Here is a 288358-nt window from a genome sequence, read left to right as displayed (position 1 = left end):
AATCTAGAGTCAATATTTTGTATATAGGAAAAAAAGTAGAAAGAAGACTGGAGCTAGACATATGGTATTACTGAATTGAGAACCTTGTTAATATCACCTGTCTGTTGCATCATTTTCGTGGAGAAAATGAATTAATCTTATAAGGAGGACAACCTTCTACATTTAAAATAGCATTAGTCCAAGAAAAATATTCCTTTCCTAATTATTAAAAGATAGTTTTTTCATTACAAATTACTCAATTCTAACTTTTAAAGATCTGTAAAAGCTCAAATACCCGAAGCCAGTTTGGGTCTCGTATCTTTTCGGCTAATACAAGTTTACTTGTACCTAGAGTTGAGTATTTTGTAATGAAAAGAAGAGCGCGAGGGGAAGGCGAAAGCACGGCTTATGGTACAACTAAAGCATTTAACCAAGTAGCGTATCGAGGTCCAACGTCATCAAAAGCTGAAAAATGGTCAAAATGTACTTTTTTGTCCGCTAGAGGCAGTATTTTGTTATTATTTCTATCTTTAAGAGAAAAATAAGTCTAGCTACTAGCTAGAAACTAGAATTTGCTCGTGTATTATTAAATATATAGCTTGAGTTTAATTATTTTACTAATTAATTATGTCCTGTGATAAGATTAAATAATTGAAGTCTTCCAAGAATGGTCTGTTTTGATAGCTTCGAATTTAGAGAGAAGGAAAGTTCTTGCTACTCTGCTAGTCAACTGACCCCTGTGAGGACTGTATGGCTTTGCTGTCTACTGTTGCATGATACCTGTTGGAGGAACATTCCCGTCTCATGTTTTAGAGGAGTTTCATTCATGCTAGACATCAAGTTGACAAGAAGGTGTGTCTTGTTTTCTTCGGGAGTCCTCCATTATACCCGCAAAAAATAAGTATGGGGCGCTCTCCTCCTAAGAAACAGAGACCTTCATAGTGTCATTTCCATTCGATTTGGGCAAGAGAACCAGCAGTTTATGGGCCTTATTAAGAAAGAAATCCCTCTCATTAAGCTTTAAAATTTAAAGGCCCATCTTTAAATCCTTCTTGCAAGAGTTTGTTGAGCTCTGCGTAGGTTTAAAAATTGATGGAAATCCCTGAGGTTAAATAGGATGTTTCAGACGGAAAAGTACGCAAATGACAGCCCGAGACTACAGGAGACAGAGATTAATCGTAAATCCAAAAGGATGCTACAGAAGAGGATGTTCAATTCAGAATGCATTAAGTTTTTAGAGTTTACCCCAGATGAAGGCTATATTTTCCATTATAAATTAAAAGAAATAAAGTATCTAAACTATGCTTGAATTTGTGTGCCTTCTTTCCAACTTGCTTAGAGCAAAGCTTTAATTTGCTTTTGAGTTTTAGATTCATTTATGGAAAGATACTCACTTCACAAATATATCACCATCGGAGAGGATCGTCGGATGAAGAATCCGCCTATGTAAAAGAAGTAAAACTCATCAGTCTCCAATGATAAAAAAAATTAAAACAATATAACGACAATTGACAATTTTTATTTATTTCGATATTTGTTTGCTATTAATACTGTGTTTCTTTAGTTTTTATTAAATTGGATATATATTTCATCAATATTTACTGTATCTATTTGGAATTTATTATAAAATATTATAGAGTCTCATTATGTTAAAAATTCTTGATATGTAGCCTATAAGAAAAATTCCATCAAAAAAATCAGTACGGAAAATGAAGAACCAGAAAATACATTGGTAGACAGTGTGAACAAGTGATCACTTCAAGGAGACATCGAGGTCAAAACTCACTTAGCTAAGGAGATACGAAGGAATTGTGGCTTTAACAACATAAATGATGTTTGGAACAGCATTGAAACTACTCACAGTGTTTGTATTCGGATAATATCTGAAGGATTTATACTTTAATTTATACAATTTTGTCAGCTAAATCTGATGCACATAGTTTTATATGTATGGATTTCAGTGTTTCCAAGATATTGAGGTATACATTTGTTCTGTATTTAAAAACCCCACTCTATATATTTATGCTATTATACATTTTTAACAAAATACAGCAATGATGGGTGGAAATTGTTATTTGTTACTTATTTCTCCTTTTATAATCACTAAACTGTATTTTTTCTCTACAAAAATCCCATCCGTGAATACTTACGTAAATTGAGAGTTTAATGTTTAAAAAAGAAATGTAAATATCATTTACATCACCTTTTTGGCTGGGCTTTACATGTTACTAGTTGTAAGTTTTTTTTTTTTTTTTCAATGTCATGCTTCACTTTCCAAATGAATTATCATTATCTGATATTTCTTTTGACTGTAATTAAGGCTTTTTGTTTTGATATGCATATGCATCGGGGCTTATAAAAATCCCCATGACTTTAAAATGTATCATGGATTTTCTACCTAGTCTCTCAAAATGTGACTCTTGATGATATAAACATGCATGCAGAAAATCAACGAAATTTAAGTGGTCCTGGGTGGCCCCTGAGGGCTTTTATATATGTATGTACTCAGGGCCAGATCATGAAAATTCTTTTTTCCTAGAAACTATTCATGTTTGAATTTTAATAAAAGCTTTTGATATGAATAACACAAAAATACAATCATATTATGAAAGAATGTCAAAGATAAATAGGTTTAAGGAAAAAATCAGAAAGTTAAGGATTTTTATCTTATGACCCCGTATTTATATGTTCTATATACAACTTGCCATTTTGTACAAGCTGTTACTTATATGAACAAATCGTACAAGTTGCAGCCAAAAATGGGATGAATAATTTTAAATGAAGAATTTAATGGGTAGTTTTTTTAAAGGCTTACAATTTTCTCTGACCTCATCCCTGGTTTTAATACAAACACACATATATTGAGAGTAAATCCCATACAAAAAGTCACTTTAGCACGTAAATTGTTCATGATCTTTTCTTATGACAACAAACTCCCGTCATCTTTAAATCAGGAACAAAAACGTTGTGCACTCTTGTGTATTTTCTGCAATTGAAATGATAGAATAGACAAGGCATTTTGTGCTAAAGTGCTCGGGTACAATACTCGATTCGTCCAAAAATTCCGATTACGTGTTGAACAGGTTGGTGAAGATCCACTGATAATGATTTATCGGAAGCTTTCCGACAAAGAAGTGACCAAAATCGTTTGAAGCCCTGTTTTCTTGAGGAAAAAAAAGTGAAGAATCCCAGTCAATCGATGAATGCAATGACCGATAAAATCAACGTAGCGTTCCGTTCAACTTTCCATCGTGTCATCAATAAAGACTTACAAAATTATACAGCAATGCACGATGCAAGGGACAGCTTATGATTCCGTCAAACAGGGAGACAAGTATAACCCGAACCTAGGCTCTTAATTCAAGCTAAAACAGAAACCTACCGTGAAAGATGTGTCTGGTTCTTCTCAGATGAGATAACATTTATTTGAAACCCAGAAGCATAACTCGAAGAACAATAGATGGTTGGCAAAAAGTTCTTATACCGTCCCTAGGATCATAAAGGCCATGTACCCAAACCATATTATGGTTCTTGACGTTGTTAGGAGCGTTATACAGCCTTAATCTTCAAGTAAGGGCAGAAGGTTAATTATGTCAGAGTCTATATCAGTGTTCTGTGCACCAAAGTATTCCCTTGGATCTGCAGCATCATGAAAGATCGACCTTAGCTCTGTCAGGATGTCAGGGCACCCTCTCACAACAGAAAAGAAACCCTCAATTATCTTTATTCTGAGAATGTGATGTATGGCCCGCCGAGTTATTTGCCCCATAATTCACCAGAATTGAACCCCTTTGCCTTTTATTGTCTTGGGCAATATTGAACAGATTTTCAATGAATGTCCCCACAGCACCACAAGATCCCTAAGACCTGGAATGAGGGGAGTATTGGTAATTTTACCCAATGGACAGTCAAGAAGACAGTTGGATGTTTTAGGGGAGGTTACGAAAGTTTGGTACGAGCTAACAGCGGTTTTATTGATTGAATACTAAATTTAAGTTATGGTATTGATATTTGAGAATTTTTATAATAAAATCGGTTGGTAAATAATATATTTGCAGCGTTTTACATTTTTTTAACGGCCTGCAAAAATTAAGATGAACTACCTTAAGAGTAATTAAGATGCAGGATAATGCAATAATTGAATATTCCATGGATGATCGATGGTATTATTTTACACTAGTTCAATAAAAACTACTGAAATATAAATATTATAACACACATTAAGTTCAAATGCCCACAGTTATATTACTCATAAATACATAATAACCATGTAATTTTAAAAGGATAGTATGAGTTAATATTTGGTCACTAGAATGACCAATTAAAAGCAATGTTACAATAAAATAAAATAAATAGCATCTTGTACAAGTATGACCAAATTTTGTAATTAACTAATGGATTTTAAGACAAAGGAATTGCAATTTGTACCATCTGTGTATACAAGGGCTTCACTTTCCTATTATTACCTGAAATCTAGTCGAAGAGTGGGATTCTTGCATAATTTGCTCATACTTCTAATATTTGTGTTATTCACATCAAGAACTAAAATTTGAAAGAAGGACTTTGAATATACACATAGAATGTATACAGATTCTATGATACCAAAATAACCTTTAAAAGTTGGAAAACCACGGAATTATTGTTCTTTTCCCAAGCCTACACTTGAAGGTGAGAGCTAGACATATGGTACACTTGAATTAAGACCATTTTTAATACAAAATGTTTGTTATATGATTGTCATTTATTTATTTCATCTTTACAAATTGCAATATTGGCATTGCAGTATTTCACATTTGTAAATTGTAAGATAGTTATTATTATAATTTATACAAATGCCATCGTCTTGTATTGCCCCTGGGTGCTCGAGAAGAGGATAATTTCGATACCCTTCAAATGAAGGTAGATGTCTTAAATGGTGGATTGCTCTGAGACGAAAATAGGATAATGGTTCACTCTGGAGGCCATCGCCATGCCCTGTATTATGTTAAAAACACTTCAAGCCAGAAGATTTCCCAGTGCCAAGACAAACTCTGGCTTCTGTGGGAGGAAAAACATATTGGCATTTGAAACGAGATGCTGTCCCATCTCTTTTTCCTTGGTTACAAATAAGTAAAAATGCAGTTGATAAATTTTTTCTTATGATCAACTTGAATATGGGGCAAGTTTAAGGTCTTTAAATCTTCCTAAGAAATTTTAATTGATACACCCATGATACCATAGAACGGTAACATAATTGATATTGATGACAACAGCATCATCATCACTCCTGATGAATACATGGATATGTTAGTGGAGGAGGTAAAGACTGAAAACATCAACGAGGGTATTTTAACTCCAACAAAAGACAATGATGTCAAATTAGAACCGTTGACCACAAAGGATCAATATGTTCAAACTACTTCTAACAAAGAAAAACTCCTTCAACCTATGTTCTGGATCCAAAACTTTGTTAATACTCCATCAGATAGATGAATAAAATACTATATATCCTGGGATATTCTATAGAAGAATACTAAAGTTGCATTTTAAATCAGCATCGGTGGTTTTGTAAAGATCAATTGTAAAACGCATTTTTTCTTATATAACTTTATTCATATATTTTAAGAGGAATATTTATCCATCCTATAAATAACGGATTATTTATGTGTGTTTCATTTGTTGTAACTTTAGAAAAAGTATTGTATCTCAAAGTGCTTGAAATTTATTTTTATGCTGAAAGTTCACCGTGGGGAAAGTTGATTATATGTAAAACTATAATAATATTTAGAACTTAATCTAGTGGTATTTTTGAACAAAATAATTTTTATTAGTTAAATAATAGAACCAATATTGAATTAGGGAATATATAATTTAAAAAAATATTAAGTAATTAATGTCTCAATTTTTTTTTACAAATTAAGGTCTCTTCATGGTATAATTTATCATAAAACACTTTCCCCATAGTGAAGTTAGTGTTGTAAAGTGTATGTAAGTAAAATTCCCTCTAATCAAGTGTATCAAACTTTCTGAAATAAAATAAGTTAGTAAAATAATAATTTCAATAAGACGCAGTGTGATATAAAATATTTTTATTCTAAAGAATATGTAAACATAACAAAAAGTTGTGAAATAATACTCAACCTTTGAGATGAAATGACCCTACTTAGAAAATTATACAACTATTACCACCTACACCAAAGAAATCAAAATGTTTAGTCATAGCTGATTTGATATGTACTTTACATAATAATCATTATAAAATTTGATGAGAGGAGGCAGTATATCCTCATTAAAGAATTTATTACTCAATATAATTTCCTCAATATAAGTATCTTCAAATGTGAAGACTAAAAAAACCATTTTGATTTCCTTCCTACTCGTAGCTGACCCTGAATTTGGTAGTAATAATTGTGATTTATTTTTAAATTAATATCGCCATCACGAATCTCCAATAACGGAAATTTAGATCCTGGAGCAATTTTATCATAAAGTCCTGAATAAGGACATTTCACCTCGATGATTGAGTCTTCTTCCACAAGTCCATCGGGAGATGCAGCCAAAAAGGAATACTCTGCATCAATGAAAATCCCACATTTGTTAACAATTTGTTTAGTCAATAGGGTAAACTTTATACTCATACGCCTTTCCATGAGAAATAGCAACAGATATCATTTTTTGGGGCGGATATATTGACTCTGCCAGTCCTTGCTCACTAAAGAAACAGATTTCGAAGATTGAACTTATTTGACATTAGCATCGAAAGTAGAAGAGGCAGTCCATACTCGTCTAAAAACTATTTCCGAAGAAAAAAGGCCATTTTTTGTTGCCTAAACTTGTAATAGTAACATTGACTAATAGATGGATTAGTTTTAATGGATTGATCCAAATCCAAATTTTAATTCAAGGACTACTAGCAACAATCACTTCATACGTTTCTTATTTCTTGAAAAGAATAGATTCTTGAAATTAACTTCCTGGGTTGTTCAACTCATCTTTGGAAAACCACTTTGAGTAAAGAATACTTTTAATTTAATTATCACTTAATAAAAATTAAAATCCCTTTCATAAAGTCTCAAAATGTAATAACAATGAGTAATAAAATTAAAGGACTTCTCTCAACAGGTGACTCAACTAACTTCGTCTGAAGTCTTTATCTTGCTAGTATTCTTTGGCCGGATAATCATAATTATTATTTAGGGAGGTTTATTATTTTTCCGCAATGCGGAGCTACTCACTGGTGGGGTGTTTACATACGAATTTAAGAAAACAACGCACTTGCCCCATTGGATTTAAATTCATACACATTTTTTTTATGGATTTGTAAAACAATTTACAGCAAAGAATGACAATAATGCTCACTTACAGAGGTAGAAGTTAACGCCACGACGACCTAATGAATAATGAAAAAAATAAGAAGAAGAACACAAGCAACAACCATTTTTCCTTTTCAAAATTGTAAAGGAAGTTTTTTTAATTACAAATATGTTACCTCCAGTCTTTAGATGAACCAAAAAGACCCCCCGTTTGAAGATTTAGAGCTATTTGAATATTTCTTTTGATCCAAAATTGGATCATGACTTTTCATTCTTTAATACACTGATTTATTAGTTAAAAGTTAACATTTTCTGGATAGTTGAGAATTAAATGATGCAGATCCTATGATCCAAAAAAGCATAGGATAGCTTGTGTGCATTTTCCCGTACATATATCTTCCTCCATTTCTTGATTCCTCTTGGACCGTCGTTATGAAAGTAGAAACTCAATGCCAATATTGTGAGGGGGGCTGCTCGAAGCAATTTTGGCTCTTTCGTCTAAGACAAGTAAATTATCATTTCTACAATTTTTTCTTAATCTTTGATAACACTACTTAACTTTGGCCCTAGATTGGCCTTATGATGGCGTCGCGAAAAGAAATGACTTTTCTCTTATAAATTGTACTACATTTGGATGACTCTCAATATTGAAAGTAGTATGAAACATTCTAGAAGACATGCATCTTCTTCATATTCGGCATAAAATTAGAAAGATGAGGACTCAATTCAATTTTGTTCTTGGAATAAAGCTTCAAATTTTGGGTCATGAATACCACTTTTCTTATGCTTTTGAAAATCCTTTTTTTCTAATGGATTGACAAAAATCCGGGAGCCTTGTGATAAATCTAAACTTTTTCTCCTTCATTAAAAAATAAATAAAATTCATATTTTTAACAACCAATTTTATAATAAAATTTAATATTTATAAATCTAATAAAATTATTATGTTTATTCGTTCTTGTTAAATGGATGATATTTTGTTAAAAACAAATTAGAATTCTTAAATAGAAAAGTAAGTAATATTGGAATTGTAGGTAAAATGATTCTTAGAATATAAGCTTAAAAAAATTAATCTACATATCATTTATATATAATTATTTTTTACAAAAGGATTTTTTTATCTCTTACATTAAGGAAGACTAAAAGCAATAATAAACTTAATTAAGTTTTTATTTTTAAATTGGACATTATATATTATTTTATTTTTTTTTAAAAACTTTGGTAATATCCATCACAATATTACATTTAAACAATTTGAGGTGTCTTTTTTTGTCTTGATGATGACGATGGATTTACTTTATGACGTCCTACATAATATTGAATCCAATTCTTGGCAATAACAAATTTGTCATTAAGAAGTTAATTTGATTTCAATACTTAGAAGATTTGGGGATCAATATCGTCAACTCTTGTAGATCATTTCCTTAAACTTGAACATTTGGTAAGTCATTCCATCTTGACGAAAGTTGAGTAAGATAATTGATTAATATTGTAATCATTCTTGGCTATACAACATTGGTTGGGCAGTTATGGTCATGGTACAAAGTCCTTGTCGGACTAAGACTAGAGTTTAGGATTTAATCCGAATTCAATATGCCAATGTTTTGAGATCTGTGTTTACTTTCTTTCTAAATCCCTCAGTGCTCCTCACAGTTAACGTAATGAATTGTGTAATTGGAGTTTATATGATTAATTAATTTTTTCACCAAAACATTTTTCAAATTGTCTTCGTTAATACGTTAATTTTCGGTTTCTTTTTATACATAACGGTGGATATTATTATTTTCAACTCTGGTCATATCTCAGGAATAAGTATAATTTTTGACAAACCGTGTATGCGTTGATACAAAAAATCGTGCCAAAAAATATTTAATATATTCTTACCCCCGTATCAACTATTGTGTCTTCCATCCACTATTTAACTTAATAACCATAACCATAATCCTTGGTAACTCAGGTATATATCTGCATCAAGTTGAGTTTCAAACAAACACAACAATTTCCTATTCTTCTACACACCAAAATTGTGTCTTCAATCAAATAACCTTTCCATCAATGTCTTCCATTGATTAAAATACCTATCTATTGAACCTAAGATAGAACAATTCATGTTCTAGGTATATCCAGATGGTTCTTATAGATTTTTATAATAGAAATGCGTTCCTATTAGAGATTGTCTCTCGGGATGCCTCTGTTTTTGATTATTTTAAATCCCTGGAATTACATGTTTAGTTTAGGTATTTTTAGTATAAAAATCATATTTTACAGTTTTCAAATAATGGTAGCAAATATTAGTAGAATTAAAAAGCTTATTTCAATCCATTCGACCCTTATCTCTGGAATCAGAAAGAGCTTTTTGGCCATTGAAATATTTTTTTCGGAATGAAAACTTGTTGAAATATTAAAATGTTGATTGTTTAAGCTTTTAAAGGCCATATTTTAAATCTAAATAGGCTGTGATATACCTACAATTTTCAACATATTTTTTTTGCAGCACTTGATAGCTAAATAATTTTATTTTTGTTTTTGAGAAAATGATATTTCATTAAAAAATATTGAGGTTGATGAATTTATTATGTATTCATGGATATTATTTATCTATGTAAAAGTAAATAGTTTTGTCATATGCTATTAATATCAAGCATTATTTTATTTCTTGACATTAAAACAAACTTTCGTTAAGATAGTAATTAATTCCCTGGATCTTGAAATAACACTCAAATTTTCCTCGAAATCTTGGGATAATAAAATCCTCTAAAAGGACAACCTTAAAACCTATGTTTTTCAAATATAGTCCAAACTTATATGGAGTTTTATAAAAAGTTATATTGGAATCAATTTTATTGTTTGAAAAAAAAAACCCTGCGAAATTTGATTAGATTAAAAACTTGATCTATTCTCTCTCAAATAGAAAGTGAAAAAGACATGAATAAATCATGGCAGGCAATTTTTGGATCCTCAAAGCCACATATAGTATTCAATCGAATAGAAGAGACAATATTTATTTTTCAAACATTCCCCTTAACTTATGCCGAGGCAAAAAAAAATTTTCCCATGGAACAAATCCCTTTAGAATAAATATTATAAGCAAAGTTCCAGTTTAATACATTATTTCCTATGAACTATACAATATGTGAATAGTTTCAAAAATATGCCACCAAGACAATAATGTTATTTAATTTTTATTGTATCCAACTTTTGTCCAACATCAACAATTTAAAGGTCCCAATTTGGACTCTAGGTAGCCAGTTGAATAGCCATGCACATTTCTTTTATCACTACAGAGCCCTAGGTAATTTTTATATGTCTCAGAAAATATAAAATATGTTCTACCAAATATTATATTCAATATTTTTACAATCTCTCGTGAAGTACATGGGCTATGAGGAGCCCTGATTGGGCAATATTTCATTAAATTTTCAGTTAAAAAAATAATTTTGTCTAAAACAGGACTGTTTATATGTTGTTGTTTTTTTTTTAGTAAAATTCCAATCTTGAGTCTTTGAGCTGTTTTCTAGGTCGTCTCCTAAGTCTATTCACTTCGAGTCACAGTCGTGTCTAAAGTTACAGTTTAATGAGACTTAAGAGATAGTAATATTTATGTGAAATCAAAGAGCTTGGATTTTATTGAAACTGATTTATTTATTCCATTCTAATTTTGTTAAATACTAATAAAATACATTTTTTAATTGATTAAAGGTAAGTTGAAAAGAATCTTTATCACTATAAAACTTTGAATAAAAGGTGCAAACAATGTTAGATAAACAATGCTTCATTTAATTTTCAAATTAAATAGCAAGAGTTGAATTAAATAATTTTGTAATATGAACATTTTACATACATCAGGAATGAGAACATTTAAGGATGACTTGATAAAAAAACAAAGCAATCCTAAAGTATTTTATTGCTCAATATTTAAAGAATTAAAAGTTTTAAAAGATAGGTAATAAGGTAATACTTCAGATTACCTACAGCAAATAACTTGGTTAACAAGTGTTTTGGAATACGTTGTAAACTAAGACAACGAGGCATGTCTTGAATTGATAAGTTTAAGAGGTAAGGAGTTTAAGTCCGACTTGAGTCATTAACTCGATAAACTGTAAATCAAAACTTTTAATGACTAGAGAATCTACCTGAACTTCGTCATTAGTGACTTGAAAAAGTTAATATTGTTTTTATGAACAGCAAAATTGAGACCAAGAAAGAAAAAAACGATACCAAGCAAGAGAAGAGGAAAAGTCAACGAAATTTTCAACCATATATATTAATAGGTCTGTTTTTGGTGCTATCACACATGGAATCCAAAACTGTCTACCAGTTCAGTCTGAAATTTAGCAAGGAGACCTGTAAAATAATCAAACATGTTCCTATGTTCATTAAGAGGCTGTTTTTGAACAAAAAAAACCTTTCTCTCTCTCTTTCTATTTCTCTCTCCTCCTCTCTTTTCTTCTATATTCATTCTTTGTTTCTATTACCCTCTATTTAACCCTGCAACATGGGTACCAACGACTAGTTTTTAATATAACTAATTTGGTCTTGGCAACCACAATACTACTTTGAAAGGAAGACCAAGATCGAAATCGAGAACTTAATTACTAAATAAATATTGATCATACTTGAAGATTAAGCGGGATATGAGCAGCGTTCATATTTACCGTAAGTAAAATAGACGGAAACATCGTTTTAAGGTGTTCATTTAGCCGTTTATTTCTTCATTCCTTCTTCATTATTCTTCAAAAACATATTTTAGCTTTTGTCCAAAAGTAAAAAATGTAAATAAAGTAACAAAAAGCCAAATATGAAATCAATTTGTGTCAAAATTTAGTTGACTCTGTAAATACTTTTTGTCCGATATGAGGTTTCAGGATACCATGAATTATTTTTAGTAAACTACACAAACTTTACAAGCCATCAATCACATACACCACGAGGACAAAAAAAATACAGTGACGTGTTCTGTGGTACTTCACAAGTGACATCTTGCGAGGAGAAAATAAATTTCGTCTTAAACCAATTTTTGAGAATTATTGATTTCGTGGTCGTCGGTTGGTGTCAGAAAATGAATGAATTAAATGGTGTTACCTTTACTAATACAAAAATACAGTATGTTTGCAGCTGTCGATTCCATCATGTACCTTGATACGTCATGGCTAATCCGTAATTGATTCCTTTTGATAAATAAAAAAAGTAATAAGTTATATTATACTGATGCGTCTCTTGCAAAAACAAAACAGTTTTACAATTACTTATTGATCGGTCGTTAACCATCGTATTATATATATTGGTGTCTGGAAAAATGCAGAAGTTAAAGGGGAAAAATGGCAAAATGAGTTATAACTGATTCAATACCTATCACCAATGGCAATATAATATGTATTAATATAAAAAAATTTAAACAAACACGACAGAGATTCCTATGGAAGAATTGCTAATCACTTAATTTTCTGTTTCGAATTATAATATCATTAGATATTATAATAATTATAATCCGGATATATTCATGGATTGACGAACAATTATTACCATTATGCTAATAATTGTTCGTATTGATAAATATATACACCTGAAATCTTCGAGGGCCTAAAACCTTCCTTTAAATTTGGGCCCAACTATACCAAGTGCTATTAACCTAATTACATAATTACATGAGTGTCGAATAAATATTTTTATAGCCATTTTTGAACCAACCGACTCTTCTTTCAAAACATTCTGGATCATAACAAAGTGGAAATCACTACTTTTGCCTGATATTATGTTAATACTTGTTTGTTAATCAGTGAGTCTTGTCCAATATGAATAATCCACCATTTCTACAGTCTAATGATAATTGATAACGGATAATTAATAGATACGCAATTCTTCCATTCAAAACCCTGTAGTGTTTGTTTATTTAATTTTTTATCTTTATACATAATACTACTTGGTTATTGCCATTGGTGATAAGGATTTTTATCAGTTTGAAAGGATTTTGCCATTTTGTCACTTTACCTTTTTTTTTCCTTACCATTTTTTCCTCATATTGCCCATCTTTTTGCTTCTATGAAGACATTTTGGCCATCATATAGAATTGCAATCGTATAGGAACACTTTTAATAAAATTTTACTAAGGAATATTATAATATCATATTATGAAATATATTTTTGTAACACCTTTTAAAAATCGTGGGTAAATAGTATGACAAATATAGTCGGGGGTTACTTAAGAGGTAAATATAGCAGTTGGTATGATTGACTTATTTGGCTAACTACCACATAATTCAGGTTTTTAATGAGAGGTTGCGTGATTCATTAAAGGCAACAACGCAATGAATAGAAAAAAATAAACAAATGAGTGGAAGGATATTTTTTTTTTAGAAAAGAACGAATGAACGAAAAAAATGTGAACTGGTCCTAGCCTGTTATGAATATAAGAGCCATTATACTGGAAATTAAATATACTATTTATATAACTTATTTAAAAAGAAAAGACTGCTTTGGTGTGCATTTTTTTTTTTTTTATGACGAACACTTCTCTAAAAAGGATATTTCTCGTAATGCAAGTATTTTATGTATAAACGCATATAATGATTATAAAATTTATAATCTCAAAATCACAACTTCAAAAGCAAAATACTTAAAAACTTAGCTAAAAAAATAATTAAAACACTTATGAAAAGAAAAGATTGTAAATCTTATCGTACTATGACTGAAGCAATTTTTTGTTATGACAATAATGTAATGTGACCTTCAATGTTCATTATTGCATTCACTCTATAAATATTTCCTGCTTCATGATATTTATACATTATAACAGAAAATTTCTAATTAAAATATTGGCCTTAGAAGAGATAAAATACTAAATATTGCAAATCAGCAAGACAAAAAAAAGTTACTTTCAAACGACGATTATTCCTTCCTCATTTTGTACATAAATAGTTTTCAATGTGCATTTTTCAGGTACTTATCTTTGAATTAAACATTTGTATCAAGGTCCTTCAGAAAAACTAAGTTAACTTATTATACCGGGTATAAATTTAATTATGACAATTTTTTTAACTGATTTAATTGATGTATGATTAATTACAATCCAAAAGTTTTTCAAATAATAATTATTATTCAGCTATTATTGTTCCGGGTTTACAAAAAAAGTTTCCAACTATCCAAATGCATTTTAGAGATGGCAAACGAAATCTGCAATAATATCTTTGATATTCATATGTGTACAAAATCATAGGCCTCTGCAGAATTATATATATATATATATATTTTTTTTCTTTTTTTTTTTTTTTTTTGGGGGGCTTGGTTTTTGGTGTTTTTGGAAAAAAATTGAAAAATGAAATTTTTTTGCACAAAATTTAAAAAAACGAAAACTAGTTATAAAAAATTTATTTTTTTGAAAAAAATTCTAGGTTGTTTAAAAAAAATTAATTTTTTTGAAGAAAAATTTCAAAAACTTAATTTTAGATATTAAATTTTTCTGGAAAAAATTCCAAAAATCCACAGCATTTTTCATATCAATAAATTTTTTGAAAATTAAATTAAATTTAAATATTTGAACTTTATAGTAAAAGGCAAAAATTTCTTAATTTTGGTGGGGGCTACCGCTCTCCTGGCCACCCCTCTGCTTACCCCTCTTGAAATATATTAACAATCAAACTTATCCCAGTTAACTGGACAACCATGTTTTTTATTTCCCAAAACACTTTTGGCCTCTAATTTCACCTTACCTCAGCCCAGGCAAGCCATTTTTTGGGATTTATCCCAAGAATTTGGGATATTGACGTTACGTTAGGGATGATTTTGATCAAAATTTCGAAATCTTTGAATTTTCATCACTATTGCCTCATGTCATTCAATCAAACTTCTCATTCTTCCTATTTTTCCCTTCATTTAAGCTTCTAAGTAAAGAATAAGGGTGCGTTAAAAGTTTTGTAAATCTACGTGTAGGGATTGTGGTAAATTACGACGGAGGAGTAATTATAATAAAAGTGAAGAAAAGTTGTGTTGTGTCTTTAAGATCTTTAAGCCTATTCTTACTCCTTGACAGAGATGCCACTCCTTGGGATTAATCCCAGGATCTTGGTATATTAACGTTACGTTATAGATTATTTCTATTAAAAAAAAGTCAAAGAGATTTTACAATCAGCAAATAATTGATTTATAATTTTCATTAGGTTATATTAATTATATTTCCAATTTGGTTTATCTAAAGTTTTAAGAGTTTATCACACATTTATTCGTTTTCAACTCGTATATAAATGGTTTCATTTTGTCTGATTTTACCTGCAGTTAAATAATTAATTAGAAATAACTTCAAACTGTCAACCTTTTGTTTAAATACATATATATATATAAATGATTATTTTGAATGATTCTAGGACAATTAAGCGATTTTATTGTCAAAGGACAATTTGGGACATTTGACCAAAAAATGGTATTAAATATATGAAATTGTATATTTTAATTCAATCTAAAATTGTAGTAGAATAAATTACCAATTAGTAATTACTCAGACTATTTAGAGCAGTTGTTCTGAAACTTTTTAAAGTGTGCACCATCAAAATCTACAAGTATCACTATTATTACCAAACTGAGTATACAATAGCGGAGGCTTAACCTATTTATGACATTCCTTCACATACCACTAGAAAGCTCGATAGTGATGTCAGACTGTGTATTTTCAAGAACGTAGTTCCAACAAAGATGAGCTCGTTCATTTCTGTGTAACTTAGTTTTTTTTAACACTTTTAATAGCGTAATTTGGAACATAATGAAAACTACAAGTTTGTACCTCATCTCAAAATGGGAGGTTAGTCATTTCAGGCACAAGTTATTCAAGAAAAGTCAAAGCTCAGTTTAAATACGTTACGTCACACTAAAAAAATATTTAAGTAGGTAATTTCATTGTGAGTTCAATTTATGGGTAATGGACAATTTTGTCCTTAACTAAGACTTATTATGTAGTAAAATATACAGTTATACTAATCAGGTGTATTTTGGCCGTGTTAAAAAGAGAAACCGAAAGTCAACATGGTAACCCTGACCATTTGAAGAATGTTTCGAAGGATAGCAGCTTGGCTGGCCTATCATTTCATTAGATGAGCTACAAGCAGCTGTGATGAGGGTGAACAGGAAATAAACAAGAACATGGAGAGGAATGACTCTAATTTCTACTCTGAGTTCAACAAGGACTCACATTTACATATAACTCATCAACAAATCCTCAGGGGTTCTCTCCGTTTCTTATGATCTCATGCAAATTTACAATCCGGTTTGGTATTTATCAATGTTTTATTGTATGTAGTAGAAAAGAATTATCTCCTTCAGAATTATAGAATAATCACAAGAGCTTTGGAAAAAGAAAATTTACTCTTCAGTTTACCAACTCCACAAAAACGTACTAGCTAAAAAAGTGACCTGATTTTCCTCACTAACAATCCATCTATACAAAGTTCTCCTTGACTTTATACCAAGGAATTACTTGGACATACATACATTTATACAATGCACAGATTATATAAGAAACCCTTAAATTTTGATTTGATGATGTACCCCTCATATCTACATATAGTGTCTTAATCACTATTCATAGAAAAAAAAACTACTCTAAGTCGTACTAGTCTTACGCCCATGGAAAAGGAATCCTGAATAAAAATTGGCAAAATTAAAAATTCCCAATGATTTTTTTCAGAAATAATAGTTCGGGGGAAAGTAATTTCTTATTTCCCGCCCTTTTTTGAAACAAAGTATATCTTGTTCATTACTGGTCATATCGGATCATACAATAAAGTGTTGTCAAGGGGTGAGTGTATACTACAAACGCTTTTGACATAGTATTTCGCTTGGTGGGTTCGATTTTGAATTATCCTGCATCGGGTATAGAGGTCTCAAAGGAAAGTATTCTCCATACCAGAAAGATAAAAGCACGTTGAAAGCGACACAGAAAATTTGCAATGTATACGGGACTGATATTCTTTCAGTTCGTGTTGCACATCAGTGGTTAATGGTTTTATGGAAAATTGGTTGTCAAAGTTTTTTTTGCTAATTAGGGACAAGGGTTTCTACGAGATGGGCATTATGATGTTGGATTCTCGTTGACAATAAGTTATCGAAGAGAACGGGGAATACTTGGTTTAAATCATATCATTCTAACACTTCTTATATAACATTGAAATAAAGAAAAAATACGAAATTACTTCTTTTCCAACATATTATAAGTACCTCAATATTTCACATGGATATTTAAATCAATTATGACCTTATATTCAAATTTCTGAGATGATTTTGGATACAATCAAATTTAAGCTTTAGTCTAGAGTTTCGTTGTTTAGTATACAATAGTGGTATGGGGCTACTGATGTATTGAAAACGATACGATACAACATTAGTGTATGGCGATAATAGGTTTTTAAAGACTGTCTACATATGTAGAATACAAATAGCCCTGGGTAACATAAAAATTAAAATATAAGTCACTACATCAGTGTTAGGCCTCTGTATGAAAATCTTAGACTGGTATGAAACTGTTATAGTTTTTAGCGGACCGAACCAATTCGGCCCTTAAAAGTTTGATCTGAACCAACTTCATAAAAAAATTATGACTGGATTGGTCTCTTTTAATATCCAGTCTAGATAGATTCTATAGATAAATTGTTGACAACGTCATGTGTGTTTTAAAATTTTGAACATGGGCACAATAAAGTCACATGGAGTTTAGTGTGCTCCATAAGTCATATTTTGTAAAATTCTAAATCAGTCTAAGGAAGAAAATGTGTTTTTTAAGTTTTGGGTCATTTAGTTGTGATACATTAGGAATCAAACTAATACTACATACAAATGATAAAAAAGTATATCTCATAAACACCAACAATATAATCGTACGGTTTGATCAATTGAAAATAAAAAATATAATAGACCTGTATTAAAAAAAGATCATTATTTTTCCAATAGATGTATTTACTAATGTGTATCTCGTGTTCTACAAGAGCAATCGGTTTACACTAAAAAGTATTAGAATGATAATATTTAATTGATTTGGACAGTTTCGTGATTGTTTGACTCAGTAATGTTTGAACGCGTGTCAAAGATGGAGACCAGCAAATGGAAAATACGCCCTATTTTACAGATTTTCCTCGATTTAAAGGTGACTCAAAATGTGAATAGTGTTTATGGTCCTGATACTGTAGAAGCCAATCACAGGCAATTTTGGTTTCGTCAATTCTAATTCCGTAATTTTGATGGAAATCGTCGAGTCAAAACGTCATGTAAAAACTGTTTTGATTGCCAAGGAGATCAACAATAATGTTAAAAAAAGTAATCATAATGTAAAAAAATCGTTTAAGTAATGGGTTTCTTTTTACTAACCTATTATATCGTTAATGGTTATGCACTTCAACTTAAGGATATTTTTGTGGTATGCTACTTAAAAATGACTTTAATCTTTTTTTTTTTTGTCGTCATGATATTTAAAGACACTTTTTGGTTTTATAATTGATGTAGGTGGAGATACGTTGACATGATGGATTGAAATAATCATTTAATTTCAAGTTATTGACTGAATAATATTGAGTAGTATTGATTGTTAAAACACATTGTCTGACATATCCGTTTAATTATCTCTATTTCAATTTAATTGATACTATAATTCATGAAAAGATATAGCATTAATCGAAGAAAAAAAGGAACAGATGGAAATAATTGGATTTATTATAACTCCAATGTTTAATAACCCCTCGAGAACTTTCACTTTATCATAGATACACTAAAGAGATTAAAAGGAAAGAGGCGACAGATATATCAAAGGGGGGGGTGAAATCATTTTAAATACTGATAGATATAATTTTTTCTATATTTTTTTACTCGTATTATTGTGAGTGATGGGATTTTTGTCGAGAAAAATTATTATAGATGTGACAACTAACAAAGGTAACTATAAACCTATAAATTCCTTGCTCGCTAATGCTTTTAACCTTTCAAAATATTTGTAATTAATTTATAAAAGCACTTATGCCTTGCATGCAGGTTACCAAATTATACTTTTTTTTTTAAATGAATGCTCACACATATTTCGACAAAATACACATCCATAAACATTGTAGTTGTATTCTCCTCTTGCCAGTCTAAATAAATCATTTCCCGTGGCCGAGGTTGCGTGACTGGGTGAACATAATTGAGATACATGTTGTTGTTTTTTTCAGGGTATTTTTTTGGGATACTTCCAACCCGAATATACAATCCATTCTTTATTAAAGTGCTGTACATATTAATAAAGCCGTATGAATTAAATTCACAAATTAACAAAAAAAATCGTTAATAATTTAGAACTTGTTTTTTTATGATGTGTGCCAATGTGTGTAGAAGTATGTCTTTTAGAGACATTTTTACGATTTTTTCATTAGATACAGTTGGTCTCTATTATAGGCTTGGGTTGTGAGGAGCTTGTGTTTGCAGTCGAAAATAAAATGGGTTTTCCAATAAGAGGTGTATTGTGATATTCAACGAAAAGTTGCTTTTTTTGATATAAATGATCGGATGTTTATTTGAATGTAAAGAGACTGTCATTAATAATGGAAAACAATATCACCCAAATGGCCACCACAGCTAACAGGATCGACTGTATATTACTAAATAATGGTGTAACATTGTACTTTATAAAATTAAAATAATTGGCATTAAGATCCCTAGTTTAATTTGAGCAATTTATAAAATCAGTTTATTGCTTCAGAGTTCATTTTCATAATTTGAAATTTTCAAATTTATTTGCACGTAAATAACTCCACAGATAATTATATTCGAAGAACTAAATTGAAACTATTAGCTTTGGTGGTAAAGAAGAATTTTACATTATTGTGGTTTGTTCAAATCAGGTCTTTTAAACCGGATTAATTTCGAAAAACCCACATTTTAAAGATCTTTGCGGCATTTTCATTAACTAATTATGTAATCTAATAACTGTCCACAATTTTTATATGAAATAATTCTCTTTCTAAACCTCTTAAACGAAAAGTGATGTAAAGAGAAACAAAAAAAAATCGCCTGGGATTATTTTCAAAACTGTGTTAAATTAAACAGAAATAAAACTTTTTAAATTATAAATCTTGTTGTCTTGCTATATGAAAAAGGAAAGTTATTTTTCACACCCTGTATATGACAAAAAAAGGCAAATTGTGCTGGAAAAAGTTGATTTTTTGTGTCACTATTTCATAGTTTTACAAATAAAGGCTGACCTTACTATTTTTGTTTGATTATTTTTTTTTAATCTTGTTAAAACTAACAAAACAAGAGGATATTATGTCTGAGGAAAAGAAGACGGTTGGCGGTCCTAGATGTTTTGGATAGCTGAAAATTCAAAATGACTTTGAATGCCTTCTTAATTATATTCTCAAAACAACTTACAATATTTTTTGTTAGATGTTGAATTGCCTATTCTGGCTCTCATTAATGTATAGAATTATGATTTATTGAACTCAACTTATTTTTCATTTAACTGCGTCTGGGGGTGGGCAAGAGGGTCTATAAACCTCTCCAAATTAAGGAAAATTTTATTTTTAATAGAAAATTTAATATTTGAAATATTTTTCAGAAAATTCAAAGTTTACAATTTGTTTTTTGAAATTTTTTTCAAAATATTTTTATTTTTTGTCAATGGCTGTGGATTTAAAAAGCAAATTTTATAAACATTTTATTTTTTCTGAATTGCTTTGGATTTCATTCTTGTTTTTTTTTCCAAAAATTTTATTTTCTTATGAATAACCCTGGATTTTTTAATTATTTTTTCAAAAAATTTAATATTTGAATTTTTTTTTGAAAACATTCAATGTTTGAAATTAAGCTTTTGAAATTTTTTACAAAATATTTGAATTTTTGTAAATAGATGTGGATTTAAAAAAAGATTTTTATCAATATATTATTTTTTCTGAATTGCTTTGGATTTCTTTGTTTTGTTTTTTTTTCAAAAAATTTCTTTTCTTATGAGTAACTCTTGATTAATAATTATTATTTCAAAAAACTTAATATTTCAAATTTTTTTTGAAAATTTTATGTTCGAATTTTTTAACATAATAAAATCCAAAAACCAAGCCTCTCTCGCCCGAAAAAATACAATCATGCGGACGCCTTTGAGAAAATGTCTAGTAGTTGTAGATATTAACCACATTTAAATTATATAATTTTGGCCTTTTTTCTCTCTTTAGAGGAAAGGTTGAGAGATACAATGTAGATTGTTTTGTGTCTTAAATTAATTTGTAAATAAAATAAGAGAGAGTGGCGCCGTTTTGTGGCAAAATAATACGATACCATCAATTTAATATAAAATATAACTGTGTGTTACTCACGTAGAGGGGACATTTTTTTGAAATTTTTTCTCCGCATACTCACTTTTTTAAAGAATTACAAACTTCAAACAAAAATTTAGACATTGTCACACCAACTATTGGAGAATAGATTATTTTTAAAAAGGTTGTCCATATAATTATATTTTTTATGGTTTTTGGATTTTTTAGAAAAATAAATTTTTTCTGAAAAAAGTTCAAAAATTAAATTTTTTCGAAAACAATTTCAAATATTTTATTTTTTGAAAAAAAATTTAAACAACCACAGCTAATCACAAAAAATTTAATTTAAAAAATAAAACTTTTCAATAAAAATTTCGAAAATTTACACCTATTCCCAAAAAATTTAACTTTTTGGAAAACATTTTAAGAATTCACGACTATTAATAAAAATTAATTTTTTTGGAAAAAATTTCAAAAATTGAATTCTAAATACTAAATTTTGTGGGGGGGAAAAATCCGAAAAAACAGTTTTTCTCAAAAAATTAATTCGTTTGGAAAAAAAAATTCAAAAATCGATAGTTATTCTCAAAAAATTAAATTTTTCCTTAAAACATTTCAAAAATCCACGACCGTTAAAAAAATGCTGACACTTAATCGAAAAAAAGTCAAAAATTAAACAAAACTTTCAAGTAAGAAGCAAAAATTCCTTAATTTGGGACGTGGGTATAACAGATACCATTATGAAATGTGAAAATTCCAAGCTTAAAGCAAACTTTATATCACAAGAAAATGTTGCCATGGAGTAATTTGCAGGTTTTGACAGGATTTTGCCTTCATCTTAATGTTACAAACTTGTGATATTGTCCGATTTTCACTTGAAAGATATTTTGAAATAAATATACTTTGAGATTAAATTTTGAACCTTGTGTATTATCTTACAATTAGATTTCGTATTACAAAAATCAATTTTGTTTGTTCCGTATTCTTTTATAAATTATTATTATATATGTTTTGTAATTACAGAAAATCTATATTTTATATTATATTAGAGCGATCAACTTTTCAAATTTGAGGGTGAACAAACATGTCCTCTTTTTACATCCGGAAAATCAACTTGACCCCTATCATTAATGAATAAAGGAATTTATTAAAAAGTTTCCTAGACGCTACTGATAGGATATGATAAGAGAACATGTCCGATCAAATGACATATATCTTACATATATCATCCCAAAAAATCTTTTTTATTATTACAGTATGCATATCGGGAGCCTTTTGGGCATGTTAATTAAAAGAGGCCAAAACTCAACATGGTCACCCTGCCCATTTAAAGAATGTTTTGGAAGAGAGCTGCTTACCTGTCATGATGTTTCATTAGATCAGCCAGAATCCTCAATTCTACTCGACAACTCCGTTGAAAATCCTCAGAATTATTATCCGTCTTTTAAGAGGAAACAACAATTGTTTAGTTGCTTGAGTTTGCCAACACTAGATTTCCATCACTATTGATGGGCGCCTACACTACACAAGTAGCTGTGACGAGGGCAACAAGGAAATAAACAAGGAACTAGGCAAGAATTACTACGATGTCAATCCTCAATTATACTCTGAATCAAACAAGGGATTACAATTATAACTCCGTAACAAATCCTCAGAGTTGGACATTAGTTGAGCACACTGATAACTTGTAAGTTATAGAAAAGGAGCTTAACTCCTAAGGAATTAAATAATAATAAAAACAGCTTTGGAAAAGAACATTCCTTCTTCATTTTGCCAACTCCAAAAAATGGAAGAGCACAAAAAATATAGCAGTTTCTCATCACTGGTGATTGACCCCTACACTTTCAAAAAAGGGGTAATAATTGACAAAGTTAACACTGATATTCCATAATACAAGTACCACCTATGTAAATGATTTAATCTGATTTAGCATCTAAAGCTTAATTAACTTCTAAAAATTTCGTTAGTAATGAGAGTTAGCATCAAAGTTTACGGAAACTACATAGTTTAAATATATATGTATATGTTGATGAATTATATGTATGAAGATTTAATTTTTCTTCTTTTCTGTTCAAGGTTTTGAAACTGGTATGTCAAGAAATAAAGCATTCTAAAGATATTTTAATACTGCAATCATTTGTATTTGACACATTTTCTTAATAAATGAACATAATCACTTTTAGAACATCAAAATAAAATTAAGTAACGATTACATGTTACGATGGAACAAATTATACATAATTAAATTGTAAATTGGGCAACAAGCTATATAAATAAATTGTTCATTACATTGTTGTTTTTTCCTATAGCCAACGGTTGTACATTTTCTTAATAGCTCTTAACAAGGATTATTGACATATTTTTCAAAGGCACATAATGTAATAGAAAATTTAAAAAAACAAAAAAAATAATAAATCTTTATGTTGCATCCTTTGAATTTATCTGCATTATGAGGAACTTAATTCAGAATCTTACTTGATTAATTTAAGTTATTTAGTATAGGTGGCTTACCACATGCATGTACACAGGTCTGAAGACTGCAGGTAACAGAGGTAATTTTTTTTACAAGGCTCCCAAGGCTATGAAAGCAGCATTGAAAGAGGGGTCAGGGAAGAGCCTTGAATGGAAACAATTGTATGCAATGATAAAAAAATATGAGGATATTAGTTCTTAAGATAGTTTTGGATTTTTTTTTATGGAGGCGGTTAAATAGCATTTGACGAGGGGCCCACAAGCCAAAGTTCTTTTCGGGCACCCCAATCCTGTATCCTGACCTGCAAGTACACGCATTTGGTAATATCTGAATTTTTTTTCAAAAAATTTAATTTTCTATCTATATAGCTAATGATTTTTGAAATTTTTTTAGTTAATAGCTGTGAATTTTTTTCTTTTTCCCCTGAAAAGTTTATATTTAAAATTTTTTTGCATAAAATTAAATTTTCTAATTTTTTTCAAATTAAAAAAACAAAACGAAAAACAAAAAAGGCCCCCTCCCCTCAAACATAATTCTGCGGACGCCCCTGCACCTTAACTTAGGAACGAATATCGAAAATATTTATTTATATATATATATTTTTAATATATTTGTGAAACATGATAAAAGTAATAACAGATTATTCTTGGCAACCTCTTGGTCAATAATTAATACAGTGGATCCAAATTTCTTAAGTAAATTCACTGTTAAATTAACCTATCCAAAAATCTTCTCATTGAAATACCAGCCATAGAGATATGATAAAATGTCTTTAACTCATATTTTAAGTTACAAGGAAGTTTTAATGTTTGGATAGCACTTTGTATTTCTGTATCCGTGGAATATTTTTTCCTTAGAGAGCATCTTATATACCTTAATGTTGCTCCTCTTAGCGAATCGTCCAATTTTTTTTGGCAGAATTTACAGAGTAATTTGTAAATAAATGCATTATACACCTCTGCAACTTTTAATGGATTCGTAGACCCTACAAAACCTTTAAAATATTGTTAATATACGAACAAAAAAGTCCATTTAAATTTAATGCTCACTTATACTCCGATCATGACATTCCTTTTCAGGGTCTCCTCCTAAATCCAATAGGAGACACACTATATCCAAAGATCCTCTTTTGACGGCTATTGATAACGGACTTTCCCCCGTAAATGGACAATAGTCATTTATCTTCGGCAAGTAATCTAAGAACAAAAAAAATGTACAAGAAATTTGTAAGATCTTCAGAGCTCTGAAATATGTATGTAGGTATTGTGTTCCCACCCAATACTACTTTGCGTATAATACAAGGATCTGTTTCTTCACGAATACACTCTAACAAAGGCTCTATTTCCAATTGATCATTCTTTAAACCCATGCTTCTATCCCATGATTCAAAAAAGCTAGCTTCGTTTGAGCGTTCTGCTTGACTTTTGAATCCGTGATAGCGGATTAAGTTTCTCATGAAATACATTCTCGTCGAGAACGTGGAATTGAAATAACCTAATATCTTTTCCGAGAGAGGAGCAATTCATCAGTTAGCAAGTGAGTATGCTTACCCATTTAACACATTTCTGATAAAAATACCAATATTGAACATTTGCATTATTTCGATGAGATATTAAATAAATAATAAGTTGTTAATTAACACAATACAATCTTTAACAAAAATAAAGGGTAAATGTTATTTATTTATTTAATTACATCATATGCATGACAGTCAAACTATTCAACTAAGTATTTCATGGAATCCCTGCAAATTTCACGAAATGCCTAAGATTTTCAGAGATTTTATTAAATGAAATATATATATAAATAAATTTCCTAATACAAAATTTACATTTCTTTTATTTTTTTCATCCTATTTGAATAAAATTAGGTATACTAAATAACCTATTATTAGGAAACTCAAAAATGAAATTTAAGATCTGGAATTCAATTCAACTTTGTATTAGGATCTCCTTTTATGATTAACTTGATGAAAAATTGTCTTGAAGTTTCACTAAACTTCAAATAAAACATTCAATCAGTACAGACACATGTAAAAACGACTTTAACTTCTGGTACCCTCGCAATAATTTGCCGGATTAGGCATCCTTTCGGAACGTGTTCTAGGTATGATGCATTATTCAGAAAGCCCCGATATCAGAATTTATTAAAAAGCTGTAGAGGATGGAGACGGAATGTCCTTGCAAAGGTTGAATATTATCTAAAAGTTATGTCTGCTCAACCATCAATTTTAGAACATTCATAAACCAGATGAAATGGTTCTTCATCTCTTAAACCACACCCACGACATAGTGGGCTAACTTCATGGTGCATGAGGTGATAGTGTCGGCGTAGGAGACAATGGCTGAACCAAGGAGTTCAGTTTTCCTTTCGAAAAATCCAAATAATGCTTCCACCTCCCAAGTCTAACTCTTGGGAGCATCGCACAGCTTTGACGGCAATAGTCAAGGTTCGACCAAAGTGTCTGCCATTTGTCTATGTAATGGGAATAGAAATGATGGAGGGATTCCAATAATTCGGGTAGGAGGGTGATCCAGAGCTCCGGCTTTGGATAGCCTATCAGCCACCTCATTTCCAGTGACATTACTCTGACCTCTAACTCAGCAGAGGGAGAGAAGGGTCTCACTGGCTAACGATCTCAAAAGAGATTCCGTATCTCTGACAAGGAACTCTTTGTCTCTATCGACTACAATGCTCCAATTGCTGCTTGAGGGCGCCATGTACTTTTGCCTTAAAACCATTTTACCTTAAGGATATTTTGCCTTAAAATAGAAATAAATGTGGTTTACACTTTGCTATTATTTATTTTTAGTTTAAATTGATGTTTTGTTTTGATTTTTTTAAATCAAAATATGCTTTATGCATTTTCATCTATCCATGAGTCTTTCCCCATATAAATAATCAGTAGTTATAATTAATAACAGAGTTGGGACTAGCACTTCTTCTATTCGAAAAGTCTTCGTCTTTCTTTAATTTTCTTATTTTATTAATTATATTACATATGTTGGTACTGGTCCGAACTCATTACATGGTCAGATTGTATAGTTATAGATAGTATATATTGTAGTTTTGGGGCATAATCCCATTATTATTCCAGCAAAAACAAAATTTTAATGCTTCTTATAGTAATAACCATTACATATTTTGATTAAAAGAGTTCAATGGGAACATCGATTTAAACTAAAAATAAACAATACCATCTTGTAAACCTCACTTATTATTATATTACATATTAAGACGAATATCCTTAAGGCAAAATGTCCAAAGTACAAGTGGTTTAAGGCAAAAGTACTGGTCACGATGCTTGAAAGTCTGAACCAGATACAAAATCCTCTAGAACCCCATTTCTCACGTTTGTCTTTAATCCAAGAAAGAACTACTTTTATAGCAAGCATCTCGGCTTGGAAAACAGTGTTTTGAGTAGTGAAGATTATGGAGGCTTCCCCCACTACTTGATGCCCTTCAGTGCTTACAAATCCCAAACCAACCCCGTGGTAGCTCTTAATCTATCTGAGAATGTATGAGTTTGGTCTTCAATCTCTTTATCAAGAAAGTTGCATTTCCATATTTTTGTACGATTTTTTCGTCCTTTTCGAGGTTAGGAAACAGATTGGAGATTGTGTCGTTTTACGTTTGAACACTGTGACCACTGTCTTGGAGGGATTAAAAGTTAAGCCCTTGGCATGACCCCGTTGATTAACAGTCTCGAGAGCAAGATTCATAGGATTTGACAAAATGACAATGGAACGTGATCGACAAATTTCCATTCGCGCACTCCAAGTAGTTGGGCGTCTCCAAGATCACCGTCTACGCCGTCGTCAAGTCCGAAACGTTGGAGAGGAAGAAAGGTTCTGTCAAAAAGACCAAGCTTGATCCGCGGGAGTTAAAGAAAACAACCCAGGACATCCCTTCAAGTCCATGAGGGCCAATGCAAGATATCTCGAAGGTATCACACCAGAATGTCCGGAGAGCTATCAAATAAGTGGATGGAAAGAGCCTTGTGATAGTGGAGAGGCCACTATTGACAATAGCAATGAAACTTCTATGTTCAAAACTTTTTTGAATGAGTCATTTGAACTTTTTTTTTTACAATTACCCCCCACCCCCAACAGCACTTACACCAACCCCTTGACTACACAATTTGAATGCATGTCGAGGGGAAGCCCTACAGTGTCCGTCGTCCAAGCCCCGAGGACCTCAATACCACAGTCAGCCAGCATTGTGGCGCTATAACAGAAAATTACATCCACAGTGGGTACCAGGCCTACCACCGCCACCTAGAACCCATCATTGCTGCTAAGGGCGGCTATATTAATGATTAAGTGACCTCAGACTCCCATCTATTTGTAGTATTAATTTTGTTGAAATTGTAGTGATCATTCATAAATTATATCTTGTTGAAGTTTAAAATTCAAAGTGTTCAGATTTTAATGCACCACTCAGTAGGTATACATAAATTAAAGCTCTCATATCTTCCAAGCCGATTTTGAGTTTCCTAATATTAGGTAATTTGACATCTCAAATTTTATTCAAATCGAATAAAAAAATAATTGTAAATTTTCCATGAAATGAACCCTAACATGCTGCAGGAAGTTTATTAAAATGTAAAGTAAGGGTGTGGAAGTGTTTGTCTACTTAAATGTCCTATTGAAAAGGGATGAATAAGAAATATGAATTTTTGAAAAGACAGGATTTTGATGGAACTTTCTAAGAAAAATTTAAAGAACTCGTCTATCGTTGCTCACACAAAAGTCGTTACGGTGATATATACCTTAAAATAGGCCACTTTTTGATAATTGTATTATCAAGTATATCTAGGAGAGGGCAATAAAGGCTTTAAAACAAATGACATTTAATTAAAACTTTTGAAATTTGTAAAATTTTTGAAACAAGGTCCTCACATATTTAACTTTATTACCCTCTTAAATGTATATCATATTACTGTCACTTGTGAACCATCTCCTGCTTCCATCGGACCATCATTACCAATATCATCTAGAAAAAATTGAACATGGTAACTAGGACCAAAAATGAGTGTTCCTAAGAGCCACAGTCACAATCTTCCTCTACAAAGCCTTTTACGCCTAAATAAGCTCCTTCAAAGAAAACTAACATCAGAATTGTTGGGAAAATTGGAGTTTTTAAAAGTAAAGTACTCCAGGAATACATTTGACACGTGTTCTCAGCAATTACAAAATAACCAATAATCTTAGAACGGACAATATCATCATAATGTGTCAAGCTCTAAGATTTATGTACACCTTCTCTTGGTCAAGGATTTTTCCACTCTGACTGCAGTAGTAGCAAAGAACAAATATATATAAGTGCTTTAAAGTGCTGGTGCCCAGGCAATCGTACTTGTTCAAATAAAAACTAACTGAATTGTTTTCTGTTGGAAATTACAAGTTATGTTTTTTGTGATATTCATTTTGATTTGTAAATAAAGATGGTGTTTTTTTTGTAAAGATTTATTTTATTTTTTATGCTATAGTAATCATCGAGTATTTAATGAAATGACTGGACATTGATTTCAGCCAAATACTATATCGATATATTTTGGTGAGTTTTAGGCTTTGTATTTACTCTGAGTTGTGATAATGAATTTGTATTAGTTTAATTGCAATTTGAGGCGCCACAAAAGGATTAATCAGAATAATTTGTTGATAGAAGTTGACAATAAATTCATCCGAAAAAACAAACGCAAAGCCATAAAGCACTGATTGGAAGCACCAAATACATATTGTGTTTGGTGAAGGTAGCACCATAGTTATGATGAATCATATAATAAAAGCCAATATCATTCAATTTTTGTAGAAAGAGAAGCCCCCCACTAAGTCCTCAATTCCTACGGCCCTAAAATATCATAAATGGGGTATTTACCTTACAAAAGTACGAAAATGATTATTCTAACCTTCAATTGCAATAGGTTTGACTTTAAAAGCTTTTTTTCTTTTCTAAAGTAATATCTTAGGAGTATAATTACGATTCAGAGCCATATTTCGATTTAAAATAACTATAAAGATAAAACTTATAACAATTGATAAAAAACATTTATCATTCTAAAAATAAATTACTTATTAAGTTATCTTAAATACAGTTCCTACAAAATGTGTCTAATCATAGAAAAATCAAGTAAAATGAAGGATCATATTTGGGAGATTTTTTTTTGTTTTTTGACTTACAATTACTTTATTGTATTAAAAAAGTTCCATTTTGATTAATTTTTTCAATTTAACTAATAATATTATTCGGAAGGAATATTTAAATAATAAGCAATAAAAAGATTGCGTTAAAAGTTCTGAAATTAAATATAAATAAGTCGATTAGATGACATAATCTGTAATAAAAACTAAATAGTAATCAAATATATTGGCTGGGGCGTCTGCAGAGAGAGGGGTTGAAGGGGCTGGAGCCTCCCCCAATCGATTAATTTAAAAAGACAGAATGAATATAGGGAAAAAATTAGCCCTCCAAAAAAATATATAATCCTGCGGACACCCCTGATTGGATATGAAACATTTTTAAATTGGGATTAATTTCCTTGGCTCTAAAGTATTGTTTACTTAATACATTTAAATTTAGTAAAATAAACGACTTAATTATATTAAATTTCAGAATTTTATTTCTATGCAACACTATCATGCTTATTTTATTAAATATTCTATAACGAAATTAAAAGTTAAAATGAAAAAATCTATCAAAATTGAACTTTTTTTGCCTGCAAATTTTTTTAGGATAGAAAATAAGATTTAGTTTTTAATTTTAGGTTTATTATATTTCAATTTTAAAAAAATATTAGTTCCAAATGGTTTATCTAAAGTCTTGCTTTTGTTAAAATATACATATTTTGTGTAAACTTCATAATATAGTTTATTTTTTGTATGCTGGAATGTTTTTTTTATCAAATGTTATTTAATATATACTGTTATTTTACTTCCAAATATGACTTTGAATCGACATATAACCTTTCAAATATAATTTGTCTTATTCAGGGTATCAGATATTTTTGATCATTTACTAAAACGGAGTTGTCATACAAATAAACCGAGTTGATCCGATCTACTTTTACTTTGAGAGGAACAATATTAAAATGTATTCTACTTTCTACATTATACACTATTAAACAATTAGACTCCCTTATTGATACGTTTCCAAACATTATAAATTATGCCAAATAACATTTTTCCCTCCTCCTAATGCGATATTCGACCTTTCCATCATGGTGTGAAACTTTGTTGTGTGGACAAGGAAGAGTAAGATATTTTGTAATTTTTGTAAAATGGTATGCAATTGTAAATTAAGGATCCAATAATCCTGTAAAAAGAGAGGTCAGCCCCCTAAGTGCTTGTCTCCCCAAGAAGTTACATTTCGTAGGGATGAGTCCTTGAAAATGGTAACATTTTCCATAGATTATCACGAAATGTGTATTCTTGGACATTTTTCTTGAATTGATGAAAAAGGCGAAAATGTGTGGCAAATCACTTTTTCTTTCTTGCTGGGCATACCCAAAATTACCCTTTGTCGTTTATATTGAGTACTAACCTAAAGATATAATCAATATATTAATATTCAATTTTGTCGCCAACCCAACAGGTAAAAGTAATATAAAAAAGGTGACTCCGGACGAGGTATAGTTTAAAAAGAGTATATTACATCTTAAATACACAGACTAAAATATATAAGAGCTAAAATACAGGGAAGTGACCTGAGGTACGGGTAAAAAGGGTCTGTCACTGCAAAATTTATAAGCTTGAATGGATAAAATATTAAAAGGTACACAATACTAACACTAATATATCAAAAAGGATTGAAAGTACACTACAGTTTACATACTCATTATCTGGAAAATGGCCATACTTTGAGGACAAATAGATCTATTGAGAATCCATCAAATATCACTTACAGTTGTATATATGTATTCATGAGCGAGTGGCTTTTATCAAGATATTTCTTGAAAATCTCATGAATGAGCATGGTGTTTTTATTCCTGGAAGGTTACCTTCTCATTTGGACTTCAAAGCTGATGGTTTTCCGAGTCATTCCATTAATTGGAGCCAGGAGTTAAAGAAAAGTGCTTCAATTGTAATAGGTGTTTTTGATATATACGATATTTAAACACAAAATGGAAAAAGTGTTGGTGATGTAAATTTTGCTTAAACCAGGGGTCGAGTACCTTTTTCAGGATTACCCCATAATAACTTTTAGTAAAATTAAACTTACCCCACACTAGAACAGGGACATCCACAGGATTATATATTATAACTTATAAGGCTAGAGCAAAAGTTGTTACCCCATACCAGAACAGGGACATCCACAGGATGATATATTATAACTTATAAGGCTAGAGCAAAAGTTGAAGTGAAGGGATTCAGAGGATTCATTGGGAAAAGAGGGGCAAAAACAGTCAAGACTTTCATATTATTATTTGTATTTCAAGTTGTGAGTTGAAGTAGACAATAGTCAAAAGAGTTTCTCACTTTTTAATATCGACTACGAACCTCGAATGATATAAAGAGATTGAGTTCCTTCAATAAAGATCTCAAAATCATTGAAAATTAGCAGCTCGAACGTTCTCTTCATTATTAAATCCTAGCATCGACTTGCAAAGATAGTATAATTACGTTATCAAAAAATATCGTAAATTAAAGTAAAAAATTAATTGATTTTTTTCTTATCTAGATTTATTTTTAATATTGCTAATATACTGACACATAACATATGTCAAAAGAAAATTAAATCAGGGACACCATATGATTTTTTTTTTTTTAAATCTTATTGTGATCGTAAATTTATATAATCTTTAAATAGGAATCATGGGGCATCTGTAGGGCTAATCCAAATAATTCATAAAAATAAATGGAAGATAATTAGTTAAAGAATACAAATCCATACCACACATCTTTTTGAGAAAAAATCCTTCTATCGTCATTTCCAGTTGACTTACCACTTATATGTTATCACTAGAATTAGGATTTGTGACAAATCACCCAATCGCTCAAAAAATTTCTCACTTTCACCTTTTGGGAAAGAAATTCCAAACTATTATGGAATAAATAGATAAAATTTGGATTCTTGTTAGATTACACAACAGCTTTTAATGATTATTTGATCATATTTTTTCGAGGGAAAATTCACCTTTAAAAACTATCCTTTATTAGGCTCTCTTTTTGGTGGTAAAACTATGTATATGATGCCATCAGGGGTATGATGAATGGGCTCGAGCCATCCCACGATCTAATTGAAAGCCAAGTCCACATGCTAAAGTTTGCTATATTCTTTTAAATCCATCCAACCATGGAGTTACTTCTCAGGATTCTAATACAAAGCGGAAAAATTATTTTCACCCTCGACTTCAACAAAGATTGAAACCCGATGCGAACCATCCAATTTTCCAGGTTTGAATTTAGAGTATATATTCCCATCGGACTATATCTAGGGAATTACACAACATCTACATGGAACTCTAGAAGCACTTATATTGCTTCATCTATTCAGATGAGGGGACACCCACATAAAATAAGGATAGAAGTCAATTCTTGCTTGCTTATGCAACTTTACTCAACTGTTTGGTTCTACCATTTCATATATTTTTCTCCCCTCCTCAAGTTTACCAATGCACTATTCCGCGTGACATGTTTCCAAAGGAAGATTAAAAAAGTCGAGTTGTATGGTCCGATATGAAGCTGAAGCTCAAGGGCTATAAAATTGCATATCTGATTTTCTTTAAGCAGAGCAAATCGAACCCATTTCAGAGCTAAAAAATCATGTTGATGGAATGTCAATACCTTTTGAAATATTGATTCAATGGAAAGAAGAATTCGTCTTGTTCTATGCCTTTGCGATTGCCCTTTATCCTCATTTGAAATTCAGTCTCTGGTTAAACACTTATAAGGTTTGTTGTGCATGTTAATGGAAGTCCTGCTGCTATGATACATTTTTCGTCGTTGGCTCCACGAACTATCGTTACATCAACGAGTCAGTTATACAATTAGATCTACAAGACTAAATCACTTTGTTCTGAAACAGTTATGTCAAATAAAGACTTTGTCATTGAGAATTCTATTGACTTACTCAATGATATTGTGGAAAATATAGCACCTTAAAACCATCGTTACATTTTTTGACTCCACAATTAGAATTTTGAATTTTGTAAACCCAAAAGAGGATCTAGGAAATACTCCAAGATCACGCTTCGTAAATATTGTTTTTAATTTAATACTGGAAATTTAATTTTGGAAAAGGTCATCGACATCTTTGTACAAACTTATTTTGAGCGAAGGAATCCTGAAAATACCATCTATTCAGTGGCTAACAAGGCTTCATCCCTCTTCATTATATCCCAGCCTTGTATTACAATGAATTACTAGATATATGAATGAACGGAAATTTTAAAAGTTGACGAAACCTCAGAAGCTTACCTTTTTATATTAATAATATCGAAGTACAACTATGTAAACTCTTTAGTAGCCCTTCATAAAAATATTAATGAATGATATACATAAATCGTTGTATTTGAATTTTTAAAGAGGGATTGAGCTCCAAGTCTTGTATACAGTATAAGATTTCCTTGGCAAACAATTTCAACTTTCATATGACGTCAGTAAGCTTATGTTGATAATGATAACTCTTCCTCAAAACCTCAGCGTACTTTATATTTAAGACCTCGTAGATATATGAATATGATGTAGTGACTAATATATTCTTTGGCAATCCCTCGTATTATGTAAATTTAAAAGAAGAAGAAAGAAAAAAATCTCTGTCCTATTCATCCTGGAGTCAAAAAGTAATAAGGTATCAGTTGCGTGTTTTTCATCTTCCTCTCATAAAAGTCCTTCCACAAGGACGGGGATTTCCTCCACTACACTAAAGGAAATAATTATGCTGTTTCGGAGCAAAATTTGACATCTTATATCTCATATGACAACAATGAAATAGATACTTATCCGCCTTGTGATTCGGGTAAGAAACAAGGACTCTTGAAGACTTACTGCTATTCAAAAATATCCTTCTTAAATTTCTAAGAGTCACAAAAATTTAATTGATTAAGTCCAAAGCATCAGAACAGTAATACGAAACAATAAAAAAAGGTGATTGATTTTATTTGCCCTTATAAGTCTTTAAAAAAACGAATGTTCTAAACTATAGTTAAAATTCTTGGTGAATAGATAATGATTTTTTTATTTGAAAAACCATATTGGGGTAAAATTAAGTTTTATAAATCTAATGAAGGTTCTAAATTATAGCTTAATTTCTTGGTTATTTTAAATTTGTTTTAATTTTTTGAAACACCCTTTATTTATAATTCTTTTGTTAAATGACTTTTTCCGAAAATAAATTGTAATTCTTATAAAAAAAGAAAATATTTTTAGTAAATATAATGTGCAGCTCCCTAGAATGTTTTTCCAATTTCCAGTAAAGATAACCTAGCCTGCACGGGCCTAATGAAAGTGTGTGACCATAGAATGCTAAAATCTACTAGTACAAACTAGTATTATATGCCTAAACACACTACTGTGAATTAATTCATCTGATATTAACCCTTCGTTAATTAACAGGGCTTTTCTGAACCCTCATTTTGATAAAATTAATTTAAATCTATTTAAAATGGATATTAATGCTGGAAACAGCATTAATATGCTTCTGAAACATCTTTCAGAATATATGCAACTTTTTATTGTTCCAAAAATTTGCAATTTTTAATCAAATTTTTGGTGAATATGAAAAATTTGTTCACTTTAAAATCTTTTTTTTTTTTTCCTTTGTCTACCCATTTATCTTTTTTCAATTTAAGGTATACACATCGCTACAAATGTAATTTCCACTGTTATCTCATATATCACACTCAATCTCATCAAAATTAATGAGAACATTTTATGTACCAAAAGTCCGTTAAATGTAATTAACATTTCATAGAAGTTTTTATCAAAAATGAAATTGAAAAATGAAAAGTTAAACTATATTAATCAAAAATTATATCTTGTTGATCCCACATCTAGTAATGTTATTATTAATTAGTGTAATTTTGAGTCTTTGTCAACTGTATATCAAGAAATATAATATATTTAATTTTTAGGTTAATTTTGAATCCAAGTTGGTTAAGTCTGTCAGAATAAAGGATGCCCATTAATGGAGGGTTAAAATCTAGTGTAGGACTAATGGATAAATAAAAATAAGTTGCGTGATATAATAAGTCTACCTTAGTTTGCGTTTATTTTGTGTTACATGGTTTCCCTTCTATACCTAAATAATACTAGTATATATTCATGCACTAAAACGAAAATATAACCTGTACATTTCGGGGAACCACTATTAAAGCTACGTATTAGTATAAACACGTCCAAATATCACTCATTTTATTTACATTTTAATAAAATGAAATTTAAATTGTTTAAAAGTATGAAAAATACTCGATATATGAACCTCAAACTACGGACTTAAAGTCACCATTTATCAGGAAATAATAAATAATACAATCAGTTATCATTAAATAAATATATATTTCAAAACCAAATTAATATCATAGAGCTCCTTTCTTCTCAGATTTCAACTTCTTTAACCCAATTACAAGGGTTGACTATAATGAATACAGATATAAAATGCACATTCACTTACATCAATAATATAAAATACTATTAAATTAATGAAATGAAATGAGCCTGAATAACATTTGAGGACTCGATGAAAATATTCAAGGACTTGAACATGACTTGAGATTCGAAGTGGATATACAGTATAAGAACGTTTCCCCTACTCAGATTAATGTTGTGTCGTAAGCTGCAGGACTGGAACCGACACTCCTAAATCTTTTAAGACTCATAATTAAATATATCTGTAGAAAGGATTATACTCCTACTAGAATTAACGCTTTCCTTAGTCACAATATACTAAACTTTGGAATCCAAGACGAGTTGCAAGACTTAGCAATGGAGTCCAAGTCAAGTTTGTAGTCTTTGATTGTGAGATATGCACTCAAGTCCAACTTGAGTCGCAAGTCTCGAGTTCAAGTTCCCGCCTATGACCATCGTATCTTAAAGTATACATTTATTATTATAATAACAATTAATAAATCCTAAATGTATAATTGAAAACTCACCTTCTCTTTGGCGGGATATTCAAATAAGGAAAAATCCAAGAACAAAATAATTTCTTCTTTCCCCACAGCAATTTTAGAGTGGGAGGCGTGCTTTATCACTCTTTGTTATTTATAAATTATAATTTATATCCCAGTAAAAAGCAAGGAGTTCTAATACTATAGCATTAAAACTCATTAAACAAGGGCACTGTTTGTTTTTGTTATTGGTCTCTTGTGTATATTAATTATTAATACAATTGACTTGGATTATCACTTATCAGTCTAATACGTTAAATATTTGAATTAAATATAAACGTTGGTATGTAAAAAATGAATATTGTTTATTTTATTAGTAAGTGCTCTAAAAATTAAAAGTTACAATCAGTGTCCCAACATTTTTTTTTTTCAAAGTCAAATTATTATTATTTCATTCTTGAGGACGGAAGACATGAAATGATATAAGTATTGAGTAGTTAGGTGTGAACGTTTTCATGAAAAAGTGAGGATTTCTTTGGGAGTTATCAAGCTTGGGCTATGTCGAATACTATCGCTAGTATATCTATAAAGCGATATCTAATGTGTTTTGAAACAATATCTGAATCCAACCTTCCAGTTAAGAGCCATTACTCTAGTTTGATAGCCAAGCAGGATGAAAACCTTGAAAAATCACAGGGAAATATACATGTGTAGAGTTATCGACTTTCTAGGAAATAAGTATGGCCACATTTTGACATATAAAACTCACTTTTGTTACAAGTGGGGTTGGGAGAGAGGGATAGGGGAGTACTGAAGGACATCTTAATTGGAATATCTGCCATAGCCAAAGGTTAATAGAAATACAAGGTTACTTATACCATAACGCGTCTACGACTGATGTTTGACTTCCCTCACGCCTTTAATATTGACGTCATAGTAACTGAGTGGTTGCGTGTTTTTGTCAAAATCAGTTTTTTACTGCCCAACAGTTGGTACAATACATTAAATTGAAAATTTTAGCAATAATGACGTCATAGACTATGAGTGACCGCGTGTTTTGTCAAAATCTGCCCATCTTGCCCAGGTGTCGGTACAATACATCAGATCGAAAATTCAAGCCCGATTACATGATGGTCTAACCTTGTGTTTCTATTAACCTTGCCAAGTCTACATTCAAAAAATAATACAAATCCATTATTTGATCAAAATCTTTTATTTTAATTGACATATAAATGCATGTTCATACATCATTAACTTGATTAAATTAATTTATTATGTCATAGTAAATTTAATAGATCCTTAGTAAAATCCTGATCCTCCTTGGGTTCCAACACCGTACATTGCTCTCAGCTTGTGAAGGTTAATCTGTTTCTCGACTAGATCACAGTCTGATGCTTTGAAAGCACAGTGATTGTTTGATGGACAGCAAATAGGAGGACCACCCGCCATACAGCAATAATCTCCACAGGGTGTTCCATCACATTCAACTCCTTTTTTCAATGCTTTTGGTACGTTAAGTCTCCTCAACAGATTATCATTGGATAGTGATGGAGAACCCTTTGTGATAGCTCCCAAAACAAGGAAAATAACAAGGATTGTTAAAAAGTATTTCATGATTCCACTCTTGGTGATAGGTGACTGAAAAAAAAGAAATGTATAAATTTTGTAATAGAAGCCACTTTTATCGCTTGCTGTTATTATAAATACAGGGATTCATAGTGATAAGACTGTTTGAACTATCTCTTCTTATTTAATTAGCCTTGGTAAATAATTGCTTCTGATAAACAGAAGTATATGTTGTAAATCCTTTCTTTTAAGCAGGGCCGGCCTTAGGCCATAGTAGCCTATGCAATAGCAGTGGACCCCCACTAAATTAAAAAAATAGATTCTTAAATGTCCAAAAAAGGAAATTTAAGATTACATACTTTTAAAGGCCCCGCATTTTATTTAAAAATAATAAAACAAAATTCGAAATTAAATTCTTTTTTTTTTTAAACAAGGAAGGAAAGAAGAGATCCTCCACATTATTTATCTTCCCCCATTATTAGTGCCCTGTGCAATTAGTTTAGTTTAGAGTCCGACAATAATTAAGGCCGGCTCGTAAGTACGATTATTTCAATCATTAAAATTTCAACTTCCAGTTTGTAACTGGATTTCATTTATGACTCTAGAGTGGAGTAGTTTCTAATGAATAAAACACCTTAAAAATTAGAAAATGAAAAACAGTTGATGTTTTTTTATATTATTATTTTATACAAGGTGACATATATAAAGTGTGTCGCCGACACAGTGTCGGTAAGAAACTTAGAACGCAGTCTGGTTGATGTTAGCTGAGATCTTTTTTGAGTGCGTCACAATGGAGCCAAGTTCAGTGTTACGGAGTAGTGTTAAATGTTAACTCATATTATTCTGAGAATTATGTCCTAGAGGTTATAGACGTATTTGTGCTCTGGCAACCTGTACAAATCCTTCAAATCTCTACTGTTTTTCTATATTTATTTGAAAATTTATTTTTTGACCAATTTTTCATAAAAAACAACTTTTAATTAATTTTTTTAAATAATTTTAGTACCGTAATCGTAGGAGGGTAAAGATTTACACTAATAGTATTGTCTGATGAGAAAATAAAATACTATATTATGTATTAATACAAATGTTTTAATGAATTTCCTCCTAAATTGGGTCATCTGTGACGTCATCAAAATAGCACGTAAACAAATCTTTTAATGAGACGCCTTATATATAATTACCTTGATTTATAGTTGGTGGGGCCGTAAATATCATTCTCTAAAAATGAATTATTGCCTCTCTCTCGTGTAAATTTATTTAAAAATGGATAATAAAATAAAACTATATGAATTTAAATATAATTACGATATTTTCCAGTACTAATGCTATCTTAAATGTTTTCAGGTTCTCCTTTATTTAGCATACCGGTAGTTGCATAAATACGCGGACTATTTGTGGCAAATAATTAAATGTGTAATAAAATTCGTATGACGTATTTTTTTTTTTTTTGAGAATTATATAATAGAGAATTTATTCTCGTATAAAATTTAATATAATTACTGAATATAACCGCCATCAGCTGCTATGACACCCTCCAAGCGCCCGCAGAAGGCCTTGCACACATTGATGATGTAATGGTCTTCCATGGGTGCCCATTGCTCATTGACGATGGTCTTCAATGAGTCCAAATTCGGGTGGCGGGTAGCACAGGCCTTCTTCTCAATTTGCCATCACACACTGTAGTCAAGGGGATTCAAATCAGGTGATTGAGGTGGCCAAATGTTTTTGTGAAGGCCTTCTTCACCTCATCCACATTGATTTTTCGTGGTTTGCCGGTCCGAACACCCTCCTTCAGATCTTTTCCCTCCTTGACAAGCTTCTGGACCTTGAACACAGTAGTCCTGGATAGTCCAGTGTCCTTGATTATCTCCTTGACAGACCTACCGACGCGGAGGAGAGTGGCAACTATATGACGTTTGGCCTCGTGATTCATCGTACACGACTTTGTTTGATGCGAGTAAGAAAAACAAAAACAAAGGCAAAAGATTTACCGAGTTACTTGTGTTGGAATTTTTTATTTCCGGTCACGGAACTTTGAGATATAAGCGTTTAAAAATTAGTCCGCGTATTTATACAACTACCGGCATATATTTATACATAAATGTATAATCATTTTCTCCCCTCAAAATCATATAACAGGCAGCGGACATAAAAATTGTTTTAATTCAGTAATACCATTTGTCTCTCTCCCTCTTTCTCTTTGTGCTCTTACAAAAATCCCATCTCTTCGTATGAGTTTTGACTCATCAATCAATTTTTTTCTATCATTCCTTGCAAAGATAAACTATCTTTTTCTATAATATTTTATTTTTCCTCAGAAAGCAAATATGTACAAAATGGAAGCTTATTTGCTATGATGAATAATCAGTCAAGATAGTATTATCAAAATTATAAGTATTTATGCTCGAATCTAAGTCAAGTCCGAGTTTTCAGGGTAATTAAAGTGTCCAGTATCATACCTTTGATGTCAGAGACTTAAGTAGGACCCTCTCTTTAATGGGGGTCCCACGTTTGGTGGATTAATATGTAACCTTATTTTCAAAAATATTTTTATTCCCGTTTAAAAAAGATCATTGGAAAAAATGGTCGTTTCATTTGATAAAAAAGTGAAAATATTCAAAAGGAAAGAAAAAAAGGGGCCAGCACATTTATTTTTGCTCCAGACTCACTCACGACGCTAAAAACTACCCTGGTTTCTAATTGTAATCAAATCAAGAGTCTTAGTGATACAAGTCAAATTTCATAAAAATGAAAGGGAGCGGGGATCAAATTGTCGCCAAAATATCTTTCTACAAAAAACAACACAAAATATACATGTTTTAACTTTTTTATTGAAAATCAAAACTATGACGAGCATATAGGTATAAAGTAGCCATTCATTTGATATAATCACTGTTGGCATTAATAACGGCCTCAATACGGCCTCTGAACCGGCCGCAGGCTCTTCTGACCATCTCATTGTCCATGTTGCCGAATACCTCCTTGATGGAGTCCATCAGGCTGGCCTTGGTGCTATGGGGATGTCTGTTGGTATGTCTCTCGACATAGCCCTAGACAAAATAGTCCAAAGGATTAAGGTTGGGAGAGTTAGGAGGCCACAAATCCTTAATTACGACGTCATAACAGTTCTCTGTTAACCACTGCATGGAGATTTTGGACACATGGCAGGGTGCTGAGTCCTGTTGCCGCACCCAGGGCCTGTCTCCGGCCTTCATGGACCAAGTAGGGTCATCCTCAACCATCTCTTTCACCTTGTCGACAAAGTCGGTGTCCCTGACCTTCCTGTCGGCGCCCTCCTCCTTGGGTGCCCTCTTTATGGTGGCATCAACATCCCAGGTGTCCTCTAGCTTCTTACGGATACGCTGAACAGTCCGTAAATTCACTCCTAAGGTTGAAGCAATCGTTGAATTGGAGATTTCACCTCCATTATTAACCAATGCCATGACTACGGCGGACCTCGAAAGCTCCTCGTTCCACTTATAGCTCTTTATCTCCTCATATGATGACGGCATGATGCTAACTGAACTACGTATCGTCAGCTGATAAGAATAGCTTTCCTATTTGGTAACCGGTTTTTTATTTGATAATGTCGTCTTCAAGTTATCAAGGTTTAAAGTAGGCGACAATCTGATCCCCGCTCCCTGTACATTTTATTAGTGTTGGATATAGAAATATAAAATACAATAGCGAAGGAAATTCTCTGACGCCGCGAAAGGAGACAAAAGAATATTGAAAGTTTCGAAAAACAATCGAAAATATAGTATTTTTCCCAATAATATCCAACATTTTTTTCAAATTAAAGGCAGCGTATCTTATTCAAATAAAATATACGAATATATATAGTCCCAGGTTGAACAATCCGACTTTTGTAACCTATAATTATACCTCCAGAGCGGCAACTCTTACAAAATCCTGCAAATTTGGATCCATTCTCAGAAGATTGTGACCCTGAGCAAGAAACGATTCAAGAACCTGGTAATGACAAATGAAATTTAGAATGATGGGGAGGAACGTTCGGACAGGGAAAATATTTGCTTTTTCGCTGAAGCATTTTAATAATAGAATTAATGTATTATTTAGGTCTGTCCAGAATCTGAATGTTTGTATCATAGATCTAGAGGATTTTCAATACTTTTTTGAATTATTCTTATTAAGGATAATTAATTTGGGTTATAGTCTTACAAAAATAGTGGACATGGACCCGTCTATTGCATTAATCTCATATTTTACTCAAAGCGTATAAATCATATATAATTTGGGAAAACCTGAAAGTCAAATTATTCAAGGGACCAAATTTTGGAGCATACTAAGGAATTTTAATCAATTTTAGGATGAATAATGAATGATTCATGAATTGAATTAGAATCAAAATAATCTCCCAAATACATTATTCATATTTGGAAAGGATAAATAAAATAATGTTTAATCTAAAAATTGGAATAAAACATTAATCTGTAAGTGTTTATATAAAATAGTATCTGGTCAGGCTAAGACGTGGGTCCCAATTTTTTTTTTTTTTTTTTTGGGAGTGATATAAGGGGGCTCATACTCTACCCAAAATACGAAAATTGTTTTTACAGCTCGAATGACTAGATAGGGTTTTGAGTTATAAATTAAAAAGTGACTGGCGTTTTAAAAAACAATCTTACGAGTAGCAACATTTTCTAAATTTATTCAAAATCAAAAAAGTTATTGCAAAATCAGAAAGTAGTAAAAATTTCACTTTCGTTTCTATTTCAGCTGCAAAAAAAAAGTATTTCCAATGGAATATTAGATTCGCAAAGAAAATAAATTTTGTAGAAATTTGTCTGGAAACTTGTTGATATACAAATTTGACATGTTATGTTAAAAAAGAGTGATTGCTCTAATCTCTTTTCCTACACAAGGTATTAAGTTCCTCGAACAGCTGATTGATAAGAAAATAAAACGCATAAAACGCCATAAATATGTACATCTTTTGAATCATAAATTTGATGACTTTTTCCTAAAAAGATTACAAAAAATTTACTCTACTAATGATCTAGAGGGTTTAAACTATATTGGCATTGGAAAAATTCAAGAAAAAGTCGCAATATACAGCTACATTTAATAACTTAAAATGACCTCCAAATTATCTTCGACGTTTTGGGCCAATAATTACCCTTCTAATAACATTTTACCTATCATATACTTTTCATGTATGAATAATTTAAATTTTTGATTGCTTTTTAAATATTTGTCGTTTGTAAGGAGTAATTGTTGAAAATTGTTTTTATGTTTTTATGAAAAATGTAAATGTAATGGCAGTTTAAAGTTCTTGGGACACTGGTGTCCCTCTGAGGTTGAAAGATATTTTTATCACCCTTCTTATTAGATTTTAAATTTGTTCAGGATGATAAGTGTATGTATTTTTTAGTAGTTTTTTCTATTAGAGTATTCATATTAAAGTAATCTTCATTTGTAGACAGATTAGCAAGTAATACGTTTACATACAAATATTTGTATGAATACTATATTATTAAAATGCAGAGTAGTTCATAAATGATAAGAATACAAAATTAATTGAATATGTTCTAGATATAGTAAGTGTAAAAACATTATTTTCAATATCCAAATAAATCTTCCCTTCAAAGTTGTAATTGACAAGAGTCCCATTAAACATTATGAAGGGCGTAAAAGGGCGACCCAATCGTCTGGAACAACGAAAATAAAAAATGTATCTTTTATAATGGGCAATCATAGTGGACATTTTCCAGCGTTTGAACAAAAGAAAAAGATGTGCTTACTCTGCAAGCAAAAATATATCAAATCGAACTTTGGTCCTTTTTATGGGCTGTAATCTTGCTTTATGCTTGGTAAGAAATAGAAATTGATTCGTTATGTTTCACATATAAAGTAGTTATTATATTATTATTAATCATTTTTTTGTTTGAATGAGAAATAAAAATAATATCAAAATAATTAATAAATGTTAAGAATTAAGCTCCAATGCGTAACTATGGTATTTTGTTTATACACAATAAAAGGTTACAGTTCACAGCCAGATGGACACCAGTGTCCCATCAAGTTCTGGCGAACGTATTGAAGGTATAAAAAGAATCATTCTAATTAGTACTAATATGATCAAAGAGATCAGGGATTGACTATAATTATCTTTGATTTTCTTTTCAATTCCTTGTGGTTCTAAAAGGGCTTAGGAAATTTTCGTCCAAAATCGGTCAAAATTGAAGTCAAGACTTACAAATAAGCCTAAAAAGAAAAGGTAATTTCAATTTAAAAGAAATTATACATGTTTTTACTATTGAAAAATATTGTTTAATCAATAGTTCTCAAGCCTTTTTCAGTGTGTATCACCTAAGAAAATAAATAGATCTCCATAGACTACTACCACTGCGAGCAAATTGAATATACAATATTATAGAAATCGTGTATGACAGTCAAAAATTGCAAAGAAAAAAAAAAGCACTCCATATATTATTAAATCAATTATAAAAATAGATTAAGTACTATCAGGTAAATAAATAATTTATATACTAAATTTCAATAGAATATGATAATGTCAACTATTGTGGTGGAATAACCCGAGTTCTCTCCTCAACTAGATATACCAGACAAAAATGTTACGAATGAACTGTTTTATTTATGTAAAACAATTAATATGTTGTGACCAAGATTTTGAATAATCGAGACCAAGAAAAATTGTGTTTCTTGCAAGAATTTATTTAAATCTAGTTTCTATAGTATTGGTCAGAACTAGGTAGGTTGAAAGGACTTAACTATTCAGAACACGCTCCATTTACCCCTCAAATTACACGTATATAATGAGCTGATAAAATTATCTATAGTTATATTAAAGTTCATTTTTCTCCTCAATTACTTAAAAGATTAAATTAATATATTTGTACAAAAATATGAAGGGGTATCTTAGTCCAAGGACTAAGATTTGAGTGGTAGTTTCCGAAGTGAGACACAAGGAATTGAATAATTTATACGCCACTAGCAAAGGATTACCCGACGTTGGTCGGTCAAGGAGGGAGTGAGAAATCACATTGAAAATGGTCAAATTAATTGACAAAATTAAAAAAATATTCAGAAAATACTTCTAAATACTAATAATTAAAAATATAAATGTTTCATTTGGTGTTGGGTTTCGGTTTGGAAATCCTAGACCGGTCTGAGACCGTTATTTTTTGTTGGACCGAATTAGTTTGGTCCAATAAAAAAGCTCGGTCTCATATAAAAACTCGGTCTAGATCGGTCCAATGGAAAAAATTGGTTTAGTTCGGTCCCAAAAAAAAAATCGGTCTAGACCGATTTTACAGATAAATTGTTTATAACATGACATCATATGTTTTTTCAAGTACGATGACGTTACACGAAGTTTAAACAGAGATAGCTCGGATTAATTTTCATCCGACCGTCTCTTATATATATACAGTATTTGTTCCAGAACTTATCGTGTACTTTAGAGATTTTTTTGCAAAAAAGAATGACAGTTGATCTATAAAAAAAAAGGTCTCTCATAATATATGAGATCATAAAAATCGATCCTTAAATTAAGACCCAAAAAAAAAAAAAAGCAGTACGTAAGCTGAGACTGAATCAAAATCGGTCTACAAAATTAAACCAAACAAAATTATTCGACGGTCTGGACCGAAAAATCGGTCCAAATCAGTCTAGAAAAAATTACTTAAGACACAACCGAAACAAAAATTCGGTTTCGTTGTCGAAAAAGATCCTAATAAATATATTTCCAATTCCCTTGGATTCTTCACACTATACAAATCCGGTTAAGGAAGATAATCTACAAAGTATCATTATCGCAACTCCCCCCCTCCGCCACCCAAAAAAAAACCCAACTAAAATTACCCTTATTATTCTAAGGTCTTGTAACCCTGTGATATTCTACATTAACATAACTAATTTATACATACGCAATAGGTTGGGTGACAATGAATTAACATAACATTCCGAGAATATGTACAACTATAATATATACATGTATAAATATATCATAGTATTATTATGTGCATATGTGAATTTAAAAAATGGCCTGGATGAGAAGTCTATTTTTTAAGTACTTCAAAAAATAACAAAATCGAAATTCTTGAAAAAAATTGCAAAAAAAACTTTTTTGCACTAATTTTGCAAAAATATAGTTAATAGAATTTTTTTGGAATTGTAAAATAAACAAAAGCCTAACAATATTTTTTTGGGTAATTGGAAAAAAAAACTGTTACATTTTTGCAAATATTGCAAAAGTTATGTTATAAAATATTCCGAAAATTAAAATACTCCTTGAATTATGTCGCTTTAGCATTTTTTTTTTTCGTGCAAAAGTCCTCGTTTTTTTGTCATTTCTTCTTAAAAAACTGAAAATTGACGTTTGATGAAAAATTGGAAAAAAAGAGAGAAAAATTAAAAATTATACAGAAATTGATAGATATTTCAGTTAAAGATCTATTTTTTTTTATTTTTTTTTTGAAGAATTTATATGCAAACGAATCTCTAGGCAAATTTCTACAAACTTGAAACCATGTACAAAACCCATACTCCATTAGAAGTTCATTTTTTTGCACCTGAAAAAAAAAAAAATTTGCAATTTTCCCCGACTTCTTTTGTAGGCCATAACTTATTTGATTTTGAATAAATTTAGAAAACGTAATTATTCGTATGGTTGTTTTTTGAGACGATAATAACTTATTGATGAATAACTCAACCCCTATTTAGTTTCCTTCAGCCTCAAAGAACTGTTTTTGTATTTTGGGTATAGCATAAGCCCCCTTTATATGACCTCCCCAAAAATTGACATCCCTGTCTTAACCTGTCCAAGCTCAAAAGAGGGGCCGATGCAAAATTTCAGCCTCCTAGGTTCAATGGTATGGGAACGTATAAAGGACATCTACATACACACACACACAATCTCTCATAAATCTGTATATAGATACAGATTCATGTAAAAATCCATTTACCACCTGTTCCCTTCCAACAGCGCTAGGAATTCTTAGAAGTGACCTACAAGAATGTATCACGTACCAACAATTGAGCCACCAGCATGTATATTTGTTGTTTATTTTCGTATACGCGTATGGAAAGGAGGAACAAAATGTTAAACAACTAAGTTGTCACTAATAAGGATTCTCTCCCGGGATTTATCAGGGGTTTACATCTACGGGAAATTCTGGATATATTACGTAAGTTCCATGATATACAGGGCTGGGGGAGTTATGTAAAACGCAATCGTACCCCCAAACACTATTTCAATTATCTGGTTCCTTTGACTTATTTATCTAATACACTTAACAAAAGGAATATACTTGACGCCGGATGCGTCAATTTAAAACCCATCAAATATTACTTTATTATTATGACGTCATCAATAGCAGATTCAAGCCTAAATTAACTAGGTTGTCTATTAAAAAAATTACAATTTGTGCAGCAAAACTCCCTCCTTGCATCTTTGAAGATATTTAAATCCTAAGGTTTGAGGCAATTATTATTATATTTGAAAGTAATCCCCCCCCCCTTTTTGTCCAACTCAAATGCTGTAGCTCATGCCAGCTCGATAAGGATGTGATCGAAATATGTTATTGATTACAAGAAATAAGTTATGCACAGAGAGCACAAGTACTTATGCACTATGCTTGACTTTGTATTATATTCTTTGCCGACATGTGGCCCCAGCATTATATATGATACCTAAGTAATGTATAAAATGTCGATTATTATATAGTTTACCTGAGACCAACAGGCATTATATAAATTACCTTGATATAATGCAAGATTTTCATACTTTGCCGGTAACATATATAAATATGAAGTTATAAGTAGGAGGTCTATGGCTAGAACATTCTAGCTATAATTCATTATTTTCTTCGTTTTTATATTATTCAATTCTAGTTATAGGAATGAAGAAAATAAAAAAATATCTAAAGGTCTCTAGGGAAGGATCGGTCAACAAGGGAAAACGAAACAATTCAATCAAAGGAACAGGAAGACTATGTTTAAGCTAATCATAATTGAGGACTACAAAAACCTACCTGCGTTGCCTTGAGCCGGGAACTCTGAAATCAATATGGAACGATATCTTCTTCTGGCGTGCGTTTTTTACTAGAGTGCAAATCAATTTATCAAATTAATAAAGTAATACAGTAAATTGAAGCTTCAACAGCTCATAATAACTTACCCTTTTTAAACTACTAAAAAATTAATTTTTTTATTGAAAACTTGACGCATAATTTTAATTGAACATAATTTTATAATGAAACACATATAATATGTTCAATATTCAAATGACATTGAAGAAAAAAAGGAACTAATTCACTATTCAATTTGATTTCAGCTTTTTTTAGTATTTAAATAATTTTTAGATGTACTTTTCTATTTTTTATTTACATGAAGATGGTTGTTCGCTTCAGACACAATTTTTTTTGCAAACATGTTCAACATTTTTCATACAATTTGATTAAAGAAAATGCTACTAAGAAGATGATTATTATTGCATTAAGATTTTATAAACCATGATGTAGTTTGATTAGGAGTAAAAGAAAACTTCGTGCACCGTTTACAAAAATACTTTTTTGGAGTAACCATAGATAAAATAATATTTTGCCTTTCTTTATTTGCAAAAATATGTTGTAATTGTTCATAGAGATGTCCTCCAAGAAGATAAATTGCATTACTGGCCTTTCTTAGACTATCTCTATTAATTTAATTGACAGAGGATTCTAATTCTTGATATTTTTCCAATTCATCTATTGCAAAAGTAATATCTCCATCTCTGAAGATAAGTACATTGTACAGCACTCCCAATTTAATGTTTTTAAAATAGAATGGGCAACATAGCCACATAAAAAAAAAATGAGCGGCTCCAGACCTTTAAGTAAATATAATTCCATTGCAGAATTGGAAGATATAAGGCTGATAATTGTAAAAACATCTTCTTCACTTGTATAGTTAGGCTCTTTTTGTATTCACTTAAATTGATACAATTGATGATATTGATTTTTAAAAGTAGGCTAACATTTTTTTTTCAGCCTAAAAAACTTGTCGACAACTGATAGAGTAATTTCCACCAGCAAGCTGTCTATACCACCCAAAAAGCCTTTCAAATTGGGTCCAAATTTATTTAAGGAAGATAAAAAACTTTACTTTATTTCTATCCAGTAAATATTTAACTAAATGGGCTAGTCCTATGGATGTATGATAGGCTGTATGAAATGTCTCGGAAGATAAACCACCTCCATGATTCTTTGAGAGTGTTTCCCATTTTTTAATCCATTCTGCAAACTTAATCAAGAAATCCATTTGTTCCCGCTCATTTACAGAAAATGGTTTTAATGAATCGTCTCTCTTTAAGACGTACATAGTATTAGAGTTCACATTTATGTAATTCTAAAAGTGCTTAAGACTATCCATAACTTTTGTTGTTTTTTTTAAGCACCTGAATTGATCCTCTTTCTACACATAATGGTTACTTGTATTCAGAGTGGTCCCGTGAAAAAAAACCTTACAGAAAGATCAACATTACACTTTTCAATTGGTTGTGGATCAATTACTTTATGATTAAGCTTGTGTTCTAATTTCAATCCCTGACCTAGCTCCATATAGTAGATGTGAGTTAAATGCCCAAATTCGGCTACAAGAATAACATCCTCATTTCAAAAGATGGACATGATAATTTTCGTCTGCTAGTAAAGTTGTTATAAATTTTTTTGAAGATACGTACCGAATTGAATAAGATAAATATTTTTCTATCGGAAGTGGAAAAAGGGTTCAGTATATATCTAGGTAAAATTTCATTTACTAGTTCATCCCTATATAAATTTCTGTTTGAGGCATGTATATCTATAATGGTTGTAAATTTAGGCCAACTTTGGTAACTACTTCAAGAACTTTCATATAACATTGTTTTATAATGGAAGATTTAATATTTGAGATTGGTACCATAGCTACCATGTGACTGTATATCCCAAGTATACTCTTCACCATAAAACAAAGTATGGTTTTAGAATAGTTTTCATTCATATCACATCCAAAAAATTGCCACCACTAAATTCAACTCTCTGGGAGGAATAGACTTTGTCAATTATTATAGAAAAATACTTGTCCTTTTCATCCAATAATTTATCTCTAGATTTTAAATAATCAATTGTTGAAACTAGCACTCCTCCTTGAACTGAGAACACACTTGTTATTCCTCTTATACGCGATTCAGATGGCACTTTGTTGGCATATTAGAGGAGTTAAGATGCCTTAGTAGACTAAAAACAAATTGGAATAAATCTACATTTATTACAACTATGCTGGAAAAACCGTTTTAAATCTCTTGGAAATGCAGGAAAAAGAGGAGGTGGATCTTTTGTTAATTATAGTCAACAAAACTAGTACATACGATACGGAGACCACTTATATGGAAAATGCTCTACGAAAACGGATAATATTCCCCAAAAAAGCACCATCTGAACCTAATTAACAGAATAAAAGTGTTAAATCAAATATTAATTCCTTCACTGAACCATTGGTTCAAAGTAACAAACTACAATCATACAATAAGTCGAAAATTTGTGAAGATATGTGAAAAATAACACATAAAGTGACATAAAAACTTAAAAAACGAGAGAATATACGTGGAAAAATATAAAGGTGGACTTGGAGTAATAAATATAGATGCTCACTGGATATTGATGGCATGTTCGATGACAAGAAAAAAAACTCAAAAAATGATGGGGCCTTGTTGAGGGAATTGATATACGATAAATAATTGTGACCATCCTCCTTGAACAGAAGCAATGAAGAACATAATTAAAAATAAACAGGTGCCGCTATCTCTGTTCAAGAATATAGATATAATTTACTCACATATCACTTATCACTAAGATGAATATTGAAACGTTAAGTTAAGGAATAAGACCCGTCGAGGAATTAATGGAATCAAACAATATAACTGATCCAGCCGTAGCATTACTGATGTTGCAAATAAACTTGAGATATAAAAATGAATTAAGGAATAAAGCCACAAATTATTCTAACCAATCAATGAGGGGTAAAATTTTGGAGGGAAGAGGAAGTGAGGGAAATTTTTTTGCATCTTTTAAAAAGGACTGGAATTGAGACAGGCTAACTGATAAATTTCTGCCATGGAATCTATGAGAAGGATCTAACTTCGAGCCAAATGCTCAACAGATATAAAACTGCATCAGGATCATTCTATGTTGGAAACACCATGACCTAGTTTTTTTGAACAAGAAAAAAATACAAATTATAACAATATACTTGTAAATACGATATAATATTTGAAATAGACATGACAATAATAATAAAAAAATCCAGATTCTCTAATTTGGTTATATAAAGCTGGGCTTGTATTGTGCCAAAGTATTGGAATTCCTACAAATTTTGGAGAGTATCTTCGTCTTTTTGCACTTCTTCAGTGAAGGTGAAGTTGTTCTATAATAAAGCTGATATGATATCTCAATGTCCTACTTTATGGTTGAAACTAATTTGGGTTCATTCTGTTTATTTTATAAATATGCTAGAATGTTATTGATATCAGAATAACGGCTCAGACTCTTTGATGAACATATATGATTCACTTCAACAATAAGTATAGTAATATGACTATAGTAATACTGACTGTTTGAAAAAATTGAGAAAGAGAGGTCGTTATTCACTTTTAAACCAAAAAAAAAAAAAAAAAAGTAAGGAACAAGATCCTGTGATGATAAGGCGAAAAACATGACGAAGTCTTCATTATATATGTATTACATTAATGCCTTTGGGTAAACACGATTTATCCAGGGTGTTTTTTTTTATATCCGTGAAATTTGATTCTTATCTTCTTTAAATAAACGTCAAATTTGAAAATAAGATGAAGTCTATCTTGCTCAAATCTGGAAAAAATAACAAGGCACTTTAAATTTCTTTGAAATGTTAATATGCCTTTTCTAAAGTATAACTAGGGGGGTTAATTCATGAAAATTAGCAAATTGAAGAAAAAATCCGGCCCCCCGCTTCCCCCAAAATTACTTTTTTCACCCATTAATCTGTATTTTTTTAATATTTCTGCAAAGTAATAGAAAGAAACTTGCGAATGTGGGATCATTAAAGCCTTTTTAAAGTAAAAGTTATATAAAATTTTAAGTTTATAAAGTACATTTTCATCGATTCTAGTTATGCGCAAATTGAGTTTTAGCCAGCGAGTTAGGCCCGATTTTTTACAATTAGTGTTGTGTGTGTCAGTACAAGAACTTCTTTTTTAAAAAGAAGAAAATAAGCAAAGTTGAGTGACGTCTTCAAGGACCGAACTGAATTGAGACTGAATAGGACGGGACTGCAGTCTTCAGTTCTAAATAAGGACTGAGACAACACTATTCGCAATTATACAATTCTGAGTTTTTTGTTACAGATCGAATGGGGACAATGATAAAAATAATAATACATTTTGGGAAAACTTGCTTTTATTTTATTATTTCCCCTAAAAATATTAAAAGAAATACTTAAACTTCACTTCACCTTATGTCATAACGGAATTCCAATATTCTCAACCCTATCTTATTCATATCAATCACAAATTAATTTAACTGAACTTTCTGCGGGCCTTGTGGATAGGTGTATAAACATATAAGTTATAAGTATAATAAGCCATCTATTCATGATACTTAAAACACTTATCTCTAAAGGGTATCATTTAGACATCTTTATTCATTTATAGATAACTATTGGCTTGCATATATGAAATAAGAAAATATATCGAATCAACATTACTTATAACACAATTACAGGATATACTAATTGCATGTCTTGAATACATATATCTACATTAATTACTATGATGACTGCAATAAGATTCAGAGTACAAAAAATATAACAAAAAAAACCGATTATTCCCATATTATCTTTATTTTGAAACAAACACAAAAAACTATTAAATTGACTAATGTATCATAAAATTAATGCTATTGGCATACCCAGTTTTAAAGATAAATACATAACTCTTAAGTCATGTTAAAAAACACTCTAATAAATAACTAAGAAGTAACTTTGAAATTAAAGAAAGTAAGACATTCATTGTTGATCATAGTCGACACCAATTCCGCTATCCAAAAAGTCTGTAATGAGTAATTGAACACGAGAGGGAAGGATCCTTATGATCGACATAAGGTAGTATAAAATATTTGGAATAAAAACAATAGCGTTTCCTTGTCTCATGTTACTGATAATAACTTCGGCAGCCCTTTCCGGGGTTTCGATATCCAAAATGTCAGGAAACCGAACACGGCGGTTCTTTATCATTCCAGTGTCCACTAAAAATGGTGAAACAGTCATCAAATGTATGCCGTGTGCACGATTTCCCTGTCTAAAATAAATGAAAAAGACGTTTTAAATATTACTCAACCAATACATTCAATTACAAGTGTAGATTGATAAGTCAGATAAAATAGAATGAAGCAATACTACTAAAACAAAGAATTTAGTTTGTTGGAATGTAACATAGTTTAGATGGGACTTATACATTATATGTAGATATTTTTAAAAGTGATGATTTGACAACTCTTCAAATGGGACAACTTGTTCTTTCTTTTTTAAGTGGAAGAAAATAAGTGTGTACTGTTAATTAATGAAAGTATGTAATACCTAAGCTCAATGAAAAGTGCCTCCATCATTCCTTTAATCCCAAATTTGGAGGCTGTATATGGAACCATATTAGGCACTCCTGCGTGTCCAGCAAATGATGCCATGGCCACTACATAGCCTGTGTCTCTTGCTATCATTTGTGGTAAAATAGCTCTTAGAACCCATAACTGACCTGAAAGTATTGAACGTTCAAATGTACAGAGCTAGAAGGCATAAAAGAAAATTATATCCCAATTACCCAACAAATTGGTAGAAATGATTCTTTCAATTTGATCAAAGTCATGTTGTACAAATGGTTTACAACACAAAGTGCCTGCATTATTTATAAGAATATCAATATCACCCACGCTTTTCTTAATTACATCAATAGCAAGCTTAACGTCTTTTTTCGATGACACATCACAGGTGACAGTCCATGTCTTGATATTTGGAAATTGTTTCTTGATTTCAGCGGAAGTTTCTTCATTTTCATTAATTAAAAAATCTAGGCACACAATATTCGCTCCATTTCTTGCTAGCTCAATTGCCAGTTGTCTTCCAATCCCATTTCCTGCTCCAGTGACTAAGGCGTTGAGTCCTTCGATACTTTTTCTCTCCCGTGGAATGAAATATCGATAGATTAAACGAGCATACTCTAATATAGCACTATTTAATAAAGACAAAATGTATGATCATAATATCAAATAGTTCAATAAATAAATGTATATAATAGTTAATATCAAGTGGGCATGTCATACTAATCAGAGAATTTACCTTATCAAGAATATAAAAATATCAAATATAAGAATGTTAATCCGGTATATAATAAGTGCAAAGCGTGGAAAAATGTCTATGCTAAAAAGTTTTCCCGTCATTGTTGGGAGTTTACTTATAGGATCATTCGAGTACTGAATCCACGTATTTCTTCCGTGTATTGGACATTCATTTCGATAGCGCTTCCCCCTTAATTTTTCAACTGGGTTCGATAAGGGATTCATTCATAGATATGTAAATAATTAACCTTAATCAGTTGCTGCAAGGCTTTATTCCTATTCTCACGTATAGATAACACAAATATGTCGAACACTTTAGTGAACTAATTAATTATTCTACTCTACTCTACTCACTACTCAGTTCTAGCCTAGACGCATTTCACATGGATGTGCTATTTCTGATTACTTCTGACGTAACACTTGTTCAATATGAGCTCCCGCTTCATGAGAATTATCTTATGAACGGCAAACATCTTAGAGATGCAAGGACTAAAAGAGAAGGTCTGCTAAATACTATGGTCAATGGAGGTACAATTAAAACTCGAAATATGAGATACATTAATTAATTATTGTTTAATACAAATACGATTTTTGAGATATATATCCAGTAATTGTTTTTTGAATACTGTGCAATAATTTCATTTATTGTCCTTAGGACATAATGTACTTGCTGATAAAATATTATTTATTGATTTTTATTATAAACTGGATCCTGTTTTTGTGACTCAATGTTGTTTTAAAGAAGTTCAATTTCTTAATATTAAAAGAAATTGTTGTTGGTCAGAATGAAATGAAACTTGGAGGACGCATATATCTTATAATTGATTAACTTCTAATAATTACCGGGCCAACCGCTAATATTTACTCATCTCTATTATGCAAATTTTGAGAGGGGAAGAGTCATTTTCTTAGAATGTTCGAATAAAAAATGTTGTAGAACATATAATTAGCTATCGATTGCTCAGAAGAAGAAAAAAAATGTCCTATTCACCCCCATGATTTCTGAGTACGAGAAGAGGATTGAGAATGCAGCGCTCCTCCTCGCGGGATTATACCAGAATGCATCCTGGGAGAAGACTGGGCCCTTGAGGAAGACAATTTACAATGCATCCATGCGGTTGAAGGTTGAAGAGGACATCAGACACTCTCCAGAAGCAGGCAGAAAATAATCTGTGTCCGTCAACCCCCTGAAGTCGGCGTTGAAGAAAAAGCCGAATTCCTATTGACAAAAGAGGTGAGAAAAGTAATTATGGAGCGTGCAAAAAAGATCCTGTACCACCTCAAGGGAACCTTTGGAGCCATTGTGACCTTTCCTGATGAGAATATCTTTAATGTTGACCATGTCATCAACATGCAGAATGACCGAGTAGTGACGTTTGGGGATGTAGCAGAGGAGCACCGATATCTCTCCACCACCAAACACTCTGCTTCAGTGATTATGTTAGACCTGGTTGTATCCAACGGGAAGGCTAGGAATCCCGTGTGGTTCCCTTTAGGAAACAGGGTGTGGGCTGACGAGAACATCAAAATTCTGGACACCCTTCTATGGATCAAATCCATTCCTGGAAATTTTACCTAGATATTCCAACAAGATGGAACACCTTCCCACACCGCAAAGAAAACCCAAGAGTGGCTGCAGGTAAATATGCACTTTTGGGCAAAGGACTTCTGGCCGCTGCAGAGCCCAAACCCCAACCCCCTATACTATTCCATCTAGGTGCACGTGGAGTCCAAGTCCTGCAAGGGACACCACAACAGCAACCTCGCCCTGAATACCTCCTTTATCCAGGCCTGGGGCTCCATGAACGCTGAGTACATCCAGAGGTTCTACAGCGGCTTCCACGACCGCTTGGAGCTCACCCTCAATTGTGAAGGCGAATATATTGACTAAAATATATACTTTGGGTTTCAATTAATAGTTTATAATCTTGATTCCTAATTCACTCAGGATCCTACCATGGTCTTCAATACTTTATGTGTTTAAATGAATAAATAATAACAATTGGCCCGGTACATCAGACATCCCTTTATTAACAAATTAAATCAGTTGAAATATAGTATCAGACATGGCCATTGATCAGGAAAGATTATTTGAAAACAAATGACAAACAATCGATATTTCAAATTTATGAATGAATTGTTAAAAAGTAGGATATCAGTGTCTTTTTAGGAAGTTAAATAAACCTTCTTTTAGTTAGCCCCTACACGCAACATTGGCAGAAGAAAAAAGTACATAAATTGCTTTCATTTTTTTTAAGTACACAAATCCCAGGAGCCACCAGGGGAAGAATGAATTTGTAAGGGGGGGGGGGATGTTGGCAAATTATATTATGGTTACGTCATTGGGCAGTGTTTATTTGGAGAGGTTGGTATTGGTGTTGGGCTTTTTTGACAATTTTGGACGAGTTTTTAATATCCTTTGTGTAAGAAAAATAAACTTTTTTGAAAGGTATACGATTTTAACACATACACTTTTTGATTACAACCTTTACGTAGTTTTAGTAATCGTTTCTGAAAATTATTTTTATTTAAAATATATATTTTTTCGTGTTCCCGCGTAATTTTTTCATTATTTCATAATTTTAAAATTGTCGGGTATATATTTTTGTGAATAATAAGAACCCTTGAAAAAAAATAATAGGATACATAAATAACCTTAGAAATATTAATTTTTTTAGTCAAGACACAATTTTTTTGAATGTAACACTGACTCCGCTGGAGTCAGAATATTTTAACACAGGAATCAAACAATTTTTTGCTAATATGGGTACTCCTCAACTATTTTCATTTGAATGCGATTCGAATATATCATAAAAGTTAGGATTTCCATAAGAACTTTTGATACTTGTTCTCGTATCAACCAAGACAATTATATCTGGCCAATCTAGAAATCTCAAGTACTTCATCAGCTCTGTTTTCCTTGGCTCTGCTATCAGAGAATTTATATTCAAAGAACAGATAACTAATATCATAAAAAATGAATGAATATGAGAAAACAAGCGAAAACACCTATCCTGTATATTGCTGATACTTAGTACCAACACGTTTACGTTTAGTGGGCAGATTCTTCATGAAAAGATCATCTCTGATGGCGATACATGGTTGAAGTTAGTAACATCCCATAAATGAATCTAAAACTAAGGAGAAAATAAAAGCTTAAGTCCATACAATTTAAAATAAAGAACACAAATTCAATTATAATTTACAAGCTATATTTCTTTTAATCTATTATAGAATAAAATTCTGAGGTAACCTATAAAAATTTAATAGATTCCGAATTCAATAACGGCCTATTCTGTAGCCTCCTCTTGCAGGTTCCATCATCAATATCTGCCACCAGTATATCGGGGTCAATTTGCCCTCTTCCCCGAAAAAAAACGAACATTCCATTAGCAGACCAGTATTGAGCTGTCCCAACTTCCGATTTCACCTCATGAATTTCCATCAATTTATCCACCTCCGAAGAGTCTCCTTATTACGTGAAGGATTTAAAAATGGAGCCTTAAATTTGGAAGCCTTGTCAATGGAACATAGAGATTAATGTTCCAGTAGGTATCATCCGACATTGGTCAGCGAATCCATACAGTGCTTGTGGGGGTCAGTAGAGTTCTTCTCTAAATTACACGTAATATGGTGAAAAGGCTTATCTGCTACATTGAAGGACAAGTTGAAGTTATCATCTCACATAATTTATCACTAAAATAACTAAACTATAGTTAATAGTTATTTTATTCATTGTATAATTAGAATATAAATATATTCTACTTTCTACACTTTTGACTGAAATATAGATATTTTTTATAATACATGAATATATTCTAGTATATAGCTAGAGTTGTTATTTACTTGAAGGTAGAAATAATAGCCAAATACTGCCCTTGGCGGACAAAAAAGTAAATTCTGACCAAGATATTTTTCCTTGTTTATTTTTTTCGTATCGTTTTGCTACTTAGTAGACTATAAGGGAAAGAGGTGTCATGTATATTAATCAAGTATGTTTTTTCTTATCTCTAATTCTGATTCGTCAAAAATATGTTTATGCGCTATTTTCATATCTTGCGCAGTTCGTTGTCTTTTGACTAAGATTTATTTAATGTAATTCAATAGAAATCAACGTTTCGGACAGGGTTATGTATTCTCTTTAGATTTAGCTTAAAAACATGAACTATTAATTAAAACTGCTCTCAATTTTTATATAATTGTTTCTAATTTATTAAAAATAATTTTTTTTGAAAAGCCTCAAAATAGTCTCCATGCAGTTTTTTAGGGCAACCTTGAAAAGTGTTTTGAGCTAGTACTTTTATTCAAGGCAAACTCTTATTTATTTTCAACAGCTTCCTTCCTTTAAAAAACAGCATAACTTATTTTTTGAGAGTAAGGGAACCTCCAATTTATTTTCAACAGTCTCCTTCTTTTAAAAAACTGCTAAACTAATTTTTTCAGAGTAACCTTATTTACTATCAATGCCAACAAGTGGCATAGCTAATATATGTAAATGCTTAGGGTTCCTTTCATTCAGTGGACCTCTTATATATCTTCATACCTATAGGTTTAGTAACCTATGTATAAATGCTCCGTGTGTATTTTATGTATAATAATGAGAGTCATCCTGGATTCTCCTTGTGTAGAATAAAGTATATATATAAACTCCATATCCTCATATATCTCATATCCACGTATATGATATGGGGCAGTCGATAAACCAGAACCAATCTTAAGAAACATAATGGAAAACTTAAAAGTAAGAAGTTTTTTCTTTATAAAATCAAAATTTCAGGCGTACAAAGGTCATGTCACACTGAGCATTAATAAATTAAAGCGTTGAAACAGAATTGAAATTGTAGAAATTTCTCATCAAAGGGCCCGCGGCAGATTACACGTCTTAGAGGATATTTTAGAATTAATGGAGTTCAAGTCTGAAACAAAGGAGCAAAAAGGATACCTTTATGTTCAAAGAAGGGATCGCATGGATGGAGGAACTCAAGAAAAAATGGAGGAACTAAAGGATCAAAATCTGAAAAATTGCATATTAGGAACTGGAACTATTGAGAGGAAGCATGGATTTGAATGAGTTTATTGAATGGAAACTCAGTTTTGAAGACTACAGGCAACTATCAGGAGTTGATAGCTACTCTCACACAAAACAGCTAGCAAATTTATCATAGTTCATGGATATAGAAATGAAGGAGAAATTAAGAGTCTCAATTGGGATTAAAGAAAACACAGAGTTTTCCATTCCTGAAATTTTAGAAGAATTGAGGAAATATTTTCGCTCTCAATATAACATCATTCTTGACAAAGTTCAATTCCATTCCTTGCATCAAAAAGAAGGTCAACCATTCGAGGATTTCTATGTAGAGGTAACTCGAACTGCAAATCGTGTCGAATTAAATGAACTATGGGGTAATAAAGACTGTTTAGAAGAAAATATCAAAGTTAAATTAATTGTGGAACTTCGGGATGAAGAAACGAGGAAAAAGCTTATGGCCATAGAAGAAAAAGAATGTACACTTCAAAAGTTATTGATAGATGTCGAGCTGAGGAAATGTCGAAGAGGGATGACGAAAAATTAAATTCTGTAAAAGTCAACAAGATTACAAGAGGAAAATTCAGGGATCAAAGCCTTAGTCGAAACAAAAATAGTTTTAGGAAAAATCCTCCTGAAAGAAAAATAATGGATTGTATATTCTGCTCAAGAGACCATATTATAAATAAATGTCCTGCTTGGAAACAGGAATGTAGAAATTGTAAAAGAATTGGCCATTTTAAAGATTCAAAGGCCTATACAAATGGAATTTCAAGAAACAGAAGAGTCACGGTAAGAAACGTGACCACATTTATTCCTCGCCTGCAATACAAGTTCGATTAAACTTTCTAGATGGAACATACTTATGTAATTATAGTTATACAATTCCGGATTCTGGTTGTGAGGTATCTATTGCGGATGAGAATTTTTTAAAAGAAATTGAATACCACTTAGAGATTTTAAAAGACCTTCAGATTCTCGTTTATGGAGCTACTGGAGCTACTTTTAATCAACTAGGGTCCATAATTTTAAATGTATGTTTTGGAAATGAGGAGATGAAAGAAAAGATTATAATTGTAAAGGAAAATGTTAAATTTCTTATGTCGTGGGTATTGTGTAAACAATTAAGAATTTTACCAGAGGATTATCCAAGTCAAATTGATCGAGGTAGATGGAAAAGGGCCAAATAACCTAGTGCTCGTGGAATCAAGGAAATGAAATATATTTCCGATGAAGAAACTGAAACCATGAGAGACAAGCTTGTGGAGGAGTATCATGATGTGTTAATTGATAGAAATCAACCATTAAGAAAGATGAAATGTGCATCGGTAAAAATATCTTTAATGGAAGGAGCAGAACCTTGGAAAATCTACACAGCAAGGACGATTCCCTTTTCTTATAGAGAAGCTATTGGAATTAGCTATTACAAGGAATTGGAAGAATTGTTGACAAATTGAATAATTGAGCCGATGGGAAATAAACCTACGGAATCGTGCCACCCTATGGTTGTTGTGGGAAATAAAAATGGTAAGGTTTGACTTACAGTGGATCTAACAAAATGAAATAAGTTTGTCAAAAGACCTATACATCCTGTGACTAATCCCAAGGAGATAATTTCAAACATACTTTAAAAGTACTTAAATAAGTACTTTTCCAAGTTTGATGCAATTAAAGGATATTGACGATCCCTTAACATTATGAGAGCCAAGACCTAACAACGTTTATAACTCCGTGGGAAAGATTCAAGTTTAAAAGATGGGCAATGGGATTAAATACAACACGTGACGTATTCAATCCTATGATGGACCAAGCTTATGGGGAATTGCCAAATACGAAGAAGTTGTTCGATTATATTTTAAAATATGGTGAGACATTTGAACAACATGTTAAAAGAGTCAAAGAATTTCTTGATCGAAGTAGGATGTTTGGAATATCACTCAATAAAGGAAAATTTCAATTTGCTGAGCCAAAGATTGAGTTTATTGGTCATATCGTAGGAGAACATGAAATTAATATCGATCCCAGAAAAACAGAAGCCCTTTCAAAAATACCAGCTCCTCAAAACATAACTGAGTTGAGATCGTTTATGAGAATGGTCAATCAAATGAGGGGATTTTCAAAGGAAATGACCAACTTATCTATCACAGTGAGATCTTTATTATCCAACAAGAAGGAGTGCATATGGACTAAAGGACATGATGACATATATTTGAAGATGTCAAGAAGTCTTTGGTTAAATTACCTCAAAAGAGTCACTTGATGCCGAATAGAAAAGCTATTTTAGAGACTGATGCTTCCAAGAAAAAAGGTCTTGTGTATATCTTAAGGCAAGAAGACAGTGAAGGATAATGACATCTAATTGAAGCAAATTCTAGATGGTTAAATGTAGAAGATAATTATGGAATGATAACGCTTGAGATGATGCCCATATATCGGGCAACAAAAAAAATTAAACGTTTATCTTCAAGGATTACCCCATTTTCATATTGAGATAGATCATTAGGCAATTGTAAATATCCTCAACAAGAAAGGCTTTGGATGAAATTGAGAAGCCAAGACAAAAATAAATCAAAGAAAGGACGCAAATGCGTTTTAACTTCACTGTAGCCTGGAAACCAGGCACCTATTTTCCACTTTAAACAGAGATAACTCGAATTAAAAGTATTATGCAGATATTTTTTGGGTATAATTTTAGATTTAGAATTTTATCCCTATCTTCAAAACCGAGGGCTTAATGCAGCTTTGAACCTTAAAAATAGCCAAAAAGAACAATTTTCTTTTAGCCTTTTTCTGAAGGCCACGAGGCTATGGAAGAAAAAACTAGGCCACATTTGGAATCAAGGGATCCAACTCTATTAAATAGAGCATATACTGTTTTGTACCATTTTTGCCATTGGACCGTGTATTTTACTTAATTATATGTACATAATTTCAAAAACTTTTTCATGCAATCTTACATTGTTTATTTATTAAATATTATATAAGAACATTTTCATCTATATAGTTATTTTATTTATTTGAAATTATAATGTAAAATGTGATTTTAAATAAAGGCTTTAAAGGCCAAATTTACTGCAATGTGTTTTTGTAGGGGTCATTTTCGTCTTTTAGGCCTTAAATAACATTAAAAAAGGTGGGTTTAGGCCAGACGACAAATAATACTGTTGCATTGTGTTATTATTTTTACTATTGTGTTATATTTTGTGTCTGTTTGTCGACGTCTAATAACTCTGAACAATGTTGGGTTCTCCTACCAATATTATACAAGGGCGTCCATAGGACAATATTTATTAATATTATTATTTTTTTTTGGGTGGGGGCCTTAAAATTTTAGGGGAAAAAAATTTGAAAATAAAATTATATTGAAAATAATTTGAAAAATTAAATTTTTTATAAAAAAATTTCAAAAATTAAATTTTTTATAAAAAAAATTCAAAAATTAAATTTTTTATAAAAAAATTTCAAAAATTATGTTTAACTTATTAAATTTTACATCTATTCAAAGAAGTTAAATTTTTTGGAAAAAAATTTCAGAAGTTCAAATAGCAAATATTAAATTTTGGAAAAAAATTTCAATACTCAACAGCTATTCACAAAAATTAAATTTTCTGAGCTTTTTTCCAAAAAAATTCCAAGAATATATTAGAAAAATTGGCTCATATGGGAAAAAGAAATTTTTTATCTTTATTCCAGATATTTATGATCACTATGCTTGATCAAACCCTTCCCATAATGACCCACTCTAAAAAAATATTTCAATTTGAAAAATGCCAAAAAAAAAACCAAATATGTTCCTGGGCCCACCTTTTAAATTCGGGTTTTAGTTTTATTCTCCATTTGGAACACTATCCTTACAACATCAAACATAGTTTGAACGCACATAAATATATATTTGTTGCTAACTGACTAATACAAATTCGGTGATTTATAGTATTACGGGCCTTATATTATAAATCACAAAAGGAAAATAACCTACTTTAATATTAAGTAACGAGTTAATTAATGGAATTCCTGTCTTACAAAAAAAGAATACGTACTATAAAACTCAAGGAAAGACTAATTATGTTGGTTATAATTAATAGAAATAAATCAAAACTTGTCGTAGGAATAGAAGCATTAATTCCCAGTTGTAATAATGACGGTATAATGAAGTAACCCGCTTGTATTATACTATTTCAGTGCATGGTGTTTCTTGAATTGCCAAATATTTTGCAAACAAAGATTCCTTTCATAAAGTAATTTTTCTCTTAATGTTAGTTATTTCTGATGTTTATTTATACATGTGCATTTTGAATTTAATTATATACGTAGAGGGATTATCTAATCAATTAAAATACGGGATACATCTTTAATTTTGGAAATATTAAGTAAGTTTTTTTTGTTTTGTTTTGAAAATCTATACTTTACATTTATTAAATGCATAGAAAAACATCTTTGTTCTGTGTCTAGAGCGTCGTAAAAGCCTAGACATAAATTTTAATTTAAAGATCTTCATCAGCAAATGGTGAATATATAAATTCCATAAAGTTATTATTATCTATTGGCGTTGGTGGTCCCATAGGCATTAGGCTTTGATTAAGCTCAGCTCCTGAGGTTTGTTCTGGATATTGCTAAATATATGTTTTTGCCTTCTTTTCCTGTTTTAAAGTTGAAATGAAATGGATGCAGATAGAAAAAAGTTCTCTTTGTTGAATCAAAGATTGATATTCCTTAAAATGAAACTCCTTTAATTTAAAAACAAAACAAAAACTGAGGCATCATTCTTATTCAAACAAAACCCTTAAAAAAGTTGATTTTTTGTTCATTCATTTTCCTAATACAAAATTGGCTCAAATGTATAAATTAAGTAAAACTACTCAAAAATTCGAGCTTTTATTTGTACACGTTATAAATTAAAAAATAATTAAAACAGTAAGTGGGTTTCAATTTTATTTGACAAATAATCAAAAATTGAATTAATTTCAGTTCCCGTCCTTTGAATCATTTAAATGCAGCATTCAAACATTTTAGCAAAAAAGAATTGAGGAGAAGTTTAAAAAAATGAGAGTTTACTTCATCATTTGGATAATTACGATATCATCCGTTGTAGGACAAAGAAATGAAGAACACAATTGTAAGTTGAGTTGAAAGATCAAGATTTATGCTTCCATAATATATTAATAACTAATAGTATCACTAAATGCCTTTGTATCACGGATAACAGAGGTGAATCCCGCTTGCTCCATCTTCATTGTGGATTTCTCATTTGAAAATCCAAAGATTAACAAAGTACTTGAAAATCTTCAAGAGGAGTTTAGGTAAATATTATTTGCTTTGTGCACATCACTTTCTTTTTCTCATATCCTTTATTTTCGAAAGAGTTGTAAATTATCAAAGCATCATTAGTTCATGGATTAATTCCATGGAAATACTGCACTTTAAAACCTGCGTTCAAACTCTGGTTTTTGGATCGAAAGATTATATCGTGTCTTTTTTCAAAGAGGTAAATTCAAATTTGAGATAGCAATTGAAATTTTATAATTATATTATGTATACACCTAGGTCTGGGACCGGTCTTTAACAAATGATCCCTACCAATACTTTGCATTTGTCAATTCCTTATCAGATGTGCATGGAATTGAAGCCTTGATGGATATACTACATATTGCAATAGTAATTTTGCCTTCATCAAATATACAAGTAATTGATTCATTCAGGTAGTATGTACCTATGTTTTAAAAATGACTTCTTTTAACATTCATAGAGTGTTGTAAATGTATATCAAGTGAATCCATATGCTTATGAAAAGTTTCCATTGGTGAATATTTGGTCAAATAAGAGATCCGGTAGGACTTTTAGGAATTTATAATTTTTTAATCAAAGTTCGACTTTGTTTTCGTAGATTTTATTAAGAAGTTTAAACTTCAAAATAATGATATGAATTTGATGGGATACAATTTAAAGGTTGCATACATGATGCACCCACCCTTTCTGTTCCAAATATCTCCAAATATTGTGAACGGGATTGAAAAACAAATGGTGGATATCCTAGGAAAAAGCATAGGTTACAATACTGAGTATGTACTTTTTTTCACCAACCTATATAATTTTCTGAATGCACAACCAATTGAATAAAGAGGAGAAAGAGAGCTCCTTGTCATTCACCTGTTGACAAATACTTTTTAAAACAATTTTTCGAATGCAAAAGCAAAAATCCGCCCCTCCCCTATCCTGAAAATTACTTTTTCACCCATGGATACGTATTTTTTTCATCTATTTTCAATGTAATAAAAAAAAATTCGAAAATGTCCTGATAATTAAAACACTTTTATGCTTAAAGCAAAAGTTATATAACATTTTAAGTTAATAAAGTATAGTTTTAAGGTCATATAAAAGGTCAAAGGTTACAAAATAGGTCAACTTATTCTAAATTTTTATTTTAGTGTGTGTATTAGGATGTCCATATTTATAGGTACCTGTTAATTTGATCTTTTGTTGTACTTTTTTTTTTCTCTCTCTCTCTTTATTGGTCTAGGGAAGTTATGTACGCGAAAATGTATAAATAAACATTATAGTTAATAATTAAATCCCTAAACTAAAATGACATGATTACTATTACTCACATGGTAAGAATTATTACATGCATTTTATCTAAAAGGTTGATAAAATATGTTCATAGGTATAAAACAAACATTAAAATATTCCTAAGAATTCATGTTAAAATATTAACAATAAAAAAACGAGAAACAAAGGCTAAACATTCAATGGTAACAAAAAAATTATTGTTATTCAAACTTGAAGAGTAGTAACCAATAAGATCCCCGCCCATTTTTTCACAATAGACCATTCAAATCAGGAATTTGATGGTGAATGCTGAATATCTTGCAGTAGTCACAATAAAAATACCTCTCAGTTCTTCCTTTCTGACATGTTCACCTTCAGTTACCGTCTTAGATTCTACTTTTACAGTTTGAGAGAGCAAACTCCAAGACATGTGTCTTTTTTGGAGCTTTGGGGGCATTTAATGTGACCCCGAATAATAGAAGAGGAGTTACGAACTTATCCCGTAGTCCAGAAATGTTAAGAGAAATAAATTTCTTTACAATACAAAGAGTAGTCAATAAAACCATGTATTGCTGAATTAAATAATTTCCCACAATCTTTGCAAGGAGCATTACAAAATCGACATCCTGTGGAGATTTGAAATTGCAAAGTAAAACCTTTTCCATCATTATTTTAGCAATTGAGTTCTTAATTCTCTTTTTCCAAGATATCAGTAGATTTAAAATTTTTAAAAACTTATTGCATATTTCTTCTGCATTTTCCTTAAAATTTGATTCGAAAGACATTTTCAAATACCATGGAATGGGCATTATATGAAATTTTGCGGCTTTCATGAGTGGGTAAATAAAATTACCACAGTTGAACATTGAGTTGTTGCCTTAATCGTGAATCGAAAAAATATTATTTGATAAAACAAACCATTCCAATTTTCTGGATTCTACAAGGTTTTTAAAATAAAAATTCCTATTGTTATTTTGTCTCACCACGTTAATGACCGAGGACGATAAAAAAAAACATCGTTCCTTTCCATAAAATCCTTTGAATTGCTGCTAAAGAAGGAGAAAATTCCTCCAGATGATTATTTATGAAATCTGTTCCAAGCATAAGCCAAGTGTTAGACGGACGAGATGAGATAGTGGATCCCCACTCAACGTTCGGATGTCACGTAAGATCAATTAAAACTTTTTGGTATATTTTAGGGATTATTCTGGGGAGTAGAGATAGTCCTCCTCAGATGAGAGATTTGTGTCTTTTGATAGAAGGTAAATACAATCTATGAAACGATCGATTGAGTCAGCTAGATTCCCTTCCGATTGCTTTCTCGGTCCGCCAGGGAATAGCGGCTGCTTTGTAAATTGTATTAGGAATTATTAAGAAGTTATACAGATCCATTCTCTTCTGAAGGTTAAATTTTCCCCAGGAGGAGATTGCTGAATAAACATATTTATCCAGAAACGTCCAGTTCGAAAAAGAGGGACCATTTTTGTCCCGTCCGATCCCATTGACTTTGTAAAGTTTCAGTGTTCGAATGGCGTTTTTTGACCTCTATAGCTATTTGAAAATGATTTTTAACGACATTATTTGTAAAGGGATTCAGAAGTTTCATTTTAAAGTATTGTTGCTGAATTTTGAAAGTTTCCTTAAAGTTTCTTTTCTCAAGTGATACATAAGAATGTAATCCTTATTTTTGATTTAGAAGAAAAACAAATTTTAGCCCAACTTCAGATACTCAAACGATCAAAAGCACTGTTCTGACCTCCAAATAAAATAAAATAAGTATCTGTGCTCACTCCTAAATTTTATTGTAAGTGGCTAAATTAATAGAAATTACTGTTATGTTGAGTGCCAAAGACAAATGCACACATAGTTGGAGAATGGATAATAAAGGAAACTGTCAAGAAGTAAGATAATAAATAAAAAAATGAAGTCGCATAAAAATAATTCAATATTGCTGAAGGATACCAAATTAGTTATGAGTTATGATATACTATATAAATATATACGTTCAGAAACCACATTCCATAGTACAATACAATGAATTTTGACTCATTTAGTCTATACTTTTCTCTTAAAAGAAGTCATATTTACTATTGAAAGTAAATTACTCAATTTTAAAATTTTCATAAAAATATGACAGATTCAGAATGATTGATTGGTTCCAGTTGATTTTTATTCATCTTTCAATGTCCAGGAGAAAGATAAAAATACCAAACAAAAGTTGCCAGTTCATTATAATTTCAACTTCGTATGACAATCATCATCAAGGACCTTTGAAATTGTATTTATTGATGCTTTCATAACTTTTTACAAGAAATCATTTAATACATTTCTGAACTTTCTTGTTTAGATAGGATCAATCTTTTAATAATATCATATGACTTCAAATCAAAAGACATATTATGATCTCTGCCGACAGAATCATTCAGTTAGTATGCAAAGAGCAATTATATAATCATTATATTTGAATTAATTGAAAGACTGGCTGGCTGTGAAATATCTAATATATCTTAAAGATTTATTTTTTTTCAAGTCAAGATGAAGTTCCTTCATTTTAAGTACTCATTTATTGTATTAAACATTTATGGGTGTTGCTAATCGGAGGAAACTACAGTGGTTGGAATTGTTTGAGTATTCAAAGTATTTTGTTTGGCTTCAATTTGTTTTTCTTCCAAATCAAAAGTAAGGATTATATTCTTAAGTGTCACTTAAGAAAATGAACTCTAATGAAACTTTTGAAATTCAACAACATAACTTTAACATTGAAACTTTCGGAATCCGTTTACATATAGAAAAAAAGTCATGGGTGACAAAGTAATTTTAGGGGCGGGGGCTTGTTGGCTGGCAATGGTAGATACCAACATGTATGATAATCCTTCTTAGAATTTACGATATTTATTTTTTGTTTTAAATGAAGTAATCGTTTGTTAGTCAAAAATTCGTTTTTAGAAAAATGTTATTTTAAGGGCACTATGGACTTGAAAACCATTTTTTTTAAGCAACTAGAATCATATCTTGAGCCTTGAGAGTCTACATAAAAAATTCCAGCACAATCCATTCATTGCTTTGGTTTTTATTCCTGAAACACTCTCACTCACAGACATTCACAAATCACATATAACATATAGATAGCCTTTCACGTCGAAATATGGCTTTTTTAAGTAAAGATTCTTTATTTTTAATGCTAATCTAAGGTTGATAAAGGGTTTCAAGCTCCTTTTCTTATTGTACAACATTAAAAGTGAGTTTCAGACGATGGGTATTGCATAACCTAATTTTTTTTACCACATTGTAATTATAATTATGTAATTATATAAATGAAATGATAGGCTAATAAAGAGCATTGACGGTAAATGGGGAGAAATTAATCAAAATGGAAGTTGGAACGGGATTATTGGAATGGCTCAAAGAAAGGTAGGGACATATCCAAACATTGGAAGTATATAAAATACAATTTTATTCTTTAAAAACAAACAAACACACAGGAAGTAGACGTTGCCATTGGATCATTAACCCGACAATTTCAGCGTGAAGTGGCAATTGACTTTACTTTGGGCTATTCAGAGTCATACCTAACATTTATTACGCATGTTCCACAGGAACTTCCTAAATGGCATTCACTTCTTTGGCCGTTTGAAGTAAATATATCCCCTTATAATAATTATAGACAGAAAATTAATGTAATTTATTACTGTTAATTGATTTATTAGAAATATTTATGGTATTTGGTTTTGATTACTATGGTATTTTTCTCATTATGTTTCATAGCAATTCTTTATGTCCATGAGAGAAACAAGATTCAATTGTCTTTGGCCTTCATAAACATATGGGGTTCCTTTTTTAAACAAGGTAAAAACATTTAGTGTGTGTCTATTTTTAAAATGGAAAAGTTATGAACAGATTGTGAAAGGGACACATAGTTGTGTTGTGTTGTAATAATTTAAAGGTATTTGACTAAAGTTAATCTTTATTTGGAAATAGAAAGAGACAAGTAACAAAGTATTTCGTAGGTATAGTTCATCCCAAGGGGACATCATTAAGAATAATTCTCGGAACTTGGTTCCTATGCTCTTCTTGTATTGTTGCATGTAAGTATATTATTCTTCAGGAAATGGTTCTATAATTAATGAATTATTTATAATAAATTACCCTAATTTTGTAGCATATGGTGGGAGTTTGGTCTCATATCTAAGTCGTACGAATATGGAGAAACCCATTGATACATTAGAAGAACTAGCTGGAAGTGATTTGAACCTTTTGCTTATAGATGGAACGTTTTATTCATCTTTATTTGAGGTCTTGTATTCGTCAATAGCATTAACCTCTTTTACTTTCTATTTATACGGGTGACGGAAGATTCTAACCTGGGAACTTTGCCACTCATATTTATATTATAGTAAAAATGTATCTTTGCACATTTCTTTCGAGTTTAAAATGGGGCTTTTTTTATTTTAAGTCCTCTGTAATTCATTTTTTAAATGGAATAACTGGAAATTTTTAATTTCATATGTATCCGTAACATTCATATCAAATGAATGTTGTTTTAATTATGATTCATTAGCTATTTTTTTAGCTTCCATATACCCAATCTAGATATATTATGACAAAAAATAAAAAAATTATCATTGCCCCCATAACCCGGATGAGCAATTCCATTTTATGCGACCCTGTTCTTTTTTTACTCGCAATACAATATTATCTATGTATACATCATCTTTTATAATAGGTAGATTCACAATCTAACAACTTTTTCTTATGTGTTATTAGACGTAAAAGGCTTTAAGATATATTTTGGAAGGCTTAAATTTAATTTTGCTATATAAATCTGGTAATAAATTTCATTTTTTAGCTGCCGAATTCTTGAAAAAATGGGATAGTACATTCAATATGCATAACAATAAATTATGAAATTCCAATGTTGTTTCAAGTGAGACGAGCGAATCGTCAGCAAAATATATGCGGTATTTTAGTATTAGTGAATTAGCACCGTCCTATACCTTTTTATTATATATAATAAAAAGGCTGCGCTTTTAATCAAATATTACTAAGCAATATTATAGTAACAAAGTATCAAATAAAACACTAAGTGGGATTTTAATATTATAAAAAACGAATGATGTTTGAAAAAATGGACAAAAGTAATTTTTGTGTTGATTAAACATTACTTTATGATAGACAAAATGCCTGAAGAGACTAAAAAGAAGCTTGATAAACATGATGGAAACTCTGTTCCTTCAATTAGAACAGTTTATAAGTGGTATAAAAAAAATTTGGATAGGTCATATAGGCACAAGTTATACTGAACGTTTAGGACACCCTGTTGAGGTTACTACACAAGAAATCATTTATATAATCCTTTATTTAATGATGGATTACATATGAGTGAAGGTGATTGAGATTGCTTATGGTGTGAGCATCTCGAGTTGGAACCCTATTTAAATTAGTTTTGCAACCAAAACTGCTGAGATGTGAACTGGTGCATTGTCGTGAGGGAAAAGGACTGTTTTTCTGGCTAAGTTTTGGGTACTTGTTATATTTTTACCCTTTTCCAGATGGCCGATGAGGATAATTCTTTGCGAATCTAAAATAAGATCGCCATAATCTTTCCGGCCGATTCTTCGATTCAAACGAATGTCAAACAGAAAGAAATTGACTGATCTGGCTAAAAGTTGGATTGTGTTCTTTCAAGAGATGCTACTAACTAAACATAACCTCGGTACGCACCAATATTCCCATTTCTTGGACTTTGCACGGCACTTTCATACGACTCTCGTAAATGTAATTCATTTAAAAAATTGTGGAGAAATAATATTATTGTTTGGGATCACTAAAAAGATAAATAACTGTTGCTATGAGGGACTTATTTGGCTAACTACGATATGATTATGGGTCTTTTTTTTCTGTTTGTAGCAAATGTTGTATGATATAATGAAGGTAACACCATGTCACGATTCATGTTTGATATTTTCTATTTTAAATCTATTAAAATGTAATCAAATGTGTTTGTTTTACACTAATTAATCCAAAAATCATTATAGATGACTTCAAGTGGAGGGATAGCCTTTTTTAACGTTAAACTATATGTGTGAATATATATTTTGGCCATAATATATATATGAGGGGGAAACATCCTAGAACCGTTTATACGTAAATACGCTCGTAATTTGATTTGAATAAAAGTAACGGAAGTTCAAGGACAATACCACTTACAAACCCAAAACTATATTTCAGGTTTCAAAAGACACTACTTACAAAAGCATTGGGAGGAAATTGAACCAGGCATCAGAGAAGGGCTATAAATGTGTGGGACATTTGAATTGCTTAAAAACGGTCAATGGGAATAAGGAGTGGGGCATTTAATTAATCAAAGTATTTGAATATTGATTAATCTAGAGTAAATTATCTTTTTAGGACTGTATATATCACGGATGGAGGCTATTTTACAGAGTTTTACCCAAAGGCACATGACTTGAAATTTGTCTACCTATCAAAATCAAAGTTCTATACTTCGGAATATGCAATTGTTTTAAGAAAGAATTTTCCCATATTAAAGCATTTCAATCAAAAGTACGGAAGTAATTCAATTAAAAAATAAGCAAGTCTATTATATAATATATATTCTAGAATACAAAGGTTTCTTGAAATGGGATTAATAGATAAATGGAAAAGGGATTTTTCTCAGAGATATATCGTCATTGCTAATGAGAAAGACAAAAAAAACAGTGTGCAAGGATCAATATTGAAGAAAAAAGTATGTCTGGCCATTTCCTTCAATCATTTACGAGGGAATTTTCTCGTGGCATTTATTGGATTGGGATTGAGTTTAATGGTCTTTACAGGAGAGAAATTATCTCATTTGAGTAAATACTGAATATATTTTAATTCACAAGATAAAAATAAAATACTTTATTACGTTAATTGAACATTGTTTAATTTTTATAGTATATCAGAGTATATTGTCTTCACCTATTATTAACTAATAAAAGAGTCAGAGAAGTTATTCAATTAATTCGTATATCAGTGCCATTTATTCGGCAGATTGTATATAACCATGGCCTGTCGATAACTTTTCTTTTAATCGATCCATGTTGCACTCCTGGGTATTAATAATAACATCAACTATTGCTTCATTCAATCTAAAGGATGTTCAATTAAGGAAATTAGGGCATTTAATTATATGACATAACATACGATTTGAGTACTCAGTGAGAAGATACAATTTGACTGAATAGGTGAGTGCTCTAATCTTTTTTCTCCTCCCCATTGAAATTGCTCAAACAACTGATTGATAAGAAGTTTAAATATATAAAATTAAAAAATCTTTGAGCGTAAATTTTTACACGCATAATAACGCTACAGAGCTAAAATTGGTGTTATCAGATCTTATGTCATACAAGGATTTTTTAATTGGTGTGACCTTTCCAAATCAAGTAATTGCAACCGGATTTATTTTGGAGAAACTAACATTTTTACGGCCTTTCCGAAATAGCCCATAACTAATTGCACATTCAACTAATCATCCACAATTAACAAATAAGAATACTTGCTTATTAAATTTTGCATCTTTTTGTACGGAATCATTGTCTCTTAAAACTATGAATGAAAAATTATTTAAAGATAAACATTAAAAGGAAAAATAAAACCCCCAAAAAATTGGGTATTCAATTATCCAAATATGATATCACCTGTCTGATACTATTTTTACAACTGTCTAAAACAAAACTCTAATTGTGTTCTATCATTATGCAATACAAATTAAACTTTTTTTATTGTTTCCTAGAAAAATGAAGTCTTGTTGTCGCAGTCTGTATATATTTAGATATTTTCTCTTAAAGAATTAAACAATCATAATAACAGCTATTGAATATAAATAAAATTTACTTGAGATAATCAAAGGAGTGATTTTACAAGTTGATTGAAGTTAGTTAGAAATAAATTAACATACGATGCATTGTTATTGATTTTTTTCTGGTTTTTAATACGAGTGTCCCAGTAACCAAAAATTTGGCTTTTGTAACCTTGTTGGAACGAAAGTTGGACATCCACAGGGTTGGGCTGGACGTGTTTTAGCTGTAATTAAGGAATTTATGCTTTCAAAAAAAAAAAAAAAAAAAAAAATTGGAATTTTTTTTGCTACAAATTTAATATTGAAATATTTAAAATTAAATTTCTGAAATGTTTTCCAAAAAGTTTAATTTTTTGTAAACAGCTGTGCAGCTCTTAGAATTTTTGTGAACAGCTGTTGATTTTTGATTTTTTTTCTCAAAAAATGTAATATCTGAATTTATTTTCAAAAATTTCCACAGAATAAGCCCTCCCCAAAATATAATCCTGCAGACGATCCTGATTGATACTCTCAAGTGCGTAAGAGCCCAAATAAAGTATCACTTTTGGGGATGCAATAAATTTTTTATGAAAGAGGAAGGAAGATTTCATCTTATGAATTATGACTTAATTTCCCTCATTAAGAGATTAGGGTTTGCTTGATTGGTTTGAAATCTGTGCCCCTTAGAAATTAGGTTTAGTTCTTGAAAAGTTTCTTGAATTGGTTTATTGGCAGAATAAGGATTATTTAATAAAACCACTATTCAAATTACGAAATAAAATTTTTAACAACGAGAGTGGATGTTGGATAGATCCTATGTCTGATTTTCTAATCACCCACCTCCTTGTTTATCTGTCCAATCTTTTTTATAATTCAAACGGTCCTACGGACCGATTATCGGTACTTAATCCGCTACACTTAGAAGGAGTCTGTATTGTACCAGAATTCCTAGGCTAATAAAAAAGACCTTCATAATTATTTTATACTTTTTTTTGTTACTTTTTAATGCAACTAATCTTTTAGTTACAACTAAATACATGCATGTTCTCTCGTGGTCTTTGGTTTTCTACATTTATTTTCTCCAATTTGATAAGTCCGTTGCAAGCCAAAATAGACATTCAGCTATTGAACAGATCAACTTGCAATGAACAGCTGACCTACTTGCTCCCCACACAATGTTATCACTGACAGCAATGTGTACCAGTCACTGATACTTCCGCTCTATGAATGAGACTTTTAGTTCTAAGTCCACTTAGCCAGAAAATTGGAATTATGCGGTACTTTGAAGGATTTGCTTCTTCTTCATTAGCATTGGCTGTTAGTGTTTACATTGGAGAGGAAAGAAAAAGACAACTGGGTCTTTTGGCTGCCTCTTAGTTGTTTTGCTGGGTCTGTTTTTTTTTCTCAAATTCTTATTTATTACAGAGCAAAAATAGTTTTTTTACACTCTGAATAGTTTCTACGTGAGGAACACAAACAGAATGAAATTAAATACATAGAAATGGGGCATATAAGTTTTTTACTTATATTTGTTTGTTTGCAAAAACGAAGAAAAGTGGCACAGTCTTGCGGCAAAATAATACAACTCCCTGATTGATAATATTATTTAATATAGAATATAGCTACAATACAAAGTCAGAATATTTATAAAAATAATTATTATTTACCATCTTATAATATCCCAATATTGCAAATATGAAATATTATATCACTTATAGTTCGTTTTTGTTATTAAGTTCAAATTCAAAATTGTATTTGGGGGACATTAAAAACTAATTTAATAGGATACCCATTTTCATTAATCTATGTTTCTCCTCCAAACTACAGACTGGGACACCCCTTTGGGCATATATTTTTTTTTACTTTACTCATGCCCCATTGATAACTTTTATAAAATTATGTTTTAAATATAAGACATAGATTAATATTTTTCACTGCTCGGACAGCCACCAATTTCTTGCGGAAGTCCATGAAGAAAGTCTTGTTATAGGTCCCAGAGATCATGACACATTGTATATTTTTCAGATTTAATTTTTGGGTGGCAATGCTTCTGGTTTATTATCTATTTACGATCAGTAGAAATCCTACAGAAGGTTAGAGCCGTACTTTCTCGGCTTTCATTCTCTTTTTGACGTTATATACGATTACCCTGAGTTTTCAACCCACCTTGTGATGTTTCACAACCAAAACCAAAAAAGTTATGGAGAATAATGTCTTCGAAAAAATAACCCTTGATAACTAGTTTATTTTTTCAAATATTGTTAAAAGTATATATTAAAATGTTCCAGAAGTTGAAAATTTCTTCTTTCCAATTGAAAAATGACGTTTGATGATGAAAAAAAAAGAAAAAAAAAAAAAAAATTATTCAGAAAATGACAAGTATTTCAGTCAAATATTCCAATATAAATCTATTTTTTTCTACATAAGAAAAGAAGGTTCATTTTCCACCGATTTTTTATTTTGCCTATAACTTTGATGATTTTGAATAAATTTAGAAAATTTATTTTGTTTTTTTTGAGACGCAGTAACTTTTGAATTTCAAACTCACCCTCTTTTAGTGTCCTTGAGTAAAAAAAAAAAAAAAAAAAAAAAATAGTGTTTTGGTATAGAATAAGTTCCCCTCTATATGATCTTCCCCCCGAAAATTGGCAACCTGTTTTAGCCTGTCCAAGAGGCATTTATGCAAAGTTTCAGCCTTAAATGCTGATAGTGTGTCACCCTTAAAATACACGCACACAAACTCTATTATATAAATATAAAAATGTAAGACATATGGAATCACACCTTGTTAATAATTTTTGTTATAGAAAATCGACAATTCTAATTTTCCTGAATAAAAAATTCCGAGACGGACAAATGATATCTTCCTTCTTGAAATCTGCTGTAAATTGTTGTGCCGTAATTATATTTTTTTGTATGTTTAAAAATATCCTTCTTTTTTAAGATAAATATATATTTATAAAATTGTACTCATGGACACCAGTTTGAAGTACAGTCGAATCCGGATACAAGAACCTAAAATTTTTTTAAGCTAAAAAGTGTACTAAATTGAAGTTTATAAAAAACCAAAATTTTAACAAACCTTAGGTGAATATGTAATTTTAAAACTATCTCTTTCGAGACCATCAGTGTTTTATTAGATCTGGTTTGTGACAGATCATAGAGAATATTTAGCTAATCTTTCTGCGAAAGGTTAAAAACTCCTGATCTGGAATAGATATGAAAGCAAATAGAGCTTATTTCGAAACAAAAAAAAGAATAAGGCTCTTCTCAATTATTGGACAATTTTATATGAGGAAATAGTTTCGTCTGGATTAATGATTTTGCCCAATGCCAAGGTGAATAGATATACAAGGTTATACCATAACGCGTGTACAACTAATGTTTAACTTCCACCACGCTTTTAATATTGAAGTCATAGTAACTGAGTGGTTGCGTGTTTTGTCAAAATCTGTTTTTCTTGCCCAGTAGTTGGTACGATACATTAAATTAAAAATTCTAGCCATAGTGGCGTCATAGACTATAATTGATTGCGTGTTTTGTCAAAATCTGCCTGTCTTGCCCAGTAGTCGGTACAATACATCAGATTGAAAATTCTAGCCTGCACGATGGCATGATGTTCTAACCTTGTATTTATATTAACCTTGCCCCAATGCTAATTATTTGAAAAGAATTGCAAATTCTTTACAATTTAGTTCAAATATCGACAATTCAAATGATAATTACCTTAACAATTGAATATTTACATTAAAACACAAGGATAATTAATATCAGCTCTTATCGTGGAAGTATATTTCTCCAAACGTGTGGAGTATTCAAATGGAAAATTGTATGGCTGTGGAAATAATAAAACCCCAACAAAAATCATATTAGGTTTCCATATCAAAAATATCTCGGGAAAATAAAGCAACATGGTTGTAATATTGTCAATATAAATTCATCGCTTATAACATGCTATATCTATAAATTTTTGTAAATTTAAACTAAAATTTGATTAAATACCTTATTTGTTATTGTAGATGTACATTCAGCAAATCGAAAATTTTACTTTATTAACTGTGGATGAACAAAAATCCTCCTTTATCCAATATTTATGTTTTTTTTTAATAACTTTACCTTTTCAAAAAATTTCTGCAATTATTTTTTATGCTGACGATTTTTTAACTACTCTTTCTTTGAAGATGGTCAAATACTAGCTGTCAAATTTGACAAACATGGCTAGAACATTAAATATGTTCATAAATTATAACATCAAGTCATTCATCCCCAGCCAATTGAAAAAAACTAATTTTAACTTGGCAGTAAGTTTTTCCATAAATCTACGAGTAACGTGCTAAACTATTATTTAAATAAAGACACGTAGAAAATCAAGCTATCTCGAAACTGCAGAATTTTAAAAAATTATTAAAATATTTTGGAATTGCGTGAAAGTAGACTCCATGGTGTCGCATATTAAACTAAGATTATATAGCTATAAACCAACTTCCTGTGATGATAGAGGGCAAATCTAATATTTAAATTCATTTATGGTTTGTAAGGTGGCAAAACATTTCAAAATCAAAAGAATCAAAGAAAGGAAAGGAAACGAATAAATGTCAAACGAACTTGCTCATAAATACATGAAATAGATTCACAAATAAAAAGTCATACAGTATAATAATTAATTAAATTATTACTAATACATTTTTATCAAGTCAAACACTTCTCCTTGCCACGTAGATATTAGGGGATCGCTCTGCCCTGTTTGTTTTTCTTCAAAAAGTTACAAGATGGGATTGGCCTTTGTTCTGGTCTTGAGACTTAACCTTAAGAACAACTCTTCAAAATTTGATGTGGATTGGACAATATCTTGCCTAGGGACATTTGGATTTAACATATTACTTTATTTTCATTTTAATACATAACATTGTTTAACAAATCTGAATATTGTATATATTCTTTCAATATAGATTTTAATTACATAGAGTTAAATACCATCTTTTATCCGATTTATTTATGGCTGGTTTGGTAAGTCATGTGCCTACATGGTCATTACAAAGCTTTCTCTCAACTCTTTGAGCATTATTTACAGCCCATAGGTTTTCAACGGTTGATTTTAAACTAATATAACTACTGTTTGATTTCCATTTAGATACAGGTGTCTTTCAAAAATCAGAACTGATATTTAATATTCGAAATAACATCCAATTATCTTGCTCAAAAAGTTATGACAAATCAATCATTTTTTTAGGGTATACGTGAAAATTTGGGTTTTCAAATCTAGTTTCATGTCTATTTAAGGATTTCAAAGGATATTCTATTTTGAGAATTTCGCTCATAATCTTCATTTTCGCCGCTTCGTCGATAGACTCACTAAACAATGCTAATGAAACCAGTTCTATTGTCAAGCATAATAAATTCAATCCCAATGCTTTGATAGCCGCTGTAGGATATTGAAAGATCCAACAAAATAGAAACCTTTGTTGTTTAAAAATTGGGATCCTGGAAAAATGAACAAAAATATCTAAATCGTGATCTATTTTTAGATATAGACTCACTCATCACTCAAAAAAGAAATTATGAAGTTCATTTAAGGTTACGACAAATAATTTTTAGCTCCAGAACCCTCACAGTTGCCTTTTGAATTTGTCGAAAGGCTTAAAAAAATACTTTCTCCAATCTTTGAAGAAGCGTTTCAGGAAATATTCTAGAAGTGTTGTGTTTATGATTTCATGAGTACTGGATCCCTAACTTAAGTCCTAAAGAAGAATAAGACATAGTATGAAATTAAAAATGACCGACCCATTTAAATAAATTTTCATACATCAGATCAACAGATCAGAAGGAATTTATGGCATCAAACCTGCTAGAGGATATATCACACTCTTTACAAGATGATAATCAAAGTAGAAAAAGTTCGTGAGAAAAGATACGGGGTATTCTTAATTTTTGTTCATTCATACGTAAAATATTTTACGGTATCTTGCTGTACATAAGAGGGAATTGGAATGAATTTATTCAATATTAATAATATTGCACAATACAATTAGACAAACACATTTTCGATAAAGCTTAAAGAACATTATCAATATTCCTAATATAATAATTCATCATTATATTCCTCGATATTCAATTTTTAATCCTTTTTTACTCGTTAGTTTTTATTTCATTATCTTTTTCAATATTATCATTTCCTTCAGAAACTAATAGTTTTGTTATGGACTTGAAAATTTTACTTCATTGCAATTCAACTTCAATAATTTCATGCATATATAGGTCTTACGCTATTAGTTTTAAAGTATTATAAGTAGTGAACATATTATTTTGTTGAAAGTATATTTTCTATAAGTTATGAAACTATTGTATTACAAAACGTAGACATTAAGAAAAGTAAGCACTCTACTGTTTTTTTTTTTGAAGACTTTGATACATTGTAACAACTACGGCATTCTGGAACGAAGCAAAGACACGTATGAATAAACCTTTTACCAATTATTCAACAAAATCTTACGTTTTTACGCCATATCTATATATTTAGAAGTAGATAATTATAGTAAGTGTAAATTTTAGTAATTTAATCAATTATCAAGTATATTATAAGGCTAAATAATTAAGACAAAATGAAAATATAAACTTAAATCAATGAAGCACATAAATAAACACATAATTGCATGAACCATTATTTACAAAGACTAAATAAGAAAATAATTTTAATTGTTAATATCATATTGATATGTTTTATAATTGTCAAGGAACTTAATCTATTATTTAGTCTCAATTAACACTGATATGATAGTTCTTATGTACAGTTTCTTTAAATTGTAAGCATATAGTGTAGTCCGTAAATGATTTTTGAATAGTCATGTGGAGATCATAAATCCTCTCAATCGAGTGATATTTAAATATATTGTTAAGTGATTTAGTAATTCAGAAAATGACTTCCGATTCACTAACTTTTAAAATATGTTAAACGAAATTCCTATTTTCCAATATAACTCTACTGAAGTTATAAGATCACAGATAATTTATTAGTATATTTATCACGTAAAAACTATTTATGCATATATCTAGGTAATAGGAAAGATGAATATATTTTGCAGCTTTGCTGATAAAAATATCTAGAAAAGGTATTTCAATTCCTGGTCCAGGATCATTTTTATGTACATCAATGACATTTAAGGACTCAAATTAATGAAAAAGTTTTCCAAGAATATTAGGAGACGAAATAGAGTAGACATCGGAAGGATTTTCAATGGAAGAGATGCAGATGAAGGATGATAGGTTCATCTCTGTACGTTTCATTCCAGTATTACTCCTCTTGATTAAACATATCCTCAGTTATTATAGAAGTATTCAACAATTCTATATAAGATATAGAGGGACGGATGTGTATTTGAACCAATGTATGATGAAGTAACAGATTTGGACGTTAAAGAACATATGCACAATGATACGTCCATTAAATGAGATGATATACATCAAGTAAGGCACAAGAACCTTTTCTAAAGAGATGAACATGATAAATATCCCAATGTCATAAACACATTGGAGTTGAATGTAAATATGAGTTGACTCAGATCCCTATATTCGGATGTTCCGTAAAAAGATCAATCCAAACCACCCTTATTGTGTAATTAATTTGATGACTAAGTTTATCACAATAACTGTTTTCACAAAAAAGTACTATATCATTTTATTTCTTCCTCCTTCACCTGATGAAGTAGTTTGTTTGTAGGAGGCTTTGTGACATTTCTCATTCTCTCTTGCTTAGATATCATTGTATATACTTATGTGCATCTTCCAATTACGCGACACTTTTTGTCGAAAAGGATTTCCATACTGTCTCATACAAGTTCATTTTCGATCAGCTATGGAGTGACGGATGGGTCTCTTGTCCTATTCTCGACCATCTTTAGGAACTCATCATCGAGCATTGACATTCCTAGTGCTTACTCTTAGTTTTGTATTCAGTGTGGAGCCCGGCAAGGAGATTTACTATCGCCATCCTTCTTTCTAGTAGCAATTAATTGATTAAACGAGATTATCAACTCCAACTCACGCCTTGAAGGTCTGAAAATAAATGAATAGTAAATGAAGTGATTATTATACGAGGATGATCTTACCTCGTTTCTCACAGGAACACAAGAAAAACTGGCAAATCCCATCTCACACGCCATCAAAGTCATTCAGGATTTCAAAAAAATCTCGGGTCTCAGCATCAATATCGAAAAAGACTCAGATCTTATGCAACTGTGACAACTATCTTAAGACATGTGATGGTCTTAGCAAATTAGAGGTATTTAGATGTTGGACCTTTGCAACGTCTTATCTGAACAGTAGACCTGATAATGCTCACTCCATTGTTGCTTGTCAAGCTTTCAAGCATAATGGATACTGGGGTTTTGTCTCTGTGATTCATCCTTTATTAGGGTCTATTCTACAAATTGACAGAATAATTACAAATCAGGAAAATATACATTTATTCTAGCTTACATGAGTCACCGGGCTTAAACAGCAGAAGCACTAGTAACCAGTTTGATAAAGACACAACTCTTTTCTTAATCTAATCATCCCTCATTATACAGCTTTACAGAACAACTTATTCTTTGCCCTTGTTATATTTCGACACGTTATCAGGAGTAGTCAGGTTCATATACTTCTTTTCAACTCCATTTACTCTCTTAACTTAGTTTATGGGATATCTTTGAGACTGTCCCGCTTTAGTATGTTGGAATAAAAACAGCCAATTTTGATCCAAGAAATACCAATGTAGTCATATTAATAAAATCTCCTAATCGTTTTTTTAATAGGTTAAATATTAAGTTTCAATGTATAAAATAAGATTTTTATTATAGATCCGAAATCCGTATTAGGATTTGATAAATTTACTCGCAAGAAACTCGTCAAGACCCTACTCTGTTCATAAAAACACCATGCTTGATATGAATTATAATTTTACAAAAGAATACACCAAATGAAGACCATTGGAATTGCAATTGTTTCAACTGTCTCCTTTGTACTGAGCCTTACAATATCTCAAATTGATACTCACAGAGTGAGCTTAGAATTTTGACGGCAAAATAATCAATAATTTGAAGAATAATAGTTTTAGGAAAGGAAATGAAAAACTGTCAGTATTTGATAATTTCTTTTATTAAATACAGTCGGTTTTTATTGTGTTTCCTGAAACATATTCCCTTCTAATTATTGACTATGATACTAAAGCGGACAAAAACTTTTGATCTTTTTTTCGCTACAATCTGCATAATTACATATTTTATATTATTGCAATGTAAATTCAATGTCTGTAGCTTTTTTGAAATTCCGAAAAAAGGGACTTTTGCTACCTTCCTGTGTTCCCCTACAAACAAATATGTATATAACTAATATTCAAAGGATGTACGAGGATAGTCTTAAAAGTTTCTGACCCCAACGTGAAAATGGCAGCACTACTAAATAAAAGCTAGTCATATCTATCTAGCATCTCTTGACAGTTACTCACCAAAGTTTCAGCCATTTTGTACGTAGAGTTATTATGTAACAGACCGTTTGAGCGAGTTGATGTGACTAATTTTGTAAAAATGGACAAAATCAAGTATTGAACTGTCGATAAATTTCGGATTTTGAAAGCTTTAAGTTGATTTAAATAATAGCAAACATAGAAAGGCTAGTTGTAATAAAATTTGAATCGTCTAAGCCAATCCATCTCGGAGTAATTGAGTTCAAAACCAAAGTATCTGTGAGCAATTATTTTACAGAGAAAAACATCGAGTACTACTAATTACTATTTGAATGGCTTACAGGATGGAAGCATACCAGGGATAAGTATGTAGAGTAAAAGGAAAATGTCTTGTGTCCTTGTTAGCTCGGAAACTCTTCAAACTCTCCCTGTATGTAGTCAATAAATACGACCTTCAAAATGACTGTACGAAAAAAAAATTATGATTTTATGGACTTTGATTCCTGAAGAATTGTAAGTAATAACAACTAATTGAACCCTTTTTACAAAATATAACTCTATTTGAATAATAAATTATAACATTAACAATAAATAAAAGAAGCAGTGTGCCATTTTGTTTGTTTGTTTGTTTGTTTGTGTGTGCATACCGTACACAGAGCTTTGCGTCTACACATTATATGTACTAGTAGTAGTAATAAATTTGAATTGTTACGATTGTGATTTATAATTAAGTACGTTTGTGCATCATCTCTGCAAGTCGAGCATGAATAAGAAAAAATTTCCTTTTGAGGATGAAAGTGTTTGTATTATACAGCTACAAAAAACATATTTAAGAAAGAAAAAAAACGCCGGGTGTCAGGGTCATTGTTCTGATTTTATTATTTAGCCTTTGCAGCCTCCTGGTAAAGAGTCAAAATAAAAAGCTGGTACAGCAACTGCTCCAAATCGTGATCTTTTGTATAAGAGTGAGTATGGAGCAACATGGAATCGATTTTTAGAGACATGATACTCCTCTACAGTTCTTGAAAATTCATCTCCACCAAATGCAAAAATCCGTTCTCCTAATCGGAGTACCGTTCCAAAATTATGAGTAAATACAGACTTTGGAGTGAGGTATAATTCTTCTGTATTAACATTGTAAATACTCCCGTGTGGTCCTCCGAGCACTAAGACGTCATTTTCCGTTGTAAGTGTAACGCATTGATGTCTGTTGATGAAAATGTGAATATTAACGACTGATTATGGGCAACAAAACAGGGGCGTCAGCAGGGGGCGAGATGTGGAGAATCTGTAGGCCAAATGAAGTAATTTTTGAACATTTTGATTGCCAAAATCAACACCCCTCCAAAATAAAGTCTTGCAGACGCCCTTACTAAATTTACAAGAGAAAAATTACTTGAATCTGTAATATAACAGCGTATGATTCATACTCCTCCAAGACTTTGTCTTGAAATTATATGTGGATACAAGCATTCCTGAGCCGAATCCACCAAATATATACATGTTATCATCAATAACTACTGCACAATGTTGCTTTCGACCTTCATCAGGTAGAGACGGTCCTCTTGACCAACGCCAATCATGTACATTATGAGAGCTAACACGGAGAGTCTCAGATGATCGGGGTGAGAAATGACCTCCACTATTTTAAAAAGTATTATAATTTGTTAAAAAATATCATTGTTTGGAATCGTAGTCATGAGACTTGAGAAAAATACAACTAAAAACAGCAAAGAACCTTAGAATCCAGTTTCCTCGGTACATAATTGAAGAGCAAAGCCATCTTGGAAATTCTAATGTTAGATTTGGAACCAAATCCCAAGTCTTTGTATCAATATCCATTTTCCAACATTCTCGACTTCCCCCAAAACTCAAGGACCGTCCTCCACAAGCAAGGATTCGTCCAACTCCAAGGTATTGAAGATTCACATTATAAATACGTCTAGGAAAATCAGGAAGTCGATGTTGGCATGTTCCCTTGGATGAGTAAGTTTCTACTATGTTTAGAGTATGAGTACCATTGTAGCCTCCAACAAGTAAAGCAACCTGATTTGATGCTGAGGAAGAGTTATCTTTATATCCTTGAGTCTGTTTTTTGCTATTTGAATTTGTACTTACTCGTTAAATCCTCCTGTTCAAAATCTATGATATTAAAAGTCAAATTATTTGTCGACCCCCTTATAAGTATACATATGTATAGATAGAAAAACACTTACCGTCATCCACACAATTAGTACTTAGATCCAATTTAGAGGATGAGGAGCACTGTACTTGGTTAAATTGTGAGCCTATAATAAAGACGTTCCTGGAGGGCATATTGGAAATATCTGTATTATCACAAATAATATCAAATAACTTCCGTTGGCGGATATTTCGTCTTTCCTCATGACAATACCCTGAGGTGTCATCTACATTCTTGTGAGTAAAAAAATATCTATCCCCTGAGCGTACTCTTCGGAATTGTTCTGCGATTAAACATCGAAAAGTAGGACCCACCAAGGCTCCACGTGCAGGTATTTCTGAAATCCCTCCAGGAAACAATTCAATATCCTCTGGCTCTGTGTACAGCTCCCCAAAGATCTTCCATGTTTCCCATGTAAATTCAACGGGTGGGGAATGTGCAAAGGTTGATGGTAAAGGAGATAAGCCACAAAGTTTGCGGTAGGAATTGTAAGGGGCAAGTTCATGGTCTCTGCCTCTTTGTATGTTGCGTGAAACTAAGTCACTTCCAAAGGATTCACCTATTCAAATGAACTTGCATTCTTTTGATTCTGAGGAATTACTTTAACAATACCTTTTTTCTTAAACAAAAAATTTCGTACAGAGTCTGCAATTTTTGAGTTAACTACGTGTGTGGGTTGAATACTCATCCCTTCAAGGATTTGATCAATTTGCTTGCGTCGTACCATGGTGGTATTAAAGAATACTTGAGCTATTGAAATAGTGTCCTTCCGTTTCCCATTTTCATACGTATGCATAATATTTGTTATTAAAGAGTGACCAAATCGGAAAGCTGCAGTTGAAAAAGCAGTAAGTATATTGGCATCCACATCTGGATCGTAATCCGAATTAACGTTGATGTTCATTTTATCATCGTCTTCAACAAACTTGGACCCTTAAGTACATATATATGAAATCATTGGTTCAATGAAATTAACTTTTTGACGAAAATTTAAAAATATATATATACCTAAAACAAGGGGCAAAAACTCTCCGTACACAACATTTTGCCATTCCGCAATTACGAGTCTTCTCGTCTCCTGATATAATTTTTCATCATTCCAGTTGGGTTGGCGTAATAAAAATTCTTTTGCAATTCGATTATGCTCTCTCATAAACAAAGTATGAAGGGATTGGAGCCCAGGGTTTTCATTAACTCGCTCATCACCAGTTGAGAACATGGTTGGAATCACCTCAGGACATATATCTTTTTCAAAGGGAAGATATTTTTCACCAAGTTTTTTATTTGTCTGCATATATCCACGTTTCAAGAGTCGCAGATCCCTTGCCATTTCTTCATCAGAACCATACAACATTGAAGCATCCAAAAAGCTTGTGACTGAATTAAAGGGTTCATTAACTGTGGCAGCTGCTTAATGAATTAAGAAAATTAATATTTATTAAAGGCCTTTCAATTTGTTCATCATTTGGTAATTACATGAAAAGTCCAAATTTGTTCTGCAAGAGGGCGCGGTTAATGATATTTTAAAGTCCAAACATCTAACTTTGGGGTTTTGCTTTGAGTAAAATTCATCATCTTCCGGTACCAAAATTGGCATACAACCTATTAATTATTAGATATAAGAAAATCAATTGCAGAGTTAATCGAAAATTTACCTTTTGGGACATTATTTAGTATAAAAGTATTAAAATTAATAAAATCACAGCAATCAATATCTTTCTTGGATGGGCATTCATGCTCTGAGCAGGTATTGGTTTCTTCTGTGAGGGTTAAGTCGTGGTCGATTAATTGTCCAATTTGCATTACCATGGTTGTTAACTTTTTATGTACTTCATCATTTCCAGCATTGAGTTTTGAACTAATTTCTCGTGCATTGGGTAGGAGCCGCTCCTTGGAAACAAAGTAAAACTTGGGTGGGTAGTTAATACGGAACAACTTTGCTAATAAAAATCAATAAATAGTCATGTTTAAAACTATAAATCCACTTTTCATCTATAAACATACTTCGTTTTGCAAGTCGAATAAACTCTGATCCACGAGAGCCCCATAAAGATTTGTCATGATGAATGTTATTGCATTTCCCATCCATGCTACGATAGCGTGCATTTTCATATATTGAACAATTTTTTTCAGGGCGACAACTGCCAATTTGAAGTGGACCAAGTTTAAATGTATGATCTTTCACAATACTTCGAAATATTTCACATGGATAACCAATTGGCAGAATCGGCATCTAAACAAAAATAATCAAGTTAAGGATACACTTACATTATAAACATTATGACCCTTTTGTAAAGCAAAAAAATAATTCCAATTCCAAACATGAGGTTCCTACTTTTACATGTTTCTCCAAAAAACGTTTATTGGCTAACGCATTTTCTACAAATACTTATAAGAAATATTCATCTTTAATATGGCTATCTTACGTATGAGTAGTTTTATAATGTCCATAGTAAAAAGAAATCCTTTATCTTTCCAATAGATGGCTTTAATTATGTGTATCTCGCCTTGTATAAGTGCGATCGGTTTACGCTAGATAATGATAGAAAGATAAGATTTCTTACTAAAAAACAAAAACACAGAGTATTGTTTGAGCGTGAGGCAAAGATAGACAGCAATAAAGAGAAAATTTAATATAATTAGTATCATATAATTCTTTAATATTATTTTATATAAAAAAGGACCTTCTTTTAGATTTTGTGTTATTCATACTCAGGTATTAATTTTATTGATAAAATTATAAATAATAACTAATTTCAAAATAATAATCCACAGTTGGCAACCAGAAAAAAAATGTTATTTGTCCTTACTATAATCGAGGTTGCGGTTGGATTAAAACAGCTTGACGTATAACTATCTAAAGGAGGGGGTCATTTCAAAGTGTGGGACAGCAAAGAAGGACCCCCCCCACCTAAGGTAGTAAATGAATAACAGTACCCCTTCTCTTTCAGTAGGCCATAAAACATTTGGATATTGTTTACTGACGGCATTCTCATGAAACTACTGTTTTTCCCCTTCCCACTTTTCAATTGGTTTTCTGATTTGGCGCCCCCTTGAAGAACTATTTTGCACTCCAAGGGGGTACTATATAAGCCCTTATTCTAACACATCATTAACTATATTATACTCTACAACCTTTCCTCCGAAAGAAAAGAGAAGAAACGACTCCAAATCAGTTCTTCGCTAACCAATTATTCTTAAACGTGGCGTTATAATTTTTGGGAACGTTTCACGTCTTAATAAGAGTTTGTTTAAATTCAACCAATCAACGTTTAGTTATTGATTAGGGGAGAAGAAGCAGAAACGTTGACAAAAGACAATGTGAATTATTGTGGGTTACGTTTACTTAAACCTACCATCACCACTTTCTCTATCTAATTATTCTTCCTTTTTTTTCTCTCTCTCTTTATATACCAAGAACTTTTTTTCATAGACTCGGCTAGATATTAATCCCACAACAACCTAATATATTAAAATGCATCATACAATACATAAATATGTTACAGCATATTTAGTATCTAGTTGAGTCTAGGGAAAAAGTTCTTGGTATAGAAAGAGAGAATAAAGGAGGAGTAATTAGAAAGAGATAGTGGTGATGGTAGATTTTAGTAAACGTGCCTTTTTGTGTTATTACTGCAACACCGTGCTAATGAATTTTAGAAAGTTAAAGTCAAACACTTCCACGGTAACTTTCCTTTTAAGAACCGTTGATATATTTAGAAGTGAAATGAATAAATGTATATGAGTATGTGATTGAAAATAATTTTGACCTATCTTACAATAGGCTCAGCTTAATAAACATTCGTATTTCTGTAGAAGCAACATAAAAAAATCCAGGGATTTTTTAGAGAATAACAAGGAAACATATTTTTTCTTCACAAGAAATTACTTTGATAATTTTCATGGATTCAAATTACACGTAAGCGTGAAATTTATTTTCATTCCAGTAAAATAATAATATTTTAAAAAGTGTCAAGTTTTTAATAATGTATTTTTTCTATTAATTTTATTAATATAAAGCTGCGCAATTTGATGTTTAAGTCATTATCACATTAAATACTTTATTTAAAAGAATGAATGGGGTGACTTGATTTCAAGAAGTAAATCTGGGGTCGATCTTCTTTCTTCATTTATTTAGTGATAAGTTATTGAGAGTAGACCCATGACTCATGATTTCCTCTCAATTTAATTTTTTCTTTTCTCTTTTTATCCTAACTTCTTAAATAAAAAGTCAAGAGTGACTGAAGGAAAATAGCTTAATAATTTTTTATAAGTCTTTAATATAGTACTATATATTGGGGGTACTAATTAGTTATTCGATAAATTTCACAAATATAATTGAATGAACAGTATTTTGTAAAAATAGTTAATTTTACAGAATAAGTTCTCACAAAAAAGTGTTTCCAGGATCTTTTCATGCTGTTTCTACATAGTTATTGTTTCCTTCCTGTTGAAATCTAAGATTAAGGATCAATGGACTAAGGAAAAAAGTGTAAGCAATATATTAAATAAACAAAGAAATCGTAGGAAGATAAAATATAATAAAATTAAATTTACGATTTCATCTCTACCTTAATTTAAGCAGACAATGAAGCATCTTTACTTTTGCAATTTATACTTTGTTTTATGTAGATTTAAAAAAATAAATAAAAATAAGATTTATTGTCCATGAATACATACTCTAAACATCATTTAATTACTCAATACGTCAAGTAACACAATATTTAGCCTTTCAAAGTTTAACGGCGGCTGACACATTCATTTTATCTGAGCCTAATCTTCCTACATCCCCACCACCCACCCCATACCAACGAGAGCCTCAACTATCTGCCGAAGACTCCAGTTACAAAAAGAACGGTTCAAAGCATTACATAATGATATTTTTTTGCACGAGATAGTCCACTCTACAAAAAAATCTCTACATGGGGCTCTCTTCTCAAACATTGCCTTCAGGATTTGTTTTACACAAAGTTCCAAATGTTGCTCTAATCAAAATAATCCAATCAAATGACAAGGGATTTGATATTTCTTCCAGCTTCAAAGTGGAAGATGACTTATCATGCAAAATACATCATAATCATACTTAACTTAAAAATAGCTGTGGAGCCCACAGTCTAAGATTTTCTTAAAGAATCAACATTCTAAGGGAAGCCATCAACGTTGCAGCTCTTTTTTTTTTTTTTTTGGATCCAATGAGGTTCAGACAGACTCAGATACATATGAAAATATTTGTAACCCATTATTGTAATTCATTAACTCTTCAGACATTAATCATCTACAATATTCGAAGCCATCATTTCTTTTTCAACAAATGATCCTCCTCTTTAAGCCTCCCAAGGGTAAAAGATCATCTCTTTTACTCCTCTCTATTGCCCTGATGTGGCAGAATGTCGGTCCAGCTCTTTACGAGGAAATTTTTGCCTCCAACATTACTTCAATTTCATTGGCAAAATATCTTCAGTCAATATCTAGTGCTTTGACAATTGAAACAGGGATTCCCAGCTCTACTCTCAAGTATCTAAATTTAGGATCAAAAGCTTGAAAAGACGTGAGAAACACGTAACCCTCGTCATTAAGTAAATTTATTCGGCCCAGAGGATTGAATTTGTAAGGGGATTTTTTTTTGACAGGAAAACAACCAAGCAATTAAAGCAGTGATTAAGTATGCGGGAGGAAAGTATATGGACGTTATCTCTCTCGTACTGGTGACAAACTTGACTGCTGAATTTATGTTTCGCCAATATAACTATATTAAGAAGTTTTTGTGGGAAATTGGGTTTTCAGTTATTGCATTGTCTGTTTATAATCATACTACCAATAGGAAATTTTACAAACAGTATCTATGTGATAACGTTCTCCAAACATAAATCCGTCATTCTCGATACGTCACGAAGAGGAGATTTCTCTTAATAGATACAGTGCATAATTTTAAAAATGTATACAACTGCTTTCAACGAAATGACTATTTTGTTGATCCCAATATTTACCTTCCTGGATCTTCTTTTCTACGTCCGAACTTTGAAAAGGCTGGAATACAAGGTTCATTCAAATTGGAAATCGAGGAAGTCTTTCGAACCCTTCGGACATGCTATTCATCTCATAGTTTTATGCATATTCTCTCTTCAATTTGATTGCATTGCCTCTTTAAAGGCCTCAAATCCAAGAGCATTATTCGTTTATCTGTTTATCAGGAGGATGCTTAATAGTTTAGAGACAGCTATTGAGGCAATATTGAGGTCGAAGTGTGAATAAGGACATGAGTAGACTAATATTTTATATAAAACCTCTGTAATTCTCTATAATGTCATGTGCAAAAAAAATCTGCTGCAAGTATTGTAAAAAAAAGAACTTCAGGAAGACCCACCAAGGCACAAAGAAAAGTAGTTCATCTGTTGTCGTCTTTTAGTTGAAACATCATTTATATCATTTTAGTTTAACTGTACCAAGCCTTTATTTAATATTTATATAAGATAATTACAATTTTGAAGTGTCTAATGGCGTCTCATAACATAATGTCTCTTTGTAAATATATATATTAATATTTGTTTAACTTAAACATATCCTAATTTGTCATTTTTATTTAAAAAATTATATGCTAGTAGATTATAAGTTGTCAGTATTTAGGCTAGAAGTGTTTACCTCTTCTTGGCCGGGCACACTTTTTCTTTCACTTCCATGGTTTTCAAGACTTCCTTGTTATACCAATGTATAATCAGGCTTGCTAGAATTTTCAATTTTATCTACCTTACCAACTGCTGGGCAAGATTGACATATTTTGACGTCATAGAGAATAACAAAGGGTATATTTACACTTTATAATACTAGAAACTTTATTAATAGTATTTAGTAATAATATATATACTCTTTGACGTCACTATTAACAAGCGTGTTCAAAATAAAAAATCAGTGGGGAAAGCGTTTTGTGATAAGTTTGTATTTCTATTAATTACTATTTCTATCTTCAGTTAAACTAAGGAACGAAAACGGAGCAATTCCTGTCTACTTCTTTGCTAGTTACGGAGCGGAATTTGTTTAGTTTTTCAAACTCACAGAGAGGATTACATTTAATCAAATTCAACGCCATTGCAGATGAGCTACTCTTTTCCAAAAATGTTCAGGGTTACCATATTAATTTTTAGTTTATTTAATTTTTACATATGGAAAATGCTTACAGTTTAGAACCAAAACAATATAAATGACCAATATAAAAGCCGTACATTAGATTTGATGAATTATATTTAGTCCACAAGTTATTACCTTTTTACGATTAAACTTTTTCCGTGTCGGAATGGGGTACAGAATTTGAAAAAAAAACTTAAATTGCGGGCTCTTCAAAGCAATTTGAAAACTATTAGTGATAATTATATCACTAAAGAACATGAAAATTAATAATATATAATTTAAAAGTTAGAATTTTTGACCCAGAAATGAGTTTTTTCCAAGTATGCCCGTTTTTTTTGGATAAGTAACATTGAAAAAAATAAAATTCTTTTTAATTTTGTTATTTCAAAATTGAAATTAATTTTTTTTTGATCTTATAATTACCCATTTGAGATGGTTTATGATCTACTAAGGTGATCCTGTTATTTGCAAGGGGAAATATTTTCCAGATCTCGCTGCACAACAGTTTCCAGGAAAATGATAATCCCTAATACATACATGATTAATTGAAATAAAAGTCGATTTTCTTTTTTAATTATTTGAACTCTTGGTCTGATATTTTAATATACTAATATTGAAGACCGGCCTTAGTTATTGCAGAGTCCATTGCGAAACAAATTGTGTGGGAAGCGAAATCCCAATGTTAAAAAAATATTTTCACTTTTTATAAAATAAAAGCTTTCTTTTTTCAAATGACCTTTTTGTAAAGTGAATGAATATTCATTAACTGCACACTTTTTTAACAACTTTTTTTATATTTATCGATTGCCGTTTTTTTATAGAAGATGGTTGTTTTATTTTTAGAATGATCTTTACTTGAAAAATATTCTTTTTCTTAGAAAAGAATATTTCTTTCTATGTTGATAGATAACTTTATTTAGAAAAGAGTAACTCGACCATTCTTTTGACTTTTATTTTTTCCATTATTCGTGAGATCTATTAGAAGTACGTGACCCACTGCAACCTCAATGGATTAAATTTGGATATGCTTATATTACATAATGAAGGATATAATAAGATAATATGTGAATGTGTCAAGTTATGACGTCATTGTTAATTTTAAGCATATTATTTAATAAGTACGAAATCGTTCCTGTCATTTAAAAGGTATAACACAGAGTTATTCTAAGTCTTATATAGAACTCTCCTAAAATAATTGAACGTAGAAGGCAGTTCTTAATTTAGAAATTCCACATCAGAGCAAGTGTTGTTCAAGCCTTATTAGCAAGGAATCAAGGATTTAAAGAAACATATTTCATTAACAATATTACAAAAAAAAAAAAAAATCTAGAAAATTAAATCAGTGAGTGTATTTCTTATGACGTTTTCATCTATAATTCACTCAGTAAAGTAAATCAAAGTGTAAAGTTTGATTTAATAACGATGATAAATTAGTTTTAGTTTGAAAATAAGTTTAAATCCATATATTCTCCAAGCTTTGCAATGTATTAAAGTTATTAAAATTCAATTAGTTGCTATCCGCCATATTTTAAGGAATAAATATTATAATCAATTTATAGGCTTGCATATTCATTAAGAAATATTAATGTCTTAGAGGTTAAATTATGAGCTAGCTATGAGCTGATTGAAAAAATATTTTGTTTGTTATTCTTATATTTTATCGAAGATATTGATGGATATTCTTATTTAATGAATAAAAATAATGTAAATTTATTTACTGAATTAGTTCGATGGATACTTAAATAGAATAATAGACTGTTATAAATAATTTAAAACTCAAAATACAATATTAAATAGAAACAAAGGTTGCTAAAGAGGATTTTGATAATTTTTCAATTGTATTTCTTTTCTATACTTACAATTCCAAAACATTGTCGTAGATTAATCAAAAATGGAATGATTATATATAATTTCATTATTATTAATTATATTTCCCAGGTTTCAATATTAATTATCGTGTTGAATTTATCTGATAAATCAAGGCATCAAAATCACAAAAATCACACAAGTTTTCTCGTTCATACACGATGATGAAATGAAGTTGTTTTTTTTAGAATGAAAGAACACATTTGTGGAAAATTGCCATTAAGTGATTTATTAACTTCATAGTCAGCAAAATTCAAGCAATTTTTGTTTGTGCATAATTATTTTTATTAATATATTTATTGCTTTAAAAATGTGAGTTTTTGTTATTGCTATTAATATATACCTATGTATAATTAGTAAACCATCGATTCATTGCTATTTATCCTTGATGTGATAGATAAAACGAAGTAATAATTAGTAGGGAATGTGAGTCGATTTAATGGATGTTTTTATGTAATCCATTTGACGAAATTACGTTTATATTTAGTCCATCATAAATTTAATTATTTATATGTTATTATGAAGTAGACAGATAAGGACTATATATAAAAATAACGGAACATTTAATCTACTCAACGTAACCTCTTGCATAGGAACAGACATTATTATTGAATTGTGATTAAAAGGCATAAGAACATTAATTATAATCACCTAGGAAAAAAAATAAAGAAGGAATTTTTTTTCTCCAAAAATTGCAACTAATGAGATGTTTATTGAGGAATGTTTATTTTATTTATATTTTACCGACTACGAATGGAATTTCTATCCTTAAATTTTATAATGACGAGACGACGGAATACATTTTATTAATTTATTTTATGTATACTATTTGATTCTTTAATGAATAATAATCGTTCGTCATACCCTGATTATTTTTGTTCTTTAGTCATGTTATAAAATAACATATTATTTTAATCAATAAAGTTATTCTTTGGGAGTTTAAAAAAAAATAAAAGTTAACTCTTATCCTATTATGATGCTATTATTATTTTTTTTTTTTCCTTAATCGAATAGATATTGAACATGTCTTTAATTATAATTTAATGAATCAGACATGAACAATAAACGACCATGCATTTAATGAAGAATACTTAATTAGTGGATTTATCTTGGCTATTATATGCGTTTCTATCTAATATTATATATGTCAATTTCAAACCTATATGATTGGTCTGAAGGTATGACATTAATTTTGAAATAGACACAATTAAAATACTATTAGGAAACCAGATATTTTGATGAGTATATTTTATGAAGGTATCATCTCAGCGAATTATATAAAAATGTGTTTACATAATATACTTACATGTGTGTCCACAGGCTTAAATAAATCATGGTTTCCCAACCTGGAGTACATGTAACGTGGGGGGTTCTTTTAAGGTTTCAGTAAAAGAATAGAAAAATATGCTACCAATCTTTATTCTTCCAGATCAATATAAATTTATAAAACTTCGTTAAATATCAATTTTAAAAGTCATTTTTTGTACTTTGCTAAACAGCTGATGTTCAGTCGTAATAAAATATATGGGAAAAGTAAATGGACCGAGTATTGGACATGGTCGAGTTTGCTACAGACTTGGACCATGCCTAATCCCTGATAAGAACCATCTTCAGTTGTGCACACCGTGAACAATTGAGGTGTTGTGTTATTACAAGCAATCGCAATGACTTGTGTAGTCACGAATATCTAGCAAATTTTTGTAATTTTTCTTTCTTTTTAATTATATATTTATCATTGGATAAGAATTAATATGTCATGTGATCTTCATATTTTAATCTCTACTGTCTCCACAAGGTCTAACGCTGCGTGAGCTGTGAAACTTCCGTCTTAAAAATTGAAGATTAAATTAAATTATTTTTTTTTAAATTTTATATTTGAAATTAAATTTTTTTAAATTTTTGTATAACAAATTTAATATTTGGATTTTTTTTGTAAAGACAAATCCAATGACCAAGGCACCCCCTCCCCCAAAAAAAAAATATATATATACATATCCTGCAAACGCCCCTGATAGGTCTAACTATTTTTTTCACATTACTTCTAAGATAATCGAAAATTTTTATAGACAGCCTATTTTTCCCTACTCAGACATGCCCAAGATGCGCCCTCCCCCATTGCAGCAGCTCTGATGAAGTGTGTTCATTATATACAGGGTGTCCACGATAAATTGGAACTATCTTAAAATTCAACCTGCTTGATAAAAATGGAATTTGGAGTGTATTTGTTAATATGAAAAAATTAGACATGATATTAAACAATAAATTTATTCAACAAGTCCTCCCTCAGCAGCCACCATCTTCTCCATCCTGCCCCTAAAGGATTTGCATGCCCTGATGACTTCCGCGGAATCGATCGCATTCCACTCCATCGTAATGGAACCCTTCAGGGCCGCGATGCTCTTGTGGCTGACCTTGCACATCTCCCTCTCCAACTTCCCTTACCAGTAGTAATCACATGGATTGAGGTCGGGTGAGTTGGAGGGCCAGGTATTGCAATCCCAGAAAGTGATGTCGTTGGAGTTGAAGAGGTTAGTGGTCCTCATGGCGATGTGTGCGGGCGCTGAGTCTCGTTGGAATATGTACTCCCTCCCAGCGGCTGTATCTTTCATCCAGGGGATGACAAACTCCTCCATGACTTCGCAGTACCTTATCGCGTTAACCTTTTCCTTAGGATTGAAGAAGAAAGGAGGCATCACCTCACCGGTGCTGCAGATGACACCCAGGGTCATCACGGAAGCTGGGAACTTTGTGGTGAAGTCTGCAAGGACCTCTTCTCTCTCCTTGGCAAACCACCTGTCTTTCTGGACGTTGTAGCTTCAGTCGACAGTCCAGTTCTTCTCGTCGGAGAAGATGATTCTTCCTCCATGGCTCTTCAGGTCATTGAGGAGACACTTACCGTTGGTGAGCCTGGTGGCCTTCATGGATGCCGTGAGGATGTGTTGTTTGGCCATTCACAGCCTTGTAGACGAGCTGCTTGCTCACTCCACAGTTCTTGGCCAACCTGGACAAGGAAGTCCCCGGCAAAGCCTTGATGGACTTCCGGAGGTCTTCAAGGAAGCGGGAGTGCGGATTCAGTCACTTCTCATGCTGTGGGCCTTGTGGCAGACCTTCCCCTCAACCTCCCAGGCATTGAAAACCCAGTACACCGTGGTCTTGGGGTAGTTAAGAAGCTTGTAGATAGCAGAGGGCTTGTGTGCCGAGCGAGCCAATTCGAGGATGATGTCTCTTCTCCTTGCTTGTTCCATGATGACTATTGTTTTTTGTCAAAACAATTGTGATGGAAGTTATAGTCTATTGTTCAAACAACCTTTTATATTAGTATGATTTAACCCCGAATATCCACATTATGGATCTGGATGAAGTTTAAAGTAGTTCCAATTTATCGTGGACACCCTGTAAATATGAGCTTCCAAGATATGGTTTGTGTTTTATGTAACATATTACATCATTGGTATCATAATTTTATTTTAAAAAAATAAGAAAAAGAAGTTACTAATTTGTTATCTTTAAAAAAAAAAGGTCCTAATATTTTTTTTTGTATTAAAATATTTGTTAATATTAAAAAAGTCTGAACAGCAATAAATTATTTTATTTCTTAAAAAAAAAAGATCATTTGATCAAATTCTTGGGGGGAGTAAAATATATTTAAATCTTTGAAACTTTTCGGAAAAATACAAAAAACCAACCCTAAATAATAATGATAATCCTCCAGGCGACCTTGAGAATTTATCTTAGGATTATTTTTGACGAAAAACTTTTTATAATCATTTTAAAATTCATATTTTTTTATACGACTTGAGAGGTGGGTACAGTCCCTTCAGGTCTCTATGGGGATGGCCTTTTTAAAAAGGCATATTTTATATCGAATAAGACATAAATCTTCTTTACAGAAATAGGAAACAGAGACTACATGACAAATTAAGAGCTTACAATAAAAAAAAGTTGCCCAAAAACTATATAATAACAAAATATTACAATGAAGTCTTTGGGGCGGCTTAAAACCCCAGGTATATAACAGAGGGTTAAAAATCTAATTTATAATGCCTTTAATAATGATATTTTATAAGAGCTTAGACAGTTGTTTCATGTACCGTTGTCTTTTTTTATTGATGTAGGTAAATGGAACTGAGTGTAAGAGATTTTAATCTTTAATTATATTATTACATATTGTTTTCCAAGAAGAAAACAAAAAAAAAAAAAAACTTAATTATAGGTCAGACATCTTATATAGATTTAATAAAAGTTAGTAATGCATGTGTCTTTTTTATCAAGATAAGAAAATGATTAGTATTTTTGTTAAATATTAACGTGTTACATTCAAGACAAAATTATATTTTTATAAAATAGCTACATCCCCATAAGATACTCTACAACCTTCATTCTTCCTCTCCACCTTTCCTCCAAGAAAACAAAAAAAAAAAATCACAGAAATTAAATGTTAATTATCCAATAGGACTTGAGCAAAACTAAAATAGCATCGATATTTGCAAGATGACTCATATGTATTAAGTAAATCTACTATGTATTGTATTTTGTTTCAATTTTGCACATTCTGTAGCGAGATAATAGAAACTGTGACCGGAAGTTTCGCCCTGGGAAGTTTTGTCATCATACATATATTATAGAATAAATGTATCTTCCACATACAATTTAAGGTCTTCCTTTGCTTCAAGTTGGAGTCCTTTGTAACTAATTATGAAATTATGGCATTTGAGTAATGAATATGAAATAATCGTACTTTCTTATTATAATGAATTCAAACCGTTTGATATGTTCTATTTTAAAATATATTAAAATTGAATGCAATGCACTCATTTTACAACACTGAATGCAAAAATGATGTACAAATGACTGCAATAGGGATAGAATAATTTTAAACTTTAAATTATATGCGGAAGATATGTACATATATGCTATAATATATGCCTGAGGATGAAACTTCCGCAGGGCAGAACTTCCCTGGGCGAAATTGCCCGGGGTGTAACATCCTAGAACCAATAGAAACGTCAGTACACATTCTCTACGAGTGTGATAAGATATGCCCTTTGCTACGAACTTAAAATAAATAAAAAATCTACAAGTCTCAACCTCAAATGAGTATTGGACATTTTTTCCCAAAAAATTAATACTTATAAAAATTGAGTCTCTTTTAAAAATAATAATTTGTAAAAATTTAGCATTTAAAATAAAAATATAGTGTCAAAAATGCATAAAAAATACCCAACAATCCTGCACCTTAAAAAAACATGCAGACTCCCTTGATGACGTAACCATTCTATAATTTGCCTCCCCCCCCCCCTCCCCCACTTGCAAATAATTCCAGCACCGAAGCCCTAGCTACCTTATATCTATGGGATTTTTTGAAATGTTTACAGGGCGGGAATCTAAAATTTGGAATATGTTTAAACCTAATATCTTTGCAAAGCTGAAATCTATGTTTATGCTTCTAATTTTCAGCGGACATACTGTACAACAAAAATACAAAATCTTTAAGATGTCCTCCAAATACTCTTTACGGGCATCATTGTGTGCATCCCTGCCGGGCACATGGCCAAGGACGCAAATAAATCTATTTATAGTAATGTTATAGAGCTTAAAATGACGATCGCAGATCCAGTGTCATGCTAAAATTTTAAATTGATGATATATTCCAGAAAAACCAACATTTTCAAGACTTGTATGTTTTGGGGATTAGAAATCTGGCCTCCTTGCTCTCTGGATCTAAGCCCCTTAGACTTATTTTGTGATTGTTGTCTTGTAGAGAGACTCTGATAAACGTGCACATGCGAGTTCCTCATCAAAGCCTTTACCAGGCTCAGTGTCAGATTGGAGGCTGTGGTCGAATCTGGAGATGGCTGGTTTGAGTGATTGACTTCACACTAGACCCTTATATGTAAGTGCAAAGAATTTGTTAATTCCTGAATTAATTTTGGGAAATATATATTATTCTTAAATTTTCTGGATTTAAAATCCCACCCAGTATACTTTTTTTCGGAGGAAAAGTGTAAAGATTCAATGAAGATATTGCTGTATGAATCGATATTTAATCATGTTCAGTTAAAAATACATTAGACTGGGTTTTTTTTGTGAAGGATTTTCTCTAATTGGTCAATTTTGAAAATTACTTCATTTAAATATCTTTGAAGAAGGAGCTATACATAACCATAATAAAATACAGGGTAAACAAACTATCTGTTCCGTGAATATGATTTTTTTAAAGCAATTTTGTTTCTGACTACAGTCTCTATACTATTCCGAAAACGCAAGCTAGCCTTCAATACTTGGTCCCTTGGCAAATCCTGGGATTCCTTCTTGATTCCACCGATAGGTTCGTCTTTGGTGTTACAGGGGGCTCAGTTGAGTTGTCGTTCCATCGTACCCACACATAAAAAAATCATTCAGATCCAGCGCGTATGGAAGCCAAAGTCCAGCAAGATAAAGTAGTTATACTTTTCTTGGAACCATTTGAGATTTTTCCCCCAGTTTTGGTAGGGAGCTGAGGCCTTCTGCCACTTTAAGGCATGCAATTGACAATCATTTCGATCTAAGGCTTCACCTTGTTCTCTAGCACGTGCAAATTGTCACTCCCATTGCATATTTTTTAAGGAGGGTTCGATCCCTTTGCCAAATATTTGGGGACAATGAATTCGTAAATTGATTCCATTTTTACCCAACTGGTGCAAGTTTGAATAAAGTATCTAACAAACAAAAAAAAATGGCTCCCTAAAGTACCCGTGTTTGCTCAAGAGAGCGTGCCAAAGTGGCTTCATAGACAACTTGTGCACCTCTATATATAAAAGGGTTTTTCATTAGGGATGCTTCAATTTTTTTTCATTTAGGGAAAAAACGACGCCATATTTCTTTCGTTCCTTTGACTTTAAAAACTTTATTAGTATACATTTCATCATGGGGCCATACAAACTTGATCAGCAATTGCAAATTATCCAAATTTATAATCAAAATAACTTATGCGGATTTTCATCGCAAAATCACCTTAGTGATGAAGCTCATTTTTGGTTCAATGGCTTGTTAATTAGATAAAATATGCGTTATCCGTCTGTCAGTAATCTCCCCCAAGTGCTTCACAAGACATCATTGCCTCCCAAAAAATTACTGCTTGGTGTGGACTTCATTCTGGAGGGATCATTGGGCCATACTTTTCCGTTGATGATGGTAATCGCCACGTTACTGTGCATGGAAATTGCTTTTATTGGTCCCAATTGCAAAGTTTTGACTTGGCAAACGTGCGGTTTCAACAAAACGGTCCCACTTGTCACACATCAAACGTTACAATCGATTTATTGCAAAGCAAATTTGTTAGTGTTTTATTTCGAAAAATGGACCAGTTGATTGGCCGCCTCGATCGTGCAATTTAACACCTTTAGACTATTTTCTTTGGGGTAATTTAAAGTTATTGGTCTAATTCAAGAAGCCGGCGACGTTAAAAGAGCTCATTGAAAATATCGAACCCATAATTGCCGCAATATCGCTCAATTTTTGGGAAAAAGTAGTTACAAATTGGGTTTAGCGATTGGATTTCTGTAAACGTGTTCGTTCTCGCTAGCGAAATCAATTTTCATAATTTAAACTGAAAAAATAAATTTGGCAAAATCTTTAACAGTTTGTGTTTTATTTATAAAAAAAGATGAAGCACTCTTAATGAAAAATCCTTTATACGATGATACTCTTGAAATAAAAAAGTTGATAACTAGTGTAAGATACATACATAATTATCCTTATAATACCCAAAGGTGTTACAAGACGATGTATTTCATATGATGAATGATATGAAATCGTGATTTTTTTAGGGAATCATTTTTCATTGAACAATAAAGTTGTGAAGGTTTTTCCTTTTTTTAACTTGAATGTGAGTTTTTTAATGGATCACGCCCTCATATCAGGATCCAATAATTCAAATGAAGAAATATACAAAAACATTATACGTAGAATTAAAAGTATACACATAATATCAAAAAAGTGATTGACGTATTCAAATAATGTTTTTCTGATTCGTAACTCTGAAATGGCATGTTTTAAATAATATATTTATGAAAATCCACCTAATAGCACCATTAAATGGAGTTTCATTGTATTTCTAGATCTGTACAAGTATGATATGTTTCTAAATGCTTAATGTGGGACGATGTTATTAGTTTTTTATATGAGAGGCGAAAAAAAAGACCTTACGAATGCGTTTCAAGTCTGATTACCTTCAGCTTCCACTCTCATTTCCTTTCTTTCAATCTTGATCTTTAATGAGTAGGGGAGCCCGGGATCAGTTATAACTAGTGATGCTAATCATGAGCAAATTGGTAACCCATTGAATGAATGTTTTGAAGAAGAGCAGCTTAGCCGTCATGACGTTTCATTAGATCAGCTAAAATTAGCTGTGACAAGAGAGGAAGGAGAAAAGGATATAATAGATCAGCTAAAATTAGCTGTTACAAAGGAGGGACGGGAGAAATAAATAAAAAAGGACATTGGGAAGTCTATCCCCAATTCTACGCTGAGTTCAAGATGGACTTATAATTATAACTCCATAAAAAATCCTCCAGTTTACTCTCCGTCTTTCATGAGCACAGACATAATGACCAAACAGGCTTAGAACATAATTGAATGTAGTAGAAACGGAAGTTTACGGATCTGGAGCTAAATAATAATTAATGACAACTACTCTGAAAAAGAAAATGGATTCTTTAGAATACTAATTCCAAATATACGGGCGAACTAAAAAATACACAGGATTTTCATCACTATTGATCACATAGCTTCTTTCTCTTGTTTTGCTGAAATTTTACCTAACTCTTCTTAACCTGATCAATATGGAGGCATCTAAGCATCATGGGAGGGGTAGTCCTTGATATGTGATAACAAAATTTCTGGATAACCCATCTTACTTACAAAGATTATAATGCTGAAAGATCCACTTTGTTAGAGTATCAACTTCTGTATAGCCGTTTCACTGACATCATAAATTTCATCATAATTGAAGGAGACACCGTTTGTGGGGCTCAAAAATGATATTTTTACTACATAAAATGAACATGGTAATAGAAAAATAGGATCACTATAAAATAGAACAAAAATCCTTGGCGATGCATATTTTTTAACTAAATCTTTTTTAAATTATACAACGAGTTCTTTTCTATTATATAAGCCATGATATTCCTCATCACTATGTATTATAATTCAGTAGAGTGTCATTTTTCATCATTTTTTAGCATAAAAATGGAAATATATCGAGTTCAGAACAAGATACAGAATCTAAGAAAACCCTTTATAATCATGACAAACACTTTTACATTACTTAAATTAATCCTACTTTTAATGTGTGGATGTTTTTAAGGGTAAAAAATGAACCTGAACGACAATGGTCCAAAATTACTATAATCGTACATATTTAAGAATTCAGATTACTGAGAGAAAAAATGAGATCAGTTTTAAATTCTGTTTAATTTTCTGGCTTGAATTCATTTGTACAAAATGAGTATTTCTCTGTTTTATTCTTTTTTGAGGGCTTAGGGACTAGAAAGATTGTATATTAAATAAAAATATATTGTTCCTTCCATAATAATAGTTATTTTTTATCTTCAATACAGAAATACAAATGTATAATTAAAGATGTAATAACATATTTTTAATACATTTCATAATAAATATTAGAATTAGGGAATAGAGGGGCAGAATTTTTGATGGAAGTAAGGTTTATGTGAGATTTCTCAAAAGTCTTCGGGCGTTTGAAAAAAAAAAAAGAGATTAAGACATAATCTCGTGACCCATACTAATTGACTTTATTTGAAAGTAAATAATGAAAACTTGATAAATCAGTGAGGTTTGAATATTTTTACAAATTATAATTTGAAAAACTATAATTTGCTCTTTGTTGTCTTTTTAAACTTGCACCTACACCTTGTTGTTTCAATCCTTATTATCGGATCTAAGTAGTCATAAGTGATTTTATTAGTATATTTATTTTTCATTAAATTCATCTCAGAGAATACTGACTTGCAGAACCGTGTTGATGCGTACATTCCTCAAACACAAACATCTAATTTCTTATTACGATAGGCAAAATTCATAAAATATATTAGTTTCAACAATCACACTGTTAATGAAGTTGACTAAAATATATATTCAAAGAATCTATGTAGGCAAAACAATGGTTATTCTTAAAAAACAATAAGAAATTAGGGTGACTTATTTCATTATGCAGGTTTCTGAAAGATAAAATTTTGTATACTCTTTAGATAAGTGCACATTCTGGAGCTAAGTAAAATTTTTGCTCAAACCGAAGAGCTGCTTTAATCTTGATTTTTTATACATCTTGAGACATGAAGCTTAATGTCATAAAAAATTAGATAATTTATCTTTATTTTCATTAAAACAATTCAATACAAATTACGATTTATAGAAAAATACAATACATATGTATTAAACATATTTCTATCTCAGTGGCATTAACCACTTTTGTCATTTGCTACAAATATATTAGTTTATTCATCAATATATGAGACTCTGGTTTAACTTAATAATAATATTTTTAATAATAACTTTTTATTATAGACTATTCCCTCATCTAAACATCTGTACATTATGTCTCGATTTCATGCATGCTTAATTCAAGATCCCTGGATCCTGATGACTCTTTACATACCTATATTGAGTAAGGGATTTCAAAAGACAGATATTCAAGGGAGCTCTCGGAGAAAATCCTCACAAAATCAAATCCTAGTGTCTAGGGCCAATTCAGCGGGGATTTCGTTTCCAGGGATTCCTTCCCAAACATGTGATAAACATTGATTAACACCGATATCGAATTGGGGATCCTACTTTCAAGTGGGATTTCATACCACAGTTTTTATGTTCTACCGGCTTCTTTTCTCTCTCTTTCTTTAAGCAATGTCATATGGAATTTTCTTATGAGATCAATTCAAAAATCAGTTTTATTTTTGAAATGTTGTCATGGATTTATCTCAAATTGACAACAATATAAAGCGTCGTTTTAGGAGGTTTTAAATTAAAGTTCATAAATTCAGCTGTCAAATGAGATAATTTTTAATATATTCGTCATGAAGCTATGGGCCTCTTAATAAAAATCAACTATTTTCAACTTTAAACAATGATAACTCGAGTTATAAGCATGATACATACATTTTAAAAATTGGTTTATAATTATTAAAACATTAGGCTTTGATATATATTTACATAATTTATCCTATCTCCAATGCCAAGCACTTAGAAAAGCTTTGAACTTTAAAAAAAACTTTTTCTGAAGGCTATGAGGCTAACAGAGAAAAAATAAGGCAATATTTGGAATCAGTGGATCCAATTTTACAAAGTTGAGCATATGCTGATCTAGTGATTTAAAAAAAAAGTATGATTTTGTTGATTTCACCTGTCGATTTTTCTGCATAATCAGTTTTCTAAAATTTGAATTTAGCATTTGAACGAGCTCTTACTAAGCTGGAAACAGTGCTGAAGAATGATTGGGTAATAATTCTATAGTTGGGTAAAATTGGCTAACTACCAACTGGTTTTGGGCCTTCTTTCGGTTTCTTTTCGGAGGAAAGGTTTCGTGATCTAATATAAACAATGACATAATTTATATAAAATATATGTATATTTTATACATTATGAATCTGAGTCAAACCAGCTCAGGATATTTGGACCAAAGTCAAAAAGTATCACAACAGTCTCCAGTCTTCCAAATGTATGTATTTTGTATATACGTCACAAATTGAATACTCCATAAGTCCCCAAGGGAACATATTCCCATTTTGTTATCATTTAATAATCTAAGGGTTTTTATTCTTAAAGAAGGAAATATTGACACAATACACGTTATGTATTCCTCATTAAAAAATTGTTGTATATTTTTACATAATTATTATGTAATATAATCATTGAAAAATAGTGGATTTGTATATTTAAATTCTTAGAAAAAAGTCGTCATAATTAACAGTTTGTGTGTATATTTGTCACTAACAGTATGTTTTTGATGTAGGATTGGATTATGACAATTAGATACACCGTTAGATACATGGAAGTACATAGTGCAGGAAGAAGCCCTCAAACTTCCATTCCATTTTTCTATATTGTGAGTTAGATCACTTAATTATTTCCCTTTTTACTTATGGGTAACATCACATAAAGTCCGACCAAAAAATGTTTTCAACTTTTCAGTGTCTAAAGGGTGACAATTAACAAAAATTTAACTTATTCTTATATGTATATATATTGAATTCATTCAAAATTGTAAATAATGAATTAAATATAAAGTCAAAAAATTTATTGTTATGAAATATACTACAAAAATGGGCAAATATATAGAGTAGAGCCTCAATTTTAGGGATACATTCAATCTAAGGATACTATGAGAGGGATCAAATTTTTACTTCGTATAAAGTATCGACTTAAGAGGGGTTTCCAATTCCATCTGAATTCGACTCCAGAGATTTGTATTTTTATTTCATATATTTTTTAATAACAATTCTTATTCACATTTCACCAACTTTAGTCAATAATCAAAGTCTCTTACTATTTCTAGTATATGTTGTAGCAGGTACCTTCGGTGGGGCTGTGCTGGAGGGGCCCCCTCCTAATTGAGGAATTTTGTGATTTGTCTATTAACGTTTTTCGTCATTTGGGAAATTATGTAGGAGAGCAAAAAATGTAATATTTGAAATTTTTTTCCACAAAAATTTCAATTTTTTGGGAATTTTAATGGATTTTCGAAAAAAAAAAATTCCATAGATTTAACATTGGAATTTTTTGTTTGTTTTATCTTTCAACATAGTCTTCGGACTTCTCCCCTCCCATCCTTGTCACCCGTCCCATCTGTAACTTTGCTCGAAGAAGTGTGTCGAGTTATAAGGAGCTTTTAGTTACGAGTGCTTCCATCTTCACGTTGAGATCGGAAACTTTTCAGGCTACCCTTGCACATGTTAGCGGTATTCATTTTGGAAATATTTTTAATTTTATTTAACCATAATCTGGAGGAATTGAAATGAGTACTTTTGAAAGTACATTTAAAGTATTAATTTCTGTCAAATCTTGAAATTTTGCAAATACCTTTACTCTTGAAATCCGTGATAGACTCTTCTGAAATAATCACTATGGGACTATGTCAACACGTATTACAAATATAGTATGAACGTACGTATTCGGTAGTAAATCAATGCAATGTTCATACTGCTGATGTGGTTAGATAAAGAATGTACGAAATAATAGGTACTTACATTGGGACGTTATGATAATAAGTATTCACAAAGTTCCTTTCTACCAACATTTTAATGATTTAACACCTCAGTGCCAATTATGCAAATATCTTGATTTTTTTTATGAGTGCTGAAATAGTGTCATTTTGACACGTAGAATTACTTTTTTTTAAGGTAAAAAATTCAGAATTCTTCTAATAATACATCAAACACAGAATTTTTTTATAAATTTGCATTATTTGCCAATATGCAGCAAAAAATAAGTTAAATCAGTAAAAATATCATTTAAAAAACAGGAGAGTCTAAATTGTATGCTGTAATAGTTAATATTTTTGTTTTTTTGTATAAATTTGGTGAACAACTAAACACTAGATATTATATAAGAAGGTGTTACTTGACTCCTTTGATGTTCGTTTTGGTTCAATTTGAATTATATTTTCTATAAGTATGAGCAATTCGTAACAACAATGAAATCATAATATCATAGTTGGACGAATTGCCAAATTACCGACTAATTTTGGATCTTTTTCCTGTTTTGTATTATGAAGGAAAGGTCGCAATTGTATAGTAAAATTAACGACGTGATATTAAAAGAGAGAAGAAATGTTCTTGATAGGTAGGAAATCTAGGAAAATGCCTCATTTTTACTTCAAACTGTATAAAAGTAAAAATAAAATTTTTTAACCAAATAGTGCATACTTATGTTTTGGATGGCCATATCCCTCTTACGCCCAAAACGTGTACTTCTAAAAACAATTATATATTTGCATAATGCTACTCAAGACCTGTACGTACGCGTAGTTGGAAGGAATTTGAATCTAGATTCAAATAGACCTGTGAATCAATCAAAGCGTTGTGGCTCTAATATTCAAATTGAATATTTGCAACTTTTTGTTTGTTTGTTTAAAAAGGGATCCTTTGTTGTACAAAAAAGATTAATAATAATCATTGATAATTTGGGACTCTCCTAAAAAAATAAAACTGATTTTCATCTCAAAACGAATCCTACCCGTGTTGTTTGAAATTCACAGTTCTCATATGGACAAAAAGCTAAGTAAACAGGATTTGGTTTTTTTTTTTTTCATTTAATAAATAACCCACTATTTTAAATGCAAAAATACATAATGTATATGAATAAAAAATATGAATTACTGATTGGACTGTAGTAGTGTTGTCTGGTGTACCGGTATTATTGGAGCAACGGGACACTGACGTATTTAAAACAGTACTAAACTAAACAGATATTAGAACTGGTGCATTATGAGCCGTTACGTTATAAACAAATTGTCAGTTCGATGACGTAAATATCCCAATCTAGAAACTAAAAATTGTACTTTATAAAAAAAAGAAAGAATGAAAATTGTTTTAATAACATCATATAATTTATGAGCTCGTCTCCTCCTTTTACTCATAGAAGGAGAAAAATATAAATCTGACAAGGCATGCAGAAAAGTGTCCATGGCACCAATGAAAATTATATTATTCGCCGGTATGTTAAAAAAAAACAAACAAAAAAAGAACCCGACCATTATAGTGATCATCCTGACAGTTTGAAGAATGTTTGAATAGCTCTCATGTCGTTTAATTAAATTAATTGCGAGCAGCTATGATATGAAGAAACTAAAACAGAAACCCCACTCCGTGTCTACCAATAATATAGGCAGGAATTTTCCGATGTCGATCTTTAATTCTATTCTGAGTACAACAAGGACTTATACAACCAACTCCACAACTAATTAATAATGTTATTTTTCGTCTTTCAGGCACTCGTGATTACTTTATACTTATAAATTATATGTTCTCTCTTGAAGAATAATGACAACTCTTTCGGGGGAAAAAAATATAGATATTGGGGTAGCAATTTAAAAAAGCCAGATCCTCTTTTGTTATAATATTATGTTCATTCATGCCCATTGCCTTCAGTTGTTAACTTTGGTTTGCTTTTGCGGCATAGTCGACGCTTATTCAAACTCATTTTTTTTAAAATTTTTATACAGAGACGCAACATTTAGAAATCAACTTATAATGGTCAAAATAATTAAGTTCACGGTCACTAGGGAGACCATATATTTACGCACTTACAAAATCACACACCATTAGGTGTCCCCCGTTTACTCCATATTTGTCTTGCTCTCATTTTCTCTTTTTTTTTATATATATAATATCGTAACATAAACCAAAAACAACAGCTGCATCAAAATTTTCAGGATCACAGTATTCAATGATGAAAAAGAACCAGAAAATCAATAATGTAACCCTAACTATTTGGGGAATGTTTAGTAGGAGATAAAGAATAATGCTCATGACGTATCATTAGATCCGCTACAATCAGCTGTGACAAGAGAGGAAGGAGAAAAGGATATAATAATGGGAATTTGCTAGAATTAATCTGACTTACAATTATAACTCCACAACAAAGCCTCATGTCTTTTATGAGCATAGCTGAATCTATTTAGGAAAGGATGTTCACTACTTAGGAATTAAATAATAATGACAACTGACAAGGGAAGGAAAAGTCATTCAATATATAACCAATTACAAATTAACGGGCCTCCTAAAAAACACAGCGTAATTACATTATTGATAATATTTATACTCTGTCTGTTCAACTGAACCAAGTATCCAAATAATATTCCCAGCCATCTTTATATTATTATTATGTCTCTATACTAAGCCCCCCATTACCCCCTAGCCCCCCATGAATCAAAACTCCTGTATACATCCCAATAAGTACAAGGTAAAAAAATTTAGTCTAATAATGGTGGAAATACTGCTACCAGTTTTGGTAGCGGAACCGGTACAAATATATTTATACCGTGACAACACTAGACTCCTTTCTATTCAGACTCATGTCTTGAATTTTTGTATAAGCATTCAAAGATTCATACATTATGTAGAGTTAGTAATATTTGTACATATTATTTGTCAAATAAATCTATTGGCTTGATAATAATGAAACAACAGAATGCTTAAAATTTATGTACATGTTGGGTTTTTTCTATCTATTTACAATAGGGTGGGTCGTTTTAAATGGGATTGGATCAACATTTTCGAATTTGGATAAAAGAGTATATAAGTAAAGTTGTCTATTAGTAAAAAAATAATCTGTGTTAAATTTGAGCTGCGAGGAGTGGGTTTTAGAGGTTAGCTAATACATATACAGTTTTAAAACGTTTTATATATAATGGATTTCTTTTGTTAGGATGACTAACTCCAGTTCTATTTCACCTTATCGTAAAGACAAAATCAATATGATTTTTTTATTAGGTATTAATGACTATCAAAACAGAGCACTTACCCATGGGGGTTATGTATAATTAGTAATTACTAGACATAGGATTTTAAAGTGATTTTTGGGCCCAAAAGTAGCAAAGAAAAAGAGCTAAAATTTTGAAAATGAGCATAAACATAAAATATCAAAAGTAATTAATTTGTTTTCAAAGAAAAATACTGTTTTATAAGGATAATTTAAAGTAATAAGTGTTGTTTTTTAATTTATCATAAATTATTAATAAATTTTGCTATATTATATACACAAATCAAATTTTTAGAAAAGATTTTCTATCGTTAATTTTTGTTTTCAATCACTATTAGTAGTTTTAGACATGCTAAAAACCGCTCAAGTCCACATGAGTAGTTGGAGCAAATTTGAAGTTGGTTTGATCCTCATGAATTTTGTAAGATGTAGGAATCTCATCAATACCACTACTGATTATATGACAAACTGTGAGCATAAATGGAAAATCAGAAGTGTGCAATTTGGCACACAAGTATTTCTTTCGTTTTTACTAGATTTAAGAGAGATTATTCAACGGTCAATTTTGCACAAAATTTCTCCTTTCTGTAATCGGCTGTTGTCGGAATCTCACTCCCTCACATATCCAATCATGTAATCATAACTTTGTTTGCATCATATGCATTTACTTCCAATTAAGAGAGCCTAATGAAGAAGGGTTACCACAGGTGGATTTTCCCTAAAAAAATATAATTATAGATTCAATTAGCAAGAATGACTCTGATGTCGAACGCGAATTCTACTCTAAATTCAACAAGGACTTACAACTATTACTCCGCAAAAAAATCCTCAAGGTCTTCTATGGGCACAAACAAATATTCAATGAGATTTTGAACATAATTGGAAGAAATTCCACTACATATAAATTAAATAATAATGGCTACAGCTGAAGAAGAAAAAAATGATTCTTCAGACTACCAATTCCAAAAACGCGCCAGCTAAAAAAAACTCAATTATTAGTCACTAAATATTAATAATAATTAGTATATAATCAATTAAAATGTTATTATTTATATGTTGATGCATTAAGATAAAAATAACACATTATTTAAGAGAGAAATCAAAATTTGATTTCTTGTACCTATATTTTTTTAATCTGAACGAAACTTGAACTATTTGATCATAATTATAGTTTAAAAATATAAATCAAGTTTCTTTAGGAAACAAAATATCTGACTGTAATGGTTAATTATGAAAAAAATATTAACAAAACACATAAAATATATTTAAATAATGTTTCAACTGATTGGGAGAACTTCCAAAATCGTCATGAAATTTCGTATGGAGTTGTATGTTCTAATATTACAAATTATCGAGTCCACACACTGATTTTCAACCCACTCTAATATACAACTCATATTTCATGTTCAAGAGGAATTTGTGGTGCATGCCTATGCAATTTTCTTGTTTTGCATTTATTTTGATACAACTTCTATTTGATTAGATATATTTACAACACTTATTATTATCAAAGATACTATTTATATAGGTATTAATTTATCATTTACTCAATAGAGATTAAGAACAAATGGGTATCACAAGGGTTGACACCCATTTATATGTGTACATATGCTATAGTCAGATTAAGGCATGAAAAAGTTCTTACTTAACATAACCATTATACAAACATACATAATCTACTAAAATTCCTACAAGTCATTAAAATTGATCTCCAATCATTTGAATGTTTAAATAGAGCATATCAATCATATTTATTATTATAATGGCTTGTACATATAATGTATATACTCCTAGGTAAAATAACTACATATTTGCGATTGAAACTAATTATTGTTTTGTATAGAATTAGGCAACATTGAGTAAGAATTCGATCTTATCTCAAAGAGTTATTTTGGGAGCTCATAGAAGGTATTTATTATACTTTACTTTCAATGTAATTAATTCCCTTTCATTATGATCTTCTAGCTAAAGGACTCAAAGGAAAGAACGGATAGACAAAAATCTACAACAACAGCAGAAATATCAGGGAAAGAAATAAGATCTTCATCTACAACAATTAATTGTTATTCACTCATGATTTTTAATTTAAAATGGTTATTTTGTATAAAATAGTTGTTAATATTTTGTTTGATGATCCTTATTAAAGAATTCCATTAAAAAAATAATTTTTAAAAATAAATATACCATTCAAAAAGACCGAGTTTACTTTTTAAATATTAAATACCTAATTGAATTTTACACTATCAACTTAAATAGTATTATTAGGAAATAATAAATTTAAATAATTAATTATAATTACATATGGCCAATAATTAAGACATGTGTTGTACAATTTCATGCATACTTGCACTTTTGCTAGGCTGAAACATTGTTCCTCATTCCTCCTTTCTCTGTTCCTCTCTTTCGAGAAAGTTTAGCGTGCATCTTAACATAAACTAGGTATATTTTTGAATAATTCTTTACTTAATATTATGGCAATCGTCTAGGGATATATATATTTTCTATTAAATCTTGCGGGATTTTGATTATATTTTTAAGTCATTAAATTTTTGAGTTTTAATAAGGTTGCAAAATCGTTTTTGGTTGTAATGAATATATTTAGAACACTTACTTGATACAAATTCGCCGGTATAATCTTTTAGATAAAGGAATTTTGAATATGGTCCAATATCCCTAGTGTCCAAAATAAGAAAATATAAACAGTCAGAACAAACAGACCGATATGTCTGTTTGTTTTTTATCTTGAAATATTCAAATAAAGTAGGAATTGCAGTATGTAACAAACGCCACCGTCCTTCTGGAGACTTCCACAGAAAAATAAATTCTTTAAAATAAGCCTAAAGCAAATAATATAAGTATGAATAATTAGAATATGGACCCCAGTGACAGCCTTATAAAACAACCTATTAATTAAATTTTGACATCCCCCACATAGTAAAAATATTTTATTATATTATTTAGTAAACTCTTGAGTCTTTGGCAGAAGTACAATTCGGACGTTTGATGCCCTTGATCCATCATTTCCTTTGATTTGTGTCTTTTGGAAAATTAAATATTTTTACGGGGGATAAGCTTGGATACTTTTTACTCTAAGTTGATTTATTATTACAATACACTGTACTACACGTTATCAATATGAAAAATATATTTCAATTTATAAGGATTGGCTAATTATGATAAATAATTAAACTAATCCCACAATGTAGTAGATAAGTTGCCTTCAAGACCTATAAAATATACTTTATGGCAGCTGACCATTTATAGCCAATAAGCAAAGATAAAGAAAAAACATAGTCTTCTTCTACTGATTGTCCACTCTATCCCTTGTGTCCTTGACTTCTGAATAAAGCATTAAGCCAAGTAGCGCATCACGATACGTTAGCCTGAGGAAAAAGTATGGTAAATGTTTTATAATATTTTTGGACAAGATCTCACTCTGTTCTTAGTCTTATGTTTTCAGAATTTAGTAGAAGAAATATTTTTCCAAAGAACATAACCAAAGGCAAAAAAGTATCTTAAGTATGATGCTGTTCCAACCATATCCTCTGAGTTTAAACCGGAACTTGATCATGGATATGCCATGAAAGGAGAGGCCAAGCCATGTTTGAAAAGAGCATGGGGTGTTGTTGAAGCAAAGGATACAATCTGTTATGTATATACCTAGTGGAGATAAGGAGTTTGATATTAAAATCCCATTCTCATCGACGAACTACTAAATTACTCAACATCTATGGCTTAAAACTATTTGTTTGATGCTCCAAAATAGGAGGTAAGATCAACACTAAAAGACTAAAACATATAAAGTACAAAAAACAGAAAAAAAGGGAATGTAGGAACACATTGAATACACACCATCATCCCCCATCAACTCCTTGGGGAGGCCAGAGATAATTAATGTGTATTGACCTCTTTTGACCATCGATAAGGACTAATCAAATACAAATAGAAACTCTGCAGGTCGTCTCCACCGGTATTAATTTGGATTTGCAATTGTCAGATGATTTACACGACACAGTTATGCTTTCACAAATGGAGTCGTTGGATGAACAAGGTTTAGACTTGAGGAATCTGTCCAAGTGGGTACGTATGGGACAAGATAACAGGAGTTCAGCCTAAGTTTTGCCGTAAGACAAAGGCTTAGAAAGTTAGGTGTAGAGCTATTAGTCGAGAGAGATTACGGGGTTTTTCTTAATTAACTCTTTGATAATTCTCATTCCCCTTTCTGTCTGGCCATTTGATTGTGTGTGTGTGGAAGGGAGGAGAAGGATGACATTCTGACAATTTCAAAGTGAACCTTTGACTAGAAAACTGAGAAAACATTATCTGAATGAAGCTTCTCTAAATCCCAGCCAAGAAAAACCACACAGAAGTTGTTGAAGTGTTTGGGCAGCTGAGGTGTTCGGCATTGATACAATCTCAATTCACTTGGATCTGAAATCAGAATATTTTGCAAGGTCATTTGAAGGTAGTGAATAGTACGTTGCCAGGCATCACAACGAGGAAATTATATAAATTTGGCAGGAGGAGACGAATCAGTAGTTTGGCACGTCCTACTTGCGGCAATGATGTTACTGATGTCATCATCAAGACCAGGCCACCAGATCTTTGTACGTGTGACAGCCTTCCTTTTCACCCCAACACAATGAGACATATTGAGCTAATCCAGGAATTTTACACGGAGGGAGGAGCATACCTCTAAACAAATGCCACAAAACAACAATCCTTATCTAAGAGAGAAGACAAAAACGTTTAGAGAGATAAGGTTTGTCGGATACACGGGACCATTTAGTGGAAATATCAGCCTGCAGAGCGAGTCAGAGAGGTGAATCAATCTTGACTGCTTTTTGGAGTTTGTCTTCAGTAGCATCGGAGGAAGAGATTGACAAACACATCAGTTTATCCACATTGTCTCAATTGTCAACAGGAATGTCCAAAGGTCTGTGCATCCTTTGAGATAAATAAAGATAGGGTCGGATAAGGAGAGTTGCATTAGAAACATTAGATTGCTTAACTTTAGAGAAACTCATATCAGCCTGCACTAACCAATTAAAAGGCAGTGGTCTAGATAGTTCATGCAGAGGAGACGCGTACAACAGAGGAGAGGTTTTGGAGGGTGTCATAGAATTGGACCAGACCAAGGAAAGATTTGATATTGGATAACGAGGAAGGAGTAGGGAAGTACAGTATAGGGTAAACAAGTTCCAGATCCGTGGATTAGCCTCTTTCCGAAACTCTGAACCCTATGTAGGCCAACTCCTTGCTAACGAAAACACATTTCTTCTTATTCAAACGGGTACCAGCCAAAGATATTATTTCATAGACTAGACCAAGGGTACATAAGTACTCAGGCAGAGAAATTGAGAATATTAGTAGGTAGTCTAGATACACCATAACATGAGCCTTTCTTCAGCCGCTTGCAAAATATCAGGCGTGAAGGGAAGCCCATAGGGAAGGACGTTGAAGCTTAGTAGGGCAAGAGGTATATTAATTGTAAGAAAATATTTGGATTGTTTGTCAAGCTCGTGTTGCTCGAGACAAAAAATCAATTCTGTTGAAATACAATATGTCAGCCAAACCTGCAAAGAGTTCCTCAGGATAAGGCAGGGGGTAAAGGAGTTTGTCGATGAACGGAGAGATTGTCTGAGAGTAGTTGGCAGATATGCAAAATTTACCGTCAGGCTTCAGAACAACGACGACAAGAGAGGCACATATTGAGCTTTGAACATTCTCGAACGTGCCTCACTTAATCATGGCAGTCAGTTCAACAATCACTTTGTCTCGCAGAGCCAGAGTAATAGGGCGCTAAAGGGTTTGAAATGATTTGCGACCCTAGACATAGAAGATGTGGGAGAAATCAGAGGTCAGAGATTATATTTCAGGTTTAAGATCCATATTTGATCACAGAGGAACGAGAGTTTTTGGAAAGATGAAATAGGCTGGCCACATCGTTAACTAGGAACTCAAAGACGCCCTTCTAAGAGCCATTAATGAGCAGAGGGAGACTAGCATAGCCTTTTGGACCCTTTTATTCCTATATCATAACGGAACTGTCTACTAACATCTCTATAGTCTCTAGTGTTCTGCCCAATTAAACAAACTCCTCCAATTCGAAGATCTTTTTTGAACATCAGCTCGCGAAGCTTAGGAAACGTGCTTCAGTATAGACTAAATAATAACAACCTCATCACATGGCGTAGTACCAGTAAAAAGGAATTTGCAAAAGTGGAATTCGGTACAAAGCCTCGTCACATAATCATCCAAGGGCTCGCCATGTGCTTACTTCAATTTATAAAGCCTATAGTTCTCGAACAGGATTGACTCAACAGGGGAAACGAGCTCGTCCATAGCGCGTAAGGGCGCAGTATAGGCGTCTTCATCTTCCAAGGGCTTAATCATGGCCTTATTCCAGCCCAGCACAATGAAGAAGGAGTGCAGCTTTGCGTTTGGGAGACAGGCCTCCAAAGAGTGAGGAGTAGGCTTGAAACTCGTCAGGCCATGTAGTCCAACAATGACCTCGTCGAGGTCCGGAGAGCGTGAATGGTGGAGGCTGAGTCACACAGAGGAGACTAAACTGAGGGGACTTATTTGAAGATTATGTTCGAGTACTTTCAGCAGAGTTGAAGTCTTACTTCGAGGGATCAGATCGGTACGCGAGTAAATGATCTCTCACCTAAACGACCAGTTCGGTCTTCCTTAATCCCTGAAAACAACATTTTTGTTTTTAAGGGCCCACTTTCTCTGTATCTCATTAGATAAGTGATGCCCTCTGTCTCTTCTTGAAATGATCACTCACTCCCATTATTTGCCAATATATTTTCTTTTTCGATACAGATTTTTAATGAAATTTCATTAGTGGTGAACATGAAGTGCCCCTTATAGGCTATATATAAATAATTTTTCCAGGAAATGATTAGAAAAACTAATCAAAAAATTTGTAGTGATACTTGTGGATTTGAGAAGGCTTTTGACTAGATATGAGCAATAAATTTATTGTAAACCAATTATATAAGGCTGGTCTACCTCCGAATTACATTTCAAAAGCGGCAACAATTTTTAGGTTATATTTCTCAATACTCGATCTTCAAGGCAATAAGAAAAAAATACAAATAAATAAAGGATACAAGCAGGGTGACCCACTATCGTCTTCATTGTTCATTATACAAATTCATCTGTTAAATGAAAAAGTGATCTATAATCCATTAATCATAGGTCTTAAAATAGGAAGGAAGTCATTGAGGATAATGCTACTTGCTGACGACGTCTCTATACTTATTGTTGGTTCATGAGGCATAGTAAAAAAAGCTTTGCGAAAACTAGAAAGGCTGATAGTCAAATTCCGAAAGGAATCTGGATTAAAGGTCAACTTATCAAAGACCCAAGTACTTACATCTATGGAAAATGAACTTATCGAGGAGTTTCCTTCCTATGAATACGTTGACTCTTCATCACTGTTGGGTTTTATATTTTCCCGCCAAAGGGAACAAGAAGCATTATACGAAACCGGCTATAAAGTGGTAAGCATAATTACAAAATCAGTCGAGGGGTTAGTTCCATTTAGGATAAACAAAATTGATACATATAGAACCAAAAATTCTACCAAAAATTGTGCATCTTTTGTGATATTCCCCTTTCACAGAAAGCATTTGCAATATAGTCACAGCAAAGAGAGGGCAATTTCTATGGGAAGGACGAAGAAAGTATATTTCCTTATCAAGATTGATTGGTTCAACCTCAAAGTGGGTTTTAGGACTTGTCGACCTGGGTTTTTTTTTCGAGAACCTTGAACATTATGTGGCTCAAAGGTAATCATACAAGGAAAGGGTTTTGGGTGATATTAATTAAGTCAAAATACAAAGAAACCAGAGGAAGCACTTTCAAGGAAAACATATTTAAAGGGCCAATATACCTTCTTCATGTGAAAAATAAGCTTAGTTGGTACTGGAAAGAATGTCTAAAGGGTGTTCAGAAATATTTTTACAAGGTAGCAAGATCTTAGGCGAAGAAGAACCCCCTGAACTATAACACAAAACGGGATACAAGGAATGAATACTATTCATTCTTCAATATTACTACTGCTGGAGAACTGTGGTTTTGGAATGAACGAGGAGTTGGCCTTTCAAACTTTATAACTCACAGGTGGACTACTTCAATTGTCCTCAAGTACAAAGGAACTAGGTGTTTTGGATCACCAACTACTTTTTTCATAGCTCTGGAGACAATAAAAAATAAAAGAATAAGAACGGAACTACTAGGTAGGAGAAAATCCTCAGCAGAAAAGCTGGTAACCAAACGGTTGGACAGATTAGGTCTCCCAAGGGTTGACTTCGGTACAAAAATACTATTTAAAACCTATTACTTCCTTAAATCAAAAATGGCTCTGCTACAGAATCGCAAACTCATCCATTTAAACGAATAATTCGGATAAAGAGGATGAGAGTATGAACTGCACATTCTGTAGCGAGAAAATAGAAACGTCAGTACATATTTTCTCCAAGTGTAATAGGGTGAATCCTTTGGTAAGGATGTGTTGAGTAAAATTAAAAGCAAAGCAACAAGTCTCGACGTCATAAACTGATTGGGTAGTGGCCACCGATCCGAATCTTCCCACGGCTTTTAAGGTAGAAGCCATCATTAGTAAAGTACAAGTGATAATATTTTCTTGCAGATGTAACAACAAATATGGAAGGTGTGATACAGAAAGAACACGACGTTTTAACCAATTTTTCCGACAATGATCGTTAATTTGGACTATCCAAATTACTAAAAATTAAAGGAACACAAATTCAAGCATAATTTTAATACTTTATATATTTTAATTTATAATCGAATATGTATATATCCTTCATTTGAGATAAACTCTAAAAATAAAATTAATCCGAATTCAATTACAGCCTTTTCTATCTTACCCTCTTTCCCCCTAAAAAAATAGTCATTCCCGTTGCAGATCCGTATTGAGCTATCCCAACATCCGATTTAACCTCAAGGATTTCCATCAATTTTTCTACCCCCGGAGAGATCCAAAAAATTATAGCATAAAAGATTTAAAGATGGAGCCTTGAAGTTTGAAGCCTAATGAGTGGGGATTTCTTTCTTAATAAAGCCAAAGGTATTTTCCATTAAAAAATCGCCCAATATAACGTAAATAATCTTTTGAAGGCCTTTGTTTCTTAGAAGGAGAGCACCCCATACTTCTTTTTGGAAGTACAAAGCTCCCGAAGGTAACTTGATTGGCGAAACTCATTTCATCCACCCTAGGACTTCCTGAGTTCGGAACAGAGACAAAAATGGTAATATTAAAGATTAATAACAAATATATAATTAATGAAAAATTATAAAAACAGGACAGTAATTCGAATTTAAAAAGTGCTAATCACTTAATTGTCGGTTATAAATTATCATTAGACTGTAGATATTATGGATTATTCCCATTGGAAAAGTCTCATGAATGGACAAACAAGCATAACATCAGATTAACCAAGAGCAGTGATTTCTACTTTGATAAGAGCCAGGATATGTCAAAAGAAGATGTTTTTTTATGTGATGAGGCAAATCACTCAGAGAACTTGTGGAGGCACTCAAAGGTCGAGTCATATGTAGGCACAACAAAATGAGAAATGTAAACAAGAAAAACCTTACAGCTCAGTACAGTTGGAGTAACAAATGTACACAGGGTTCTATAACCAATATGCTCCCAAATCTTCGGAAAATAATAGGCTATTTATAATACAGGAAGTATTGGCTAGGGTCAAAAAAGTGACATACTATGGAAATATTATATCAATGATAAGAATGAATAAATGTCGTAAGGAAAGGTTGCAACGAGTTATATCCCGTTATAATCCGAAACAAAAAGTGAAATATCTTAAATCTTAAATTCATATTCAATATTTTTTAATATTTTACATTATATCATTGGTATGTATGTACATAAATAATTAAAATTAAAACAAAATGTTCATACAAATAATTTGGTTCAAATCTAATTTAAATGTGTTTTCAATTAAGTGGAATATTTACAGTGGCCATATCATGTACACATTCGAGTGAAATATATATATATTTTTTTAATATCCTCAAGATTTGTGGCAATTATTTCTAAAAATTATAGTAGGCATAGAATCAAGACAATTTAAAGTACAATACCAATGGAGAGGCTAGAACCTTCCCATGTAGTTGATCCCAACCATACGTACCACAATTGACCAAATTAGATAATTAAAGGAAGTGTTTCTGTAGTCATTAAATATGTATTTACATTTATTCAATAAATAAGTTAAATGATGGGATTAAACATTCACTAAGGAATTTAAAACAATATTAGTTTTACAAATAATAAAGTTTTCAATAAAAGGTGTTATTTTGAATATTCTGCTATTTCGGTAGATGTCACTTTTGAAGCTCTAATTAATTTCATTTGACAGGTACAAACTAAGTTATTAATAAAAATGGAACAGTAGACACTTCAACAACGAATTGAAATTATAAAAATATACTATGGGATAACAAAGCAGAGACGGCTCATAAAACTAGAACGTTTTTGGATCGACCTGAAACACATAACTTGGTGGAAAAATTTGAGCTGTTGGGATAAGTCAGTGATGTGAAGAATAAAACCCGTACACGTCGTTCAAAAAAAGGTATGAGAATATTGCTGCTGTAGCCCAAAGTGTTGAAGAAAACTCAGGTTTGTCCATTCCTTGTCGTTCTTTGGAATTGGGCATTCCACAAACGTCTTTACACCGCGTTTTGCATAAAAACATGGGCCTTAAGGCTTATAAAGTACAGTTAACACAAGAACTCAAGTCAGCTGATCATCTACACAGTAGTGTCATTGCTGATTCTGTCCTTGAAATGCATCAAAAGGATCCAGATTTTTCATCGAAAAATCATCTTGACTGATGAGGCTCATTTTCACATCAATGGCTACGTCAACAAGAAAAAGTGTCGCATCTTGGGCTCAAAAAGCCCAAGATTTAGTATGTAAATGCATCTTCATCCTCAACTGTTTGGTGCAGTTTATGGATCGGTGGGGTCATTTGACCTTACTTTTTCGGAAATGAGGCTAGAGCAAAAGTTACAATGAATGCATTGTGCTATTTATGATGAATGATTTTTTATGGCCAGAATTGGATGATATTGATCTGGACAACGTTTACTTTCAACAAGATGGCGCTATGTGCCACATAAGTAACAAACCTATCGTTTTTTTAATGGAAAAGTTTCCGGACCGCATTATCTCTCGAAGAGGTGATCAAAATTGGCCCCGAGATCTTTTGATTTAACACCTTGCAACTTCATGCTTTGGGGCCACGTGAAAGATAAGGCCTACGCCAACAGCCCAGCGTCGATTTAAGACCTCAAAGATGGAATTCGTAAAGCTATTGAGGGCATACTACATCCACTTTGCAACTTATGTGATGGAAAATTATATTGAAAGGATACGGTCCTGTAAGCGTAGCTGTGGCATTGAATTTTGAAATATTTTTATCGTCCCATTTTTGAGAAAGATTTACTGTCTGAGTTTTAGCATTTGAGAAATTACTGCGGATTTACTGGGTACAGAGACTGTAGAGACATCCATGCAAATGTTATCTGGGGAAAAAAAATGTTTTTTAAAGCCCTATATCTTCATATAAGTATATATCATAATCATACCTTATGAATGTCTTTCAAGTTAAGTAAAACGAATATGGCTCTTATCTTGCATACGTAGCAGAAAAAGTCGACTTTGGGGGGAGGATTTGGTAAATCCAACAAAGTGTGAATTGCATTCGGTATCAGTATTCTTTTTCTTCTTTTTTTTTGTTTTTTTTGAAGCAGAATTCATGGATATGCAGTCCTCAAAATTCTTATCACAAAGACTAAGACTAGCGTTGCATGATTCACTCGACCTTCCTCTTAAATCGGCTCGACGAGAATTCTAAATCTATCTTTTGAAGATATTATCGTTAAGAAGAAATCTAAAGAAATACAAACGGTTAGCTTTCCAATTGTTGGAACAATTTATCGCAGCACAATAAGTGCCTCCGCCCGTTTTCATTTTAGATTAAGGACACTAAAAAGTAAATGAGCTAAGTTTTCTTTGTTCAAGTAGAGAAATGTTTTATCAGTCCATTAAATTGTGGAAGCAATGTTAAAGTGTCTTGTAAGGGGCTTAAACTTTATTATATCCAACTTACCTAATTAATGTTTGTTGAAATATTTAATTTTTAAAGATTTATTAACTTATCTGTCTTGGTGATACACACTGAAGGTTTGAGGGCACTACTGTCGCACATTTACCAATAGCGCTTGCCGGTAGATAGACCTCTATATGTATATTCTCTGTGAGTAGACCATCATGTAATCGGGCGTGCTAGAACTTTCCATCTGATGTATTGTACCGACTGCTGGGCAAGACAGGTAGATTTTGACAAAAACGCAACCACTCATAGTCTATGGCGTCACTATTGCTAGAACTTTCAATTTGATATATAGTACCAACTACTCAGGAAGAAAATCAGATTTTGACAAAACAGGCAACGACTCATTTACTATGACGTCAATATTAAAGCGTTTTGGAAGTCAAACATCAGTCCTACACGCGTTATGGTATAACCTTGTATTTTTATTAACCGTGTCATTATTTTCACTCAAATAAAAAAAGGTAGGACTTATCTATATTGTTCCCACAAAAGAAGCAAATCCTTTCTTCGATAGACCTTGCCTGAGTAATACTAAAAGGGAGAGTGCTTGTAATAATTCGATAGTTTAACCAATATAATGAAAAATCCAATCCTACATTCTGTGGGGTATCAACGCATCTATTACATTGGATTCTAATTGTAACTGTAGGATCTTTTTCTGAATCAACTGTAAGAAGTGTTTCTGATTGTTTTGTAGTATCAGTAATCCTGGGATGGTTTTGATCTTCGTTCCTTTCACGTAATTTAAAAAACTATCTCTCAGGCCAAATATCCTTTATATAAAAATCTATTTTTTTAGAAATTTCCCTCCTTTCCAATTGTTCATTTAACGTAAAAAAAACTGTTTTTATGAAAAACTTCTCCCATAAAAATTGATGGATTCGTCATATGGTCTAGTCTTGCATTCCCATCCACAGGTTCTTTACACCTCATAGTTGATAAACCTTTTTTTGAAATTTCAAAATTCATTCCATCGTTTTCCGACCAAAAGATACCCATGTCCTCCTTGATTTGGAGGAACTTAAATGTATCATTGCCTTTCATTATATCTAAGTCTTGGCTAGTCTTCTCCTCCAGTTTCATTTTCAGAAACTCATCAAAAGCCCACATAATTTCTTGATAAAGTATATATTCTTCTCCACGAAATTAGCTTAGGAAAAATAGAATGATGGCATATTGTATCCACTTTCTTTGCTATTCGTTCAGAAAATCCTGTAATCCTCAACAGATAAATTACTTTAGATAGTATTAATGTGTTCTAGATAAAAATTCTGGAGGGAACATTTCTAATGGAAAGGTAGTGTACTTATACATATGTATTTAGCATAGTCAGGGTCTTTCAATTCTCGATCCACCTATGATCCTTTCCTTGTTTAGGTATCAAGATTGATCGTCGGTCAGTATTTTTTTTTTTCAAATTTGCCTAATCTTAATGCCTCTCTATAAACCATTTCTAATAGAGGAGCCAACAAATTACCTACAATATTTATTAAAGTATTGCACCGGAAAACCATCTGGTCCACGGTATTTATTCTTTTTGTTATTTTACAAATATAATTATTTGTCCAGAGAATCATTAATAGCTTTAAGAATCTGTGGCATGTTTTTAAAGAAATGATCCCTTGATTTATATTTCGACTAAGCATTATGTTTCTCGCACATTTCTTCTCCTCTACAGTTGCGAGACTTATGTACAGGGTGGACAAGTCAAATCGGGAATACTTTAACGGCTAATTATGAGTGTTGCAAGGTTTTGTGATAAAATATTTTATACTTGTTAAAAGCTAAATGTGTTAGGTGTCGAATTTAATAATAAATATTTTGAGTATCTCGTCCTTCAAGCATGAAAATAATCCGGAGAATTTCCGTCATCGAAGCTCGCCATGCGGGACACTCTCCACAGGAGATAATTTCCTTCTTCAAATATCCAAAATCAACAGTTTATGACGTGATTAAGGCCTTTGCTGAGTAGGGAAGGACTGAGAGAGAATCACATTCAACAATATGTTATAAAATCCAAACTAAAAGGTTCATAACTGGCTTGAAACGATCAGTTGACACTCATCTAAACACACCAATAGCTAGGCTGGCCAAAGACTGCAACGTGAGTAAAGAGATCGTCAATAATGCCTTCGGGATTGAAATGTATTTCTTGTCTTGGGTTAGAGCCTCAAAGCATCTGATAATAGGGCAGAATAAGGGAGACAGAATGAGCACAGATAATATCCTTATTAACCAAATGAAGAGCAAATGTGGTTACGTGCGTTTTTTTCGGACGAAAAAATCTTCACAATTGATGCCAAGCAGAATTGTAAAAACGATAGATGGATCTGTCCGGACCCTGATGAGGTCCAATCAGTTATGAAAACAAAATAATCTGGCTTTGTTTATGGTCCTGGCGATCATCAGCACGGAGGGATAAGTTATGCCCCCACTTCTTCCAAAAGGACCAGATGGTGACCAAGGAGATCTTCCTCCATTTTATTGGCCATCAAACAGCCTGGACCTAAACTCCTGTGGTTTTTACCTGAGGTGTAGGATAGGGATCACCTGCAAGAATAATTATGCCTCAGTTGAAGGTTTGAAGGCCTCCATCGTCAATAAAATGAAGGACATGGATTTGCACGACGTAGCAAAGACATACAAGACATTCAGGTGCCGTGTACAGATCGTGATCGAGAACGGAGGCTTTCATTATGAATAATCATTTTAAATTTAATGTGGGTTTCAAATGTATAAAAAATTATCTTTATATCTCCTATACAAGTCTCATAATTAGCCGTTAAAGTTGTTTCAGATTTACTTTGCCACCCTGAACATTTTCAAAATGTTCAACCACAAATACAAACATACAAGATCTGGAGTGATTAATGTAAAAATAACTATATTTTCCATTGATTTGGTCTACTAACTTTCGGTTTCAAAAAGTTTCCCTTACTTTTGTTCAACGTAAGCTCTCTGTATAGAATATTTTACCTCTATAAAATTTTTCTCTTAATTGTTTTCATGAGTTTACCCTTCTATGATTTAAAGTAGCTCAATCAATAAATTCAAAAAGGGTATAACATTGGATTTTTATACAAATTGAGGACATTCTTTTGGAATTCAAATAATTTCATTCTTTGTCATTAATTCTTATATTGATAAATTAAACAAGTCAAAAAATTTTGATTCTTCAAAAAAAAAAAAGGAAAACTTTATTCCATTCTAATTCTTAACGCGCTAATTACGAATCTTTAATAAGTTTTTCCGTATCAAATCTGGGTTTTAAATAAATATATATTGTGCAAAGAATAAACTAATTTCATGTAGGTTACTGATTTTTTTTTTTCTAACTAAAAGGTTAAAAATTCAAATTGAAATTTTTCGACAATCAGGTTTGATACGGAGAAACAAATTACAGATTCGTAATGAACGTGTCAAGTACTAATAGAATTGAATATTTTTTTTGTTGACTTGTGTTATCAATTCAATAAATACAACAACTAATCATTCTTTAAATAATAATTAACAGTTAGCAACCAGAAAAATAGAGAATTTTCAAAAAAATAATTCCATTTTCAACAGTCGTGGTTGTGATTGGATAAAAAAAAACTTTTCTCGTCAGGAGTGAAATTGATAAAGTTACGTCATTTATAGTATCTCAAAAGTGACACCTTCTGAGATAAGCAATTTTTATGTTGCCAAAAAATCTTCTCAAGGTAACAGGTGTATTCTTTTAAAGTTTCAACCGAAGTACTTACATAAAAAATTTGCCAATGAGTTCTGATACTATTTGGAGGAGCACCACCTCAAATCATGCACCTTGTGAGAACCTCATTTTTTCCTCATGATTAATTTTAGAGATTTCAAATATTACTCTAAAATATAAGAGTTAATGTAAGTACCACGTGTTGTTGTTATGAATTACAACTACAATATAGTTACATAATAGTAAAAAGTTCATAATATTTTACCAATAGGAATTTATCCTCATAAGTTATGTTTCTCCTTGAATAGGTTGATTGCGGTGAGCTTGTGCTATTAGAACTCATTGAATCTACATTGTAGGTTGTTTATTTGTTTGTAAATAACTTTTTTGGCTAAAAAGTTAAAATTATTCAGGCAATGATTCCCAACCTGTTGGCCTCGACCCCAAATAGTGTCTCAACACTATGGTATCCTTAATTGATTTTGAGACAAATATGATCATTATATCAACTACAATAAAAACGATATATTCAGAGTATAAATTAGATGTAAAAGTTCCTTAAGTTACCCAACACAACGTCTAAGCCAGTATTGAACATATTTGGTTTCTGTTTTTTGTTTGTTTCCTCCTCCAACCAGTATTGTTAAATTGGTCCATTAACGGCTATCAGAATCCTTTTAACTTATAACTAGTAAGAAAAATTATATACCTAATATTTTGCTGCTTAAATCAATGTATATTTTTTCTAACTTTTAGGTAATTAATCATCATATCTAGAGACAGATTAATATCAGGGACGACCGCTCTCAGAAGCCAGTTGACATATTGGATGTGACATTTTCGAGTATGCAACTAGGGATGTTTCAAATATACTTGTTCTTGCAGCTATGTCCAGCTTATCTATCTATGATGATGTCAATTTATAAGACGTTTTATTTTCCATTTTAAAAATCTAGGGATTCATTGAGTATCACTGTGCTTCAATCATCAATCCTGAGTATTTTCATAATCGCGAAACATTTAGTATTTCTTGAAATCTATTTGAAAACGGGGAAAATTATTTAAATCCCAATAAACTTCTTAGACAAAATTAAGTAAAAAAATACACCTCAGGAATTTTGCTTGGTAGTTGTTTAATAATTTTTTTTAATAAAATCGTTGTTCAAGAATTTGATTGTGATGAAGTTTGGACTTTATATTTCATTTGTCAATTTGATTATGTTCACCTTTGTATACATTTTATATTCTAATCAGTTGGATCTATACTATTAAATACCTTGTATCTTTTGCTAACTTTTGTTTTATAAAGTCTAAGTCTAGGCATTATTTATTTGTTGATTCGTTGTTCTAAGTTGCTTTTATATTTAAAAAAATCTTTCATAATTTGTCATAATGAATTCAGTTGTTCATATCGAAAGATGAAGGTTTAACAAACCAATTGAACATTTTAAGAAATTTTAATCGGAAAGTTATTAAATTTGTATAAAATATTGTATTTTGTTGTCATAGTATTTATTAGACAACTTAATAAATTATTTCCTGAACAGAAGAAATGTCTTGGATTTTTAAATATAAATGTTTTTATTTTTTTACATTTGCTTGAAAGAAGTTAAGTAGTACTTAATAAATAGGAATTATAGTCAAATTGTACATTTCATTTTTTATCTTTTGTTCTCGTTGTCCAATTTTTATGAAGGATGTCCACTACATTTATTTAAAACTTCAACTATCTATTTATCGAAAAAATATAATTTAATAAAGTGAAGTTAAAATACGTCAAATGATATTTTTCAAATGACAACTTGTAATAATATATCAAAAAGAGTCCATACTCCTCTTTTCTCTCTACCTCATGAGTAGGGATGTAAATCGTGTTGTTTTTTTAGCTTGCCAGCTTTTTTTGGAATTGGTAATCCATGGAATGAATTTTCTTTTCCTCAGCTGTTGTCATTATTATTTAACTCTTGATGTAGTAAACTTATTTCTTACTACGTTCAATTATGTTCAAAACCTGATTGAACATTCGTGTGCGCTCGTAAAAAACGGAGAGTATCCGTGAGGATTTGTTGCAGAGTTATAATTTATGTCAATGTTGGACTCAAAGTAGAATTGGGGATCATTATTGGAGTAACTTTTGACCATGCCTTGTCACAACTTATTGTAGCTGATCAATTGAAACGTCTTGACAGATGAATTACTCTCCTTCAAAGGTTAATATAAATATAAAGTTAGACCCTCATGTAATCGGGCTTGCTATCAATTTCAATCTGATCTATTGTACCGTCTGCTGGACAACACAGGCAGATTTTGACAAAACACGCAACTACTCATAGTCTATGACCCCACTATGGCTAGAACTTTCAATTTAATGTATCGTACCAACGGCTGGGCAAGAAGAACAGATTTTGACAAAATATGTAACCACTCATCTACTATGACGTCAATATTAAAAGCGTGGTGGAAGTCAAACATCAGTCGTTTTCGGTTTCTTATTTTGAAATAATAATTCAAAATAATTGGTTAATTGCCAATTGATTTTTTCCTTTTCCCAATTTTTTTTTTTGGAAGAAAGGTTTCGAGATACAATAAAGGAAACGAAGAAGAATCCAGACTTTATTTCTTCATCTAGCTATATACTAATGAGTTTTAAATATGAATCAGAAATGATCTCTAATGATGCATTTAGTTGATACAAAGCGCTTTATACATACATATAAGCAAGATAAATTCAAATAAAATAAAAATCATCTTTGAGCCCAATTCTCATAAATAAGGAATACATGTAATATGAATTAAAATGCACTTACATTGCAAAAATTTAAACACCCACTTATGAGCTAAAAGTCATAATCGCCATATTGTAACAACCATGTCTCATTCAGTTTACTATCTATACAGGTAGATTTGCTAATTGTGAATTATATTTATGTACAATGTACATTCATGGACTCTTTTTAAAGATTTTTTTTTTTGTGAATTGCTTATAAAAACAATTATCTTACTCACTGAGTTCTTCAGACTTAATGAATTAAAAACAACTCATTCAGAATCTTCAAAATATATCTTTATATTTTCTAAAAAAATTATATCAAATTACGTATATATAAAACATTAATTATGTATATTAAGAAATATAACGTAAGATAAGGTTTTTATCTTGTTTGAAAAAAACAATATTAAAGTAAAAATTTGTTAATTAACACCATGACGAATCCATCCTCAGGAATGTTCATCTGCAAGTGGAACAGGCTTTCTTTTAGAATATTTCTTTTTTTTCTGACGAATAGAGACCGAAGGATCGGCATCGGATATGTCTCCCAAATTATTATCAGTGGAGTAGCATAAATTTCCATCTGTACCTACTTTGAGCCTTTTAGCGGAGGAAGTGAGCACAAATCTACGATCCCAACGTTTGGATATGCTATGTTGCACAGAATAAGCTAAAGGATGTATTTTAAAACCATGAAGGCTAGACTGCAGTTTATGTTTTTTGAAGACAAGGGGACGAGGGTAATGCATCAGGAAGTTATGAGGAAAGGATCGTCCAAAACCAGCACCATTTAAATCTTTGTATCCTCTTTTTTGTGGATGATATATATCATCACATGATGGACAATAGATTTTGACTCCTAAATGATCACTCCAACAATCTGATAGTCCAATAGGTAATGTCCTAAAGAATAGCAAAATCTAAATAGTTTTTTGTAAGTTTGAGAGGGGAACGAAAATATATTGTACAAGTAACATTATTTTGCGTCTCACAACGTCTTATTTAATTAAAATATTTGGACATTTGAACTTTATCATGGGCCAAAGAATACTTATCAATTAGTTATGTTCGATCAAATAGTCAAAACTGACATATACCATCTAAGAAATATTCAATTGTGCATTATTATCATCGTAAGCAGGCTCCAAATTCTTAATTTAAAATGATGTATCTCATTTTTGTGTTGCAGTTTGTATAATTTGCAGATACAATTAGAACTTCTACAGTACTTGTGATAGTTGAAAATAATTTTTAATGAAGGAATTTTTGTACTTTTGAGAAAGAATATACAGTGATTGGATTTTCAAAATAAATTTGATATTTTAAAAATTTAAAAACATTTATATTTTTGAGGGTTGTATCGAAGTCGAGTTGTTAAAGATCGACTCCAGTAGGAAAAAAGAGCGATACAAAGTTAAGTAGCTACGCATGCCCACTGTCCATTTATTAATTGGCTATTATTATTTTTGCTTTCTGAGCTAGTTTTATGAAATAATATTTTTAGTAGCAGTAAGATTGCACAATTTGTCAAAAAATGGTAGTATATATATATTGTCTAGACTGATTCCTCAGGGATGAGAAGATCCTCATTTAAAATTGTGATGGATTACAAAATCACTCTAAACAGAGCAACGAAAAGGATTTTTTTATGGGGTTAAGTGATAAATCTCAATCAAAGACGACAAAAATTATTAATTGATAAGTAATCTCCGGTCAAATGTAAAGGTCAAATCCTTACCGATATATATATATCACGTAAATGTAAACCAAATAAGTAAACATAATTTATTAAAATTAAATGAGAGTATCAATAAATTGCTCTGAATTAAAATGGTTGGTCTCATCATTAAAAAGGTATTTTAAGACGAAAAATTAGCAATTTGTTCATAACATTTTACCATATATATTAAATTATATAAAAAATCTTTCTTAAGAGACCTATAACAGTGCAGTACTTACGGCGTTCCTTGGCAATATATCCTAGGACATCGCCCATATACAACGTTTAGAAACTTGTCTTTGACCATTTCCATTCCAAGAGGGGTCATAATGAATCTTGCATGAATATGTTCATAAATCACCTCTGATGCCGTTCTAATATCCGTATCCATGCTCCCTATATAAACTCTCCCGTCTGATTCTGAATCTGAATGTATACCAATAATATAATCAACAGTCTCATAAAAATACTTTTTCGTGGGTAAAATAGACTCGAGTCCAGTGAGATTGAAATTCTGGTGCATATAACTATCTGGAACACGGACGAAAAACTCATTTCCCCAGGTCCGTACATAGATGTCGACCCATGGAAGTTCAAAATTAGGTGGTAACTTTTTATAGGAACATGTTTCACTATAAGAAGTATTATAAGGTTCGTTGAGATATGAGCGATCCGATGAGTGTTTGAGGAGAGATCGTGGATATTCCATGGTGTATTTACTCAGTATTCCCTGATTTATATAATGAAACTGATTGATTCTATTCTTAATTCTCTTTCTCTCTCTACTTTTGTCAGTCTCTTGATTATTTTATTCTATAATCTCTTTCCAGATGATCTAGGTATGTAAATAAGAGTTTGTACTTTTTAATAAGGATTTCTTCAAACGAAAAGTCTATTTATGGAGTCCTCGACGAGAATGGGATTCCTTCTTTCCCCTCTTGTCTCACTTCCATCTCCATACTCTCATATTTATTTATTATATCATTTTGAAGGTCATAAGCCTTAAAAAATGTTGTTGTTTTTAAATAAAGAACAAAATATAATTTAAACCTTCTCACATTTTGAATACTAGCTACATATTATAATATATTTTCTTCTTCTATTATTCTTTCAGAGTTCCAAGGAGAATATTAAATAAGTGCTTTAACTGACTGGGGATATTATGTGTCATACTTATGGAAAAATTCATTAAAAAAAATTTCAAATGAGAAAAATATATATATGTATATGGAACAAACTTTAATGGTTAGGTGAAAAAGGTTTGCCTCATATTTCTATGAAATTTAATACATATTGTAGACATAATATTCTATTAGACAAAAAAGAAGCAAGGCTCACTCCACATAATATTAACTAATATAATTATTATAATATATATCCTGTCCTTCACTTATCAATCAACAAACTCACAAAAGTTTTCTACTCGAGAATCATTATAATAACTTAATTGTTAAAGTGTAGTCAATTAACTTCAAGGCATTGTTGGGATAATTTAAAGAAGAAAGAGAAGGGGGGATAAACATTTATATTATTTGAAGATGGCATTGAGGTCTTTAAAAAGGCCGAAAAGAGATTTAAATATAATATATTTTTATACAACTAATTATGTATACAAAAAGGATTTAAGAAGAGAGAGAGAGAGGTTGCGATGAAACTTCTTCATAAAACATCCGTAAAAGTTTCTAACTATTAGGATATGTGACCCGCATTTCGTTATAAAAAATCTTTCTATTCTACTGTTGTGTTGTTAGGAGGTCAACAGCAAGCTAGAATAATTTTTTCCAAATTGAGTGTGGATTACATTTGTTTTCTTTAACGAATAATCGTCCCTTCCGATTTACAAATTATTCTTCAGAACTCTTTGAAGGTGTTTCAAATCGCAAAGTAGCTAAAATTGATTCTCACAATAACAGCATGATAAATGTATAGATTTTATTAAAAAGAGTCATATGGAGTCCAAAATAAATTTCTTAAATCAAATAAAGGTTCTAAACTATAGTTAAAGGTCTTAAGTATCTTAAATTATCACATAAAACTCACAATTAACTCAAGTTTTTAAGTTAAAAGAATAATTGAGATTTTCTCCTCGTCTTGTCTTGATTTTTTTTTGAAATTATTTTTATGTTGACGCATCCCATATAGAAAAGGGATTTTCTTTTGATCGAAAGTCTCCATGGTGATTCAAATACACGTTAATTCCAGATTACGAAGTGAAATTCTTTTCAATATCATCCTTTAATTTATTTTCATTTTTCTCAATACGGAAATGAACATATTTTTTTTTTTACTTACTTTCAAATCATAAAAAGTACATAAGTGGTTTATTATTTTTTAATATTGGAATACTTATTGATTTATTGCTTAAGACTTATTGCAAAAAAAATAAAAATAAAATACATGAACATGGGATATATTATATATTTATATTTTTTTAAAGAATGATATAAAATATATAAAGTAATGGAGAGAAGAAAAAAAAAAATAATACGAGAAACACAAAAAGTGAAAACATTTGGAAAAAGTTGTTGGTAACTTATTAAGTAAAAATACAGAAATGTTAGTGGAGAAAAAAAATAATATTTTTTTTCAAATTAAACTTATAGAATGCCATTGAAAATGCGTGGATTACATACAAATAATAATTTAAAAATAAAGTTTTTTGTATATCCTTATTTAATTAGAATCAAAATATAGACTTCAAAGTGCTCTGTGAAAAAAAAACAAATAGTTGACTATGTTTCAAAATTTGGTATTACCATTTGTTTAAATCTTTAAAGAAACAAAAAATGATGTTTTTGAGAGTATAAAGCACCTTCAAACATCTCTTCACAAAAAACAAATATACAATAATAATAACACAACAAATTAGGTGAGTAAATTGAAGAGAGTAAAGCTACAAATATTCTAATCATTCCATCATTTGAACAGTTGCAAATTTGTTGAAATGAACTTTTTTATCACTGCTACTGCTTATGGAATGTCCTCGAAATTCCTCTCCTCCTTGCCCAAAGATACCTTGAGAGGATGAAAAGGATGAATCCATAGATACGGGAGAGGAGGATAAATCACTGGGTTTTTTCAAATTGGACTTTAGATGATGATGAGTTGAGGGATCCGAAGAGGGAATGGGGTTCTGCGTTGACTTTCGACTCATTCGACTCTTGACTGCGTCACCAAATTCACGGAAACGTCGAGAAATATTGTTTCCTTCACTTCGAGCAGGACTTTTACTTTGGGCTCGACGTCTGGATGGTTCGGGAAGGGTGTCTCTAGAGTTCCGATCCCTTGACCGGCCACGATTTCCAATCAGACTGCTACTTGACCCCCTAGGTACACTTGTAGTCCAAACAGATTCAGGATAGTCCACGATAGGAGGATAGCGTGCAGCCCAGGCAATGTGCCCAACATGATAAATGGGTAAGGAATGTGGCTGTGTGGAAGCAAACTGAATGGGATTAGGAGTTATGGTCAAGTAGCGTGTAGGGATGTTTCGAAGTATACGTTCAGTGGATGGAGCTTGATCCTTGGGGTAAAGCTTCTTAACTGGCTCAGAACCAGTCTTTGTAGGAACCAGAATTTGCTTGTTATTACTATTATTGGCATTGTTGTTGTTATGACTGTTGCAGCATTGACAAATACCCGTACAAATTTCGGGTCGTTTGGGATGGCGTGATGGCCCTTTTGACCAAATTTTCCGATTTTGTTCTTCCTCTGTTTTAGACCAAGAGCGATAAGCCTTTTCTTCCATTTCGTCAAACTTTCGAAGCAACAATGCCGGAGCTCTTTGCCGTAAGGATAGGTGATGATCATATTTTTTAGGAGGCTTCCCTTCTCCTGATTTTGGAGACCTGAATTTAAGTTCTTTCGAAAGAATGGACTCTAGTTCTCGTGTGAATTTTGATTTATCTGATTTATTGGATGTCTCTACTTCGATATGAGTCACCCCATCACTGTCTGTATGATGAATTAAATTCCATTTGCAAATTGTGTCTGCATTTGCACTGTGACGATGCACCGATGACTTGGGATTCACTTCCAAAATACTTTCAGCTGAGCCAGTGAAGCGTTTACCAACCTTACGAGCATTGCGTTGCCTCTCTAATTTAGATCTTCGATGCCCTTCTTGATATTGGCGATACAGGTCACGAACTCGTCCCTCTGAGGCACATTGAAAAACGAGGGCATCCAATTGAGGCCCTTTTCTTACGATCCATATTACACATTTCCGATAGTCTTTATCTGCGTGACAAATGAGTACGTCGTTGAGTGGATATGACTCCTTGAGATCAAAAGTCGGACACGCTTTTGTTTCTGGAGAATGCGAAGGAGTGTTACGATGAGTCTCATCTGAGGAATCTGTACCTGAGCTATTTGCACTTGATGTATCCGACTCTTCTCCCTCAGAAAATGACCGTTTGACAATACTTGGCTTTTCATCCTGGGACCGTACAGATTCTCCGTCAGACTCAAAGAAACCCTCATCTTTTTTAATATAATGTATCAATAAACAACAGTCAGTCCATTCTAAATGACAGGGCTGATCACCACCCTCACGTGTCTTACAATTCATGAGCTCAGAGACAATAACGGAGAGAGCACGATCATGTAGAGGTCCTTCCACCACCTTTCGCCCAATGAAATGAGCATTACAGATTGAATCACTCATGATGAATTGGATTAGAGGAGAAAAGGGAGATAATTAAGGTTTTGAGAGAGTCCTTCTTTGATGAATTTTCCACGATCAATCCAATACTGTCCAAAAAATCTGAAAAATAAATTAAAAATTCTCATGATTCACGTAACCACTAGAACACAGAAATTTACACATCCTTCTACTAAGAGTATCTCATTCAAACTAAAGCATTAGGAAAAAGATAATGTGTGTGCGTAGACTACCAAAATATTATATTACTGCATGTGTGTGCTCCACAGTCATCATCATATCATAATTCCGCACGCCGACTTTCCATATAGATAATATGTACATTCTACAACCATGTATTTTTTTAATTAACCATACGTAAAACCATGAACCCTTAATAACCTACGCTCTCTTTAGAGAAAAACATCGCGCAGGGATATTATTATTCTAATAACTTCATGCAAGGAAAAAGTGAATCTTTTTTAAAAAGATGATCTACCTTTTTATTTGTGCACAAAATATCTCTAGGCAAATTGCCCCCCGCAAAAAAAAAAATAATAATAATAATAGCCATTGGTGTCGCGTCTGATTTTTCAATATATTAATATTAATATATTTTTCAGAGCAAAATGCTATTAATGCAAGGAGTCATATTCTAAGATTGAAGATTCTTCCCTAAACCATAATTATTTTAGAGCGAAATTGTTTTAGCAGGCTTATCTAAAGTGATTATAATACATGGTATATCAAGACAAAAAAAAAAAAAAATCTTGAATAAACATTAAAAAAGGAGAAATCGTTTTTTTTTTTTTTTACTTATTCATAAATGCACACAATTCAATATTTCAAACCAGCTTGCTTTAGTGTTGATGACCATATATGTAATAATAACATCCTATAATGTACATATGTTTATAAAAATCAATGGTTATCTATTCAATTATCATCACGTGACTCCACCCAATAATATGATGATATCATCAACACATTATTACATGGTTTGTACATGTAATAATCTGTAGGTACATATAGAGAGATTGTACAATACCCAAGTACCATACATTCAACATGCATTCTACTTGACTATACAACCAAAAAAAAGGGAAAATAATCCCACACTCTTATGGTTATGAGTATGGGATGTTGTAGAGGCTCTGTTTTCCGCAAAATGATGATGAACAATAATAAATTAAAGAGGTAGATTGGGCAGAATGAACCTTTTACTTTGGTCTATGAAGGTGTGGGTAAGGACTTTAGGGGCATAGTTAAATTATTAATATAATATTGTAAGTAAAAAAAATAATGATTTCTTATTCTGTGTAAGTACATAGTTTGAATTTTTCCCACAATTTTTCCCATCCCTCTTCTGTTCATGCAAAAGAAAATGTAGTAAATCCTATCGGTTGTCAAAGCAAGCCCCCAAAAATTTATATGAAAAACCTGACAATTGAAATAATGTTTCATCACGTTCCTTTAGATTAACTAACAGCAGCAATTGGAGGACGGGGAATATTAAAAGTCCCACACCGTATCAAGCGGGAATTACTTCTTTTTTTTAAAATCCTCAATTCTACTCTGAGCTCAATGTGTACTAAAATTTATAAATCCCCATCAAACCATCTTTTTCGGTCCCATATATTACGAGAGACCCTTTTTTTAGATCAACTGTCATTCATTTTTTTTTCCAAAAAAATCTCAATAAGTAAACGATAAGTTATTGAACATAGACGGCCGGATCAAAGTTAATTCGAGCTATCTTTATTTGAACTTCGTATAATGTCATTTCACTTGAAAAAACACATGATGTCATGTGATAAACAATTCATCTGTAAAATCGGTCTAGACCGATTTTTTTGGGGGACCGAACTAAACCAATTTTTTCATTTGGACCGATCTAGACCGAACTAATTCGGTCCAACAAAAAATATAACGGTCTCAGACCGGTCTAGGATTTCCAGACCGAACCCCAACACTAGTAAACACCATAATAACAAAAACCCAAGAAATTATTTATGCTAAAATGACGATACAAATCTTCGAGGCGTAATTTCTACGATAAAATTCGTGATCAAAGTTCTTACATCTATTATATAACTGTTTTAAATTCTTATTTAAATGTAGATTTTTATTTTCTGTTTATTATTTTATTTTATAGGTTTGTTATGTTGATCTGTTTAATATAGTTTTAGGGGTATATTCTAAAAATGAACTGTGATGTTCTTGATATTTAAATTGATGAAATATAGGCTGACAACAAGAACTCGTATGTAAAAAGATGCTAAGGATTTGCACCCCTAGTCATCCTTGTGTGCAGAGTATACACCTGATTAGTTGCATTAGGAGGATTAACCAGGTTTTTTTGCCCGGGTTCGTCATAATTTTACATCCTTTCCGACAACTTTTTAACAAATTAATGAAATGTCCAGTTGTAAATAGGAGAGACTGTATTATAAAAATGGCCTTTAAAGGAAAATAAAGTTGAAAAAAAAAATCAACAAACAAAAACCGATTCAAATCATCTTATACTAATCAAAATGTATATATCTAAAAATTACCTTCCCCTTCTCCCTCCTATAATAGATCTGACCAAATATGGTCATTGACCCAACACTTCTTTCCCCAAAACGGCACATTAGAAAAAGACAAAATTCTCTTTCAGAGCCATGACTAGAATTATTCCTTGGGTTGGAGGAGATAGCTTTTTCTTTTTATCAAGGCCACATTTGAATCATTTTTTTTGTTTGTATAGCAAAACTGATATTTATAACAAAAAAAATTATAATTACAAAAAATTTAAATTTAATATTTTTGACATATTTTTTTTTTGCAATTTTGACAACATTAACTTCACTTTTTGATGCAGCTATATTAAAAAAATATATTAGTTAGCCACGGCCCTTATGTAATATGATATGGCCCTTATTTTGTACACTAAAGCATCAGGCCTAAATGCTTTTAAAATCTTAAAACTAATATTAATTATGTATATGAATCTATGTGTTTAAGATCAGATTATTTAAGATACAGATCCTTTGCCTTAAGGACACTTCTTATGTCCTATAGATCGTAGTACAAGGAACAAGTAAGTTAGTTTGTAAGTAGATCATAAATCAATCTGAGAATTATCCAAGGATCCTATATAATTACTATTATCATTCTCCCGCTGAAAATAGTAGATATTTATGTGGAGCAATTATCCCTTTGGAACAAATCAGAAACAACATCACCTCAGAACAGCAATCAAGTCAAAAAGTGGGACTGCTGCCTACCAAGGAGCACAATATCATCATAAGTAACATTCATACATGTATAATATGTGGATGAATGAGGAAAAAAAAGATCAAGGTTAGAGAGTCATTTGAACGTTGAAATATTAAGTAATTAAACGTCAAAAGTGATTACCTGAAAATAAAGGCATTATTATGGTGCATTATTAGACTGTCCTGTTTTTTGGGTTAATAACCCCCCCCCCAACAAAACTTTTTCTACTAGGGACTATTACAGGGACGATCGCAAAGGGGTGAGCTGTTGCCCCCCCCCCAAAAAAAATAAAGGAATTTTTGCTTTTAACTAGATATTTTTTTCTCAAGATGAAAAATTTTTAAGCAAAAATAGGGAAAAAATGTATTCCCGATATATTTAATACTTGAAAATGTTTTATGAACAGCAATGGATTTTTGAGATTTTTTCCAAAAAATATAATTTTTTTAAAAAGCTGTGGATTTTTAATTTTTTGTTCCAAAAAACTAAAAACTTTTCAGAAAAGCTGTGAATTTTTGAATTTTTTTTCAAAAAAATTAATTTTTTTATGAACAGCTGTGGATTTTAAAAATTTATTTCCAAAAAAATTAATATTTGAAATTTCCTTTTTAAAAAAAAATTTGCAAAAAATTTTATTCCTTGAGAACAGCTGAGAATTTAAAAGAAAATATCGAAAAATTCAATTTTTTTAATAGTGATTTTTGAAATTTTTTCCAAAAAAATTCAATTTTTGAAATATTTTGTTAATAGCTATGGATTTTACCTATGGGATCCGCAGAAGGTGGGCTGGAAGGGCTGTAGCCCCTACTCCCAAATTAACGAACTTTAATTTTTTTCAAGAAAAATTAATATTTGAAATTAATTAGCAAATTTTTGTTTAATAAATTACAATTTTATTATTTTTTGTGATCAGATTTGGAATTTTTAAAAAATTACTTTTATTTAAAATTAATTTTTTTGAATTTGTTTTTATTGCTAAGGTTTATGAAATTTTTTTTCCAGAAATTTATTTCCATAAAACCAATTTTTTTTTAAAAATTACACAAAATTAAGTTATTGAAAATTAATTTTTGAAATTGTTTTAAATTGCTATGGTTTCTGAAATTTTTTTCCAAAAATTTAATTCTGAAAAAAAGTTTTCAGAAAAATTAAACTTTTGAAATTTTTTCCAGAATATCTAAATTCTTGATTTTTTTTTAAACTCCAAAAACCAAGCCCCCTATAAAAAAATAGAAACTTTAAGATATAATAAATGTTATTCTATAGATGACCGTTTAAAAAAAGGATATTATAAAGCACTCGGATATCCAACGGGTTGACGTTACTGCATTAAAAAAAAGTATGATTAATAAAGGCATATTTTTTTATGACTAATCATATATTGTCCCTCTATCCCTGTTATTATTAATGTTCCACTTCATGTGGACAATGTATTTTGTTAGTTGTATGTATTTAAGTACATCTATGTACATTATATGCGTAACAATGCCTACCTATGGTTATAAGTACAAAAACGATCTTGTTCTCCCATAGATTTTTTAAAATATCATTCTTCGTTTACACCAAGTTCCATTCATAAAAGGAAGTCTCTGAGAATTGCTATTTCTAATAAACAAATCCTTTTCTTCATTACAGTAAATGTTTCCTGGTCAACTTATTATAATAAATTACACTAGGACAGTGGTTCTCAAATGGAGGTACGTGTACCCTTGGGGTACTTGGAGGGACTCAAGGGTTACTTAAAATTTTGAAAGAATATTTTACAAGTAGTACATAACTCAGGTGTGGCCGCAGGAGGTGGCTGGCAGTGCTGTAGGCCACCTTTTTGTTTTGTTCTTTACAATAAAATTTAATGCTTAAACTTTTTTTTCAGAAAATTGAATATTTCCAAATTAATTTAATTTTCTGTGAATAGGGTTTTAAGTTTTTCTTTAAAGAATTTCATATTTGAAAAAAAGAAAAAAATTGTCCACAGCTGTTCATTTTTTTTTTTTTTTTTAAAACTAATTTTTTCTAAAAAATATAGATTTTTGAAACATTTTTCCAAAAAATTTAATTTTTTTTGAACGGGTAAAGATATTTGAATTTTTTTTTTTTTTTGAAAAAATTTAACATTTTTGAATTTTTCCCCTAAATTTTAACTTTTGGATTTCTTTAAAAAAAATCAAAAACCAAGCCCTCTCCAAAGTATAATACTGTGAAGGCCTCTGTCACTAAAGCTAAAAATGCTTAGGCCTGATAAGGGGGTACTTAGATTAAATAAATATTTTACAAGTGGTACATCACTAAAAAAGGAAAAAAAAGGTAGAGAATCCCTGCACTAGGATGTACTCGTATTGTATATTTCATTTCGAATATTTTTTTAATACATACTAAGACAAACTTGCAAAAAATTCTCTTTTTTAATTTGTAATAAATATATTTTTTACCTTTCCATTTTTTGTTTTTTGGATTTTTAATTTTTTAGTGCGTTTTCGAATCTAAAACCCATACTTTAAAAAAAAATCAACTTATTTGCAAAAGAACAAAAAATTGCCCTCCAGAGCCCAGGAATGAGGTCTGATCATAATTAAACATACCCTGAAGTACGTAATTTAGAATTCTGAAAAACTTTAATTTTATGTCTAAAGTCTGTATCTGACTCTGATCGGGAAATAAATACCCCTGTTATACGTTTTTATTAGCGGACGGACATACAAACATAAATGGCCCATCTAGCGGTTGCATTTTAAACTACCCTTTTTTGACGTCTGACAGCAGTAGTAACATTTTCATTGTGTCTAATATTTTGTAAAAGGTCTCCGAAATGGTTAAATTTACGGTTAAAAAAATTGGAAAATACAGAAGACTTACTTCCGAAATGTAGAGTCTTCAAACAAAACTGTAAGAAAATTACGCCGGTCGAAATAAAGTGCCTTCCAGGCAGTTTGTGGGTAAATTTGTGAAGCGTGTGCGCGAAACTGGTTCGTTAATGGATAAAACAATGCTTTCCCGTGTTCGTCAAGTGCACTCAATCGAAAACATTGCTGCTGTTGCCGAACGCGAAAAAACGAGGAAGGAGCTACCGTTACGGTCAATGGTGAGCGCTATTGGGCCATGTTGGAAGATTTTTTGTTTCCCCAAATGGAAAAGGAAGACATCAACGACATTTGTTTCCAACAAGATGGCGCTACGTGCCACACAGCCAACGTTACAGTGGATCTTTTGCGCACTATCTTCGCCAATCACATCATAAGCCAAAACGGCAACGTCAACTGGCCACCTCGTAGCTGCAATTTGACTCCATTGGACTATTTTTTGTGGAGAACCGTCAAGGATACATGTTAAGCCAACCATCCAGAGACGATTGACGATTTGAAACACGAAATTGGAGTCGCCATTGTAGCTATTGAAGCTCACACAATTGAAAATGTATTGAAAAATTGGGTAGACAGAATGGACTACTGTATGGCCACCCACGGCGGCCATATGAATGAAGTGGTGTTCCATCATTCACCGGAATGTTTAGGCTTTCAAATAAAGAAAAAATTATTGAAAACTATCCATTCGTCTATTTTTTATAGCAATATCAAAAAAAAAAAAAAAAGTTTCGTGGGCCACTCCTTCCTATAACAAAATATCATACATAGATACCTATTCACATAAAAAGCCTCTCTTGTTTTACTTTAGAAGATATGTATGGACTAGTGATGTTATGGATTTTGTGTCCGAACTGGTTCCCAAACACTTAAACTGCCCGCAGAACATTTTTTCAAAATACTTAAATGGACCGGTTCGTGAGTAGGGAATTTGTATTAAGCAAGGAATGAAATGCAATCATTCATGTAATGCATGCTATCCCTCTTCCATCAGACAAGAGGGAACCAGGTGCAACATCATCTACTCCCTGGTGAGGAGTTACTTTTTTACTGTCCTAGTCAAAATATAAAAATTACCTTCTAAAAATTAGAGAAAAATAACACATTATTTAATTTATGAAAGTTATTTGTCAAAATAATCTGTTAAGAACCTGGAACCGCTAAAGCAAAGGGATCCGTTACATCACTTGTAAACATTGTATCCTGCGTAGTATATGAATGTCGAAAACGTATAAGAAATGTCACAATAATTGATATAATCATGTATCTACAGGCAGTAAGTATTGGGTGTATAATATAAGATAAGACGTGATAAGGGACACGTCTGTATTGCACGTTGTGTGAGGATTATTGCATTTTGCCTCCTTTATAAATGTAATATGTAATAGTGTAAATCAAAGCTTTTCACAAGTCATTTTCGTGTATGAGTCTAACCCTTCGTTACTTCCCTGAAGGTGTTTATCAAATTCCGTAATTAATTAACGAGAATTCAAAGAATGTTCTGCTCCAATGATGAATATGAAAATGGAATATGTTATTTATAAAGAACATCCTTTACAGTCTACAAAGTTCTATTTTCTTTTCTCCAACTAATATTGTAGGTTATGAATTCACATATCATTATAAAAAAAGGTATTTAATTTCCCTAACAATTTTTATAATATCATATGTAAAAACTAATAGAGGCAAATAAAGTTTTATCATGTTTAAATACTATTTAAAAGTTGGGAATAATAACTTTGATGGGAAGTAACAGAGAAGTAATCTTGAATTTGTTTACTAATGATAGACTCTGAACTCATAATTGAACAGAAAAAAAAGTGTCAGGGGCGTCCGCAGGGCGTAGGCTGTAGCCCCTCCCCCCAAATTAAGAAATTTTTGCATTTTACTAGAAAAATCAGATTTGATTTGATTTTTTTTTAAACAAATTTTTCAATTTCTTTAATTGTCTATGAATGTCTAATCTTTAAAAAATGTCTCCAAAAAATTGAATATTAAAATTATATTTTTCAAAAAAATTTATATTTTTAATTTTTTCCTAAGAATTTAACTTTCTGGTAGTAACTATGGATTTTTTGAATTTTTCTAAAAAAAAAATGAAAGTGTCTATGAATAGATATGGATTTTTTAAATTTTTCTCAAAAAAATTAATTGTTTATTAATGACTATGGATTTTTAAAAATTATCTCCAAAAATTTTTATATTTTTAATTTTTTCCTAAGAATTTAATTTTCTGGTAGTAGCTTTGGATTTTTTAAATTTTTCTCAAAAAAATTTAAATGTATTTGAATAGATATGGGTTTTTTTAATTTTTCTCAAAAAAAATAAATTGTCTATTAATATCTATAGATTTTAAAAAATGTCCTCCAAAAAATGTTATATTTTTAATTTTTCTACAAAAAGTTTTATATTTTTTTCCAAAAAATTTCATTTTCTGTGAATAACTATGTATTTTTTAAATTTTTATCCAAAAAATATAATTTTTTTTGAACAATTTGGAATATTTGAAAATTTTTCAAGAAAAATTTAATTTTTTGTTAATAGTTGCGGAATTTAGAAATTTTTTTTCAAAAAATTCATTCTTTTATGAACAGGTGTAGATTTTTGAAATTTCTTTCCAAAAATTTAATTTTTACAATTTTTTCCCCAAAAATTTAATTTTTAAAATTACCCCGTAGCCCTTCCCAAAATATAATCCTGCAAACGCCCTTTGGTGTGATTTGGGTAAAAGGAAATCCATTACTCGCCCTTATTCGAATGCACTCTGAATATTAAAAATATATAGTTTAGAAGAATTAGAAGAACTTGTCAAATTCCATATAAAAGCTGCTTGAGGTTATGGGTAGGCATTTTAAGTCAACTGTCTCGGATGACATCTCCCCAAATACAATAATAATCAAGGGATTGATGGATGGGATAACTTTTAAGGGTGCCACCAAGATTGGAATGACGATGCATTCAATCAATGAGATTTTTGATTTTAAGGAATTACAATTCCATAATTTATAAATAATACATACATTTTTATTACTTATAAGAGGGTCGGTATTGATAAAAGATTGATTCTTTGTACACTAATTGTTGATTTTTGTAGGTTCACGGCTCACTGTAAAATATACTGTAATCCTCAAATATTAAGTCGAAGTTCGATTTCAGGAAACTTTGCAGGATATATCTATATAGATATTGAAAGCATAATATACGTAAAAAGATCTACGTGTAATACACCCATTATCAAACGTTTTGATTACTATTCATGCAACCCAAATATCAATATCATTTTTAGAATCGATTGAGTTCACTATTAGATCGCTCACTGCAACAACAGTATATCATGATGATGAGAAATTTGTTAGATATTCATTACTTCTTATACTCCATTTGAAACATCGTTCGCAGGATTTTATGTATATTTATATATATATATATTTTTTGGAGGGGGAGGGGGATGCTTTTATACAAAACTTTGAACTTTGACATAGTGACCTTTTCTAGAACAAACATCTTTATTTAAAATTTATGACAAAAAAAAAAAAATACAAAATTTGCCAAAAAGGACATGTTGTTGTTTGAAGAAGTTGACATTAAGATTCCATTCAGGGGATGTAGCATCTCCCCCCCCGCCTTGGTTACAGGCCTGCGTTTTGGTTGGGCACTACCTCCTAAAACTCTCAATAGTTACAGGAATGAGTTACAAAATTCTTCTTGGACTCTGGTATTGTTAAAATGGTTTTATTTCTAAGGAAGTTGCAATATTTGAATAGGAACTGTTGGGACAAAAGTGTATGTACATATTATTAAAGGGTTTCATGTATATGTAGTTATATTTGCTCATAATGATATAACTGAAAATGATTAAGAATGACACCTTATGACTTCCTTATATAGGTAAGTCGTCATCGCTTTACTTCTCTGTGAAATATCCTTGTATGTAATCCCCAAATATTTGGTCTTCCACAAATAATGAAATGGAACAAACAACAGAGAGGAACCTTGACTTGGTCAAAAGAATATGTTTCTACCTATCTAAGCCTTCGTGTGTACCTATCTATTAATGTACGTATTAAATAAACAAATTTTATTCTTACAACACTCTGTAACTCAAACCAACTTATGTAAATATTTATTCATTCAATATTTGATTTATGAAACGTAATTACACATCTTTTAGGCTTTTTCGCCATGTAGGCGAAATTCGCCCTATACGGAAAACGATTCATATATTTATTAAACACGTGCATGCAACATGGCAGGGGTTTATTTTCATTGAATGCTGATTAATGGAATAGCCAACAAAATAAATAGTAGGTGAGTCAATACAAAAACAATTTTGAACAAAAATCAAGAAAAGGATTTATGTACAGTAATGTTTTTATATCATATACATATACAGCATGCGGCCTTTGTTTAACAACAAACTTTGAGCACATGTGCTGGTAGGATGGTGTTTGATTTTAGCCAGCAATGTTTGTTGTCAGTTTAAAAAAATGGCATCGATCAACAAAGTATTTATTCCACAAACGTGGAATAAACAAAGTCCCCATGTTCCACGCCAAACGAGACAATGATGAGATTGCAAACTTCTTAAACCTGGACAGATTCTTTGTCTCGGGAGTCAGAAAAGAACTGAGAGAGTCTGGAGATGACAGGAATTCTCTGGGCCATGCTACACTGCAAAAAAACAAAAAAAACACCACACATTGACCTGGTTATCAGATTTTTTTTTTTGACTTTGTGGGCCCAGTGTTTGACCTCCACACTCACCGGACCTCAACTTCATGGACTTTTTTGAGTAAGACACAGTTGAGTGACACACCAACAGATCCTCCTGGATAAAAAATCCTGATGTCCAGGATCCGGAGGAAATTCAGAATCTTCCAAAGGAGACTGTCATCATGAACTGCTCCCGTTTCTGAGGTCGAATCGAGGCCGTTATTGACGCCAAATGCTATTATATTGAATGATCACATTTTTGGGGAATTTATCTTTCATTTGGTATTAATTTTTATTCAAATCGGAAGACTAGTTTAGGTGAAATCCGTTTTAAAAAAAATCGTGTTAGTTGTTCAATAAGGTCGCATCATCTACATATTTTGGATTTGGATTGGAAATAGAGGATAAAAATCATTGTAAACTTGCTTTTTGTGTTCAAAGGCTAGATATGTGAGTCAGCAAGCCATTGCTAAATGAATCAAATCTAACATATACACAGATAATTGTTGTTGTTTAAAGATATCCTTTGTATCTGAATTATACGTATATATTAAGGTTTTGTTAGTATGTAGAATTAAACTCTCCTAAAAAAGTTTAAAGCTTTTTTTGACGTCATAAAGAGATCTCCATAAAAGGTTATCCTGTCAATAACTACAAAATATGTACATAATTCATTTTTTAAAATATTCAATCCTATCCAATCACGAAGATAAAATAAGGATGTACACAATATACATATATTCAACGTTGTAGTCGTCTGTCCTAGAACAGGGGTAATCAAAGGGCTCCGACCAATTTACTATCATCTTGTGATACGTCAATACGAAATCAGTCTCGAAAAAATACAAGAAAATGAAAAATTCGTTTTTACTTCATGAAAATAAACAGCCTAATATTTCTTCGACCTATTTAGAACAATTTTAGGTTTTAAAGTCGAATTTTTTGAACGAATTGATACACTCTGAAATGTTATCTATAGATTAAAGTAGAAATTCTCAATCTTTTTATCACTGGGAAGCCCCTAGGTGTTTTTGAGGGAGTGTCTAATTTTGGCTGAATATTTGTATATATGATTTTTTAATTTAAAAACTTTACTTCTGCCCTACTTTTAAAAAATTCCATACTTTAGGATTTTTTTAAAATGTTTCTCTAAAAATACAATTATTGAATAACCATGTGAAGCCCTAGTCCAGCATTTCTTAAGTGGTTGCCATAGCACACTGGAGTACCCTGACAATGTCAAGGGCGCCACTAAAAAATACGTATTTTGACATCTATTTTTTAAAAAATCAATAAAAAATCTGACATATCATATACAGGGAGAGGGGATCAAATTATCGCCTACTTTAAACCTTGATAACTTGAAGACGACATTACCAAATAAAAAACAGGTTACCAAATAGGAAAGCCATTCTTGTCAGCTGACGATACGTAGTTCAGTTAGCATCATGCCGTCATCATATGAGGAGATAAAGAGCTATAAGTGGAACGAGGAGCTTTCGAGCTCCGCTGTAGTCATGGCATTGGTTAATAATGGAGGTGAAATCTCCAATTCAACGATTGCTTCAACCTTAGGAGTGAATTTACGGACTGTTCAGCGTATCCGTAAGAAGCTAGAGGACACCTGTGATGTTGATGCCACCATAAAGAGGGCACCCAAGGAGGAGGGCGCCTACAGGAAGGTCAGGGACACCGACTTTGTCGACAAGGTGAAGAAGATGGTTGAGGATGACCCTACCAGGTCCATGAAGGCCATGGCGAGGGACCTGGGCTGCCATGAGAAAACAATAAGGGACTGTGTATCTGAGGATTTTAGGTGCAGGAGCTACAAGATGCAGGTGGGCCAGATCTTGACCCAGAAGGCAAAGGACAATAGGCTGATGAAGTCAACAAAATTGCTCAACAAGCTCAAGCACCCAAAGCAGCCCGGTATGCTGTGGTTTTTCTCTGATGAAAAGAATTTATGTCAAGATCAGAAGGTCAACAAGCAGAACAACAGGTGGATATCAACCTGCACCAGCCATGTGAGGAAGATAATGAAGACCAAGTTCCCTGTAATGGTCATGGTGTTCAGCAGTGGAGGTCATGTTATGCCTCCATATGTTTGAAACGGGTCTAAAGGTCAATACAGAGGTCTACCTGGATGTTATGGAGAATGTGGTTCTGCCCTGGATCCAAGGGGTGGCCGGAGACAGGCCCTGGGTGTGGCAACAGGACTCCGCACCCTGCCATGTGTCCAAAATCTCCGTGCATTGGTTAACCGAGAACTTTTATGACGTTGTAACCAAGGATTTGTGGCCTCCTAACTCTCCCGACCTTAATCCTTTGGACTATTTTGTCTGGGTCTATGTCGAGAGACATACCAACAGACATCCCCATAGCACCAAGGCCAGCTTGATGGACTCCATCAAGGAGGTATTCGGCAACATGGACAATGATATGGTCAGAAGAGCCTGCGGCCGGTTCAGAGGCCGTTATTGATGCCAACGGTGATTATATCGAATGAATAGCAACTCTATACCAATATGCTCGTCATAGTTTTGATTTTCAATAAAAAAGTTAAAAAATGTATATTTTGTGTAGTTTTTTTTTAGGCCGACAATTTGATCCCCCCTCCCTGTATAAATATATTTGAATGCTCGATAGATTCATTTGCATTATAAATAATTTATATAAAATTTAATTCATTTTCGATAAATAAAAATATAAAATCAACCGTAAAAGTCTGTTTAAGTTCAGATTGTTAATAAAGTGTCAACATCCCACCGAGGTCAGCGGCACTACAGTGCACAGATATTCCACAACGAGCAAGAAACAAGTCACACCATTACGGATATTTTTCTATCCATAAAATCCCCGAAAAAATTAAACATGATTTTCTGTGAAATGGAGCCTCTACCTCCTTCATCCAAGCCTTTGTCGACCTGCTCTGAGTTAGCACCAAAAGTTGCTAGGTTAGATACTAGGTTAACACGAGGACATAAACAACGATCATTACAATGGTAAAAAAATGACATTTGGATTTCCGCAATGCAGTGTTATTTTAAATCATATATTTCACTGGTGTACCATGAGATTTTATACACTTTCAAAAGGTGCAATGACTAAAAAAAAGTTTGAAAACACTGTACTAGACCACTCCATTGTGAAAATCACTGGATAAGAGCCTTTGTTAAACTTATAAAACTTAATTTCGACGATATGATCTGTCAAAATCAAATATTATAACCTTTCATATATAAATTATTGCAAGGACATCGTAAACATTATTCGACGTATCAAGGGTTCCAGAGAATCAAAAATTTGAAAGAATCTTGTCCTGGAGTATATATTTTTAACATGGATCTTGAAAAAGAGAGCTGAATAATAAAATATGGCCTAGGATCATACTTATGGGATAATGCAGATATGTAGTGATTTCATGTCTTAGCAATTTAATTATTTTTACATTCGGATTTTTAATTACACATTGTGTATTTATTTTTTTGCATGTTGCAAGGCAGTTACATCTAAGAGGAAAATTCAATTTCGGTTAGACAAAGAATAAACTTTGCTTGCTTGACTTCATCCCCCACATTTGAAATGCATCTATAAAAATGATTTAGGTCAGCATTGATTCATTTTTCTATAGATACGTATAATATTTGGATTTATTTATGCGATATAAGCACATATTATCAAAAAAAAAAAAAAAATATTTATTTTGCAATAACTCATAAGAAAAGGCTATTGAACCATAAACATTCCATTAAGGTTCTATGCCATTAAACCATCTTTTCTCCTATCCATGTATACGAATTTACCATCAAAGACCTTCATTCTTTTGTTTCGTTTCGATTAGCTTTGTTTCCCCCAATTGCAACCATTTAAATCATATTTAAATTACCATTTTACCTTATAACAACTAGAGTTATAAATTTTAAGCTTTTTTTAGAGTGCGAGTCTCGTCGTTGTTGGTAACCTCTGTTTTTATTTTATTTTATAAAGCGGTTATCATTATTTTTTAATTAGTCGGGAGATAACATCTAAGTATATCCTGTGACCACGAGTTTTTGTACTCATGACGGAATAACGCAGACGATTTGATTGGCAGTTATATACAAAATATTACAAGGGAGGAATGTTTTTGTTTTTTTTTAATTTTTCAAAGGAATAATTAATATTATTTTATTTTTGAAGAGAGAACATACAATTATAAAGTAAACACTAGTGCAAATCTAGAGTAAGACTGAGGATTTGTAGGGAGAGTTACAGGTGTACGTCTTTGTTAGACTCAGAGTATAATTAACGATCTACATCGTAATAATTCCTGCCTATATCATTGCTATATACAGACTGGGAATATATCTTTTGTATCATAGCTGTTTGCAGCTAATCTAATCAAACGTCATGACAGCTAGGCTCCTTTCCTCCCAAACAGTCTTCAAAATGTCGGAGTGACCACGTTGATATTATTTTTTTTTTAAAGCAAACCGGAAGGTCATATTATTTTCAACTATAGTTATGAATTTAAGTTCCTGTTAAACTCAGAGTAACAACTGAGAACCGACCATGAATTAATTCCGGGATATGTCCTTTCTCGCTAGGGAGTGGGATTTGTGTATATTTTCTGAATCTAAAGACTGCTTGCAGCTAATTTGGTGAAATTATTCAAATAGTCATAGATACCATAATCATTTCCCTTACACACCGAAAATGCTTACGATTCACATCATAGTAACACTGGAGGACTCGTCTTGGGAGTCCAACTTTCAATACTAATAGTATGTATAATCAAGGACTTGATGCATTGGGAATGAACCAAACACCCTTGGAGCAAAGGGAGAGAAACAACATAAAATGCGCAATCACGAAGTTATTTTGCAGTTTTTTCTCCTTCTTAAAATTATTCTTTGAAGTAATGATGATCTTAAGTATGCTTAAGGCAAAGTATCTCAAGGCCTACTTTTTTCTTCTTCTTCAAAGTAGATGATATGTGAGTATCTATTTGTAAATGGATACCATTTTTATTTTTTGAAAGAGTCATTAGTGAGCTGATGAGATATTCTAATAGTTTTATTATTTGTATACAAAATTGAATATTGTCCATGAAAACAGATGATCCTCTTATGAACATTAAAATTAATAGAAAACATTAATCACAAAATTGCATGTATTATTAGTTGAAGGAGGAACTTGACCCTGAGATTTCTCATACAGTAAGTCATTTCCTTTGACAATAACTCTTAAACTATCATTCATACTCGAAGAATTAAAGAAATATTTTTTTGTATAGTTGCTAGACTTGATCAATTTAGCTTTTAAAAAATCTTATATGGAAATCGATAGCAGAAAACTAGATTTGAATATTTTAGTTTGATATCATCCAATATTTAAATAAACTGTTGATAAAGTCAAATATGATATGAAATGAGCAAACATTTTAAATTGACTCGTTTCGACATTAAAAAAAATAGCTAAAAAATAAAATCTACATTCTTAGACCGATTACCAACCAAAAAATCAATTTAAATTAGACTGTACCAAAAGAAAAATGATCACGAATTGAGTCTTAATACTACTCATAATATTGGAGCTTCATTCAAGCATTGATTTTTTCAAATATATACATATGAATTGGTGTTGGGCGTATATGTGAAAATCCTAGACCAGTTTAAGATTAATATAATTTTTATTTATTCGAAATATTTCGGGCCTTTAAAAAAAATTAGTCACATAGAAAAATATAAATCTCGATCTAAATTGAATTTCGAGATGATGTTTTATATTTAACTGAAATAGAGAGAAAATTTACCTTTAGAGATTGACCAAAAAAACAACGGTCCACTATTTGAAAACGATTATATTTTGCTCTACTGTCTGAGACCTGGGTCTCCACTGAAATTTGGGTCCAAATCAGTACAGAAACAATAAAAAAACCGAACCGGATACAAATCGGCCTCCGAACACTTTCTTAACTTTACTGAATCTCACAAGCTTTCCTCCAAAAGGAAACAGAAAAGAAAGGCCCAAAATCAGGGGATAGTTAGTTAATTCTTCCCAAGTAAGGAGTGATTATTTAATAATTGTTGTGAATCGTTCTCAGCTTAAAAGATGTAATTGTAATTCACCCCATCAAAGTTCGGAACACTGATAGAAAGAAAAGAAGTAGAGATATTGACAGCTGAAAACAAAATACAGTGTAGCTTTTTGTGTTCGTGACGTAACACTGAAAGTCTCAACACCCATATTTTCCCCTGAATTAAGCCATGAAATTATAGATATATGCATGGAAGTCCATCGATCTAATATTTTTCAGTCCCACTTGAGTCATATATCCTTCTTTTTATATTATATACTTTTTAGATTTACAGGACCTTAGTAATTTTTTTTTGGATATAAACAAATTAAACGATGTCTGTGGTAAGTAATAATGAGCTTTTTGTTTAAAACTTTCAAAAAAAAAAAAACCCAAAAATCATTGTTAAAATTTAAATTAAATAAGAAATGTGAGGAAGGCCCATCTGTGCTGAAATTTGTATATTGACAATTTAGAAATGTTTTACACAATATCTTTTACTCATATTTTCATGTTTTCATGATGAGAAAGGATATTAATAACAAGAGGTGTATAAAAAATGAACTAAAAAGTATCTAGTTGATAATCTGAACATGATTTTTAATTTTCCAAAGCTGTTGTATTTGGCAATTAATTCTTGAAGACAGAACATTTTAGTACAAAGTAATAACTAGAGTGAGTGTTCATAAGTAATAAATGTAAGTCCTTGTTAGACACGGGCTATAATTGAGGATTGACATCGGAGTAATTACAGCTTATATGTGGTGTGGGATTTGTGTCAATTAGCTTCCTCTCACGGCTGCTTATAGCTGATCAAATAAAACCTTTTAAATATTCTTCAAATTGTCAAGATAATTACACTTATTTGCAGTTTCTTTTATATTTACATACTCGTGGAACATATTATGGACAACAGTGAATGATTTAGAAAATCCATGAAATTCTTGGATCACAAATTAAAATTATTTTTTTTTTTTTTCTTTTGTTAATCACTGAATCATTGGAATTCTTTGAAAAAATAAATAAATAAGAATTGATCTATGTATGAATGGATGCATATAAATATATAATTTATAAGCAATGCAATAAAATATTGTCATGGAAACATAACAATGAATCCCAAAATAAATAAAACAAATCAAATTTGAATGGATTATTAGGAATGCCGTTTGCTTCTTTTTTTTTTTTCTTTGGAGGAAAACATTCATTTGCGCAATGATAATTATTAGAATGATCCAAAGTATATTTAATTTGGACTCAAGGAAGCATGTTGAATATTCTCTATACATATTAATTAACCTAAAATATGTATCTTGTCTGTCACAATTTAATGTACGTAGATTGGTATGTAATTAAGTTCTTTATTTCCTTATTTATCCAAATAATAAAAAATAAACTATATACATAGTATAAGAATTAACGAGATGATTTCGGTGTTTTTATTCTATTTATCAGTCATTTATCGGACATTTGTTCGTGTCTACTCATAAAATTTACTCTTCTTCCCCCTCGAAAAAAAATAAATATATATAATCGAAATGATTAATTGGTGCATAGAGTTATACGATTGGATAATTCTTCATTATAAAATGTAGTTTGAATAATAAAATACCTCTTCCAAAACTAATAGCTTCTCAAAGGATCTCAATTTACGGTTGAAATACGATTACGAGTATTGTATCCTCCATATATGCATAGGTATCAACTTATAGATCATTGCCAGGGCATTGTTTATTAATGGGTCGAAATATCAATCTTTGTTGTCATACAATTAAGGAAAGGCTTGAATTCTGTTGTGCTTAGGACAACTCCATGAGATCAAGAAAATAGAATATTTTCATATGAAATGACGATATGAACTCAGTAGCAATTTGGCCTTTGAGATGTTCAGATCTGTTTTTGAATAGTTTTCATTGTTACATTGGTAGATATATTTTTTTTTAATTTACGCTCACCTGGATTCCAGTGTTTTTCACATACATATCTACAAGGTTTAACGTGCCGGTTCAATGAAAATAATAATTAATGCATGTACCTTTCTTGCTTAGGACGACAACGGAGTAACTTTTTTTATTAAATAGACGGTTTTTTTAACACACTTGCAATCAAAATTAAATATGTAATATAAATTTGCATTTCAGATTTTATCTCACTCAAGTTTGGACTCAGAAAAGGGTGACTCAAATACAGGCAGGCCCACTTACAAAATCAAGAAGTTCATTACAGCCTCATACAGCCAAGAATAACGAAAAATTCAGCACAATAAACTTGGCTTACTTCTGACCTTCTTCTATTTGGGCCTCCTCCAGCCCTAACCTCATGCCTTTGGCCTTTACAATTTGGGGTGTCTTGGAAAATAATGTCTGCCGCACCTCTGATCCGAATTTGAACATGGCATCATTATAGCGTGTTAGCCAAAAGACATGTCCTTCATCATCAAAAACTGTCAATCTATTCACCGGGGTGACGAAGCTGGTATTGCTTGTAAAAGAGGACATATTGAATAAAAAATATTGCTAAATAGTGTATTACAACATATCCCAATTTTTAATTTGTCTTCTTTTAATTCCATAAAATCCCATTTTTCGTAATGAAGCCATGCTTCTGCAAGTTTGTGGTTCCATTCCGTGCATACATACATTTTTATAATAATAAAGAGATGCTTTTACATACAATGGTTTCAAATCTTTTGTTTCATCGTCCGGAGCAATTCAAAATGATGTTGTAATTTGTATAGAATAAAAAAGTATATATATATATATATATGTGAAAAGTAATTAATTTTAAAAATCTTTTTTTTTTTTTTCAATATCAGTTAAATCTAGCATAAAATATCTGCATACATATCTACGCTCATAGATAATGTGTGTAGTCTGTGTCTAATGTAAAGTGTAGGTCAATTAAAAGCCTATCCCCTATCTCTTTTGATCAGGTATTAAAGTACCGGTGGCATTAGAACAATAGATTAAATATTTTGAAATAATCATTTATCATTTACAAAAAGGACATTCTAATGAAGGCACATAGGAAGATAATGTTTGATAAGGAATATATTCAGAAGTTGAGGTGGGGAGAGGAGAGGAGGGGCTCTACATACTACAAAGCCCAAGTGATTTTGAATAATATATTAATTTGTACCTACATACATATAATAAAATATCAAACATTCTTGGATAAGATAAGAATTTAATAGTGGTTCACTCTTTAAGTGTTTGGAGTTACCTTGATTCCGTATTTATTCTTCTATTTCTTGTTATATAAACATTTGAAAATGAAATTGAAAGTTCGTCATGAGTAGGCTTATGATTTTAACAAGCCTTCAATCCACGTCATAAATATTAATCCTTTAAAAAAACATATGTATAAGTGATATAACTCTTCCTAGACTGGATGAAAAAGTCATTGTTCTATAATAGTAAGGACATGAGAGTTGAATGGTAAATACAAATTTAGGCAGCATTCATTTTTACGGATATGGAAAATTGCTACCAATTACTACAATTTTTTAGGTTGAATAATACTTCAATATAAAAAATATTGACCAATTACATAGTTTCAAAATAATCAAACGTTGAATTTACATTTGTAGTAAATCAGAAAATACAAAAATAGGTTTTGTTCATTTCTGAGATCCCTACACAAAGTAAAGAATCTTTTATTTACTTTTGTAGGGTGTCCCAAATTAAGGAATTTTTATTCTTACTAGAAAATATAATATTTGAAGTTTAATTAAATTTTTTTCCAAAAAATTTATTTTTGGAAAAAAACTATGGATTTTTGAACTTGTTCTCAGAAAGTTTTTTATAATTTTGTTTCCAGAAAATTCAATTTTTTGAGACTCTCTGTACTTTAAATTTTTTTATAGAATAACTAGGGATTTTTGAAATTTTTCTCCGAAAAATTTAATGATTGATTTAAAAAAAAAAAACTAATATTAGAAACTTAATTTTAGAATTTTTTTGAAAAGAATTTAATTTTTTGAGAATTTTTAAATTTTTTCTCCGAAAAATTTAATATTTGTTAATATTTGAAATTTAATTTTGAAATTTTTTTCTAAAATTTCAAACAGCTTTGAATTTTTGAACTTTTTTTATCAAAAAATTTAATTTTTTGAGAATAACTATGGCTTTTTGAATTTTTTTCCAAAAATTCAGTGAATAAATATGGATTTTTGAAACAGAAATCTGTAAAAGTTTAATTTTTGAATTTTTTTTCAGACCAAAAATTAATAAGGTTTGTTTTTATTCTTTGTCTCTAAGTGCCAAAAATGTCGGAGCAATAACAAAAAAAAATGGCTGACTTCTAACCTGACACAATGTGGCCCTCTTCCAGCCCTGGCCAGAACCCCTGTACTTTAAGGTATCTTAAAGAAAAATATCTGCCAAAACCGTCATCCAAATTTGGATTCGGTCCAAGCTGCCATCATGAGAGCGTGGTACAACATGTGGAAGGCCTTCATTAACAATATCTGCCAATCTGTTCGACAGCATGTTGAGGCTGTTATTGACTATGATTCAGGACATATTTAATAAAACATAAAGGTATTGAAACATATAACAAATTGTTTTTTAGTTGTATTTTCTTGATTCCCTTAAAACAACGTTTTTCATAATTTATTCATGCTATTGTAAGTTCTTGGCTCCACAATCTGTAGAATGATACCATATTTCTTCAAAATATTATCCTTCTTTATTCTATGTGGCCTAAAAAAGCCGAAATTCACTTTTAGTTGCATAACTTATATATAAAATCCATAGATACATGCATGAATTTTAAGTGTGTCAATCCATGAGGAACAATAATTTAGACTACTATCAGCAAAATGTGTATTTTTAAACAAAATCAAAAACGACTCTGTAAAATGTGAAACTATTTAAGACATATTCAAGGTTATTTTAAATTCACCTTAAAAGGAAATGCAAAGTAGGATCCTTTTGAAACAAATTAAGTATGTTTATAGTGTCTTATGGGAATTCAATGTCTTAAATGGAAGATAAAAACAAGGAGCTTGTTTAAGCTAAACTTTTTTATTTATGATTTTTTTTACATGGCATAGAATTGGAATGTAATGTAAACAATGGATGTCCGCCATTATAGCAACTTCCCTCTTTTCCAATAGTTTACCAAAAATGGTCATCCTTATACAAAAAGGATATGATGGTAAATCGTAAGCATTTTGGTTTTGTAATATAAAAAAAGAAACAGAAAATTAATACAATCATTCTAACAATTTGAAGAGTGAATGTTTGAGTGTAGAGCAGCTTAGCTGCCATAATGTTTCATTAAATTAGCTGTGATGGAAATAAACACAAGTATCAAGCAGGGACATAATCTCTAATTACACATTTATCGATCCTCCATTGTACTCTGAAGCAAGGACATAAGCTGTAATTTCACCGTTTTTGATACTCCATTGTACTCTGAGTTCATCAAGGGCTAACACTAATAACCCTTTGGCGTTACTCAATTTCATTTATTAGGAAACTCACTCGTAGTTACTCAATACTTAGATGTTCTCTCCTAATTAATGATAACAGCTTTAGAAAATAAAAGAATACTGTTCAGGTTGTCAAGAATAACAAAAATAGCAACCCAATGCATATATGTATATTAAATTGTACCATTTCCATAAAAATTCCAAAAAATTTAATTTTTTGATAAAACTTATGTACTTTTGGATTTTTTTTTTCAAAAAAATCTATTTTTTTGTGAATACTTATATAGATTTTAGAAATTTTTCTTCCAAAAATATAATATTTGAAATTTAATTTTAGATTTTTTTTTGCAAAAAAATTAATATTTTGTAAATAGCTATGAAGTTTGGAAATTTTTTTCCAAAAAATTTAATATTTTCAATTATAAATTCAATTTTAAAATTTTTTTTTTGCAAAAAATGAAAATTTTGTGAATTGCTATGTTGTTTGGATTTTTTTTTTCCAAAAATTTAATATTTGAAAGTTAATTTTAGAATTTTTTTTTTTCAAAAAAATTAATCTTTTGTGAATAACAATGAAGTTTGGAAATTTTTTTCCACAAAATTTAATATTTGAATTTTTATTTTGAATATAAATATGAATTTATTTTTTTTCCAAAAACTTAATATTTGAAATTTGTCTTCAAAATATTATATTTTTGAAATATAATTTCAGATTTTTTTTTCCAAATTTTTTGTGAATAGGTGTGGAACTTAGAATTTTTTTTTCCAAAAAATTTAATTTTTGAAATTTTTCTTAAAAATATTATACTTTTGAAATTTAATTTTAGATTTTTATTCTTAATTTTTTTGTTTTTTTTTATGAACAGCGGTAGAATTTTGAATTTTTTTTCCAAAAAATTTATTTTTAATTTCTTTCTAAAAAATTAAATATTTGATTTTTTTTCCAAAAAATTAATTTTTTCGATATTTTTGTGAAAGCTATATATTTTAGAAATTTTTTTACAAAAAAATTTAATTTTTGAATTTTTTCTTTAAAAAATTATACCTTTGAAATTTAATTTTAGAATTTATTTTTTCACATTTTTTTATTTTTTGTGAATAATTGTTGATCTTTTTTACAAAAAATTTATTTTTTCAAATTTTCCCCACAAATTGTAATTTCGAAAACGAAGACGCTCATGAATACATACATATTATTATTAATATAATAATATTTAAAGTAAATAAGGAAGATTGACCATCAAGAAGAACCTTTCCCCCTCTTGTTCTCTCTCTCTCTCTCTCTTTCGGAAGATGGTTATAACTATGTAGGTAGGTACTTTAATATCTACCTCTAAAACACTTCCTTCTTTAAGTCTTGTATATATATATATTTATTCTTTTTGTTGGCCCAACTTTTTTTATTAATAAACTAACTAACTAACAACAGAGTATACTCATCTTTACTACTTTTATTTCACTGTAGATGGTGTACTTCTTGGTTGTTTTTTGTAGGTCGGTCGGTACCCAGCCTACAACTATCCCTTGGAAAGGAAGAGAATGAGTGCTTCATGGGTAGTATAAAAAATGTATGCAATTAAAAGTTAAACCAAAGCACTTGTACTCTTAAACATTTTAGGAAATTGTCAAATATTTCCTTTAAGCATTTTTAATTATATATGACGCCCTTCAACAAGTTTATATTTGTATTTTTCTACGAATTATCGTCAATTTCTATCTACAAAATTAAACTCTTGGAGACTCTGTAAAATTGCAATTAAAGCAGCCAAAATGAGATGGATACTTTGAGTTAATAATTATACCCAACACCCTTTATTAAGTATTTGAAAAAGTATTCCATTTGAATCCATCAAATCATTTTTTCCGTCGAGATCTTGATGAACTTTTTGAGGAGATAGTTTCCTGACGCACAATGTGTTGAAATAAAGGGGTACCAACCCTTATCTTCAGCTTGGAAATATCTTATTTACACTCTGTTCGGGGACTTTTTCATAAATCCCTTCAAAGTCCAGTTTTATGAGCTCATGAGTAATTTTCATATTTTTTCTCACATCAAATAATATTGTTATCATTAATTAGTTATTTAATGATGATAAGTGAAGTCATTGTGTCCCTCAACATAATTAGATTGATGATCACAATGCATCAAATAGTATATATAAATAAATTAATGTATATTATTACATAAAAACCATTAAGCTAAACGACTTGAGATTAAGATTTGAATATGTATTTATAAATTTATTTTTTGACTAATTGAAAAACAAAGCCTTTTCCCACAAATAACCTCTAACGAACTAACTAACTACTAGGCTATGAAAATCAATTTTCTCACCTCTAATTAGTTCATTTAACTGTTATTAGTGTACATATGTGTATATCATATAGAATATCAAAAAACAAAAGAAAAAAAAGAACACCTTTCTACTGACCTTGCTTCATTAAATTACAATTTTATAGTTGGTATAATCAAGTAAACCACGGGAAATTAAATACAATAATAATTCCTTGTAAAATATGGTAAATGACGAAATTGTTTGACACATGCCATTGAAAAAAAAGAATAATAACATTTATATGCATGAGCCTTGATTGTAAATTAAAAGGTATAACCATTCATTGTCTTGCTAATGAAATGGTTAACCATAGTAGAGTCCTATATGTGTATGTAAATTTGAGGGTTGGTATCGCTGCAATTCTTACCTATATCATTGCTGGAGTTTGTGTATAGTTTTGTATCCTCGCAGCAAATCTAAAGAAACTTCAAAGCAAATAAGCTGTCCTCCTGAAAAAAAACATTATCTAATTGTCAGGATTAACTAATAGATTTTCTGTTATGTTCTTATTATCTTCCAAATTTCCAACCAAATTCTCTATATTTACTCTATAGGATTACTTTAGAAAATACATTTTTATAGGATAGAAAAATGTCTTTCAAATCATTATTGACTCCATAATGACGTATGTATAAGGCATTATTTTCATCGACTATGTTCACAAATGATAACTTTTGCTGCACTTGACGTAATCCAAATTAAAAAAAAAAGTTAACAATACATATGTGTATAGTTTTTTATACTATAACTGTTTAGTGATCCTATTTCTATGAAGAAAGGATTAAACAAACTCATCATCATAAAAATAATTTTTCAAGGATTCATTCTTTTTTTTTTTAAATAAACGAAGAGAATTATCGTTATAATAATTTATAGACAAAAATATAGATGCCTTATATAAAAATGGATCACTTAATTACGACGAACCCCTTTGAATGAGGCAAAAATCAAAGATGTAATATTTTTATAGTAAAACATGATAATGACAAATTATCAAACGAACAACTCGTTGATAATATCTAAAGCACGTTCCAACCAGTATCCTTGTACCTAGTAGTAGTAGTAGTAGTTTGTGTTTTGGGGTAGGGCCCCATACTTGGCTTCGTATACATGTATATTCTATATACATAAAGACTAATTTTTATCCTCATATCATTATCTTTTTAATGAATAAATAATCGTATAATATTTGGTTGTTCTATTACAATTTACATGATACTTTTAGACGAATCATCATTTTGTGTTTCTTTGTTCTCCTCACTTTGGGTTCGACAGAGGAATACATAAATAAATATATATCACTGAATGGATCTCTGATTCATAAAAAAAAGTACAACCAATCCATTCATTCCTTTCTAAACTAATGCTATATCCATTGGAACAATTACGATTCGTTTCGACTCAACTTGAGCAATAATAATTTTGTGGGTTGACTCCTATGGTGAGCCATGGAGCTCTAGAAACATGAGATAATCACGCCAGCAGCTTAGATTGTTTGTCTTTCTTTTCCCTCTTGAAGGATTGAATACAAAATGTCGGTCGACGTTGTTTTTGTTTTTTCAACCAATCAGTCCTTTTATATATGTGATTTTCAAAAAGGTCACAATTTTTAATGATGATGTTCTTCTAATCTCTAAGGAGACAGACTGTGTGAGTAGACTAGTATTATGTCGGTCCTTATTTATTAAGTTAAGTCGAGTCCTGGGACCGGTCACCTTCACAGTCCTGAGGACTCTCGGTCCATGGAATTTTTCATAAAAATATTGATGGTTTATTAACCCAAATAAGATATATGAAATATTTTTTAAAGATTATTGCAGATATCTTGCAAAAATGTTATATTTTTAATTATGTTACAACATATTATATAATTTATTTTATTATATAACGGAATAATTATAAAGAGGAAAAACATCCTCCTTGACATCACGAGGGATCGATTTTACGTTCTGTAAGGACCAACACAACACTAGTGTAGAATTATACATAGAAAAATGTGATATTGGACTTTGTATTCATACATGAACAGTGTTGTTTTTGTTTATTTTTCTAAAGGTCATTATTATTTTATTCTTGAAGAGAGAACATTTAGATATAAAGTAATCACTAGTGTGTGAAAGGCAAAGAGTTATATTGTGAAGTTTTAAGTGTAAGTCCTTAATGGACTCATAGTAGAATGGAGGATTGACATCAGAGTAATCCCTGCCAATGTTTTGTAAGCATCAGATTAACATTTTTAAAATTTTATTTATCTTATAAGTGCTAATTTAATGCAACATCATGATAACTAAGATACCCTCTCCAAGACATTCTTCAATTGACAGGATTACCATGTTGATTCTCTGTTTGAGCATACCGGTAGTTTATATTTTTTAACAAATTGATCGATCTAACAGTTACTAAAAAATAAGAACTCATCAGCCCTTAAGAAAGAAACAAAACAAAAATTCGCCACAAAATTAGATGAGAGTAGATAAGTAATGCACAAAGAACACACTCAAGTTATTTTATTGAATATAAATTAATAAATAGACTGTGGACATTATTTTTTTTTTTCATCTTCTAAGTTATCTCCTCAACTCAGTTCACCTCGACACAATACTACTCTAAACACGTAAAATCCATGTTCTCCCATGAACGTTTCTCACCCAAAGCCACGAAAATTCATTTATTATATGAGCAAGAAGATCGTAAATGCATATAGTTAGGTGAAAGTCCATCCTATTTCCCCATTGGTTATAGATAATTAATGCAGCTGTTAATAAGTAAAAATTGCAATTAATTACTGACCAATTACAGCTTATATACATATATGTACAGAACGACATATCAATATGACGTCACTGGACAACTATATTACTTATTATATTGATGTATGAATTAAACTGTCCCGTTTTTGGGTGAATGTTTTATAAAACCACTGGAAAAGGAGCTTTTCTGCTAACATAACCTAGTGATATTTAATTATAGTGGAATTGATAGCTGTTGTTGAACAAAAACGAGAAACAATCATTATCTTTGATAAACAAGGAAACCGCAAATTATGGAGTTCATCTTAAACCCCTCAAGTTATTAAAAAAAACAAGGTACACAATATTTTTTACAGATAAACCAAATACTTATAAATATAAAAAGTACGATTTTGGACTCATGCTATCATATTTGGAAGGGTACAAGGGGCCTAACAATGAGCAATTTCGATCCATAAATCCTATTGAAAAAAAAAAAAAAATGACCCTAAATGCCTTAAACTTTGTCAAAGTACGTTTTTTTTTATTGTTCACAGCAGGAAAGGTCTTTGTGCAGGGATAAAAGGTATTAAACCGAAAACAGAGCAGTATATATAGTGTACATTCATTATTCCTTCAAGGCTCCAAGCAAAGATGATTATTACTTTAATTAAAAGTTGTTCATGGATAGGGCTCTACTAAATATTATGTACTAAGGAAGAATTAATTATGGATATATAAATGTATGAGACATTTAATTTTCTTAGTTGCCCATGAGCTTAAACAATGATATTACTCCAACTTCCATCTTTAATTTGTCCATTGCATCTCGTTTTAACAAATTATTAAAATCATTATTTTTTCGTTTGTATGAGTGTAATAAATATGAATACCCTTTTAATAAAAAGGCAACGTGTAGACTGTAGAATCTATCTAATTGACATTGAATGACTGTCTGAATTGCAATTTAAATAGCTACATATATTTAAACAAAGTTACTAATTAAACCCACTCCCTTGTGTGTGTGTTTATATATAGATAGATAAATGTAAGTAAATATAATGGAAAAGGCCATAAACGGTCAAAAGCATGACTTTACATGCAATCCTAACCCAAAAGTTATATGTACATAGCTACCAACATACATACACACGTATAAATATAAAGATTAAATTCCAACGATTGAAATACTCATGTCATGAAACATAATCATTATTAAAAAAAAAAATTAAACATAAAAAAATCTCGTTAAAAACGAAAATTATAGTAATAATATTATGATCAAGTACTCATCTATGGATGTACTCCAGACTATGCCAATTATCACAACTTAGGTATAAATAGATATAATGTACATTGTAGATAGACACACTTGCGGTAAATATATGTATGTATAGCCTCATAACTAAACAAGCTGGTCTTTACTGAATATACCTTCGGAGAAGGACGATATATATATTAATAGAAGAAGAAAATTATCACCTTGCATTCCGATAGATATTTAAGAACTTTTATTCTGCTATCTAAATCGTTTATCTCGCATCACCGTAAGGAATGGGAATTTTGTAGATAAATATTACAGGTTTTTTAAAGGTCTTAACTAACATTGCTGATGTATGTGCACATAGATTGAAAACAGTATAAAATATTAGAAAGAATCATTTGTTATTTAAAAGTAGACCACCGAACCTTATAACAATAAGAGTATCAAAAACAATTAACTAATTAAAACACAACAGGGATAGAATAATGTAACACTGTCGTAAAGCAGTTCAATTTAGGACGTCAATCCCTTAAAAAAGTTGATACTGCAGGACAATCCTCTTCAACGTAAAATAGTGATACGATAACTAATCACATTAAGGACATAGTCCCAGGGTCTACTTACTAAGTTTGGGATTTTGTTCGAAAAAACGGAATATATCGGAGAGGCAGATTTAAATATTGGTCTCAGATCCTGTCTGTTTCACTAAGGGATGAGAGCATTGGCACTTGACTTGGGAAGATTGTGATTTTAATTTCCGGAACGTTGTGCTCTCTTATACATGCCAATGACAAGAGTTGCAAAAGAAAAAAGGACATTTAACTTAAGTTTAGACAAGACCAGAGTGCTTGTCCATTATTGATAGTGGATGCATTTGTATATATGTTTTTATTCATTATTATTTCAACCGGCATGCCGCTTCATTCCTTAAAGTTATTGTAGTATTAATAAAATTGGCTGTATTTTTTAGCTCGCCCGTTTTTTTAAGTTGGCAAACTGAAGAGTGAATTTTCTTTTCCTACGTCGCTGTCATTATTATTTAATTCCAAAGGGGTGAAATTCCTTTTCTACTCGGTACAGCATATCATTCATATATACGAAACCGGATCGAACATTTGCGTGTACTCATAAAAGATGGAGAGTAACCCTGAGGATTTGTTGCGGAGATATAACTGTAACTAACCCCTTGTCATAGTCAGCGTAGAACTGAGGATTGCCATCGGAGTAGTTCTTGCCAATGGCTTTATTATTCCCATCCCATCCCCCTACGGCCACAGCTGTTTGTAGGTGATCTGATGAAACGTACTGACAGCTAAGCTGCTGCTATCCAAAATATTCTTCAAATTTCCCGGTTACGATGTTGATTTTCGGTTTCTTTTTTTTTAACATGCCCAAAATGCTCCTATTAGCATTACTGCTCTGAAGTCTAAACTTGTTTTATTTGGTGAGCCGGTACCATAGTAATACCAAAGGACTGACTCATTTTAAACAATGAAATGCTAAATTGGTATTGCAATCGATATATTCACTGCCCCTTCATCAATAAAATATTGACCTGTGTATATCAGTTTTCTGAGATAGTCAACAACCCACGTATACGCCAGGTATGCACCTATGAAAAGATACTTTTTTTTTACAAATTTTGAGCATCTAATGTGAAAAACTAGTTACAAATTTAATTTTCAAAGTATCCTTCTTCGCTAGCCATACATTTTTGCCATCTTTCAGGCAATTTAACGATGCCTTTGGCTCCAAACCAGCCATTTTTTGGTTTCAGCGTGAGAATCGAAATCTAAATCATTGAGTGCGTGGCCCATTGATGCAAAAAAGTGATAATGGGAAGGCCCCAGGTCTGGAGAGTAAGCCACATGAGCAAGAGGTTCTCAGTTGTACGATTCAACAAGCTGGCGGTTGGCTATAGAGCGATGTTGTGGTGCGTGGTCACCAAGGGTCCTGATTCATATTTTGGGCGTTTTTGCGTATAGTATGGTTCAAATCGGCCAATTTTTGTTGGTAACGATCACCATTAACGGGTTGACTGTTAATGTTAATTGGGCTGCTTCAAACTTTTTCGGAGGCCAGCCGCACTCTCCATTCCTCACGTCAAAATCACCACTTTGAAATTTTTCGAACCACCTGAAGCACTGTGTTCTGCTTGGAGCATGTCCACCGTATGCTTCCACAAGTATTTGATGGGCTTGAGAAGCGTTTTTCTTCAATTGGTAACAGAAAATCAATGATGTCCGCACATCGTAGTTTGTAGACACAAAATTAGACATTTTTACGAGCAAAAAAAGTGTGCTGTTGAATAAAACTATACAAACAATGAATTAAATATTGTTAACACATGTTGAAATAATCATTTAGTCTTTTGGACCGGTTTATAATGTGTAACTGGCGACACCTAGGGACCAATAGCCAAAAGTCTTATTTCATAGGTGCATACCTAGTAGGTTCATGAGAATTGCAAATAACGGTATTTTTAGTTTAATTTGTTTGTCAAAAAAGTATCTAAAAGTACCAAAATACAGAAAATTATGATATTGTGGTAACACTAATCTCCTCATAAGTTCCTATTGTTATAGGCTTAATCATATAGAGGAACTATCAAGGGAGGCGAATACCACAGACGTATGAGTTTTGTATTCCCCTATCATATGAGTCTAAGACTCTGATGACATAGGTTTGAACAAAGTTTTTTATAAGAACTGTTCATAAATTCAGCTGAGATTATACAGTAAACTCCTCTTAAACCGAATCCAAAAGGACCAACAAAGTATGTTCTCTGTAAAAGGAAATCCGTTTTCTCGAATTAATTATGTACTCTCATATTAAATAACTAATAAGGGACTTTCTTAAATAGTGCTGCAAACGAATATCCCTAATAAGCATGAACGCCTTAACTGGGTTTTACAGAATCAATATTTTAGATCAATTAGGTGAAATACTGGACATACATTCACTTACTTATTTTCTCATTTCGCAAAAAGAGGAAAGGCTATCTATGGTAACTTCAAACCAATCATTCATTAATGCAAATTGCCATCAAATTAGCATCTTATCAACTGTAATAAATGCTCCATCGAAAGCTTAATTATACTTTTTGATTAATTGATTCAATTTTGCACAGCATGTTTGGAAAGTTATTCATCCTTAAATAACGTCCATTCAATACGAGATTGAAAATATATATTTAATGCAAATTAGCAAGAGTTAACATTTGCATTACATTTTGTAGAAGGTGTGTTGTATGGCATTTTTTGTTATTCGAGCCATCAAAAGTCCTAAACTCTTTTAAAATATTTTTAAATGAACACTTAAAAATAATATTTGAAGAAAATTACAAATTATATAACGGGTAAGGGATGGATTTTCCTACACTTAAAAAATATTATTATTATAAAGCATTAACCTCAAAGTAATTAATGGATAACGGAACATTAGACCAAAATTGTTCATACACATATGTGCCCAGATAAGGTAGTGTAATAGTGTTTTTAAAACACCTCTAGGTAGAGGGGATAGTTATAGACCATCGGATAATGAGTTTATAAAAAGCCCAGAGCAGAAATATACAAAATTGCACCATACAGTTCAAGGATATTAACATATATCTAACTACAATTAATGCAAGAAAATAAATAGGTCAAAATATGTTCAAATTGATTAATTCATGTTATTTGAATTAATTGTACTTCTCTTTGGGTTTCTTTTAATTTTAAATGTATACCTTTTCATGACAAAAACTACTAGCGTGTAGCACTAAGAAAGTTTTAAAATAACCACTCAGTTTGTTTTATGGAAATATTCCATAGTTAAAGAAGGGATCTTTGTATAGAAAAAACGAAGAAAAACCGGTTCATGCGAGTGCTCTTTCTTCTTTTTTTGTTCATTATTTACGCTCTAAAAGAAGAATTCTGGTATATCTTTGCTGTAAATTGATTTAAAAATGTATAGTGATATAAATAGATATGTTAACTATACACCCTAATAGTTCAAACTAGCGGTAGTACCCGGTATTGCCTGGAGTTATTAGGCATCGACGAAAATACAATATTTGCTTTAATAATAACGAAGATAAATCGCCTAAAAGGCATTAGTGTTACTCTCCGGTTTTCATGAGTATAATCAAATGTAGCCACTCAGTCAACACATAGACGTTTTCCTCTCCTCAAGAGTAAAAAAGAATAATAAGAGCTTGAGAAAAAAAGAATAATATGATTTGATGAGCGAGGGAGTACTTAAGGTCGTTGCAAACCCTCATTTAAGTCACATTCATTTTTTTTTTTTTTTTTATATAAAGTACTTCCATTTTTCTCTTTTTTTATATGAGTTTAACTAAACCCTTGCAAGATTTAATTCATTTTATACAGTGCTTCTAGTATGTTATAAACCCTTTTTTCTTTATACTGTATTGTTATATGCTATACAACAGGGATCACTGTATACAGGGATCCCTGTGACTGTTTTTCGTACATTTATATATAGATAGGGATAAACTTTGCATTATTAATATACGTATAATATTAATATCAACCCTTAACGGAAGAAGGAAGGGTTTATACATTTAAATGTGAACATTTTCTCCTTGGCTCCCATCAAGTTTATATTATTGTACACAATTAAATGATATTTAAATTGACTTTAAGAAATGATAATTAGCAATACATTCCGCCCAAAAAGAACAGCAAAAAATAAATCAAAAGACACTAAAATCTCAAGGAAACGTTTTTTGTTTTGTTTTTAATTACAAAAACTTTTAAAGAGAGATAATGTTAAAAAACAATGGAATCTTATTTTCAAGGGAACTTTTTTATATAAAAATGTTTAAACAAAAATTAATTAATGCTGAGAAAAATAAAAAATTAAAGGATACAAATTCTTTATTTCACGAGGAGAAGGAAGTATGTGAATAATTAAGGAAAATCCAGGAACAAAAGTCAACTCTAATTAATATCAAAGGACCATTTAAAATGGTTTATTAGTAGGTACGTACACATTGACTCCTTTGATTTATTTACTTCTGTATTCGGGTGAAGCTTGTGCCTAACAAATTCTTAATTTTTGGACCTAATGGGAATATTTGTGTAGTTTAATTGAAATAGATTCATATTTACTTTGAGCATAAAACCGATGAATTTCTTGACAAGCTGCCAAAGAAACTTTAAAATCAGAAAAAAAACCTTGCAGAAATGGACAGAATTATTAGAAATGAATTTATAATCCGCTTCTAAAAAATTAATTCCATTTTGTCAAAAATAAAAACATTTTATGTCAAGATTGTGCAGAGCTAATGAAGCAAATATTCCTAATTTTTGAAACTCTATTTCATTTATTTAGTTAGAAATGATATATATATATAAAATGATATCAATATTTTTACCATTGTACAGTCAAATCCGTGGTTAAGAAAAATACGCTTATAGTCAACGTTCTCTCAAATACCAATCTATTCATATATCTAAAATACTTGAGATGAAACATGAAACACAAAATCAGCATAAACTCAACAACTTTTTCTTCTCTTTTTTAGTATTAACTTCATAGGTATTCATGGAAATGATGAACTCCCATGAGGATTTTTCCTTTTTTATAGGTACACATTTTTTTTTATATATGTTTATTTTTATATTAATTTCACATTGGATTGCAATCAATGCAGACACATATCATGTAGCCCCCTCCCCCCAAAGACACTTCTGTTGAAAGATAAGCTAAAAGTCGACGACGTTATTTACTTATCCAAACATTGTAATTTTTTTACAAACTGCGCATATAAGTAAAAATCCGGATATAATCCGGATTTCATTGAAAAAAACCAGTTTCCTATATCCTGATTTTTGTAAATACATTTAAAAACTTTGATGGTAATAATACAAAATTGCATCTCCTTCATACTCAAAGTGAATATGAATATATTAATTTTGCCAAAGTCGGGGATCAACTTCACCCCAATATATAAATATGCAAATACAATAGGCTGCCCTTACTATAGATACGGATCTGTGTCTTTAACAAGGAAGGGATTTTGCAAAAGGGAGTGCCCATTTTTCTCTTGCTTAGAAACATATAAAATAATATCATCCCTATGCTTCGATTGCTCAATATCAAGCATCTTATAAATACCTTAATGAACTGCTACAATATGTACGATACTTTTTTTTTTATAGTAGAAGACAATCAAAAGTGCAAATATCATTGCATCAAGGCATGAAGTTGTACGCGTGAACATACAAACACAACAAAAGTTAGTACTAAAAAGGTCAGTGATTCCATCAATATAAATCCTACATTGATCAATGAATGAGAATTACGCAAAACTTCACATAAAAAAGATGGGTAAAAGGTTATTATTTATTTGCAAATGAGATACGATAACTCATTAAAAGTTTGATGAATTCATGGATTGAAGAGTTATTAAGTTTTGAGTCTTGATTCACTTATTAAAGTCTTGAAAAATAAGAAACCATTTTTCAAATTGGTTTCAAATAATACTTCATATATTGTATATTTTAGATTAACATAATACGTTTTCCATTTAGAGAATGAGTGATATAATATACATATTATTAGTATTAAGAAAGTTAAATTTCTTTACGTCACTCATTTAATGTATATACTAACAGTATTGGTCGGACTTATTAAGCACCGACGAAAAAAAACAACTTTGCTAAATTAATATAGAATATAACTCCCCAAAAAATCCTGAATTTTACTCGCTGATTTTGATGAGCACACTCACATGTAGTTACTCAATACTTCGAGAGTATCTCCACAAGTTTGAAAGTATAATTATAACAGATTGCAAAAAAAAAAAAAAATTTCAATTAGCTAACGACAAAAAAACCTCTACGGTAATTTTTTTTTAGGATTTACTAGCAAATATATATGTAGTTCCTTGTATATATATTTTTAATAGTATGATGAACTGAGGAATAGCTTCATATTCTTTTCGGTGTTATAGCCAGACTATCAAACGAACAGAAAAAAAACTTTGCTGAATAAATATAGATTTAAAGGCACTTTTGTGCGTATTTTTCATCAAGAGTGTGTGTTTGTAGATTGATGACGAGATATTTGTGTTTTGGGTAGATAGGAGGGTTGGTGGCTCCAATTCATAATTGGCGGTCATTTTATAAAAATGATGTCACATTTTGATGACTTTGTAGTTTTTCATTGTGATTATTTTTCAGAAAATTGAAGAAGCCTTTTGACCTCCCTCCTGCAGCTCATATAGTTGAGTTCCTTGAGTTTCTTTGAATCCATCTAATCTCTCTTCAAGGAGAGTGTGGCTTTTTGTTAGTCAAACAGTTGATATTTGCAAGGATGTGACCAGTTCAGGTTTAGCGGTTCTATGGGTTCCAGTTCGTTCATTTCAACGGTTTCGGTCTAGCCCTAGAAAAAAGCTTTATCGGTCTCATTTCCGGTCTTTGGTCTTGGTTCTTTTTATATGAGCTCAGTTTTGTAACAGGCACTTAAAACAAGGGGCGTCACTAGAGAATTCGGGACCAGGGAATGATATTAGATACAAACAAGGCAGCAGCTACCTTATATGCAGTGCCCAAGCTCTAGTAGGCGCCCCAAAAACTAAGGTTATTAAGATCATGTTCTTCAAAGTGTGGCCGTGAGGGGAGGGTTGGGGTGAGGAAGATGTAGAATTGAGGATTGTGTTCAGTCTACATATCGATAGTGCACATGTTTCGTATTAAGGGGGCAACCCTTACTTAATTGTAGGGCCCTAGAATCTTAGCAGCGAACCTAGACCAATAATCTACCCCACCCCTTCCCTCTTTTATTTACACCGTTTGGTGCCTAAAACCCCTTGTCCATATGCATAAGAAGCCCTTAGCTATTTGGAACTCAGATACAAATGTATCACCCTTGTGACGTAAAAAAATAATTGAAAAACGGTTCAAGAACTGGAACCACTTGAATCGTTAGACTGATAAGGGTACAACCTTTTGATATTTGTCATTGATTTTATACAGAAATAGCTAGTTCTGGGTCAGTCTTGGTTTCCGAGTATTTGTCATAATGATGACTACAAACAAAGAGACGGATGAAAGAACCATTTAGCTTCTTGTAACTATTTTCATGGACACCTTAGAATTACCATAAAATCAAAGCTGTGGTTTTTAAGTAATTTTTTCATAGAATCGGACTCTTCCCAGAGATTGAACCATGTAGAGTCGGTATCATGAGGAAAAGGACACGTCTCATACGCAAAACCACAGGGATTCAGGCTTAATTGATTTGTAGTGACATGAACTCAAAATTGCAGCCATTTGATCCTTTTGGGTCAGAGTTATTTTTGAATAGCTCCGATTTTAACCCGGATATTCTGTAAGAATATTAACATTCACTAGGATTAAAGTATTTTCACATATATACAGGGTCCAACTTGGATATTCAAAGAAAATAATTACGCATGTACTAAAAACGTTATCTCTTTACTTCTTGTTCAGGGGGATTAGGAACTAATTAATGGAATGCCCATTTATTTTTTTAAATAGTTTTAATAAAAGTTAAATATGTCCATTCGAACAAAATATTTTAATTACAAAAAAGATCTGTAGTATTCGAGTCTGGACTTCAAATTGATTTAAAATCCATAACAAAACGGAACCAAGCGGACTTGGAATATGATGACTAGTACTTAACTGGGATTTGGAAACGAGGGACTGCTATATACATTAGCTAAGTATAAAATATTATAAAATTTTAATATTATATTATTAATTTATTTACGGGACAAGAGGCTGAACCCGGGTAATTTTTGCAATGGGGGGGAGTCATTCATAAAGTTATTTTATTTCTATCCTCTAGAACCACATTTCTTTTGTTACTACCTTTTCCCTCCCAAAAGATTTCTTTTTAGAAAATAGTATTTTATTTTATTTTTAAACTTACATTTTTAAAGGCCTTCAAGAAAAATATTTCTTGTAATTTCTACAATGACCTTTATGAAAAAAGGTCACTTTTTCTCATTTGTGTTCCCTATGACGTCATGCATGTCATCTTGATATATTATTCTGGTCTACGTGGTTTATGTTGATCCCCCAACCACGATGATGATAGAGGTATTTTTAGGCCTAAGAGTGTCACCACTTCCCCTTAATTGGTCACGTGGTTTGTGAATATTTATCAGTCCTATGAATGTAAATCTATAGTCATTCCAATCATGTCCCACGTGATAACGGGACCTTTGAATTAAAAACATTTTTCTAACACGGATATTCCTCTTAATCCAAGATATTTTTGTTTATCTAGGTATATATGGAATTAAATACATTGAATAGAGCTTGACCTTTAAATTACGCATTTCTATGCTGTTAGATGACCCCTTAGATGATGATGGTTCTTAGCACGCAACTTGAATTGAATAGGGTATTTATTGTAATAACAACAAAATAATTGAAGTATGTAAAAAAAGCGGGAAATATAGTATGTAAAGTACATCCACATATGTATGTGTTTATAGGCACACTAACCAAGCAGCAATCGTAGATTCAAAGAGAATGATGTTCATGATACATAATTATTAGTACTGATAATAAAATAGTTTAATAACATGCCTACACTTAATATACTATTAGTATGATTTTATATTTGACCTTTACTCAAAATGAAGCTATAAACCTGCTACGACCATTCTTATAATATATAAGTACAAATTATTATTCTTATTGAAGGATACCCAAAGTATTAAGGATGACCTGACCAATCTACTGTTAAATTTGAATTATAGAGTTCGAAACGAACTCATGCATGGCTTTTGAGTCTACAATACAAAGAAAAAAAAAAAAGGAAGGATGTCGTATATACTTTTTACTTTCTGAAATTACATAGGCCTATTTTGGTCAATTATAGGCTTTATATTCAAATGTATAGGGCAAGTTAAAGTACCCAAGAATGTTTAATATACGTTTATAACCTTCATTTCATTTAAAGGATGGTTTATTTGTCCTCGATGTTCAATGACAAATATAATCCATCAATTTCTAACTCATTTATTGTTTGGATAAATGTAGCTATTGCAAGTACAATTTACAGCGTCTCCAATGGATTAATTATAATCATTTTTCGATAAAAATGGTCGACAATTTGTTGAAGAATACAAATATTCTACAGACTTAATTTTGAGCTAAATAATTTTAACTTGCTTTCATGTTGATGGACCACATACTATATTAGTTTTATTAAAAAAAATAAGTAATTCAAAAAAGAATTTTTTTAAAGATATTTCAGATCAATAGTCCTTAAATAATTAGAGAAATCTCCATTGAAATTGTCATTCTTTGGGACTAACTCATAATAAGAGTTGACAGTAATTAACGAGTCAAGTATTTTATTGTATATAATATAATAACCATTTTAATAAAAAAAGAATTAAATAATCTTCAAACAATCATTTTTTATATCTGTATGTTCAAATATAACCTCAATATAGAAGGTATATACTTTTGTAGACCCCTAATTGAAAATGTGAATTACCATCCTTGAATCTATACAAAAAAAAAAGTTATTTCAAAATGAATTAATATCTGACTTTAAAGGGGAAAAAAGTTTTGAATTGCTTGTACGGTTATTAATTCTAATTGAACAAACAACAGCTGTTACATGTGGTCATATATATTTGACTCACATCACTTCAATGCCTTAAAAGTAAAGCACTCAACAGGATTCATGGACACAGCAATAAATATTGATATATTTATGTTGTGTACAAGTTTGGAATTTTTGTACAAGTTGAGATACAATTTATATATCTCCTCACACTTTATTTAATTACAACATTAGATGTTTTAATGACCTACTATTAATGGAAGCTATCATTTCATTGTAATATATTCAATTTGTTCTGTATTTACGTAATATTATAACTGTAGACATTTGAATTTTATAATGTGCCACCTTATTAATAAGTGATTTTCGTTAAAAAGTGTGAAATTGCATCAACTATTTAATTATCCTTTCATCACAAGAGGTACCCTAAATTATTCATTTTATTTGGAATAACAACTTGTACACGCTTTATTCATATATTACCACTAAAAAATGAAAGTCACTTGGCCAATTTTGCGAATAACTGATGGTTATGTCTATTATATTTATATTGTGTCATTTACCGTTCATTAATCATTCCATGTTTTGAGTTTGATAAGATATTTTGAGCATCACTTACCTAGAAATAAAAAGAAGGAACGATTAGAATGTATAAATATGTTATGTTAATTCAAAATTTCATTATGGTTAAAAAAAAACATGAATATGAAGAGTCATGAAGAATATACATAATGGTTTTATTCTAAAGGAATATTGTTTTAAGAGAGAATACAGAATTGACTAGGGGGGCTCTTCCCAAAAATGGTAAGGACTTCTCAGACGTCTATAAAACCTGAGGAAAATGTCCCATTTTTGATGGTATATTTTTCATTTTAATTCATGATATAGTCACCTTCAATCAGAGCTTCGTTAAAGAAAGAAGAACTAAACATTCCAATTATTTTGTCTCTATTGTATAAATATGTATTTAAAATAAAGTCCCATAAAATGGTTTTTTTAAAAGGTGAATTAAAAAAAAAACATCAAAAAATTACTCAAGAATAAACATTTTTGAAGTACCGGCATATGATGTAGGTAGGTAATGCGTGGTATAGAGACCAACCATCCGCTCTTATGACCTTGACAAAGTAAAATTATACATAATTTCTTCCCTAAAGACAGCAACAATAACAACGAGGAAAGCAACTCTTCCGGAAGACAATGTCGGGTATATAATGGTCTAATTGATGATGACGCATCCTTGAAAAACGACCCCCTCCTCCTCTTGTATAAATTGATAATTATAATACATAGAACGTCATTGGAATGCATTTGAGGATGGATATAAATATTTATATTTATGTTTGTAGTTACGTATATAAATTAGTGTTGGATCGGTAATAACAATTCACGAGTACGTTCGACTCAAATTGAGTTCGTTTATTTTTTGACTTGAATGAAATCATGAAATGGGGAGTCAATTTAAAAGATTTTGGTGTCTTCACGAATTTTATCACTATATCTGATCAAATTTTGGGAGTTTCCTTTTGGTGTTTTTAAGGGATTTTCTGAGCAATCACAGTTTAACCTATAATTATAGGCCCAAATGAGATGTTATATCTTTCTCTGAAGGAGTTATATATGTGACATTTTCTCCGAATGTTAAGGATTCCAAGTAATAAATGTTGTTCATATATTGAGATGTTGGTTCAATATTGGAGGGGCTTTGACCACTTCTCCATCATCCAAGAACTTTACTCAATTCTTTTTGTAACCCTCGCTAACTTAAACCCTTGAAACGTATCTGGAAATACATGTCTTCAGACGATTAATTAAGTCATATTTCATCAATTTAAAAAAATTAAAACAAAATTGAAAGAATATAAAAGTCTGTACATATTGTAAAATTAATAATTGGTCAATGGACATGCGTAGCTAACTCAGGTTTCTCTCTCAGGATCCTGTTTCCTCTGGATTTTTGTGGGTTTACAACTACCGGAAATTCCTGCATTAAATTATATAAGTATAAAAAATAAGTTATTCATTACTTATATTCTTATTATATTTATGATATCATTTTTCAATATTTTTTCTTGAAATTCAATATATATTTTTTTCAAATTAAAAAAAAAAAAAATTGTGAATATTTGAAAATTTTTGTGAATAGCTCTGGATTTTTGAAATATTTTTTGAAAAAATTTAATATTTGACGGTTTAAAAATTAATTTTTTTTGAGCAATTGTGAAATCTTGAATTTATTTTCCAAATAATTTAATATTTTGTGAGTAGCTAAGGATTTTTGATTTTTTTTTTTGAAAAATTTAATTTTTGAAATTTTTTTCGAAGAAATTTAATATTTTAAAATTCATTTTTGTAATTTTATGGGAATAGCTATTGATTTTAGAGAATTTTTTTTTTAAGTCGGCACAACACTAATATTAATACTTTTTAGTTGAAAAGGAAGAATATGTAGGAAGTCGCACTTGTATTGTCGTGGGAAAGTGTCCTAGATAAATACACATTCTACACATTCTGCGATTATCTCTTCTTTTATTTTTGCGCAGTACATTTCGAATTTATTGTTGATCTTGTTGACAAGTGGCATTCAAAAAATGCATGCATGTATGCGTTATATATATGTCGTTGTTGTCTTGATTTTAATTAATTCAACTACTAATACATACTTGTATAACAGAGGCGTCCGCAGCATTTTTTTTTAAGTTCCAAGAATTACAATTTTTGGAAAAAAAATTGACAAATTATATTTTGAAAAAAAATATTAATTATAAAATAATTTGGAGAAACATTTTAATAAACAATAGCTATCTACAAACAATTAAATTTTAAACAAAAATTGAAAAATTCATAACGATTCTCAAATTCTTTTTTTTTTTGAAAAAAAATAAACTAAAATTTATTGGAAACAAATTTCAAAAATTAAATATTAAAAATATATTATTAAATGTTTCGAAGAAAAATTTCGAAAAATCCAGAGTTATTTACAAGCTATTAAATTTTCTGAATATAAAAATCTAAAATTCATAGGTATTCTCAAAAAGTTAATTTTTTGGAAAAATTTTTTTTAAAAAAAAACAGAAATTTTTTGAATAAAAATTTCTAAAAATTAATTTCAAAAATTAAATATTCAATTTATCGGGGAAAAACTTCAAAAATCCATAGCTTTCTCATAAAATTAGTTTTTTTGGAATAAATTAAAAAAAAAAAAAATTTGGATAAAAATTTCTGAAAATAAAATTTCAAAATATTAAATATTCAAATTTTCGGAAAAAAATTTCAAAAATTCATAGCTACTCACAGACAATTAAATTTTTTGGAAAAAAAATTGATAAATTTAATGAAATTTTCTACTAAGAATAACAAATTCCTTAATTTGTATCCCTTCCAGTCCTCCTACTGCAAAGGCCTCTGTATATCGGCAATTAAATCTACAGAGATTTTTATAATTATTATTTTTGTTTCTTTTTTTGCAATGTATTATCCTCAGCGTGACTCCATTTATGCATGTTTCAAGGTGGATGATGCAGGGAATTCCTAACCATTAATCAGGACTAAATATTTTAGCAACTACTTTACCATAATATTAGGCATTGAAAATGCATCGCTGACAGATATGAATTAATTATATTATTTTTTATTCAAATGAGGAAAGAAAAGATCACGCAACCTATTTATAGGCTACATACCATTGTTGAGACCACCGATAAAAAGCAGATGTCCAAACTAAAAAATAAATCGTTTTTGAATTGATTCTCAACCACCGACTTATTTAATACTTAGATCCACGTCCTATTGAATAAAATGGGGAAAAAGTACGACTCGTCTTTCAGCTGTTGACTGTTACATAAATACTACGACTACTTAATTTTTCTTTATTACATAGATATCATATAAAATATCAGCTTACGGTTGACTCTCCTTTTCTTTGCCTATTGAGTATCCACTTATAATTTAGGTCGGTGGTTGAGACTCATTCCAAAAAGATTTTTTTTTTAGTTTGGACATCTGCTTTTTTTAGAACGATATTTCTATTTAGAACGTAGATCGAAATATAACAGTTTTCACAAAACTTGTACCCATTTTTTCGGTCTCAAATTATGAAGCAAATTTTCTTACCGTTCCTAATTTATCGCATTAAACTTCAGTCAACATTATTGTGCTGATATTTACAATTTGAAAGCATACATGACGTCATGAGCAATTCATTTATTGAATCAGTGAAGACTGGATTTGTTATTGTGACTGACCCAGAGTGATTTATTTGTAAGATAGAATGCAACCGAATTTATCGTTGGGACACATCTACACCGAATTTTTATTTGAAACCATTTAGACCGAACTTCTTTCAAGAAAATAATTATTTCATTCCACTAAAAATCATAACAGTTCAGACCGGTCCAAGATTATCAGACCGAAACTTAACACAATTATATAGCGGATGGTCCATTGATAGCTGAACACTTATTCATTAAATAAATGATAAAGGTTGAGTCATTGAAATTAATTTATATTTAGATATATTAAAGCATAAACAATTAGTTACAAAAGAAAACAAATTTGAGCTCTCTGGCGTACGTATAAGTCGAGAAAAATACACTTGAACGTGATTGACGATTTTACATTGGCGCACTCCAAATAGTTGGGCGTCTCCAGACCCACTGTCTACCCTGTCAGCAAGTCTGAAACATTGGAGAGGAAGAAGGGCTCTGTTAAAAAGGTGTAAACTTTATCCGTAGGAGTTAAAAGAAACAGCTCAGGCCAATCCCTTCAAGTCCATAAGGGTCCATGAAAGAGATATTGCTGTTTCACACCAAACTGTCAAGAGAACTATCAAAAAGTGGGTGGAAAGAGCCTTGTGAGGGCAGAGAGGCCACATTTGTCACCATCAATAATATAAACGTATCTCCTCCGTTGCAAGACTCTTTTGAGTGCTTTTCAACTCTTTTTTGACATTTTTAGCCCCTTACAGGCCTGATGCAAACGTCTTGACAACACCTTTTGGGTGCATGTCGAGAGGATGGTCTGAAATGCCCTTCATCCAAACCCTGCGCCCCTCAAAGCCACTGTCAGTCAGCACTGGGACGACATGACAGAGGACTACATCTGCGGTGGTTGCCAGGCCTTCCACCACCGCCTGGAATACATCATTGCCGCTAAGAGCGGCTACATTAATGATTATGAGACTTCATACAAACATCCATATATAGTTTTAATTTTGTTGAAATTCTACTGTTAATTAATCAATTATATCCTGTGGAAGTTTAAAATTCAAGGTGTTCATATTTTAATGTGCCATTCGGTACCTATCCAGTAATTGTAGTGAGGACAAGTATTAAATAACTGTTCAGCAGATAAGGTTTTACATTAGAGCACTAACCCATACGATGAGCCCCTGTACAAAATTATTTTCTTTATGTAAGAAGAATTAAAAAGTTACAACAGACCCTCCTTACTTTTAAAACGGCCCTGAATCAGTATTCAACATAATGTTCAGAAAGTAGTAGGCACTAACTCGAAGCTTTCTTTTGTATAATGTCCAAGAAATGATTGGCTCATACTGTCAGTGGCTTTGGTGTGAGAATAGGGTTTGTGTCATTGACAGAGTGATTTACGAAAGAAAACTATCTACAATCACACAAGACAACATATATAATTGTCTGAAGGGGCTGTAGCCCCCCCCAATGAAGGAGTTTTTGTTGGTTTTGGACTAAGAAAAATTATCCTTCTGGAAGAAAAAATTTAATGAAAGAAGCTGATTTTTTTAAATGGATTTCTTTCTAAAGAAAAAGGTCATTCCACCGAATTATGACGCGGAGCAAAAAAAAAAAAGAATATTTTTAATATAAAAAATTTAATTTTGGAACTTTTTTCAAATATAAAAATTATATATATATTCCTGCAGACGGCCCCTGAAAATAGCGTTCGCCTGGTTCAACATTCATGGCGAGAGGAGGGAGAGGCAGCTGTAAATATTACACACTAGACTACAGATTTAAAAAATTGCTGCCTCTTAATATTCATCGTATTTTTTAAGTTTTTTCTAATTTTATATTATATCATTTCCAATACTTTAATATTGATAAATATAAAGGGATTTAGGATTCACATTTTTAAAGAAAATCTAAATTATATCCTACCCTCCTAGGATATACAAGAGTTGGGCTATTTTTAAAATCTATTTTTGGATAAATTTTATTTTCTACCTTCCCTCCCTCTCTCTTTTTTAATTGTAGAAGTTTCTCAACTGACCACTGCCTAGAATATGCCCGCCCTTTGTCAAGCCTGTTCCTAATCCGAACCAACAACATGGAAAATACTATTAGTACAAAATACTCGGACCCCGAGGCATTTCCCCTCTTTCAAATATTCCATTTGAAAAAAGAATTGGAAGCACTAGCACTTAAATTTTCGCAATTAATGCTGATTTTTTTTCCATGTAAAGGTCATGAGTGAAGATACGAGAAAATAAATAAAGGCTCATATCCAACTATAGGAAACTCTCAATAAGTAAATATCAAATAAATCACACATTTAATAAAAAAGTGTACGTATATAAGGTAATTGATGATAAATGAATTTAGATAATGATACAGTAGGATCGATCTATGTATCTATCGATGCTTTTATTATACATAGGTCGTCCTTGAAAGTAAAAAAAATAAATAAAAAAGGTGAATGCCTTCTTCCGTCTACTCAACTAGATTTGCTAGTAAAAAAAGATTGCGAGTAAAAGGCAGGAGCGAAATATATGGTACTATTCAAATACATCTTTTACTTCAGGACTTGAATGGCTCACACAACCTCTGGATAGTGCGTACTGTTTTCTTTAGTTACATTAAATAGATAGAAGTGAAGTGAATAAAATATCATTCAGTTTATTCGGTCATCAATTAATTATAATTATAACTTACTTATCAGAATTACAGAATCGGACATGGGTTGTATTTTAACTCTTACTAAATTGAGACTTCAAACTCCACGATGACTCAATTTGGACTAGAAAAAAGAAATTTCAGATTTGACTAGAACTCAATATGAAAGACTTGTAACTTGTATAAAATTCGTCGTCAGATCGACAAGGTTCAGATTTTAACACGACTTGAAACTTACTAAGTCACGTACCCAAAAACTCGCGACTTGACATGGAATGTTGTTTGCAAATATTGGACTTTACTTTTGAGACTTCACCCGAGCTTCTCTCTCAGTTATTAACATTTTAATAGTGGTCATAAAAATTAATTGTGAACAGCTCCGTTTTCGAATATGTATGAATAGATATACACGTGAAAATTAGTTTTTACTAAATATATGTCAAACCAATTCTTATATAGAATGATCCTCATTACATACAATTGTTAATCTGGAACTAAGCACTATTTTCTCCTGAATTAGACTTATATATATCTAGATAGATACAAAATATATAATTAAGTAATAATCATATTTATATACTAATTTAATTCATGAGTTTCCGTGTAACTGATACTACAACTAAAATATTTGGTGCCCCATTTCTTGAAATCGCTCGTTTTCATTTATTAATCATCCACGAAAACTTCTCCATTAAACCATTCTCAGAAAGTTTGTATACATAATATTCATATAATATTGTTTGCATAATTCTAAGGGTATTTAAAAAAATACTATCTAACAATTTTACGCCAATAAAGTGAACATTCAATTAATCCAAACAAAATTGTGGTTAATGAACAGTGGAGGTATAATGACAATAATAATCATTGAATATAATAGGTATACATTTAGCATAAAGTTTATTTACTATAGATATAAATTATCATATTAACTACTAATAAGAAAATGAATATCACGGTGTACTTCTAAAATACACACGCTCCTTTTTAGCGTTCCAGTCCTGTAGTAAAATATGTCTTTGGGTACTATTTAATTAAAACCCTTGATAATATAGGCTGCCTGTTCAGAGGCATCTGCCGGGAGGGTGGAGGTGTAGCACCCCACCCCCCCCAAAAAGTGATATATATATATGAAGGAATTTTTGTCTAGACTAGGAAAAAATTATAAAATTTGAAGAAAATTTTTTAATGGGAAAACGGAGAATCCTGTGAAAACCCCTGTTTTTGTTTTATATTTAGGGTGGATAAAATGAATGACGGCTATAAAAAGGAGAACCTTCTACATTTTAAATAACATTTAGTGCCGGAAAAATATCATAATTATATTTCAATTCCTATATATATTTATTTATTATGGATTTTTAAACAATTTATACTTTAGATAGGCGAGAATACTTTCTTTGAACGGATATGTTAATACCACAACGACCTATTAAGTTATGAAAAAAAAAAAAAAAAAAGAGCACACGCAACAGCTGTTTTTCCTTTTATAATTATTAAAGTAATTTTTTCATTATAAACTACTCAACTCTAGTAATAAGTTATATATGCTCCGTTTCTAAGAGGACACGAATACAATTTCTTGTTGATTCTTCGTGATATATAATATATAAAGGCCATATTATTATAAAATACTCTGAGTGATTGTAATATTACGAAATATAGGTATATATGTATATAATTCATTTTTAAAATTGTGGATAAATATTATGATAATAATAGTCTGAGATTACATAAAAGAGATATAGAATTGTAAGTATGATCGACTTATTTGACTAAATACTTATATATAATACTTTCGGGCCTTTTTTAAATTTCTTTTTGGAGAAAAGATTACGCGATACAATAAAGGTAACAACGTCTTCTACAATGTCTTTTTAAAGTCGCACATCTCAGTTAAACTTATAAAACAGGCCAACATGTTATATTTAGTCAATAAATATTTTAACAAATCGTGTTTCTTTATTTTGTATGAAATAATTTTGATAGAAATTTGTCTAACTTATAAAAAACATTTATAATGTTTATTTCTCAAGATATTTTATTATGAAAAATGGGAAAATAACGTAAGGAAATTTGTCACAAATATTTTCACAAAAAAAAACCATTAAAATTATCTTTTCATTTGGCTAGATATTTATTAATATTTGTTATAACTTATAATTTTTTTAATCAATGTTGTTGAATGGAAAATATCAAATAAAGCCCTATTTTAAAATTTATGGACTAAATCAATATTTGTGACATTTTTCCAAACTTTGAACGAAAGTCTAAACTAAAGATGACATTCTATTCGAAATTCGAAAAAAATGCAAAACAAACTACCCTAATGTATGTATCTACAATGTACTTTAAAAAATATGCCCTAGAGATAACACTTTTTGTAACATCCCTTTGTTAGAACGCAGAGACCAAAAAAGGAAAAAAAAAATCGATTAATTCCTAATTAACAGAATACACTCAGTGAAACAACTTCTTGAATAAAGAAACAATATTAATGGCAATACAAAGATACAAATGTAATATAAAAAGGGGCATAATCTCGGGAGGAGTATCAGGGGTTAACCCCATGACGTAATCTGTATGTACATATGTACACTAAGATTGTACTAGAACACACCTTAGTATATATGCTATCGAAAAAAAAAAATCCTGTTCCAAAACATAATAATTTTACAACTAATTTTTGTATATTATAACATTTGGTTTTAATTCATTATATATAAATCACTTTTAACCTTAGTAAAACGGTTTTTTAGTTTAAAAAAAGATAGATAACGCTGTTGATGTATTTACATATATATATATATATACTTATGTAAGTATTAGAACTATACAGTTAATGCTTGGAAAACAAAAATAAATAAAAATAAAGGATCACAAAGGCGCTTAGAAACAATGATAAAATCACGAAATATATTTATGTGATTTGTTTATCACTATTTAAAAATTACTCTGTAATATATGTATGTATCTATGAGTACTTAGTTTTTGTATATGACTGTTACAACTATGTAACACGATATTCATCAATCTATTCATTCTGATGTTGTTCAATATACCAGTACTACAGGGCGATGAGATCACATCGGCACTTGCGTACACCGACGATTTTGTTGTGATGCATCTGTTTGATGACGTCTCTTTTTATGCCGGCAGAAACGTTGTTGTATCAACAAACTTTAATGAAGATTTGGGCATCATGGCGACAGCTGCTACAGCCATAAAGATGATTTATATAGGAGAAACAGTGTTGCCTGTGGCGAGGATTTTTGTCTACAACAACATTTGAGATTCCAAATCGGGAGGTCTCAAATGTGTCTGGCTTTCCAATCCAGACCGTACAAAAGATTGGGAAGGCCCTTGAGAAGATTGCAGCTCGCCAAAATCCGATCAGGTAAGTTAGGACAAGCAAATTCATCAAAAAAGTTCAGATACGTATCGATGATGAATCATCCAGAAGCTTCAGCTCTATTGATGAGGAATTTGCGACAAACAAAGTGACCGTGAGAGACTGTGTGTTGGAGGAACTGTCTCGGTTAGGTCGCTCAATTGGCTAAGTGAGCACTCCTATGAATTTATTGCAAAAAAAATAAAAATGGTACCACCCAAAGTTAATAGAAATACAATCGTAGATGAGTTGTTGCGTGTTTTGTCAAAATCTGTTTTTCTTTTATTTTCTCCGTCATTTTTCCTCTCTCGCTACGATACATCAAATTGAAAATTCTATTAATAATGACGTCAAAAACTATGAAAAGCTGCTGCGTGTTTTGTCAAAATATGCCTGTCTTACCCAACAGTCGGTACAATACATCAGATTGAAAATTCTAGCAAGCCTAATTACATGATGGTCTAATCATGTATTTCTATTAACCTTGGTACATCCTTGTCAATGCCTGCTCCTCTTTCTAGGCCGAACACCAGGCTGAGATGGATGATGGAGGCGGATACAACAAATCAGCTCTTTTTCAATATTAATATGTACAATTTAAGTCAATTTTCAAATAAATCCGACAAAAAATACTGTGTCTCTGACAATTTAATGATATTTATAAAATGTTCCAATTTGATCTTAATACTCTTTATAGTGGTTTAAAAGGGTACAACATAAGTATTCTAAATTGTATGTGCAAAGATTGGATTCACGGTTGCTCCTAGAGAAGGAAATATACTTTTCATATGTAAATATACTTCAAAGACTATTGTAAGATAATGTAATTATAAAAATATACTCCTTAACTGATAGTTAATTGGTGCAATTCTATGTGACCAATTAAAGGCATATTCCTCAAAATAATTGTAGGGATGTATCAAATATAAGTTTTTGACGTCCTGTACGGTCCTGCCCCCCCTCCCCCCAATTGGACGTCAAAGACAGGCTGTCTAACAATCTTTGTTAGACGTCGTCATCATCAATCAATCTTCAACAAATTATAAGCATTAATTGGGCATAAACGTTGTTTACTTATAGGTAGTTTTTTAAATGCCCATAGATAGTAGCACCATTTTGCGTTTATTACTGTACATTATTATCAGTTTGTATACTTATTTGCTGTTTACAACAACTGTGAACATCAGGGCCATCTTGTGGATAGTTAGAGTTTTTTTTTTAGTTTTAAGAATAATGACAAAACATGAAAGTTTTATTTAACTATGCCATTTGTAAAATGATGTACTTTACTCAGCAGGAATAAAATGAACTAGACTGGAGATAATCCAATAAAGTTCAATACATTCTTGGTAAATTGGTATTGGAACTGCTTTATGCAGTTCCAATTCCCCTTATTAAAATATCCTTGCCGACGATGTAATTGCACAAATATTTCAACTAGAAATGTGTGTTTTATAGAAAATAGCAATTATAAATACGGCTCCTTATAAAACGTCATCAAATTTATGAGCAGCAAACCCACCCTTTGCTCATTCTCAACAATTATGCTTACACCTCTGTAAATGTATCTAAATTCCCTTTAACAACAATTTTGTTTCATATAATTCTTTTAGTTGGCAAAGTAACAAAATACCAATACTAATTTTAGTACCGGAATTAGTACAAAAATATTGATAGCGTGACAATATACAGTTATAAGTAAATCCATGTATTATTTGCATCTAACATAGATACCTATTACATAAGTCCTTATTATTAAAGCCTCAATAACAATTCCAATAAGAAAAGAGGTTCACATACTCCGTCATTTTTCCTCTTTCGAATACATATGTCTTCATTAATAACAATGTATATAAAATTATAATTAATTACCGCTGTGAATATGGAAGAATAAATTATACAAAATCGACTCTGTGCTCTTATGTTATGATTGAAAACCTCCCTCAAAAAATCAATCAAAGGCCAAATGAATCAAAAAGGTAATTAAGACATACCTATGTAAACAAAACCATATGACTATATGTTACATAGGTAGAGATATAGGTTTTTCTTTCCTTCACAGGAACTGGATTTTGCAGAGAGTTTTAAGATGGGATTTTAAAAGTAGTTGGAGTGGGGAAGATATAACTGGTTTTGAAGAAGACTTGCAAATTTCAACCATTGTGTCAAGGTCTATTATAGTGGTCAAGAAGGGCATAGAACAACCATATGTAGGATAGACGATAGGTATAAGTAGTTTTGTAATTATTTATGAACGTCATGGGTGTTTGAAGGTTTTTCGTAACCATTATCAAGGAAATAATGATTTGAACTCTAGAACTCGACTGTTTTATGTAGTACACTTGAGATATTCGGAGTTCGACACAAAATGGCTCAAAGTCTTTGCCTCCGAGATCGAACAAAACTTTGTAGTCATTCCGACTAAAACACCCTTTGTATTATTTTTTCGCTCACATGCCGCTAGTTGGCGTTGTTGTTGAGCCACTATAAAACCATTGTAAAGCTATTGTAAAAACTTGATGGTTGTGAACAGAATTATCCGTTTTTAGTTATTTTTTATGATGAATATTGATTCGGAACTTAACTGCTGTATCTCAACTCAGCCTTTGGAGCAAGTTCCGGGGTTTACTCTGACTATTTATAGGATGTTCTTGTTGTATGGTTTAACTATGTGTAGATATTTTAAGTTTATGTTGTAACAACTTTAAATATAGATAAAGGAAAAGAGGAGTAAATAAAAATATTTGCTTGAGGTTTTTATTTTTAAAATATATTGATAAAAAACTACTGGACAGAACCTCTCACCTATAAAACGTATTAACGACAAAAAAACTAATTATTGATGGGGACAAACGTGACTATACGTTTTTTTGTCTCTTTCATCTTAAACGATGGAACACCTCATTTGAGGGATCATTATCATCGTCTTGGATCCTGTTGGTTATAAATTGTCGCATCATTTAAATAATAATTATTAGATTGGTAACATGATTTATTAATATATTGGGACGTTTGTATGTACAACTGAATAATTTAAAAATAACAACCCAACCTCTTTTCATTAATAATAGTTTATCAAAAATCATGAATAAAATACAATTAGTGGACATTTTAGATCATTTTTTCAGAAGATTAATTTTTGATGTGGAACCCTCACAGTTTGATATCCATTGTTGATACATTTCGGTCTTTTTTCTTCTCAAACCAAGGGTCTCCAAGGATGACTGCATTCCTTACTCGGGTAGAAGGGGCTATTTACCCCAGTATTTTATATCTGTATAGTCTTAATTACAAAGAACATTTGAAGTATAATGTAATGCACTAATACAACAGTGCTAATTTATTGATGAGTATAGGGGCGAAAACAGGGGGAGGTCATTGCAATCCCACACTTTTTGAAATACTATAACGATAAAAAATTCCATGATTATATGGCCATATGACGTCTTTTTATGACACTCACTTTTGAAATGTTCACGTTAGATGATGACGTAAGAAAAAACAATTACTTCCTAATAAGTAATAAAGATTTGAAATTCCCTGTCAATAGAGATAGATATATGACAATATGACATATAGGCGGAGTAAAAACACAGGGGTATCCCGTAAGCTGGAGGGGCTGCAGCCCCCCCAAAAAAATATTTTTGTTATATCAAATTAATACATTCCAGAAAAAATGTAAGCAACAACGTACTTTTTTCGACTGAAAAAAGGTCATTTGATCAAATTCAGCCTCTTCCACAAGATTTTAACTCTACAAAAATTTCAAAATATTTTTGTCCTTTCCAAAAAGTGAAGTCCATGAAACGGGTACCCGCCAATAAATGAAGATCCAATACAATAAATAAATATTATATCATAATATTTATAAATTTCAACTTCTGATTAGTAATTACAATGAAGTGGGGCCTTGAGACTCGATATTGACTCGAGTCCATATTTTGAAGACATACAACTTGAGTTGATCACACAATCAAAGACTTGTCACTCGACTTGGAGCCGAAAGTAATTTCAATTTGTCGCTGTATATATGTTACCTTTTATTTTCAGAGGACTTGAATCAGACAACATGAAAATATTGACAGCAAAGACAAGGCGACGTGGACTTGCATTTTAAAGACTTTTTCCGCAACTTTGGCATGGTGTTACCTCTTTAAAACAAAAATGTTCTAGTATTTTGTTGTCCCCTCTTGATTCCCTCATCTTACTTGATACGTCATGGCTATTTCATAATATGTTATTTTTGAAAAATACACCAAATAAAATAGTCAGTAGTATACTTATGTTTTGTTTCCAAAATGACAAAAATACAATTTCTTGTCTTATTATTTATATAAAGAAATTTTGGCTATCATGTATTTTATGAAATATTTATATAAACGAGGGCAACTGAAAAGTATCCAGCTTAATAAAGAAACAATATATTTTTTTCTAAATTTGTATCTTTCAACATAGTCTCCATTTAACTTTACAGACTTCTCCCAGCAATGCTCCAATCTCTGTAACCCATTCAAATAGTACCCGGTGTCTTTCTCTGCAACATAGTTGGACTTAGACGTGTCAAATTTTGACGCAACAAGCCTTATATGTCTGCTATTGTTTGAATCTATTTAAAGGCTACACTTACAAATTTTTCATCACATCTCAATATTCGATTTTCTCAATTTTTACAGAAGCACTCCCAACTCACCCAAACGACTGTTACATAACAACTGCTCCTCCAAAATGGCTGAAACTTTGTTGAGTCAACAGATGGTAGATAGATGTGACTAGATTTTATTTACAAGTCCTACCATCTTCACGTTGAGGTCATACACTTTTTTAGACAACCCTTGTTCTAACTCATTTTTATAATTGTGGATAAATACTATGATAATGATAGTCTGAGAGTGCTGAAGAGAGTAGTTGGTACGATTGAATTATTTGGCTAGCTTCCAAATGGTTTTATGTTTCTTTTTAAAAAAAAAGGTTTTAAGATACAGAAAAAGGTAATGATGTGCAGGTAATAAGCCATTTTTTTTAAAGATAATATGCAGGTATTTTTTTCCATTGTTAATCTGCGTATAAGACGATAGGTCCGATAATTACCCGGACCCATTCATATTCCCCACATATCTAAATATATAGGTATATTAAACATGTTTTCTTAAAGGCTGATTTATGAACTTAAATTATGTACAACTCTAGCAAAAAGACTTAAATCCTAATTTATGTGACATTCATTTGATCTCATTATTTGTATATATACAAAAGTGTGGAATTAAGTTATGGGATGTATGTTATACCTTCTATAAATGGCGTCCATTTGTCTTATTTTGGAAATGAAAAGAAACACATTATTTTAGCAACATCTATTTAAAAAAACATTGTTCCTCCCAAATGAATTCCATTTTTAACAGACACAAAACAATGCAGAGTGCTGTGTTGTTGGAATTAAATATGCGTGTTTACAAAAGTCAAATTAGAAATATGTACATACGTTCTACATACCTATAGTTGTATATGAATAAACCCATAATTTACCCCAAAAAGCATATTGTTCTTTTTAAAAGCAAATTAAGAGCCGACCCCGATGGTCCCACCCTAATTTTAATGATGAAATCTTTGAATATAAATTCCTATGCTCATTTTATAACGTACATATTATATTGTGCTCACATTTACTATATAATCGAAAAGTTTTTGATCATAAAAATTAGAAAGAATTTCTGCATTGTCATACTTTATTATCATCTCTAAACCCACAACGAATTTGATTTATTTTTTATATAATTAAAAAATATTAATTAATTAAAAAAATTGTGCATGAAACCTTTGCAAAATATATATGATGCAGACATCTTTATTAATTGAAAATATGAAGGAAGGGATTAGAAAGAAAGGTGATTTCGAATTGATTAACCTAAGAATTTTATGGATGTTGTCAATGTCATGTTCATTTGAAGAATTTTCAAATTGATGTTGAGACGTTCATTAAATATTAAGAACATTTTTTATTAATGAGTTTTTGAGTAATAAAATTTATATATTAATTTTTTTTTAATGTGGTATAAAAACAGTTTCCCCTATTAACAAAAAATTGGTCAGAATTTATTTGCGAGTACATTAGATTAGACGAAAAATATAGGATGGTCACAGCATGATATCAACATCATTAGAGTGGGCGAAAAATACGTTTGAAAGAAATGACAATAAATTTGTCTTGTAGGTATCTAAGTAGGTAATTAATAAATGTAGTGCAATGACGTCATTAAAAAAACATTCTCTTGAATATTATTTATGCCGTTATCTTAATTGTATCTCGTAACCTTTCTTCTAAAAAGAAGCAGTGGAAAAAGGCAGAAGATCAGTTGGTAGTTAGCCAATTTTCACAACTACACAATTATTATTGTAGGGAATTGTATACTACTTAACAAAGGCTAATTTGAATTTAACCAATCGACGTTCAGAATAGTAAAAGAAGAGAAAAAAAGTAGTAAAATATTACAGTTGATAACTGAATGCAGTGTAAATTTTTACATTAGAGAAGTTTTATATATTGATTACATGAATAACCTAAGAATTACTATTGAAAAATACCTCCTACGAATTCTCCCATTGTAAAGCCCCATTGTTTTTTCTTTTTTGGTAAAGATGTCATTGAGCAACGTTGAGATGAGGAGAAAAAGAAGATATTATGTTATGATTGTTGTTTGTTTTTTTGGAGAATTTGTTTCCTTTATTCATTTCCGTAAAGAAACTTGATCGTCACACAATAATGTAACCTTGATATTGTGGATTCTTTTTCCGAAGAAAAAATATGCCTGTAGGGTGCCACATTCTATGTATTGTGAACGAAATACAAGGTCATGCTTCTTTTGATTCAAATTCTCTTTTGCTCCTAAAAAATTATGATGTTATCATTTTTGAGTGTGAAGAAACAAGCAAAAGTATTTTTGTTCCATATGACATACGTGACGTCATACAGGGGCATCCACAGGTGGTGGGAAAGAGGGGTTGTAGCCCCCCCCAAAGATGAAATTTTTGCTTATTAATATAAAATTCAATATATCATTTTTGAAAACCAAAACTATATATTTGAAAGTTAAATTAATTTTCGAAAAAATATATTTTTTTATGAATTGCTGTGGATTTTAAACTTTTTTTTTCCTAAAAATTTGATATTTCAAATTTTTTTCCATAAAAATTTAATTTTTTGTGAGCAACTGGGGATTTTGGAATTTTTTTAGAAAAAAATGTAATATTCTGTGCATAGCTGTGGATGTTAGAAATTTTTTTCAGAAAAATTTAATTTTGAAATTTTTTTCAGAAAAATTAAATATTTGAAACTTTTTTTCAGGAAAATTTATAATTTTGTTTCTGAAAAATTTAATATTTGAAATTTGTTTTAGGAAAACTTAATATTTGAAATTTTTTTCGGAAAAATTAAATATTTGAAATTTTTTTCAGAAAAATTCCAAAAACGAAGCCCCCAAAATACAGTCCTGCAGACGCCCCTTTCATAGTCCCCATTAACGTGTGTATACCAATAAAGTACACGATATATACCAATACAGGATAGTTGTAGGAGATAAATAGAGAGATGACGTAAGGATTTGACTTTTAAGACATGAAATATTATTTTCTAGGGATTTTAATTATTTATAAATTTGTTACGGATAAATGACGATAATATAATTCTTTGATAATGTATTTCAAAATGTCCCTTTGCTTCGTCCGATGAACAATAATAACATTTGAACTTAAAATACATGTGTATAAAGTGTGAAAATGAATCCCTAATTATAATTATGATTTATTCATATTTTGTGGACAAACGCTACAGTTTTTGTATTATATATTTTGCAACTTTAATTCAATAATGTCACATGTCTCATATTTGATACATGAGTTTGGGAGTATTTGATTCAAGCAGTTTGACAATTATTTGTCTCAAAAGCTACATGGATCCATTTGAAAATACATAATTAATGCATCATTAAACAGAAAGATAAATAAATGACAATTTCTTTCATATGACCTTCCAATATTGTAAACGTGTTCCATCATCAAAAAAGTACTAAAATTATTACGTGTTTTTTTGCCACATTGGAAAGTTAATTTTAGAGACTTTTTTAAACGGAAAAAATCATTTATTTAAAAAAATATGAATCAGTAACAAAGAGTAGTGTGTTACTTTGAATATTTAAAACAGTTATCACTTTATAATCAAGAATTTAGACAATTTTGACCATCCATTATTATCAGTAATTGGACAGTTCTAAAATTTTAATTATAGGATGTTTTTGAATCTGAAGTCTCTCAAGTCTGAAACTTTATTTTCTTCAACTTTATTATCTTACAATTTAAGAGACAACATAGAAACGTCTTTCAAGGCTTAATTTGAAGCATTGTATAAGTATGATTATTATTTAGTTTACAAATATATTGAAGTTGAATGGGCCTTTTATGAAAAGGCTCAGGCTATGTAAATATATCCTTATTACATTTATGTATAAAATGCAACCAGGAAAAAACCACAAGTCATGCAAGCAAATCAGTTTTTGATTACACGTACTGGAGTTTGTGTATGATTTAGTTAAAATATTTGTTTGTTTCTGTAGAAAATAATCCTAAGAAACACAGTATACGTTCATAGATATAATCAAGGTGGCATTGTTGTAGATATATTTGCTTGTGTTAGGGAAGTGAGTTGAAGAAAACCCTTTGATCTATTATTTCTCCACACAAATGAACCATATTCTTTCTAAATAATCAAACCTTATAATAAATATATGATGTACTCGTACGTATATTTAGGTATACATATTTTGACAAAATTCTTTCACAATATTCAAAGTAGACCTATTTATGGTTGAGTGATCCACAATACGTTTATTGATTGGGTGACGTCGACCGAAATGCTCTTTCTACAATGTATTAGCAAGTGGGTCAAATAACAAAACAACATATGTAGCCTGGTACATAGGTGTGAACCAACCTCCGTATTATGTACCTATATGGTTGATATTTCAATAAACAATACATTATTATTTCCAAAGGCCCATAGCTCTCCTCTTCTTTGTGGTCTTAATGAACCATAAAAATATAAATGTATGGACAAAAGGAAACGTGAGACACTTTTTTTTTTGTCTTTTGGCTTTATAGCTTGTGCAAAGGTGTTTCACGGTCAGGGGTGTTCACGGGGGGAGAGCTGGAGGGGATGTAGCCCCCTTAAATTACGAAATTTTTTATTCTTACTAGAGAATTTAATATTTTTTTTTTTTTTTTCAAAAGTTGAATTGTCTGTGAATACCTATGGATTTTTTGATATTTTTATCCGAAAAATTTATTATTTAAAATTTTTTTGGAAAAATTTTATATTGTAAATTTAATTTTAGAGATTTTTTCCAAAAAAAAATTAATTTTTTGTGAAAAGCTCTGGATTTTTTTTTGCGAATAGTTGTGGATTTTTGAATTTTTTTCCAAAAAATTTAATTTTTCAATTTTTTTCCAAAAAATATTTCTCCCCCAAAAAAAAAAAAAGATATATATATAATCTTGCAAACGCCCCTGACGATACAACCTCTAAATAATTGTCTCCATCATTGACCAATCAAAATAAAGTTAAATGCGCGTGACTACATATCTCAAAACTTCCTTCTCCTTTGCCAATTTTCTTTTAAATAATCTATATAAGTACTTTTTTAATTTGGCACACTGTACATATTTTTGAATGAATGACCTATGTAAAATTCACCTTACGGTGGCTCAATTGATAAAAGCCTGATATTTGAAAAATTGTAAGTATATATAATAAAAATAAGAAGTTTTACTTTTAAAATGTCTTTTAAAATATGAGGTTGATAAGACCATTATTTAATCTGATGATTATATTGTTCTTTTTTGCAAAGGTATCATATATTATTATACATATAATACTAGTATATGATATCAAGGGCAGACGTCTAATAAATTGACAAAGTTTTGCACCTTGATTCAAAATATAAGTAGTTGAAGCAACTATTATGTAAATATTAAGCTTGAGGGATATAAGTAAATATTGACAAATACTCTTACAGAAAGATATGATCAGGTCATCATGACTAAAATGATTGCATGTTAAATCATTTTGCCCAGTGTTGTTCATCTGTATTCATAAAGCAAAGTTGATCTGTATGTTTTTTTTCTTCCAGGAATAAACAAATGATATTCTATAAAGAAATACAAGCTTAAAACATTATGTAAACGTTGTTCGTTAAGGCATCTATGTAATTGAGCTAGAGGCATTAACACAGAAAAAAACAACAACGCAAGCAGCCCTTCTACAGCTTCCATTATCTTCTTAATATTTACCATTAATAACTAGTACTAAGACTCAATCTGACAACAACTTTTGCTTCATTTAGGTATTAAATGATTCTTTTTAAGACCTCTATGCACCAATATTTCGCCAAATATGTTTTTTTGAGGCCATATACCAATTTTCTACCTTGGAGCTATGTAACTCATTGAACAACGCCTTCAATTCTATTGAATTTAATTGACAAATTCGTTATCTCAAATATTTAGAAAAGGCACGGAGCCCTCCTTCGAATCCTCGCCGTGAGCGACAAGATAACAATTGTTCCAACTCTGGGACTCAGTTATATGTTTGTTTTCAAAGTAAAGAGATAATTTGAGGCCTCTAAAGGTGATTTTGAGGGAACAATTATGCCTCAAATAGCTACAACACAATTTTGGAGACTGTATCTCGCATGCCGGATCTGAATTCAATAATTTTTGTTTGTTTGGGACGCTATCGAACTACAAAACAACCAAACCCCTTGCAACACCAAAGGTGAACTCATTAGTTGGATCAAGAAAGAATTCTAAGATTTGCCAGGGGACCAAGTTACAAAGGCCTGTTCGCGCTTTCGACATCGTATAGAGCCTGTAATTGAGGCTTTTCAAATATTATTTTACTTTAAAAGTAGGAATTATATTTCAATATGTAACACTTTAAAATAATACTTTTGTGTGTAGTTCCAATGATTTCCTTTTGCCCCTCAATTTATTTTTATTTTGCAACATTGCGTTTGACATTTATCCTTGAAACGTACTCTACATATCTTTTACTTTTATATATATAAATGTAATCCATAATATCACACACAGAGGGACAGAATTCAACTCCATATTCCTACAGAAAGATATATTCCTTATCTTATTCTATCTTTTTTTGGGATGGAAATTTAATTAACGAGGTGTTTTTTTTGGGGTTATATGAACATTATACATATAACCCCCAAAACACATACATAGAATGGGCGGGGTACTCTCCATCTTTCTTTGCTGTTTACACCGTGTAAATACATTAGGGAGGTTCGTCTTTCAACTTTTTTCGAATTTCGAATCCGGCTGCTTCGGAAAAGTTGTGATATGGTGAGAAAATAACCTGTACAAAATTCCATTGCTCTAAGATATAATCTTTAGGGCACATATTATTCAAAGTTTGAAAAGAGACAAAATATATGTTAATGATAATCAATGATGATAAATCAATGCTAATTAAAATATAGCATTAGTCCTTTTTTTTGCATTTGTTAATTATGTATAATAGACATTATTCATTATTCTAATCTATAAAAAATATTAGTAATGTTTTATTCTAAAGCTTTTAAGGAATATGTTAGGACAAAAATAATAAAAAAAATAATGCGCTCTATACGCAGATCATCAAATTTAATTTTTGTAACTTTTTTCTTTGCTTTTGTTCCATAAGACAATTTTAGAAAAAAAACCTGTTATCACTTTTTATAGGTTAAAAAAATGTCTATCAAAATTATTTTATGCTAAATAACTAAAAATGTTTTCTTAGTTTCCATATTGACTAAATAAAGGGTTTTTGTCTTTTTTTCATAAGTTGATGAAGATATGCAATACTTTATCACAACTTTTCCGTACTAGCCATAATCAAAATTCGGAAAGAGTTAAAAACAAACCGTCCTAATATACATACATATTTTTAATAAAGTCTCTAAGGATGGTTACCAAACTATGCATATTCCTCAAAAAAGACGGAGAAGATAATGAAAGAGCATCAGTATGTAGTCACACCAAGAAAATGATCTTTTTCAAGATGGATGTTGTTTAATTAACGAGTATGTTGAGCCATAAGAAGCACAACCCAACAGCAGCAGCATGCCATCAAAATGAGTAATGATATGTATAATATGTATGTAACCATAGTTAATCTCACAAACCTTTCATTAAGGGAGCTCTCCTGAAGAAATGAGCTGATTGACAGGGTCAGAGAGCTGTGAATACTTACATATGATGGCCATTCTTTTTGACAAACGATTATGACTCCTTGAACTTTGATCATGATTTGTTCTTCATATCACTTTATATATGATTTAAGAGGCTCTCAAAAAAAGAAAAAGAATTCCGTTTCATTGTATTATCATGTATTAGCCCCAACTGTTTTTTTAAGAATTCTAATTCTGGATACGCATAACACTACAATCAAATAGTTTTGTTTCGAATATTTGTAATTTGATATGTTTGTTGATTCTGCCATATAAAAAAAAAGACGTATTAAATCATCTACAATCCTATTTTTTAAATAGCTACGTTTATTATAGAAGAGACTCAGACCAGTTGTAAACCTTAGTACTTTTGGTTCAATTATCTGAAGCCAGTTAGTTGACTAAGAAACGCTGAATTTTACCACAGTTTATCTATGCAGGCACGTATGCCTACAACTATTTAAACCAGTTGCTAAATTTTCTACAAATTGCATTTGAATGCAATCCTTTAAAGCTTATAGTTGTCCTTGAAGCCGGGTACAGTTGCATAATAAATATCGAATTTGAGATAGAACATAATAAAATTAGGTAATGTTTTTCTTGAGCAGTACACATATATACTTATTGAAGTGTTGAATCATTTACGTATTACTAAAGTTGAAAATATAATATGATTTATATTATTCATTACTGATCATTAAAGAGCGTGTAAAGAAAAAACTAAGTTGAGCGATTAGAAAAAGGAAAAAAACAGTTGATGCGTGTGCTCTTTCTTCTTTTTTGTTCATTATTTAATGGGTCGTGGGCGTGTTAACATCTCTCTCGAAAAGAAGAATTCTCGTTTATCTTTGGTGTAAAATGCATAATACAAAATATATATGTACACATTTCTTCATTTAAAATAACATGGAAATGTAGAAAGTTCTCCCGTTTATAGTAGAATTCATTTTATCCCTCCAAAATTATAAAAAAAGGTAGCTAATATTAACAAAGGTCTTTATTTAGGTGTACCATTTGTCTCAGTCTCGCTTTCTCCTTACTCAATTACAAAATACCCATCTCTACTGATCTTGAGGGCCTTAATTTGGCCAACAGTTATGTTTGTTGTATTTAAAAAAGTAAAGAAAAATGATTAACTTGTAGTTACTAATATATTAAATTTCTTCTCACTGAGTGATGTTTAAATTTTGATATGATTATATCGATTGATAGTAAAATAGTCAATAATTCAAAAAATATAAGTTAGATTTTAAATAGTATATAAATCACTACATTATTCAAATGTATCATTTCTGTAAATAATGACTTTAACTCTTAAAAATCAGTTTTTATTCAACAAATAAGTTGTCGGATTACAAAAATTGACTGAGTCCTAGAAAACCAGTTTCAATTCTCCGAATGCTTTTAAAGTAGATGAAATTCTCAGCAAAATTGAATTAATAATTTACCTTGACAGATACTATAGGGCTCCGATTTCAATACATATATCAAAAATTGTAGATAGACAACTCATTATTTTAGAAAACATTACAGAAAGCGGATATTGCTTACTTCATACTAAAGATTTTCAACATCTAAGAATCAAGAAATAGAATAAAGAAATCAATAGTCTTTAGAACTTATAGAATCTTACAATTCGTGTACAAATATCTGATTTTTTCCATCGATCTCCATGTCTGGATATCAAAATGTATATTTAAAATACCAATTTGTGATATAAAAAAAAAGTTGAAGAACAATTAAATTTTATTTATTATTTTTTTAGAAATTTACAATATACAGAGCGAATGATTGTCAAATTCTTTCTGCACTGATGGAAAGGTTAAAAATCATTGTATTATGGAATTATATTCTACATTTTGCAAATGTAGTTTTTTTGATGTTCGAGCAAAGGAGTTTGCTGAAACTATTCGTGGTATAAATTCCCTCTGTCTCCCTTAAATCTTTAATACTATTTGTATTTAACATGATAATTTACTAATTTAATTAGTTAAATTAAAGTTTAATTCAAGGTTTAACAAAAATATCACATACTAACAAATAAAGGAAATATTTAATATGTTTTTTCTTAGTATTTCTTTGCTTTGTTCATGTTCTTAAAAAAAATAAAAACACAAAACTGCTTTACATAGAACTTCGAAATAATAATTTGTGAAAGTGAAAAGTTCTACAGAGTATGAGAATAAGAATTTAAGTTAAGAAAAATATCATAACCTTTATTTTTTTTTAGTTTTAATATTTTTGGGGGTTTTTTTTTTTCACAAAGAAGGAAAAAACATTCAGAGCCATGGTACAAAGGTTAATTATTCAATCAATATAAGAACTTCCTTACATCATTGATGAAGAAAAAATATAAAAAGAATAGACGGAAAAATATAACGCATCTTGAGAACCTTTCGACAGTACATTTTTGCCTCTTCTTTGTTTCAATTCATATTTTTTGCATTCCCTCCCCCCCTCTTTCCCAATTTCTTATTTAAATTACTTTAAGTGGTAGTTAAATTTATTTGTGGTAGTTCTCTAAAGCCGTGCTGCCAGACTGCAAAAATGAAATGAAAGTATGCGGTGAAGATTGATTTTGGCGCCATTATATATTTGTGGGAATTGATTTTGAGGATGAGTTATCCATTTATGTGATAAGTTCTATGAATAAGTAGTACAAATAGTCTTCTTATAACCTGGTTTTATTTTGATTTTTAAAGTAATTGTTTCTGGCGTTCATTTAGTTTTAAAATACATCATCATAACAAAGTCATACAAAACAAATAAACATCGGTAGACCGGCATATAAAGAACAAAAACAAAAGTTCCAATGTATAAAAAAAAATTGGTATAATAAAATTAATGAAACTAATATTCAAGAAAATAATACTAAGTGATAAAAAACAACACAAATATCATGTTTTACAATATTTACTCATCCTTTAGATTCAATTTTTCCTTCTGTAATTATTTTGTAGTACGCAAACTGGGGGTTGACTGTCATAACATTGATATTCTCATTGTTTGTGCCATTAAACAAGGTAAATAAATCATTCTCATAGAGTTTATAGCCGAAGATATTCTCTGGCAAAATTTTAATTTCTATGATATGTTGTGTTGGCTCCGTCCTAGGACTGATTTCTTAATCAGTCTTTTTCATCAGTCCGATCTTTTTTACCATTCAACGATCCTACTGATTAGTCGGTCCTTCCTCCCTTTGATACCAGATATATTTTTAATTTATTCACTCCTAACAAGGATTGAAGAATGTAATGCTAATAATATATAAAACTTTTATGCCACACATTACTTTAAACTTTAGGTCTTTTGTCTCTTTGAAAGAAGTTATGATAAAACTTCAATAGCGGAAATGACGTAGTTATTAACTACGTCATTTCAGGTTCTGTTGTAGTTACCATAAAAACAGATAAACATGGATAAAAATCAAAATGGTAACCATGACAATTTGGCGAATGTTTTGGAGGAGAGATAGAATTACGCTCATGACCTTTCATTAGATCAGCTGTGACAAGGGAAGAATGGAGACGGAAATATACAAAGATAATGAAGAATTAACCAGGATGTCAATCCTCAAATTACTTTGTGTCCAACAAGGACTTTTGATTTACTAACCACACACGAATGTTCAATCAGGTTTTGATTATAATTCAATCAGTAGATAAACAAATTTACTACTCAGAAATTAATTAATAATGCCAACTGATAAGTCAAAGCACCAATTCCAAAAAACAAAACAGCTAAAAAATTCAAAGGATATACATCATTCGAGATAAAGAACGTTCCTAGGACTGACACATTTTATTAGGGCCGGACTGATGGGACTGTATTCTTTTTTTTTTTTTGACCTATCCAACAATCATAATGTATCATTTAATAACGAATATTTCCAAGAAAAATGGTCTGAGGTGTCTAATATTACGAATATAAGGGACTCCCCTCGTTTGTCATAATAAAAATTGTGTCTCGCTGTAAGTGTGATTGTCATTTTTCTATAAAAGAACCATTTCTCCATGGACATAAAAGTATTTATACGTCCACAAATGTCCCTTTTAATCATCCGCCCTTTAGATCATCTTTAAAAGTAGGGAAGTTGGACTCTCGTAGTACTTTCTAAATAAGGGCACCAACATGATTGATATCCTCACTCTAAAAGGAACATTTAAGCATTGTACCCAATTCTCCTCAAAGAACGAATATTATAAAATTAAAATGAGTTCATATGATACATATTTAGATCAGATATGTTACAATTACAAGGCAAAAAATAGCAAACTCAAATTATGAGGTAAAAACAGAGTTGGACCCATTCATACTTTTTCCGTTCATCCGTTCTTTTCTAAAACATTTCATTTCAGGTGTTCATTCAAAGAATTTCCTTTCTTTCATTTACATTATATGGAAAATGTGTTAAGTTTTTTTGTATTTTTGTAAATTTGTTAATGCTTTCTTTTAAACTCATTCTTCGAGCCTTGGTAAAAATCATGATGGTGCCATTGTGTCGATCTTTTTACGATTCTTTTTGGGGATGTTGGTGTACGAATAAAATAAGTAAAATTAACAGTAATTTAACGTTAACAAATCATGTTTGTATGAGAAAGAGTTTAATAGGAAATACTGGAGCGTTCATTTTGTTAGTGAAAGTATCAATTTATAGAAATCACTTAAAAATTAAAACTTTTGGTGTATTTCCATAGTGTTAATTATTAGTCAGGATTGATTATTTTCTTCATAGTATTTTTAATTCGAGAGTGATTAATTGTGCAAAAGATACTTTTTTTTAGATATTAAATTATAATATAAACGGCTCATATCTTTTTTAATATTTTGCATTCAACATGACGTAATTACACAAATATTTATGTATTTTGTCTGTCAATTGGCGATTTTTCTACTAATCTTCCCATTATTAGTGTTCTGTTCACTGATTGGATGAGTTCAAATTAGTCCCTGGTCCGCTATAAACAATTTTCTACAAATAGTAATATATGACTAATAACTTCACAGTTGGGGAAATTGACTAAGTAGCAATTGAAGGTCTAGTTAAACTGCAATATTGATTTGATTTTAATTTTTTTTATTGCGGAAAATGCTCGAGGTTAAATGTTGAAATTTTTATAATTCGTTTATAATTGCATTAAATAAGGGAAGTACAAAGTTTTATTTGCATGAAATAAATAGGTAAATAATGGAGCTTTATAAATGTATATCTATTATTAAATCAACAATGAGGTAATTTTATTAATCCTTTGGAGACGCCGCAAATTAAATTTAAAGGAATCAAAATTTATCCTCACAGTAAAATAATGGGAAATTGAGAGATTTTTTAAAGTCAATATCCAGGCCAAATAAAATTTAATAAACCTAAAAAAGCTTATAAACTTTAGAAATAACCCTTGGGTATCTTAACTAATCCTTCAAATTTGAAGACAAGGACTGCAATTGAATCAAATATTTCTATGAAATATTTGCCTGTGTCTATACCGTGTGATACAATAAAATCTAAACACATTAAATTTCAAACTTTAACAAGATGTAATTTATTAATTAATAATATAATTTCAACAAAATTAATACTATAAATATGTATATGTCGGAGCTCTTTAATCATTAGTTTAGCCATCCTTAGTGGTCTTGATGACTTCCAGGAGGTGACGGAAGGCCTGTCACTCGCTGTAGATGTAGTCATCTGCCATAACGTCCCAGTGAATACTGATATTCCACTTATAGTGCAGGGATCCCATTTGTTAAATTCTGTAACCCAATTGACTTGACAATATAAGTTATGAAAAACTTGTTTTTTGATGTATAATAAACAAAATATCCCAAGGGCTAAAAGTCAACTCTTCTAGAATAGAATCCTTGTTACTCTTTGTATATAGAATATGAGTTATCTGAAGTGCTTTAAAACAATTTTATTCATAATATGGGGCTTTTGTGCAGATATGTTACAGTTTTATAGATAGCTAGAAGTAGTATTGAAGAGAACTTTAGTGTGATTCTCCATTTTTCATACGCACACACACACACGAAACTACTCAATGCTGATGACTTCTGTCTTCAAGAATGAAAATATAATGATAATAAGAGTTTAAGAGACAAAAATAATTTTTGGGATGACACATGAGTATTTTAGTCTTAAGAGCGCTCACTAATAAAAACAAACAAAATAATTTTAACATACCCGCACTTATATTTAATTCAAATCTCAACATATACTCCAAATACATATGAATTGTGATATATTATATATGATTTACATTAGGGCTCACTATATATAGTGAGCCCTGTGTAGCCATTCAATGCTATATGCACACGCCTGCAATATTTACTTAATACGACTACATTGTTATTTCTTGGATCAAAATATATTTATGATATATATACTAGCTATATTAATATAGATTGTAGTGATTCTTCAATATTTATTTAACGTTTAATTTGAATAAATGTAAATAATTAAATAAAATTATCTAAAAATTATTAAATGTGGAAATAAAGCTATAAAACCCAAAAAAATCTCTAGATCTTGAAAAATAAACTTTAATATTTACATATTAAAAAAGCTAATATCATCAAAGACTCGAAACTGAAAACAGTGATTCAATTGTATACATTTACATGATTAGATATGTTTGTATATACAATATTGTACATGATAAAGCTACCAAACTAATTTCCGAGATATTTCCCTGTAGGAGGAATACTTGATGATTGTAAACCCAAGGAGGTATGTCGATTCCCTCCCATAGTGAAGAAGGATTCATTTAATTAAAATGTCTAACGATGAAAAAATAGTGAATAATAGATATTTTAAGAATAGAAGAAATGGATAAGGAAAAGATGTGAAAGGTTGAGAGAGTAAATATAATATATTTGATTTATCTCATAAGTTAATTTACAGTATTTGAATTACATTTGTTACATAGCAGAGAACAAAGACAAGTTAATATACATAGGTTACTGTATATATTTCTGGCCTAGGCTACACTAAGTGTTACCAGGTACAGTTTGATATTTCCTTTGATAAGATTGACATTTTTGAAGCATAATCGTACTCAAAATGTTTTGACTTACGACCATCATTTGTGTTGTTTACAGTGGCTTGAAAAAATTAATTTGGCAAAAAATGGAATTATTGAACATTTTCATGCGATCATTTTTGACAACTTTCGACGTGAATTATCCCAACAAGAGTACATTGATGAACCTAAATCTTTATATGGCGATGAAGCACCATCCTATAGCACTGTGAAAAACTGGTTTAATGGATTCAATCGTGGAAAACGCTCACTCAAAGACGAATTCTGTAAAGGTCGTCCAAAAGCGGGTGTTGTCCCAGAGAACATTGATGCCGTACGTGAAGTGATAATGCCAGAGTGTCATGTGACAAACCGTAAGATTTCAGTATCCTTGGTCATTGCTTCCACCTGCATACATTCGATATTGCATGTAAACCTTGGCGTAAAAAAGGTTTGTTCTCGTTGGATCCCGCAGAATTTGACAATCGCTCAAAAGAAGGTTCGTGTCGATTAGTGCAAAGTGCTCGTGATACTTTAAAAGACGTTTATAAGATAGTCATAGGTGACGAATCATGAATATATACGTATGATCTCGAAACAAAACAACAATCGACCCTGTGGGTCTTCGAAGACGAACCAATCCAACAAAAGTTGTCTGGGGAAGAAGCACATTGAAGAAAATGGTCACCTGTTTCTTCGTCAAAACTGGTCAACCGGCGACTGTTCCACTTGAGCATCGTACGCCAGTCAAATTTGGGTGGTACATCCCAATTTGTATGCCTGAAGTCTTCGGAAATGCGGAAAACGAACAAGATAAGATGAATCACTATTCACAATGAAAATGCGAGCTCTCACACATTGGCTCAAACCAGCGCCTTTTTGACCGATCAAAACGTCGAATTGATGGGTCATCCGCCGTACAACCCTAACTTAGCACCAAATGGTTTATTTTATTCACGCACATCAAGATAGAAATGCATGGTCAACGATTTTCGTTGCCAGAAGATGCTGTTGAAGTGTTTAAAAACCATGGTTTGGAGGTGTATCACTCGAAGTGGAAAAAGAGCTTCGACAATTGGTTTGAGCGCATGCAAAAGTGTATAAATCATGCTCGATAATACTTTAGGCAAACAATGAAAACATTTTTGATGATAAATACTCGTATTTTCATTATTAGGCTAGAAATATAAATATCAGCCTAAGTAATATTAAAGAGGGTAATTTAAGAAGATATTTACTGTATCTCCCAACATGATTAAAAAAGTCCTGAATTAAGCTAATTACGTCATTCGTTTCAACTATTGTACTATTTTGGTAGTAGTAGGGATATTTTATAATTTCATCCCCTGCTTGAATACTTTTTGTCGGGGTGTTGAATACCCCAACACAAAAGTCTATTTATTACATAGCTAATTTAAGATGTGATTCTGACTGTCACGATACTTCAAAACAAGATATGTATGTGAGTCAATGAACATTCCGAGCATTTTTCTAAGCCTTTCAATTCTAAATTATGTCAAGGTCTTGTAAGGGAGTTTATTAATATAGATGAGAAAAATATGATAATGGAGCAACTGGAGAGTGTATTATTTTATTTAACAATGCTGTAATCATAATTCCTTAATTCTGGAAGAGAGAAGATATAAGTAAGAAGTAATCAATAGTGCGTGAAAGATGAAGAGTTACACTGTGGATTTGTTGGGCAGGCCGTGCAAGCTCATTACTTTGTCTTGTCAATAGTTAATGCCATTAGAGAAAAGTTACTATAATCCCTTGAATGCTTAATGCCTAAAGTATGCCAAATTTTTGAAAGGTAGTAAATTGATATTTACTTCCTCATATTAAAATGTTTAGCAAAAAACTACGTAATACATTCTATCGTTCAAATCCCAAGTAAAAAGTATTAACTATGTGTTATAAAGGGTTTTTCATTAACAGCGCTCACATTTAAAAAAAAAATAAAACGAAAACAATTTGAGATATCAACAATTTCTTTATTTGCCGTTAAAATACATTCAAGTTAATTTAGAAATGAAATTCGATGTCGTTTGAATGATCACCACGTGCACGTTTTACGAAGTCCAATCGTTGAACCCGATTTTCGACTACTTTTCCGCATAAATTGGCTGAAACTGCAGCAATTTCTCGTTGAATATTTGTTCTGAGCTCTTCTAAGGTCGACGGATTATTGGTGTAGACCAGGGCTTTCAAGTGACTCCAAAGAAAATAGTCTAAAGGCGTTAAATCGCACAAGCGAGGCGGCCAATTGACTGGTCCATTTCTGGAGATAAGGCGCTCACCAAACTTACTCTTCAATAAATCGATTGTAACATTTGCTGTGTGTGAAGATGTCTTGTTGAAACCACATATCGTCCAAGTCCATATCTTCCAATTCAGGCCAAAAAAAATCGGTTATCATGGCGCGGTAACGATTTCCATTCACAGTAACGTGGCGATTGTCATCGTCGACGAAAAAGTACGGCCCAATGACACCGCCAGCATGCAATCCACACTAAACAGTACATTTTTGAGGATGTAATGGGCCTCATGAATCACGTGTGGTTTTTTTCTGGCCCAATATCATATTTTGCTTGTTAACAAAGCCATTGAGCCAAAAATGTGCCTCACCGCTGAAGATGATTTTACGTTGAAAATCAGGATCATTTTCGAATTTTCCTTCAGCCCATTTTACGAATTCCCGACGTTTAAAGTGGTCAAGGGGCTTCAGTTCTTGTGTCAACTTGATCTTATATGGGTGTAGGCCAGGATTTTTTCGCAAAATTCGCCACAACGATGCCCAACTATTGAGAACGGCGCGTAAGAGACAAATTTGGGTCATCTTGAATTGATGCGCTTGCGGCAGCAATATTTTTTACACTTCGTGCATTTCTTTCCCTCACTGGCACAGGAACATTATGTAGCGTGTATGTGGACTCAAACTTTTTCACCAAACCTTGAATTGGTGATTTTACAGGTCGATTACGTTGACCAGAAATTGGCGTTAACGCTCTTAAAGTTTGGATGAAAGACACACCACTTTTGTAATAAATTTTAATAATTTGCAAGCGTTGCTTGAGTATGTACTGCTCTATGATAAAACTACAATTATTTCTGAGCACAGCTGTCAAAAAAACAATAACAAATATGACGTCGTTTTTGAAGCCTATGAACGTAAAATGTGAGCGTCCCTATTGAAAAACCCTTTATATGCTAACAATAAGTATAATTATTTTTTATTAAAATCCACAAATAACTAAATAACACTGGCGAGTAGCTGTAAAAACGCTGTGCAAAAATGTTAGCGTATAGCTGACATTGCTCTACTCTCTACACTTCTCTATGCTTATGAAATGTTTAGTAGGTTGCTTGATAAAAATAAATTGAAAATGATTCAAGAAACGTTTAGAACGTAACAAATAGTAGGCAAGGCAACAGGTAACTTCGCGCATTTGTAGAAAAGATTAGATTTTACTTTCTTTACGAAGTATGTATTTCATTCCTAGTCCATAGATTATTTAAAAAAAAAATGTTTTGATGTTGCATTGTATAATTAATGAGCTGATTAAGTAATAGGTGTGCATTTTCCTTCAATTTCTTGTTGTTTTTAAAGCCAGTGCTCTGCATATTAAACATTTCAGGTAAACAATAATTATAATATTCTAACTTTTTTGTTCCTCATTATTTTCATGTTGTTGAATATCATAAATGGACATTCTTGAATACTAATTTTTTTGTACTCCCCGGGTACAACCCCTCGACCCCCCTCCCTTTTCCTCTTTTACTTTTCGGCTTCTTAAATAAAGTATCGTGTAGCAACATGTTTCAAACTTTTACCTTTTAATTGGAAAATAAAAACACATATTTTTATAAATTTTGTTAAAGGAAATTTCTGTAAGGAAAATATATTATTATTTAACTTATATTTTATGAAGACATAATAAAAAGCCGTTAACTATACTTTTATAAGCATAGATTAAGGAGCATTGAGCACAACACAGGGATTGCTCAATCTACGAGGAGTATATCTACTTAAAAAAATACAAAGTAATGATCAATGATTGGAAGATTAAAGACATAAAAAAAAACCTGATTATCCACTCCATTTTTTTCATGCCTTGATAGGCTGTTCAGTCATGCACAATGCCAATTTTGTATTATATTTATTTGTTTGAAAAAGGGAATTAGCACACGTGTGGATTAAGGGATTTTTTTTGGTGTGCAAGTCTCATTTTTTGGAAACATATCAACAATATTTTATTAATTACTGTATTTTGGAGCATTCAATTCGAGATGTGTTTATTTGTAGACAGTAATTAATAATGAAAGTATTTGATTGCCTCATTTGCTAATTTAAATACATCATGGGTCAACTCAAAATGAATCATGAACAAAAATTGGGAAAAAAATATTTTAAATTAATTTTTTACTTCATTAATGTACACTACCAAACTATTTTATTGACTCATATCGGTTGTTTATGGGATGTATCTTCAAACTTCGGGTATGATTTGAGATGCACAAGAATGTTAAAAATAGTTTTAGGCTTTTATTTGAGTTATAAGACCTTTTTTTAAACGCCGAATTGACACTTTCAAGTAAAATCTACCAATTTATAATTCTTTCATTGTGAGGGTTAATTTTTGATATTTAAAGTGCAATTTGCGACGCTTCCAAGAGAATAAACAGAATAATTTGTTGATAGAAATTCGTGAGAGAGTATAAATGTAGTTTTTTCTAGTATTCTTTTTTTTTTTTACAAATCAATAGAGAGCAAAGACAATAATAATTAATAATAAAAAAACTATAAGCAATTAGTCCAACCACGAAAACAGACATTTAAGTATGTTTTACAAAGGAACATATCAGCTATACCAACCCTTTTTAAGTAACATATGGTGCCCCTGATTGTATATATTACATTCATAGAAAAACACATTGTTATTTCCCTAACAAGTACATATACATGTATTGTATTAAAATGTCAGTGAACCTTCAGTAAAGATATCCTTAAGCTAAGAAATCTTTAATCATAATAGATTAATGCGTCAACGACCATTATTACATTTTATGTATGACCATTGACCATGGAATCATGATTATTCCACCTTCTTCATGTCATGGTCAAAGAAGTGGTGAAATAGCCTCATCCCACTCAAAAGGAATTCATGGAAAAGGTTAAATTGTTTTCTTGACAGAAAAAAATATATACTACATATTATTTGAAAATGAGAGGAAATTGATGAGAAAATGATGTACAAATTCCCTATGATATTTTGCAATAGTGTATCTAAGGTCGTAGTATTTTTTCTTCTATTTTTCCTCATCGGAATAGATATGATAGAAATAATACCCTCGGGACAATTGAGTAAAATAGGTCATTAGTGTTTTTTATTTTATATATAAAAAAATTATTTTTATTAATGAATCCCAAAAAGTATTTCAATACTTTATAATGAACTGGCAATTTCTCTTCTTTGATATTAGACACCATGTAATAAAATACGAGGGAAATATTTTTAGCTCCAGGGAATATGCACAATTTTTTTTTTTGAAATTAACATCGATTGAATACGATTATGATTGAGTTTTATATGTTAAAATCTCATATATATTTCCTCATAGTTGTAACTTAAATGGACTAAAAATAGCAAAAACCCAAAATGTCAACCAAATAGAAAATAATTTCCACTAATAGAATTGAATCTGTATGTATTTTTAAGCACTTGAAAAATAATTAGCTACAATATTTTTCATAGAAAGATTGTTTCAATAGTAATAGAAGTATTCATTGTTATTTGATTTTCTTACATCGTTTATTATTATGGCTAAAAGTTGTTCAAAACATTATACAAGAGTAAAAAAATGTTATTTAAATATTTTTGATGCTAACTTTTTTAAAAAAGGGTTTATTTTAATCAGTCGAAATCAAGGATTCTAAAACTCATGTATCAAATATTATGATACGAATGGCGTTATATGGTCAATACAGATTAATTAATACGGTTTCAAAATCGGATCAGAGTAATGAAACAATGAATACAACCTATTTTATGCAACTTTTTCGAAATTTAGTCTGATTTTTTCCATATTATAATTATGACATTATTAATTTGTAAGATAAATACTTTGAAAATAATAAAAAAGCTGTTTGTGAGGTCTGTGAATGATACAAAAAACTTTTAGTTTTCATGAATTGAGTAACTGAGTTTCTTAAAAGGTTCCAAAGTAGTAAGTTCTAATACCGGAGATGTATCATATTTCGCCATGGGGTCATATTAGAAACTTATCCAATATTGGTAAAAGAAGATAAACTTGAATAGGCAGTTGCCAAATTCAGTGGAAGTTTATCCTTCAATGCAACACAAGTTGATGAAAGACTTGAAAAGAAGAAGATTAATACGGGTGAACAAGAAGTGGGAAGATTTACGTATCAAGCAACATTGAGCTACAAGCAGTTTACAGCATTAATGGATGATTCATCAAAAACTTGTAACAATGTAATTGATATATTTGGATGCAATGGGTCCACAGAGTTAAATGGAAGCTCCCTCAAGCTATCTTATGATATGCTACAACTAAACGATAATATCCATGGTCTTCTTCTGTTAATGGTACTCCCAAAGATCCAGCTACCTATCTTCAATTTGCTGAGAATAATGAACCATTTACAAGACTGCCTCATTTTGAAAATGATTTAAAAAATGCAATTACATTTTAAAACAGCATATTTTGCTCTCTATTATGTGATACAAATTTAACTATACTCTTTTGACGAATCCTTGAACATATAAGATAAATCCCATTTCAAAAAAATATGATTGAAAATGTATCTCATTAAACCACGAGAGATGATGACCCATTCCATGGTCAAATATATATTATGTTTTATTTATGGTACTTGTTACTGATTTTTGGAAAATTATAAAATGCAGGTAGGTTCGATAATAGATGTGTACCTATTTTTGGATGAATGTCCTTGACTCATTAACCTATAAAGTGAAGTTGACCAAATGAACTTTAAAATGTATAAAAGTTATATAAATTATACAATATGTGAGTGACCTATAATGTATGTACTTTTTAGGGTATACAAATGGTTTTTTTTTCTGACAAGAAACAAAAAGGTTTGTCTTACTGACTATTGAGCTATATCTTGACATTATATCCCTAATATTAGGGATACCCCCCCCCCCCCCAAAAAAAGCAGCTTAGCTGTCATGTAAATAGAAGATAAATGAAATAAACAGAGTCCCACTCCATATCAGCAAGGATTTCCTCTGTTTTATATCCACAATTCTACTCTGAGTCCAACTTTACATTTATACCTCGACAACAAAATCCTCAGTGCAACTCTCTCCCATTTATGAATACACACACTCTCGTGGTTACACTTTATACTTTGATGTTTTCTCCCCTAAGTAATGATAAAAAATGTAGAAACTAAAAAAAAACAAAACAATATTAAGCTTGGCAATAAACAACAAAAATCACACACTAAAAAATGCTTAGTATATACAATAGACCGGTTTCATTCTCAACTTTTTATCGAATTTCGATCACAGGTAGTAGGGAAAAGTTTTCATATGTCAAATTGCACTGTCCCACATGGTCATGTTTATGGGGCACATCTCGATTGAATGATGAAAAAAGGCAAAAACACTTGACTAAATGAATATAGACACTAAAAATACATTTTTAGTCATTTTGCAAAAAATAATTTTGATACGCATCTATAAAAATAAAACAAAATTTTTTTTCTAAAATTGTTATATGGAACAAAAAAAAAAGAGAAAAAGGAGTAGGGAAATTTTATTATCCGCGTATAACGCGCATCCTTCTTTTTCACATTTACAGAAAGTAAGGATCAATTTTGGTAGCTTTAGAAAAAATACTTTATTAATATTTTTTATAACTTAGAATAATGTCTATCATAGTTATTGTAGGTAAAATAATGATTAATGTAGGTTTTTAATCTTTATTGACAAAGTTAAGAACTTTAGTCTCCTTTAAAACTTTGAACAGGATGTGATACCCAAAGATGACATCGTAGGACAATGAAATTCTGCATGGGCTATTTTCTAACCATATGATAACTTTTCTGCACCATCCGTAATCGAAATTCGAAAAAAACAGCAGATGAAGTTTCCTTGTAATAAAAGTAATATAATAATGAACAGTCAACCCTATCATAAATAGGATTTCTGCAACGGATTTTGCAATAAATAAGAATACTGCATCAACCAAGTAAATGTTTCGACATAGGAACAGGGATTCCTTTCGAAGGTGGATTTAACCTTCAACGAAGGGAAATTTCATCATCATTAGGTTATGTTGAAGGACTTAAGAGCCATGGATTATGATGTGAAATAGATTTTTTGAAGGGTGAATCCTCATTGAATAAAAGAAAAAATCCTTCAAAATCCCTCCCAATTTGATAGGTAATTAACGAATCAATAAAATGGGCGTCCCATTTTCATCTTCTTTTTTGTTATTATTATTGTTCTTAAAAAATATATCCTTTAAGATCATAACAATAAATATTAAATAATGGCTATAACCATGATTAATACGACATAAAGGTCATGAAAGATAATCTCATCTCTTTTAATATTATTATTACTATTTCACGCCCAACTTAATAACATGGAGAGGCTCTTAGGTATATTAAAGTAATGTAAGCCCCCAAGAAAAAGGCGCACATCTTGTACAAAGATAATTCATTCATTCAAAACATTATTATCTATAACAAAAATTGTTAAGAAAAACGTCATCGTAATCGCAGAATAATAATGTAGTAGTGGGCACTTGACCGAAAACATTTTGTAGAAGGACAAATTTACCGAATGAAAATTTCCCTAACGTACATTTTTGTCGAATGGCCATTTGGGACATTTGGCCAAAAAATGTATTTATTATACTGATATATACTATTTAAAATGATTTTATTATAAAAAAGTATTGTTCATATTCTATATAGGTAAATTAATTAACATTTCAAATATTAATTTTTTTCTAAAATAATTTCAAAAATCCATAGTTATTCTCAAAAAATTATTATTTTTGGGATTTTTTTAAAAATCCATCTCTGTTTACGAAAAATTTAATTTCAAATATTAAATTTTTTGAAGGAAAATTTAAAATAATTCATAGCTATTTACAAAGAAATGATTTTTTCGGTAATAAATTTGAAAAACCAAATTAAAAAATTAAATTAAATTTCAAATATTAAATTTTTTCTAAAATAACTTCAAAAATCCATAGTTATTCTCAAAAAATTATTATTTTTGGGATTTTTTTAACAATCCATCTCTGTTTACGAAAAATTAAATTTCAAATATTACATTTCTTGAAGGAAAATTTAAAAAAATTCATAGCTATTTACAAAAAATTATTTTTTCGGTAATAAATTTGGAAAACAAGATTAAAAAATTAAATTTAATTTCAAATATTAAATTTTTTTAACAAAAATCCATAGCTACTCACAAAAAATTAATTTTTTTTGAAAGAAAAATTTCAAAAATCTATAGTTATTCACAAAAAATTATTTTTTTCCGAAAGAAATTTGAAAAATTACATATTTTGGAAAAGCAATATTCCTTTATTTTTATATTTTTTGGGGAGGGATGTTTACATCCCCTCCAGCCCAACCCCCGGCAAATCCTCCTGGTGATATGAAATTAGTTTCTGCATATGATGTGTCAATACTTGTAAGCCTATAATAACGTAAATTAACCAACCTTGTACGTACATATGTATCTACGTAGATGACCAAGTTGTTTTCTACCTTTTACCTCATTTAAAACAACGGTTCTTTCCGTACTTTTTGGCCTCACAAACTTATATGTTTCCCCCACTTTTTTGTTTTTGTTAAAAGAGAGCTTCTTCATTTGGCAATGAGCTAACGTACAATTAGTAATATGCTTTTAATATAGGTTTATTACCTATTTTTACCTACCTACATGCATAGAAGCATCATTTATCTATGTTTGTAAGTTGAAGAGTTGATCAATATACATACAAATACTTTCTAAAATTACAGCCTTATCAAAATATACATAATATATTATATCTTCAACCTACAAGTTAAGGCTATGGTTTAGAAGTTTGTCCTATCGTCATATTTTCTCTTTTCATCTCAAAATTGGAGACAACGGCGTAAGTGGAAAGTTGAATTTCAATCATTGTCACCTTTTAATATTAGGAAAATCGTAGCTAAGTTATGCGAATTATTTGCTATTATTTGCTAAATTATTTGGACAATTACCAATTTTGAGGATCTTGAAAATCATGATGTTATCATGATTTTCACTGCCTTATTAATAGCTTCATTCTTTGATTGTTAGATCAGTCCTAGAACTAGCCAGAAGTGTTTTTTTTACCATTCAGTGTCCTAAGGACATCAGTTAAAAATGACAACGATCAAGAAAAGAATGTATTTCTTGACTGTATAATATTTGAGTACACTCGTGGAACATCAGTTAAAAATGGCAATGATCAACAAAGAATGTATTTCCCACTCGTGGAACAGGCAGAGTGAAATTGTTGCCATCCGCACCGAACAAGACAATGTTGAGATTGCAAAATTCTTAAATCTGGACATTTCCTTCGTTTGGAGGGTTGAGTATGAGATTCCAGAAGGAACACATTCCATCATCTAAGAATACTTTTTGTGGCCACTCTATATAAAGACCTTTTTTGACGGGAATTGGTAAATATATTTTTTCAAATAATTCATGATTCAAGGGATTCCAATACATTGTCCTAGTTCAATCTATCGATGTTTCTCTTGACAAGTAGTGTAGGGTTTTTTCCCCATGCGTTGTGCTCATTGTAAAACCTTCAAGAGTAATGAAACAGGCTTGACCTCTGTTGGCCAATTGATAACTTAAGGGGAGCTAGATAAATTCATTCTTTCACTGAGGTCCAAAAATATTTAATTTAATGTCATATCTAAGGGAATAATTTGCCTTTTAGTTATATTTGTAGTGGATCCATCCAGGTTACGTAATTCAAGAAACACCAAGCTGAAAATAACCAACCCGTGTGATATTAGTGATACTGATAAACATATAAAAGATGAAAATACCAGCTTAAAATTAATTATTTCTTCATAAAATATAAAAATAAACCCACTAACTTCACTATGTTAATGATTAACTACGTGAATCACAATATTTCCCGGGATCACGTAATTTAAAAATTTATTAACCGGATTCCCACTCCAAAACCATTTCTTCGTAAATAATCAACCCTAATACACACCTAGGAACATTATAATATAATGTTCTTTATTTTAATAAATAGCGTCTGACATATTTTGTTTTTTGCAGTTTTTTATTTTTATTATTATTTTTTTGATTAATTAAGATTGCAACGTTTATATTAAGAAATTTTTTATTTAATTACTCCCCCTCATTGATGGGCAAACCACGAGTTGGGTGTCGAGTTTTTCTTGTATTTATAAAAAATGTTGAAAAGTGATTGTTGAATAGTCTTTTAATAAATTGTCCTTTATCAGCATAATAATTATCATTGTAATGATTTTTTATGTGTCATATTTTTGCTTCATCTTCTATCCTATACAATATTTAAGATGATAAATACCTATTTACAATTTTTTTAAATTCATTTTTCAGGTTCAAAGTAGGATTTAATGCGTCTGTATGTATTATATATCCACACATCCAACGATAGATATGAAAAAGTGGAGTGGGGAATGAAAGATGTGGTCTTCGGTGCAAAACATGCTTTGTTTGGTAAAAATGCATTAATTAAGAAATAATCTATCATCTGCAGTCAACAAAATTTAATATTATTTACGTCAATTACTATTTTATAAGTTCAAAGATATAAAATATTCGATTTCTCGACCCATGCTTTCAGCATGATAATCGGTATGTTAAAAAAAGAAAAGAAAAAAACAAAATGGTAACCCCGACAATTTGAAGAATGTTTAGAAGGAGAGTAGCTTAACTATCAGGACGGTTCATCAGCTACATTCAGCTGTGACAAGGGAAGAAGGAAATCAACTATGATATTGACTATAATTACTCCCATTTAAATCTTCGATTTTAATCTGAGTACATTAAGGACCTAGAGTGATAACTCTGCGACAAATCCTCAGGGTTACCCTAAGTCTTTTATGAGCACAAGCGAATGTTTCTTCAGGTTTTGTATATAATTGATTGTAGTAGAAAATAAAGTTCACTCCTTAGGAATTAAAAACACGAAAGAATAACAACAGGTTAGAAAAAGAAAATTTACTCTTCCAATTCCAAAAAACAAAAGTGATGAGCAAAAAATTACATCCAATCATGATCACTAATCAATTGTGTCTACTACTAAGGGGAAATAAAGTTTTATATAGCTAAAATATCAATTTCTATTATTAGGGTGACTAAACACCCAAAACAAAGTGCTTGCGTTATGATATGAAGGGTTGTTAACAAACTATGGGAGGTCGTCCCAAGTTTTTTTCATGTGAGGCAACATTTTACACTATATGCATTAGATATTTGCAAATAAAAGAATTGGTTTCTTTCAGTACTAAAACTATTAGCAATAAAAAGTAATTAAATATATTTTTAATAATTATTCTTAATTAAAAAATAATATTTTTGGGTACATTGGACTGTGTATATGTCTCCCTCCTCATCCCTTTATCATTTTTTAATTAAGTCTCCCCCTCTTCCAACGATAGATTATAATTTTCTTCATAAGTAATAATGATTACATGAAATCATGGGCGATTCTAATCGAATTATACATACAGTTTTCCCTATTTTAATATCTCTTGATTACAATTGTTTCTCCGTAGATATATTATATAGAAATTTCGATTAATGTATAAAAACAACAGTATCATAACTAAGGTAATTTGATAAAGCTTTTAATCGTATTAAAAACTACTCTTAAAAAAAAAAAGAAACTCAAAGAGAATGAAAATTATATTTAATCTTTTAATTTTGTAAGGAAATTTATTCCGTTTCTTTATGTTAGAGAAAAATTAAAGTTATTTTCCCCGAAATAGAAAAATTAATGATTTTCAATCAGACTTATCTCATTTATAATGAAACGTTTCCACTTTTTTACACATCTTAAAGATGTGTCCTGTAGAACCATCTTTGATGCATGACGTCATCAGAGATATCAGCCTCATCATCAATCAATCCTCATATATATTTATTCCAAAAATAAATGCTTTAGTTGGATCTAAATTAAGAGTGATTATAAATATTTTAATTCATGAAGGAAACTTAAAGCTTAACAAATAAATTTTATTAGTAAAAAAAGAGTAACAGAGCTCAATGGACAACGCGTTCAGGATAAATTATTATATTATATACTATTTCTTCGATATTCAGTAACGCTGAAAGAAGGAAATATACTTTATGGGCTTCAATGACAATTCCGATGTGAGATGGAGTAATTGTAATGAGGCGTGTCCGCAGGGGGAGGGCAAGAGGAAAGTATACCCCCCCCCCAAAAAAAAATTGAGTTTTTTTTTTTTTCAAAAATTTAATATTTGAAAATCAATTAAACTTTTCAAAGTTTTTCCCAAAAATTTTATTGTCTGTGAAATGCTATTTATTTTGAAATTTTTCCACCAAAAAAATAATTTTTTGAGAATGGGTGTAGATTTTTGAATATTTTTTTCCAAAAAATTTAATTGTCAGTGAAAAGCTTTGGATTTTGATTTTTTTTTTCCAAAAAAATTAACTTTCATTGAAAAACTATCAATTTATAAATTTTTTCTTCAAAAAATTTAATTTTTTGAGCTTGCCGGAAGATTTTTCTAATTTTTTTGAAAAAAAAAAAAAAATCCTTTCACATAAACCCAATATATCCTTACTTTGGTGAAGCTGGCTCGCACAGTTTCTAGCCTTTTATCATTCCAGACCTCCTCTGCAGCTGTCATAAGCTGATCCTTATTGACTTTTGGAAGAAAATTAGCTTTACTTTTCACCGTATCCTAACGGCAAAGTTTAGTTGGGTTACAATCAGGAAATGATGGTGGCCAAAAATCTGACAGATTAAAGGAAAAAGCAAAAAAAATATATAATAAATTTAGTGAAAATTATGCCATTTTACATTTCTTAAAAACTGATAAAAAGGAATGGACTCTACCGATTTTAAGTCACATATTTAGAAACCCTACAACACTATTGACTTCTTATCAAACTACGTACTTAATTAACTAATTATTGATTATATTTTTCGTCTGGGTATATTGACCATTGGTATCCAATATCCAAGTATATATAATATATCTATTTGCATGTACTTCTTAAAAAGTAAAAATGGAAGACTTATTTAATAATCCGATTAAAAAACTCATCATTTGTTTAATTTCTCTCGTTTCCCAAACAATTATTTAATTAGATGATTTCCTAAATTAATTACAGTCTACTTATTTTAACTCTATATATATTTATTAATATAATCTAAATATATATCTTTATTCAGATAATGAAAGTTACATTGTGTACAGGGTGCGTCCATTTTTTTTCTCAATCTGATTACCTTAATTTTAAATACTTATGTGAAACAAAATGAAATAGATTTATTTGAAACATAATGGATAATATATACTTTCCTCTAGACCTGATCACAGCCTCAATTTTTAGCCTAAACCTGGTAAAAGCCATAATGAAGAGATATTTGATCCACTCTTTTTAATGTAAGCCTAAAGATATTTAACGTTTGGATAAGGTATAGCATGATTTTTTGCCCCAATTGTACCCCATCAAAATAATAATCCAAAGAGGTGAGGTCTGGTGATGAAGATGGGCAGAAATTAGCATGAGTTGTGGGGTGTGAGACAAAACCATCCAGCTGCCTCACATTGTTTCCTTCTGGTGAAATAATAGTATACTTCAGCACCCTCTAGTAGTAGGCATCAGAATAAATTTTCTGTCTTGGCTTGAAGAAGTAGAAATGTACGGAGTGGGGATTCTTTCATAAATAAATAATATTTGATACTTAATTTTTTCGAAAAAATTAATATTTTGATAACAGCTGTGGACTTCTGATTTTTTTTTCTTCAAAACATTTTATTTTGTAAAAATAGTTATGAGTTTAAAAAAGTTCTAAAAATGTTATTTTTTGTGAATGACTGTGCATTTTTGAATTTTTGGATATTTAAAAAAAAATTCCAAAACCAAGCCCCACTCCCAAAAATATCATTTTGCGGACGACCTTGAAATTTTGTATTTTTTTACTGTCGGATCCTAAAACATTCAGTACCATTATCCGCACTGGATCCTTACGTTGGAATATAATTCCAAAACTCTGATGTTGTATTGTCAAGCATTAATTGTATTGTCTATTTTTGTGACGAAATATAAAACAATTTAACTGTTGATTTTTGAGTACGCACTGTGTATATATATTGTATAAATATGCACCAAAATCCAAATACTCAATATTATGCTTTGGCCTTATAATTGTACTAAATAAAGCCATAAATAACTTCTTTTTTTTTTCTTTTAAAAAAACGCAATCATTATTGATAAACTATGTTTTGTCAATTCAGAGTCATTACCCTGTTGTTGCAAAAAACAAACAAATAAAAATATTGTAATTTGCAATGCAATCATTTCCGCCTTTTTCCCATTTTGAATGTCATTCAAGTACATACAAATTAGTCAATTGACTCTCTCAAAATCTAAAAAAAAACACTTTGTTTCAAGGGAAAAAGGAAGTAAAAATATCATTGAAAAAATAAATGTCCATCGAAACCTCTCTTTTCAATAACAAAACAGTTATAATCTGGTTGATTTCCTTCACTAATATCCATGATTAAACAATTAGGTTTCGTGATTAATATTATATAAGTAATTTGAATATATAAAAAATTCATACTTCTGCGACTTTATCTCACTTAACCTACCTACCCAAAACGAAGAAATACTTAATGGAATAAGCTATCGATATCAAATAACTTTTGATAATAAGAAGGAAAAAAGTTCCCCAATACTGTTTTTGGATCCCCGTTAAAGCCAAAAATCCCTGGTTATCTGCAGCGCCCCCTAATAATTGATGTATCACTTTCTAAACTCTGACTTTTTGCCAATTTCTATGCGTATCTTTTTTTTTCTAAGGTCTGAGGTAAAAAAAAGAATGTAGTCAGTAGGTAGATGAATATTTTGCTATCCATCCACATGTTCAGTTTCAAATTGAATTCGTCTTTAAAAATTTCATATCCCAAATGATATTCTCACATTCTTGTCGATCCCAACTCACCAAAAAATTTACCCCGTGATTGAAGGTAGGGGATCAAAATTCAGAGGCTCGTCCCTCAACAGCTCATTCTTTCCTTTAGCTCTAGCAAGAACTGCGAAGCTGAAGGATTGCCTAATTTGTTCTAGGACTGTTCAATGGAAGAACTGATTTAAAAAAAGACTGAAAGGGAGTTGAAGAAAGAAACCACTGATTAGAAAAGAAGTCCTGAGTACTACAAAGTGATTTGTAGATTTTAAAAAAAATATTGATAAAAGCAATGAATAATAATATCAAAAGCTGACAATTTGTCGATAAAGAATTAAAAAATCGTTAAAAAAACCCAAAACATTTTAATCTCTTTTTCACCTTTAATGGAATGTCTATCTGTCTGCCTATCAGTGGATCATGATGGACCCTCAGGACACGATTCTCCGTGTCCTATGATTTATGTATGTATATTAATAGTTATTATTATATGTAGAAACTCTAACGTTTAAACAATGATTTTCTGTCAAAAAGCAAAGGTATTATGTAAATAAAAGCCTGCTATATGCGCAACCTTACAAAGGAGTCAATATACTATGTGTTTATGTAGACTTGATCCCCTACGGGTAGATATATGAGGACTTTCTTTCAAATACATATGTGTATTATTCATATTCCATCATTTCTCAAGGACCTCTCCGGAACAAGAGTCGAAAGACTCTTATATATACATCAGTCAATGATTGATTTTTTGTAATATTTTTATTGTTATTAGATTCTTGTTGTTATTTTTTCTCTTTTTCTTCATTGATATTCTGGATGTTCGTCAATCCATCTTCTTCTTCGTTATCAGATGGCTCAAATCTTGTAGATTGTAATAATACCACAATAATAATAATTGAGGTGTAGGTTCAAAAAGTAAAAAATTAAAAAGGCAGAAAACATGAATGACTCAGGCATTTATCATGTACTTTACAAGAACTAAACCTTGATTGCTCCCATCCCAACATATATAAATTATCATGAAAGTAACACCCTCCAATTAAAAGTGAAATACATAAATGTCTTGTAAGTCAATAAATATATATTTAAAAATCGTCAAAAGTAACACAAATCTTTTTAAAGAACAATATACATATATATGTAGCTCGTCAACTCATAAGCATAAAAGAAGGATTTTTTAGATTACCTCTGGATTACATTTGTACAACATAATTATCGTTCCTTTTTATCAACAAATTATTCTGATTAGTTATTTGGAGCCCCCACAAATTCAACAGAAAGTAGGAAGAAATCCTCATCACAATCACAAAATTATAAATGAATGGATTTAATGTATTTGAAAGAGCATATTGTGGTCAAATTAAGTTACATACATACATCAAATGAGGGCTTTAAACGACAGTTAACACTTTTGTGTATATCAATGTATTCCATACATTTTAATACAAAGGCAACGGGTAATTAACTAAATTATTTCAATGAAATAATGGACTGTACCTATGTAAGCATGATATGAACTAATTGATTTTTGTGTTAATTCACAACGTATAAAGAGAACATGAATCATTCTTTGCAACAAAAAGGGCCTTAGGGATGCAAAAGATACAAGGTGGCTATATATATATATTTTTTTTAAATCTCTAAGCGGAAACAGTTCGGGGTAAAATAGTTAAGATAATGGGGCCTTCTAGGGGTTTACAACAACAAATACGTATGAATTAATTGGTTATAAGGCTGTGTACTCTAAAAATAGTTAATTGTGTGGCGAACAACTTGGCACAATAGAAGTAATTTGAAACAAGAGGGAATTAAAAATAATGGAAGCAGAGACGAAATTTAATAATGTTATCGAATATATATAAAATGTTTTTGCTTGATATCCGTATTCCACATGTTATAGATCTTAAAGGCATCAAATGTAGTATAATATAACAAAAAAAAAAAAAACCTTCCTCCTGCAAATAAAGTAGTTTTATTGTGTTGTATTTTGCCTTTCTAAGCCATTTAAAAATGAAGTTCCCTTATGATTTTTTATCGTCTAATAAGAAAATTGATCCTTTTTAAATTCACATTTGATGTCATTTTTACACATTTATTATTTTTATGAGGAGGGTTTTTTGTACTATTCTCCATTTAACCTTCATTTTTGCATGCAAGATTTGGATTATTGGATTATTTCACTCAAAATATGGACGTGTCACAAAAAATATTCCTTGCATTTTTATTTGAAAGAGTCAGTTTTCCCTAAATTATTAGACGTTTATTTATTATAATCTTTTCTACGATTAGCAACATCCACAAAATGTTTGATACAATAAATTGATACTTTAAATGAAGGAACTTCATGTTAATTTCAAAACAATAAATCTTAGAAATACCGAAGATATTTTCCAGCCAGACTTTTAATTAATTCAAACATAGTTGTAAAAATTATTGTTCCACCCAAATTAACTATACGAGTCTTTGAAAAGAGTACACATATTTTTTAATTAAGAGATTTTTATGTGAACATTGGATTGGACATTTGCAGCTGGCTGAATTTTTTTTTCAACAAAATCCTCCAAAGACGTGTGATCATGAGAAAAGTTGGTCTAAAGTTGAATATCTTCATTTGTATAAATTAACTCCCTCCCCTATTTTTATACTAGTGACGTCATACACACATTTTTTAAGGCATGTCACGACTTGCTTTATAAAATAAACAAAGATGCCGTGTTTTTTTCCTTCCAGCTGTTTGCATTAACTTTCATAACTTGATTGATTCTTGTATGCTTTACAGCTGCTGAATTACATAGAATTTTGATTTGTCTATTTATTTAAATCACTCAAGGCCCTTCGTTTAGAACTCGGGTCATTTCATTCTCTGTCTTTCATACTTATTTTAATAAAATTATCCATTTAATGTATGAAATCATTAGCAGTTGGCAACAAGAAAAATACAGAAGGCAAGTTAACATTTATTTTTTTTCAATTTTTTCTACTTGACAATTGAGGTTGAGAATGTGTCAAAAAGTTTTTCTTCTTAAGTATTTCTTAAATGTATCATCACATGTATATAACTTAACATAATTATTACAAATGAAAGATAAGTGACGTTTGATATCACATAGCATCAAACTTGAATTTAAAGTGAATCGATTTGTGAAACAATGTCTTGATAGACATATTCACACTCAGAGGAGATGTATATATTTTGATGAAAGACAACTTGTTTTGTCATGCGAAACTCCCCTTAATATTTAATATCATATATCATCAACAATGATTTCAAGATGGCGTTACTTTTGATTTATTAAGTAGACAACTCTCTATAATTGTAATTTATGATTACTTTGAACACGGTTGACTCTTACTAATACTTGTACTTAAGAATGGATTAAAACTATTAACAAAGTCAGACACATTAAAAGAATATTAGCCTATTCTAGCTAAAACTTAAAAAATTGATTCCGGACAATGAAATTTCTCAGACATCATTAGTGTGATGTAATAAACTCGTAGTAAAAATTTCATACAATTAAACATAATAAAATTTTTTGCAATGCTGTGTCAACAAATCTAAGCTCATAAACTAAAGTCCAAAATGTGAACCTAAATAATTGCAAGAACTATAAGTATTAACATACATATTTAATACCCTTAGCGAAAAGAAACCCACTATTTTTCAAATATATGTCGTTAGTAATGTGTATCTAGCGTTGTATAAGTTCGTTTAGTTAACACTTGATAGTGTTAGAAAGATAAAATTTTGTACTACAAAAACTTCTCAGACTGTTTTGTGACTGTTTGACTCAACATTATTGTAGCTGGCGTCAAAGATGGACACCAGCAAAGAGAAAATACAAGATATTTTAAAGTTTTTCTTCAAACAAAGCAAAAACGTAAGCCAGGTGCCTACAAATATGAAAAGTGTTTATGGTCCTAATGCAGTAACATCTAATCACTCATAATTTTTATTTTGTCTATTCTATTCCGGTAATTTAGATGTCAAAGATCCACCACACTCTGGAAATACAATTGTCAAAATTGTGGAGTCCAACCGTCGTGAAAGCGCTGGTTTGATTACCAAAGAAATTAACATTTATGAAAAAAAAATATCCATTAAAAATAATTGATTCTTTATGAATTTTCTTTTACTGCATCTTTTACAATTTGGTAAAAATAGTTTTAATAATATCCTTCCATAAGTTACTATTTAGATAGTATAAAAAATTTCAATTGTAAAGTTTTTTTTTTTTAATATGCCTTAATTGGTCGAATAGAGTTGCACTGATTTACTATAAATAAACATTATAGTATTGCAGTTACTCTATCTGATCCAGGAATCTTGTTTAAAGTTCGTATCAATAATGCATATTTCCTTCTCTAGGAACGACCGAGACACCAATCTACGCAGATTGAGTTCAAGAGAATTATAACTCACAAGTGCGTTGTCCATTGAGCTATGTCCTTCCAATTAATTTCTTACTAGTGTTAGAACGATACGCATATATTTGTTCGGATTCCAGTATTAAACTTTGTATATTTGCTTTGATGCCTTTCAATACTTATTTTTGACAAAAATATAAAACAAAATTGTATTTCTCTTGTTGGAAAACTTTGTATTTTATAGGTTATGGCTGAGTTTTGGATTTGTAGTATATGATGACCTGTCATTGTTATATACAATATTATTGAGTTCTGCAAGTTTCTGTGTACCCCAAATGCCTGAGATCTTTAACATAACTTTCAAAATATAATTATTTTTTAACAAAAAATTCCAACTATACTAATTCATTCAAGATTCCCAACACTCCCTCCTACTTTTAATTTAATCTCCTCTTATTCTGAAATAATTACAAAAAGTAATTAAAATGAATTAAATATTCAATTTGCCAAAAGGCGGGTATTATACATTTACAATAATTATCCGTTATTTGTGCTTGTTTGAAATGGTTATGATATGAATCAATTTTCATTTAGTATAAGCATAAGTAGATATTTGGTGGGGTGTTTCAGTCTCAAACCAATAGATAATGTCCAAATAATCGGGCAAAAAACCTCAACAAATAACTGTAAATAAAATAAAAATTAGGGTGGAGCTTATTTATTTAATTTGAGAAATGTTGTGCTCCAAGGGTCGCAAATTTTTATTTTCAGATGAAAAACATCATATTTAAAATTTTAAAAAGTTTTGAAAAAATATTTGAAGGTAGATCTCCAAAGTTCAGAAATGATGGGATTTTTTCAAAAATAAAGGTTTTTACCTGAATATCAACTAAACCCTTGTTGTTATAACATATCTTTTAACACAAGGAATTTTGCCGAATACATCTGAAATCGAAAGTATATACAAGATTTTTTGCTATTTGGTCAAAAAGAGAAATGATTCCCATAAATGACATTTTTTTTTCTATATGTCCATGTGTCTGCTCGTAAAAGAAACGATATCTATACTTACAATTTATGTTTCCAAATCATTAGATATAGTCAATGTATTACTTGAAGTAGACAGAGAAGGGGTAATTTACATAAATTTGAACTTATTCTGACCTTTTACTGACCTTTTTTTAATAAAAATGTATTAATAACCTAAACTCATCTTATATGCCCAAAACCTAAAGAACTATTATGGGCTAGTTTTAGTTGAAAATTATCATTTTACACCAAGATTATAATGGGGAAGCATCCGAAATATCACAATGTAAAGATAATATATTTGTATTTTTTAGATAAAACTTTCATATATTTTTCTAATTTATTACTAATCTAAATTTTGACTATAACTTAATAAATTTCTTATAATTTCTATTGCAGGTATACTTTTAAATTTTATTTTTTCCAAGAGTATTTTTCCTTGAATAAAGGACATACAAGCTTCGATGATCTTCGACCATTTGGAGGAGGAAATGAAGCTGTAATTCATTAGATGTTAGTAGACCGCTATATTCTTTAAAGAGACCAACTCCACGCTCAGCATGATCATTAACATTTTTAAATGAATAATAGTATTAAAAGCTTGTCGGTAGTTATCTCAATTATTCCATAAGTTTCCATCGGTCTCAATAACTTTTTACAAATACGCACAAAACGTTAGTAATAAAACTATTAATTTTTTTGATAGAAAATTTATTTTTATAAATTTTTGTTTCACAAAATTTCTTGTAAAACAATGTGCTTAGATGATATTCATGTCAAAACACTCCTTTTTGAAAAAAATCCTAAAATTTCAAAACTTTAGAGCCGTGTAGCTACTTCTGTATATTTTTTCTAAAACTATTCAAAATTTATATACAAGTTCCTTAGTTTAAAAGGAAAAATTTGACAACCTCGGAGTACAACATTTCTCAAATTTATAAAATAAACTCCATCTTAATATACATATACAGTGGGCAGGAGATAATTTTTTCGTGTTGTGTTATTGGGCTCGAAAATTATCCAAGGGATGAAAGAAAGACCAAGTTTAATCAGCCAACAAGTTATCCTTTCCCTTTGCACCTAAATTTATATTGTTTTGGAACCAAACGAAAATTGAGTGGACATCAAGAAAAAGGTAAAGGGTGTCTGATCTTGCAGAACCTAAAATTTCCTCAGACGAGAAAATCCTCAGTGTGGACCTGCTTTTAAACTACCGAAATAACACATAATGATTGCAAGATTATTTGAGAGGGTTCACCTTCTGTTAGTGAACTGGATATTTATAACTATTATGGATATTATATAAGATTGATGTAAATGCTTCTTGGTCCTTTGAATCTACATTGTATCACCAATATTTTCAGTTTGCTCCTACAATATTCAATTTGATTTGATGCAATCCTTTATTAATGACTTGTTTATGATAAATTTATATATTTATCATTGTTTAATCGAGGTTTAGTGAACTTACTTAAATGTTTTGCTGAAAAGTCATTCCTCTGTATTTCCTTTTGATTATTTGGATGTTACAATCTGAAGAAATATTACATTGTAACTATTGTTTTATATAACACAAGCAACCTGATCAAACTAATGGGTAGTGATTTGTTTCTAAAATTTGCATTAATAATGAATATTTCAAAGAAATATTCACACATGAAACAAAAAAGTTCGTTTAAACATTAACAAATTATATCTTACATAAACTTCAAGTTCATATTTTTTAGAATATACATATAATGATTTATGTCTTATATTCGTACAAGTATTTCTAGCTTCTTAATTGATATTTACAAATGCAAAATGAATGGAATACTTAAAAAAAGATACAAGATTTGATTAGTCTAATTATTTTATTCGTTCAACTGTTTATCCTGTAATTAAAATACGTTTTACTTTTGAGGTTTCTTTTTAAACAGTTCACTAACCGCGTTATAAAAGGGATGTTCACTAACAGAGGGTTATGGGGACATTTAGAAAAAAGAACCAAGCAGGTACTGACAAGAAGATGGAGCCATAATTCTTGAATCAAAAAGAAAAAGTTGATTCCTAAGGTTAATACATGTTTTTGGGGCGGAATGTCTTGCCAAGGTTGAAGGTTAATAAACCTGATGAAAATTATGAATTTGGTCGGTATAATTCTTTATTCCATACATCTTCCAAGGTACGAAGTTTTGCATATAAAACGTTGCCTCTTTAACAGGCAATGTCGTCTGAAGCCGTTCACATCTATCCCATTTCCTCTAGGTTAATGTGTTTCGAGCGTTTTGGGTGTGCAAGTGCTAAGACCTCTCATAACAATATGGACGATTTAAAGAAAATCATTATGGACAATTTGAACCAAATATCTAAGCAAATACATCTCGAAGACTTGCAAACCAGGTCTTGTTCTTGTGTCAAGAATTTGATTGTTCCCAATCACAAGTCACATTGACTGATGCTATTCATTAAGCCAATAAACATTTTTTGTTCTATTTACTTCTATTTATATATTGCACACTGTTTTTAAAAACTATTCTATTTCGGGAAAATTCGACCCTGCTCCCTAATTCTATATATAGTATGGATGCATAATAATAAAAAATGGGTTTAAAAGAGTAAAAAGATATACAACAAAAGTTTAGAGATGAGATAATTGCCTATAATGTAGGGAACCGTTTTTAGTTTTGGTTCGATGTGTCTTGTTTTTGCAACAATTCAAGGTTTAATTGGACCAACTCATCAATGAATGGTCTATATAATATAAATACAATAATTAAACGTCAGACAGACCAATTTTGAAATGAACAAATTATATTAGAATGATAATATACAATAACAATAATTTGTCAAAAGAGAAAAATATTTTTTATTATGGGAGGTACAAACCTGGTGTACATATTTCGACACTAAATACTTTTTGTACATTTAAAATAAATTTTCCACGTACACTTTTAGTAGATGAATATTTTTTCTCCCCTTACGCACACCTTTTACAGAAAAAAAATATTATTAACTTATATAAATTTGGAGAAATCCACAGTTAGAATAACATAATAAGATGATTTTTGTTTAAATACGTAAATGATTTAGAAACGAATAGAGATATTGAAACATACTTTTTTTCTTTATGACATCCCATTTATATGTATGTATATACCTATAAGGGAGACGGCTCTCCACCCATTTTTAAAGAAAATATATTAATAATACAAAGAGGTTTATGAAGATTGAAAAAAAAAAGAAGTCTAATGTCATATGAAGGAACAGTTGGATAATTTTCAACTATCATTTTTACCACTCTCTAAAGAATATCCTCATTTTAACAACTATTTCAAAATATGTAGCCATTACTATAAAAACAGCCTCTGCACGCCGACAAACAGATTGACAGCACTTGATGATGAATGCCAAGTTCATGGACACCATACTGTCATAATGCCAGCTCGGAGGAATTCAAATTTGAATGGGATATACAGCAGACGTTCCCAAGATGCCCCAAAATGCCAAGTCAGGGATGGAGGAGGGACGATCGGAGACAGGCATGAATTCAGGTATATGTTTGCTGCATAAGTTTGGGTCTTCTTGGCTGTATGGGGCAGTAATGCATTTCTTGATATTGTAGGTAGTCTGGATGAACTCTGCAGCATTCTCCATACTGTATTGATACCGGAACCGGGGAGATGCGTTGCATTTCTTCTATTGCTCCGACATTTTTATATTTAGAGATATGGTTTAATAACAAAAATAGTTTATTTTGGTATCTTCTGTCGTTTGGTTGGGTAAACGAACCTCGTAATTAAAAATCACAAGGATAAAATTGTAATTAAATGTACTGCAATTTTTGGGTCCCTACACTGTCATTCAAATTTTTAGTCTGATTTAAAAGACAAAGAAATGATAAATATATTTTAAAACCCCTTTATTGATTATAATTTGCTCCCAATTTTATTAAATTAAATCTATCATTTTATTATGATTATAGTTTATACTTATGCATTTTTCTTTTTAAGTGCAAAGTCCTTTATCAAGATAGTTTGCAATTATATAAATTGACGATAACTACTTGTCGAACAATACATATGTAATCTAAATTCAATATTAAGAAAAATCATTCAAAGATACTTTTATGTTGATGGGCCACATGTGCTCTTTAGAGACTTGGTTGTTTGGACAAGAGAAGTATCATGTTAAATACCATCACATAACAGATATTTAAAGGGGTAAAAAGAAGATAAACAATCAATGCAGGTATGAAGAAGTAAACAAACTGTAATTACGACTGTTTACAAAGCCCTATTAGAACTTTTAATTAATTACTCCCTCGTTCATTTTTTTTAGTAAATACATCAAGCAACAATTTAAATTATAGTCAAAAATTGAAAAAAGAATAAATTAAAAAGTTGTCGAAAAGTCATTTAAAAAAAAATATCTTCACATAAATCATGTGTTTTTTTTTTTTTTACTTCCTCATCCTGTTATGGGGCTGTCAGTCCACAAACCCGATAAATATAGTAATAAGTTAGAGTATATAACAGTTGATTAAAGAGTATTTTTGGGTAAAATAATATATCCCTAATCAATTTGTTAAGGAATATTTTTGATTGGGAGTAAGTTTCCTACTTTATTGTATCTCTCAACTTTTCTTTTAAAAATAATCTTCAAATATGAGTTGGTAAATAGCCAACTTTCCCTAACGGTTGGAAATTTCTTACTTCAATAGTAGTGGGTTTTTAACAAAAATAAATATAGATTGTCGAGAGTGCTGATATTGTACGTTTTCATGTAATCTGTTTGATTTTTTGGATAAAAATGTCATTCTGAGTCCCAGGGCGAGGTGACATTTGTATTATTTTCAAAGAATGTTATTGAAAAAAACTCAATAATCAATTAAAAATAAGATGAAATTAATAAAGCTGAATTATTAATGCAATTAATAAAGCACTCTAAAATAGCTGATACAATAAATCTATATATTCTCTATTATTGTTCACAGCATAACACGAGTTCATTTGAATTCAGCCCATAGCGTGTAAAACGCTTTAAAGGAGTAGAAAAGGGACTTGTCCAAAGAATATAGTGTAAAATTACATGCAGTGGCATAACGCCGTGTTCCTTACTTTCGCCATTCCTAACGTGTCCAATTAATCTGTCAAAGAAATTTTCTTAAAAGGGGTTTAAATATTTCCCATTCTACAATCATATTTTCCTAGAAAAATGTTTGTAAAAATACAATCTCATCTTTATAGGTGCCTGAAAAGTACAAAGATGAGGGGCCATTTGTTCCTTTTTTTGATTATAAAATCAAGACCTCATTTATATATATGTAAGTGACACAACTTACGACTTCCATGTACATAACCTACCCAATATTTCCCCAGATTTCTCTAGAATAGTTGTATATAAAATAATTTTATATATCTGCATACATATATCTAGAAAACTGTTAATGCTAAATTGAAGGAAATAAATCTATTTTTAAACAGACTCTACCATGAACTAGATCACTGATGCGAGAACGTGGAAGCTCCTTGTTTTTAAACATGTTTGTTGATCTTTGATACTGATTGAATGGTTAAAATTTATTTTCAAGAATCATTCTCTGACTCAGTTTTGATTTACAAGGTATTTAGATCAATAAGATTATTTAAAACACAAAATGTATAGGGTAGAATGTTACTCAAGTCAGAAACGAGTAAGTAACCTTAATTACGAAAACATTCATGGATCAGGTAGGGCCTTAAAAGGTAAAAAAAAAAAATTGTTTATACAAACATACGATAATTATATAATACATAGGTTGAGCATCATACAAAATCAAAACCATATGGACACTACCAATTAAACCATTTAATCCAAAGTCGTTAATTCAACTACATTCTAAATATTCGCAGATGTTGTATGAGTAAATTAAAATAAAAAATAAATGAAAAATTAGTATCCAACCCTTATTCTGATTTTTTTTGTACAATCAGTTGGTCTCTCAAACGAGATCTGGAACAAGGTCTATTTATTAATGTCTGGGCAATAGAAAATAAAACAGTAATTTATAGCCGTAATACTATATAATAACGTGTCTGGGCTATGAACTTGGGAATATTTTCATTTATTTTTAATTCATAGTATTATAAGAACAAAAATTGGTTTAAACTTATTCATCTCCTCAAAAAGAATATTTGGTTTAATGCGTTTCTTACCAAAATTGAGAAGAATCTCAAAACATATTACCAACCTTTTATTCCAGTTACAAATTACTATACTGTCATCTTTTTTACTGACCAGACCTTATTATATACATAGAGATGTAAAAAATATGACCTGACGGAATATAAAAATAAATAAAAAAAACCAAAAATAACATGATAACCTCGACGATTTAAAAGAATATTTACAAGAAGACCTGCTTAAATAAAATAAAATCTTATTAGATTATCTATGGGCAGTAGCTATGGGATTAAGAAAATATAAGCACAAATTCGAAACCTTATCTAGCAAGAACAGGAATTAATCCATTTTCTAGCCTCAATTCTACTCTGAGTCTAACAGCAACTTCACCTTATCCTCCGCGTTACTCTATGGGGGGCTGCAAAGGGGGGCTCCCAAAAAGAAACCATCAATGAATTTATGCTTTGTACTATATTTTTTTTCCAGTGATAATAGTTTTTTTTTAAGGATTATAATCATGCGGACGCCCCTTTACTCTCTCACAAACTCGTTGCTAAACATTATACTCAGATGTTTTTTCTTTTAGAATGAAAAAATAATGAAAATATCATTGAAAAATAAAACACCCTTCAGATTTCCAACTAAAAAAATAAATATCCCATACATTAAGATCATATTTTATACAACTGTATATACAGACCTTGATTTGAACAACTTTTATAATACCGTACTACCATCTGGACACTGTGATTGTATATATTAAATTTGATAAATGAAGCTAGTATCTCAAATATAACTTTCGCAAAATCCATTTTTTATTGATAAAAAGACTGACTTAATACAATTTAAATAAAACTCGTTTGCAAAAGATAAGAAGAATATTTACAATGTGTCAATATGACACGTATTATATCTTTTGATAAATGCAAACTTCATTTATTATTAATATTTGTGTAGTTTGTTGTGAATTCGAGGCTGTCAAAAAAAGAAATGATATGTTACATTTACCAAAATTGAGCCCACTGACGTGGAACAGAGATAGTTAAAACCCACAATGACTCAACTAATATTGAAATATTTGGTATATCAACGCTTTAAAAAATCCTGAACAAGAATCAAGAAATTGAGAAAGTTCAAAATTAAAAAAAAAACTTTTTAAGTTCATTTATACAAACATCCCAATATTTCATAGACATATTAATATGAGACACTTATATAATTTGTATTCAAATTTGTGAGGTGTGACCTTGATTTGATTTAAGAGACACATAATTAAGTTCAATATGGCCTTTTAAATAAAAGATGTCATCTTCTGATTTTTTTATTGCGACCATCAATGTTGGTTTCTTGGAATGCAATGTACAGTGTCTCTAAAGAGTTCATAAGAATAAGTTGTTTATAGAGATTCTCGATAATTCGTCAAAGAATATAATTGTAATCCAATTTTAATCTTGAAAAAAAAAAAAAAAAAAACCTGACCGATCCAGGAAGTTATATGGTCGGGTATGCTTTCAAAAAAAGTATGTATTTTATTTTATTTTCGCATATATATATTACTTTAAAGGAATTTGCTACATTAGTATCTAGATTAGACTGCTTCAAATTTGGATTCACAATGAAATTTTGAATGGAAGATATATAGAGAGGGGTTTCGTTTGTTTTTTTAAAACAGAGTAAACAATGATAATGGAACTTTCTACTCGGGTAGAACCTGGCCGAATACCCGCAAGTATATTGTAACTACTGGCTGTTGGAAAAGTCTTTGAATGTTATTCAAATGAAAATTTAAGAGGTTTTGTTGGATTTTTTTTTCAATCCCAAGGAAGGAGGTTGCCGTTCTAGTCCATTCCGGTCACATTAACATTATACACATCCTCTCAGTCAGTAACCAGACGGTAAACAAACGACTTGAAGCTGGAGATAACACTAAAATCAAACTTTGAAGTAGTCGATTAACCAAACTAATTCCAAAAGATTCCCGAGATGCCTTTGAAGTTAATCCAGGAATGAGAATGATTAAGTTCGCCAATAAAAAAAATTTTTTTTTTTTGAAGTCTACAGTGTCAAGAACCGTAAAAAAATGCTGGTGGCAAAGTCCTTCAGAAACGACATTTACATACTTAGTTAGGTTAAAAAACACTCATCTTCAGCCCTGTTAACACATCCTGAATGATCTTAAATATCCTGGAAACAGGGTAATTTCCTTCAGTGTTGAAAAACCCTTCATTGTTGATCCTATCATTAACAGACAAAATGATAGATATGAAGCCTTTACAAATCCATATATATATAATGGGATCCTGAGAGATAATCCCGGTTCTTGACCCTCCAGACTGTCTGTTTGGTGACCAAAACATGTTTATGATGTTGGTGTGACTAGAACGACAACTTCCTTCCTTTTGGTTTCCATTTTTTACTCCCCACTTTCAAATTGATACGTGATTAGTACGAGTACGGGAAGAAAACAATTTATAACTCTATATAATTATACCATAATCGTAAATGTTTGCAAGATATATGATGACGTCTCAAATATCTATACACTAATACATTAGAACACATATAAAAAAGGAAGTACTTCAAGGTACCTATCAATTCTATCAGATACATGACAAATACCCGGGGGGTAAAAACGGCTATACCCTAATAAATAAAGATCCGAATACCATTTTAAATTTTTACTCCTCCCCCCCCCTCTCCCCCATCGACAAGCAATTACTCAGAATGTACCTTTTTTTGCAGGTAATATGCGGATGTCTTTACATTTATATCCCGGGTAAGGGTATTATCCAGACCCATCCCTTAAAATACCGAGAAAATGTTCTCTTTTATTTAAAATTCTAGGTCGACCCCAATTTTGAAACAGTCTTTTCTACATAGTTTATGTGCCCATCATTAAAAAACAAAAAAAAATGGGTATACTACCTACTTTTAAAAGAGAAGATACCCCTTTTTTTAATAGCTCTGTACTTGTATAGGTTTTAATTGCATTAAAGACCTTAATACCATTCATTCTCTTAGGTTTTTTTTAACCTTTATTGTCTTGTTACATGATTAGGATGATTATTTTATCTAGATGAAACGTGATTATTTTTGCAATTAGGTTTATTTTAATATCATATACTATTTTGGTTATTATTGTAGTTATTTTTGATTATAATCTATGTGTAAAGTAAAAAAAAGATACTTTGTTTTGCTTAAAGGGCTTTTAAACATGCAATTTTAGGATGAAAATAAATCGGCATCCGAATTCCATTTTAAAACTATTAAAGAAATGTATCAAATTTAAATAATTATATTGAGCTACACACTCATCTATAAGTAAGTGACCGGTTTAACTTTCTTCTTGGGGCATTGATACCTTTCCTTCAAAAATAACCATAAACAAGGACCGAAATCAGTTGGTAATTACCCAATACCTAGAGTTAACATTTTCGCAGGAGGAGAAGACGGAAGAGAGGCTTATGGAACTACGGAATTAAGACCGGTGTTAGTATAAGCTGTCTATAATATAGTTTTTTTTAGGGGGGGTGAATTATTTTCATAAAGATAGCATTAGTAAAGCAAAAATAACATAATTAAATATAAATTTATAACTATTTATTTTATTATTCATTTTTAAAGCGTTTGACACCAAAAATAGGCGAGACTACTTACTTCAGAGTTAGAAGTCAACACACCATTAATTGTTGGAAATTGTTTTCAGCTTATAAACGCGTATCACATTACAAAGTGTCCACGTTCAGAATAATGATAAGGGAGGGGGGAGCTCCTAACAACAAATTAGATTGTGATAATTTTATGATAGTGAAGTAACGTTAATGACATGCAATTTTTTTTTTTTAACCCTATTGTATCTTGTAACCTTTCTTTAAATGACAAACAGATATAGTTGCACAAAAACAGTTGGTAGTATTTAACCAATTATTCTAATGTAGAACTTTTATTCAATAATTATTCGGAGTTGTATTCAGCTTAACAAGAAATCATTCTAATTCAACTAATCAGCGTTCAGAACACTAATTAGGGTAAAAAAGCAGAAATTTCCACAGCTGGCATCAAAATACAATGTAAATTTGTTGTGTTAGTGGGGTAGAGCGTTAAGGTCGAATCAAAGTGTGTAATTGTTTTAGCCGGTGATTCAACTTTATTGCCTTAAATAAAAAAGGAATCTCCCCAACTTTCCCCGAAAAAATAAACAGAAAAAAAGGCACGGGTCATAAGTATTACTTATTTTCAACTTCACCAATTATGGAGTTATTATTTAATAACTGTTGGGAATGGATCATAACTCTTAAAAATCTCATACTATTTTAACCAATCTACTTTCGGAAGACTGATAAGAGTAAAAAAGTACAAAAATCCACGGCTGCCAAGAAAATGTACCGTAAGTTTTTATATTATTGAGATAACATTGCTATTTATATCCTCAAAACCTATTAAAATAAAAGTTCAAACAATTTTCTCGTTTCTATCTTCTTTTTTCTATTTTTTTCTTTGTACTTTCTCATTGCCATTGAATGAAGAGACATATTTTCTGATCTTTCACCTATAACCTTTTTCCCTTTTCAAAAATATATTGGAGGTTTGGTGACTATTTTTTAATTTATTTTTGCAAGAAAAGTGCTAAGAAAATATATGTTCATGTAGCACTAATGATTTTCTTCTTGCAACAATTTATTTTCATACCAAATGTATCTTTTCGTATCACCCAACCCCCTAAAGTCACACCATAGTGAGTTTGCAAGGATTATGTTTCTATATTGTATATCTGCGACACGGATATAGGCTGAAATGAGTCTTTATACAAAGGATTACACTGATATTTGTATTATCAGTCAACTATCCTATGATACTTACTATTGACCTGTTTATATAGGTACATGTATTATATTGATCTGAGTTGTTAATTGAGCGGGGTATTTTGGAGACATTTGACGTAATTCCCCGAGGACTTCTAACATGATTATGGGACTTTTATCTCTTATTAAAAGAAATGGTTGATATACAGGGTACGGAAGTTATCTATGCTGCTACTTTGGTTGCTGTCTTGGACAAACACGGCCGCTTAGGCATCTGATTTGTTTTTGTTATAATACTTGTTTAAACCTGCACCAGTTGGAAAATATTTGAATGAATTGACGAATTTGATGTCCCTAATATTTGGAAAAGGCACGGAATCCTCCTGGATGGGAGTGACAAGATAACAGTTGTTCAAACTCTGGGGATCCGTGAAACGTTCGTTTTCAAGGTTAAGAAGGAATTTTAGGCCCCTAAAGGGGATTTGAGGCAACAAAAATGCCATTTGAGTGCAAAGGTCGAAGGCCACGTAATACATCCTCACGTGTTCCCCTAAGGACTCTTGGTCAGCAATTAAGCCTACTTGAACATGCTAGAGACCAAGATGAAGCATTATATCAACATGGTTACCAATGGGAAGCTGTACATGTGGGACTAGGACTCGATTACCTATCACAACTTAAAAAAACCTCAAATGGCTCAAAGTCAATTTTGGCAACTTCATCCCTCCGGACTTTTGGCCTACAAACTCTTCGGGCCTCGATTGTCTTTTTTTTGTGCAGGCACAATTGAACAACAAACCAACCGAACTCCCCTGGATCACCCAATACTAACTTATCAGGTGGATCATGAAGGAATTCCATATTTACCAAGGGATCAAGTAACGAAGGCCTGCTTGCATTTTCGGCCTCTCAAATCAAATTAATGATACTAGGAATTAAATTCCCCAGGATTAAAGAGCATCACCCTCTGATGGAATCAAAATCATTTATTCATATTTGCGTCTTATATATGTTTATGTGTACAAACATATAAACATATTAAAAAAGGTTGTATCTGTGTAAAATGTATGAAAACGCATGTATTTATAAGGAAACATTCCCCTATGTGGGCAGTGCTCAAAGCAAAACCACTTTTATCCGATGATTGTATACTATGATAAAAGATATCTTCATAACATTAACAACCATTTTGTTGTTGAATAATAATTTATTTCTTATTATATTATAAGAAATATCCTTGAGAATCTTTTTTTTAAAAGAAAATATACATTTGAATATGATGTATTTCTTACCTTAATCCTGAAGCCTTTGTGAACACATTCCTAATACGTCACTCGAATCTGCAAGGAAGAATAATTGAAGTTATACTATGAAAGTTGACCGAACTAGATTAATTATGTGTTTAGTAAAAGCAGGTTGTAAAAGTTATAATTTGTACATCTTATTTAGCTACAACAACCGTCATTTTGATAACATAAATTGCTTTTAATCAATTACAATCACACATTCATTATGTATTCACAGCTAATATACAGGTTGTTACTATTTAATCTATGCATTTTTCAAAATTTGTAAATTGTCAATGAGGATACATTGTCGTTGGATTGACTTGAAAATTAGCTTTAATTGTACATATGGATATTGGAAAAATGTTCATTTGATGCATCCACCTCCAGCATTAACCACGCCTTTGATCCGGGTCAGACAGAGTAGAAAGTGTTGAGGAAGTAGTTCTTTGCATGTTGGTTTTTTTTATTAATGTTCCTTCAATTGGTTAGATGGAATTGTACTGATTAAGTTCAAGTAAGCATTATAGTATTATATTTACTCCATCTGACATAGGGATCTTTTGGTGAATTCCATATACATAAAGTATATTAATTTATCTAGGAATCGCCTGGCCGCGAACGCAGATTGAATTCAGAGAATAAAGTCTTCCAAGCGCGTTGTCCATGAACTACAGATGTTGGTAATTTTCTTTTTATGACATGAGATGTTCAATTTGTTTTAGATTCAATATAATCCCGGACAATACAGTTCATCGGATCAAGATCTGGACTGCTGAGGGGCATATTTCCATTCTAATGAAGTCATAGTAGAACTCCTTCATCCACTTGAGCCACCTCTCTGAGACATGACAATGTTCGGAGTCTAGATGGCAGACACAAGACCCACCTCTGAGACCTCCCGATTTGAAATCTCCATATTGTTGTGGACAAAAATTATCGTCACGGTGCAACCGCATTACTCTTTTGTAAATCAAATCTTCTTTATATCTGGATCAACTTTCACCATAACACCTTAACACCAAGTAACAGTGGGGACATGAACAATATACAAAGTCAAATTTTCAATAAAAAAAGTCATTTTTTTAAATACATATATATTATATTGATCAAAAATTTATGAAATACTCAATTACTGCGTTCTCCTGCTTTTCATTTTTTGGTTGCAACTTGTACACGGAATATACAAATACACAAATACGTTAAGGGATTCTTGAAGGAAATGGGCTGTAGCTACTCTCCACCATTAAGGAATTTTTGCTTATTACTAGAAAATTTGATGTTTGAAATTTAATTTAAGTTTAATTTTTAATTTTTTTCCAAAAAAAAAAAATCTCAATAGCTATAGATTTTTGAAATTCCTCACTTAAAAATTGAAAAATTGAATATTATTTTAAATAATCTTAAATTAAAAATTTTTTTGGAGTTGGTTTCTATAAAATTAAATTTTTGAGACAAACTGGGTTTTTTTTTTTTCCAAAAAAATTTATCATTTGAGAATAGTTTTGGATTTTTGTAATTTAAAAAAAAAATTAATATTTAATTTTTTGTTTTTAAGTTTCAAATTTTTTCTAAAAATTTTAATTTTTGGATTTTATTTCAAAAATAAGAAATACAAAAATTAATATAAATCCTACGGACACCCCTGACACTAAACCGTTGGTTTTGTATAACATAAAGGTATTATTCAAAAATGTGATAGAAGATATACATTATACAAAATAAGAAACTTGATTTGATGACAGAAAATTAATTTAAATCCGATGGCTTTTGCCAAATGATGTCATCATCACTCACAACTATTATATAGCAATCTTACTATGGATCAGGAATGCGGTGATGAATCACTTCTCTACCTCTGTACTCAAAAGAGAGCAAAAGCCCAGCCCTTATTTTGTCACAAATTGTTCCACATTTATGAATGTATGCCGTACTCTTTGATCTGGTAATTCATGGTGTTTATATAGAGAACATAAAAAAAAGTTTCATCTAATTATTTTTCTATCGAATATCTGTAATCATTACACGATATCAAAATTGATATTCCATTAAAGCTCCTGTACATTGTATTTACACCCATTTTTTAATGCAAAACCCAAAAATAGTTTCATTCATTAATCGTGATACTAATTATTGTATGTGTCTCATTTAACTAACTAAAATAATTATCGAAATCCTTTGGGTATATTTTGATGTAATATATACACGTCATACATTGGTAAATAAATGTAATTTTGGTTTGTAATTTTTTGCATGATTTCTCCCCATTGTGGTTTACCACAGAACTTTCATAACTCTTCCTATCATGCATATTATGAGTGGTACGCATGTTGTAGAGCTTTATAAGTTAAATATGAGGATTTTGTTGAACCCACATTATACATACATCATTTTATAAGTTTTAATTCAATTTTTGTGTCTTTTTTATTAAAATTATGTCGTAATTCAAAAAATTATTATAGTTACTCTTGTTCAAATATTAGATTTTTCTTTATTTAAAAGAATTTATTTATCAAAATTGGGATTTTTAAAAACAGAAAACAGTTTCTTCTACATATTTAAATTAAAGAGAAACTGTCAATTGAAATTTTACAATTACAAATTATTAAAGAGACTTTATACGATATGGGACTGTATATCAGCTATTGGAGATATCCATGAAATGTATTGGGTCATCTTGCAGTACTGAATCCTAATTATATTTCTACTCAAAATGTAATGGGAAGCAAGTACATGAACTTGAAGCTTTGTGTTCTATTTTATTAATATGACTGGAGAAGGTTTCCTTTTCTTTTCTAAAGTTGCAGTATTCTTCATTTTAAAAAGTGCCAAAATATATTAGGCTATCTTCTTCATAAATTAAGTTTCTTTTAAATAACTTGAAACTCTTGAAATTCTTTCGTAAAATATTCATAAAGAAGAAAGTTTTTTTTTTTTGTATAAAAACAAAGGCATTTAATGTATTATATAAATAACGGAAAAAGAAAGACTAAATCGAATCATAAATAAATGAAAGATCACGAGTAGAGGATATGTATATGACGTATGAACCGTTATGGAGCTGCACTTCAACCCCATAAAAATCCAACAAATCATGATTAACTGATCATAAAGAATATGATTAAAAAAATGAAATCAAAGTGTTTGAAACTTATAGAGTCGGTGCTCTTTTTTTTTTTATTTGAATGTTATTCAGGCAAGCCACTAGGATTAATTTCGAGAATCATAATACTCAAATACTCTATGGAAGTTTAACTGTGTATATAAACGTATAAAGTATGTAGGTTGATTGTTTTGGGCTGTGTTTCTGCACAAAAGGTCCTCTTGATTCCTTATTTTTAGTCATTAAAATATCATCTTGAGGAAATATCACTTTAACTTTATTTTGTTTGCCAATGTTACATTATCCTTAAAAAAAGTCCTTACTTGAATTCAAACCTTAGATTGTAGAGTTTTAAAATTTCTATTTAGTATTTTATAATGTTGGAACTCGAGAAAAACTCAGCTATAACAAAGTCGACACTTTTCTGGAAAGTCTCAATCTTGCCCAAAATATCATTTGAAAAACTCGTCAAAACTCTCTGACTCTAACGATCAAAAATCGACTTTTCGAGTATTGATTAGTATCATCTAGAGTTGTTTCTACCTTTTTATGTAGTTATTCCTAACTTCGTCTTAAAATGCATTATTTTATTATAACATTGCACAATCTAATTACCAACTAACATTTATTTTGGAGATATTAAAATTACTTGGTTGTATGTTTTTATGAGTAATGCAACTAGGAACATTGGAATCTCAACATGTCATTTTATGTAATAAACATATCAACTAGGAGCTCCAAAATAAAACGCTCTTTACTAACCTTGATCCGGTTCTTCACTTTCTGACGGAGCTGGAGTAAAAATGCATATAAATTTATAGGAATTAGTTAGAAATTTAAAGTTCTCCTTATGTTTTAAACGAGTAACTTCTCCGTTCTTAGGAAGAGAGCTTTTGGTCTGACTTGAATTCCCTCTTATGACTTCCAAACGAGTAGAATAATCTTCATTATTGGCTACCAGAGATATTTGCTGACGAGATAATTTGTGATCCCTTATCTTTGTTAGAGGACCTCTTCGCAGAGTTACTTTCTCCAGATCGGGGAGATTAATATCAGGGATGGTATCGGACATGCTACGACCATTAAATTCCAGAGCTTTACTCATTTTCAATGTGTTAAATTCCCGAATATTTGGCCAATGTTATGTTAGTTTATATTTACACTGCTTCTAGAAGCTTGTGTTGCTAATTTCTTAAACGTTCTTCCATGATGCCATTTTATTGATAATCCTTAACATAGCGGGAAACTGGTAGGGGACGTTCAAACTTAGAGAAGGACGGAGTTGGTCACCACCAGGGTTTTCAATAGGATTTTTTTAGAAGGGGTGGTTGTGAAATTATTCTTCTCATTTTTTTGTTACAAGTTGTACAATTGGATTATACCAGTTACAACTTGTACACAATATATATATATATATATATTTAAATTGAGAGAAAAATGTACCGTGTTTATGATATAAAAAATGAGGTTGAAATCACACCTCAAAAAAAATAATAAAATCTTAGTGGTTTATTAGGACACAAAACCAAACCAAACAAAAGCATAATAGTATTCATCATAATAGATAAATGTATATGTATATTAAAAGAGAAGCAATCAAGATACCTGTAAAAAAAGAGAAGGTTATTCCATTAAATTACAAGCATAAGAAGAAAAACCGATTCAATTACACCGTGTTATTATTGTTTTTTTCCCTCCATAATTCCATGGTTGGTTGGTTGGTTGGTTTTATAGGAAAAAATAATGATAATAGTAATGATCATAATCGAATGCTTAAAGTCAGTAAAGATGATCCTTCCAACTAGATACATATTATTAAGTATATTTGGTATAAATATGTTCATTGTTTAGTTATAAATAATTATAACGTGAAATAAATTAAATTATATTCTGTAAAAATAGGGTATAAATAAAGTCACTCAAGCTTTTATTACTTGTTAGTAATATATATGAATTTGACGTACAAACTTTTCATATACCAAGAGATACAAGTTGAAAAAAGTTACATAATTACAAGTTCAAGACGAATCAAAATTCCATGTCCTGGAATATTTTCATGTCGTTCAATTTTTGTTGTCATAGTTATTGGAGATTAATTTGAGCCCAATATTGAAATATAAAGGTCCAATATATTAGGACCCATCATGAATTCAGTGTAAAATAGTCCAAGTCATGTAGCAAGTCTTTGTTTTATGTGATTAAGTTGGGTCAATAGTCTTCAAGGTATGAACTACAGTCCAAGTCGATTTTTGAGTCCTCTGCCAATGGATCCCTTTTAGATTATTAGAAAATAATCTTGAAATTCATTCAGTGTATGTTCGTAATACTATATGTGTTAGTAAATTCTTCAATTACTGATGATCCCGAATTCAAAATTTAAAAAGCCTAGTACTCGATCAAAGGAAATTTTCTCTGAACGTGCTTGTCCCACGATTCTTGAAATTAGTTCTCCCACTATCCTTGCAACCTTGAACCACCTTATACACTCTATTAGATGGTACGATGTAGTGCTTCCAAGGTTCGATGAAAATTATCCTTAGACCTTTTTCATCAGAATGGAGAACTCATATTAATAGATCTATATCTTAATAAATAGGCGATTCTGAAGCACAATAATTCTGGAGTTTTACTAGAATAAAGTTTAAATTAGCTTTATATTTATATTTGAGTTTGACCAGTGGTAAGGGTCATCTTGTGCGAGAAAATGCCTAAATATTTTTAAAATAATCGTAACGGGATCTACTTGTATAACATACTTTTGTGACATCATTTCTCGAACCCACAAAGTATGTGAGTCAACATTTACTTTAATAATAAGGGCATCTATCTATATCAAATCTTTTCATTAATGTCCTTATTTTAAAATGACTCTGCGAAATGATTTGAGAAATGAAAAAAATAAAGCCTCAAAATGCTACGGTTAATTATTATTATTTTTATTTAGAAAAATATCATATCATTTCATAATGAGAGCCATATTTTCTTCATCAGAGTGTAGAGGAAAATGCCCTCCAGTCTCAATTGCCTCCTACATCTAGTGAGCTCAAAATATTATGTCTATTAATAGAGAAATAATAATCAATAATAATACGACTCTTCGTTCATCATCAGAAGTAGTAATTCATAAACAAAGGCAATGAACATGACTCGTGACGTAACCACAGGAGGAGCAAATAATAATAAAAAATTTATTAAATAAGGCAGAGAAAGTTTTTAAAGATATACAACCAAGAATATGTGTATAATAGTTGTTTGAATGTCTGAAAAATATTGATTCAAAATAATAAAGTCTCCTATTCTTTTGACGGATGATGTCGTAGAAATCTCTTGTTTTTTTTTTGTGCGGCTCATTTTCATAAATAGGAGTGCCCTTCAATGCCTTCATAAAAGAGACATCAAACGGGATACCTAATCATCATCATTGTTGTGTTGATATGGTAAAATCTTGGTTTAAAAGCAACATTCATGGGAGAGATCCAAAACTATACGCCAACTTGTGAAACGATGATCATGTGATCATTTTTTGTCAAAATTTTGTTGAAAATTTTTTTCTTCCAAAGGGCCATCATAAACTAGTTTATTACTAACCGTGCAATCTCCAAGAAATCACTCTTCGAATTCAAATTTAACAGTGTAAATAAAACGAAGGGAAGAAAGAAATAGTTTGGATTGTGATGGATATCTGTGTCAAGCACAGGCTCATAAATCAGAGACTGACCCAGACTTTGCTCCAATAAAATCAATTGACAGGTATTCAATGTAAATTGCTATCAAAGTATCTAGTCGCAAAAAGCTATCGTATGTATCCTAGTGTTTGATGAGATAAGCTTTGGTTGTGGTCAATGCAAAGACCTACTTCGATACCCAATATTTAAAAGAAGACGCCAACTAATCAATTCAACTTCAATACGAGTATTCGCTATATTGCCTATAACTGTACATATGTTAAATTCATTATCTCTCCAAACAAATATCTTGTTGTTTTAATTTATTTTTGTCTTAAAAGTGTCCTTTATTATTGGAAATTATTTTAATAAAAAATATCTATGAATGGTCAACTCTAATAAGTATTAGTCTTGTGTATTTAAAAAACTATTTTCGGCTAATAATATAAAATAAAAATGCCGTTAAGAGCAATTTGCATGTAGTTCTACATAGGCGGTCGTAGGTGGACCAATTTTTTGTATGACGTAATGGTATTACAAGTACTGGTTTCAATACAAATTTAATATAGTATCATTTTAATTGTGCCAGTATCCCGTTAACATTTTTCAACAACACTTGGCCTAATATAGCTTCATTTTTGCCAGAGTCAACTTTAATTGACAAATAATGTTAGATAAAGTCAAAAACTACAAATATATTTAAGAGATGGCAAAACACATTTTAGATCATGTTTGTATCTAATTTGATTTTCATACAATTATATATTTTTTTGTGTATAAAGATTATGTTTCATGGTTAAACAAAAGTTTAAACGGCACTGATTTCTGGAACCTTCGCAAAAAAAAGAAAAAAATCTTTATAATTATATATTATTGGTTCGACTGCGTTTCCTTTGTGTGGCAAATTAATGGTTAAAAAAAGTACTTTTTAAAGTGGAAAAAATGAGTTAATTCATATTTTTTAAAGGTTTATTTTTTAGGGAAGAGGTGGTTCGGTATTTACGTAGCAAATGTCAATTCTGAGGTCATACTTAAATATGTAAACCGTCACAAACAATGCAATCATATTGAGCTAGACGGGTGCGAAAAAATCCTTTAAAAAAGAGACTAAACTTCCAATTCAATCTACATAAGTATTTGACTCACAAAAGACAATTTTTGATTAAGAGCACTTCTAATGTCATAATTCCATTGCTTCAAAGAGGGACTTGAAAAAATATAAATGTATGCCTACCTATATATATAGACATTAAAGTGGCGTAATGTGCCATCTTTCAAAAATCATCATCTTAAACACCACTAAAATAATGGTATGCCACTCAAGTGTCTCCACGCCAATGAATAGCTACATTGTATGTATTCAGAGGACCATAGTACGAGTATGGTCATTGTACAAATGTAGAGTGGCACTCACCAAACTCATTGACAATTTATTCTTTTAATTATTTTTTGTGCTTTGTGAATAAGTGTGGTCTATCAACACAAAAGCAAGCTATAAAATAAAATGCCCTATCTGATCAAATGTCAACTACTGTGCTCAGGTCAGCTGTGCTGGAATTTAGGTATATGCAAGTGAGGGGCTTAATATTTTTTTGGAAGGGGGATAAGATTAAATTTTTGAGTTTGTGGACTTCTTTTGACTATTTTAAAAAAATATTTTTTTTTATAATGACAAAAAAACATTTTATGAGAAGAAAAACTTCATATTTTATTTTATTTATAAAATTTGAATTTTATCTACCCATAACAATAAAAGTTTACTAAAAGTAGAGAACCAATGGACCTAGTTAAAAGTCGATTTATCCTAAAAAGTGTGTTCACAAGAAAAAAATATGATTCTTATTATTGTGAGTTTGAATGTACTTAATAATATTTTTAATCAAAAATATTTTAATTACTTGTTATAATATTAATTTAAAACTTGAACAATTTTGGAGTGTTCAAAAAAAAACAAAAACTTTTATTCCGAATTTGTATTTAATTGAAAAATTATCCTCTGATTTTATTAATAAATTATTTTGCTGAATCTTTTGTAGGCGCTGCAAATTGTACTTAAGTTATCAAAAATTCATTTCTACAGTGAAAAAAAGAAGAAAAAGGTTATGAATTTTTTTTGAAAGACTGTATCGAGGCCAAACTAAGCCTTATAAATCAAATGATACTACTTAGCTATAGTTGATACTCTTGGATATTTCAAATTGTGCCAGAAATTTGAAAACCAAGCCGATATTTAAGCAAACTATGACTATGAAATATTAGAGTTTTTCTTTATATGTTTCAAAAAATAAATTGGTGTATCAACATGAAAACAATCTTTAGCAAAAATCAAGAAAGAAGGAACATGCAATATATTTTTTTACTTTCTGTGTACATATATAAAGGATAATATTTCATCAGCATTTTTGAGTCAATTATAGTCTTAGTATTCAAATTTGTGGGATGAGTTTAGATACAATAATAATTTTGCTATAGTTTATAACTTTCATTTGATTAATGAAGTTTGATTTGACTCCCATATGATCATTGAAAAATAATCTACCAATACATTATTCTTTAATTGTGACGATCAATTTTGGCTCCTTTCAGTGCAATTTGTACTACACTCAAAAATTTAAAAAAAATTATTTTCCCATAGAAATGGACAAATAATATCCACTTTCAATTTTGAGATAAGTTATTCAAGCTTGATTTTATGTTGACGACCAACATGTATTCTTTTTTCTATTACTATTCAAGATTGTTTTTGTTCTAACAAAGTGTCCTTAATAGCTCAAAAAAGAGTTGTATGAATACATTAATTAAAAGGGTATATTAAATGTGCATTTGTCTGACAGGCTTTTTATTCATATGTACCTTTTACAATTTACATCCTCCTCCTAATAAAGTCTTCCTCCATTGCACACGTCATAACCCTTCCCTCAAAACTGTAATTATTACATAATTATCTTCTATGTAGACAAGGATTCTACTTAATTACTTAATTGGATTATGAAAACGAATCCTACAAAAGTAAAAATATGAAAGAAACTGGGTCACACTATAATGGAATATTTATGTGGTTCCCTAAATCCAAGTATACACATACCTATGGTGGGGGGTTGAGGGACTCATTAAAGGGTAATTCCTTTCGTTCAAAAACATTTTTCACTCATGCATCCATGATCATCAACATTCATTGAATGATTTCTCCGATTGAAAGTACATCCCTTGTATATATTTTGACAGACCACAAAGGAGAGAAAACTGTATCAAAGAGACCAGATATGGTTATATATAAATAGAACTACGTGAACATTTTGTGATGCGTCATTAAGTTTGAAGACAGGAGTGAAGAAGAGAGAGAGAGAGAGGATTAAAGTCACAATTCCATTTCTTCACGTATTGAAGAATCAAGAGGGAAATAATGCAATTATTTTTTGTGAATCTTTTTTACATATTTTGTTATATTTTCATCTCTGTATTTACTGATGAAAATTTAAAAGAATTTCATTGGTTGTTTATCTGTTTATTATTATAATCTATATTGGTTTATTATACTGTTGGCTGTTAGTTAATTAATATATGTATATATTAGTGTTGGGTCTGAAAATCTTAGACCTGTTTGGACTGAACTTTAAAGAAGTAATTTCATAGAAGAATTCGATCTTACAAAAAATCGGACTGAATCGGTCTCATTTAAAATTTGTTCTATAAAAAATAGGGAAGTCCATTGAAATCCCAATACTTATTAATTCAATAATTAATAGTTGCTCAGGAATTGAAATGAAATCATATTTTGATAAATTAAATAATAAATAATTACTTAGAAAACAAAAAAAAACCTGAGCTGTCTAGCATACGGATAAGTCGAGAAAATGATACTTGAACGTGATCTACGTATTTCTATCCGGGCACTTTAAACATTTGGGAATCTCTGTTACCATCTCCTATGCTGTTAGCCAATCCAAAACGATGGAGAGGAGGAAGGACTCTGTCAAAAAGACCTAACTGGATACGGAGGAGTTAAAGAAAACCGTCCAGACCAATCCCCTCAAGCCCATGAGGTCCTATTCAAGAGATCTTGGGGGTTCACACCAGACTGACTAGAGAGCTATCAAAAATGTGGGTGGAAAGAGAGTAGTCAGGGTAGAGAGACAACTTTTGACACCAGCAATGAAAAAAACCATCTCCTCCATTGTAAGACTCTTTTGAATAAGTTCTAAATTGATATTTTGATATCTTTTTAACTCTTTTATCCCCCCTTTAGCCCTTCAACCAAAAGGACTCCAGTGCCCGTCATACAAAACACCAAGCCCCTTAAAACCACTGTCAGCCAGCACTGGACACCATAACAGAGGACTACATCCACAACAGGCATCAGACCTTCACTTGCTGCCTGGGAGCCATCGTTGACGCTAAGGATGGCATCAGAGCCTCAGACACACACTTAGATATAGTATAAGTTTTATTGAAATTCTATTGGTAATTAATAAATTATATCTTGTTGAAGTTTAAAGCTCAAAGTGTTCAGTTTTAATGGACGACTCCGTATTCCTACAAAAACGTCATTCCATGTTAAATCAGTCCATAAATTGAGACTCTAAAAATTGGTCCATGATTTGAAAACAAATAAACTTAGATAGAAGGTCTGAGATTGCAGTCTGTATCGATATATATATATACAAATAGTCTTGAAAAAATCACTTAAGAGCACACTGAATATGAAATTTGGTTTGGAGTCGAGTCTCACCCCTAATACCTATCTTTATTTCAAGGTGAACCAGGATTTGGCAAATTATATTTAATACCAATATTATAACTATCATTTTTTTAACTTCCCGATAAAACAACTATTTTGTAATGCATCGTACTTTATTTTTTGTTTAGAAGGGTTAAGTCCCATCCTCTCGTAGCAAATAAAAAAAAATATTATATTGTACATACATAAATACATTAGGCATGAATGAAACTATTCTTTCACACCCGTTCCTAAGAAGACATTAAAATATTATGTACTCATGTACTTTTAAAAATATCCAAATTTCCTTTCAAAAAGTCGTTAAAAATATTTATTTTTAACAAAATATTTATAAAAATTAAGATTTCAGTGGCCATAAAATATCCCTCCCCCCCCAAATAAATGACCGTTCTTTATAATCACTCACTGCATAGAAGGAATGGGCCCGAGTGATACTCGTTCCCGAAATATTAATGTAAAAAAATACTTACTATGCCACCTTTTTTACAGGTAATATAGTAATTATAGTATTACCTGTCGGTGATTAAAATTTAATAAGAGTACTTGGATATTTATTTATTGATGGGTAGAGTTCTGTTAGTAATTATTTATTCGCCGTAGTCCAGTCTAGTCATAGACTCTAAGGACATACTATAAATAAAGTTGTGTTACGTCATCAAGGACCGAAATTTATAAGTTTTAGGACTGAACTAGACCAGACCAAAATGGAACTGGATGGTACCGTAGTCTTAAGTCCTAAATAAGGACCGACACATCACTAAAAATTGAGGGGCACTCCTGTTTCTACCCATATATATTTTAGTATTTAGGGGTAATTTCGAGACTAGTGAGCAAGTGATGATTATGTAGTTCATAGTTTCTTGTGACGTCAACATCCGTTTTGAGAACTAATCAAGTAATTCTTACGATTACGTCACATAAAATAATATATCTTTTTCCGTCATGTGCTCACTTATCGCCAGAACCGGAACCAATCCAAAAGTAAAAGGATTGGACAGTTTCATAAGAAGTACATCATATTATATTGATGCCAACATTATCACACAACTTTGCAATGTTATATTCTATGTTCATCATTTACCAGTCACCTAGTTGTAAGAGAGTACTATTTTGTAGTTCTGAATAGTGTTGTGTCAATCCCTTTTTAGGACTGAAGAATGCAGTCCTGCTCATTTCAGTTTTGGTCATGTCTAGTTTAGTCGTAAAACTTCTACAATTTGGTCCGTGATGAAGTAACTCGACTTTATTTCTTTTTTTGTTCAATCTATTTCAAGTACTGTCAGTCTGAAGGACCGGTCTAAAGGACTGATAGGTCATGTCTAAGCCATGTCTGGACTACATCAAATAAATATGGACTGATACAACATTAGTTATGAAGGTTTTTTGTAACTAAGACTATGTAACCCTAAATTACTCTAATGTATTTAAATAAATGGTTAATCCGAGTCAGAAGTACAAATATATCTATTCGAGTTGAAAAATATTACTCGAAGCCCATCAATAACCCCAGTTTTTTTTGTAGGATTTGTGCAAATGCCCATTAATTTTTTTTTCCTATTCATTAATATTGATAGTCTCATATACTTGATAAAAATGATATTTATGATATATATATATTTATGTCTTTTGTTTTGGCTTCAGAACCTAAGTAATTTATGCCTGGCGTCTTTACTTATAAATTAATTTGAAGGCTACGATCTTTTTTTTTTAAATATGGGAATTGCCAAGACAAGCAGTCTACCCACAAGGAAGGAAGTAACCGTATCTCCACAAGAAAAAACCGGATTGATAAATTCTCAATGTATCGGATATATCTATGGTTGACTGAAATACCATTTCTAACCATCTTAAGTATGCAATTAATACACATATAATTTATTTTATATTGACTGAAAAACTACAAGATTCGTGACTGAATTACTGAAGGATCACCTTCAAATATTTATGATACTAACATATGTTAAGATCTTCATATCTTTTTATATAAATTTTATTTTTTATTTTTATCATCCGTTAACATTATCAGAGTATTATTATTTTTTTTTTACGCCAAACCTCAATCTAAAAATAATTCAATATCGAAAAAATTATTTAAATGTTGATATTTATGAGATATTTGTGAATATTTCTTTTAGTGGACTATCGTTGATAGTTTTTAGGGGGAAATTAAAATAATATTGTTCTGTATCATCAAATTTAAAATACATTTAGAGCCAGCCAATTGAAAAAGCCATTGAATTCTTTATATTAATTCAATTTATTTTAATATTATTGAATCGTTCATTTGGTAGTTAAACTAAAGCTACTATAGAAAATTACTTATAGTTTAAAATATGGTAAACTTGCGATTTTCAAACTGTTTTAAAAATAGTGAATCATAGAAATTTGTGTTTTTTTATTTAAAAAGTGGTCATAATTTTATAATACATATTGATGGTATTGGAAGATCTTTATTTTCTTAGATAATACGTAAGTTAAATGATTAGAACCACTGTTACTTATAATTTAAAGTTTATTTATGATATTACATTACTTTAAACAGTATCCTATAATAATCTTGAGCATAGAATAAAAACAATAAAGAACAGAAGTAAAAAATACAAAATTTGATTTTAGTTTCAAATATGAGTTTATATTTGTTCGAAAGAATAATTGAGGTTAAGGTCAGGAAATCTTTCATTTAAAAGCTTTATTCAGGTTTGAATAGTATCTAGAACTAAAAGGGGTTTAATCTATTTAAAGGTTTATAATACAACGTAAAGAGAAACGTTCATAGGGTGCCATCAGGCTCACCTCATCATACATGGAATTTTCAAATGATTTTTTCTTCTTTTTGGGGGAAGTAGAAACAATTATAATTTTTATTTGATTTTTTTAATAAAAAAATCTCATTTTGAATATAAAAACAGTTTTTTTATAAAAGACAGATTAAGATATTTTTTTTCAAAAAAATTTTATAATCAATTTTTTTACACTTCTCAATATAGGCAATACAGCCCATCCACCCCCTTCCTCACAGATACCTCTGGCTTAAACCCATTTGACTCCTTGAGCTGATGCAATGTTACATCACAAACATATAAAATTTCATTGTCACCCGTCCGGATTTCTGTTTTTTTTTCTCCTTGTCACAGCTCTAAACATTGATTAGTTAAATAATAATTAGCTCTTGCTAAGTTCTGAGCAACTCCATTAATTAAATATATAGTAATAATTCTATAGTCGGGAAATATTGGCTAACTACCACGTAATTTTAATTCTTTTATTTGTTTGTTTTTTAAGGAAGGTTTGCAAGATGCAATCTGGTTAGAATGCACCTATACTCTTCATTTCGTCTTCCTTCTATGCTAATTTATTTTTAAATACTTTGACTTAATTTGCCAATTTTTTTCAATGCAACAAAGTAATAAAGGATTAATGATGGGCAAAATGTAGAGAAAAATAATTATTTTGAGATTAGAAAAGGAAAAACAATGAACAACTATCTAGGAATGGATATTTAAAAAAAATACTTAATAATACATATGTTTAAATAGTATTTTACAATATTTTCCCTTCGCTAATGTTACTCTCTACATATAACGGTAATATATTTTATCCCCCAAAATCAAATAACAGGTAGCAGATGTTAACATGGACTTTAATTCAGTTGTCATATATGTCTCGATCCAACCTTCTCCTCGCACTCTCTACAATTGCCATCACCGTCGATGATATTTTCCAATGCCCTAACTGTTGTTTAAATGTTTAAAAATGTACACCTGAGGAAATCAGCAGAAGCTTTTCATGACAGTTATCGTGTTGTAATTTAAGACATAAGAATTATATTTGAGTTATAATTAATTTAATTATAATTTTTGAAGAAATTTTGATTTGATTTCACTTTTTTGGGAAGAATTTCTCTAGATATTTGATAAGAAAATATATCAACAAAATGAATATTTTTTAATATTATAATTAACATAGGAGTTTGGGAATTTCTCAAAGTAGACTTGAGAATCCCTGGCATTTCTACTTTAAATATCATTTTTGATTACTAAAAAGATATTATCCTCATTCTTAATTATGAATTATGTTGCTAATACTATTAGCAACAAGTTAAATCTAAACTAATCAACCACATGTGCTAGAAAAAAAAATGATTTCATATATGTCAAAAATTTAACTGATTTTTTTATATTTTTATCTGATTAGAAATGAAGTGCACATCTATTGATGGCTGTTTATTTTTATGTTTTTTTTCAAAAGTTTCTCAAATGCAGAATCAAGATTCAATACTAAATAAATACTTTTTTCTTTAAAAAAAAAAAAAACTTGTTAAAAAATATGCACTGCAGATGTTGCTCATACGTAATTTCCAGGATCATCAAATTGCATAGAAACTCCTACATCACGTTTACTTATTTTACCCTTCGTGATTGCCATTGAAAATCGTGATTTCAACCCCTCTGAGTCGTTATTCAAAGAATGCGTATTTCTTTCACTTAGATATAACCATTATTACATTTGACCTCCCCCCACCTCGCCTATACAGATTAAGCTCTTTGTCGATTGATTTTTTTTCAAATGAATTTCGTTGTGTTATCCATGTTTTTTAGCTCATAGTCTCTACCATATAGAGGTCACAACAGGCCCCCAAATGATCGAGCAAAGTCGTCTGCTGACACAGAAGATACAATGTTTGTTTGTTATTTTTTAAGATTAAGGTGTAATAAAAGTTAAGCAATTAACTTCTTTCCTTTGGCCATAGCTAAAAGTGTAAAAAATATGATCTACAACGAATGCAAGACTATTTGCAACCTGAACAGTGTTTTTTAATATCTAAGCCTATTATCTTTATTTTTTCATTCTTGTGAAGAAAACATCAAAGTGTAAGGTGTTCATGAAAGAGACTCGGAGTAGATTTGATGATTGACATTGGAGTAAGTTTTTTCTATGCGTTTACTATATAAGAAGTGGGATTTGAGTGTATTTAGTTCTTTGCCTTCTCATAGCAGCTTATAGCTTTTCTAATAAAACGTCATGACAACTACCCAAACATTATTCAAGCATTCAGGGTTACCTCATACTTGGTACGTCGTATTTTTTACATTCAATCCATAGTTGTTTAAAGTCATTGCATCAGAATGAATTATTTGATATATTACATTTTTATTTTACTGAACTGCTAATCTCAACCTTTTCTCGCGCCTATGTACTTATTTTTCCATGGGCTGTATTCATCACCAAATAGCAATATAAAAACACTCTATAAGTTGAAAAAAATTGATGCCAAATTTAAGAAAAACAAACAAATATTGCAATAATTATAGAGTAATCAGATGCTTACACTTCATTCGGAAGATGCATTAAATTAAAAACATGCATCATGCCTTGACATAAAAAGTGTTCATCAATATATTACAGTACTGAATATAAAAGAAAACTAAACCCATATTATTAAGACCTTAAATTCCATACAAGGCAACAATCCCCCAAAAAAATCATGCTGTATTTCGCACTTTCGCAATCCTCAACAGCTATTTAAAGAAAGACTCAACACCCCCGATTTTTTGCATTATTTTTGTGTGCATTTAAAGGAAAAATAATAATCAATTAGATATTTTTAATTGATGTACTTGTTGTTTGAGCATAATAGTAGTAAAGGTCGACCTTTGGAAGATAATAGGTATCTTTTGACTGGGTTATTATTGCATAATCGATGTGGGTTGTTGTATGTGTGCAGAGTAATTATTGACGCCGATTGACGCACCCTAAAAAATTCCATCATCAGCGAATCATCCTTAGAGCGTTACAAATCACAATATCAGATTTAATACTTTTTCATATAAATCATGGATTATATGGCGTGGATTGTCAAGGTTTTAAGTCTTAATAGGTCGATTGTTTTTTTTTTTCATTGTTACCTTTATTTCCACATTCTTTATTGTTGAATTGTTGGTACAAGTCAACATTTTAACAAATAAAAACTATTTGTATATGTATGGTCTTTTTCTTGGGCCTTTTTGTCAAGATTTTACCTTAAATTATATATAAATATCTGATCCCTATTTATTCAGGACTTTCAACAATATTACAACAGGGTTATACTAGTAGACAACACCCGAATTTTAACCTTATGTCCACTGCCGTCCTTAAAATTTATATGTAGAAACATTTTACATTGTTACTTAGTTAGTTAAATATTTATTACTGCTTGCCATACATACACAAACAGAGTATTTGTTCTACTACAGCAGATTTTAAAACCTAGTTTACATATTTTAAATTTTAAAATACGAAAGTCTTCATTTTTCTCATTCATTGCTTGATGTCTCTCTTAAAAACCATCTATAAATGAGATGGTTTGCACATTGACATTGCACGTTGAGCTAATGCCCTTCCACTTGCTTAGGTGGACTAAAAAAGGTCATATCCAGTGTAGGCTTGTACAATGAGTCTCCAAGCTTAATCCTCTTCGACTTCGGCTTATTAAGCATAGAATGTGTATGTTTCATACTTTGATCTTTTGTATATCAGTCACACCAATATTGATCCAAGAAGTCATGAATTACCTTCTTTATGTATCTTGGAGGCGTCCCAACATTTTACATTCCACAAAAAAAAAAAAATCTTGCACATATTTTGTTAGGTATGTTCTGGCCCTAAGCAAGACCATGATTAACCCATTTCAAAATGAGTATTTATATTAAAACCATTTATAAACTAGCTATAACTTATTATAAATTGGCTCAATAGGATCCAATGATCCCTTAAATTAATAATAAATTAAAGAGATGATTTTGTAATAGGCTCAATGTAATCAATCTTAAATGGACCCGGGCAGGTTCATCGAATTCCGTCTACAAGTAAGAATATCGTAAATCATCAAGACTCTATATTTTGATCCGTCCATTATCAAATTATAACATTAATATTAAGATACAAAGTTAGAATGTATAGTTAATAGTTATGTAGAATAAAACAAATATCCAGCCTCCTAAAAAAGGTTAAATTTTTATAGTATTAAATACACTTTAATGAATTCTCGAAGGATAATTCCATTTCATCCCCAAATTTGAATCAATTATGAAGATCACATACTTTGGCCTATTCTCCGTCTGTGAATTAATTGTCATAACTTATAGACCTATATAAATATCTGAAAAATTCATGGTCAACATTTAAAAGAGATTTTTCAGTCTCATTAAAAAGTCATTGGTCGTCCGTAATTCTCCAAACAATGAGAACTAACTATAATTACATTTCTTCAAAAATAATTAAAACAATAAAGGTTTAATTCAACAGTGTATTTTTTTAACAAATAAATATAATTTTTTTTAAATTTTACAGTTAATGTTGTTTCTTCAGTTATCACAATATTTTCTTTTTATTTAAAAAAACAACAACACGAGCATTGAACACTATGTGTTCAAATGGTTGTATGACTCAAAGCTAATATTTGAATGACGGATGGTTTATTCTTATATTTGTAATTAATCTGTGTCGTTGTTGCTTTTTTTCCCTCTTTTATTTATTTAATTATCAAATCATGATAATCTCTCACAAAGAAGTAATTTGAATTATCATAAACATATTATATAAAAAGTATGTAAAGGTTTAAAAAATAAAATATTTTTCTGTGTATACGAGTATTTGAACAAAACAAATGGTTGCCATTAAATATTTATATATTACATTCTGCAAAATGAGTGTATGAATACATGCTTGAAAGAAATAACATCAATTTATTCATAAACAAAGTGAAATATATAAATAAGCAGGGGAGACGGAGATAGTTGTGATATTTTTTGATCTGAGCTTAGACTTGGTTTGACTTGGACTTGCTACATTTTATCAAAACATACCTCAATACATCTTTTATTGTTTGAACATACTTAAATTTTGTAAATAATCATAAATATTTTGGTCATTAAAAAAAAAAAAAACCGAAATATTTTGGAAGAATAAATGTCTTAACTTTTCATGATGTTAAATTATTAAAATCATATCACATTTGGATAAAGGTGTTAACGCTAAAAAATATGCTTTAAGTGAATTGTATTTATATTCAATAATAAAGGAAAATAACTTATTGAGGAAAATTGCAAAACTTTTTGCTACTATCCTCTTTGAACGGATTATTATAACACACATGGTTAATCTATCAGTAGTACCCGGCCTTGCCCGTAGAAATTAGGCGTCGTCTAAAAACTAGTTTTGCTTGAATAATATAGAAGAAAACTCCCCAATACATCTTCAGTGTTACTTTCCATTTTTCAAGAGCACACTCACACGTAGCTACTCATTACTTATATGAATCTGTTCTCTCCTCATGAATCAGAAATAATAATAAAAGTTTGAGAAAAATATAATATGATTTCATAAGTCAAGGAGTACATTAATCTATAGAACGTTCACTACCTATGCCTTACCTACACACGTTTGTAGCTAATCCTCATTACATTTCACATTCAGTACTTTTATAACAAAAACAAATGTAGATGCACTCCTATAAACGCTCGATGCTACATGCAAAACGTCAGCAATATTTTTAAATTCGGCCATATGGTTATTTCTTAGATAAAAAAATGTGTGTATGATTTAACTCAGGGAGCCCTCTATACACGTTGTTAGATTTCATCAACATAATAGCATTTTTATTTCTGAGATCAAAAATGTCTTACTTTCATTCAAACAATCATAACCCTAAACTTTGTTCTATTGATACTGATAAATGATAAAAATAAACCATCAGAGGAAGATGACAATACTTGTTGCAAATGTGTTCCTTCTCTCTGAGTCTTACAATATGGTAAATTTCTCCTCACTGAGTACATTTTCAATTTTGATACAATTACATCAGTTGAAAACAAAATAGTTAGTACTTCAAATAAAATAAGTTACAAGAAAAACAAAAAATAAATAAATGACTATATTAATACAAAAATATTATTCCTACTCATAAAAATTAATATATTTCTTCCAGAAAAATAACAATTTTATTTTAATAATAATATGTGTATTAAAAAGAAATCTTTAAGAAATACATTATTTTTAGAAACAGTCGCACTCGATGATTTCCATTATTTTTTTTAGAAACGAATCGCACTCGATGATTTCCAATATTTTATCCACATTTTGCACAATTGGCCTTCCATAGCATAGTACGTCTTTGACATCAAAATTACTGAAACGGAATAGTCGAAACGACAATTGTGCGTCATTGGATATTACAAAAATAGGACCATACACTCTATTTACATTTTTAAGGGCCTGGCTTACGTTTTCACTTTGTTGAAAAAAGAAGAAAAAAACTTTAAATATGGCGTATTTCCTCTTTGCTGGTGTCCATATTTGACGCGTGCTCAAATAATCACAAAACTGTCAAAAAGTTTTTGACTACAAAAACTTATCTTTCTGACGACATCCAGTGTAAATCGATCGCACATATAGAACGCGAAATACACATAATTATAGACATCTATTTGGAAAAATAATGAGTTAATATTTACTAAACCTATTATTACACAATTGTATGTATGGCTGTAGCTATTTATTGTTTGAGAAAAAGCAACTATTGCAACCGTACCGTTCCCCAAAGTCCCTAGTCTACCCTACTTTTAGATGTATATAATTACCCAAAGAAAAATCATCATGACTATACTAAAGAAGATTAGACATATTACTTATGTGGAAATGAGAATATTTATCATTTATCATACTGTAACTTGCCAAAAATAATTTAAGTATACTCGTACATATATAGCCAGTCAACACAAAAACAAGCTAAAGGGATTTTTCGCAAAATTGAGTGTGGATTACGTTTGTACTCTTCCACGAATTATCATATATTTCTATTTAAAAAATATTTTTATGAACCCATTGGAAGCACCGTAAGTTGAAATTAAAGTAGCAAGCATTTATTGTCGCAATAAAAGAATAATAGATTGATAAATTTTATTTGAAAGGGGCTATATGTACAAGAAGACCCTTAGATAAAATAAAGGAATAAAACTAAAGCTATTTTTCTAAAATAGCGGAACTACTCACACAAATTTGAATACGAAGGTTATAGTGGATTCGAATTTCTCTATGAAATATTGAGTTTTATGTATTTGAACTCATATTTGAAATGAAAAAAAAATGATTTTTTTTATTTATAGCATTATATTGATACACCACATATGGGCATTTGAGTACCGAGAAAATCGTACGATCCACATAATAAAAATAGTGTAACCTGTACTCCAATCCTATTCAAATAATCAAAAATACTTTTTTATACAATGGGGGTTGAAATGAATTCTGTTTTCTATTCCTTTAGATCCAAGGGGATATTTTCATAAATTCTAGACACTTTAGTAACATTTTGTTGTCTCAAATTTCGAAAAAAATATTTTTCATAAATATCACTCTGCACATTGGAAGTCAAAATTTCATTTATATTTTACTGGGATTATCCATCATGCTGAGAAGTAGAACTACGTTATCACTAACTTATTTTAATGGTATATGACATAAGTTTGAATTTCCGGTAACGAAAAATAGTATTTTTATACATTTCTATTCTTTTTGCTTAAAATTAAACAAAAGTTGACCGCTTCAAATCTTTTGTTTTGATACCTCGGATATTTTATAACTCTTATTTAATCAAATGCTATTTTTATTATTGGATTTTTGGAAGGAGCATGAGTCATTTTTTATTGAAAGGCCAATATTTTTAGGAAGTAATGGCTGCAAGTACTGGAAACAATACTCATTCCGAATACTACTGGTTTTTTTTTTCTTGTTTTTTTGTACCAGTATAATACTCGTATATCTAACAACACTTCATCTATCGAATACAATCGGATACAGGTTTCAAAACGTTGGTTTCTTATTCAATTTATGGAAATAAAGACTGTTCTGATAATATTCAGTATTATGATAATCATCATCGTGTTCTTAATTATTTATAATTATTTCATGAATAAAAAACGTGGTTTCGAACATATATAAGTTTAAGCTTCCGAGTAGTTAGTGTTCATTAACTCAAACGATTGACAGTTGATTATACTAAAAATAAATAACTTACATATGATCCAAATATTCATTAAACTAATTCATAATAGATTAATAATTTTTGGAGTTGTGAAAGAAAAAATTGAGTTGAACACAAATTTCTTCATCAATACTTAAACCACAAATAAAAAAGTTTCTCTACACTCAAGTTTATATGTATAAATAGCAAATAGGTAACCCAATTCTTTCTAAATATTACAGAGTGGGGGACCCAAGAATTGAAATAATATTTAATTACGATTTTCTAACCGTTCTTTTTTATATAATATTTCATCACGGGACCAAACGAGAGCTGAAACATAAATAAACTAGTTGGATTGTTTATCCCATGTCTCTAAGTAAAAATATGTTAGAGCAACAAAAAGAAAAGAACAGAAGGTGTGCAATCTTCTTTTCGCAAGCGTCAGAGCAGAGAAAGCTGTAGAGACCATTGGCATATCCATCCGGACTGCCAGAACATCAGGAAGTACATTAAGGATGGCAAAAAATACCGAAAACTTCTGCAACAACAATATTGCTTAGTTCTTGCTTCCCTCCACGTGGCCTGCCCTGACCTAAACGCCCTGGATTTTTCAGTTTATTATCTTAAGGATAATAATGTCTACTATATTATTCAACCAGATTTGGATTGGCTCAGAATCCCAGTCCTTATATTGCAAAGACAAAGACAGAAATGTCTCCGATGGCGTTCCTCAATTATATTCTGAGACCCACAAGTACTTACACTCGTTATAATTTCCCAAAAAAAAAAGAACCCCAGTCTTACGTTCTGTCATTCATGAGCACATACATTAACGCTTACTTTATACTTAGATGTTATCTCTTCAAAAATTAAAAAAATATGATATCAGCTTTGTTTAATAAAATAAAAACTGTTCAGGTTGCAAATTAAAAAGGTCCTTACTGTCACTCTTAAGTGCATACACTTAAATATGTACTTAAGTAGGAAATAAAAATATAAACACTCTTCAAGTTGCCAACAAGAACAGCACGCTCAAAAGTGCTTAGGATTTATAACCTTACCTATACATATGTGTATTTAGAAAATTCCAATGCTTACCAATAAATCAGGCACTCCCTCCAAATCATAGCGAATTGATTAAAATATAAAAATCTATAAAAAATCGGATCACTTAGACTTTTTACCTTATTATTTACTGCTGCCTTTTTTTCTTATATATACCGACAGAGAGATCCCAATTTCTTGAGTTATTTATAATTACATACAAGTAAATATATGGGCCAATGGTTCGTTTGGAGTAGTGTTCATTTTGGTGAAGGATTTATTGCTAAGGTAGAAATGATGCCAACAAGTCATATATTACTTTCTTAGCTATTTTTCTAAGTATATAGGTAGAGGCCACTCCCTGGAGCCCTCTAAAAAATGATAGTCATCAATGAACATACTTCCTACAACGAAGAATTGCCAAAAAAAAAAAAAAAAAAAAATAGCAATAAGCAATCATTATTTGTATCTTTTAATTTCTTGTGGGATGTAACTTCGAATATTTTCTACTCAAATCCATGGTGTTATTGCTTTACGTAACTTTGTTACGCATTAATAAAACAAAAAATAGGAGGAAGTAAGTAATCTACGCATAATGTATGTTGTCCTAATTTCTTTTTTCCTTCATACATTTATATATATGTATGGTTCGTCAACACAAAAGTATGCTACAATAATTTTTTTCAAAATTGAGTGTGGAATATATTTCTACTTATCGACGAATTATCGTAAATTTTTAAAAAAAAATGATTATTATTAAACTTTTGTGTGGGTCGATAATTACATTCAATGTAGCCAAAATAGATCCTCAAAATAAAAGGAGGATAAATTGATCATTTTTATTTGAAAGAACATATCAGGGCCAATATAAGACTTTGAAATCAAATAAAGGGCTAATATTCTTTGCTATCTTTACTTATCCCACAAATTTGTATACAAAGTCGATAGCTGATTTAAATATGTCAATCATATTTGGTTGTGTGAACATATGAACTACAAAAAATATTGTTGATTGTCTCTTTTTTTTAAAATTTTTGTTCAAGACTGTTTATATGTTGACTCACTATACAAATTAGTTTTTACATCGGAACAAATATTTTCGAAGCGGGTCGATAACTGTTTTTTAATGTTCCTTTAATTGTTTAGATGGAGTTGCACTAATTAAAAGTCTAACTAAACATTTTAGTATTACAATTACTCCAACTAACCTAGGGATCTTGTGTGAAGTCCATATATATATAAAGTATATTTATTTCTCTAGGAATCACCTGGGCGCTAACCTACGCACATTGAGTTCAAGAGAATAATTTTCCCTGAGCGCGTTGTCCATGAGCTATGGCAATTCCAGGACCTAAATGGGTATCGGTAATCCAATGTTGGGAGGGGGTGCTTGCCCAAAATATATGAACAATTTTCATTCTTACTTTTTTTTGTAAGGGACAATTTTGAGGTAGGAGGGGGATACTACCTCGGAAAGTTTCAATTTATTATAGGTAATGTTTTAAATGGGGTCAGTACACACGTAACAATACAGTAGCGGGTTACTGAATACAACTAGTACAAATGGTGTCTTAAAAAGAATTAAAAACAATTTCTAATAACGTAGTTCTGTATGAATCATTTGCTGCGTTATTTCTGCAGCTGAAATGACGCATATATAAAATACAACATACTTTTTTTCTATATAGTTATTATTTTACAGGTAGATTTGCAGTCATGCAACGCAAAAAGGAGTTTTTCTACGCATTATTTATCCATCTCTTCAAAGGAAAGTTTATTCAGTATAAAAATACATATACCTACGTCTATAAATTTAAAACAATAACATAAAAACAATCTTGAACAAAAAATAAAGAAACGAAGAAAATCACAATATACTTTTTTAATTCAAATGATCATACCGGGTGCCGTAAAAAAATCTTTACACTTTCAATCTAAGTCTTTATCAAGATGTATTTCAGCAACCAGTTGTAATAGGATATGTCAATTAAATAAAAATAACTAACCTGATGCCTTGGCTACCCTAATCATCGATGTATCCCCCCCTCCCTTGGTAGCAATAACAGCCTTCAAGAGGGACATGGAAGGCCTTGCACCCTTTACAGATGTAGCCCTCAGACATAGCATCCCAGTGTTGGTTGGCGGTGTTCTTGAGGTTGTTGATATTTGGGGGACGGAAGGTGAAGGCCTTGGACTCAACATCGCCCAAAAGTGAAGTCCAATGGGTTGGCATTGGGTGAGTAGGGGACCACATTTTCTTAGGCCAGAAAGGCAAGTTGTCGTCCGACTACTTCTGGGACTTTTTGGAACTTTTGTACAGTGTCCCATTATCCTGGAACACGATATTCATGTCCAGATTCATGTTGGAGATCTCCAACTTCTTTTCAATCTCGTTTGGTTTTTGCAACCGTCCAAAAGTGCGCAGACTGACATTCATTGGTCACGTTCAGATGGTATTTTTTCGGCTTCTAAGACACTTAGGAAGATCTAGTTTTTATTTATATATATATATATATGTAGCAAAAATGAAGTGTAAAGATTTTTTGCCGCATCTGGGACAGCCTAATATTTCATTGACATATTTGAGTAATTTATATGACCTTTGTATGCAAATTTGTACTATGAGTTACGATAGCCAAGACATTTACTTTAAGTTTATACCCTTTATTTTATCTAAGTGACTTATATTGCCCCCATATGCCTTTTTCAAATAAAGTCTACCTAATATTAATTTTTACTAAGACAATCAATTTTGCCTACTTTTAAGTGCAATTTGCGGCATCTCCAAGGGAATAATAAGAATAATTTGTTGATAATAGTTTACACTAAGTCGTTGAAGAATACAAATGTTATCAACACTCAATTTTGGGGGAAAACATTTCCGCTTGCGTTTGAGTTGATGGGCCACACTGTATCTTCTGTAAATATTTTAGAATATACTTTTTTTTTTTTGTCGAAGTGTATTTAAACAAAATAAACCCCTGTAAATAAACACTTTTTAGCTTATTTTGAGAATATTTGTTTGCATAAACAGATGTTGCTTCAAAAATCTCGTCTTTTTTTTTTTTCATACTAAAAAAAGATGAACATGTCATTCAGTATCTTATATTTTTGTCTCCAACCTCCTCTCTGGGGATATTTAAAGCCACAAAGGGTTAATTATTAGACGTATAATTACTGACTCCTTCATTATTTATTTAAAAACCATTTTGGTTAATTAAGGGGAGGTATGGTCCAAAATCAGATTTATATTGTTATTCCAAAAAAGAACAAATTTAATTTGAGCTGATTAAAAAGAGTACAGCCATATATTCAATTCCGAATTTCAGGCTGATCAGTTCTACTCTTTGATAATTTACCTCTAAGAATAAAACTGCGGTTTATAAATACTGGTTTTAATTCAAATATAGACAGAAATGATAAATTAATGAAAGCGTTATCAGTCCTTAATGCGAATTAAAAGCGATTTTGTCCATGAGAAGCGTCCTAAAATTTAAAACACGCTATACATCGCAGCATATTCACTTATATTATACTAAAGTTCCTCAGTTAACCAATTGAAATAGTTTATATACTATATGTATCTTTCGGTTCTAGGGCTTCTACTTACTGAAACACTACCCCGTCCTTTTACCTCTGAGCGAGTATCCCTTTTCCTTTAACCCCCTAGTATTTTACTCTTCAAGCCATCTACCCCCCAGCATTTTACCCCCAATTACAGTAAATAGCAACCATACGACCAAGCATTCAATCTTTTTACATACATACAAACGTAATTATTAATTTAACTTAAAGATGTAGGTCTTTAGTGGTCATTACTTTAGGTCATTACTTGTCCCTGCTATATCTTTAAACTTTACTTTTAATAATAATGATGATTTAAAGAGTCATGCAAATCAAAATGAAATAGTAAAATAGGATTGTATGTGATAATCAAAGGTGGAAAAAGTCATTATACTGCAACACCAAGTTCAGTCACAAGTCTTTGCACACAGGTCCTTGAATCTTTTTTTTAGTCCAATGAGAGTCCTTTGATTTCTTTCAAGCTAATTTTAGACACCTCTAATCTCTAATTATTATATAGGTTCTATAGTATTAATGCAGACCCCCTGAGTTTAATATAAATTAGTTGTACAGTCAAAGTGGAGTGGCGAGTTTTAAAAGGTGAGATAAATTCGAGTCGCAAAATTTTCAAAATATGACCTAAGTATAAGTTAAGTTGCAAGTATCGAAACCCTTCCAACACATTTGTAAATTAATACTATGGACCTTCAAGGGTTCTCATCATGGAAGGTATAAAGTTGGATTTTCTACGTTATCCGTCTTTTCTAATACTTGTAATATGAAGTTGAAATATAACTCAGCAAATATGTATGAATTATATCCATCTATGTCATTTTTGAAACTTTCCATTACGAATATGCCGTTGATATTACTTGAGAAGATTTGAGATGATTCTATTTGACTTTTTTAATGTTGAGATAATATATATATTAAAAATGATATATAATTAACATATTTATATTTCTATTTTTACTATTCATGACTCTATTTTACCGAATCTAAGGAAATCCCTTGTCGGATATTTATTATGACATCATGTTATCATACCCCTTTAAAAAATAATCATAAATTTATCGCTTAAAATAGCCTAATAAAACTTGAACGTTTTCCAATTTTTTGTCATGGAATTATATATAAGTATTTATTGAAGCTTATATGTCATGCCTATGGCGAAAGAATCTTTTTATTTTAGTATTAAAATTTAAATGATTTAATTATAGAATTATTTTCCAATATGAATTTGAAAGTTGCATTGCCTAGTAACTGCTCCAAACAGGCATAACATTCATTAATTATTTTGGCCTTCTATAATTGACTAAATGTACTTCTCAATATTAATGATAGAAAAGGATGGAGTAAAATTCTAGGGATCCGACATCAGATCCTTGTTGTCGATATTGATTAATTATTATATCACTGCCATCCATATTATATGAGGAGATCATTTAGTATAGTTAATTTCTATTGGATGTCTTTTGCGCCCTTCTTGGACGCGTCCTTAAGATGTGATGCAGAATAAATGTCTAAATTTTGATACTGAGTTGCGTCCCTATCAATTATAGATATAGAGAGTAGGGACCCAAAACTTGCCGTATTTTACGAGAAACGTCCTGTTTATGGAATCAAGAAAAGACCGTTCAACACCAATTTATAATATGCTTGAATACTATACTTAGATTTATATTTTTTTGTAATATGTCTCCATATGTCGGCAAAGAGATTGTCAATTATTGACGATGAAGGAAGTGTCCAAAAAGTCCGGAGCATACCACGCTCTCATGTTGGGAGCTCCGAGATAATCCACATTTGGATGACCGACATTATTCCTCAAGACATCCCAACCTGGAAAGTCCATGAGGTCATGGCTGAAAGTGGGCCACGTGGAAGTAGGGCAGAAGTCAGTTATATTGTTGCTACTGAAATTTTCTTATATCTACTTGGCCGTATGTGGCCGTAATGGAATTGTTGATATTATAAGTAGTCCAGATGGATATGCCAACAGTATCTGCAGCCTACTTGGCACTGCCACTGGTGCACTATCTTTTTTGTTGATGCTCCGATCTTTTTACACTTAGATACATGGAAAGAAAACAAAAGTTGTTTATTTTTGCTCATGTCGTCTATTGGTTGCGTAATGAAACCTCGTAGTTTAAAATAATGTAGATAACATCATATATAGATGATGCTTCTACTACAAGTTTTGGATCCCCACTCCATAAAAAAATGCAGAGAGATGTAAATTAATCTTTTCACAAATTACAAAAAATAACAAATGACTTATTGCTCAATGACGTCACATGAGATTATTTATTTTTATGAGTATTTTTTTATATACACATTAGGGGTGGTCTTTTTTATCAGTGGATATGTATAAATATAAAAAAGATGTAAATATCAATTATACCATTTATGTATGTAAGAATTTATCGATAGATCCATTGGTTAGAACCAAAATGTGTTTTTCTCTCTTCTTTTTTTGAAGACACAGCAAAAATATGTATTATGTTTTTTTTTAAAGAGAAAACTTTCATTTTCTATCTATTTCTTAATGATATTTTGTTGTTTTTCGTTTCTGTATGTTTTTATGTGCTCTGAACACTATACTTCATCAGATCAATCATATACCTACTATGAAGAACCAATGTATAAAGCGCATACATGATGTGAAGAAAGAAAATCAAATTGTATTTTTACTATTCAAATGGTATAAACGGATATTAACATGTTTTTAAAAGATATATAAACTTAAGAGCAAGTTAATGGAGAGACCACGAAATGAAAAAGAAAATATATAAATGTAGCTATTTTTTTTGGTGTGAGTCCCTCAAAAATTAAAAGAAAATGTATAATGGTCATTTTAGTCTTGTCACGTTACCAATATTTTTGTATCGATTCCATGGAATAGGTATAACTATTTTGGGGGTTTTAAATAGTTTATAAAAAAGTATATACACACAAAATATGTCATTTTGGGCAATTGGCCATGCACTAACAGGGGCTTTCGTAAAAATTTTGTTGAGGGTAGAGGCAAGAGTGCAATTGGATATTTTGTAAACTAAATTGGTTTCTTCTTTTTGTTTTGTTCATGGAAGTTAATTTTGTTTGGAGGGGGTGGCGTTGAAGGTAATATATTTCAGACTAAAAATACGTCATTGGCGTACCAATCATGTCTAAGCTCAAAATCCAGTAACAATAATTGGTTAGTATTAAAAAGGGGGAGCCAAAAATATGCAATAGCAACACTAATTTACGAAATATGGGATTTTTGAGCTCAAGGAAATACGTCTCAAAAACAATTCATGATATGTTTAAATACTATATTCATTATGTTCTCATTTACAAGCGATAACAATCTTATTACGCTGGCAAACAGATTAGCAGTTCTTGAGGTTAAAGGCCGTGTCCAAGCGCAACACTCTGTCACAATGGTAGCCTGTAGTGAATCTAAATTTAAATGAGATGTTCGGCAGACATGCTAATCTTAAACGCCCCAAACTGGAAGGTGTAGGGGATCGGCATCAGGGCTGGAAGAGAGCCATATGGAGGCAGGCAAGGAGTCTACCATATTATTGCTTCAAATGTTTTGGTTTTTCTCGTCTGTATGGGCTGTTATAGACTTTTTTATGTATTAAACACTGTAGATGAAGAGGTCAAAGGTTTCTGCAGCCTTTTTGGCACTGACGTGGAGATGATTACCGTGTTTCCCTTTAAGATATTGCACCGACATTTTTACACATAGAGACATGGCATAAACACAAAACTTGTTTATTTTTATTTCAGCTGTCGTTAGGCTGCGTAATGTAATCTTGTAGTTTAAAAAAACCGGGATAAAACGTAATGAAATGCAACTGCTAGTTTTGGGTCCTCACTCTGTAGTATCGTTTTAAATCCCTCAGTATCCTTATACCAAATATTACGAAAGACATCATCATCAATCGATATTTCCCAATTCGGATCAGAATAATAAATATCGTAATTAATCCTTTATTACCAATAATCTCAAGCCTACATTGTGTTTAAAAAGACACACACAATTTTATTAGACTAATCCTAATGGTAAATTGATGTATGCCCTTCACTATTATATAGCCTCCTAGGTAGTGCTTCAAAATTTTGCAAATTTTTTTATGAACGATAACAAGGACGGGACCGATGTTCAATTTCATATTACCAATACAACTCTAATTTAAAATATTTTAAAGTCAAGCATTGAACTGAAAATAAATGTCATGGTGTCGACCAGTAGTTATCAAACTATGATATGTGCAGGAGCGACTAGGGTGGGAACTTATAAAAATAAGGTCAAGTCTTCTGTCTTGTATGAAAAAGGTCATCCAAATCGTTTTGCATACAAATTTGTCAAAAAAAGCTGAATATATATGAATAATTTTAGACCCTGATATTTTAAATTATGCTTCGAGGTGTAAATAGTTTGAGAACCACTGGTGTAGACACTCAACTATGACTACATATCATCACCAATATATTTATGTACATAAATGGTCTTCTAAGTCATTAGGTGGTTTTTGTAGGTATTTATTGTTGTTGTTTTCAGGAAAAAAATACTTAAATCAAAATATTTGATCACTTGGGGCTATGTGGAGAGTGAAAAATAATATTCTTTGAGATATTTCTACCAAATGGAGCTATTATAAAGTATACACTTCATTATATTTATATCAATAGAAAAAAAAAATACACACATCAATAGAAAATCGTTAAACAGTTCATTTAAAAATATATCAAAAAAGAGTCACATCTATTTTTGATTCTTTCTTCTTCTTTTATTTTTGCAATTCAAAGCAAAGATTAGAGGTAATAATGAGCTCACTCTATATCAAAGTATTTTGTTTGCAAGACTTGAGGCCATTTTCGAACCGATTTATGAAAAGTTTTGGGAGATTCATAAATTTTTTTTTGGTTACTAACTGAAAGCTTATGTTCTAAGCTTTTATTTGATATATATGTTGCATACAAGCTCCTACTTGTATAAGTAAGTTGTACAAGCCGTAACTCAAAAATGAGAGGATTAATTTTAAATAAAATATTTACAGAACTTTGGATGAGAATAATGCAATAATGGAGTATTCTATAGAAGATTGCAATACTAGTGGGTTTTTTTTGGGAGTATTTTTATACAAATTACTAAAATATCAGCATTATTTGGATGGATAGTATGTAGTAGTTGGTGGAGATTAGAAAAATCTATGTTTTAATTAAATAATGCATTTTAACACAAAGAAATTCCCACAAAAAATATATTACATAAACAAAACAAACGAGATAATCACGCGAATAAAAATAAATCTTAAATTACTTCAGTTAAAAATTGGAACTTACTAATAAAACTCACTAAACTTATCAAATAATGCACTTGAAAATCGTCTCAATAATTTATTCCGTGCCAGTATTATGTATTTAATTGCTAATTGAAACGCGAACATGTAAGTGTTATAAGAAAACAAGGATAATTTTTCAAAAACTGAAGGACATCAGCAGACTTATTTATAGGATACAATAAAATATCTTCATCACGAACAACTCTGATTTATTTTTTCCCAGTTGAAGATTTATCTACTATCTCTCTTATTTATTTGTGTGTTTGAAAGTTGAACTCTAAATAAATCTGAGGAAGCTTGGAACGAATTTCACTGATCTTATAAATTACAGCATACATAAATCTTTGGGATTTTTGAGGCAAACTTCATAAAAGACCATGTTTTTGAATAGAAACAAAGTTTTAATTTTTTTAAATTTTGTTGATTATACTTTAAAGACGTCCGTCTAAAAAATGCATAATATTGTAAAAATTTTAGTTATACAAATTATAACAAAATATTTATACACCTAAAAACTTTTTATCTGGGATATTACCATCTATAGGCTTAAGCCAAGGAATACCATATAACACATGGGCTGAAAAGTTCAACATATAGATGGCCATATTTTTTAAAATTCACCTCTCACTTAGTTTCAACTACTAAAAGACTGCTGTCAAAATTTCGTGACCATATGTTTTCAGCTTCTGAGTTAATGTGTTAAGTGTGACGCTATTTCCAAATCAATAGATGAAAAACATTTTTGTGTTTCAATTTTAAACTCCTTCTTGATGGGGAAAAAAACCTTTTTAAGCTCAGCATTGGCTCGAAAAGGGTTATGGGGACTCTGATCTATAAAGAAAATAGAAATAATAAAAAATGTACGAAAAAAAACACGTTTTTCTTTGGTAAGTTTTTTTGACCAAACTAGCAGGATTTTTTAGAATAGAATAGTAATTGAATAAATAAAGAAGGAATTGAATTAAAACAGTCGTGTAATAAATGTCTGAATGAGATAAATTATCACTTTTGGTTAGCCTATCTATTTCATGTTAACAAAATAATAATCCATTAATTAAGTTCTACTAACTCTGTAAGACATTCATTACACGGTTGTTATAATGTATAGTGTCGTAATCATGGTTTTGTTATTGGGCGGTATAATTGGAGTAATTATGGATGATAACTCACCGTTAACAGACCGATATAAAGTACTATTTTTAAATAATTATTATGAGGCCCATTCTAAGTAATCGAAAAAATAGGCTTTAGTTGGTCAAAAATGGATTTTTAATAGTGATTGTTCAATATAGCATAAATATGCATACATTTCATTTTTTCCAAAATCAAATTTGAGGCCTGCTTTTTTAAAGTATTTTTGAAGATGTATATAACGATGATCAGGAAGTGCATCAAGGGGGTGCTGAATATATGTTTTCCCCTTAACCTATGAAGATACAATAAAAACTATAAAGAGATTCCAAACATATCCCTTGCTTGTGTAAGAAATGGTAAAGGGTTGATGCCAATTGTGACCATAGCAACTGCAGCCCTAACAGATCACTCACTACTACAAAAGAAACGTAATTGATAAAAAAAACCCATCAAGAGTGTCTTGATATGCTGCCCACAGGATTTATCGGAGCCAGCCCTCTTATATTCCTAGTGCTTCAAAGGTGAAAAAGTTCATCAATGCATCTATGAAGGTACCTAACTGGCCTTGTACAAACAGAACGTTGAAAGGGTAGAGAAAATGGTCAGTTTTAAGACTCCGCCAATTACTTTTCGCACAGCAAAAGAGATGAGAGGGATTAGGACTCGTCAAAATGTCAAAAAATGAATGAAAGAAGGATTGGAGAAGTTTGAGAATGTTTATAAAATTAATTTATTTGCAGAAATCTTAGGAAATAATTGAAATAACGCTATTAAGCATACTTTTAAACTGAAATGGGTGTTGCTAAGAGTTTTTTTATCCTTCTAAAAACTTTATTTTTAGAGATCTATGCAAAAATACAGAAAATAAGGACCCCTCATTTTTGATTTAAAAAAAAAAAAAAGAGTACTCCTTGCTTGATTCAATCCATGATAACTATCATCATCAAACACCAGCTCAAAAATTCACACAAGTGACTTTGAAAAGAAAAACAAAAATCTTATTCCATGTAATCTCCTCTAGAGGGTTCATTACAAGGACTCTATTAACCTTGTTCTATAATTTATCATTCTTTATAATATATATATAAAACTCTTCATTCATCTTGAAGAGAGTCAAGATTATAGGGAATGTAAGGAATTATATATATATATATATATGTTTTTGAAAAGAGTGTGATACTTGTAATTAAGATGGTTTACTCATGATAATTTCATGTACACATACTAGATACATATGTACATACAATCATCATACATAATACTTAAGTACACACATAAATAAGTTAGAAAGTTGGAAAGTATTTTTGATGTCTGCTTGATTCAATGTTTTTGACATAAAAATAAGAAAATTAAATTTAAAAAAATTAAAAGTAATTCTTATTAAATAGTAATATGACAAATGTAAACTACGTATTCATTTTGTGTACATAAATTAAATTTAATAACTAAATTGTGTAATCTGGTCCACTTGTAGATAAGGGCCATTTATAAGCCATGTACAATATAAATACAGTAAGGGGTGTAATTAACTCAAAAGTTCGAGGAATCACATGTCTAGAAGTCTTCAAAGTTGCCTTTGATGATAACAATTAACATAACTGTCCTGTTAAAATGTAAGAAATACTATCAAATATACTATTGAAGTACACATAAAATATTTAAAGAAGATTCTCAGAAGTAGTTCCAAAATAATTATCTAAAAATAATATCTATTTGAAAGGATTTGATCCCTTTAATGAAAGGTTGAGTGAGAATATTATTTGTTTTTAAGATTAAAAAAGAAAAAGATAAATAGGTTTGTCAGGAACACCAACTTATGCTTTGCCTTATGACCATGTTTCTTTTTGTAATGAGCTTTAACCTCATAAACAATTTTGTTAACAAATAGTACGAGCCCAAACCATAATCACACTCTACAAAAGAAGGGATAACGTGTGTAGCTTTCATGTTTTACTTTGTTCCCCTCTTGAAGGAATGGCATAATACATGACGTAGACTCATTTCTTCTACCAATCCCTCCTTTATTGTTTCCCTCATGTGGAAATAAAAAATCTGTGTGATTATTCCAGGTCTCTAGAATTCCATGGCGTACAAAATGTAGATAAAATTCCCTCAGTAGCATGATAAAAAAGTTTTACTTAATGAGGAAAGATTATGGCCCTACCCAAAATGCTAAGTTCGGGGTGTTGGATATAATTTTTTTTTTTCAGTACTATCTTTCATACTTTCAAAAGTCCTAAACTCGTTACTTCTCCTAATTTTTGTGTGAACTATACCCATTAAATACATGTATACCTCAGATTGTAAGGTACTTTCTTTAAAAAGAGTAATATCTTGATATGGTAGCATGTGTGCTTGTTTTTATGCAAAAAAAAAAAAAAAAGAGAATATCAATGATGAACTATGTACTACGGTTCTTAACTCTTTTTTCCCATCTCTATTCTAATATTCTTGTAATGGTCAGTTGGAGTTGCACATATTAAGTATAAGTAAGCATTATTGTCTAACAATTACTACATCTGACATTAGGAATTGTTTTTGAAGTCCCTATGTATATTAGACAGATATTTCCTTCTCTATGAGCAAACGTGAATTGAACTTTTGTGCTTTGAAGAGAATAATTTCTCCAGAAAATGTTTTCTACTGAGCTACGTCGCTCCTTGTTAACATTTTGAGCTCGATGGTCCAATTTTAAGATATTAAAAAAAGGCCTTTCCTTCCTCTTGTTAGATTTTTTACCTCAAACATCTAATGACTTAGAACATTCAACGAGAAACACAAAAAATGACTACAAAAAGAGTAAATTGCACCCATGTTGTGTCTTCCTCTTAGTTACGATAGAAAATGAACGAAAAGAAAAAGTAAATGTGCACATCAAGATTGCTCCTTACTCCTTTTGGAGTCCAGTTTTGTGCTCCTGGTTGGTCATTCCTATTAATGATATTAAAAAACCGAAAAAAATATATACAGTCTTTAATTATTCTATTACGTATAAGTATAATTTTATTTCGAATGGATGTTTTTTAAAAAGATTTAGATCCCTTCAGAACATTTAAAATAACCCTCCCGCTTAGGAACCACCAATTAGCAAAAATATATTATTTCGAATGATGCTGTATGTACCGAATCTAATACAAATTCAGAACCAACTAAAGCTTCAAAACAAAGTGTTGACACGCCCATGTTAGCTTGAGTAGATTCATAGTCCTTGTAAAATCTTTTTCCCCACATAAGATACCATCTTCAAAATATAATCTTGTGGACCCCCCCCCTGTAAAAACATTACTTTTTACCAATACTAATCATGTGGTGTTCGTTTCGCCACTTGATTTATAGTTTTGGTTCCGGTATACCAATCACTACGAATAATAAATTTACACTACGATCATTTCTCTAACATGGATCGTAATATGTAATTACATATCTTTCAATTCTAAATTTGATCATGTATAAGCTTGTTATGCCTTGATATCGTTACTTTGAACCATTTATTTACTATTTAGAGGATAAATATATGCGTAATATTACTTATTTCCTTCAAAAGCTATGGTTGTTGTCAAGTCCAGGTTTGAATAGAATTTGAGTCTTATACAGAGGCGAGTCAATTATATATAGAGTCTTTTGTAGATCAAATACGAGTCGCTAGGATCAAACTGGATCAAAAATTATGTTCCATATGTATCAGTACAAATTTTAAAGGTTCTCTTATTTATACAACCGTGTCTTATGATTTTAGACTAATGCCAGGTTTTGAGGTTACATCAATACTTTCTTGGATATCTCAGACGACAATGCCATTGAAGAATAAATGTTTGTACAATAAGTAAATTGCTTTATAATCGAGGAAGTTGTGGGATAACATTTAAAAAAAATTATCCATTATGCGAAAAAATTTTACTTATGACAAATTGTGCAAGAGATCATTTATTGAAAAAAATTATAAAAATATATTACGTTTTAGGTATATAGTTCACAAACTTTCAAGCTCTCAAAGAAATTAAAAAAAATATTGCTTTTCAATATTGACAATAGATATTTCGAGACTTGAATTAATTTGCGTCCAATTTTTTCTGATGACAAAGTCCCCATCGAGTGTCGAAAGCCTTCACAGGCTTTACAATTATATTGAACTCTCATCAAATTACCGACTCGTGTCAACAATTCCTTTTAATAAATAAATTGAAAGAAGGTTGATTAAAAAGAAAAATCCTCTATGTAACTATACCAAGGCTAAACTTTCAAGCTCTGACCTTCTTCTGTCTAAAATATATATTTTTTTAAATATTTTCTTTTTATTTTTTTCAAAATTATTTCATTTATGTTTGTCTAAAAGAGTCAAACAGGTGTCCCGACACATCAGACTATTAATTATAATAGTTAATGAAGTACTTTAAGTATCCCTTCTGACTGAGAACATGAAAATAATCATGTCCATGTTACCATTGGGCAATTTCGGGTAGACCCCTTGAGTGTGAATGAACTTCTTTGTCTTCACTCAATCAAAAATTAGGGTCCCGTAATAAGTTTAAGTACATAGTCCCATATGTTGTGACTTTATCATGTTATAATTTACGAATAGGCCATAAATTTTCCTATCAAAAACCAGATAATAAGGGCAATCTAACACGTAATATATTTATAATAATAACTACCTATTATTAACAGTAAAGTAAGTGAGTTTGAATTTCACAATATTTTTAACTATATAATTTTGGTTAGTTGTTATTTTTTTCCCCTCTTATTTGGACTTAATTCCTATTCATTATTGCAGCGTTCTTTGAGGGGAAGAATCTGTGGCTATAAGGTCTTTTTATTGTGGCTACAAAAAAAGTCATGAAGAGTATCAATTTTAATATGAATGGGGATTTGGAAACAAATATCTAAATGTGTAGTGTCTCTTTCAATTCAAAAATAATTTCATTATGTTAGGAAATAAATGTTTCCATTGCCTTTCCATTTTTCTAATTCATCTTTTATTTTAATGGCCTTTTTATATAAATATTATATGTGAATATTTAATAGAGTATCAAAAACAAAAAGAAACATCAATACAAATGCACAAAGTTGTCGCAATAACAAATAAGTATACAAAATAATAATAAACGCAAGGTGGCGCCACCATTTTTAGGTATGTAAACAAACTACTTATGAGTAAATAAAGTTCATGCACCAAAACTATGACGTTTTTATTAATTTACAATTATTTATTTTATTCAAATGACTTTTTTTTTTGATAAATTTTTATAATTTATGGCATTTTTGTATAATTTTTTTATTTATTAACAACGTCACACAATAATCAAAAGTAGTGGAACCAGGTGAAGTTCACCCAAAAACCTCCTTAAAATTAGCCCTGGTGATAGAAACATAGCCCTTACAGACCTGACATGGCCAATCGAAATATCATATTTAATTAATCAAGCACAAATTTTAATAGTTATTTGATGATGACTTTTTAGTAATCAAGTCTTTTAAATATAGGATAGTACTACAATTATTAAATGTTTGATCTTTTACTCAGTGAACAGGTCAGGAAGTTAAATTAAAATATAATGAGAAAAGAATAAACTTCTTAAAAATGCGTTTAACACGAGTGAATATCATAATAAAATTCCGTGAAGGGAGTCAAATATGTGCTAATGTTTTTGTTGATATAGTGAACTGGAATTCAAAGTAATAAATACAAATGATTTTAAGTCAAAGAAAATGTCTAATTAAATATACGATTGACTTTAACTTTTTTTTCGTTAAATGGAATGACGTCATTTATAAATTTGACTATCTTTATAATACAACTTTATACAAAAATAAAACTGATTTCTTACCGAAAAATATGAACTTTTGGCCTTTTATTAGCCTTTAGGAGTAGGAATAATCAAACTAAGTATACAAATGTACAAACATATAAATATATGTCAAACCAATATACTTAGTCGATATTCAGTTGCACTTTTTTTTTATCAAAAACAGAATGACAAACTGCACTTTTGTTAATTCACTGTTATTCTACTTGATTTATGAATAAGTTATTTAAAATGCTTGTTGTGTCGTTCAATTTAATATTTTATTCAATCGTTTTTAGAATCATCAACTTTATTATTATTTGATAGGTATTCCAATCTTAAATTAAAAGGAAAAAAAACAGAGAGCGTTGTTTATAGAATATACCTTGAATGAACACTGAAATACTATATATTTTTTTAAATAGGTAGTTATTCGGGAAAAAGAGCACATGTAAATTTTTATATATAATTTTTTCTTCTCTTAAAGGAATATTAAGTGTTCTCATGTATATGCACATGTACACCGAGGGACATCAAAATGCAATGTAATGCCATCCATTGATTTGGATGGTATAATGGGGATTTTTCCACCCCAGAAACACAAATACTTAAATGTGATCATAACTTGCGCGGAAAATACTTGAGAGAAAATTGCCATGAAGGAAAATTGCCTGTACTTTGTTCCAACTTTATGCTGAATAATAACACATATAAATTTGCTTAATATTATTTACGACAAATATCTAAACACATTTGTTAGTTCCATCCTTCAAGTGTGAGTAATATTATTGCAATATAATTTCCTTGCATTTTTTAAATTCAATCCGATCTTTTAAGAAATTAATCCAAAGGATTGGTAAGGAGGGGGAATAAATAGCTTAGGGCCTCTTGAAATATAGTGGAATACCCTTCGCCCTAGGATTGGCCCAGGAAAGTGTGGTATTGTCAAGAACCACCACTAATTCATCCAATACATTTAAGGAACCTCTCTAATAACAAAAAATAGTTCAAAACCCTCGGGTATAACCATATTTTGATAGACCCTAAGCTATAGATCACATACCCTCTCCCCCTCCCCCAATCCCCCTCCTTCCTCCTTACCAATCCTCTCGATCTATTTCTTATTCTTATTGTTCATCATACACTTTGATCAAAATATTGCCAATTTTCTCCAATGAATTATCCACGGGCAATTTTTCTCAGGACAGTTTTCCTAGTCACTATCATAATACTTCGTATTTTGCTAAAACTTTATATCCAGATAACTCTTTAATAATCAATTAACATATTGAGTGCCATTGAATGGTTTATATTTAAAGACATTTCTAGTAAAATGAAAATAAGATTAAAAAATTGTTTGATTAGATCTCTTCCTTTTGACAGATTGACATTAAGAACAAAATGTTGGTGCCAGCTTACGATTAGTACCAATAAAAAAGGAAAAATCCTCATTGGTACCTTTATGCTCATGAATTTCTATGAATTTGAGAACAAAAAGGTTGAGTTTATTCGGATTTTTTTCTTCATGTTTCTTCTATGTAAAGTATTTTTGATTGAAAAAAATTGGTATCCAAGAGAACGTTGGCTATCACCATATTTTACTTATGGTAGATGCAGATTTTACTTTATTAACTAATAATTATAATCCACAAGTATCTAAATAGCCAAACATAGTTTATTTATTAACAAAACCTCGAAAACAAATTTAAACAAGGCTACAAAATGAAATATAATTACCCTAACTGTTCAAAATATAATTACTCATTCAAGGAAAAGTTATGTAAATTGTTGGGTGCAAAAAAAGCAACAAAAAAAAAACATTGTACCAACAGAGTTTTAAAATATTGAATCATTATTTTTCTTTAACCGTTTCTTAATAAGAGCTGAGAAGCATTGAAAATCTTGTTAATTCGCAAAATAATTAAAAAATAAATTCCTCCAAGCTACATTGATAAGCATCTTTTCTTCAATGTGCCTAGGTATGTACATTGTACATACTTCGAAGAAGTGAAGTTTCGGCTTTAATTACTATTTGTGTAGGTACATTTAAGTAGTTACTTTTCATACTCATAGGCACCACGTACCTATGAGTGAGTCAGTTATTATTTTTATTTATAGGTACTTCTAAGTATACTGTACATGTGTTATTTCATATAAAGGAAAACGCTTTGCAACCCATCAAGCAGTCACATTATCTGTACAATAAGTTATAAAATATAAAACTAAATTTGAACAATTAGTTTTCATAGAAGATTACATCAAGATAGGCTCTACTTTTTTTGTAAAAATGAGATGAAACCATATGATCGAATTCAATGATATCGTCGACATATAGGAATATTAAAGACGAAGACAGTTTTTTAAATGATTTTATTTCCCAAGAATTTATGTTTTATTTATCAGTAGTGTTAGTACACGGAGTACTACGGCATCAGCTAAAAAACAAGTTTTGCTTTAATTATATAGAACAGCCTTTTTTTTTTTATGATGTACCACTTATAAAATATTTATTTAACACAATTCCCTCAAACAAGCACAAACCATTTATAGCTTGAGTGACAGGGGTATCTGCAGGATTATATTTTGGAGAGGGGCTTGTTTTTTTTTTATTTTTTAAAAAAGAAATACAGAAAATTTAGAAAAAAATTTCAAAAATCCATATGTACTCTTAAAAAATTAAATTTTATCGGATAAAAAATTCTAAATATAAAACAACAAAAGATGGCGCAGATTTACTAAGCTAATAGTCAACTCAGTAAAAAATTACTATTAAATAATAAGTAAAGATAAGACACGTCATTATCTCGGCTATGTCATCAAACATAAAATAAGTAATCAAGAATTATGCTCTACATTTAAGAACTATTAATTAAGTAGTTCGACCGTATTTGATTTAAAAAAGAGAACATGGGGTTTGATGCTACTACTTGGGATGACTCCCAAAATCCTGGAATAATGTCGTTACGTAATGGATTATTATTTCAAAAGTCTTGAAATCTTGCATTTTATACATGCAAAAAATAGTTCATTACTTTTGTTTGATTATGTTAATTATATCTTTCAAATTGGTTTATTTAAAGCGTTAGTCGTTTTCAATTCGTTCAGAACTTGTTCTCGTTCGGTCTGATTTTACCTGCGACGAAACAATAAATAATGGTGGAGCATTTTGGGACTGGCAACCTTCTATATCATTAATAACTAAACTTGAAAATGTCTAGCAATGATACAAAAATTGACTTAAAAACCATGAAGAAATTTTTTTTAAATACTTCTCAGCCGATATTATTCAAAGTGAAGAAAAATATGAATGATGACTGATTCAATTTGATATACTGTAAGCCATTATTATATTCTTTGGGATTTTAGGTTGATTCTTAGGGATTTTTAGGGGAGGGGGATCAAGGGATATATATAAAATTCTGACAGGCATTTCTGGTTTGATCAGTGAAGTCTTGCTAATAGTAAGTCATTAATAAAATTTAAGAAAACCTGAAACATTAATAATTTTAATTCTTATTTATTTTGGGGCCTGATTTTTTTAAACGTCCCTGGATGTTCCGGACATATGTCAACAGAAGACATGTTTGAGGAAAAGAAAACGGTTGGTCCCCCTTTTATAAGATAGTAACAAACATGTGTGGAGTAGTTGTTTATCGAAATAAATGGCAATCCTAGAGTTTAACTCGTTCATTTCAATCTCCATATATTTTGACAAGGTGACGAGACGTTACAATATGTATATGAGGTGGCGTTCATGTAATAATAGGAATGAAATATATACATGTGCTTATGGGACATGCATGATAAAAATATTATTGGTTCAAAGGTGAATCAAGAAGTTCCTTCATCTTTATTAGACAATTAACATAATTATATATAAAAATGTTGTGTTTATTAATTAAGATGGTAGGGATGAGGGAACATTACATTGGTTTCCTATTATTTTTTTTTAATACATGTTTCTAAGGGCCTCATTCAGATTATAACTAGAATATTAATGGTTATTGATTACAGATTTAATGTACATGGTTCATTAAAAGAAATATTTATTCTTAAAATAAATCAAGTTCAAAACAACTTTTTCACCTATTTTACAGATACTCTTATCAGCAAATCAATTTCACATAGTCTGAAAAACAATTTTGCAGATTATATATGATGTTTTTTGAAACAAAAACAAAATTAACAGTTAATAAAAAATATCTCAAAAGCCATAAAATAACATCTCCTTGAAAAGCCTGGCGTGTCTAAACCAACCATTTTTGAAAGTTCACTTCTTCCTTGTGTCTTAATTAACCTCTTTGATCCTGAATATCAGTTAAATGAAAGACATATATTATTTTTGATATGATTTTCTGAGAATTATTTTTTTTGTCAAAAACTAAAAAAATATCTTATACTTCTCACTTATATATTCTTTACAATTAATTTTTTTCAATACAATTTATCAAAATAATAAAGAATGTTGGCAGATTATCCATCTACTTTGCTAAATTAATTAGTCAATAGAGGGAATATGTTCGAGATTTTGTGATTTTTTTTTCTTGGGTTTCAAGATTTAATTTAAAATATTAAAAATTCTCGGAGCAAAACTTGAACTCCTGCGTTTGCCTTTGCAGATGGCTCCTAAAAACAATAACGTAGGTGATGTCAAAAATAAATCCCCGGTTGTTCGACGTAAGTGTATAAATAGCTCGTTTTTTGTCGGTCCATATTTAGGACTGAAGACTGTAGTCCTGTTCAGTTCAGTCCTACATATCCGACCTAAAATTGATAAAGTTCGGTCATGGATGCCGTCTATCAACTTTATTTCTTCATTTTTAAATCAGTTCTAGTACTGACAGTCGAAGGACCGGTTCTATGACTAGACCGGACCAAATAAGTGAGGAATGATACAACATTATTACAACTCTAGATATTTTATATTAAGTAACATTTAAGTAATTGGTAAAATAAGAAAAATCATACAAATTATATCTAAATTGAATAATTAATTATTTAGTATTAAAGAAACCAGGGATATGATTTTGACATGAATAGTTATTCAAGTGCTAAACAACTATTGTTTATTTCCTTTCCAAATAATTGATATCGATCTCAAAAACATGACAGTGAAAAATTACAAAAATAGTAGGGCAATAGATATAATTCTTATTACACTAAATATCAATATTTAGAGGTAACCGAAAAGAAATGGCCCATAAGTTCCACTTTTAATACGAAACAATCCAAATATCATCAAAATATAAAGTTTTGAATAATTTTTCCATTGGTTTTTATCAAAAGTCCGATATAGAATTAACCATCTAATTGCTCGTATTTAGAATATTAGAAGGGTCGTGGATTCTTTCTTTGCTCCGCATCTAATATGGACATTATCTAGTCAAAATTATTTATTACCAGGCTTGTTGATCAAAGTTTTTTTCTGATCGGCTAACAATTTATATGGCGATATTATAAAACTGATTACAGTATCGCAATCGGTCACCATCTTTAAATCACCATATCGTTACAGAAATAGGAAAAAATTGCGATGCGATCAACTTGAAAAAAAGATCGTATCATCTAATAGTGTTGTGGTTTTCGAAACCGGTCTTTGTCTTGAGACTGTTTTTTATGGTTTTGGTCTTGTCTCGCTCTCAAAACATCAAAGTCTTGGTATTGGGCCTATTATACTCGGTCTTGGCCTCGAACTAAAAATAATGGCATTGGTCTCGATTTTGATTTTCGTCTCAAACTTTATAACTTCATTTTTGACTTGGTCTCGATCCTTATGTATGTAGTGCAAACTGATGTCGGCCGATATTTATAAATAGCAGTGCCGGCAGAGAGTGTTTGTTCTCCAAGGCTAAACAGATCCTTAGAATAACTAGACAGAGGCCGAGAGACAACAACTTGGAGAAGCAGTTCCTGTTAATGCCATATAAAGAGCTAGACGAGTTGGGATTTATGTAGATATTTTATTATTCGGTGGCAGAGAATATGTTTTTTTTTCTATATATATATATAGTTGTTTTATTTAAGTAAAATATTATAGTTAAATAAATACATTTGAAAAATGTTTATAAATCGTTTATTTAAGTTAACAGGCTATACATACATACATAAAAATATAGGTTTCGTTATAGGTTTAAAGAAAATGTATTTTTGAATATGATCACAATTAAATTGATTGGATTTCTGATCGCAAATGGCCCTGATCGTTATGTCGCTATATTGTAGTGAATTTCTGATTGGATCTCAATTTTTTCCCTGATTGCTCACAAGCCTGTTTATTACCACACAAATGTTTACATGAATATTAGTTGAATTACAAATCAATTATCCTTAAAACAGTTTCTATCAATGGGGATAAAAAAATAACTTTCAATTTTCATATCCTTGAATGAAAAAAAAAAAAGAGAATATTTTTGGTCGCACTAAGAAATAAATTTTGTTATGCTGTGATACCGATTGGTATGAAAATTTCATATGACTCAGTGTTTTGAAAGTCGGCCGAGCTCTAAATGAAGAGTACGAATAAATAAATAATAGTTTATTCCAGTTTCGAAGTATCCAAGTTTTAATAAAGGAAGGGTTTCCATTTTTTATAAATAAAATCAATGATTTAATGTTCGGTTTATTCACATAATTAATAAACCGCACTCTTCTATCTATCGTTGCCTCTTACACTGTCTTAGTTAAAATAAAAAAAAAAAAAATGGCCACCCAGTAGAGCGCAAACCCCACCTCAAATCAAATTGAGTTATATATCTCAATTTTTTCTAAATTTAGGGTCGATTATGCATGTTGTTACGTTTGTGTTACCTTAGCCTCTATCTTGACCTTTAAAAATTTAATTGCCTTTAACTGTTACCATATATAATCTATGTGCCAAGATCGAACAAAATCGATCAATAACATTTCCTTTAATCCTGGTGACTAACAAATAAACAGGCCAAACACTTTGACCATGGATAAATTTGCGTCTTAAAGGTAGACCTGTTAAGAACCCCTTAAAAGGGGTTTCAAATATCCAATAAAAGATTGAATATTGCAATAAGGGATCTGCAATATATGGAATGAAAATAAGCATAGTATCTTGATCTTTCTCTATTAACTCTGAGAGATTTGAGAATAAATCTTGCAAATATTTACTTAGAACCTAGGCATATTAATAACAAAAATATTAATCTTTGTAATTATTCAAAGATGTATGTAGTATGTACCCATATGGATAGTAAATTGAACCATTATCTCGAAACACGAAAATCGAAGAAAATTTGAGTCTCTTTGATTAATGACTTTTACGTTTTTATATTTAATCTTCTAGAAAATAGGGGGAGTAATTATAAATCTACTTAATGGGGTAATTAAACCTGTATGTACATACATAAACACTATTGGCAATTAGATAAATTATAGGTAGATTAGCAATTAAATAATTTTACAGTACATAAAAATGAGGAGGGTTAGTTGGTGCACTTTTCACTTTTTCCATACTACTCAGCTTGCAAAAATAATATTGGGTTCTGAGTTGGTTTTTTTTTTTTTTTTACATGCTTCAAACCAATTTGAAAAATACCTTTAATACAAAGTATTTATGATCGTTTAGCTGTTTTATCTTTTTTTAATTCGGCTATTAATGTAAACTACTGGACTTGTTGACGGTGTAAGTAAGTGATGGAGTTCATCATCGGTACTTGTTTAAATTCAGCATAGCTGATTTCCCTGTTACAGAGACCTCATACTACTAATTAAGTGACTTTTTTACTTTAGCAGTATTTTTGGCCATCTATAAACAGTGTTTAATCAACAAAGAAAATTCATTTATATCCATTGTCTTGAAAGTAACAAACCTAGAGTCACTAAAACAGCTGTAAAACTCTAAACTAATTATTGATTGAGTATCTACGTGAGTGTGTGTTGGAGACTAACACTAAGGATGTCGTGGGGTATTATCTTCATATACTATTATAGGGAAAATTGTATGTTCTTCAACGCCTTATGACTCCAGGGAATGCTGTTTACTACGTTTAGATAATTTTTTTCTTTTTTATATGAGTTGAACTAAACGCATTTCATTTATTTTATAGAGTGCACCCTGTATATAATACCCCTTCTCTTTCTTTTCAGGGAACACTTTATACATAACACTTTGTGGTTTGTTTATATTTATTCATAAACTATTTTTTATCTCACTAGATGACTCTTAAGTCGAATCAATGTTAGTTTTTAAATACTTTTTGACGAAATTTAGATTTTTTTTTTTGAAAATAATAGATTGTTCACTCAATTCAGTCAAATTGTATCAAATCCTTGAATACTCTAACTGTATCTAATTGTTGCATTTAAATGCCCAAATTTCGTTAATAGATCATCCTTTTAGATTGAAGGAAGCAAGAGTTGATGTTATTATAAATACCCAGGGGTGCGACAATTTTCTGTACTGCAACTTCAAGTATACAAAATATTGCTTTTCAACTGGAAGAATCAGATTGTTATCGTCGCTGAAATGAATAACTAATTGAGGTATTATTTTCCATGAATGTGGCATCACTGATGGTTGACTAGCAGGAGTCATTCTGATGTGGTGGGTGCTATTAAACTTGTTCTTCACGGTACTCAATCTGAAATATAGCTATGAGAAGAGAGAAGGTATATGAAGAAGATCCAGTCTTTTCTCAAGCCCAGAAAGTTTTCGCAAATATTAAATGAGAAAGAGTGGCAAAGATTTTTAATTTCATTCCTCTGAATTCTTGTTGCTAGCTATCTTAACTACACCCAACAGTACTCTTTTGGTTGACTTTCGGATAACAGAAAAAAAAAAAAAACAATCTCCAGATGTTATAAATTAACATGAAGGTTATTTATGGTTATTTCTGACCACCTTACATGTGTCAAACCGGGTAACTTTTGAATAAACACGTAGAAAATTACTAGAAATTGAAGAACGTCAACTTATATACCTTGATTCAAATAACCTTGCTTTCCCAGTATGTATTTAATACATAGATATTTCAATACTTAAAAAAACAACTTATATAAATAAAAAATATCTCCATAAATCAATGCTGAAAAAAAAAAGAAAAAATATTTACTAGCTACAACTGCATTTTTGCAAAAAACAACAACAACAAAAAAAAAAGAGATTGTCCAGAATAACAATGAGATTTTTTTAGATTTACTCCAATAAAGAGTCCATTTAAACTGAGAACTGGGGGAGGGATAAGTTTTATGATCTCATAATTGCATACTTACTCTTATTAAAATCTTAATTTATATTCTTTTTTTCCCCCGCTTTAGAGCTTACCCCATTAACCTGCAAGAACCAAAGCAATAACAAGGTTTAGTGTATGAAACTACGTGACTTCTTTCTTATGCTTGTATTTTTTGTTGTTGGTCTTCAAACATCTTCAAATTGAATAGTTCTAAGTTACCAAATTTCTACTTAAATACTAAAAGTCTCTCAATTTGATTTGTCGTTGAAAAATAATTATTTATAAGTCCTTCAAAACATTAAAAAAATCTTCTCCAAGAAAAAAGGGTGTGTGTTCTAGGCAATCTTCAATATGAAGGAACAGGCATGGCAAAGATTTTTTTGGGGAAAGGGTTTTTGTAACTTCTGAAACAACTTTTTAATTTATGTTATACTAAATTTTGGTGACTACATCTGCTTTTTTTAAAGTCATATTTATTTTCTAATATTAAGTACTCTACATTTTGTTCACATAGTTTCATTTTTTGACAGCAACCTCTGTGTTTACAATTTTTCACATTGAAACGATTGGAAGTTTCAAAAGAGGGGAAGGGGGGATTAAATATAAATATTTTTGAATATTATCCTAGCTATAATGTTAAGATCGGACTTTATCAATAATATATACTTTTTATTCTTAGAATTTTAACTATATATTATAAAGTTATTA

The 288358-nt window shown here is 30.7% G+C and overlaps 5 protein-coding genes and 1 long non-coding RNA gene across 8 annotated transcripts; 1 reads left to right on the top strand and 5 right to left on the bottom strand.

Annotated features, from left to right (window-relative positions):
• Nucleotides 1–36473: 36473 nt before the first annotated feature.
• On the bottom strand, nucleotides 36474–38982 carry LOC121116415 (uncharacterized). The gene is made up of 2 exons (XR_005863851.2): nucleotides 37090–38982; nucleotides 36474–37023 (listed from the first exon to the last, which is right to left on the bottom strand). It is a non-coding gene; the product is annotated as an uncharacterized lncRNA (long non-coding RNA).
• A 14492-nt stretch (nucleotides 38983–53474) lies between these two features.
• On the bottom strand, nucleotides 53475–55398 carry LOC121116414 (epidermal retinol dehydrogenase 2). The gene is made up of 4 exons (XM_040710667.2): nucleotides 54982–55398; nucleotides 54467–54873; nucleotides 54229–54400; nucleotides 53475–53950 (listed from the first exon to the last, which is right to left on the bottom strand). The coding sequence occupies exons 1-4, from the start codon at nucleotides 55203–55205 to the stop codon at nucleotides 53659–53661; spliced, it is 1095 nt and encodes a 364-aa protein (XP_040566601.1). The 5' UTR covers nucleotides 55206–55398; the 3' UTR covers nucleotides 53475–53658.
• Nucleotides 55399–64973: 9575 nt separating this feature from the next.
• LOC121116236 (glutamate receptor ionotropic, delta-2-like) lies at nucleotides 64974–73464 on the top strand. Its single transcript, XM_040710484.2, has 14 exons — nucleotides 64974–65119; nucleotides 65177–65303; nucleotides 65365–65488; nucleotides 65548–65685; nucleotides 65750–65831; nucleotides 65888–66062; nucleotides 69876–69960; nucleotides 70032–70184; nucleotides 70257–70395; nucleotides 70557–70634; nucleotides 70709–70842; nucleotides 72778–72893; nucleotides 72958–73113; nucleotides 73171–73464. The coding sequence occupies exons 1-14, from the start codon at nucleotides 65047–65049 to the stop codon at nucleotides 73415–73417; spliced, it is 1827 nt and encodes a 608-aa protein (XP_040566418.1). The 5' UTR covers nucleotides 64974–65046; the 3' UTR covers nucleotides 73418–73464.
• Nucleotides 73465–84665: 11201 nt separating this feature from the next.
• Nucleotides 84666–95171, bottom strand: LOC121116412 (salivary peroxidase/catechol oxidase). The gene is made up of 11 exons (XM_040710666.2): nucleotides 94974–95171; nucleotides 87997–88225; nucleotides 87648–87932; nucleotides 87469–87594; nucleotides 87001–87399; nucleotides 86605–86925; nucleotides 86027–86551; nucleotides 85929–85952; nucleotides 85549–85867; nucleotides 85207–85452; nucleotides 84666–85017 (listed from the first exon to the last, which is right to left on the bottom strand). The coding sequence occupies exons 1-11, from the start codon at nucleotides 95028–95030 to the stop codon at nucleotides 84693–84695; spliced, it is 2856 nt and encodes a 951-aa protein (XP_040566600.1). The 5' UTR covers nucleotides 95031–95171; the 3' UTR covers nucleotides 84666–84692.
• A 35200-nt stretch (nucleotides 95172–130371) lies between these two features.
• On the bottom strand, nucleotides 130372–132624 carry LOC121116495 (casein kinase II subunit beta). Its single transcript, XM_040710751.2, has 2 exons — nucleotides 132059–132624; nucleotides 130372–131002 (listed from the first exon to the last, which is right to left on the bottom strand). The coding sequence occupies exons 1-2, from the start codon at nucleotides 132526–132528 to the stop codon at nucleotides 130549–130551; spliced, it is 924 nt and encodes a 307-aa protein (XP_040566685.1). The 5' UTR covers nucleotides 132529–132624; the 3' UTR covers nucleotides 130372–130548.
• A 1515-nt stretch (nucleotides 132625–134139) lies between these two features.
• Nucleotides 134140–278849, bottom strand: LOC121116409 (uncharacterized). 3 transcript variants are annotated; one of them, XM_071887549.1, is made up of 3 exons: nucleotides 278493–278849; nucleotides 239082–239129; nucleotides 134140–136584 (listed from the first exon to the last, which is right to left on the bottom strand). In XM_071887549.1, the coding sequence occupies exon 3, from the start codon at nucleotides 136483–136485 to the stop codon at nucleotides 134728–134730; it is 1758 nt and encodes a 585-aa protein (XP_071743650.1). In that variant the 5' UTR covers nucleotides 136486–136584; nucleotides 239082–239129; nucleotides 278493–278849; the 3' UTR covers nucleotides 134140–134727. The 3 variants fall into 3 exon arrangements, with proteins under 3 accessions (XP_071743650.1, XP_040566599.1, XP_071743651.1); XM_040710665.2 differs by lacking the exons at nucleotides 239082–239129; nucleotides 278493–278849 and adding an exon at nucleotides 176743–176980; XM_071887550.1 differs by lacking the exons at nucleotides 239082–239129; nucleotides 278493–278849 and adding an exon at nucleotides 176576–176968.
• Between the last annotated feature and the right edge of the window lie 9509 nt (nucleotides 278850–288358).

Source organism: Lepeophtheirus salmonis, chromosome 4 (genome assembly GCF_016086655.4).
Source record: "Lepeophtheirus salmonis chromosome 4, UVic_Lsal_1.4, whole genome shotgun sequence".
NCBI lineage: Eukaryota > Metazoa > Arthropoda > Copepoda > Siphonostomatoida > Caligidae > Lepeophtheirus > Lepeophtheirus salmonis.
The sequence above is the reverse complement of the archived record's forward strand: the minus strand, read 5'-3'. Positions and strand labels throughout refer to the sequence as shown.

Excerpts from the sequence above, each read along its gene's own strand:
- LOC121116495 (XM_040710751.2), bottom strand. The coding sequence starts at position 132,528 with ATGGAATATCCACGATCTCTCCTCAAACACTCATCGGATCGCTCATAT. Across the intron at positions 131,003-132,058 it reads ATATATTGCCAAGGAACGCC|GACATTACCTATTGGACTAT; the intron begins GTAAGTACTGCA and ends GCTATTCTTTAG.
- LOC121116412 (XM_040710666.2), bottom strand. The coding sequence starts at position 95,030 with ATGAAATTATATATAATCATTCCATTTTTGATTAATCTACGACAATGT. Across the intron at positions 87,595-87,647 it reads ACTAAATAATGTCCCAAAAG|GTTGTATGCCAATTTTGGTA; the intron begins GTAAATTTTCGA and ends AATAATTAATAG. Across the intron at positions 85,453-85,548 it reads CGAGGAAACTGGATTCTAAG|TGGAGGTCATTTCTCACCCC; the intron begins GTTCTTTGCTGT and ends TTTTTAAAATAG.
- LOC121116236 (XM_040710484.2), top strand. The coding sequence starts at position 65,047 with ATGAGAGTTTACTTCATCATTTGGATAATTACGATATCATCCGTTGTA. Across the intron at positions 65,120-65,176 it reads AAGAAATGAAGAACACAATT|TATCACTAAATGCCTTTGTA; the intron begins GTAAGTTGAGTT and ends AATAACTAATAG. Across the intron at positions 73,114-73,170 it reads TTAAAGCATTTCAATCAAAA|AATACAAAGGTTTCTTGAAA; the intron begins GTACGGAAGTAA and ends TATATATTCTAG.
- LOC121116414 (XM_040710667.2), bottom strand. The coding sequence starts at position 55,205 with ATGAATCCCTTATCGAACCCAGTTGAAAAATTAAGGGGGAAGCGCTAT. Across the intron at positions 54,874-54,981 it reads ATTTTTATATTCTTGATAAG|TGCTATATTAGAGTATGCTC; the intron begins GTAAATTCTCTG and ends TTTATTAAATAG. Across the intron at positions 53,951-54,228 it reads GCACTTTTCATTGAGCTTAG|ACAGGGAAATCGTGCACACG; the intron begins GTATTACATACT and ends CATTTATTTTAG.
- LOC121116409 (XM_071887549.1), bottom strand. The coding sequence starts at position 136,485 with ATGAGTGATTCAATCTGTAATGCTCATTTCATTGGGCGAAAGGTGGTG.